Source organism: Mus musculus, chromosome 13, assembly GCF_000001635.26.
Source record: "Mus musculus strain C57BL/6J chromosome 13, GRCm38.p6 C57BL/6J".
Taxonomy (NCBI): domain Eukaryota; kingdom Metazoa; phylum Chordata; class Mammalia; order Rodentia; family Muridae; genus Mus; species Mus musculus.
The window spans coordinates 24,786,854-25,073,285 of record NC_000079.6 but is presented as its reverse complement, the minus strand read 5'-3'; the positions used below and the strand labels follow the sequence as shown (position 1 = coordinate 25,073,285).

Here is a 286,432-nt window from a genome sequence, read left to right as displayed (position 1 = left end):
GTATAACAAGTTTTAAAGCCCTTCACCTGACTTAGCACTCCTTCCACAGCAAACAGACTGAGTGATCACCTTCAATTTAAATTATTCTAGCTTGGCTGGAAATGCTTCCCTTTGCACAATGCCAGATAACAATGAGCAGGTCTCTCCAACTGCGGGTGCACTAGTTTGCTTCATAAAACAGGAATGGCGATACACACACACACACACACACACACACACACACACACACACTTCATCTCACGGCTGCAGGGAGATTTCAGTTGGATAAACCAGGTAAGGGACTAAATACATAGCATAGAAATCACATGTGCTCACAGCCAAGCTTTGGGCTTGCAGAGTTCCCGACTGTATATTCCAGTAGTTGGTGTGGTATTTCTGATTGTCTTTGTTATCAAAGACACCAAGAGTGGCCAGACACCATAATAGATGCCTTTAGTCCCAACACTCAGGAGGTGGAGGCGGGCATATCTCTGTGAGTTCAAGGCCAGCATGGTCTACATACTGCCATCCAGACCAGCCAAGAGAGACCTTTTCTCAACATACATACCTTTTCTACATAGAGAGACCTTTTCTCAAACATACAAACAAAAAGTGCCCCTTGTGTCTATGAGTGGGAATATAATTTGCATAGTTATTGTCTTGGATGGTGTAACTATTGCTGTGATGAAACACCAAGACCAAAATAAACTTGTAGCTTAGCTTCCATGTTACTGTTCATCACTGAAAGGAAGTCAGGACAGGAACTCAAACAGTGCTGGAACCTAGAATCAGGAGCTGATGCAGAGGCCATGGAATGGGGCTGCTGACTGGCTTGTTCCTTGTGGCTTGCTCAGCCTGCTTTCTTATAGACCCCAGGACCACCAGCTCAGGGCTGGGCCCTCTCACATCAGTCACTAATTAAGAAAATGCCTTACAGGCTTGCCCACAGCCTGATGTTTGGAGGCATTTTATCAGTAGAGGCTCCCTCCTCTCAGCTGCCTCTAGCTTATGTCAAGTTGACATAAAAATAGCCAGCACACAAAAAACAACAACAACAACAAAATCAATAAAATGACTCCTACTGGTATTCTTCTATACTCATAGATCAGTGTGTTATCCAGTCTTCATCAGTCAGAGAGGCTTCCTCCTGCAGCAGACAGGAACAGCCAGAGAGAGACAGAGAGAGAGAGAGAGAGAGAGAGAGAGAGAGAGAGAGAGAGAGAGAGAGAAGGCGCTCTTGGAATACACATCTCTAAATAGGAGGTCTCCATCAAATCCTCCCCTCAGAGCTCAGGGAACCCAGGGAAGAGGAGGCAGAAAGAGTATAAGAGCCATAGTGCATCGGACAGTAGGATTACAAGGTCCTCGGAATCATCCAAGCAAAGCTCATATGGACTCACATTACTGATGCCACAAGCACAGTGCCTACATGGGTCTGCACCAGGGCCTCTGCATCCAGACTGTAGCTTTCAGCTTAGTATTTTTATAGGACTCCTGAGTGTGTGAACATGTGGGTCTCTAATTCTTGTGCCTGTTCTTAAGGCTCTTTTCCTTCTGTTGGGTTGCCTGGTCTAGTCACAATGCATTGTTTTTTGTTTTATCTTATTAAATTTTATTTTGTCATGTATGGTTGTTTTCTCTTAGAAGCGTGTTCTTTTCTAATGACAGACAGGGAGGAAGTAGAATAGGAGGGGAAGAGAGGAAAGGGGAGAAACTAGAAGGAGTAAAGGGAGGAGAAACTGTAACCAGGATATATTGTATGAAAAATTAATCTATTTCCAATAAAAGGGGAAAAATAAAGAGCAGCCAGCACGGTTACCCAGGCCAGCCTAAAAAGCACCCAGTATTATCCCTCCATTACCACCGTTGCAACACGTCTGTGCACACCCATGTGCGTGAACACTTGGTTTCCAGCTCTGATGCCATTTGGGAAAACTGTGAAACCTGTAAGAGCCTTGCCAGAGGAAGTGGCTCACTGGGGGCTAGCCTTGACGTTGGCCCTGGTTCTGCTTCTTGCCTACTCTCTGTTTAAGGACTGCAGACCCAGTGTAACCAGACAGCCCATGCTTCCATCACCATGCCTTCTCAGCCACAATCTTACTACATTTACATCTACAAAATACGTGATTTAAATTTAAAGACTTTATTTCTATCTCAGCTTTTCTTAAGCCATGTGCCTCAATCCACCACTTTTCATTATGTTGACTTCATCAGGTATTTTGTCATGGCAAGGAGGAGAGTGAGTAATACTCCACCCTCAGAAGCAGCTCATAAACTCTTTCTCGGATCCGACCCTTCTGCATCACTACCTCAGCCATCAAAAGCACCTGATTCACCCCTGAGGAATCTCTTGGCTTCCAGCCTAACGGTGACAAGAGAGATTGTGTCTGTCTACTCCCTCTGAAACTCCATCAACAGCTTCTGACTGACTTTAGGGAAAAGTTTATTGTTTATTTATTTATCTATTTATATTTTTAACATTATAGTTAAGTTTCCTCCCATTTCTAAGCCCTAGTTCTCACACCACTCCATCCCTGCCATGGTGGCTCTGTCCGTCCTATGCTTTGGTCCAGGAGAAGATATCTCTTCCACTCTGAGTGCTCTTCCTCCACCCTGCTAAGAGGGCTCAACAGAAGTATCAGTTCATGGAGGGAGCTGCTGAGGACACTGGGCCTCTGGCAGCATCCCGCCAGCACCCTGTGCTTTCGGACTCTGACCGCGCTGTCTTCACTCAGGCAGTAGAAGACTTCCTGTAACAGACAGCTGAGAAGGCTGGATAGACCCTTATTAGCCTTCCTCATCATTGTAAACCCAACTCGCACGAGGCCAGGCACATACATTTTCTAAAACTTGGAAGACCAGTGGTTATGTTAGGATGTGGGATCTGAACTAGCAAGGATGGGAGTGAATGAAATCCCCAAATGCCTGTCACTAGAAGAGAGAAGCACAACGCTATATAGGCCGCCATTTATAAGTTCCTAGAGAGAGCGTTCCCGTTAAACATCAAACATTGTAGCAAATGTGCTGAGTTGATTCCCTTGTCTCTTTCCCACAGCCCTGGGACACTCAGTGTTCTGCCCCCAGCTAGCAGGTGGGCCAAGAGTGACTTTATTTCAACAAACAAACATCCAAACTATGTAATCATGGGATGATATCTTAGCTGGATCTAGCTGGCTGCTCACAAGGGAGTCTCTCATGATGGTATGTGGGAATTTTCACTGTTGACCAAGCCAGACATTAGGTACACAGCTGCATATTTGTGATGAAACCAACTGAATGGACGTCAATGGCCCAGCCCTGAGAGCAGCCTCCAGCTGCTGGTGCTGAGTCTCGCTGGAGCCTGTTTTACACAGGAGGAGATGGTGTACAGCCTGCTACTTTAAAGACATGGTCTTTGGTTGTTTCTCCAGCATAGTGACCTATACAGGCTGAAGGTCCCTTTGCAAGCTGTAAGGAGCAGCACACATGAGAGGGCGGCAGGATCTGGAGGGCAAACTGAAACTGGAGACTAAGTAACCTAAATGTTTACTTACGCATTGGGTTTCTCTGTTACTAGGAACCACTTATTAATGTAAGCAAGAGGAATACAAGCTCTAATATGCATGTCTGCCAGATTCATGGGTAGGAGATTTATTAAAATGCAAAGAGGATTGCAAATATTTTAAATCAGCATCAGATACCCTGACTACTGGTCAAACCCAAACCAACAATGTACTCGCTTTGGTCGTTTTTGCTGGGCATTATTGGTGATTTTTTTTTCATTCAGCTAGTATTTTCTAGGAGGACATGGACATTTCTCTGACCTCCATAGCAGCACCATGGTGCAAGCATGATCACACACAAAATATGTAAATATAAAAAATCATTTTAAAATAAAAATGCAATATAATCAATTGTTCTTTGGAAGAAGAAAAAAATCTTCTACAAAGCCTTGGTAACATCAATTGCTCTTTAGAAGAAGAAAAAAAGCCTTGGTAACTGTCTTAGTCAGGGTTTCTATTCCATGACCAAGAAGCAAGTTGGGAAGGAAAGAGTTTATTCAGCTTACATTTTCATACTGCTGTTGATCACCAAAGAATGCAGTGACAAATTGGTACCAGCAGAGTGGGGTATTCCTGTGACAACCTGACCATGTTTTGGGGAGGACTGTGGAAGGATTTTGGAACTTTGGGCCAAAAGATCCATTTGGTGTTAAGAGCTCTGTCAGATGTTGTGTAGGAGCTTGGAAGATAATGTTGAGAACAATGCAGAAGATGGAGGCCTTGCTTGTGAAATTTCAGAGGGAAATTTAAAGACTCGTTTCAGGGACATTGCTTTTTTGAATAGTGAAGGTTCTGTGGTTCTGGTTAGCTGGGGCTGGAGAATCAGCTGTGATTAACAAGATACCAGAACTACTAGAGTGAAACCTTTGCATTACTGGGACTATTGATGCTGGTTAGCTGGAGCTATTAGTGGTGATTAAGAAGAGACCAGCACCATTGAGGTGACATCTTCTGGGAAGTGTTTTCTGAGAGCACAGAGGCTGTGTTCCAGAAATAGCCAAGGTTGTACCTTGTGCTGCGGCTGGACTTGGTAATGTGTAAGAGAAACCCATATGGTTCTGGTTTTGAAGGCATGAAGGAGTCACGCAGAGCAGCTGAGGCTTGGCATTGTGAGAGGCCATGGAAGACCATTGGTGAAGGTGCAGCCTCAGTCGCAATTGACAGCCCAGGACTGAAGGGGTTATGCAAAGGAGTTGAGGCTTGGCACCAAGAAGAGAGCCGATGAGAGGCTATTGTTGAAGCCAAGTTACAGTGGAAGACAGCAGCGTTTTGGAGATACCAGTACCATGAGATGACCACCAAGAACAGCAGCAGCAGTGGAGTACAGGCAGCTGGAGCCTAGAAGACTAGCTGTGTGCTACAAAAGGCAGGGCTGGAGAAGTGACCTAAGCTCTTAGAGGAGCCCAGAAGATCGTGAGTTGGATCCCAGACATTGTACAGTTGGAGTTTGATTTTGCTTTTGATTGTGACTGTGCCCTGATGCTTTTCCCTCTTGAAGGAAGTATTTTAGTGGAACTCACAGTTAAGAGACTTTTAATTGTAAAGACTTTGGATTTTAAGAGAGATTGAAATTTTAAGAATTTGCAAAGACTGTGGGACTTTTAAAGTTATTTAGATCTTGGGGATGAATAAGAAATAAAGGTTGAGGCTTACTAGTGATGTGTTTGTGTGTCAAGATGACAAGGGGTCAATTGTACTGGCTAGTTTTGTGTCAACTTGACACAGCTGGAGTTATCACAGAGAAAGGAGCTTCAGTTGAGGAAATGCCTCCATGAGATCCAACTGTAAGGCATTTTCTCAATTAGTGATCAAGGGGGAAAGGCCCCTTGTGGGTGGGACCATCTCTGGGCTGGTAGTCTTGGTTCTATAAGAGAGCAGGCTGAGCAAGCCAGGGGAAGCAAGCCAGTAAAGAACATCCCTCCATGGTTTCTGCATCAGCTCCTGCTTTCTGACCTGCTTGAGTTCCAGTCCTGCATCCTTTGGTGATCAACAGCAGTATGGAAATGTAAGCCGAATAAACACTTTCCTCCCCAACTTGCTTCCTGGTCATGATGTTTGTGCAGGAATAGAAACCCTGACTAAGACAGTAACATCTTACACGTTAGGATTATCACGACCTCTGCATTGGCCTTGCTTGCCTTATAAAGAAATGCTTCTCATGGAACAGTTTTGCTGAAACTGAGGAATGGTCTAAAGAGCAGAGAGAGGCTCCCACCGCTATTAGAGGAATTTATAGGAATTCTCTTTTACTCTTCAATAAATCAGTATGCCCAAGTCTGCTGACACCACCTGCAATGATTTCCTAGAGTTAAAGGAAAACTGATTAACCCTTTAGTGTTCGCCCCTTTGAACTCCCCTGAGAACTCGGAATATGCAAGGTAAAGATTAGTGATCTCAGCCACAGAGTCCCCATGCCTTCCCGTAGCATGGTTAATAATTATGCTCAGCTTAATGTCTAGAATTCCAGTCTCAGCCAAAGCATTTTAAATAGCAATTTCATGGTATATTTTATTAGAAATCATGCCTAATGATTAAACTGAACCAGGTAGGTCTCAGTAATGATATTTGCCATCTGAAGGACATTCATCCAAGCGGATGACCTGAGCCACATCTCCAGTCCCCACACATTTCCAGAAAGGCAAAGCTTTGCAATTTCGAGTAATTTCTTCCTTTCGTCCCATATCCTGGTACCTACCATGTTCCCCACACAACTAAGGTCACCCAGATTCTCATAAGGAAATCTCCAAAGTGAGCTGGGTAGATTTAAGACAGTTCGGCAGCATGGTTTTCCCCCACAGGGGGCTGCCATGCCTTACGAAGGCCTTCACTGGGGTCTAAGTTTGGCTCCTAACTAGCAGAAGGCTTACCAAAGCAGAGTTCCTCCCAGGTATAGAGCACTGTTCACCCATCAGCAGGTCACTTGGAGAAGGACAAGCCCAACCCTCCCTCTTCTTGCTTGTCTCTTTACTGGCCACTAGGGCTCCTCTACCAGTGGATGAAGACCAGCAAACAAAAGAAAGAGAGCATCCAAACAGACTCTTGATTTTTAAAAAGTCAGCATGGGGATAAGAATACAAATTACCTTGACTGGGCTGCTGAGGTGGCTCAACAGACAAAGGTGCCTGAGTTTAATCCCCCAGATCATGTGAAAACCATCTTCGGCAAGTTGCCCTTTGACCTCCAGCAACACATGTACACCATATAAATAAATTAATAACAAATATCTTTACTGATCTTCAGTGTGTGGACCAGTGAGACTCAAAGAAACAAAATGAAGCCCTAAACTGTTCTGTGTTCTAATCAGTGGGAACACAGACTGGGAGGAGCTCGGGAGCACTGTGGGGGGAAGGAGAGGATAAAGGGCTCACTCAGGAGTGTGAGCCAAAGCTGGAGCCTGGGCTACCGTATCTTAAGAAGGGCGAGTGTAATGCTAACTTACAGTTGAAATTTCTACACTACCAAAAATGCCCTCCAGTTCCATAAACTACTGGTAAATGGCACTGACATGGAAGGAGGTTTATGTCAATGTCATGAAGAGGACTTTGTTTCCGGGCTGATAGCATACGAAACAGACAAAAGCCATAGGAATCGTGACAGATCTTATACTCAACCAATATTTTAGAGGCAGCAAGGCCAGAAGAAGGCATGACCATGGCACATTCATCCTACAGGAATTCACAAGAGACCTAGGGAAGAACACTGAGTGTTCTCAAGGCTTTGGTTCTAATGAAGGCCTCTGAGGAGGAGCTAAAGGAAGCAGACATCAATTCTCTGCTTGATTGTTGTTTCCCAGGTGAGACAGGAAGTGGGTCTTCACTGGGGGGGGGGGGGGGAGACCTTGACGCCAGGATGATTTAGCAATTAAAATATAGGGGCAGCAAAGCCATGTGGCAGTGTGGTCAGGAGAAATCCGTGTCCGTACACCGAGGCCCTGAGTGCACTGTGAAGCTGCCGCACAGTGTGGGAGACACAGAGCTTCCCAATGCCCAGCTGGCCTTCTGCCTGCCTAGCATCTGAACCTGACTGACACAAGACTACCTTGTTCCCACATCCTTCCAAGCCAATGTTCACTCTTTCTTCCAAACACATGTTTTTTAACTCTTTCAGTGACAAATATTAAATAATTTCTTCTATGAGTTATAGAAAGAAATATTTTTAAGATCTTAATAGAAAAACAGGCCAAAAATAAAAGACTTGTATTTAAAACATGTTTCAACCCGTTAAATCTCTACCTGCACTTCCCCAGGCCTCTAGGCATACCTCTAGCTAGCTAGGTGGCTCTGGAAGACCATAGTTATAGTCATGAGTACTTGGGGTGGAAATGTCCCCCATGGGTTGTGTGGTGCTGTTGTGGGATGGACTGTGGCTCACTTAGGAAGTGGAGCCTAGCTCAAAGAAGTGTGCTGGGGTTGGGGCTTATACCTTGAGTTTTATAGCTTAGCTGTTTCCTGTCCCAGGAGATTTGAGGAGGTGAGAGAACCCCAACCTCATGTTTCTATGGGTACAGAACCCAAGCCTTCACACTGTGCAGGTGGAATGCTCTACAACAGTAAGATGGGATGAATCCCCTTAAGCTACATTTTTCTTCTGCTGTATCTGGTCACAAGACACGGAAAGTAAGGAACACAGTTGGCTTGTTTCTCTTACCCAACTCTAACTTCCCACTGAGCAAAGCCGTGAAGCATTTGGTTTATAAGATACATTCAAACCAGCTCTGAGGGCATCCAAGTACTCTAATGTGAGGGCACCTGTTCTCTATCTCTCTTTACATTGTGAGCCATGCCTCCTTTATGTTAAAGAGACTTTGACTCAAAATACCTATTTACAAATGCCACTGTCTGGAAGACCCTCTCCCCAGATGGGACAAGAGGCACAGGGGTGGGGAATGAAATTCACATCTAGGTCAGAACAGAAGGAGGCGTCTATCAGAAGGGTCCGCAGATAGCTTCATAGCAACACAGTAACTCTAAGAGAACAGTGTAACACAAACTGTCTCTAAACTGAATCGCCATCCTAGTCAGTTATAGTTACTGTTGCTCAATGGAACACCATGATCAAAGCAACCTGGGGAGGAAAGGGTTTATTTACGCTTACAACTCTCAGACCAGACTTCATTGCTGGGGTAGTCAAAGCAGGAACTCAAGCAGGGCGAGAACATGGAGGCAGGGTCCGACGCAGAGACTATGTAGAAGTGCTGCGGAGGCCATGGAGGAGTGCTGCTTACTGGCTTGCCCTTCATGGCTTTGCTCAGTGTGATGGTTTGTATATCCTTGGACCAGGGAGTGGCACCATCTGAAGGTGTGGCCTTGTTGGAATAGGTGTGACCTGATTGGAATGGGTGTGTCACTGTGGGTGTGGGTATAAGATCCTTACCCTAGTTGCCTGGACATCAGTCTTCCACTAGCAGCCTTTGGGTGAAGACATAGAACTCTCAGCTCTGCCTGCACCATGCCTGCCTGGATACTGCCATGCTCCCACCTTGATGATAATGGACTGAACCTCTGAACCTGTAAGCTGGCCCCAATTAAATGTTTTTTTTTTAAATATATAAGACTTGCCTTGGTCATGGTGTCTGTTCACAGCAGTAAAACCCTAACTAATACACTCAGCCTGCTTTCTTACAGAACCCAGGACCACCTATCCAGGGATGGTACCATCCTCAATGGGCTGGGCCCTCCTACATCAATCACTAATCAAGAAAATGCCCTGCAGGCTTCCCTATAGCCTCCATTTTACAGAGACATAAGGACATTTCAAGTGTGGTTTCCTCTTCTCAAATGACTATAGCTTGAGTCAAGTTGACATAAAACTAGCCAGCACAGCAAGGTAGATGAACAACACTAGCTGCCTTTCTAATGTTGAATCAAAAAAAGAACCCTGGGGCTAGAAAGATAGTTCAGTGGTTAAGAGCACTTGCTTTTCTGCAGAAGGTCCTGGTCTGGTTCCTAGCACCCATGATGGACAGCTCACTGTCATCTGTAACTCCTGTGCCAGAGCATGTGACACTCCCTTGGTCTCTGAGAACACTAGGCATGCATGTGACACACACACACACACACACACACACACACACACACACACATATATAAACAAGTGTGGATAGATTCTTGTCTGGAACTAATTTACTAATCTGTTTTTTATTCCCACTCAGTATAGCTATTAAAAGTGTATATTCTTCAGTCATGATAAAGATTACAACCAGAAAAAAAAATGTATACTATTGTCTGCTTTAAGCTTTAAAACCTATCACTTTCATAGATAATTAACGTGACATGCATTGAAAAATGAAAAAGATAGACAAAATATTATTTTAAACAAGATCTGGAAATAGCATGTCTTCCATAAACCATTCAGTAAATATTCAATGAATAATGAATGTAACCACACATTCTTCAAATACTGTACAATTAGAGGGTTTTTTTCTACTTATATTCTTTTTATTATTATTATTATTATTGGGTATTTATTTCTTTTATATAGAGTTTTATCTTATGTGACTTTTCTGGAGGATCTCGTTGGCCTTGTTACATGCTTCTCTCTCATGTAGAATGAGAAAGAAGGTGGGAGCAGTACACAGCCTCTCTGGGGTCTGGGCTTCAGATAGGAAGAACTGCTTTTTCCTATATGGCAGTACTGGATCTAGGGAACGCTGAATAGAAAGAGTGTCCACCTGGGCTAGTGAGTAGTGTCCAGCCTGACCTACATCTTGCTCTGCCTCACTGAAGCACTTTAGGCAGAAATATAAATTCAAGGGAAGCCTAGGATACAATAGCTTGAGGCTAAGCTTAGCAAGAACCTATCTGCAACATAATAACTAACTAAAAAAATCAGGACACGGAGTGTAACTCCATAGCAGAGCACTTGCTTAGCATATGTAAGTCCTTGGGTTTAATCATCATTAGCACAAGAAGATAATTTTAAAAAAATTAAAACAATCATAGCAGCCTTATAATAGCTAGAAGCTGGAAAGACCCAGATGTCCCTCAACAGAGAAATGGATACAGAAAATGTGGTACATTTACACAATGGAGTACTACTCAGCTATCAAAAAGAATGAATTTATGAAATTCCTAGGCAAATGGATGGACCTGGAGGGCATCATCCTGAGTGAGGTAACCCAAACACAAAAGAACTCACATGATATGTACTCACTGATAAGTGGATATTAGCCCAGAAACTTAGAATACCCAAGATACAAGATACAATTTGCAAAACACGTGAAACTCAAGAAGAACAAAGATCAAAGTGTGGACACTTTGCCCCTTCTTAGAATTGGGAACAAAACACCTATGGAAGGAGTTACAGAGACAAAGTTTGGAGCTGAGTCGAAAGGATGGACGATCTAGAGATTGCCACACCCTGGGATCCATCCCATAATCAGCCTCCAAACGCTGACACCATTGCATACACCAGCAAGATTTTGCTGAAAGGACCCTGATATAGATGTCTCTTGTGAGGCTATGCCGGTGCCTGGCAAACACAGAAGTGGATGCTCACAGTCAGCTATTGGATGGAACACAGGACCCCCAATGGAGGAGCTAGAGAAAGTACCCAAGAAGCTAAAGGGGTCTGCAACCCTATAGGTGGAACAACAATATGAACTAACCAGTACCCCTGAAGCTCGTGTCTCTAGCTGCATATGTAACAGAAGATGGCCTAGTCAGCCATCATTGGGAAGAGAGGCCCCTTGGTCTTGCAAACTTTATATGCCTCAGTACAAGGGAATGCCAGGGCCAAGAAGTGGGAGTGGGTGGGTAGGGTAGTGGGGGGTGGGGGTATGGGGGACTTTTGGGATAACATTTGAAATGTAATGAAGAAAATACCTAATTAAAAAAGTAAAAATAAAAAATGAAAACAAAACATATTTTTGAGTCAGACATGGCAGCACACACCTTTAATTCCAGCACCCAGGAAGCCGAGGCAAGCAGATCTTTATGAGTTTCAGGCCAGCCTGATCTACATAGTGAGTTTTAGAGTAGCCAGGACTGTGTAGAGAGACCCTGTCCCAAAGGAGCCAAAAATAATGACACGGCAAGCCCAACACAGCAACTATTTGTCTTGTTGGAAAGCCTCAGGCTGTAAGTCTGGTCCCAGCTGTTTCTGACAAGTAAGCTATAAGGACGGAGGCAGGATTCCTTTTGGACTTTGAACAGAGATTTATCCAGCATATTCAGAATCTTCTCAACTGAACAAGGAGACTTGTATGGGTCTCATCTAGAAACACAAAGCTAGAAGATGGAAAAACAAGAGCATGCTTCATCCGATCCTGAATGCCTGAGCATATTATCTCTTCATTTCTGAAAACAGTCCAGCAAAGACATGACTACTTTTTCCTTAAAACATACAGTGGTTCTTCTATACATCTAAGACCTCATATCTTACCAGTAGAATATAATCCACACGTCAGACATGCTATAAGCAACAACAGCCAGAAGATGACATTAATTTAAAGTTTCAAACTAGACCTTGCATTACCTCGGTATTCACAGCTTCCATTGGTCTTTTCTTGATTTCGCCTATGTCCAAGTAACTAGAAGGGAACAAAAAAAGTAAGGGTTGCTTTTACAGGTGTGAAGTCAGTTACATAAAATGTTTAAGCATTATGAAAAAGTAAAACCAGTCAAGAGAAATGCATAAGACTGAGACAGAAATCAGTAGGCGCTAGATCGTGAGACTGGCGTTCAGGCAGCCTCATCAACCTAAGCCACACACCGAGGGAATGGTGTGGAAAGACACACTTTGGGTAGGAGGCACAGCTCCCTCAGTCTGGGCTGACTTTCCCTCTCCCTCTCTCTCCATTTCTCCACCCTGTTCCTTTTCCTGTCCCTGTATCCTTTTCCCTCTCCCTCTCCCTTCCATTCTTATTCCCTTTTTTAGAGGCAGGGTTTTATACACTAAGAACTAGGCTTGAACTCAGTGTGTTGCCAAGAGTGACCTTGACTTTCTCATCCCCTCGATTCCACTGCCCCAGTGCTGGGGTGACAGGCATGTGACACCATACCTGTGTTACGTGGCGCCGGGGCTCAAACCCAGGGCATGTGGGTACTCTACCAACTCGCTCACTCTAGCTATTTAGTATAACTCTATTCGATGAATCCTGTAAATTCTATTAATTCTATTCATTACAAAAGTGAGGTCAAAGGAACTAATGAAAACCCAGGAAAGACAAACTGGAATGTCCAAGGAAGAGCTGAGAAAGACTAGGAAAGTTTCCCAGCGACACTGGCATGCTCAGTCCTGTGGGGTGGCTTGGGCATTGGATCAGTTTACAGACAGATGTGGGTGAGGGGTAGTTAGCCTCTGAGACCCTTATCATCCCATTCTTTCCACTACAGGTACTAACCAGTGACCAGTGCCTAAACACAACCTGAAAACTTGTGATCAAGGTAGCCCGTCAATGTGATCCACTTCCATTTTTAAATGCTTCCTAAGTTGTCTTATAAATAAAAAAATCTAAGTAATTATTTTACTATAAAAATATAAATCTAGCTTTTGATTTATAACCACAATTAGAATCTCAACTATCTTAACTATGGTAGCAGACAAGTTGTCAAAAGAAGAGTGTATTCAAATAATAAAGGCACCTGTCATCAAGCCTGACTGAGTTCCATCCCTGTGACCTACATGGTGGAAGGAGAGGACTCCCCAAAGTTGTCCCCTGGCTGCCATCTTCACACTATAACACACACATACCTACACATAAACGCACAAATACAATAAATCCAAGTTTACATATTAAAATTAAGTTTGGTATTGAATATGTTCACTATTGGCTAATGTTTGGGTTTTTTGACAGAATGTTAGTTAATTTCACTAATATTAAAGTCCAACTACATTTCGCTATGTGCACAGCAATGTGTGAGACAGTGTGCACAGTGGATCTCAGCAATGAAACGAGCCTTTTGTGAATTTCCTGGAGGTGTGTCTATCAAAAAATAAAATATTCTGTTGTATATAGGATAATGTCTCCTGTTTTATATTCTAAATGTCTCAGACCTCACAGGTTAATGGAATGTGTGTGTGTGTGTGTGTGTGTGTGTGTGTGTGTGTGTGCATGCGCTTGGTCATGCACATGCCGCAGTTCACATGTGGAGGCTGGTTAACAGTTGTGTAGAGTGGATTATCACCCTCCATCTTCACATGGGTTCCAGAAGTCCAGCTCTCCTCACTCGGCTTACAGCACAAGCACCTTAGCCCACTCACCCATCTTGTTGGCCCCAAGAAACGTTTTGAGAAACACTTTCTAAAAGTGCTGTAAAAGAATGGTTTAAACCCTACTTGAACTTTGGAGGTGGTGTCAAAAATATTAGAAATGTCTTAGTGAAAGACGTCCCAGCAGGAAACTGATTCTCTTTCTGACAAGTATTTTACTGTCTTCCCCACCATGATGTGGGCTCAGAGCAGAAGCCCATGAATGACACTCACGCTCTTCAGCCTCTTTTGCTCTATCAGTTGCTTCGGTTGTTACACGAGCAATATGTGCAATGTTATAAAATACTAAGTTCCAAACACATTCAGCATATTCTCTTCTCAGTGTCTCTCACCACAAGCACGGGGAAATACTGACTTGCTACTCCAGTGTCTGTCAACATGGAAAACTAACCATGGGGGTTTCAGTAGCAAACTCGATTTCTGTGTGCTTAAGTGTGAACTAAAAGCAAATGTTAACCCTGCAGATCCACTCTGTACACATAAGAAGTGGTTTGTAAGACAAGCTCTGGTTGGCTGGAAGCTGTAGCTTATCGTTCTGAGTTGGTAGCACCACACCAACAAAGAGAGACAAATAACTAAAGTTTACAGCTTCCAGCTGTTCAAATCTGAATGAGATTTCCTTTCTCTATTATTACTGTATTGTATGTATTATAAGAAATATGTGCTGCCATTATATATTATAATAAGTAATATAAATTATTCTCTATCTAAGTGGCTGTTTTTGTTGGATTTGAGGCCATTGTTGTTTGAGATTGGAGCTCACACCGCCCAGACTGGCTTTGAACTCCCTCTGTAGCCCAGGCTGGTCTTAAACTCCTGCTCTTCCTCCTTCTATCTCCCAAGTGCTAGGATTACAGATCCTACTACTCCCAGCTATGGGAATAACTTGATTTGAAATATAGACATAATTCAAGATACTGGCCATAGAGTTGCCTTATGTTACAAAACCCATTTCTATCCATAGTTTTTACTTTTTTTTTTTTTCATTTTAAACATAGGGTCTCGTGTATCCAAGGTTGGCCTAGTACCACATAAAGCCAAGTTTAATGACAACTGAGAGATAGAGGCAGGCAGATAAGGTTCAGGCTGATCTTGAACTTCCTGTGTAGCAGAAAATGACCATAATTTATGATCATCCTGCGTTGCCTCTTAAGGAATCAGGTTGCCTAGTTTTATGCAGTTCTGGAGATCAAGGACTTTGCACATGATAGGCAGCACGCTCCCAGCTGAACTACATCCCCACTTTCACCATACTAGAAATTGACCAGTTTATTTCAAAGATTTGTCCAAGGGCACAGCTATAAGTAGCTAACAAAATCTAAGTCCTCTGCTTAAAGCTCCAAGTTTCTGAAGATGGAGGCCAGATGTCAGGAGTTCAAGGTCACCCTTGGATACATATGGGGTTAAAGACTAGCCTGGACTAAGGGAGATGCTTTCAAACAAACAACACAAAAACAGTTCTAAGTTTCTTTTAGACATAGGGTTCCATTGAGCTCTTTCCTCAAGGGTTAGATAAATCATGTTTAAGAGAAGTTTCAGAGAAGGAAAACATAAATCCAGAAGTATCCTTTATCTTTCATAAGAAGAAAGTTTCCATCCCCTGTGAGCAAGATCCCTAGAGCTCAGCTTGTGCAAGCCAGATGAGCACGGCAGTTATAGAGAACTTTCGTGGTATTTTGGTAAAAATGCTTCCATAAAGTTAGAAAATAATCACAGGAAACAGATTTATAATAGATGCTTTTTAACTTTTAGCTATCATGGGATCCAGGATAAATTTAAATTAAAATATTGTATTTTAAAGCTATAGAATATAGAATTATCTATGATTCCACAATTCCATTGGTAGATACAACTGAGAGATACAGAAAGTGGTAAACGGACGTCCACAGAAACATCCTTCATAACATCCCCAAATATCCATCAGCCACATAGGGTGAAGGAAAATCATTAGATCCACGTCATGGGAAACCACTCAACCATACAGTGACATGGACACCCGCTACAGTGGGGATGACCCCTGGAAAATGTTACAATGGCAAACAGAGCAGACACAAAGTCCCTTGCCATACTACTCTATCCTACAGACACAGGAAATAGCTTAGTGGTTGTCTCAAGCCTGAAGGAAGGAGAACTGGGAGGTGTCAGGGGTTTTTTTCGGGGAGTGATCGAAATGTGGTAAAAATGGATTTCTAGTGATGGTTTGCAATTCTGCAAATCACCAAAGTATATGTCAGCAAAGCCTTAAAACACTCATGCAATGTAGCTCACTATCCTGTCCACTCCCGACAACTCCCACACAAACTTAAGTACTTTTCTTACTGTACCCATCCCTTTATGGTTTGCATTAGAAGTATTGGTGTGCAGGTTGGAGGGCCTCAAAGACAAGTCAACTCCACAGCCCTGAATCTCCCTTGCTAATTCACAGGAAATGACTGTGAGAGAGCGCCCTATCCAGACAGTAGCCTAGAGATTATCATGAGCCAGACACAAAAGTCAGTGGACTTTTCCAAGCATTTTCTGACCAGCACCAGCACCCCGGATACAGGAAGAGGGCACAGCGCCTGGCTCTGCGCATTCTGCTTGCAATGAAGGAATTCAAACAATGAAGAGGGAAGTCACAACAGCGCATCCAGCCCTCGAATTAATTCGTTGTTGGTTCTTTTTTTTGGGGGGGGGGGGGTAAAGGGCTTTAAACAAACAAACCTGTAATCCCACACTTTGGGGACTGAGACAGGAGGACTGCGGAGAGTTCTAGGCCAGCTTGATCTAGTGAGTTTCAAAGGAACATTACAGACACTGTCTCAGAATAATAAAATAATCCTGCTGTTTCTACACTGTTTAACCATTCACTTAAAATCTGCACCTACTGCTACTGAAGTTAAATTCCTTCTCCAGTTTCAACTCTACCAACAACTGCCAGCTCCCTGATGGCACCCGGAGGTTGCCTCCTATCAACCACACCCCACAGAGCCGGGGCACACAGACTCACTTGAGTTTCTTGAACGCTTCCGGGCCCCCAGCCACATAGTTGCCCCCGCTCTCTATCTGGTCCAGTTTTCGGATGCGGTGGCCCGTCCTCGGGGTGTAGATGTTCCTAACCGCCCCAAAAGGCGCCTGCACACCGCCAGTCACTTCTTTGAGGAAGACATCGAAGCTGGACACCTTCTTCTCGTGAATGACGACACGCCGCCCGGCGAAAAAGGGGTCCCCATTGCGGTACACCAGCACACTCTTCACCACCGGCTGCGACAGGTGGCTGGACCTGGAGCTGGGACCGTTCATCTTCTCCGCGGGACGCCGAGCCCGCAAGCACTCCACCGGCCTGCAACAGCAGCTCGTGGACCGCCTCCTGCAGGGACAAGGAAAGCTAGCGGCAGGTGAGGAAGGGCTGCGGGGCCAGCCCTAGCAGGTAGCAATTCAAGGAAGGCGCGGCACGGACGGCCAATCAGCGCTCGCAGGCTCGCACACCTGTCTCCCCCGCCCCGAAGCATCCAGGTGTGCAGTCTGGGAACCCACGCCGCTCGGGCTTTAAACCCCTGCGCGAGCCGGGACAGGAGGGACAGCGGCGGCCGCGCGCGCACTCAAGCGCGCACACATGCACCCGGTCTCAAGTGCACAGTATTAACATGGCGAGACTCAGTGCCTAGCATCACGCATCACGTCTGCGTCGTTTCTCCGAACTGGCTTCATTTTCTTACCCTCTTCTTGCACACTAACGCCACCTGCTCATTCGCTTCCCCCACCACCACCATCCTGCCCCCCGCCTCCAAAAGCCATTTCTATCCCTACTAAAGTTGCTGGGACTTTCATTTAAGGAAAACGAAATACTTTAAAATGCATTGAGAAGTTCGGGCGCAGTGGCGCACGTCTATCATCCTAGAATTAGGGCAATTCTAGAATTGGGATTGGAGGATTGACTCGAGTTCAAGGACACCCTGGACTACCTAGCAAGTTCTAGGCTAGCCTCAAGTATAGCCAAACTAAATGAATATCAATAAACTAAATAATCTGCAGTTTAGAAGCAGAGAGACGACTCCTGACCCCGGCGCTCCATTCTGGCCAGCGCCGCCCAGTGGCGAGCCTCGGGTGGGCCCTTCGCGGTGGTACCTACCGACACTCGCGGGCAGTGGGGGAGGAGCTGGGGGAGGGGCTCAGGTGGGGGCGGGGCGGGTTGCAGACTCTGGGCCCCGCACCGCTGTGAACCCTAAGCGGCCGCGCGTCTCTAGCACCGGTGCTCCCGCCTCCGCCGTTAGTGTCTTCAGAGGGCCTGCCTAGGCCCGCGGGGAGCCCGGTTTGTTTTTTCTCGCCGTTTCCATAGCAACTGCAGCCTCGCGCCCAGAGCTAGCCTGTGAACTAGGCCTGGAGCGCGCCTGCCTCCCTTGAGCTTCTCTGGCTGCCTCTGGCATCGAAGTCGTGAGGGGTTTGGGAATGAAGTTATCATACCCAGCGCTGTGCTAGGGTGGAGCTTGGACACCCACACACAGCTAGGTAGGTGAGACCCTACAGTATTTTCTGTGCTTACTATGTGACGAAGGATTAAAGAAGACTTAAGTGACTGAAGAAGACGTGCTGTGCCCAGAGCCTCCATGCTAGCTGTGTAAATGATTAGACTGTGAAATCCAGATAGAGTGGAGATTTTAATCAAGAACTTCGGCAAAGATGCAGGTGGTGGAGAATGCCTTTAATCTCAGCACTGGGAGGGCAGAAGGCTGGAGGATTAGCCACAAACTCAAAGCCAGCCTGGTACAGAGTATGATCCTACCGACCCCACCACCAACCGCAGCTCCCCAGAAAAACTTCAAGCATACAAACAAGAACCTCAGAAGGGCCAGGAGTGCTGACACAATCTTTAATGCCAACCCTTAATAATAATATAATAATAAACAACCTCAATATAGCTACTTTGTCCTGTCCAGCTGTCCAGTTTGGGGTGCTTATAAAAACACAGATATAAATAGTTCTGCTGAAATGAACCAAACCACTGTTCCCCTTACTCCTATTAAGTCTTTAAAAATATGTCCATTTTTAAAGCAGACATTGCCTTTTGAACGGGAAATGCCCCCCAGAGGCTCCTGTGTTTGAAGACTTAGTCCCCAGCCAGTGGAGTATTTGCTGTGAGTGTGGAACCCCTTAAGAGGTGGGTCCTGAGGTTGACAGACTTTCTCTCCAGTCTCTGATTCCTGATTCACATAGTTGTGAAGGAGCAGCCACCATCAGCTCCTGCTGCTGCCAAGTGACCACATGCCACTGTGTTCCCAAGCATGCTGAACTGTATGCAACCCCTCAGACGGCGAGCCAGGATAAACCTCTCCTTATTTCACTTGTTTCTTGTTACCTATTTGGTCACATAGACAGGGAAAGGAACAGCAAACAACAGCCAATAGCAGCAGGTGTTCCTAACTCATCGTATTTGAGCAAAAATAAATTTTTAAAACTGTACATTAATCATTTAACAAGGTACCAAGCATTAGGTAAGGCACTTACACACATTATCTAATTAATGCTCACAATGATCTTCAGATGTAGAAGAGGATGATGAGAGAAACTAAGGAAATTTACCTGAGTAAGTTACACACAAGGCTTCAAACTCCATCTTCTCCCTTACCCACACCCCTTAACCATGCTGACATAGCAATCTGAAACATGAACCAGCATGAGGGGATTACAACATGGAACAGAAGAATTGCAGTTCACCACCACCATCAACAGAGAGAGAGAGAGAGAGAGAGAGAGAGAGAGAGAGAGAGAGAGAGAGAGAGAGAGAGAGAGAATCTGATATGGCTCAGGCTAGCCTCAAACTTGCTCTGCAGCACAGGATCATCGTGAGCCTCTGGTCCTCCTGCCTCCATCTCCTGAATACTGTAACTGTAGGTGTGCTCTGCTACTGCACAGAGTGCTGGAAATCAAACTTGGGGGCTTCATGCACACTAGGCAAGCACTCTACCAACCAAGCTGCATCAGTGGCCACAGAAATGTTTTCGTTAACATTGTAAACTGTAATGGTGCCTTGAACGTTGGTAGCATTCAAAGGGTCCAAGAACACTGAATAACACAGCAAGTAAGAGGGGAACTTCTGGCTCTGGGGATACACAGGTGGAAGGTCGGTGGGGAGAAGAACTGTGAACAGTCAGCTGAGCACTCCGACCTCCCACAGTGTAAAGCCCCCTGCTGCCCACGCCAGCCACACCCAAAATGAAACTGTTCAAACAGCTTCCCACTGAAGGAACAGAGCACTAAATGAAGATCACAGTCATTCTGGGTGTGGGTCACCAGTCTGTGAAGCCACCCACATCTGTATTTCATGCCTTTTGTGATGGTGTCACCAGCTGGATTTATCTCCTGAGTCCACTCTTGATCATGGAGCCTTAAATAAAAGCTTACCTCCATCTTCACCTCCCTGTGCTGAATAAAAAGGGTAGCAAGAGAAAGCCACTGAGCACTGGCTTCTCCCTTCCTCCCATGTCCTGCTTTGTGAGTTGTAGGGTCGGGAGCTGCTGCTACTGCTCCTGTCACCTTGGGTCCACCTGCTACCGTATGTTTACCGTATCCTTCGTTAAGTTGTTTATCAGGTATTGGGACAAAGCAATGAAAACACAGCACACATTTCCTTAAAATATTCTCTTTTTCTTTGTTTCCCCTGGAGGCTTGAATAAAAAGGGCTTCCATAGGCATTCAAAGAATGGCACCTTTAGGTGTGGCCTTGACTGAGTAGGTGTGGCTTTGTTGGAGAAAGTGTGTCAGTAGGGCGTGTGGCCTTTGAGGTCTCAGAAGTTCAGCATTTTCTTCCTTCTGCCTACAGATCTGGGTGTAGAATTCTCAGCATCTTCTCCAGCAATGTCTGCCTGCATGCTGCCATGCTCCCTCCATGACAGTAATGGACTAAACCTCTGAACTGGTAGCTAACACCAATTAAGAATTTTCCTGTGGGGCATAGTGGCACATGCCTCTAATCCCAGCCCTCGGGAGGCAGAGGCAGGCGGATTTCTATATTCGAGGCCAGCCTGGTCTACAGAGTGAGTTCCAGGACAGCCAGGGCTACACAGAGAAACCAAAAAAAAAAAAAAAAAAAAGTTTTCCTTTATAAGACTTGCCATGGTCATGGTATCTCTTCACAGCTATAAAATCCTAAGACCTTCCCTTTCTCTACAAGTGGACTCCTTTACTCATTTGCTCAAAGCTGAAACTTGAACATTGCTCATCCTTATACATTTAATGGCCGCAGAGAAACAGCCAACTGCAGCACAAAATAAAAGTCTGTGTATCTTAACCCCTCTCCCTCCCCCCCTCCCTCCTCCTCCCCCTCTCCCGCCTCTCCCCCTCCCCCTCCCCCTCCCTGCTCCTTTCATTTGCTGAATTGGTACTGAAGTGCTTTTGTGTTGCAAAACCCCAATAGTGAGCAAAACAGATCAGAGGTGCCCTAAAGTAGAATTAGAAGTTGCTCCCTTGGGAAGGATGCTGCTGTGTGTAGGACATAGGAAAAGTTCGCTTCTACTAAGTGTGTAAAAGGTATCTATTTTCCGATCTCCTCAGCCAGCCCATCTGAAAGAATGCTGCAAAACAAAGGTGTTCTTTTCCCCCTTTCTAGCTTAAAATTCTGCTGCTGGGCTGGCAAGATGGCTCAGTGGGACTACTCTTCCGAAGGTCCTGAGTTCAAATCCCAGCAACCACATGGTGGCTCACAACCACCCCTAATGAGATCTGACACCCTCTTCTGGTGCGTCTGAAGTCAGCTACAGTGTACTTATGTATAATAATCAATAAATCTTTGGGCCGGAGCAAGCAGGGCCAAACCCACTGGAGTGAGCAGAGGTCCTAAAAATTCAATTCGCAACAACCACATGAAGGCTCACAACCATCTGTACAGCGACAGAGTACTCACATACATAAAATAAATAAGTAAATAAATAAATCTTTTTTTTTAAATGCTGCTGTTGCCGCCACCACCAACGCTGCCCCCGCCGCAGCCTTTAACGCCTGCACTTAGGAGGCTGAGGTAGTGAGTGGCTGTGAGTTTGAGGCCTTGCAGCTGCTTTTTCTTTCCTTTCCGTGGGGTAAAATCAGGACTCATCAGCTTGGGATACCCTGTCCTGCTGCCTCTCCTTCTCGTCCCCCTGATGGCCCTCCCTATGCCTCTGCAATCCAAAGCTCGAATCTCCACTTCCTTTAACATCCCTGTTGGCCGTGCTTTCTGCCTCCCATCCTCTCCCTATGTCCATTTATCTGGCTCCATCCAACCAGTGTGTCAAGCCTCTACTTAAATATCATGGCCCCAGGAAATAATTTCTGTGTCACTACCCCGGTCAGGATGAGCACCGCCATGGATTACTGTATATGTGCCTCCATCGTTTTACCAACTGTAATTGTGTCTTTGTATAATGATAGGTTTAATTATGAACCAATGTGTAAACCTTTATGTGTAAATTTCCTGAGGGAAAAGACCATGCCTGTTTTATTCATGCATCTTTCCAGTGCCTAGAAAGTAAGGAGAAGTACTTATTTTGTGAATGAATAGGAAATATATTATAAAAGTTAAGAAAATAAGCTGTTAAAAACTGGAAAATGTTCTTATGCCACAAATTACAGTTTCAAGCAAATAAGCATTCAATAACTAGAAAGTTTGGGGTGATTTGGGAGTTTTGGGGGTTTTGTTTTTGTTTTTGAGACAAGGTTTCACTAGACTGGGTTTCTGGTTTTATTTGTTTTGTTTTGTTTTGTTTATATTTGTTAAAATTAGTAGTTTGGCTTCAAATAGAAAATGCCCAGCTGTGTGAAGATGGGACCAACCACACAGAAAAACTCTCCTGCCCAGGACTGAGGTTTGGTTTTGTTTGGTACTGGAGGTCAAACTTGTCCCCCACTTCCTCCCCCCCCCGCCCCCCCACACACACACGGCAAGTGCTCAGCCACACACACACACACACACACACACACACGGCAAGTGCTCAGCCACACACACACACACACACACACACACACACACGCGCGGCAAGTGCTCAGCCACACACACACACACACACACGGCAAGTGCTCAGCCACACACACACACACACACACACGGCAAGTGCTCAGCCACACACACACACACACACACACACACACGGCAAGTGCTCAGCCACACACACACACACACACACACACACACGGCAAGTGCTCAGCTTATGCAGAACAGTGGAGCCATGAATGAAATGTGAAGCCAGCTTCATCCCTTGCTTGCCCTTCCAGGACACTCATGGCAACTGCTTCTCACATCTCAGTCCCTGAAGGAGCAAGAACTTTTGGGTTTGGAGCTACAGTTACAAACAGTTGTAGGCTACCTGACATAGGTGCTGGGAACCAAACCCTGGTCCTGTGAAGAGCAGCAGGCTCTCTTATGGCTGAGCCATCTCTCCAATCCCAAACTAAAGCCCAGGGTCTCCCTCACAGGAAGCAAGCATTCTACCAAGTGAATTATAGTTCCAGATCAATTTTCTCAGATATTCACTGGGATATGGGTAATGGCTGCTGTTTCTGACAGGCCCTGATATTTCTTGTCTGTTCTGGTAATAGCTAAACTCTTCCTTAATGTGCTAGGCTACCGACACCTGTCAGCCACCTTGAATGTACGTACAGGTGCCTAATAGGATAGGGGTATAACTCAGATTGACAGCTTGCATGAAGCCTTGGGCTGGACCCCAGTGGCTGGCTCTAAGAAATAGTGTCCTCATCTCTTCTATCCAGCCAAATAACATAGACTCTGTCTAAATTTACACCTTCTTCTTCCCCTCTCTTACATCCGTTTAGTCTTGGAGCTAAGGGGGAAAGGCTTGTTCTATAAGATGATCATAAAATTAATGAATTAAGGTTATTTTTCCGTTTGTTTTATGTGTATGAGTATTCTGTCTTCATGTATGTCAGTGCATTATGTGCACTCAGTGCCCAAGGAGGCCAGAAGAGGGTGTCCGAGCCCCTGGGACTAGAGTTAGAGACACTTGTGAGCCACCAGGTGGGTCCTGGGAATTGAGCACAGCCAGTGCTCTTGGAGCTGGACAGATGGCTCAACAGTTGAGAGCATGAGCTGTGACCAGCACCCACATGGCAGCTCATGGCCAACCGTAACTCTAGTTCCAGGGCCTCCAATGCCTTCTCTGAGCCTCTGTGGGCACCAGGCTCATGATGCTGGGAAGGCACACGGTACACATACTTACATGCAAGCAAACCACTACATAAAAATAAAATAGTAACTTAAGGGATAGGAAAGTGGATCAGTTGGTAGAGTGCTTGTTTAGCAGCGCTGAGCTCTGGGCTTTGATTCCCCGTCACTACATAAACCAGGGATTATGGTGCACTCCTGAAATCCCAGAACTCAGGAAGAAGGACCAAAAGTTCAGTTATTCAGTGGCTACTACTTTAAGGTGGTCGTACATGAGATCCTTGAGATCTTTTCTCAAAAAACAAAAGTTACTAATAATACTTGAAAATTTATCTCCATTTTTGATGAGCACAATCCCTAAAAAACAAGAAATCTTTTTGTGTAAAGTCATACATGGATACTGAAGTGAACCCCAAAGAAACCCTTAGGTATTTATCTCCAAAAAGCCATGTTTCCATAAGTTATACTATTTTCTTTGAGACATGTACAGTCTCATGTCGAGGGACCAGCACATGTGAAGACCTGCCTGTGATCGGCGAATGCATCATTCACGGTGAGTCTAGAGACAGAAAAGGAAGTTGGGAGAATGGGTACAGACAGCTGCTGCCTTCTCTGTGTTGTAGAAAATAGCACTGAGTCGAGCATTTAGTGCTGGTACTGAGCAAACATCCTGACAGCCAGCTATGGTGAGTATATTCTGGGGAGTAGAACCTTTCCTGTGATGCACCCAAGCACTGTGTGTGATGCTACAGTGGAATTTATGATCTCTGCTTTTACCAGTCTCTTAAGGAAAATGTTAGTAGAAAAGTGTTCCAGCAATATTCAAGAACATTGTTTGCTTGCTTATTTATGTATTCATTTATTTATCTTGCTTTTGTTTTGTTTTTTTGTTTTTGAAACAGGGCCTCATGATATATCTCAGGTTGGATTTGAACTCGCTGTGTAGCTAAACTCAGACACCTAGCAATCCCCCTGCCTCAGCCTCCCAAGTGCTAGGGTTACCATAATGAGGCACTTTGCCTGCCTCAGCCTTCTTACATTATTAAAAATGTTGGATATTTTTTAATGAGTTGATCAAATGTGCTGTCAATTTATGAAGAAACAGAATTCGGAAAAGCTAAAAAGCATGTGAAAGCAGAAGTTGTAGAATGCTGGCACACCCTGAAGTCAGGGTTAAGGCTGTGTTCCAACCCTTGCCCTGGAACCAGGGACTGCTATTCAGACAGCTACGGAGAGGAGCAGGCACTGAGGAAAGTCTAGGCCACCTACCAGGGAGAGCCCAACAAGCCCCCTCAGGAGGGTCAGATTGGAGTGTAAATAAAATGGAGATCAAAAAATGGCACCATCTTCACAGAACCTGTAAAGGGAAGAGAAAGGCTCCTTTAACATCAGGGCAGGGATGGATCACAGAGATTACAGAATTCCCGATGGTTCATAGTCACAGCAATCAACCCCCAGAATCATAGAACCTCATTAACTGTATCTTTGAGCTCTAAAATTTGGAGGCCCTGTTTTCCAACTATTGAGGTAGATAATCTGGAGAAGCAACACAAACCAAACAGAATTTCATCTTAACTTGGAAAACCAGTGTCAAAGTAAACTTTAGGAAATAAAAGGAAACTGCTATTTACAAAGCAGAAATTGTGACTGGAGAGACAGCCCACTGTACCAAGCACTTGCCAAGCAAACCTGAAAACCTGGGTTCTGTCTCCAGTAGGAAAACAGAACTGATTCCCAAGAGTTGGCCTCTGACCTCCACACGTACACCATCACTTAAAAGCCCACTCTTTGACACCACACACATACACACATACAGATAATTTTAAATTTTACCTTATTGTTGTTGTTTGTGTATGATCTGTATATAAGCACCACTGTGCACATGCAGTATACGTATGGAGGTCAGAAGACTTTTGGAAACTGCTGCTCTGCCTCCACAGTGGAATCTGGGGGTGAACTCAGGTTGCTAGGCTTGTATGGCAAGTTCATTTACCTACCGAGCAACATCTTTGGCATTAAATAATAATAATAATATTTAAAGTGAATAAAAGGGGAAGCTATAGCATGGATATAGTCAGCAAAGCTGAGAGCTGTCTCTTGGAGTATTTGCTACATAAACTCCAGGCTGAAATTAACTAAATGTAAAGAATTGTAAAGGAATGTCAGGAATGATGGCTCAAGCCAGTAATCCCAGCACTCAGAAAGCTGAGACAGCAGGATTGCTCCAAGTACAATGTTAGACTGAACTACAGAGTAAGACTGTATCCTAAAAAAACGAAAGTTTAAAAAAAATGGCATTAAGAACAATGGTGAGAACAGGGACGATGCAGCAACACATTATAGCTGCCTCAGACTTTAAGATTAAGAATTACGCTGTGGAATGCCTATGCTAATAAACTTGAAAAGGATGAGAGTGTTCTGTAAAACACAGAAAGTCTCAAACCTAAATAAAACAAAAGCAAGACTCCACTGTTTGACTGGTAAGTTCTGCCAAGCGTTTATAAACTATAAATTATAAACTATAATTTCAATCTAATACTAATTCTTTCTGAACCTAGCATAGCCCTTATATAAAAATCTGGCAAGACAGACAACCGGCCACCTTCCTGGTGAGAGCACAGGGGTCAGCCCGGCCCGAGAGGTTTCTGCCTCAGGCTCCGGCTGGAGCCACCTTGGCTCCGGGACTCTGCGGAGGGCAGGCTGCACGGCTGAGGGTGTGGAATACAGAGGCCAGCAGTTTCTGAGACAGGCGAGAGCCAGAGAGCTTCTGAGGCGGCGCCATCTTCAGCTCCAGACAACTGGCCACCTTCCTGGCCAAAGCAACACAGCTTCTGGGAAAGATCCTGTTTTGGGCCTTCATCTTCAGCCAGGAGGAGGTCCAAACACCAGATAACTGTGCACCTTCCCTGAAAGAGCAGAGCTTGCCTGCAGAGACTGCTCTGACCACTGAAACTCAGAGGAGAGAGCTAGTCTCCCACGTCTGCTGATAGAGGGTAACAAAATCAACAGAGGAACAATCTCTAAACAAAGACAACTATAATAACTAACTCCAGAGATTGCCAGATGGCAAAAGGTAAACATAAGAATCCTACTAACAGAAACCAGGACCACTCACCATCATCAGAACCCAGAACGCCCACTTCGCCCAGTCCAGGGCACCCTAACACACCTGAAAAGGTAAACCTGAATTTAAAAGCATATCTCATGATGATGGTAGAGGACATAAAGAAGGAATGTAATAACTCACTTAAAGAAATACAGGAGAACACTGCTAAAGAGTTACAAGTCCTTAAAGAAAAACAGGAAAACACAACCAAACAGGTAGAATTCCTTATAGAAAAACAGGAAAACACATCCAAACAGGTGATGGAAATGAACAAAACCATACTAGACCTAAAAAGGGAAGTAGACACAATAAGGAAAACCCAAAGTGAGGCAACACTGGAGATAGAAAACCTAGGAAAGAAATCTGGAACCATAGATGCCAGCATCAGCAACAGAATACAAGAGATGGAAGAGAGAATCTCAAGTGCAGAAGATTCCATAGAGAACATCGGCACAACAATCAAAGAAAATGGAAAATGCAAAAAGATCCTAACTCAAAACATCCAGGAAATCCAGGACACAATGAGAAGACCAAACCTACGGATAATAGGAGTGAATGAGAATGAAGATTTTCAACTCAAAGGATCAGCAAATACCTTCAACAAAATTATTGAAGAAAACTTCCCAAATCTAAAGAAAGAGATGCCCATGAACATACAAGAAGCCTACAGAACTCCAAATAGACTGGACCAGAAAAGAAATTCCTCCCGACACATAATAATCAGAACATCAAATGCACTAAATAAAGATAGAATACTAAAAGCAGTAAGGGAAAAAGGTCAAGTAACATATAAAGGCAAGCCTATCAGAATTACACCAGATTTTTCACCAGAGACTATGAAAGCCAGAAGAGCCTGGACAGATGTTATACAGACACTAAGAGAACACAAATTCCAGCCCAGGCTACTATACCCAGCCAAACTCTCAATTACCATAGATGGAGAAACCAAAGTATTCCACGACAAAACTAAATTCACACATTATCTCTCCACGAATCCAGCCCTTCAAAGGATAATAACAGAAAAAAACCAATACAAGGACGGGAACCACGCCCTAGAAAAAACAAGAAGATAATCCCTCAACAAAACTAAAAGAAGACAGCCACAAGAACAGAATGCCAACTTTAACAACAAAAATAACAAGAAGCAACAATTACTTTTCCTTAATATCTCTTAATATCAATGGACTCAACTCCCCAATAAAAAGACATAGACTAACAAACTGGCTACACAAACAAGACCGAACATTTTGCTGCTTACAGGAAACTCATCTCAGAGAAAAAGATAGACACTACCTCAGAATGAAAGGCTGGAAAACAATTTTCCAAGCAAATGGTATGAAGAAACAAGCTGGAGTAGCCATTCTAATATCTAACAAAATCGACTTCCAACCCAAAATAATCAAAAAAGACAAGTAGGGGCACTTCATACTCATCAAAGGTAAAATCCTCCAACAGGAACTCTCAATTCTGAATATCTATGCTCCAAATACAAGGGCAGCCACATTCATTAAAGAAACTTTAGTAAAGCTCAAAGCACACATTGCACCTCACACAATAATAGTGGGAGACTTCAACACACCACTTTCACCAATGGACAGATCATGGAAACAGAAACTAAACAGGGACACAGTGAAACTAACAGAAGTGATGAAACAAATGGACTTAACAGATATCTACAGAACATTTTATCCTAAAACAAAAGGATATACCTTCTCAGCACCTCATGGTACCTTCTCTAAAATTGACCACATAATTGGTCACAAAACAGGCCTCAACATATACAAAAATATTGAAATTGTCCCATGCATCGTATCAGATCACCATGGACTAAGGCTGATCTTCAATAACAAAATAAATAATAGAAAGCCAACATTCACGTGGAAACTGAACAACACTCTTCTCAATGATACCTTGGTCAAGGAAGGAATAAAGAAAGAAATTAAGGACTTTTTGGAGTTTAATGAAAATGAAGCCACAACATTCCCAAACTTATGGGACACAATGAAAGCATTCCTAAGAGGAAAACTCATAGATCTGAGTGCCTCCAAAAAGAAACTAGAGAGAGCACACATTAGCAGCTTGACAACACACCTAAAAGGTCTAGAAGAAAAGGAATCAAATTCACCCAAGAGGAGTAGAAGGCAGGAAATAATCAAACTCAGGGGTGAAATCAACCAAGTGGAAACAAGAACTATTCAAAGAATCAACCAATCAAGGAGCTGGCTCTTTGAGAAAATCAACAGGGAAAGCATCCTGATTAACAAAATCAGAAATGAAAAGGGAGACATAACAACAGATCCTGAAGAGATCCAAAACACCATCAGATCCTTCTACAAAAGGCTATACTCAACAAAACTGGAAAACCTGGATGAAATGGACAAGTTTCTAGACAGATACCAGGTACCAAAGTTGAATCAGGATCAAGTTGACCATCTAAACAGTCCCATATCCCCTAAAGAAATAGAAGCAGTCATTAATAGTCTCCCAGCCAAAAAAAGCCCAGGACCAGACGGGTTTAGTGCAGAGTTCTATCAAACCTTCAAAGAAGACCTAATTCCAGTTCTTCACAAACTATTCCACAAATTAGAAACGGAAGGTACTCTACCCAACTCATTCTATGAAGCCACAATTACTCTGATACCTAAACCACAAAAAGACCCAACAAAGATAGAGAACTTCAGACCTATTTCCCTTATGAATATCGATGCAAAAATCCTCAATAAAGTTCTTGCTAACCGAATCCAAGAACACATCAAAACAATCATCCATCCTGACCAAGTAGGTTTCATCCCAGGGATGCAGGGATGATTCAATATACAGAAATCCATCAATGTAATCCAGCATATAAACAAACTCAAAGACAAAAACCACATGATCATCTCGTTAGATGCTGAGAAAGCATTTGACAAAATCCAACACCCATTCATGATAAAAATCTTGGAAAGATCAGGAATTCAAGGCCCATACCTAAACATGATAAAAGCAATCTACAGCAAACCAATAGCCAACATCAAAGTAAATGGTGAGAAGCTGGAAGCAACCCCACTAAAATCAGGGACTAGACAAGGCTGTCCACTCTCTCCCTACCTTTTCAACATAGTACTTGAAGTATTAGCCAGAGCAATTCGACAACAAAAGGAGATCAAGGGGATTCAAATTGGAAAGGAAGAAGTCAAAATATCACTTTTTGCAGATGATATGATAGTATATTATAAGTGACCCTAAAAATTCCACCAGAGAACTCCTAAGCCTGATAAACAGCTTCAGTGAAGTAGCTGGATGTAAAATTAACTCAAACAAGTCAATGGCCTTTCTGTACACAAAGGATAAACAGGCTGAGAAAGAAATTAGGGAAACAACACCCTTCTCAATAGTCACAAATAATATAAAATACCTTGGCGTGACTCTAACTAAGGAAGTGAAAGATCTGTATGATAAAAACTTCAAGACTCTAAAGAAAGAAATTAAAGAAGATCTCAGAAGATGGAAAGATCTCCCATGCTCATGGATTGGCAGGATCAACATTGTAAAAATGGATATCTTGCCAAAAGCAATCTACAGATTCAATGCAATCCCCATCAAAATTCCAACTCAATTCTTCAACGAATTAGAAGGGGCAATCGGCAGATTCATCTGGAATAACAAAAAACCGAGGATAGCAAAAACTCTTCTCAAGGATAAAAGAACCTCTGGTGGAATCACCATGCCGGACCTAAAACTGTACTACAGAGCAATTGTGATCAAAACTGCATGGTACTGGTATAGTGACAGACAAGTAGACCAATGGAACAGAATTGAAGACCCAGAGATGAATCCACACACCTATGGTCACTTGATCTTTGACAAGGGAGCTAAAAACATCCAGTGGAAAAAAGACAGCATTTTCAACAAATGGTGCTGGCACATCTGGCGGTTATCATGTAGAAGAATTCGAATTGATCCATTTCTATCTCCTTGTACTAAGGTCAAATCTAAGTGGATTAAGGAACTCCACATAAAACCAGAGACACTGAAACTTATAGAGGAGAAAGTGGGGAAAAGCCTTGAAGATATGGGCACAGGGGAAAAATTCCTGAACAGAACAGCAATGGTTTGTGCTGTAAGATCGAGAATTGACAAATGGGACCTAATGAAACTCCAAAGTTTCTGCAAGGCAAAAGACACCATCAATAAGACAAAAAGGCCACCAACAGATTGGGAAAGGATCTTTACCTATCCCAAATTGGATAGGGGACTAATATCCAATATATATAAAGAACTCAAGAAGGTGGACTCCAGAAAATCAAATAACCCCATTAAAAAATGGGGCTCAGAGCTGAACAAAGAATTCTCACCTGAGGAATACCGAATGGCAGAGAAGCACCTGAAAAAAATGCTCAACATCCTTAATCATCAGGGAAATGCAAATCAAAACAACACTGAGATTCCACTTCACTCCAGTCAGAATGGCTAAGATCAAAAACTCAGGTGACAGCAGATGCTGGCGAGGATGTGGAGAAAGGGGAACACTCCTCCATTGTTGGTGGGATTGCAAGCTTGTACAACCATTCTGGAAATCAGTCTGGCGGTTCCTCAGAAAATCGGACATAGTACTACCGGAGGATCCCGAAATACCTCTCCTGGGCATATATCCAGAAGATGTCCCAACTGGTAAGAAGAATACATGCTCCACTATGTTCATAGCAGCCTTGTTTATAATAGCCAGAAGCTGGAAAGAACCCAGATGCCCCTCAACAGAGGAATGGATACAGAAAATGTGGTACATTTACACAATGGAATACTACTCAGCTATTTAAAAAAATGAATTTATGAAATTCCTAGGCAAATGGATGGACCTGGAGGGTATCATCCTGAGTGAAGTAACCCAATCACAAAGGAACTCGCACAATATGTACTCACTGATAAGTGGATATTAGCCCAGAAACTTAAGATACCCAAGATATAAGATACAACTTGCCAAACGCATGAAATCCAAGAAGAACGAAGACCAAAGTGTGGATACTTTACCCTTTCTTAGAAATGGGAGCAAAACACCCATGGAAGGAGTTACAGAGACAAAATTTGGAGCTGTGATGAAAGGATGGACCACCTTGTGATTGCCATATGCAGGGATCCATCCCATAATCAGCTTCCAAATGCTGACACCATTGCATACACTAGCAAGATTTTGCTGAAAGGACCCAGATATAGCTCTCTCTTGTGAGACTATGCCGGGGCCTAGCAAACACAGAAGTGGATGATCACAGTCAGCTATTGGATGGGTCACATGGCCCCCAATGGAGGAGCTAGAGAAAGTACCCAAGGAGCTAAAGGGAACTGCAACCCTATAGGTGGAACAACAATATGAACTAACCAGTACCCGAGAGCTCTTGTCTTTAGCTGCATATGTATCAAAAGATGACCTAGTCGGCCATCACTGCATATAGAGGCCCATTGGACTTGCAAACTTTATATGCCCCAGTACAGGGGAACGCCAGGGCCAAAAAGGGGGAGTGGGTGGGTAGGGGATTGGGGGGGTGGGTATGGGGGACCTTTGGGATAGCATTGAAAATGTAAACGAGGAAAATACCTAATTAAAAAAATCTGGCAAGAACAAAGAAAAAATGGTATGTAAAAATATAAACATTCTAATCTAAATATTAAGCAAAAACCAAGATTATACAACATAACTAAATTGCATTTATGCCGTGAAGGTGAAGTTATTTTGACATTAGAAAAAATAATTGAATTGCCTATGTTATAGATTAAAGAAGGAAAATCATATGATTGTTTCAAAAGTTGTAGATCAAATTCAATATTCAGTTAGGACAAGAATCTTAGAGAAGCAGGAGTAAAACTATTACCGAAGGTATACCTCAGTAATACCGGAAAGCAGATGATGGCAGCACCTATCAGCAAGCACCTTGAAAACCGAGAAAGTGGCTGGGCTGCTGAGAAAGGACCCCCAGCTCAGGTAATCAACCAACTCTCTGAGGAAAGGGAACCCCTCAGGGTTCCAGAGTCCCTGGGTTCCACGGCCATCTTGAAGAAACATTCCTGCTTTATCAGAGCTGCCCCTTGGCAACATAAATACTACTCCTTATCTGCTAGAGCTAACGCCCTGGAGTCTGGAGTCACTGGGAATGGGAGACTGGGGCTTCCCAGGGCACTCTTCCCTGTGCTGCTCCATCTGGGCTGGGATTTCCCTGAAGCCTGCTTCCCCACGGAATAGGTTTAGAAACCGTGTGAACCATATGCCCAAAGGCCCCATTAGAGAATGTGGTGACCTGGAGATGTGACTGTGCCTCAAGTGCAGTCCATGGAGGAGCCCCATAGATGAAGTCACAGGAGACAGTCACTCATCACTCATCGGGGAGTCCAAGGCAAGGTGGGGGCTGGCGTAACATCTGGATGAGTGGAGCGAGCCAACAGGGCTGGGTTGAGTATGAAACGTTGTTTCTTGCATTACTGGGAGCTAAGGAACCTCTCAGAGGTACATTAGGATACACCATATTGTTATCCAACTTGGGAGTATAGCCTGTGCCCAAACCAGATGCAGGCATTAGTCCTCAACAAGCTCTGTAAAAGAGCCAAGTGACTAGTGAAAGGTGAAAGGGGATATTTATTCACTGTGGCAACATTGAACAGGACAAACAGACCCAGGGACACCCAGAACCTAGCCCATATTCTGGGTCCCAAGTGAGACTGAAGGTGAAATAGAAGGCCAAGTTGACATGGGGCAATGACGAAGACCTTTCTGATGAGGTAAGCATGGGCTCTACTCAGATGAGAGAGCAGAAATTAGAAATTCTGTCTAGTTAGACAGAAGCCTGGCATTAGAGTCTGGCACACAGAGAAAATAACATTTGCATTGTAAAGATCTGGATGAAAATAATTGAGAGAGACATTTGTGTCCCTTAATCTGACTATCAGACTATTGAAACAGTGAACCCCAACGAAATAGGAATTTCTCCCAGGAATCCTATGCTGAGAGAGGGAAATGGCACCAGCAGTGCCAGGAACCTGTCTCCCTCTCAGGAAGACATTTTATACAGTTCTAATAGCTTGTCAGACCACCGTTCAGGATGAGAGTGAGGCCCAGCGATAGGGCAACAGTGCTCAGCAAATGAATGACTGTGTACATCGGAGGAGATAGACAAGAAGCGAAAAGGAAGTGAGGGAGGAAAAGGGGGAAGAGGAGAGAAGGAAGGAAGGGCTGTGTCTCAGCTGGATCTACTCCAGAAATCCACACAGACTTCAGTGTGTCTCCAAGGCTGTTAGGTAAACAGGACAGAGGTATTTGGGGGTGTTATTGTTTTTGAGATAGCTGGCTTAGGCCTCACTATGCAGACCAGGCTGACCCTAAAACTCACATAGATCTGCCTGTCCTGACTCTGGAATGCTGCGATTAAAGGCTTGTGCCCCACTTTTGTGGAAAGTGAACTTTAATGGAAAACTTGGGCATCTTCTGAAGAAACAGCTCCACATCTGAAGTAAGAGTGGGTAAGAGTTACAGGCTTGGTCATGGGAGAAGGGCACCTCTGTCATAAGCTTCCAGTCTCTGTGACCTCATGGAGATGTGGATGCTATGAGCACAACTTGAGTTAAACATTCAGTACAAATTCTCCAATGCAAAAGACAAAGCTGCTCGGTAGTAGTTGTATAGAATATAACATAGAAAAGGGAGCAGGACCTTGGGAGCCTTCCATTGCAGGGAGCTGAGTCACCTTGGCACTTTGCTCTGATCCCTAAAGACTGACGTGGCACCAGACAGGAGACAGCATCACATCCAAGATAACTATGTCCAGGCGTTGGTACCTAGTTTCATAAGCAGTAGATTGTTCAAAGGCAGCAGAGTCCAGAATAAGGGGCATGCAAAGCTGTGCAAACTCAAGAATAATTAGGGGGCCTTGGGGGATGCTTATGGGATGCATGTATCCTTTACATATGTGAACAAGAGCTCGGTGAAACATGTTTAACTGGGGCTGGAGAGATGGCTCAGTGGTTAAGAGCACTGACTGCTCTTCCAGAGGTCCTGAGTTCAATTCCCAGCAACCACGTGGTGGCTCACAACCATCTGTAATAAGATCTGATGCCCTCTTCTGCTGTGTCTGAAGACAGCTACAGTGTATGTGTGTGTGTGTGTGTGTGTGTGTGTGTATAATCTTATAAATATATATTAAATATATATTAAATCTTTTTTTAAAAAAGAAATATGTTTGACCTATTTTACCTAAAGCCTAAAAGTGTGGGAGCTTGACACACAAGAGTGAGACAGGAGGGGTCTCTAGGACTTGCTAACTAACCAGTCTAGCCTCTACAATAAGCTCCAGGCTAGGGAAAAAAACCTGTCTCAAAAAAACAAGACACCCAATGTTACCTTCTAGCTTCCTTAGGCACACACGTGCATGTAGACACATACATACATACATACACACATACATACACGTATGTATGCATACATACAAATATACATACCCAAACATATACACAGCAAAAAATTAAAAGATATATAAAATGAATGGCTTGTAGTAATAACTAAAGAGACACATTAGAAATGATCTTAACTATCACTGAGGTTTTAAAGAAGCAAAACTCAACCTAGATTCAAGAAGCATTATCACTCCTGCCTTACCATACCCTTCTTCACTAAGAGCCTCTGGGAGATCCCATTCTGCAGCATCTACTTAATGAGGGCCTTTGACTGACAGGTCACTTGTAAACTACAGAACTCCTTGGAGGGAGTCACCAGTGCCCCCAGGCCTTCTGGAGGCATTTAACTAGCACCTGGAGAATTCTCCTATCTCTAGACAATTATTCCACAGTAAGCACGAAAAGATTGCCCAAAGTTTCACCCATGGTCAAATTCGCCAGTCAGTAAATGCATCCCATGAGCTATGCTTCAAGAAAGATGGAATTACAGGAAGGAGAAAGGTAGGGGAAACTGCTCCCCCACTACACCAGACAGCATGTCAATCATCTACTCTAGATGCAGAGGCCTTATATGAGCATTTCTCAGACTCTCAACTCTAAAGCTGACCTGTCCTGTATCCACTGGTAACAACCATGCACACATACTCATATTGTCAAATCACTAATGAATATCAGCTTCCATTGCATGGCATACCCTCTCTTAAAAATGATTTTAAACTGCTTTCCTGAAAATGCCATTATACTTCCAACAAGGTGGCTTGTGTTGTTTTAGGTGCTACACACGATTCTTCTTCCCTCACTTTGATCTGGGCTGCATTCCCTTACTAACTGGGTCATGAGAATGTTTCTCAGCAACCTTTACTAAGCCTTATCTTCTTCAATAAAATAGGCAGGAAGAATCTACCCATTTTAGATAAAAAGAAGTAACAAATGTGTTGTGTATGGAGGAGCATCTGACACACAGCGTGTGCCAAACTAATAACTTTGGTTGGTTGGTTGGTTGGTTGGTTGGTTGGTTGGTTGGTTAAATTTACTTTTTAGAGACAGGGTCTCAAGTAGCCCAGACAGGGCTCACACTTGTTACATAGCTGAAATTTTACCTCCTCATCCTCCTGCCTACATCTCCCAAGTGCTGGGATATCAGCAAGTCCCACCATGCCCAACAACATCTTTCTTTTCAAGATAAATCTTGCTTCTTCATTGTCCAGGTGAGTGTGGCAAATTGTAAGGATGGCATATAAGAAGTTGGCCAGCCCAAATAGAGTACGAGAAAGGAGCGTAAACTAATCCTGCCTTAGAGTTTGTCTGAAGCCAGTTACCTCCCAGCCTAAGACTACGGCTCGCGCTTAGCTCCATGCCATGCCTCGTTTCCCTCAGCCCTGTGTGTACCCCTCCTCACACCTGCAGTGCTTCTCCCCAACCAATGAAGCAGCATCCTCTAAGCTAGCAGAGGGCAAAGAGGGCTCAAACTCCTCACCCCAACCTCACAGCTACCCACAGTCCCCTCCTCAGTGACTAACCTGTGCAAAGAAGGGAAACCTGGCTCCTTGCCTCTGAGGCAGCTTCATTTTGAAGCCTAATTTTGACGTCAGGAATCAAGACTATGCTGGGCTGGGAAGGCTTGTCTGGGGTCCAACCCTTACTGGGCTATTCACCATCTACAGATGTTGGGAACAAAATAAAAAAGGGGGGGCTGGGCGGCGCCATCTTCAGCTCCAGATAGCCGGCCACCTTCCTGGTGAGAGCACGGGGGTCTGCCAGGCCTGAGAGGTTTGTGGCACAGGCGCCGGCGGGAGCCTTCTTGGCTCCGGGACTCCTCGGAGGGCAGGCTGCACGGGTGACCGTGTGGAATACAGAGTGCCAGCCGTTTCTGGGACGGGCGAGAGTCGCAGAGCTTCTGGGCGGCGCCATCTTCAGCTCCAGACAGCCGGCCACCTTCCTGGTGAGAGCACGGGGGTCTGCCCGGCCTGAGAGGTTTGTGGCACAGGCGCCGGCGGGAGCCTTCTTGGCTCCGGGACTCCTCGGAGGGCAGGCTGCACGGGTGACCGTGTGGAATACAGAGTGCCAGCCGTTTCTGGGACGGGCGAGAGTCGCAGAGCTTCTGGGCGGCGCCATCTTCAGCTCCAGACAACCAGCCACCTTCCCGGCAAGAGCCACAGAGCTTCTGAGGCAGCGCCATCCTCAGCTCCAGACGGCCGGCCTCCTTCCGGAGAAGAGCCACAGAGCTTCTCAGGCGGCGACATCTTCGACTCCAGACAACTGGCCACCTTCCTGGCCAAAGCAACACAGCTTCTGGGAAAGATCCTGTTTTGGGCCTTCACCTTCAGCCAGGAGGAGGTCCAAACACCAGATAACTGTACACCTTCCCTGAAAGAGGAGAGCTTGCCTACAGAGACTGCTCTGACCACTGAAACTCAGAGAAGAGAGCTTGTCTCCCACGCCTGCTGATAGAGGGTAACAAAATCAACAGAGGAACAATCTCTTAACAAAGACAACTATAACAACTAACTCCAGAGATTGCCAGATGGCGAAAGGTAAACGTAAGAATCCTACTAACAGAAGCCAGGACCACTCACCATCATCAGAACCCAGAACGCCCACTTCGCCCAATCCAGGACACCCTAACACACCTGAAAAGGTAGACCTGGATTTAAAAGCATATCTCATGATGATGGTAGAGGACATAAAGAAGGAATTCAATAACTCACTTAAAGAAATACAGGAGAACACTGCTAAAGAGTTACAAGTCCTTAAAGAAAAACAGGAAAACACAACCAAACAGGTAGAAGTCCTTATAGAAAAACAGGAAAACACATCCAAACAGGTGATGGAAATGAACAAAACCATACTAGACCTAAAAAGGGAAGTAGACACAATAAAGAAAACCCAAAGTGAGGCGACGCTGGAGATAGAAACCCTAGGAAAGAAATCTGGAACCATAGGTGCCAGCATCAGCAACAGAATACAAGAGATGGAAGAGAGAATCTCAGGTGCAGAAGACTCCATAGAGAACATCGGCACAACAATCAAAGAAAATGGAAAATGCAAAAAGATCCTAACTCAAAACATCCAGGAAATCCAGGACACAATGAGAAGACCAAACCTACGGATAATAGGAGTGGATGAGAATGAAGATTTTCAACTCAAAGGACCAGCAAACATCTTCAACAAAATTATTGAAGAAAACTTCCCAAATCTAAAGAAAGAGATGCCCATGAACATACAAGAAGCCTACAGAACTCCAAATAGACTGGACCAGAAAAGAAATTCCTCCCGACACATAATAATCAGAACACCAAATGCACTAAATAAAGATAGAATACTAAAAGCAGTAAGGGAAAAAGGTCAAGTAACATATAAAGGCAAGCCTATCAGAATTACACCAGATTTTTCACCAGAGACTATGAAAGCCAGAAGAGCCTGGACAGATGTTATACAGACACTAAGAGAACACAAATTCCAGCCCAGGCTACTATACCCAGCCAAACTCTCAATTTCCATAGATGGAGAAACCAAAGTATTCCACGACAAAACTAAATTCACCCATTATCTCTCCACGAATCCAGCCCTTCAAAGGATAATAACAGAAAAAAACCAATACAAGGACGGGAACCACGCCCTAGAAAAAACAAGAAGATAATCCCTCAACAAACCTAAAAGAAGACAGCCACAAGAACAGAATGCCAACTTTAACAACAAAAATAACAGGAAGCAACAATTACCTTTCCTTAATATCTCTTAATATCAATGGACTCAATTCCCCAATAAAAAGACATAGACTAACAGACTGGCTACACAAACAGGACCCAACATTCTGCTGCTTACAGGAAACCCATCTCAGGGAAAAAGACAGACACTACCTCAGAGTGAAAGGCTGGAAAACAATTTTCCAAGCAAATGGTCTGAAGAAACAGGCTGGAGTAGCCATTCTAATATCGGATAAAATCGACTTCCAACCCAAAGTTATCAAAAAAGACAAGGAGGGACACTTCATACTCATCAAAGGTAAAATCCTCCAAGAGGAACTCTCAATTCTGAATATCTACGCTCCAAATGCAAGGGCAGCCACATTCATTAAAGACACTTTAGTAAAGCTCAAAGCACACATTGCACCTCACACAATAATAGTGGGAGACCTCAACACACCACTTTCATCAATGGACAGATCATGGAAACAGAAACTAAACAGGGACACAGTGAAACTAACAGAAGTTATGAAACAAATGGACCTGACAGATATCTACAGAATATTTAATCCTAAAACAAAAGGATATACCTTCTTCTCAGCACCTCACGGGACCTTCTCCAAAATTGACCATATAATTGGTCACAAAATAGGCCTCAACAGATACAAAAATATTGAAATTGTCCCATGTATCCTATCAGACCACCATGGCCTAAGACTGATCTTCAATAACAACATTAAGAATGGAAAGCCAACATTCTCGTGGAACCTGAACAACACTCTTCTCAATGATACCTTGGTCAAGGAAGGAATAAAGAAAGAAATTAAAGACTTTTTAGAGTTTAATGAAAATGAAGCCACAACGTACCCAAACCTTTGGGACACAATGAAAGCATTTCTAAGAGGGAAACTCATAGCTCTGAGTACCTCCAAGAAGAAACGGGAGAGAGCACATACTAGCAGCTTGACAACACATCTAAAAGCTCTAGAAAAAAAGGAAGCAAATTCACCCAAGAGGAGTAGACGGCAGGAAATAATCAAACTCAGGGGTGAAATTAACCAAGTGGAAACAAGAAGAACTATTCAAAGAATTAACCAAACGAGGAGTTGGTTCTTTGAGAAAATCAACAAGATAGATAAGCCCTTAGCTAGACTCACTAGAGGGCAAAGGGACAAAATCCTAATTAACAAAATCAGAAATGAAAAGGGAGACATAACAACAGATCCTGAAGAAATCCAAAACACCATCAGATCCTTCTACAAAAGCTTATACTCAACAAAACTGGAAAACCTGGACGAAATGGACAAATTTCTGGACAGATACCAGGTACCAAAGTTGAATCAGGATCAAGTTGACCATCTAAACAGTCCCATATCCCCTAAAGAAATAGAAGCAGTTATTAATAGTCTCCCAGCCAAAAAAAGCCCAGGACCAGATGGGTTTAGTGCAGAGTTCTATCAGACCTTCAAAGAAGATCTAATTCCAGTTCTGCACAAACTATTTCACAAGATAGAAGTAGAAGGTACTCTACCCAACTCATTTTATGAAGCCACTATTACTCTGATACCTAAACCACAGAAAGATCCAACAAAGATAGAGAACTTCAGACCAATTTCTCTTATGAATATCGATGCAAAAATCCTTAATAAAATTCTCGCTAACCGAATCCAAGAACACATTAAAGAAATCATCCATCCTGACCAAGTAGGTTTTATTCCAGGGATGCAGGGATGGTTTAATATACGAAAATCCATCAATGTAATCCATTATATAAACAAACTCAAAGACAAAAACCACATGATCATCTCGTTAGATGCAGAAAAAGCATTTGACAAGATCCAACACCCATTCATGATAAAAGTTTTGGAAAGATCAGGAATTCAAGGCCCATACCTAAACATAATAAAAGCAATCTACAGCAAACCAGTAGCCAACATCAAAGTAAATGGAGAGAAGCTGGAAGCAATCCCACTAAAATCAGGGACTAGACAAGGTTGCCCACTTTCTCCCTACCTTTTCAACATAGTACTTGAAGTATTAGCCAGAGCAATTCGACAACAAAAGGAGATCAAGGGGATACAAATTGGAAAAGAGGAAGTCAAAATATCACTTTTTGCAGATGATATGATAGTATATATAAGTGACCCTAAAAATTCCACCAGAGAACTCCTAAACCTGATAAACAGCTTCAGTGAAGTAGCTGGATGTAAAATTAACTCAAACAAGTCAATGGCCTTTCTCTACACAAAGAATAAACAGGCTGAGAAAGAAATTAGGGAAACAACACCCTTCTCAATAGTCACAAATAATATAAAATATCTCGGCGTGACTCTAACTAAGGAAGTAAAAGATCTGTATGATAAAAACTTCAAGTCTCTGAAGAAAGAAATTAAAGAAGATCTCAGAAGATGGAAAGATCTCCCATGCTCATGGATTGGCAGGATCAACATTGTAAAAATGGCTATCTTGCCAAAAGCAATCTACAGATTCAATGCAATCCCCATCAAAATTCCAACTCAATTCTTCAACGAATTAAAAGGAGCAATTTGCAAATTCATCTGGAATAACAAAAAACCTAGGATAGCAAAAACTCTTCTCAAGGATAAAAGAACCTCTGGTGGAATCACCATGCCTGACCTAAAGCTTTACTACAGGGCAATTGTGATAAAAACTGCATGGTACTGGTATAGAGACAGACAAGTAGACCCATGGAATAGAATTGAAGACCCAGAAATGAACCCACACACCTATGGTCACTTGATCTTCGACAAGGGAGCTAAAACCATCCAGTGGAAGAAAGACAGCATTTTCAACAATTGGTGCTGGCACAACTGGTTGTTATCATGTAGAAGAATGTGAATCGATCCATACTTATCTCCTTGTACTAAGGTCAAATCTAAGTGGATCAAGGAACTTCACATAAAACCAGAGACACTGAAACTTATAGAGGAGAAAGTGGGGAAAAGCCTTGAAGATATGGGTACAGGGGAAAAATTCCTGAACAGAACAGCAATGGCTTGCTCTGTAAGATCGAGAATTGACAAATGGGACCTAATGAAACTCCAAAGTTTCTGCAAGGCAAAAGACACCGTCAATAAGACAAAAAGACCACCAACAGATTGGGAAAGGATCTTTACCTATCCTAAATCAGATAGGGGACTAATATCCAACATATATAAAGAACTCAAGAAGGTGGACTTCAGAAAATCAAATAACCCCATTAAAAAATGGGGCTCAGAACTGAACAAAGAATTCTCACCTGAGGAATACCGAATGGCAGAGAAGCACCTGAAAAAATGCTCAACATCCTTAATCATCAGGGAAATGCAAATCAAAACAACACTGAGATTCCACCTCACACCAGTCAGAATGGCTAAGATCAAAAATTCAGGTGACAGCAGATGCTGGCGTGGATGTGGAGAAAGAGGAACACTCCTCCATTGTTGGTGGGATTGCAGGCTTGTACAACCACTATGGAAATCAGTCTGGCAGTTCCTCAGAAAACTGGATATAGTACTACCGGAGGATCCAGCAATACCTCTCCTGGGCATATATCCAGAAGATGCCCCAACTGGTAAGAAGGACACATGCTCCACTATGTTCATAGCAGCCTTATTTATAATAGCCAGAAGCTGGAAGGAACCCAGATGCCCCTCAACAGAGGAATGGATACAGAAAATGTGGTACATCTACACAATGGAGTACTACTCAGCTATTAAAAAGAATGAATTTATGAAATTCCTAGCCAAATGGATGGACCTGGAGGGCATCATCCTGAGTGAGGTAGCACATTCACAAAGGAACTCACACAATATGTACTCACTGATAAGTGGATATTAGCCCAAAACCTAAGATACCCAAGATATAAGATACAATTTCCTAAACACATGAAACTCAAGAAAAATGAAGACTGAAGTGTGAACACTATGCCCCTCCTTAGAAGTGGGAACAAAACACCCTTGGAAGGAGTTACAGAGACAAAGTTTGGAGCTGAGATAAAGGATGGACCATGTAGACACTAGCATATCCGGGGATCCATCCCATAATCAGCTTCCAAATGCTGACACCATTGCATACACTAGCAAGATTATGCTGAAAGGACCCTGATATAGCTGTCTCTTGTCAGAGTATGCCTGGGCCTAGCAAACATAGAAGTGGATGCTCACAGTCGGCTATTGGATGGATCACATGGCCCCCAATGAAGGAGCTAGAGAAAGTACCAAAGAAGCTAAAGGGATCTGCAACCCTATAGGTGGAACAACATTATGAACTAACCAGTACCCCGGAGCTCTTGACTCTAGCTGCATATGCATCAAAAGATGGCCTAGTTGGCCATCACTGGAAAGAGAGGCCCATTGGACACGCAAACTTTATATGCCCCAGTACAGGGGAACGCCAGGGCCATAAAAGGGGAGTGGGTGGGTAGGGGAGAGGGGGTGGGTGGCTATGGGGGACTTTTGGTATAGCATTGCAAATGTAAATGAGCGAAATACCTAATAAAAAATGGAAAAAAAAAAAAGACTGTTCTAGTCTTGATGGGGTGGACACATTTTGAGAGCATCAAAGACTAAACACTGAGTTGATAATATGAAAAAAAAAGGGGGGGGGCAGGACCCTGGGGAAGAAAGGAAGGAAAAAGATGCCCACAACCCACCAGAGTTTCCCTATTCTCTGGTCAGGCAGGTGTGGAAAGGCTGCTATCTACCCTATTCACTCATCCCTCGGTGGGTATTCCTCTATCCCACTCTTCAGGGAGTGGTCAAGGGGCAGCCCTGCCTGGGGACCCCCACCCCCCAGGAGCTACTTCGCTAAAGCCACCAGGGCTGTGGGAGAGAGGGAAGAGGGAAGAAGTTCCCAACACTGACCAGAGTGCGCAGCAGAACTTGAAGGAGCAGAGCAGAGACTCTATGGTTTTAGAGCTTTATTATAGAAATGCAGGGGAAAGAGAGAAGGTAGAAAGGAGGAAAAGAGAGGGAGAGAGAGAGAGAGAGAGAGAGAGAGAGAGAGAGAGAGGGAGGGAGGGAGGGAGGGAGAGAGAGAGAGAGAAGAGGAAAGAAGAAAAAGAGAAAGGGAAGAGGAGAGAGAAAAGAGAGGTGAGAGGGCAAAGGAATAAGAGAGCGAGGTGCGGGCTGAGCACCCCTTTTTATGGTCTTCACTGTTGCTAGGTAACTGGGGAGGAGTTTATACTGAAGGTCAGAAGCTTGGGCCATTGCTTACATGACTACTGACCATGCTTTTCTTGTGGGGGCTGTGGGAGGTGGTACCTTAGGCAGGGGCCGGAGTTCCAGGAGCATGAGGGAACGCCTACAGTGTCATGAAGGTGAATTATGTCCATCGGGGTTCAGACCTCAGCTCGACTGGAGACCAGCCTGCAATTCCGCAGGTACAGATGTCATAAACAGTGTCTAAAAATATACAAAGCAGAAGCCCATTAAGCAGTCGTGCTTCTGCCTGCTCAAGGACTCACGGTAGGCTGAGACAGGCTTGCTGCCTGTCACCCACCGGGTTTCACCAAAGGAAAAAATAGTGCAGGCGGAGATTCACGATTTGTTGCTATTGTTGATACATTGTGCAAATCCTTTCATTTCCACCATTCCAAGGTATCTTTTCTATTCTCAGAGTGACTACAATGTTACACAACCTTGGGTGGGGTGGGGAGTCTGTGTCTACCGGTTCATTCTTTGTCAGCTTAACACCTTGAGTTATCTGGGAACAACAACCTCAAGTGAGAAAATGCCTCCATCAGATTGGCCTGTAGGCAAGTTCGTGAGACATTTTCTTGATTAGTGACTGATGTGGGAGGGCCCGCCCACTGTGGGCAGTGCCGTCACTGAGCAACTCATTCTGAAAAGTGTAAGAAAGGTAGCAGGTTTGTACCACAGTAAAAGCCAAGATTTTAAGCTCTACTAAAAACAAAACAAACAAACAAAAAGACTTCCTCTATTTGTTCATTAAAAATCTAATAGTGATATATTATTTTAAAATAACATACAGCTAATATAGAGTTATTTAAAATTTATATTGAGAAAAACATGTATCTTCAGTATTGCTGTAGACAAACATCTACTGTTCAATTGACTGTTGTTTTATATCAAACAATTTTTATAATACTTATTTTTATTGTTACAATATTTTATGAATTTTAAAGAATATGATTAAAAAAACAAAAGGTATTGTAGGGTTTTTTTTTAGGGGTGGGGGCTCTCCGGGAAGAGTTGGGGTACAAAAGGGAAAGAAGTATGTGGTGTACGTCTATTTACTCAAAATATGTTTTTAAATGTTAACAAATTCAGATAAATTGAAATTGTGTATCTTTTCTCATCATAATGCAATAAAACTTAAATCAAAAGAAGAAAGAAAGGAAGAAAGAAAGAAAGAAAGAAAGAGAGAGAGAGAGAGAGAGAGAGAGAGAGAGAGGGAGGGAGGGAGGGAGGGAGGAATGGAAGGAAGGAAGGAAGGAAGGAAGGAAGGAAGGAAGGAAGGAAGGAAGGAAGGTAGCAGTATGTTAGCCTGTAAAACAAGCCAGTAAGCATCTCGTCTTTGTGACTCCTACATCAGTTCCTACCCTGGCTTCCCTGGGTGATGGACAACAAGCTCTCAGGGGAAATAAACTCTTTCCAGCCCAAGCAGCTTTTGATTGCGATGTTTATTGCACCAATAGAAAGCAAACCAGGCTGTGGGTGGGAGGGCGTGTCTTTTTAACTTTGAGATCGTCACTACTGTTGAGTGCCAGCCAAAACTGGATGCGGTGGCAACACACCTGCGATCTCAGTACGAAAGGGGTAGAGGCAGGAGAATCGGGAGTTCACAGCCATCTTCTTCTACATAGCAAATTCAAGGCTAACCTGAACTATGTGAGACCCTGCCTCAAAACAAACAAACAAACAAACAAACAAAGCCAAAGAAGAAGCATCAGAGTCTGGAGAGATGGCTCAGTGGATGAAAACACTTGCTGCTCTCTATAGCGAACAGTTTCCAGCACCCATGTGACAGATCAACGCTATCTGTAATTCCAGTCCCAGGAGGATCTAATGCCCTCTTCTGGCCTCTGCAGACACAACATATATATGACAAACATACAAAGCAGCAAAACACACACATAAAAATAATTTTTTAAATAAACAACCAACATCAAGTACAGTTAGATGATTATGTCTGACTCCATTGTCAGAAGGCTGTGGGTACGGAGGCTCAGGCCTGCAATCTCTGCACTCAACAGGCAATAGCGGAAGACCATGGGTTTAAGGCTAACCAGGACTGCAGACATTCTTCTCAATAACTAAACCAAAACCATGGGGTCTTATTTCCTTTTTTAGATATCTGTTAGTGTTTCATTCATGGCTTTCGAAGACTTTTCCCAGTTCAGTAACGCTTGTAAAATGGTACTGTCACTGCACATAGAAGATATTCTGTTTTGTTTGCTTTAGGGTCAAATGACTTAGGTCATGGTGAATTTTAATAAAGAGAAGGCTGATTCTAAAACCTACCTCTTGCCGGGAACAGTAGGGAGAGAAGTTAACCATTACAAGATAACAATTCTGCAGCAAGTGATACCACTGATACAGAAGTTACTGGTTAACTGAGCCCAGCTTCTAGCATTAATGGGAAGGATGGCCTTAATAAGCTATGTTGTCCTGTACCATTCAGAGCCTGGGGATTCTCAGTCAGCAGACCAGCACACAGAGGTATTACAAAGACCAGGTATCTACTTGCATGTGTCAATCCCTAACTTAATGGTAAACTACAGCAGATCTATGATTATAAAATATGGCGCTGTTCAACCCATCAGCTTTAAACCCCACTAGATACTTCACTGACTTTTCAAAGGAAACAGTAGCGCCCATTGGACTAGCTTTGGAGGTCACATGTTCAATCTGGGATACTTCCTGAGGGTGCTCTTGCACAAAACCATTGGTTTATTCCTCACTGCCACAGAAAGAAAAAAAATCATGGCATACAGTGTCTCTGTTAGTAAACGTAAAGATTTTTAAGAAGGTTTGAGTTGATTTTGAAAGAGAAAAAGGACAAGTTAAGTTAATGTCAGGAATGGACTCAAGGCAGAAAGAGGAGGAGGAAGAAACAAATCACACACATTTTTAGCACAACCAAACTTAGGGTGTGGCATGTACCGGAAGCCTTACCCATTAACTTGTCAACTGTAACTTGTTAACTGCCTTGGCAAAGCAATGGTTATGATGTGGTTATATTACATATGCAAACTAGAGTTTGGTCCCTTGTCCAAACTCTCACCACATCATCCAGATATGAGCATGCTCAGTAAGGCATATGGGATTTTCCTATGTGTGAGTGTGTGTGATGCTGGGAATTGAACCAGGACCTTATGCAGGCTAGGTAGGCTCTTTACCACTAAGCTGCAGCCACAGCCCTGCTACCACATATACAAGCTCTAAGTGACTTAAGACGCCATTAGCTGGCACTTAACAAGTGTACACATCTATGGGATACAGTGGTATATTCAGTTTGTTTACGAGAGATGCAAAGTCCATCAGATCCGAGTAATCGGCATATGCATTGTCTCAACACCGACCATGTCTTCATATGGGACTGAAACCCCAGTTTGCTTTTGAAATAAACAGTTGCAGCCAATCATAGTTTGCCTGAGGCGTTCAACGTTGTTAGAATTGTCCCTCCAAATGAAATGCGCTCTGGTACTCATGGATGAATTTAACTTTAAGGTGAATTCTTGAAGGATGCCCCTCAGTTGGTAGAACGCTTATGGAGTATGCATCAAGCTCCGAGTTTCCTCCATCTGCAGCTCTGAATAAACCGGGTGTGACACCACACGCCTATAAATAACCCCAGCCTTCAGAACTGGAGACAGAACCATCAGAAGTTCAAGGTTATCTTTGGCTACACAGACATTTTTAGACGAGTTTGAGCTGCATGAGACCCCATCTTTCCTTCTTTCTGTTTTTTTAAGGTAAAAACAAAACAAAAAAAAATCAAAATCAAAACCTGATTTTTAAAGATTGCTCACGAAAGCCTACAAGGTAAAGACACTTGACACACAAGCCTCACGACCTGAATTTGATCCCTGGAACCCAGCTTTAAAAAAAAAAAAAGTGACCATGCACATGTGTAATCGAAGCACTCCTACAGTAAGATGAGAGGTGAGGCAGGAGAGTTGTTTCAAAGCCAAAGCCAAAGCCAGCTACACTAGGGTATGCAACAAGGCAGAGACAAACAAGGAAGAGCCTGCCAGAACAGGGCAGAGAGAAAACCAACTCCCCAAAGTTGTCTTCTTACCTCCACCTGCACACATGCACAAAGCACACAAATAAGACAACAATAAAAATTATTAAAAAAAAAAAAAAACAAGTTGAACACAAGGAACAGTGCACCCCCTTGTGGCCAAACTCTTCAAACATGGGGGCCTGATCTTGAAACTTCAGAGCCCTAAAGAACCAGGTTGCTGTAAAACTTGAATTTAAAAAGAAAAAAGACTCAAAAGGCTGGACCTTCACGTTTCAGAAAATAGACACAAACAGGGCTGGTAAGATGGCTCAGCGGGTAAGAACACTGACTGCTCTTCTGAAGGTCCTGAGTTCAAATTTCAGCAACCACGTGGTGGGTCACAGCCATCCATAATGAGATCTGATGCCCTCTTCTGGTGTGTCTGAAGTCAGCTACAGTGTACCTATTTATTATAATCAATAAATCTTTGGGCAGGAGCAAGCAGGGACTGAGCGAGAAGAGTTGATCGGAGCAAGTGGGGCTGAGCGGGGCCGACTGGAGAGAACAGAGTCCTAAATTCAATTCCCAACAACCACATAAAGGCTCACAACCATCTATACAGCTACAGTGTACTCATATACATAAATAAATATATCTTTAAAAACAGACAAATAATATATACAAGTCAAAATGATTTTCAGGGGCCTAGAGAGATGATGGCTCAGTGGTTAAGAGCATTTACAGATCTATGTTAGTGGCTCACTACCATCAATAACTCTGGATCAAGGAGATTCAATGCCCTTTTCTGATATTATTGTATTTATATAGTTATATATACATATTACATATTATAAATATAAGTAAATACAAAAATGCATTTCTACATTTAAAAGGGTAAATTTTAATAGTGGTAGGGTCTAGCACTATTAGTTTTGCAAACTTTATTTATTCATTTATTTATATTGTTAAACATATTAATTGCATGCCCATGTTTATAGATACATTATTCGCAATAGCCAGAAAAATGAGCCAGGCTTGATGCCTATCAATGGATGAGTAGATAAAGAAGATGTGGTGAAGATACACAGTGGAATTTTATACTGCAGGGGGAAAAAGTAAAACTGTGACCTCTACAGCAGAACAGAAACCAGAAACTGGAGACCACTGTGCTAAGTGAAATAAGCCAAACTTAAAACAACAAATACTCACATGTCTTCTCTCATACATGGAACCTAGATTTAAAAGTGTATGTGTGTTTGTGTACTATAAATTACACATTTATGTTCGTATTAGTTCATGAAGTGATAAAGGGACTCACGAGAGGAGAGGGATATATCAAGGGAGATGGGAAATGGGGCAGTGGAGTAGGTGTGACAGGGAAGCAAAAGAGGGGTGGACTGAGTGTAGACAAAGTCAGCTTGGGGGAGGAGCCAAAACGGCGGGAGGGAAAGGAGCAGAGGAGAGTATAGAGACACACAGTAATGAAGAGCATTGATGCTTAGCCTAAAATGTTAATTTTTAAAATGAAAAACACAGAACTTAACAAACGAATATGATCCACTGCAATATTTCTACACGTGCATGCAATGTGAGTTTTGAAATTTTGATTCCCCCCCCCCACTTAGGGCTTTTTTCGTTTTATTGACCATGGATTCTTTTCTCATATCATACATCCTGGTTATAGTTATCTCTCCTGCCCCTCCCACTTCCTCCTCCTCCATGCTGTGACAAGAACAAGGCAGCCCTCACCAGAAACCAAACTGACAGAACCACCTTGCCTTGGACTTCCAGCCTCAAAAGTTTGGGGCTTAATAAACCTTTTTTTAATACATAAAGTTCTTAGGGTGGTGGAACCCCAGAGATAAGCAAGCTGAAAGAGCCAATAGCTCCTACTACTGCAGAAACCAACGAAAGGGAAACAGCTGCCCCAACAGGTCCCAAGAAGCCAGGTGTTGTCCACCTCTGAAAAGAGGGAAGCACCAGATGGGAGAAAGGCCAACCCTCTCAGAGGAGCCTTCAGTTCCAATGACGGCTGCCCTGAATGATGAAAGCTGAGAGGGCTTCCTGGTGGAAGACCTTCAAAACACTTTTATTTGTTCCTTAGAGCCTGAGTAGAAATGTCCTGTGGGGTGCATCATCGAACAAGAAAAGGACTGACAGCTGATAAAATAGTCTCTGTTTTCCAAGAGCTGGTCTTATTTACAGAGTTAAAAATATTCACAGGTCAGAGTAAAAGGAGGCCCAGAGGGGAGGGGAACGTTTCTCTAGGTATAAAAACCCTAGCAAGCCCCATGGAGGCAGGGACAGTGGGCATGGGAGCTACTGGACAGACTGAGGCCATGGGACAGGGCTGACTGTGGCCAGGGAAGTTAAGGGCAAAACGCTTCTCCAGCCAGCAGGGTTGGGCCTGGCTCTTGGCCTGCAGGCTCCATCATGGCTTTGATCCTGGCAGGTGCTCCAGGAATTGCATAGTGTTGCAGAAAGTGTGGCTGTCCCCAAGCCCTGGCCCATAGCCACCAGGCACCCGCTTCCTGCAATGCATGGCTCACATGTCAGGGTTATCAGGACGCTGATCATTAGGGCTGGGAGCTGGGATTGGGAACAAACCAAGAGGAGAAGCAGCAGATCTGAGCCCCCACAAAGGGTTGCCCTAGGAAAGCCTCAATGTGGCATAGAAAATGTTAACTTTATTTGGTCTGGAAGCTTTGCCCTCTGCCATAGTCAGTAGCTCATGACTCCTTTCTAAATAAAATTGTCCAGAACACTGGTGTTGACTCCAAATGTCCCAAACCAAAAGATCTCTTACATCTTTAATAAGCTTTTGCCAGGCAACCCAAAGAACTTAGAAGGAGAGGGATCTCCGAGCTTCGCAGCTTAGAGGAGGTGCAGGATAGGATGTGAGGCCCTAACCCTGGAAGCGGATCCTACCGGTCAACCCCACCTTGAGGCTTAAGCAGCGTAAAGTTCAATCCCACCTTGAGGTGTAGAGGGGACTAGTTAGGATACAAGGCAAGATGGATCCCCTCTGCAGGAGACCGATTGATTTTGTTTTTCGGATAAGGCTAGCCTGGACCTTACTATGTAGCCGAGGCTAGCCTTGACTCTAGTTGCTCAGCTTCCATTTCCCATGGGCTTAGGTTATAGCACATACCACTACACCCAGCTTGACGTTGGTTTGATTTTTTTTTTCAGATAGAATACTATAGTCATGGGTGGGTTTTTTTGTTTTTGTTTTTGTTTGTTTGTTTGTTGGTTTGTTTGTTGGTTGGTTGGTTTGGTTGGTTTTTCGTTTTGTCTTGTTGCAGTTAACCTGATGTGCTGTTTGTCCATTTTCTCCCTTAATTTGCAGTGGCTTTACCTTTTCTTTTAACAACTTCATGGTGGAGAAAAGTCCTAGATTTGGTGCTAATTCTAGGGCTGGATACAATGACCTAATATGTGCTTTACTGCTCAGACAGTTTTGAGTCCTGAGTAACAACGTGCCACATTGGCCTGACATGTCCAAGGTGTTCTGTTCAATGTCCTAACCCTGCTTTTAAAAACCTAAATAAAGCCGGGCATGGTTGGCGCACGCCTTTAATCCCAGCACTCGAGAGGCAGGGGCAGGCGGATTTCTGAGTTCAAGGCCAGCCTGGTCTACAGAGTGAGTTCCAGGACAGCCAGGGCTACACAGAGAAACCGTGTCTCGAAAAACAAAACAAAATAAAACAAAAAACCAATAAACATAAATTGGACTATTAACAAGACCATGTGTCTGAACAGCTGCCAGCACTTGCCCAATGTTTTTCAAAGGTCATGTCATGGTGCGGGGTAGGGGGCGGCGGCAATGAAGTGTTTTTTAAATAATTATTTTTCTTGAATGACTATTTCCTGGCACATGTTTTTCAAAGATTTAGCACATCAAAGTTCTAATGAAGTGAAACCTCTATCATGTCCTTTCTGTACATTCAAGGCTCGTCCTACTAGCAATGCTTAAAGTACTTCTAGCTCTCGGTGTCCAAGCCAAACATCCATGGTCTCTTCTGGAACTTTCCTTTTGTCCACAGCTTCCCACTGTTCTACTCAATCCTTAGTGCCCGGCAAGATAAATAGTCCAACATCCCCATAGCTCCATGTTCATATATCAGTGAAGAAAGTTCTGAAACTCAAGTCTGTCTTTAGTATTGTGATGTAAACAACAAGTCTATTGACAAATATTTATTTTCTCTGGGGGCGGGCTGAGGGGTGTGATTAACTAGACTGATATCAAGTAGTGCAGACTGGCCTTACACTCTAGTTAAGAATGACCTTGAACTCTGGAGGGATTGCAGCTATGCGCCAGCACACTGCTCGCTTGGGCTTTTCCTTGTTCTACAGCAAAAGCTTAACGCACTGTCCCTTCAAAGTGAGTTTTAAACACAGTAGCCTTAAATAAAACTTATTTGATTTACTAATAGTGGTAACTTCCTCATCTCCCAACTGTATATTTGTGCATACATAGATACATAGGGGACCTTTCCAGAAAGTAGAATCAATCCGCAGCTCCTCGAAACAATGGACACTTTCGGAGCTGAGCTGCTTTGGTCAGTCTACCTTCACACTTGCACGTCCTGGCTCTGTTACGGACGCAGACCGGGTCGGCAGTCACCAGACACCACGCCGGAGCATGCGTGGACGGCAGCGCGCAGGCGCGGGACGGCTCGCGCAGGCGCGGTGCGCGGTTGTCGCGGTGAGCCGGTTGACCCGAGTTCCGGCATGTCGGACCGGCGTCCTGGGGCGGCTTCCCGGTTGCCCGCGCGCCATGGAATGCCTGCGCTGCCTGCCCGGGCTGCTGCCCCGCGCCGCGCAGCCCCGGAGGGCCCTGTGGACGGCGGTCGCGCGCCTGAGCCTCGCTGCCTGCGGCGGCCGCGCGACCCCTTTGCGCTCCCGGAGCCCGAAAGCGTCGAGCACAGCCCGCGCTGCAGGTACGCGCGTCCCGCGGGGCCCCGGCGGCCTCTGTCCCGCCTGCCCTTGGCCCCGCCATCCTCACCGCCGCTCGGCCTTGCCGGGCTCACCCGGCCCTCAGTGCTCCGGCCAGCACTGCGAGGACTTGATTGCGGTTTCTTGCTTATTGGGACAGGGTCTCCTTGTGTTGCCCAGGCTGGCCGCCAATTGACAGCAGTCCGGTCTCATCCTTCTGAATGAAGCCGTTAGAAGCGTTAACCGCCTCATTGGCTACTTTCGTTTGTTTTGTTATTGTTTTAAAATTAGCATTTAAACGGCCTTCTCTGAGTTTGTATGTGGAGGTCAGATGACAGCTTGCTCGAATCAGTTGTCTTAACGCAGGGCTTGGCGGCATGCATTTTGCTGGCCATCTGCTCAGCCCAAAGTAAAGGGTTTATGACAGCACTTTTATACATACTTTTTCCTGAAACCCCCTCATCCTACTGGCCCTTTTACTTCCTTATGCTCCCTTCTATTTTCGTGTCCCAGAATTCTGTTAGGTGGGAGTTTTGTTTGTTTCGAGTCGTGGTCTCACAGTAATCCAAGCTGGCTTGAAACTCTGCTGTGGAGCCCAGACCAAAGTCGATGTTGGGCAGCAGGAAGCTACAATTAGCAAGGTTGGGGTGTTATTAATTCTGTTTATTATGTTACTTTCTTCTGGGCACATTGATACAGTTACATAGTTGCCTTGGAATAAAGTAGGGAATTCCTAGAACTGAGTTTGAATGTGAAGCCAGTGATGAGCATTAATTAACCCTTGGCGAAGTCTACTCTGCAAGTAGCCAGCCAAGGGAGCAAAAAACGCTGGGGGAAGACAGAGGAGTCTTTCTTTGCTGATGCTTTGGTGAAACCTGAGGACAGCGTTTTCCACAAATGTGACTGCACAGAAACAGTCCTGACAAGAGTGGTTTGGGCTACTACTCTTTTTTGAATTGTACTTAAATTTTTCCCATAATGAGCTGCTGTCAGTCAACACCCCCTTCCCCACACCCAGGTCTTTTGCCACAAGCTTTTTTCCTCCCTTGATAATACTTGGGAACCAAGTGGTCTGTAAGACCCAGGAACTTAACTTGTGACTCTTGTCCCTAGAGCTTACATGGTAGAAGGAGAGAATAGACTTCTGACTTCCACAGTACTCAAACACACCCAATAAACAAATGTAAGTGTTATTTTATTACTTTTGTACAGTGCTTTGGACAAAGCCCAGGGCCTTGTGCATTTTAGACAGGCACTGGTTGCCCCAGCCCCAACTGACCTTTCTAATCACAGAGCAAGGACAGACAGACCTCAGTTAACAAGTTGTATGAGTTTAGTACATGGAAGTGGTGGGTAAGAAGATGGATAGAATGATTAGCTGGAAGCCTAACCAAACAAGTGTCTTCTTAAGGCTCCATGGACTATTAGAGCTACAGTTTCCCCTCCAAGAAAATGGGTTAGCACGGGCCATTCATTCTCTCCTTTGTTCTCAGGTGATGTGCTCCGGTTTAGAACCTCGGATGCCTCTCAAGCCACTTTAGCCAGCGTGGCCCAGGTGTTTGCTGTGGTGAGTACGCAGCGTCCAATCACTTGCCAGTTCACAGGGTTGGAGTCAGAGGAGGTATTTGCCTCTGTGCTGTGTTTGGCCAGTGACCCAAGCTCCTGAGAGATTGGTCTAGAGGAAGTCTTGAAGCTTTGCTGATGACTGGGGTTCTGGCTATACGGAACAGGCTCTTCCAATGACAGCTCAGACGTTTTCCCCTTGTCGATAAAATTAAGGTGTTTTTGTAGTACGTGTTAAAGGCTTCCACCAGAAGCATGTTTCTTTTCTTTTCTTTTTTTTCAGGGGGCTGGGGAGAAGGGGTTGGAGGCTGGGGAGAAGGGGTTGGAGGGAGAACAAGTCTAATGTAACTTAGCTCACTTCAGACTTGCTATGTGGTCTAGGGTGATCTTGAACTTGTCCGCCTGGCTCTGCCCTCTCAAGTTGTAGTGTAGCAGGTGTGTGCCACTATCCCATGATTTAATGCGCCACCACACCTACTTTATGCAGCCTGGTTATTGATCCTGGGGCCTTTTGTGTGCCAGACAAGCACTCTGCCAACTGAGCCACAGCCCCAAAGCCTCCTTAGTGAACACTTCATATTTTATCTGAGTCTGTTTAGAATCCCCTGGAAGAGGTGTGCATGCCCGGGAAGGGTGGCTATGATCTCTAAAACTGTGAACTGATTCTCAGGGACCTGGGTGAATTAATGCACACCTCCTGTGCTCTGCATGTGCATTTATGAAATTAGGCCCTTGGTGACAAAGTGTTAGCCATAAATAACCTAAGTAAAATTGTAAATTGTTTTTGCAGCTCGTTTTGTAAGCTTTTATGGTTTCCAAAAGTTTTAAACCTGAGCCAGACTTCTTAAGTTTAAACTCAGTGTGCTCTCTTTCCGTAGGGGGACGTAAGACAAGTTATTGTGACGACTTGTGCCTTGGTTTTTTTCATTAATAACTAGGAATTATTGCCTTAGGTAATTATGAGGATTAGAGTACCAAACTGAAATAGCATCACTGTATGTTACTATGCTCGTTTGTGAACATGACTTAGGGGCTGAGGAGATGGCTAAGCACCTGCTGCTCTTCCAGGAGACATGACTTTCACTCTCGGCACCCACACCTGCTGGCTCACAGCCACATTAGCGCAGCTCCAGGGGTCTGATACCTTCTTCTGTGTCCTAGAACATATATAAATATAAGCACAAACACGCTCATAGAAACGAAAACAAAAAAGTTAAACCACCTACTTTTTACTGAAAATGAAAACTCTCAAAACCCCGAGAATGGTGCCTCAGATACAGTGACCATCCAGCGTGTTGTTCTTTACAGATCATCTGGGTTTGGCTATTATTAGCTTCATGCAGACCTTTAAGGCATGGTTTTACTGTATAAGCCTCCTTGCCTGGCCTAGAGTACTCAGGATCCTCCTGCCTCTGCTTCTCAAGTGCTAGGAGTGAAGGTACATTCCACTGTGCCCAGCTAAAGAACTTGCGTTGGCTTCCCCCCCCCCCCCCCCACTTCTCTTCTTTCCTTTCTCTGTATAGCCCAGACTGGCCTGGAACACAGCGTAGGCCTGTTTTTGCTTCCTGAGTGCGGGGATTAAAGGCATATGCCAGCACCACCTAGCTAGAACTTTTCTTTATGGACAGTATAAACTAAGAGGCATCCCAGAGTTGCTTGTTTGGGGTCTTTTCTTTGTTTGTTTGTTGGGTTTTCTTGCTTTTTGTTATTGTTTGGATTTTGCTTTGCTTTGTTTTGCATTTTGAGTCAGTCCCTTGACCAGGCTGAGCTAAAACTCACTCTCAGTCCAAGGCAGCTTCATACTCATTCAGTGCTACTGCTCTGGCCCCCAGGTGCTGGAGGTGCAGCCCCGAGGCCCCTTGCCAGTCTTGGCAGGGTTACTGGGAAAGTACTTGCTCTTAGTTTTCTGCAACTGTTCAGTTCCACGATGGAATCAAGGCCACTGGTTCTCAGGTAGGCAGGCGACCAAGGCAGAAGGATGTGAGTGTGAGGCCAGCCTGGACCACACAGTCACTAACTCCCACCCCGCCCCCCCACCCCCACCCCCGCAAAGGATACAAAGTCAGATGATGACTCAAAGAAAGTTCTTTGTAGGCAAAATAAATTTAAATAAAATAAATAAAAGGACCACTAATAATCAACTGATTCTATTGAAAAGAATGAGTTTCAAAAGTGAGGTAGTTACAAAGTAACCATTTTAAATGTTGGTTTATATGATGTCATTCAGAAAAGGCATCTCACTCAAGAAAAATGATGCATAGATATCAAAATGTAAAACCACTTTATGTGTTTTGGTAGAGGTATGACTTACAGGAACACTGGAAGATACCTTGAAAGTTGTTATTGGCATAGTTTCCTCTAAAATTTTGTCAAGTCATGTGCTTTATGCCATTTTACAAATTTCCATATTTTCTGCAGTGAGTATATGTGTTTCAGAAATCAATTTAAGGCAAGCCAGTCGGTAGGTATTACACAGATACAAAGCTTTTAATAGAAGTTGACCCCAGAGCATGGTGGTGCACATAATTCCAGTACTCAGGAGGCTGAGGCAGGCGGATTCCTGTGAGTTCAAGGTCACCCTGGTCTATAAAGGGAGTTCCAGAACAGCCAGGGCTACACACAGAGAAACCCTGACTCAAAAAAAGGAAAAAGAAAAGAAAGAAAAAACCTTGACCACGGTGTTTCCTGTTACTTCCATCCTGTGGATGAGATCTTTCTCAGGGGAAGCAGGCTGAAGTGTGAGTAGTAGGGTTTGTTTTAATTCTGCGATCATAGCATAAATTGCCTCCAAAGCAGTAACCTAGTATCCCGAGCTTATCCCCGTCCCGCGGGAAATAAACACAGGACACACCAGATTCTTCCACGGTTAACTTTTACTTCTATATCATATTGAGGTAGACAAAGAAAGCTCAGAAAGTGTGTGGCTTAAATACTTTTGGTGACGTGTCTAAACTAGGACTGGTAGCAACACCCATGATCCTCATGCACCCTGGGGATAGGTTAAAGCCCCCAGGGGTTGGGCAAGAGCCTCGGAGACGGACTGGTGACTTTGGCTGGCTGTGCTCTCGCAGCTGCGCACAATGAGGTTTAGCACCATCTAGTGGCGGCACGTAGATTGCAGCCCTTTACATCTCCCCCTCTATAATTTATTAAAATGAGGCTGGTCTAGGCCTATGTAGTTACGTCCATCTGCTGTGGCCCCTGTTTTAGGTCGTTCCTCCAATGTCACAGCCTTACCCGTTATCGGGTAACCCTATCACCACCGGGCCCCATTGTCTTAGGTTGGTCTGTGCATGAGGAAAGTTGCCCGTCTTTGGATACCACAGTGCTGTGTGACTATAACTGCTAAATGGCCTAGGGTGAACTCTACAAAAGAGGCCAGCCAAAAATGAATTAGTGGAGAAATCATGATCACCTTATCACATGCAATGAGGAAACCTCAGCAATGCGCACGGGTTGATCAGTGATCGTTGAGTTTCTCTCGTCTCAATGCAATATATCCACAATTTTGTGGGATGCAAAGACAGAGAACTCAAATGCCAACTAATTCTTGAGAATAGATAGCCAAATTTCAGGGGAGGTGCCTTGCTCTATGGCAGCAAGTGCTTGAGCAATTACCACCTTGTCACGTTTCTGTTGAGATCTGAGTTTGCATACCAGCCATAGAAGAAACACTAGTCCACAACACAGGGTTGCACCAAACAGGCCCACTCCCACCCACTCTTTAAAATGTGAGAATGCAGAGGACATCCAGGAAGAAAGTCCTTTGATTCCATCGATTAATGATGGGTCCACGCGCGTAGAATTAATCGTCATCACTGCTGTACGTAGTGCCTCAAGCTTTTCGTCAAATCCTTCAGACCAGTTTCCTGTAAGAAACAAAGACAATTCTTTAGATAGATTAGCTGCATGTGTCCAATTTTCATATTGGACACTAGTAATACATAAGGCTCCTGATTTCTTATCACAGCCAAGCTGAGCCAATTGGAGCAGAATTTCCAGTCTTTCCTCCACCAGGTCAATGCGCTGGTTCACTATCATTAGCCCACCTTTTAATTGGGCACTGAGCACTGAATGTTGATCGATGGCTTCTGCTACAGAGGAGGACAACTGCTCGACAGTTGTACTTGACTGGACTGATGTTGCCATAGCAATTCCAGCAGCTGTAGCTGCCGCCGCACTGGCAGCCATTGCCACCATGACGGCTGCAGTGATACCAAAGTCTCGCTTTTGCCTGTGTAAGGTTATGGTGGAAGGGGTCTCCACGGGGACAGGAACCCATCGTGGAATCTTGGCAAGCATTGCACGGCTGGCCCACTTAAGGCTCCAGCATTGTGACATCCAGCAGGTTTCATTAGTACAGGATTCAAAGGAACCATTGGAAAGAATAAACAAGAAAGGGGTGTACACACAAACTGGAGTAGGTAAATAATTAGTCTGCTTTATCAGTGTCTTATTAAATCCAGTGATTTCAGTAGTAGAATTTTGATAAATGGTTCTATCAGGTAACAGAACTTGATGAAACTGAGCAAATTTTGAAATACCATTAAAAATCGCTTTTCCAGCAGCCCCTCCTTGGAGGAAAACCAAGGGATTAAGATCTGTACAGCTACCATTAATCCCACAAAGTACCCATTTATGAAAAGGATGCATTCTAAAGTCCTGTATGAAAAGTCCCTTTTTCATAATGTATTTCTGCTCTGGGTCATCTATCATGTTGGGAGAAAAGGAAAAAGTTTTACTCTGATCTGCCCAACGAGTGACAGAGGATTGACAATCAGACCAAGGCAGGATCAGCCCTTCATCTTCCAAGCTACAATGAGGAGCCATTTTTGGTTGATTGGGACGTTCTTTATCTGAAAAGTTAGGTGGTAGAAATGTACCATTAACCCAAGTTGTCTCATGCCAGAAGGTCCGATTTGTAAGGGTTATATCTCTGTTGGAAGTGTCTTGGGTTATTTTCACCACGCCTCCTCAATACTTAAAAAACATTCCCAAAGCTCGGCTGGTGAGTCTGATACAATTTCCTAGTTCATAAATTTGGAAACAGAGAGAACCTCGTTCCCTTAAAGAGCGTTTTTCTCCCAATGGTGCCCAGATAGGGTCAAATGGTAGGTATGGCAGGCCTAAAGTTTTATTGGTCGTAAAAAACTTGGGAAAAACAGCTGTATTATGACGAACAGGCATGGGCTTAGGGAAAGCAGACAGAATTGCCCATCTATACTCTCCAAATATACTAGGAACCCAAATCCACAGAGGTAGCATGAGGATTAGAGGTAGTTTCCAAGGGATCCATCTGGGAGTCATCTTCAGGTGTCGGAATTCTCCGTGTCAGTCGTTCCGGCAGCCAAAATGGGTTGTCTTCTTCCTGTGGGAAAACACAAACAGCTCCCCTGGATCTTATTAATATAGGATCCGGGCCTTTCCAGAGACCAGTCAAAACATCTTTCCATTTTACCATCTCTTTTGGCCTGTCAGGCTCTGAACAGTGACGTTCAGCCGCAGTATGGCCTTGAGCATCAAGGTTTAAAAAATTAAGAGTGAAGAGTGCCATAGAAACAGCTACTCTTGGCACTGTGGGTAGAACTTCCTGGATTCCCCCCTTTTGTTTAATAAGGTAGGACTTGAGGGTGCGATGGGCACGTTCTACAATGCCCTGCCCTTGAGGATTATACGGAAGACCAGTCAGATGAGTTACTTCCATCTGGCGACAGAACTGTTGAAATTTTTGAGAGGTGTAAGCTGGTCCATTGTCTGTCTTAAGGAGTTTGGGTTTTCCCCAAGCACTCCATGCCTCGAGACAATGTTGTATAACATGAGAGGCTTTTTCACCTGTTAAAGGTGTGGCAAACATTACACCAGAGCAGGTGTCAATAGAAACATGTAAATATTGATTTCTCCCAAAGGAGGAAAAATGCGTGACATCCATTTGCCAGACCTGTAATGGCCTGACGCCACGAGGGTTTATCCCCACATGAGGGACAGGTAAAAATTCACAACAATTGTGACATTGAGTAACAATCTCTCTAGCTTCTTTTCTAGTTAATGCAAAGCGGCGACGTAAAGTCTCAGCTGTCACATGAAAGCGCTTATGAAATTCTTTTGCTGCTTTTACCTGGGAAGACAGAGCAACAGCTATAACCTTAGTGGCTTTGTCTGCTAAATCATTTCCCAGAGACATAGGACCAGGGAGGCCTGAGTGTGCCCTAACATGAGTAATATAAACAGGGAATTTTCTATTTAATAAAACAAACTGTATTTGTCGAAAAATATTGGCAACTCTGCTGGAGGGTTTTATTACCCCAGCTGTTTCAAGAATGTTAACTGCATTTACTACATAAGAGGAATTTGATACAATGTTAAGCGGTCCTGGGAATGCCTTAAGAACCTCTAGTACTACTAAACATTCCACAACTTGAGGTGAGGTCTCATTATATTGCTTAGTTACTATCTCATTATTAACCACATAAGCACCTATACCAGTTTTTGATCCATCAGTGTACACCACAATTCCATCTGTAAGTGGGTCCTTAGCTGTTACTTGTGGAAACACTATAGCCTGATTCAGAGCAAACTGTAAAATTGGATGTTTAGGATAATGGTTGTCAATCCGTCCTGAAAAGGAGGTGACTAAAACTGCCCAATCATCAGATGTAGCTGCCAAGGTTTGAACCTGTGCAGCAGTATAAGGTACAATTAGGATTTTAGGATCTTGTCCAAAATAAGTAATAGCTGCTTTTATTCCTCGAAGTGCAAGTTGTGCAACTGCATTAGGATACCAATCTATTATTTTAGCAGGAGATGCATTTGGATGAACCCATAATAAAGGTCCATTTTGCCACAAGACTGCGATTGGCAACTGGGCTGTCTTAAAGACACACAAATCAAAAGGTTGTGACTCATCAATGCGTTGTAATTGAGCCTTTTGCAAAGCTTTTTCTACTGTCTGCAAGGCCTGATTTGCAGCAGGAGTAAGGGCTCTAGGGGAGGAGATATGAGACTCTCCTTCCAAAATGTCAAATAAAGGTTTTAACTCAGCAGAGGAAATCTTTAAAAATGGTCTTAGCCAATTTATATCTCCTAATAATTTTTGAAAATCATTTAAGGTGTGTAAATGATCTCTGCGAATCTCTAATCTTTGAGGAACAATTTTGTCAGGATAAATGAGTGACCCTAAGAAGGCTCCTATTTGAGCAACTTGTACCTTTTCAGTGGCTACCTGCAGTCCCCATTTCCCTAACGTTTTTATTAATATAGGATATGCTTCTTGTAATAACTGTAAATCTCTGTGACATATCAGTATGTCATCCATATAATTTATCAGAAGAATCAATGGAAAATGATTTTTAACTGACTTAAGTGCCAATTGCACATACAGCTGACACATAGTGGGGCTATTTGCCATCCCCTGAGGCAAGACCTTCTATTGGTACCTATGATCAGGCTCTAAGTGATTAATGGCTGGGATGGTAAATGCAAATCTTTGCCTATCTTGAGGACATAAAGGTATAGAGAAAAAACAATCTTTAATATCTATAATTATAATTTCCCAATTTTTAGGTAGGGCGGAGAGCAATGGGAGCCCTCGCTGAACTGATCCAAACAGGTGCATTTGTGCATTAATTGCTCTAAGATCATGTAATAAACGCCATTTGCCAGATGTTTTCTTAATTACAAAAATAGGTGTATTCCAGGGTGAGGTAGAGGGTTCTAAATGACCTAAGCGTAGCTGTTCAGAGACCAGTTTTGTGGCTGCTTCTAATTTTTCAGAGGATAGAGGCCATTGAGGAACCCATACATTCTCCTCTGTAATCCATGGTATGGGCATGGAACCCTCAACAGCTGATTCTAGAAAAAATGTAAGCCTTGTCTTCCTTTATTACCCTCTTGAGGAATAGGTTCAAGTCTACCCTGCTCTCTTTTCCCTAATCCCTTTCCCTCTTTATAGCCCATTTTCTTCATCATTTGAACAGCTTGTGGTGAGTACTCATTAGTCAAGGTTATTCCTAGTGCCTGTAAAATGTCTCTCCCCCAAAGATTAACTGGGAGTGGTAAGACATGGGGAGTAAACCTTCCCGTTTGACCTTCAGGTGCTTGCCAGCTCAGAGTGCGAGAGCTGATAGTGGGGCAGGACTGATAGCCTAACCCTTGCAAAGAATGTGATGACTGAGTAACGGGCCAAGATTTTGGCCACCAGTGGGAAGAGATGATACTTTTATCTGCTCCTGTATCTAGAATCCCTTTGAAGTGTTTCCCTTCTATAACTAACTCTAAAGTTGGCCTGGAATCAAGAGGCATTATTAAGTAAGCAGAGTCATTTTCAGCAGAGCCAATTTCTCTAGCAGCTTGAAGGACACCAGGGGAGGGGGAGTAGCCATGTAGGCTTGGCAAGACTATTAGCTGAGCTATTTTATCTCCTTGTGCTATAGAAAAAACACCTTGAGGACAGGAACAAAGAACTTGAAGTTCCCCCTCATAGTCTTGATTTATGACTCCAGGGTGGATAATGAGGCCTTGTAAAGCCAAGGAGGCCTGGCCCAGTTTTAGGCCAACACTTCTGGATGGCAGAGGCCCTTTGAAGTCAGTGGGAATGGGCTGCATCCCCATTGAGGGTGTCAGCATGAATCGAGTGATGGCACAGAGATCCACTCTTGCTGAGACTTCTGCAGCTCTGTGGACTGTAGTGTCCGCCTGTTGTGAGCTGGGATCCCATATGTTTTGGGGCCCTGGGACCTGGGGCCCAGAAACTCGTTTTTTGAATTGTCTTCACTTCTTTCTGCCTGAGGTCCAGACTGAATAAATCTGCCTCTGACGTCTTTAATTGAACGACACTCACTGGCTCGATGATAGCCTTTTCCACACCTGGTACATAGCCCTAGCACTTTCCCTTTTACGAGTGCCTGGCAGTCTCTTCTCATATGCCCTGGTTTGCCACAGTTATAGCAGACCCTGTTATTACTATTTGTATCTGAACGCCTTTGGCCTTGCAGGATGGCAGCCGCTAACCCTGCATTAGATAAGGGGCCTCCAAGCTCACGGCATACCCTTAACCAATCTTGCAGTCCTTTGCTCTTTCTAGGTGTAATTGCTGCTCTGCATTCTTGAGTGGCTTGCTCATAAATCAACTGTTCCACTAAAGGCATTGCCTGTTCAGAGTCTCCAAAAATTCTGTCTGCTGCCTCTGTCATTCTAGCTACAAAGTCTGAGAATGACTCCTGAGGATTTTGTATAATTTTTGTCAAGTATCTTCCAGACTCTCCCTTTTTGGAAAGTGCCTTCCACGCCTTAATGGCAGCAGTGGAGATTTGATTGTATGCTCCCCAATCATAATTCGTCTGATTATTAGCATATTGCCCTTGTCCTGTTAATAATTCAAATGTCCAATTTCTCTGATTGCCTTCAGCAGTGGCATTGACTTTGGCCTGTGTCTGAGAAGCATCATGCCACAACGCTTTCCACTCCATATATTGCCCCATATTAGGGAGTGCAGCCTTCACTGTTGTCTGCCAGTCTCCAGGGGTCATGGCTAAAGTAGCAAATCTTTCAATTTGGGAGATAGTGAAGTTGGCACTAACTCCATAATTGCGAACCGACTCAGCAAGTTCTTTTATCTGAGTATACTCCACGTGGGCGTGTACTCGCCCTCCATCTGCAGCTTCAAAGACAGGAAATGCCTGATATAATTTTTTCTTTTCCTCCTTTGAAAGAAAAGAATCAGAATAAAATTTCTCCACATAAGGTGGAGGTGTATTGAGACTAGAAGGCCCAGAGGTGGCCTGTTCTGTGTCTCCAGTAACTTTTAATTTTTTCTCTGATTTCTTCACTCGCCTTTCCTCTGGATGGTATCTTTCTTTTTTATAATGAGCTGCCTCATAATGCGACTCCTCTTCCTCAGAGGAGCTAAGCTCATCTGCTTTTAAACTATCAAGCTTCAAAGCCTCTAGTTCCTTTACCGGATAAAGGCTTTTCTTTTTCTGAACTTTCTCCTTTTCCTTTTTCTCTCCCTGAGGACTTATCCTCAAATTTTTCACTTCCTCTGACTCAAGGTCTCTGGAAGGGCTTTTTTCTTTGTGCACATTTTCCTTTTTTTGGAGCTCCTAACCTTTCACACCATTCCGTTTCTGCCATACTGTCCTGTACTTCTTCTAATATTGCCTGCCCTGTTATTATTGCTGGATGGCATCTCTCATCCTCCAGGCACGATCTCACCAGTTTCCATAATGGCATGGTCCCTGCCTTTAATTTCCCATTCTGTTGTTCCTTAGCTAAGTCTTCCCTTAATTTCTCCCAAGAGGAAAGAGTTAACAACCCTGAACACGCGTACCAAGGTGATATACGTTCTATTTCCTTAATGAACGTTTCTAAGGTTCTTGTAGAAACTTTTATCTCTCGCTGTTTTAAAACAGAGTGTAGAGCTGTAGTTACAGAATGTGAATTTCCCATACTGCTCCCTTATCTACGAGAGGCTTAAATATGAGACGAGCACTGCGGCTTATATACGTCCGTCTGATCGTGCTTCACAGCATTCAAAACTTTTTCTTTCAGCGCCACTTCTGGTGAGTGCAGGATCAAACCGGGAGAAATAGGGTTAACACAGCCAGCATGAGAACAAAAGGCTTTTAGTGCCACCTTCCAGTTAAGGGGAGGGATTAAGAAGGATCAGAGTTACTTACAAGGATTCAGCATGCTCTCGGAATTCCAAATCCACCGTGGTTCTGAAATCTGCTCCGGTTGGTCGGAGGGTCTCCTCTAGGTGCCGGCGTTGTTAAGGCGTTTTTTCCCGGGTTTCGGCACCAAGTATCCCGAGCTTATCCCCGTCCCGCGGGAAATAAACACAGGACACACCAGATTCTTCCACGGTTAACTTTTACTTCTATATCATATTGAGGTAGACAAAGAAAGCTCAGAAAGTGTGTGGCTTAAATACTTTTGGTGACGTGTCTAAACTAGGACTGGTAGCAACACCCATGATCCTCATGCACCCTGGGGATAGGTTAAAGCCCCCAGGGGTTGGGCAAGAGCCTCGGAGACGGACTGGTGACTTTGGCTGGCTGTGCTCTCGCAGCTGCGCACAATGAGGTTTAGCACCATCTAGTGGCGGCACGTAGATTGCAGCCCTTTACAACCTAGTATCTGTGTGTCACCAAGACCCATGCTTGGGTTGTGTTTAGTTTCTTAACTAGGACAGCCCATGTATTCACATTTGACACCTGCAACCATGACTGCACTAGCATACAGAAAGTGTTCCTCTCCTGAGCAAAGTTAATGTGGCCCAGTGCATGCTGGGACTGCTGCAGGTACCTCTTCTGTACGGCTTAGTTCCTTCTGCAATGCCTACCAGAGACTTCTTAACTCCCAGAAGACATTTAGGTTTGTGAGACAGCCACACTCAGCAACACGGCAAAGCACCGTCATGTTTCCACTGAGTGACATCCCCAACTCAGGAATCATCGTCAAGTCCTTTCCCAGCCAGAGAGGCTTCCCTACCTGCTAAGTGATAACTCAGGTGCAGGTGAATTTGCAGAGGAGCAAGTGAGGTCCATGGCTTACAGTCCCCATGTCTCCTGGAAACTCGTTTCCAGGGCCCCCACAGTGAGCACGGCAAGGCGTAAGATGATGTCCAGCCCAGTGCCATCTACTCACAAGGCCATTGGTACCCAAAGCAAGGTTACCTAGAGACAGAACTCATTCTCCATGAGTGAATTTCTTGAGGAACCAAGATAGAAAGTTAGTCTATCAAGTTTATATTAGCAAGGGAATCAAAAATAGGGATTTTTCTTCTGACTTTTACAGATAATGACTTAAAATTGCATTTCAGCCAGGCTGTGGTGGCGCACACCTTTGATCCCAGCACTTGGGAGGCCAGAAGCAGGCGGATTCTGAGTTCGAGGCCAGCCTGGTCCACAGAGTGAGTTCTAGGACAGCCAGGGCTACACAGAGAAATCTTGTCTCGAAAAAAAAAAATTGCATTTCAAGGTTTTAAGGCTATAATTTAATAAATATACTATTGAGATTAAATTAATACTTGTTTTTATGCTCTATCTTTAGACAAAGTTTGACAAAGAAGGAAACGTTACCTCTTTTGGTGAGTATCTTTATCAGTGGATTAGTGCATTTGGTGAAAAGTTAGAAATTGCAGTGTCGTTTGTGATTGCCGCTGTGTTGAAGGAGGTTTCTCCTCAATGTTTGTTCACCAGCGCTCTGACGGTCAGCTGCTGAGCACATCTCTCCTGTATTACTTCCTCCTGGCGGGAGCCACTTGGGCTCCCAGGAAACTTACAGAGTGTTTGCCGTAGAGCCCTGCTGTCTTTCCTCTTGATTCTTCTGTCAGTCTCCCTTCTACAACCTTCCGAGCCCTGTTCATTCTAAACAGGTTTAAAGGAGAATTGAGCACCACCCCCATCCTCAACCCCACCCCCACCCCATCACTGCAGTAGAAAGATGGACGTGTGGGTCACTGAGTGGCTTAAGACTCGAGTTTCCCCTCTTCCTGTAGCCCTGTGGTCCTGCTCATCCTTGCTTATGTCCCACGTTTCTCCCAGAACCTCCTTCCTAAGCTTTTCTGCTTTTCTTGTTGGAGGTTTGGTTTGACACAAAAATACACATACTACTGTCCCCAGCCTATCACAAGTTTCTCTCATCTATATTCTTAGCTAGTAAATTTAGTTTTCAGATAGGAGCATCTGCTGTGAATATTGACTTTTCTTAGTTTTTATTTGTCCAATAATAAATCACCAAATTCAACTTATTCACAGATTCAAAACCCTAAATATGATGCTATCGTGGCAAAAACAGAAAATATAGGAGCTAGAGAAATGTCCTAGCAATTAAAAGCACTCATTGCTCTTAAAAAGAACCCAGGTTTAATTCTTAGCATCTACACAGTAGCTCACAACCATTAGTAACTTTAGTTCCAGGGGATCCGGTGTATAGCATTCTGGCCTTCACAGGCACCAACATTCATATATAGAAATAAATCTAAAAAACTAGTTGATAAAATTTTTGTTCAAGAAAAAGAAATGACTGCGTGCTAGAGATGTAGCTAAGGTGCTAGAGAGCTTGCCAAAAATACAGGAATACCTAGACTCAGTTCCCAGAAATAACTGTGTGAGGTTGAGGTCATGCTTCAAGTTTTAAGGGTTTTTAAGGAGTTCAAGGCCAGCCTGAGATGTGTGACATCCTGTCAAAAAAGGAGACTGTGTCCAGAGGTAAAAATTGCTGCTATAGGTGCTTCTCATACTTGGTTGTGGTTTTTATATTGGTCCCCAGTGGGCTGCTGAGCACAGTGAAATATTACAGAAAAGAGGAGAGGGAGAACTCGAGTTCCCAAGAATCTGCTTTTATGGTTAGAGTGGGCATTAAAGTCTCTCCTAGCCTCTGTGTGACAGTGACAAGGACGCACTGGTCAGGTGGGGACACGGCAGCAGCCCTTAGGTTCGGAGTTTTACCCATTCTGTTTCTCTTATAGAGAGGAAGAAAACTGAACTATACCATGAGTTAGCACTCCAGGCCAGAGACTTGAGGTTTCAGCACGTGATGAGCATCACTACTAGAAACAACAGGATCATCATGAGGATGGAGGTAAGGGCCACGCTGCTGTGTTCACCAGAGTCCTGGCTACGCGGTCAGTGTGTGGGTTATAAGAATTCTGCAGAGCTGGGAGAGGGGTGCATGACTTTAATCCCCCCACACAGAGGCAGGCGGATCTCTTGAGTTCGAGGCCAGCTTGGTCTACATAGCAAGTTCCAGGACAACTGGGGCTATATAAAGAAACCCTGTTTCAACAGAGAAAAGACAGACGGAGAGACAGACAAGCATTGGGAGGATGTGGGATTTTTGTTACTGAATGCATTGTAAGGGGAGAGCTCAGTTTGCATGGATTGGGTTGTGTGTTCAGCCGGTGTGATGTTGCTCTCTTTTGAGTTGGGAAAATTCTGTGGTCTTCGTTGGCCTTTGAATTTCATCTGTGGTTTCATCTGATATTACTCAAGCTTTATATTTACTTATTCATAAAGACAGGGTGTTGTGTGGCCAAGGCTACCTTAAGCTTGCTGTGTGGCTGAGGATGAGGCTGATCCCCTGATCCTATCACCTCTGCCTCCCCAGTGCTGGAGTCAGAGGCGCAGGCTGCCTGCCACCGCACTCACGAGATGGTTCCATTAGTGTCCTGTGAGGTACAGTTACACTAGAGCCTTAGCTACCAAGAAGCATCTGCTTTTTCATGGACACTAGGAATGTCTGTTGACTCTTAAAACCTTGGTTTACGTTTGTATCTAACACTTTCTAAAATCATCACACTTGACTTGCCTGCTCAGAAGACACTGAGTATATTCAGTTTTTTAGTGATTTGGTTAACAGGGCCCTCCATTGTTTGGCCCTGTGAGAGCGAGAGGTCCTGAAATCAATGAGAGGCCATCAGTGGTGCCGAGCCCTGAAGTGTGCGTGTGCTGCTTTTTACATTTGTCTTAGATCAGATTTTTTTGTCCTTTAATCAAAATTACCACAACAGAAGCAAATCTGCTCCCAAATGATGCTTCTAGAGCTAGAGAAAGTACCCAAGAAGCTGAAGGGGTCTGCAACCCTATAGGTGGAACAACAATATGAACTAACCAGTACCCCGGAGCTCTTGTCTCTAGCTGCATATGTAGCAGAAGATGGCCTAGTCGGCCATCACTGGGAAGAGAGGTCCCTTGGACTTGCAAACTTTATATGCCCCAGTACAGGGGAATGCCAGGGCCAAGAAGTGGGAGTGGGTGGGTAGGGGAGCAGGGCAGGGGGAGGGTATAGGGGCCTTTTGGGATAGCATTTGAAATGTAAATGAAGAAAATATCTAATAAAAAATTGAAAAAAAAAGAATACTTCTAAACAGTATCTCTTTGAAGTCCACATAAGATAAAGTTAAACAGGATGTTAAACTGGGACCCAGAGGGTAGCTATGCTATACTACACAGATGGAGGGAGGGAGGGAGGGAGGGATAGGTAGATAGATAGATAGATAGATAGATAGATGATAGATAGAAAGTAAGTAAGATAAATAGGTAGATAGATTTGACGACTATACTACACAGATCAATATGTAAGTAGATAGACAGGTAACACTATATAACCTCTCAACTTTTTGTATGAATATTTTCATAGTTAAATGTTGGAAGATCAATTCAAATATCTATGACATGAATAGTCACAAACTATCAAATCTTTTTTTTCTTCCCACACTTTTTTTCTTTTAGATTTTCAAAATTTTTTGTAATGTTTAATTTTTGTTTTATAAGTAAGGGTGTTTTTCCCTGCATATATATCTGTATACCACAGATAGTGCCCTCAGAGGCCAGTAGAGGGCATCAGATAACTAGAGTTACACTAGTTGTGGGCCACCATGTGAGTACTGGGAATCAAACCTGTGTCTCCTAGAAAAACAACCAGTTCTCTTAACCATTGAGCATTCCCTTATATGTAACTCTGGCTATTCACACCTGGTTAGAAAATTTTCTGATTTCATACTGCTGTAGTTTGAAGCACTGAGGCTTGTCTGTAATTTCAAATTAACTCAATAAATTGGTGCTATTTTCAAAAGGAACCATTTCCATTTGAGCCAAACTACTATAATTAAACTAAATCATTTCTATAAGTCTACCAAAATTTAACTTCTTTTTTTTTAAAGTTCAGGAACCAATTTATGGTGTTTGGGAGGAGAAAACAGCGGAGCAGATGTCAGAAGGAGGGGATGCACACTGAGAAGTGGCTCAGTGATTAGAGCACTCGTCGCTCCTGCGTAGGACAGGGTTTGATTTCCAGCACCCATAGAGTAGTTAACCCAAAATTCAAGTTCCAGGGACCTGATGCCCTCTTCTGACACCACAGACACCAAGCACACAGGTGGTACGTACATGTACACTCAGACAAAACACACATAAAATGAAATGAGTTAGTCTGAGTTGGGACCCAGGGAAGCAAGCAGGCCAGCCAGAGCTGTGCAAAGCAGCTATGTGCAGGGGCTGGGTAGGAGGGTTCAGAGAGAGTGAGGACATCCAGAGATGGAACAAACAGGCCTCCATGGTTTGGGCTGGTAGTTATATTGTTGAGTCAGCTCTTCTAAGTCATGGGCTTAGTGATGGGATCGGCAAGGTTTTTTTGGTTCTTTTCAGATAGCAGTCTTCATACCTCAGCTCCCAAATCCTGGCCTCTCCCTCGCTGACCGCCTGCGCCTGCATGAGTGTTTTAGGGAACGTTCTCTTTCACTCTTTCCCTAGTTTCTCATGCATGTCCTGGCAGATGTCTTGCTTTGGGACTGGATGTTTTTTTGAGATGGTTTCATGTACACCAGGCTGGCTTTGAACTTGCTCTGTAGCTGGCCATGTCCTTGAACAGCTGCTGGGATTGTGGGTATACATCTGTGTGATACCAGACTGGAGTCTTAATAAATACCTAATCTGTATAATCCTAGATCTTCTTAGAGCATCTTAGAATTATTGAGGCTTACATAATTTGAATTTTCTTCCTTTATAAAAAAAATCGTCTCAAAAACACCAAAAAAAATCCCTTAATTTTATTATTATTTATTTTTAGAAAACCAAATGAGCATTGATTTGGTTTTATTTTAGTCCAAAATTAGTAAAATAAACTCAGTTTTGTAAATTTGCTTTTTCCTCCAGCTTGGTAGCCTGCATCTGTAGGAATGTGTGTATATGTGTGTACATAACGCATCTTTCTCTCAATTTTCTAGTATTTGAAGGCTGTGATAACTCCAGAGTGTCTTCTGATACTAGATTATCGGAATTTAAATTTGGAGCACTGGCTGTTTCGGGAACTGCCCTCACAGCTGGCTGGAGAAGGTCAGCTGGTCACCTACCCATTACCATTTGAGTTCAGAGCTATTGAAGCACTCCTGCAGTACTGGGTAAGCCTGATCGGATGTATTGTCTGGAGCTTGGTTTAGTTTCAAAGGATTGGAGTGTGAAGATTGTGAGGAAAGCATCCGCTCAGAACCCCCCAGACCAAATTCTCAGCACAGAGATTTATTTGCCCAGAGGTTCAGAAGACAGGGAATAAGAGACAAAGACGGGAAATAGAGGCAAGGGAGAGGGGGAAGGGAACAAGGGAGAGGAAGGAGGGGTATTTGTGCAGGAGGAGGACAAAGGACTGCCTGTGGACAGAGAGGAGAGAGACATGGCACGTAGAAAAATGACAGTATTTTATAAAGGTGAAAGGGGAAGCCCCATATTAGGATGAGGTGTTATACTTTAATTGGGCGTGTTAATTAGGTGAGCCCAAGGGGGCTTTTGACTGCTGCACTTCAGTACCTTGATAGTTGGACCTTGGTAGTGGCCAAGTAAGGGACTGGGCCTTGGTGGCTAGCTTTAGGGTTGTAGCCTAACAGTTTCTAGTAAGGCAGAGGGGATGGAAGAGAAGGGTAAGTTCTGCCAGAGCCACGCTCTATAGAGCATGGCCAGGGTCCCTTCAAAGGCAAGTTAGCATTGATTACTACAAAGCCGATTTCCCCAGCCACATTAGAATCACTTGTAAGGCTCCTCCAAGGACAGACATTCATTTTTCAACTTTATGACCCAAGCCAGTGGGACTAAAGGCTCTTAAGAGGAGACTGAGGAAGCACATTTCAAATTGGCTCCCTTTTATACACGTCTATGTTTTTACTTCTTTGTTGTTGGATTGGGTTCCTGCTGTATATACCAGGCCAGCCTAGAACTAAGGTGGTCCACCTGTTTCCTCCTCTAGTGCTGGGCTTACAGGTGTGTAGCCCCACACCTGTCTGCACTTTCAAGAACCGTATCATGGGATGAGCATGCAGGAGACCTTAAGTTAGGATGTATGTCCATCTCTGGGCACCTTTTGCTCCTTTCTTCAAATTAAACTGTATAATACACGTGCTCTCACGTGAGCATTGGTCACACGGTCCTCTGTTTGAGAGAGCTCAAGGAGGTGCCTCTCGTTTGGTACCAAGACTCAGAGGAACCACAGTTCTTGTAGTGACCCCTGCCCCATACATCAGTAATCAGTGGATTCCTAAATGCTCAGGAAAGCCTGAGTGAACCTGGTATCCCTCTCTGTTACCTGCTTGCTTTAATGAGGGAAGAAATGGTTTCCTCTCTGCTGGGGTTACAGGAGCAACAGCACAGTGCAGATGGTGCATGACAGGCTGGGCTGACTCAGGACTTCGTAGTATGGGAACAGATGTTGTCAGCTATGGGGAGAGCAGAGGGAACTCAGCCACCTACTATAAAAGTTCTGGCCTGTGACATGGGGTCCCTTCTTTTTTCTGAAAGAGCACTACAGTATCAAGCCAGCCATCTCCTCAGGGGATCCATTCAAATAAAGGGGAGCCCCCTCAACCCACTTGGACCATGACACACTAGGAGCTGGAGACCTCACAAGGACCTGGAGGGGGATCCTAGCCTCTTAGCCACACGAAGTCCAGCCCTTGCTGGCCAGAGGGTTGGTGTCTCTTAGGATAGTGAAACAGTAGGTCTGCCTTAATTCCCTGCTCTGGTCTTCTGAATCTAGAATTCGATCCTGTAATAGAGAATAAGAGTCTGTAGCAAGCCGATGTAAACCCTCAGATGACTTGTGTTTCTGAGTTAAAACAGCATGTAGTCCCATTTATAGTCTTAATTCTGCTACTTAATTCCGATAGTCTTGTGTCATTTGCCAGTTGGTGTGGAGGTATTTTGATCTCAACCACTCTCCTATTATCAGTTCATTCCTGTGGATTATCAGCCACGCTGTGTTAGCTTAAGAAAAGTAGACTTTGGACTCTACAGTGATTTAATGTGTCTTTTTAAAGTCCAAGTGACACTTCATTTTCCCTCTCCCCTCCCAGGCCTGGAGTTAGAGGCACATGACAATATATCCAGTTTACTCAGTGCTGTGGGTCTCTAGCCCAAGTTTCAGTTGGGCTGAATTTTGAACTGTGCTCTGTTTACAGGAAACTTAGCTCTAACCAATGTGAAATGCATGCTTTGACATGGGATTTCAGATTTATTTTATATTTATTGTGTGTATATTTGTGTAACTAAGTGTGTGTAGGTACCAGTAGAGGCCAGGGGCATTGGATCTAGAGTCACAGTTACACAGTTGTGAGCTGCCGAGCATGAGCTATTGGAACCAAATTCTGGTCTTCAGGAAGAGCAGGAAATGCTCTTAACCCCTGAGCTATCTCTGCAGTCCCCGGGATGTCAGATTTTTGTTTTAACAAATCGTTCCCTCGTCCTGTCTACAGAGGAAGACTATTGTGAGTTAATCCAAAGCCCGTGACAGCTTTACATGTTGCTCTTCTAACCAGGAGGTGTGGCTTTTGAGTCATCTATAGATAGGTGTTCCAGCAGGGCCGTGTTCTGAAATGCTGTCGGGTCTTTTTGCTAGCACAAATGTCTGTGTTTAATCAGAGGCTTCACTGATCCTAAGTTCTAAAAAGGTTGTTTTAATTCTTATGAAAGGCCATGTTGTTATCTAGATCAGCACCCTTCGGGGGAGACTAAGCGTCCTGCAGCCACTGATCCTCGAGACCCTGGATGCTCTAGTGGACCCCAAGCACTCGTCTGTGGACAGAAGCAAGCTGCATGTCCTACTCCAAAACGGCAAAAGGTAAATCCCGGTGGCTTGGCGAGCTGGGAGTTAGAGACGGATACCCCCAGCTTCCGTCTCTGTGATGTCTACAGAGAGATGCTGAGGTAAATTCACATGTGAAACTAGTGTGCTTCTTGTTTATAAATGGTAACAGCTTTCCACACTGTACGCAGGCTGTCTGCATCGCCATACTTTATTTTCTTTTGTGGGAGGGGACTCCAGGGAGGATGAGACCTACTTCATTACATACCCCAGGCCGACCTTGACCTCGGGGAAGCTTGGACTTGCTGCTGTCTCCTGCCTTAGCCCCCTCAGTGCTGGGATTTAGTTTTTATATGAAAATAGTGCATTTCTTTTTTGAGTGTTATCGGTGGAAGATTGAACCAAAAGGAGCACACAATCTAATAGTGTTCAGAAAGATACTGCACGAAACTTTGTTTCCAGCCCATCTGTCATCCCGTTCAGTTGTTGATGCTGTCTTTATTTTGATAGCAAATTCATTAATCTAAATCCAGATTCACGTATCCCCTACTGTAAAGCCCATGTTCATTTTCTAAAATCATAACTTATCAAAGAATTTAAATGTTGTCATAGTCAATTTGTGTCACAGTTTAAATAAATATATTCTGAGAATTGTACTCTCCTGGTGTCATTGAAAATTTAACAACTAAGGGCTGTGGCTGTGGCTGTGGCTGTGGCTGCGGCCTCGGCTGCGGCTAGCTTAGTGGTAGATATCTTCCTCGTGTGTGAGGCCCCAGCACCATATTAAAATTTGCTGTGAGAGGGAAGGTTGTGATTGTCAGAGCTGGCGTAGTGGTTAAGTGCACCTTTCTCATGCTCCCACCCCCGCCCCTTTTGCACATACCCTGTCACGTGTTAAGTGCTGAGACCTAAACTGAGGTTCTCTGGGACAGCAGAGTGTGTCCTTAACCACTGGGCCATCTCTCTGACAACCACACTCCTCCCCCCATGTCAGATTTTAGCTGTCAGTGTTTTGAATATTTTTTTTTTTGTGGTGCTGAGGATTGAACCCTAAGCCTCATACACACTAGGTGAGCAATAGACACAGCATTTAACTTAAACTTTCAAAAAAAGCTGGATAGTACAAGTCTCAGAGTATATTTATTTAAATTATGACACAAATTCACTTAGGTGGTTAGGTTTGGTGGTAAGCACCTTTGCCTGCCAAGCCATCTCACCAGCACCCATATCAGGTGGCCCACAACCACCTGTAACTCCAGCTCCAAGAAGCCAACACTCTGGCCTCAGTTGGCACACAATAGGACACATGGCATAGGCACACACAGACACATAAATATAAGTAATTTTTAAAAAGAATGTGCAAAGCTAGGTATGGCACCTCACGTGTAATCCCAGCACTCAGCAGTCTACAGCAGGAGGATTGCCTCCAGTTGGATGCCAGCCTAGGCTACAGAGTGATGCCCTCTCTCAAAGAGGGGTAGGCCAAGGGTGTAAGTGATCCGAGCCAGCCTTTGCCTGCGCGATTCCCCCTTCAGAGCTATACACAAAGGCTGAGTGGTTGTCCATCCCCTTCCTGCAGGACTCACAAACGAGACTACAAGCCGCTTCTCCGGCTTCTTTCTCTTACCTGTAACCTACCTCCTACAAACGTCCTCCATGCACCTCTTCAGCCATCCCCTGGCCTGATTCATCGCAGAGTCCTTAGTTAAGGATAATGCCCACATGTTTTGCCTTAGCCTTATAAGTTGCCCTTCACACTTACATGAAATGATGCACGTTTATGGTGCTGACCTCTGCTGTGTAACTATTCTTACAGTCTCTCTGAGTTAGAAACAGACATTAAAATTTTCAAAGAGTCGATTTTGGAGCTCTTGGATGAGGAGGAGATGCTGGAAGAACTCTGTCTGACCAAGTGGAGCGACCCACATGTCTTGTAAGTGGAGCCTTGTGTTGTTTCTCCCTCAGGTGAGCCTGTATTCTTCTAGACAGAGAATAGGTGTTTTTTAGCTTTAGACACTGTGTGTTGCGCAGGTCCCAGCTCAGTGAGGCTGCATTGCGTGCACATTGCATTCCAGCTGCTGGGCTGAAGAGAACATAAATATATCGCAGTTAGCCCCAGGGAATGGATCACTAAGCAACATATGCACAATGCAATAAGTTCCCTAAGAAGCAAAGGCAACAGTTGCATGGTAAGGAGAAGGGGATTGGATTCCATAAGCCTTGTCTGCTGTAAACACATAGCTTACACACTTTCTGATTCATAAACCTAGAAATATTTGGTTTTTTAGAAACTGCTAAAAAAGGTCCAAACACAAAGTATAAAGCTCACTGTCTGATCTTTAATACTTGGCAATGCCTTTAAAAGTCACTGGAGACTTGAGTCTCCTCCAGTACTGGGACCAGAGCCTATAGAGAGATGCACTCTCTAGACAGAGGTGCAGTTGTAAGTGCTCTTGCTCTTCACTAGCTAAGAGCAAGCAGGGGGCAGGTGCAAGCGTCTGTGCGAGCATGCTGACCTGAGCTGGATGCCTGGAGTCCATGGGAAAGGGAAAGGAGGGTGCAGCCGTATGCTGTCTTCTGACTCCCACGTCACTCGCACACCATAAACAGTAACAAGTACTTTCTCTTTTTTTAGTTCCCCCAAGACAAAACATACGACCCACTCTTCCTACCATTTAATCCTACAAACATGCCAATGCAATTCACTTTTACCAAATCTATCCTGCAGGAAAGGTGTGCCTTAGAGTACTTTACGGCCTCAGTCGACAGTCAGACCTGTGGTATCTATCCACCCACACAGGCTAGAGCTTCACACTGCTAATAGGATGTGTTCGGGGAAGCAGATAACAGCAGTTAGGTCCTCTGCTCACTCATCCAGGGAGGATGAAATCAGCTACTGCTGTACTTGATTGTATTCAAAGGGACATGCTTTTTCAAATATGCATAGGTGTTTTGCCTGCATGTATGTCTATGTACCACTTGTATGTTCCATGTCTACAGAGGCCAGAAGTGGGCATCAGATCTCTGAGAATTGGAGATTCTCAGATTACAGATGGTTGTGAGCCACCATGAGGGTGCTAGAAATCAAACCCAGGTCATCTGGAAGACCCTTAACCACTGAGACATCGTCCAGCCCCAGGAAATGCTCTTTTCAAGTTAATCTGGGTTCTCTTGTGCTCCATAGTGCCCTAGTGTTTGCACTATCTCATCAGTATTCACAGCTGCGTTTCCATGCGTCTTTTGGATTGAGGGCCTGGGCACAGTGATTTGAGCTCCTCTGAGTAGGGCTGCGTGCATATGCTTAGGATCAGTTGACAGAGCTCACAAATGGGATGCAGTCACAGCAGGTGAGACAAGGCTAGACAACAAACTAGACAAGGCTAGCTCTCTCCCCGGTGGCTGGAGTTGGGGGTCAGGATGCACTGCACAGTGTTGGGTTTGCTGACTGTTGACTGTACTGAAGTGAGAAGAGCAGCACTGGGATCGACCACGCAGAGGAGATGGAGCTGCTGCTGGAGAACTACTACCGCTTAGCAGAGGACCTCTCCAACGAGGCGCGCGAGCTTCGGGTCCTGATTGACGATTCGCAGAGCATTATCTTCATCAACCTAGACAGGTGAGGATGCCCTACAGAGGGGGCAAGCACTGCAGTTAGGAACGAAGAAGCACTTTTTAAAACAATGGCATTTGGAAGAAGTCACACCATCACATCTGGGACTACTCCAGTGGGCTTTATTGGTTACCTATGGCCTGGCTAAAGCACTGAATGATGCATGGGTTTTTTGGACTCAGAGTTTGAGGGAAACTTGAGGTAGCTGCTCATATGTCCTAGTCAGGAACCAGTGAGGTGAGTGCTGTGCTGTGCTCACTTCCCTGTGAATGCTCTCCAGGTCCCCAGCTGCGGACTAGTGCCACCTATGGCAAGGGTGGGTCTTCCCACCTCAGTTAAGACATTTGTTTCTATGGTGATTCTAAACTTTGTCAAGCTACAATATTATAATACATCACAGGAGTTCCTTTTGAAGGTGAAGAGTGACCACCCCCAGCCTCCATCGGCCTTCACTCGGTGTTGCTGGATCTGGGTGTGTGCTGGTCTGAGTGGGCTGTTTTCTCTGCAGCCATCGCAATGTGATGATGAGGTTAAATCTCCAGCTGACCATGGGAACCTTCTCCCTTTCACTCTTTGGTCTGATGGGAGTTGCTTTTGGCATGAATTTGGAATCTTCCCTTGAAGAGGTAAGAATGCAACTCTTTAAATAGCTCACAGGATTTTATTTTATAATGTTTAAATGGTCAGATTTGTTTGAAGTATATTCGTTCCCTTTCTCATTGCTGTGACAAAATCCCTGGCAAAGGCAACACAAGGTGCAAAAAGTTGGTTTTGGCTCACAGTTAAAGGAGTCACAGTCCATCATTGCGGGGAAGGCAAGGTCGCAAAGCAGGAGGCGTCTGGTCATGTGGGCCACAGTCAGGAGCAGGGGGCTCGCCCCCTCTGGAGACCCTCCCAGAATTGACTCCTGAGGGGTTCCAAATCTAGTCAAGCTGACAATAAAGATGTCACCTGAGCACAGGCTATAACTCACTTAGAAGTCAGGCAGTTACCAGTGGCCCCTGTGCGTTATTTCCTAGAACATGGAAGTACCCAGGAGACACTGACTAACTGTGAGGCAGTGGTAATAAGGGATTTTATTTTAGTTGTGTGTTCCTGGGAGTTTACATATATAGGGCTTCTTTGGTACAGTTACCACAACTCTATAAAATAGACACATTTCCCCTACTTTGTAGATGAGAGCCTCAGGAAACTAAAGTTGCACTTCTATAAAACAAGAGGATTTCAACCCAAAATGAAATCCTTTCTCATCCTGGTGTGGTGGTGCACACCTGCAGATCCAGCTCTTCAAGCCCAGGAATTGAGGGCCAGCCTGGGCTGCAGAGCAAAGCCTTGCCTTTACAGCATTTTCTGATAGTTGCATTATACACAGTCCCAGGTGCAGCAGACCCCAGTTGTGAGGAGACTGAGGAGTAGTCCTGCCCTCGCCGTGGTGTTTGGGCTTTCTTTACTGCAGGCCTTGTCCTCGCTGCTTTTTATGGAGCACTCTTCAATGGCGGGGAGCTTGTCTGTGAGGAGCCTGACCCCCCCCCCCTCTTTGTGACTGGAACAAACTCATTTCTTTCAGGACCATCGCGTGTTTTGGCTGGTTACGGGGATTATGTTTATGGGAAGTGGTCTCATCTGGAGGAGGTTGCTCTCATTCCTTGGAAGACAGCTGGAAGCTCCTGTGCCCCCTGTGGTATGGACTTGGGGTTCACGGCAGCACTGCTGGGCTCTCTGCAGATCTGGGCCAAGGGTCAGGCAGCCTGGGTTTCAGTGGTCGCAGGCTTTGTAACCCTGTGCAAGTTCTCCTTACTTTCCCTTCTAGTAATCCAGTCCACACTATGTGCATCCTATGATGTAGACAGTTAAATAAGGTGGGATGCTTAGCAGTGTCCAGCACAGTGAATCAGCTGGAAATGACTTGGTTTCTGTAGAACACTGGCAGGAATCCTACACTGAGACAGATGCTCTGCAGGGCTTTCCTGTAGCTGTGCTGAAATGCAGCTAGCTGTAGTGTTCTCATGAGCCTGGGGGCTGCCCCTCCTTTCCTCCCTTGTCTGTGGAGTCAGCACTGCTGGAGGAAGTGCACGGGCACGGACCTGCCCAGCCTTCCCTTACCCTCTGGTTAGTGGTTTCTAAGGAAACACAAACTGAAATTCCTTTCCTGCTTTATGTAGATGACCTCCTTACCTAAAAAGACCCTTCTGGCCAATAGAAGGATGGACGTGAAAAACAGCCTCAGGCCGGAAGGACTTGGAGCAAGCAGGACTATCCTGGCAAGCCGCTAGCAGCAGCCTGACAGACAAAGATTTGTATACTTCTGAAGCTATTATTACTTTCTGGGGAAAAAAGACAACTGGTGTTTAAATTATGTCTGACTAAAAATACTGTGGCATTCACAATACTAAACTTGATCACATCTTCAGAATTCTTTGAGACTAAGAAGAGGTTTCTTTGTAAAAGGCCAAAACCCTGTGTCCTACCAACTTTTGAAATACTGTTTTTATGGGCTTTTTAAAGTATAGATTAATTTATTGTGAGGTAGACTTATGTAGATTCAGCGTCATTCTACATATCAAGAAGAGTGCAGCTTCGTGCTGAAGGAGCCCAGGGACTGGCAGAGCCCATGGTTCCTGAGCACACAGACCTCACTTCCTCGCGCAGGGAGGGACCCACACTCCTAGCAGGTTCTCACTCAGGAACGAAAGCTAATGGATCTGTTAGCCTTGCAGCAAGCTCTGGAGGAGTGTTAGACCTTCCAGGCATTTGCTCTCTTTTATATATAAGATGAATGAAAGGAGGTATAATTTAATGTCAGCATATTTGGATTCCAGTTAATCAAGATTCTTACTATTTTTTGATTAGTTATAAATAGAACCATGGGAGTTAGGTTTAAAGAAGGAGTTTGTTTATTCTCTTACAATTTTATAGCTGTTTTGATGATTGCCTGTTTTAAGAGATTGTCCTACTACCCCCTCCCCAGGAGAAAATGTATACAGCCAGCTAATGTGTTTGCCGACCTCTCAGAAGTTAGCAGATGGGCTTGTCAAACAAGAACGTAGCTAATGCAAGAACTGTGGGAACGTGATCTTCCCAGTCAAAAGTTCTCGTTTAAAACAAATGGCAAAGCAGGCCATGGTTGCTCCACCAGCTGTGCCTCCAGTCCTTGAGAGGCTGCAGCAGGGAGATTACAAAGAGTTTGAGGCCAGCCTGGGCTACAGATTACGTTCTAGGCCAGTGAAGGTTATAGAGTGAGTTCCAGGCCCACCTGGACTATAAGTAAGACACTGACTCAAAACACCATCTGAAATGAGGCTGCGAGTGCTGCTCATTTTAGAGTGCTCACTCGCCTGGTGGAGCAGAGCTGGGGGGTCAGCCCTCTAACTGCACGGGAAGAGACAGATCGCTCATACCTGTAAGTTTGGAAGCTGTTGTTCTAATAACCATTCAGCCTGCCCTTGTGTGTTCTCAGGAGGTTTCATACAGTTGTGTGCTAGAACATTACAATACCAAAAAGTGTGCTTCCCAAAGTAATGCACTTGTAAGACTATAGTGAGGCCAGAGCAACGCTTAGCCTACAGGGAAGGAATAATGAAGTGCTTCCACCCCAAAATGTAATTAATTCACCTCACATAAAAGGACAGAACCGGCAGTTTAAAGTTTTTAAAGGTGGCTAGGTCAGGTAGGGTTTTTGAGTGACAGTGCTCCTTAAAGGGACTGTAAATAGCAAATACTGAGTTTAGTGATTGAGAAAGCAGTCACACATCAGGTGTGAGCAAAGAGGTGGGATCCGGTCTGTCCTTAACGTTCAGAGCCTCTGAGCCCATGTGGGCAGAGCAGAGGTCATCCTGTGAAGTGATTCCTGACAGCAGACTGGAATAGGCTAAACAGCTCACTGACAGGCTGCTGGGTGCTGGGATCCAGGAGCTGCGCTCAGCTTCATTTCTGTGATTGGCTGCAGTGAAGCTACATTTGAGCTTCAGTGTGATAACTTAAGTAATGGCCAAAGAGGTTCTAATGGGAGGATCCAAACGTGGGTGTATCATGTACTTTCTCACAGAGGACTCAATACAGTCAGTATCCTGTCGACTTGAAGATGTTTGGATTTCTGTAAGCTTTAAGTTTTCTTTATCTGATGCCTGTTACATGCTATGCTCAGGCACTGAACAAAAGACAAATCCTCTGGCCATGTTTAGACAGGCTTTTGTCCATCCATTACAGAGCAAAATCACTGGCACTGTGTGGCTGGGTTGAGGGAGCCCCTGCCTGCTGTGCACAAGGCTCTGGGGTTCGCCTTGCCATTTACATTTGCTAATTGCTGTCCGTGTACCAAAACGATGGCCCTTCTGCTGGCTGTGCTCTTTAGATAGGTTGGACCACTACTTAAACCAAATGTCCCATTGTGCTTCCTGCTGTGCCTTAGGAGTCAGAGTGTGTACTCACAGCAGCTGTGCCTTCCTTCCTTAGTGTCTGTAGTTGTACTTGACTGTTTAGAATGGGAGCACAGAGATCAGCAGTGAGGAGGGCCAGTGTGGCCCCTTCCCCACGCCCCTCTCTCCTCCTCCCACTGTTTTCACCAGACATATGACAAAATACCCAAGATAAACAGCTTAAAAAGAGGAAATGTTTATTTGGGCTCACAGTTTTCGGCCATGTCAGCGCCAGGGTGCTTGGCCCTGTTGCTTTGGGGCTGGGGAAGAAGCAGGGTGCTGTGGCAGAGGGGAGCTGCCCAGGTCATGGCAGCTCAGCTGGCAACAGAGAGGCAAGGAAGGCCCAGGGGTCCTGATACAACCCAGTACGTAACTCTCCTCAACAGAGTCCTACTCCACAGTTCCTACCTTCTTTAAGCTAAGGATCAAGCCTTCAACATAGGAGATTTGGGGTACATTTAAGATCCAAATAGGACCAGCCACCACTACCAAGGATTTTTTATAGGAGCAATTATATGGAGAGTGTTAAGAGCTAACTACACCCTTTCTAGGCAAGAGAGCCAGGTATTCCCACAGAAAAGGAGGTGGGTTGATAAAGTCCCAAGCACCGGCAGCAAACTCAGAGGATGCAGAAGAAAGAGCTTGAGAGGGGACCTCACAGCCTGCTGCTCCTATCACACGGCGTCCACACATAGCTGACCATATTTCTAGGCAGCCTGGCTGTCCCAGGTTTCGCTCCACCGGAGAACTACTTTGTCCATCCTGGAGATGACTTGGCTCAAGAAAGCGGGGCTGAATAGAAGAGTGCCGTCTTTAGTCTGAGCTGAAGCTGTAGACATGAAGTGCCCCAGAGAGCCGGGCTCCCCAAGAACTCCTTCCAGCAGCAACAACCACTTGGTTCTGTGGAGGACACAAGACAGACAGCACTAGTGACATTCCCACCATGAAGCAGACGTCATTCTGTGCTCTGAAGTACACATAAAAGCAATGCTGGCCACACCCCACAGCCAGAACTTGTGTCTCTCTCTTTGTTCAGACGCCACTTTCTCAGATCTGATAAGTTCCAAACCCCACTGTTGTACAAGGGGACCCCAGAACCTCACTGTGGTCGGTGCATGTGCCCACATCTGGAGTGGCGGGGGCTTGCACGGGCCACCTTCACAAAGCATCCCTGCTGCCTACACTGTTCTCAAGCTCACTTTCAGAATTCTCTCCAGAGTCTGCTGCAGGTTGTGAAACATTGTAGTAATGGCAAATCTTCACAACAGTTCAATTTGATCTTGGGGAATAGCCAAAAGTTATTTTAGATTTTTGTTGGTGAGTAGTGTAGCTGGTTATGCTGGCTGATAGCACTTTAGACAGCAGGCTGTGACATTTATCTTGTTGGTTGTATTTTAACATTAATAATCCCAAAATGATAATAATGGTAGCAATGTATTGTGGCCTGATCATGTATCAGGATTCTAGGTGGGGCCCTTACTGGCACCGCCTTATAATACGCCAAGGTCAGTCAACACAAGAGAAAAATAATCTTTTCAGTTGGCAAAGTGGTAATTTCTTCTCTTCCATTTTTTATGTAATTACTAATTTACTAAATGTGCTTTTACTTTGGCTATATTCTATGTCTCCTTTCTATTTCCTGGTCAAACCATGCTCCTCCCCAAAAGTTAAACTTCCTGGCTGCTTGCCATCTCCCTGGTCTAACCATCTCAGAACCACGAGTTCTGCATAGACAGCCACTGTCTGTATCCCTGTGTCATTGTACCTTGATGCCAAAGGTCTTAGCTGCGTTTTATGCTTTGGTCTAAGCTGTAAGCGGAGACTTGGCCGTGTCGGACTGCTCTGTCTTCTCGGCTGTCCAGTGAAGCAGAGTCAATGTCCTGCTGAGGCTCACCAACTGACATGGGCACAATGACAGTGCCAGTGCTCCTTACACACGTCTCCAGTCCCACCAGCTCACGTGTCCTTCCTTCCTGAGTCCTACCTCAGGTCTCAGGGAAAGGCCACTGAGCTAATAGCCTGTCTTAGTTGTGAGATGGGAAAGTGGGGGATGTTAATACACAAGTGAACTGCAGTTAGGAAGGCTAACTTGTAGAGTTAACAGAGTTAACTGTAAAGTCCTTTCCAATGACCTTGATCACTGCTACCCTTGGTCAGTGTTCCAGACAATGTCTAATTTCTTGAAAATGCATAAAATTGTAAGTAAAAGCCAAGCATATCCTTTAGAGAATCCTTCCATAAACTTAATAACTGCTGTTTCTAGTAGCTAACCCTGGTCTGTCATGGTCTGTCAGTGAGGACTGTTGGCCACCAGAGGGCAACTTCACTGTGAGTCTGCCAAGCACCTCCCAAGCCTTTACCAGATTGCTGTCACCAGTTTAGGACTGCCCACGCTTGGGACTCCTGCTCACGTTGCCCCCCAGCGTTGCCCCCCAGCTGCTCGTCGTGTGCCAGTCTCACAGACCTGTGTGTATCTTCCGAGCAGTCGGCATCCTTCCTTTGTTAATAGCCTGGCACAGTCTTAAAATACCAGTCCTGGGATGAGCAAATGCTTTTGTGGGTTAGTTTGGTTTCCTTTGTTTTGACACAGGGTCTCACTCTAGCTCAAGTTAACTTGGAACTCTTGAGTCCCAGGCTGGCCTCAGATGCCTACCTCAGATTCCCAAGTGCTGGGATTAGAGGCATGAGTCACCACACCTGGCTCTTTATTAGTATATATTAAGGTAAATTTCTTATATTTATTGAAATATTAAATATATAGAAGAAACTTTTAGGAGTCCCACTGCTGTGTTTCTTGCCTACAAGGATATTTGCATAATTATGTAAAAATACAGGTGCAAAAATGTTCACTACAGCACTATCTGCAATAATAAAAAAATGGAAATAGCATAAATATAAGAGTGTAATTTAATTGAATTATGGACTGTCCAAAAAATAAAGTATTGTGTAACTATTGGAAGTACTCATTGAAAGGAAACAAAGGTGCCTAAGAGTGTAGCCATGGTGTAGGTGTCTGTCCAGACCAGCAGGTCTCAACCTGTGGGTTGTGACCTCTTGGGGATCGAATGACCCTTTCATGGGGGTTGCCTAAGACCATCAGAAAATACAGATGTTTACATTACAATTCATAATAGTAGCAAAATTACTGTTATGAAGTCGCAACAACCATAATTTTATGGTTGAGGGGGTCACCACAACATGAGGAACTGTATTAAAGGATTGCAGCATTAGGGAGATTGAGGACCACTGGTCTAGACTTATTAAAAGACGGACCAGGCACCCAGGATGTTACCCATGAGGTTGCTGCCGAGCCTGACAGCCTGAATTCAGTCTCTGAGACCCACGAATGGTGGGAAGAGAGAGCAAAGGCTCTCCCCTGCTCCTCTGAGCACCACGAGTATACTGTGGCTCATGAACATACTTGTAACACAAATAAACATGTTTTAAAAATCAGCAGTCTGGACATTGTCATTGCAGTGATCTGCAAATGCCATAAAGGGCCAGGGGATACTGGGGGTTATGTGAGAACTGTCTCAGAAGCTGTGGTGCAGTGTGTACAGCCAGAGGCAGCAGGAGTGAGAGCACGTCCTCAGCACCACATGCAAACACCCTTGAGTCATGGACCCTGAGAGCCAACGCCATAAAAACCTCATGTCAGCAAATATTCTATCAGCTACTTAAAGTATTTTTAAAAAGTAAATATAGTTGTCCCACAGGCCCTGCTAAGCCCTCTGTAGAGCAACAGAGGGAGGGCATGGGGGGGGGGGCATGGGTCTCACACTTAAAAAATAGTGAGGTTAAGTTCCTGTTTCCTTTCTTTTCTAAACTAAGAAAGGCTTGTCAGAGCTGGTGTCAAAGCGCAGGCCCTGTACTCACCCTTCCCTTAGACCGCACGGACACCAGCGAGCTCCCAAACCTTGAACTTGCCTGTAAAACACGCACACCATGGTTGGTTCAGCAGTTGAACCAATAAGTACAAGGGGCTGGGGTGGGGGTGTCAGACCTTGGGGTACTTACCTCTGGAGAAGTTAGTACATACTGTGCCTGGAAAAGAGAGCAGTGGGGAGACCTTTAGCATGGTTACTACTCATGCAGAGCTTTGAGCCAGTCTGACAGCTTCGTGCTCATATTTCAGTGTTTCCAGATTCCTCCAGGTATGCCCTGTAACCTAGAAATCCCATTTACAGAAGCCTAGATCCTAAAACCTAGTCTTGTAAGGAATCATTTCCATGGGAATGTTTGCCCTGTGGTGTATAATAGAATCAGCCATAATGACTAGCGGTCACCACTTGTGGTAAGTCAGTTAAATGGGCTTATTCCAAGGTAAAAGTTAACAGATAGAACCCCCCTCCCACCTCCCTTCTTAGCAGGATCTAATGTAATGCAGGCTGGCCACAAACTCACTATATAGCCAAGGCTGTCCTTGAATTCCTAGTCCTCCTGCTTCTACCTTTGGAGTAGTAGAGTTACAGCCATTACCACCACATCTACATCCCTCTAGAGCAATGTGTACTTTTCCATAAAATCTAGGCTCTAGGCTGCTGTCATTTGTGCTTTCCTCTTTACATCATCTACTTATTTTACTTGGGTTGTGTGTGCATGCATGTGTGCCAAAGCATGCACGTGGAGGTCAGAGGGCAACTTGAGAGTAGGTTTTCTCCTACCACGTGGGTCCTAGGCCCTCCAGCTTGGCAGCAAGCTCCTTTAGACACTGAGCCACCTCACTGGCCCAACAATGTTTTCAATATGAGGTGAATACTCTTCATCCAGAATGCCTGGGTCCAGAGTTTAGATTTGGGATTTTTCTGGATGTGAAGTATCTACAGATATATACTGGGATGTCCAGAGGATGTGTCTCAGACTAAACAGGAGATATATCTGACAGGTCCACAGCCTGACAGTTCTATACAGTATGCTAATGACTGTACACAAGACCAGTTCCCTACTGTAGAGTTTTCATTTGCAGTATCATGTCAGATCATGAGAAGTCTTCGCTTTTGCAGTTTCAGGTTTTAGCCTGGGAATGCTCAGCTTGCATACTGTTTGATTAAAGTCTAGCACTTGGGAGGTGGAAGTGGGAAATATGAGGCCAGCCTAGACTATACCTTAAAAAAGAAAAATCAAGTTAATTTGTGAACAAAACAGGCATGTTGGGATCCTATTGGTTAACAAGTGTTAGAAAGAGGTCTTAGCACAGGCCCTTGGCTGCCGTCTGCAGTGTGTCTTGAACAGAAGCCCTCTGTCCTTCAGCCTCTTTGTCTGTCATTGGCATCAAAATAGCTTCGTAGCTTTGATGTGGATTCAGCTGCACACAGTGCTGTATTGTGTGCACACTAAGTAGGACATGGTACTGCTAGCCTGGGATCCCCACACCAGTGAGGCAGACACAGGGAGACTACCACAAGTTCCAGGCCAAACAGGACTACATGGCAAGAGCCTGCCTCCTGCCTACTAGAAGATTATGCACTCTGATTAGCAGGGGAAAGCCCTATAGAATTCTAAGTAGGTTAATTTTAATGCTCCTCTTTGTGTTTCTGTATTTTCTACATTTTTCACACTAAACTTTCATTTTGCCATTTAAAAAATCATTTTTTGTTTGTTTTTAAGACAAGGTCCCACTTTGTACCCCTGGCAGAGAACTTACTATATAGATGAGGCTGGCCTCAAACTCACAGAGACCCAAATGTCTCTGTGTCCTGGGTGCTCAGGTCAAAGGCATATGCCACTACACCTTAATTTTCAAATTTAAGAAAGATAACAATAAATAGTAATAACAAATAATAATAGCCAAGCTGAGTGCTTAGAGACGTAAGGAACCCCGTCAGAGAAAGGAGTAAGGAAGCAATACACAAAAATCAAAAGGCTGCAGTTTTTGGTGAAGTTCCAATGTGGCCAAACCTCCTTTAGCTCCCTGCCCTGGGCACCTACTCAAGCCATGGCCAGCTGTGAACAAGGACCAAGTCCAACTGGGTTCCAGCTCTAGAGGCAGCCAGCACAGCTGTAGGCCCACGGGCGGATGACTAGGCGCTAGACCTTGCCCATCACGGACTCCGCAGGTCTCCCTTACCTTCTCCTCCGGACATGGAGTCATCCAGGACTTGCATTTGCCGGTCATGTCACCTAAGGTGGTATACATGCCATTATAAATGTACACTCGCCCATCTTCTCCCCCTAGCAGTCCGGAAGTGACATCTGTTATCCTCAGTGGGGCAGCCATGATGATTTCATCTGTTAACAAAAAATGGAAAAGAAGCATTAGACTCCTCTCTGCCTTCTGTCCTCCACCTCGGGATCCTGAGCCTCCCACAGGTAACCAGTTGCCACGGCTGCCTCCAAAGTCAGTGAAAGGCCTTTGTTTCCCACTTTGTCATCCATCAGTAATGGACCTGGTGACCCTCCCACTAAGTCTTTAGGAAATGCAGCTTATTTGTGTGCATCTAAGTTCTGGTCTATAGAAGCCCTGGAAGCCAGGCGTGGCACATGCATGCAGTGCCACACAGCTTGGGAGATAAAGGCAGAAGGATCAATAATTGAGAATCAGCCTTGGCTGCACGAGGAGGTAGAAGCAAACCTGAACTAAGTGAGGTGGTGTCTTAAAAAAAAAAAAAAGTTTCTTGGGCCACTGGACTGTCCATGAGGAGGCAGAAGCTAGTCCATCTAACTGGGACACAGGTCCATTGAGTATGAAGGGAGTTAGCTTTAGCTAAAGTCACTATGCCCAGCCTTACCTAAGCCATCATCATCCAGGTCAGTCAGGTGCAGAACACTACCAAATCGAGAAAAGCGTCGGTCTCCACTGAATGTGCTGAGCAGAGCAGGCTGTGTCTTCTCGGGAGCTAGTTCGTACATCCGAGTGGCTCCACCCTGGTGCAGGGTCATGGTTAGGAATGCCATTTTAGACACGTCATCTGAAACAAGCCACAGGGCCTCCTAGCATCATAAGAGGGAAGAGAGGACCCCACCAGTGTTCCCATTTGTGCCCCAGGAATGTGCACTTCAAGTGCAGCATGTTCTCACACTGTCCTGTCCCCAACTGCACGGTGACCACGCAGCCAAACCTTTGCCAGATACAAGTTTACTATTCAAGTCTCTTCCCCGCTTACAGGAAGCAAGCATTCTGGGAAGTGGTTTGGCACTATGCAGAAAGGGTGTCAGAACACTGGCTCCTCTAGACTAGGAATCTCCCTGATACCCATCGTGTATCAGAAAAGTAGCTGTAATTTCCCCAGGTCTGGTTCTGTGCCTAAGGCAAAGCACAGTGGCAGGTACAAGGAAGAAAAGCGCTATATATGTAAGAACAACCGTATATTTGAAGAGTATTTGACATAGAACATGCTTACAATAAGATATGAATACATTTTCTAGTTAAGAAAGAAAAATACATGAGGAAGTTGCTGGCAGGCCTTCTACCCCACCTTCCCAACCCCCACATGCTTCAAGTGGCCAGCATTAATTAAAGGACTTGACTATCCTAAAACTAAAAAATTTTAAAATAATAAAAATAATTTAAATTTTTTAAAAATATGAGTTACACTTTTTATATATTTATTCTGTGTATGCGTATCTTATGTGCATGAGCGAGTACCCACAGGAGCCAGAAGTTGGCACTGGATCCCCTGGAGTTGGAGTTACAGGCAGTTAAGCCACTTGACACAGGTGCTAGAACTGAGTCATCTGTCTATCCCGTAATTTGTGGGTGTGTTTGTTGAGAGTCTCATGTAGTCCAGGATACTCTCAAACTCACTACATAGCAGAGGCTGGCCTTGAACCTCTGATCCTCCTGCCTCCGCTTGGCCTGCAGGAATGAGGACCCGCAGAGTCAACTCCAAGTTTCTGGTGAGCCTGGGCTAAATAGTGTCTCAATAACAAAAACAGAATTAAAACAAAACAAAGCAGCTCTTCTCTAGCTCTGGGGTCAGAGTGTGGGAGCTTTAAACTCACTTCCGTGCATCATTCCGTGCATACAACATTTGAAGTATTGATACTATAGCCATTTTGTAAATGATGATATACAAATTCAAAGAGACTAAATACACAACTTGCTACTCATGACTTTTAAACAGGAAGCACTTAAGCCCACTTGTCCCATGACTTTCTGTCAAGACAATATGGTCAAAGAGCCTCATGGGATGTGGATGACCTACCATGAGTAGGGGCTCCAACCAGCAGGACTTGGGTTAGGGTCCCATTCACTCTCACATAACCACTGGACAGGGAGGTACCCAGCTTTCCCATCGCCTGCAAAGAACAATTGGTTGTTACCGATCGAGCGAGCAAGCTCCCTACAGCACACTGTCCTGGAAAGGGAGCCTGCCGTACCTTATCTCCCGAGATAGTGATTGTGCTCTGGCGGTTCGGGAGAAAGTAGCCGTACACCTTTCCCAGGCTCTTTTCCTCTTGGTTCTTTTTGTGGCTTGAGCGTGCCATCCTGGGGAGAACACAGTGGTTAGTGGCAGATGCAGGATGCTGGTCCCCAAGGGGTTTAGTGTCCAGGAAAGGAGCCTCACCCTACTATGTAGACCTTGGGCTCTGTCCTATGGTCCTGAACTGCCAGCATTGGCTCCTATGAAGTTAATCTCACGAACGTGGAGACTCCCAAGTCTCGCCTCAACCCTCCACCTCCTCCCAGCAGCAAAAGCAGAGATGCCCGCTACCAGTGGTTGGTTCACTCTCACGGCCCACCCCACTGCTGGTGTCCGAGGGGAAATCCTGATGCCAGGACTTCAGAATCAGACTGTGCTGGAGGCAATGTCTTTAAAAGGATCACCGAGTGAGAAGGAACACTGGGGAGAACCATAATCAAACAGGACTTAGTCCTTATATGAGCAGATTAGTACACTGACACCAGAGGGCTGTGAGAAGCCCAGGGTGGAACGGTCTCTGCATGGCCAAGTGATTGGCTTGCTTCCTGACTGTTGTGATGCTGCAGAGCCAGAGCCAAGAAGTGGTCTCCGACTTTCTTTAACAACTGCCACTCACTCACTCACTGCCCATCTCTGTATCTCACCTAGCATCTCTGTGACTCTTAGTTAAAGCCCTTTGAAAGCCATAGGCAACTATCTCTCACCAACTCCGGGCTAAACATCTTCAGGAAGCCTCTGAAGCTAGCAGCGAGTCCTTGAGCTTCTAATCTACCTGTTGTTTCCACCAACTTATTTCGAGGAAAAAATAAATGCTTTGATTTCTTACTTTCTTTTGTTCTGTAACTAATGTAATTTCACAAAACCATTTCTGTATTTGAACATGTTATTTGAACAACTTAAATTTGTGTCCCTGTGCCCCAGTCAGTCATATGTGGCTGAAGAATAAACTATTTCTGGGACTGGAGAGATGACTCAGCTGTTAAGAGCACTCGTTGCTCTTCCATGGGATTGGGGTTTGATTTCCAGCACCTACATGGTGCCTCACAACTGGCTGTAACTCCAGTTCCAAGGAAATCTAACACCCTTTTCTAGCCCTGTATACAAATATTTTCAAAAAAGGATAAGCTATTTCCTTTGAAGAGTGCTCTGACTTGCAGAGATAACTCTAACAAAGATGGCTATATATAAGCCAAACAGGAGCAGAACCTTGTCCACAGTTTGATCTGAGACTTCCAGCTTTCAGAACAGTAACATGAAATATTTCTGTGTTTAAACTCATCGTCTGAGAAATTCTTTGTGCAATGTCTTGTGCAATGTTCTTGCATAAGAACCTACAGCCTCCCTCCAGAGCTGTTCCTTCTAAGGGCAATAACCATTCACCCCCTTCTTCATACCTCATACTTACTGAGGTCCCCAACACCTGGCACGTGCCCCTATGCTCATCGTTTCCTCTGATCCCGATGTCAACACTCACCTGCTGACATTCTTCCAGGTCGGGCTCCCAATCAGCAGCAGGCTTCTGTTTGCCACTGTGACCCCGTGAAGGGAGTATCCAAACCACGAGAAGTCCTCCTCCCCATTCACCTTCCAGTCAGCTTCCTCCAAAGTCAGTAATTCTAAAGAACACCAGGCTCCATCAGCCGACCAACCAATCATCAGCCAAGAAACCCAGGCCCAATAAACGAACATGAAAGGAGCAAAGACAGGCGTGTTCTAGGCATGGGGGCACACGTCTAGAATCGCAGAATTTAGGATGTGGAGGTGGAAGGATCAAGAGTTCAAGGTCATCCTTGGCTATACGCAGTTTGAGGTTAGCCTGGTAGTGTGATACCCTGTCTTAAAAGCAACCCTCTATATGAGTGAATGGTTGGTACCTATTCCTCTTCTGAGGGAGGACCCTGAATAGAAGGGATGGGTCCTTTTAATGAGCAGATGAGAACCAGGTCCTTTCTGAGATTTTGCAGACCTTGTTGGTTATACACGGATCCCAGGGCCCCAGCACTATTCGCAGATGTCACACTTCAGACATGAAGTGTGTTTCACAAGCCCATTTCCAAAGGGTCCAAAGGGACACTACTTAGAAAAGCCTTCTCAGGGCACTTGGAGCAACTACGTTGGCTCTGGCCCTCAGCCTTCACAGCATCTCTGTTCCACTCTTTGAAGCTGTGAAAATAACCTCTTGTCCCTTTGTATGTGGACCAATAAACCAGGTGGCCTGATTTGGTGATTATTATTTATTAAACATTTATTTATGGTGTGTGTGTTTGTGTGTGTACCCACGTGCCATGACATACATGTGGAGGTCAAAGAACAACATTTCAGGAGTCAGTTCTCTCCACCATATGGGTCCTAGAGATTGAACTCAGGTTGTCAGCCATAGCAGGAAGCCACTTACCCACTGAGCCATGTCACCTGCCCTCATTGGCCTTTCTCTCCCCATCTTTTGCCACGACCTCTGTCAGCATGAGAGCCCGTCTGTTAGCAAGTGACATTATAGCACACAGGCCCACATGCAAGAGATGTCATGGCAGCCACAGTGAAGCCGTGATCTCTGCCCCTCCCCTCGACCAGCATCTACCTTTGTCATTCCGTCTGGGGTGAGAATAAAAGGTGGCCACAATTCCTCTCTGCTTCCCTCCACCTGGTGCGAAAGGGGAGCTGATGACCAGATCGTGCCGGCCATCTCCGTCTGCATCTGTTGCCAAGAGGGTCCAGCCCAAGTTACAGTAGGTGTCCTTAGGAGGAAGATGGGACAGCACAAGCCATCAGCCCCAGAGGCCGTGGGGCAGCAGCTGAGCGAGGCCCAGACACAAGGCAGAAACATACCTTGCAGGAGATGGTGACGTTAGGGGAAGAAGACAGCCTCCCTTGCTGGGAACCATAGTAGACATACACCGAGCCCTAGACAAACAGCAACAAACCAGAATGCTTTCATGGTACTGAGAACCCTAAACCCTAAAATACAGCAAAACCAGAAAGGACTGACTCCCTAGTCCCAGAAACACAGTCTGGAAACTGGCATTTGGCATTACTGCTCCATGCCCCAGGCCCCCTCTCCACCTCTGCCTTCCTCCCAGCCTTACATTGTAGGTGAGCTGCCCTGAGCCCACGGAGGGAGCGCCCACAGCCAGGTCAGGCAGCCCATCCTGGTTGAAGTCCAGCACGGCCAAAGCTGAGCCAAAGCGACCTGAAGGCTGAGGAAACACAAGTTACTTCCCTGGGCTAAGCATGGCCTTCAGACTCCCAGCATGGAGAGCCTGAGCCCCCACCTACCACCCATAGGCCAAGGCCCAAAACCTCAGTGTCCATAGCACATATGGGACATATCCTGGTAGCTCTGCCGTAGGCAGCCTTTGGGTAAGCCTGTCTATCTTGAGAAGCTGAAAGCAGTCAGTTCTTGGGAGCTCTAGATTTGGAGATATGGTCTTGTGTACTCCAACCCACACTACAGTATCCCCTGTGTGTGTATGTGTGTGTGTGTGTGTGTGTGGTGTTTGGGGTAGAATAGAACGTCTCACACATCCTAGGCAAGTACTCAACCAGTAAACTATATCCACAGACCTGTGTCTCTCTGTGTGTGTGTGTGTGTGTGTGTGTGTGTGTGTGTGTGTGCGCGCGCGCGTGTGTATAATTTGCATTTTAAGATAGGGTCTTACTAAATTGCCCAAGCTGGCCTTGAACTCACTTTGTAACTTGGGCAGGCCTTGAACTTGTCTTGGGCAGGCCTTGAAACCCTCCCTTCTGTCTCAGCTTCCTGAGTAACTGGGTTGTCATGCCTATACCACCAAGTCCAGCTGAAAGTATCTAAGTCACAGTCACCAAGTGCCAGCACTAGCAGCTGACTTCTGTGGCACACTCATGATGTGGAGGCAGAGCTACACTGGGGGCCCTAGCGTGGTGGCTGCCAGCCTAAGATGGCTATTATATTTCCATCTAAAGAAAACAATACAAAACCAGTCTCCTTGCTGCAATGGCCCCATTTCACATATGCAAGCATCCATTTCCAATGGTTATCAATATTACAGAGCACAGCTGTGGAACCTGCCCATGGTGGCAGGAAATTCTACTATGGATTAAATGAGGTGCTGTGGTTATTAACCTCACACCCCATTCATAAGAGGAAAAACTGGTTCTATTTTAACAGTTTGTTCCCAACATAGTTTTTCTCTATGTATATTTTCCTCCTCCTATCTAAAATCAGCCTAAATTTAACTCACAACTTCTCTGTGCTCTCCACAGCTTATACTACAGGCATCTGGCATCTGGTAATGTTGCCACATCACATATGGCCCAGTGCCCCATATATTGTCTACATTGACTAATTCCTGTGGTGTGTGCAATGGTATCTGTTGTGTCCGGCCTTTTGATGATGACCCAGAAACATGACAAAGAACAGAGGACTGCTCCAGGATGGATGCTGTGCTGGGTGGGGACCGGTGACAAGCTAAGCCTTGCCCTCTGCAGATGGGCTGAGTCATCTCCAGCAGCTATCCTGGGCCTCCGGAGAGTCAGCCTCACAACAAAGCACAAAGTAATTTTGAAACAGCAATCCTAATCCCCCATGGTAGCCAAGGACATGGGGAGGCTCATGATGACACAGGGCTGGCCACAGGCTTCCAAAGTCTAGGTCATGCCCTCTTCTGGCCATCATCCAAGCTACCAAAGGTCGCATGGGGAGGAGGGCACTGTGGAGCCATCGCCTCCTCTCCCATGTGGACTTTGAGAGAGTTTATCAAGCAGGAAGCCACTGCCCAGAATTTTAGACGTTACCTGCTGGTTTAACAGCAATGACTGCGCAGCAGTAGGAGAGACAGGTCATCTTAACTTAGCTTGGAGATATTTCATGTGATGTCAGAAGACTCCATAAGATGGAACAACCTTTACAGGGTGACCCCATACCCTGGGCAGGTGACTCACTTCCACATGGCAGGGCCAGGACAGCTTTCACCAGAGCCTAAACTAGATCACAAACCCCGTGCACTTTTAATTTGTCTTCACAGACAGGTGTGATGACGTCTTTTCTCCCCACAGCATGAATAACTAGCAACGGAGAAGTAATTTACCCAGTCAGAGAGCCACTATTGAACCCCCCAATCTAGGTTGCTAATCCCAAGCACTTGACACTCAGAGATTCAGGGCCAGGCCAATGCCACCAAAGCCTCTTCTGTAACTAGCAGTAAGGCTTGCTGTCCCTCCTTGCTACTAAGATGGCAAATGCCTTCTGTGTTTGTGTAATGCCATCCAGGGCCCTAAGTGTTCCCAAGATGAACCCTCTGATTCTGTAATAAACATCAGCAGTGGCTAGGTTTTCCCTCCTGAAGAAAAACTTCTTGAAGCAAAGCAATGAAATGCAAGCAGAGCCTGGAGCTCAGAGCCAGGCCCACGGCAGCTTTTTACTTTATGATTACTCTGTAACTACCGAAGACGATTACACGGGTAGGGGTGGGGGATGGTGAAGAGCATTAGGAATTCTGTCTTTACCACGGCACTGTGACATCAAGAAACTACAGCTTTTTACATTAACAACCCCAGCCCTAGGAAGAACAGGCATTTAGAAGTTCAAGGCCAACATGGGGCTACATAGTGAATTCCAGGGCAGCCTGAGCTATAGTGTGAGTCTCAGTCTCTCTCTCTCTCTCTCTCTCTCTCTCTGATTTATGTATTTATGTATTTATTTATTTATTTAATGTATATGAGCATGCTGTAGTTGACACATCAGAAGAGGGCATCAGATCTCATTACAGATGGTTGTGAGCCACCATGTGGTTTCTGGGAATTGAACTCAGGACCTCTGGAAGAGCAGTCAGTGCTCTTAACCACTGAGCCAGATCTCCAGCCAGAGACCCTGTCTCTTAAAATGGAAAGGACCTCAAATCCAGAACGTCTGCATGAAGCTGTTGTGACAGCATGTCTGTTTGGTGAAGGCACTGTGTTTTATGTTCAAAGTTAGTAACAGATGGAGCCCAAGGCAATGTAGGCGACTCTAATAATGAATGGCATTGCACGGGTGTAGGCTGCCAACTGTTACTGTAATTATTCTCCTTACTAGTGGCTCAGCTGGAGAGCATACCTCAAGATGTGTCACATATTGGGGGAGGGGGGCAGTGGCTCAGTGGTAGAATGCTATCCCAGAACCCCTGCAATGAGGGGGCTGAGGGTATGGCTCGGAGATAGAGCACTTGCCTGTAATTGAGTGAAGGGCTGAGAGCATGGCTAAGTGGTAGAATGATGGCCTAGAATCTTCCAGCAATAGGTTGCGGGGTCATCAGTGATCTAACACCTACCTCGAGTCCCTCAAGGAGAGGCTTAAGCATGGCTCCGTGGTAGAGCACTAGAGTCCCCAAGAGAAGGGCTGGGAGTATAGCTCACTATGCAGAGTTTATTGGATAGAATCTAATTGGATAGAATCTAGTCCTCTAGTTTAGGGGTGGGGATGATCAGCGGTAGAGTACTTGTCTATACCCCCATTGAAGAGCTGGGGTAGGGCTCAGTAGAAGAGTGTTTGTTTGCCTTACAGTACCCCCTCAGCGAGGGGATGAGGGGCACTCAGATGTTCAGTGCTTGCCTAGTACCCTCAGTGAGGAGCTGTGGGCAGGGGGCTCAGCAAGAGCGCTTGTCTAGTAGCCTGAACGAGGGTAAGCCCTGTGGTAGAGCACTTGTCAGTCATGCGTGAAGCCTTGGGTTTAATCCCCAGTACCAGAAAAACAAAAGCAATGAAAACATTTCAAAATATCAGCAGTGGCTCACTCCCCCTCTAAGAGAGGAAAGATGTGATAGGACATCTCACCTGGAAGCCCTCCAGGATCCCATGGGCCTCCTTGTCTAAGTCCAGGTCGATGGGAGGCAGGCCCAGATCGTTGCCATAGATGATGTACACCCGCCCAATCTGGAAGCGGCCAGGGTGGCTGTAGCCTGGTGCACCCACCACGAGGTCTCCGTGCCCATCCTGGTTGAGGTCAGCTGAGGTCATGACCCTTAGGAGAAGGAGAGGGCTGTGGGCTACAGTCACACCACTTGCTCTCCTCTCTAGAACCCAGCCACTTGGCTTTCCCAGCTGAGTCTGCAAGACTTCTGGGGACATTCATATGGGAAATGGGGGGCGGGGGGCTGTATCACTTGTGAGACTCAGAGTCACTTTACACAGGCAAACAAAATAAAATGGATAGCCAGAGGCCCCTGGGTCTTTCTGGACCACAGAACCAGAGTAGATGAAGAAAGGATGAAGGAAGCCTCATAGAGCTGTCCTACCAGCAGCCACTGAGGTCCACTGTTTCCTAATCAAATTCATGGTTTGCTTCTATGCTGCCAACACAGCCCAGTTTTGTTTTGTTTTGTTTTGTTTTTATGGTATTAAATTAGGTAGCCAACATCTTTAGTGGTGAACTGATGATATTCCTAAAGGTTGATGGGAAGTTCCTGATTGTAGAGAGTTGAAATGCTGTAGATCTGGAGCCAAATTATCTTTCTTGGACTATCTTTGGCATCTCAGTGGCCATTCAGTGCCCACCTATGTCTGACCTCAAATCCTTGAGGTGATCAGGGAAATCCTTTGGGGACGGATTAATAGACCAAGCCCAAAGCTAAGAATGTTATGGATGCTATGTGAGGTCTGTGGCAGCCATTATAATCTAACCAGCCTGCTTGGTGTTCCCACCAATATAGTTTGTGTTTATTTGTTTGTTTGTTTGTTTGTTTGTTTGTTTGTTTGTTTTGAGACAGGGTCTCCCTATGTGGCCTCAGCTAACCTGGAACTCACTCTGTAGACCAGGCTGATCCAGAACTCATAGAGATCCTCCTGCCTCTGTCTACCAAGTGCTGGGACTAAAACAATATGCCACCATACGTGGCCCTACCAATATATATTTTAAAGTGTCCTGATTTATAACTTTGTGTGTTATGTCATTATAAAAACTTCAGGAAATTGTTACCGCATTGGAACACAGTATTTGCAGCAACCTGAACCCGTGTTCTTAGACCATGGTCACTCAGTTGGCTCCAGAATAGACTCTATCTTGGGGATGAGAACTATGTATCTGAATCAAGCAAATAAGTGGCGCCTGTGACTGACTGGCTACAGAGATGACAGTTAAGACAGTTAATGGTTCACTGGTGACCCAGGGCTGAAAAGAACAAAAGTTTTGCTTATTCTAGTTCACATGGCCATGGAAATAACAAATAACAAGGCATAGTGGAAAGAACAAAGCCCTTTCTAAGATGCCTGCAGAAAGGCAAAGGCCAGTGCACAGCCCCAGGGGCTAAGGCTAGCCAGTATGGTAAGGTGCTGCTGGTTGTGGCTGCCATTCCTGCCTTTGGCTCTTTTGGGGAGGTGGCTAAGAAGAACCCTAACTCACGCGTGAATGGCAGCAGAGAGGTAGATTTCACCCCCCAGCCCCTGGTGCTTGCTGTATAAGTGTAACCCTCAAATAAAGGGCCACTGGAATCCTGTTGAGGTTTTGTCTTTCACTGTTTATTGTAATGCTAAGTGCTGGCCTCCAAGATCAAGAGCTACCATGGAAGAAGGATGCTCAGGAGGAAGAGAGCGAGCCACCATGGGATAGGAGTAAAGAGAACGTGGTCATGTGGGCTGGCCGGCTGGAGTTAAGAGCAGCCCAGACGAAACAGAGTAAGTAGTAAGTAATAATTTTTTGCTGTTATCCATAGGGAAATGGATTCTAACAGCATGGAGGGTAGGCAGCTGCCCAGCTAGTGTGCTGATTAAGGCATATATAAAAATATAAAGGCTGTGTGTGTGTGTTTCATCTGGGGACATAAAGAGTCTAAGGTAGGTAGAAACCCCACGACAGGATTGTTTTAAAAATACTATTATTTCAGAACCCACTCTGAGAAGACATAGCACTGTTGCCAAATCATCCAGAATAGTCACTTCCATCACCTGGCTACGCTCAGAATCAGAAGAACCCCCATTTCCCTCTCTAGAGTGATCACTGGGTACCAGGCTTTCACCAGAAGCAATGGTTTTCAGCCCATCCTGCCTCTCTGCTTACATTCCTGGAGCATCGTTAAACTCCTCAGGGAAGCCCATGATAATAAGTCCCCAAGAACACTGGGGCCTGGGAGATAGTCTACAAAATGACACTTGGTTGTTGCAGTTACTTCGCAAAATGAAAGCTCCTGGTGCTTAAATATATTTGGCCAACTGTAAAGAGCTGTTGAAACTTCTATAGCTTAGCCATGAAATTAGTGATTTTTCTGAAGACAAATTAATTAGAAAAGAGGGTTTGAGTTCCTCTTTTATTTGTTTTGGGTGGGTTTCTTCATTTCTTATCTTGAGACAGGATCTCTCTACGTAGCTCTGGATGTCCGAGAACTCACTATATATGCCAGGTTGGCCTCAAAGTCAGAGATACATCTGCCTCTGCCTTTCTGAGTGTCTACATTATAGAAATAAAAATGTGTTCCAACTCAGCCAGGGTCCTCTGCTGGGGCCCTGTTGAAGAAGAGACGTCCTAGAGAGTATCTCTCTCTGGCTTTCCAGATTATCCTTTTGCACTTGTAACATTAGTGTGTTTAAGAGGCATTGAGGAAATGAGTTACTTTCAAAACATAACACATAAAGGCTTCAGACTCTATACCTCTGGAAAGAATGGGACTCCTGACAAAGAACTCTGCCAGCCTGGGGACCTTGCACTTCACTGCACCAAACATAATTCTTTTCTCTTTCAAAATTGGAAGTGTTTACAAACCAACTTTCTGGGGCTGGAGAGATGGCTCAGTAATTAAGAGCATTTGCTCTGGGCACCCAATGGTGGCTCATAACTGTCTGTAACCAGAGTCACAGGAAATACGATGCCTTCAAGGGCACCAAGCACACACATGGTGCACATAACATACATTCAGACAAAACACTCAAATACATACTTTTTTAGAAAAAGTCTTAAAAACATTTTTTTATAATAACCCTGTGCTGGTTAGTTTTTTTGACAGCTTGATATAAAACAGACTCATCTGGAAAGAGGGGACTTCAGTTGAGAAAACTGCATCCATCAGACTGGCCTATAGACAAGTGCCTGAGGCATTTTCTTGATTGCTGATGGATGTGAGGTGACCCAGCCTGCTTTGGGCAGTGCCATCCCTCAGTAGGTGGTACTGGGTTCTATAAGAAAGCAGGCTGAGCAAGCTATAAAGGAAAAGCCAGTAAGCAGCTTTCTCTGTAATCTCTGACTCGGTTCCTACCTCTAGGTTCCTACCCTGTTTCGGTCCCTGCCTTGGTTTTCATTGATGATGGACTGTGATCTGGACATATAAGTCAGACAAATACTTTCCTCCCCAAGTTGCCTTTGATCATGGTGTTTTATCCGAGCGGTAGAACATAAGCCAAGGCAGACTCTATTTTTCCTCAGTCTGGACTTGCACAAAAAAAAACTCTCTAACAAAATGGAGGCACCTTTGAGGTCCAGGAGAGGAGCAAGGAAGATGTCTTGTAATGAAATCAACTCATGTTCCAGTCTTTGTCCCCCAACCTTCTGTAACTGTAAGACAGCCACAGCTCAGTAGGAAGGTATGGTGGTTTAAATATACTTGGCCCAGGGAGTGGCACTATTAGGAGGTGTGGCCTTGTTGGAGGAAAGTATGTCAGTGTGGGCGTGAGTCCTCCTCCTGAGCACATGGAAGTCAGTCTTCTCCTAGCAGCCTTCAGATGAAGATGTAGAACTCTCAGCTCCTCCCACACCATTCCAACCTGGGCGCTGCCATGTCCCCGCTTTGATGATAATGGACTGAACCTCTGAACCTGTAAGCCAGCCCCAATTAAATGTTGTCCTTATAAGAGTTTCTATGGTCCTGGTGTCTGTTCACAGCAGTAAAACCCTAACCAAGACAGAAGTGCATTAGATTTCTTTCTGTCTTCCAGTTCACCCAAACTTGAAATAAATCCATGTTCTGCTTCCTAATTTCTTCTAAAAATACAGGGGAATTAATTATTACAGACCCATGTGCCTGGTTAACACAAATGATGCCTCCCCAAAGCTGACAAAGGGCTGAATGGGAGTCAACATTCCCAGTCTAAGGAGCTCATTCTTACCAGCCGAGCCTGGCATAGGGGACAGACAGGGTGTAGGAGGCAGAGGGGCTGGAGACATGATTCAGATTTTTCTGAGAGCTGCCAGCAAGCATCAGCCTCAGGTTCCTCTCCAGAGTCTGGTACATAAAGGTGACAGATTCCTGGAATGAAAGGTTGTGTTAGACGCACAGCATCATCAACAGGAGCCAGGGGACACAAGCGCTGACAAAGAAGACAGACCTTCATATTGATATGCTAGCTCAGACCAGGCATTAGGGACAGCAACGTCACACAGAGATGGTCCAAGAGATGATGGCAGGGGTACAATCTGAGAGAATGGGCTACAGGGGAAGAGTCAGCTAGGATTTCCTCAAAGCCCGCCTCTGCATTGATTTGAAAATTCACACCCAATAAAAGATCATCTCACTGCAAGGCTCCTTTTGGCCCAGCACTCACTCTGTAGACCGTGTAGACCGTGTATAAACCTCAAGGCGAGCTACCTGGCTCTGCTTCCCGAGGGCTGGGACTAAAGGCATGGCTGGCCAACAAAAGAATTTTTTACGGACCAAACTTTAGGAAAGTCGAGCCTGTCTAATCTAGAATCAGAATTATGTTTGTAAATAGATGGTTCGTTTTCCTCAAACAAATGAACTGAAACACTTGGGAGTCCAAAAATCCCCACCTGCTAAACTAGTGGTTCTCAACCTTTGAGTCATGACACTTTTGGCAAACTGCCATCTCCTAGAATATTTACATTACAATCCATAACAGTAGCAAAATTATAGTTATGAAGTAGCATCATCAACAACAAAAAATTACCGTTGAGGGTCACTGCAATATGAGGAACTGTATTAAAGGGCTGCAGCCTTAGGAAGGTTGAGAGCCACTGCTATGAGCCACACCCACAGTGAGATGCTATTGGCTTTGATTCTCAATGTACCTGAAGAACAGGAGAGGACCTTCACAGAGCTGCAGACCTGTACCAGGGAACCTGGGGACAACCAGCCACCAAGCCTGGGATTCTAAACTTCCCTTTTTCTTTTATTTAGTTTTGTTTTTGTCTGAAGACAACATCTCATTCTATAGCCACGGTTATCCTCAACTCAGTAATCCTCCTGCCTTGGCATCTCAAGTGGTGGGATCACCAGTATAGGCATCACATAGAACTACCTAATTGTCTTGAAGTACTGTCTACAAAGACGCATGCACAAACCAGGGTGGTCCTTAGCAAGCTGAATAAACTCTTGATCCATCCAAGTCAAGGGAGCACAACTCTAAATTCACCCAAGGGTGACATAAGACCAAAGAAGACTTCCTAGCCTCCAGCAGTCTTGTACAACAAAACAGATAGAGCTAAGAACATGAAGGCAGGCCAGCCAGCCCCAGCTAGGACAAGCACTGATGTAAGTAAGGACCTGCAGACAAGCAACATGTCCTCTGTCCTCCCTACTATCATCCTGCCAGCAGGCTGCACACAAATTGCTTAGTCTAATGCTCAGCTCTGGCTTGCACATTCATGCAGAAAAACACTGCATCATCTATAGTAAACTATCAACCCTCAGGACAGACACTGGGAATACCAACTCTCTGTGATGTTAATCTCCATTGCTTTAGAATCACCTAGGAGATCCACTCTGGGTATGTCTGTGAGGCCAGGGAAGTTTAACTGGGGAGGGAAGACCTACTCTGGATGGGGGGCAGCACTATCCTATCTACTGAGGACCCATTTATTTCAATAAAAAGGAGGGAGTGAACTGAGCCACAGCCTCGCTGCCCTCCGAGTGCCTGTCAGACTGGGAAGATGTGAGCATGCAGCCCCACACTCCCACTGCCATAGCTGCCATATTTTCTCACTGCAGTAAGACTTCTGCCTCCTCAGGGAATCAAAAACAAACCATCCTTTCCTTGAGGGACTTTTTTTCCAGGTATTTACCCCAGCAACAAGAAAGATAACTAGCGCACTTCCTGCTTAGACATTTTCCCCTTAGGAGACAAATACAAACACGTACATGCAAAGTTATCTGCGCTTTTTTCTTTGGCAGGAGTTCCCAAGCTTGGGGCCAGTTATGTAACCTGTGGAGCCCAGTGCAAAATTAAAGCTCGGAGGCTTGGCTTTTGTTAACCTGCTTGTAAGAATTTTTAAGGCCACGACAATGGAGTAGGAAATCAAGCATGGGCTCTTTAATCAGACCTGGAGAGGGACCATTCCATGTGACTGGGCAGGCTGATCTTCAGGAAGCTGGCCCTCCTCATTCCCTCATCCCACTCCTGATGTGTGACATTTACATTGTTGTCTAAACCCTTCTGGTCTTGAGAACAACCACAAGCCAGTACCGACCTATTTCCAAGTCTTGGAACCTTGTCCTAGGTTCCAGGCAAATGCAAATACTGGACTCTCCAAACATCCTGAAATCTCCCCAGCTCATCACCAGCAATGCGTTCTTCTGCCGATGGAATGCTAACCACTATTAAGGTTTTCCTCAGTTCCACTTCTTCGTGGTGCCTTCCCCATGACTTCTGAGGTAAGAAAGACCTCTCTCCTAGCCTGCTGCCAATCCAGCGCAGCTTTTATCACACACCCACGGAAGAGCTGTGTCTGCTATTAGGCGAACATTTCCCAAAGATCAAGTCTCTTTCCATTTCCCTTTCGTTTTCATCCCCACAGCAACATGACCTCAAAGATCCCATGTGATAGGGGACATGGTGGCACATGCCTGTAATCCCAGCACCCAGAAAGGTGAGACAGGAGGACCTAGAATGCCACGAGTTTGAGGCCAGCCTTAACTATGAAGATTTTTGTCTGAGGGGGAAAATGGCCCTATGAATACATTTCACACAAAATGGTGTCTGTCAGCATGGAACTATGTAAGAAGTCTTCTACGTAGCAAGCACTTGCCTAGGGTCACAGCAGGACCAGCCTAGATGTACAGAGCTTCTGTAACTATACCACTTTCGTGTCTTAGGGCATCTCTGGAATGCACCACATTTTAGAGACCAAGAACACTGTGCCCTGTCACAAGCCGAGATGCTCATGTGGACAGCAGTATGTAAGGACTTTACAGGCAAGCTGTTGGGAGAAGTGGTCCATCCTCCTTCAAGAATAACAGGAAATTCTCACCGGGGCCCAGGAGCCTGTGCTGTAGAACACGCCTCTTTCTGTGTAATTGAGGTTTTTCCTGATGTCTCTACTTATGAACATGGTCAAATTCCTGTGAAAATCATTTTTCTGCACTTTTGAGCCACTGAAAAGAGAGAACAATAAAATGATCAAACATGGTAACACTAGCTGAGATCCTGGGATTTTAACATCGAGAAGATGGAGAGTCAGAAAACATACCTTTAGAAAAACCTTCATTCCACAAAAATCTTTTGGTGAGTATATTTCTAAGGCTTAGACGCCAACCCTCACAAAACTTGATGTGTCTGGAGCTGTGTGTATAGCAGAATGTGTGTTTGACATGTGCATGGGCTCTGGGTTCAACACCCAGCATCAAAAAGAAGGAGGAGGAGAAAAAGGAGGGAAGAGGAGGGAAGAGGAGGGAAGGGGAGGAGGGAGGAAGAGGAGGGAAGGAGAAGGGGGAGGAGGAGAAGGAAGAGAAGGAGAAGAAGGAAGGAAGAAGGAGGAGAAGGAGAAGGAGAAGAAGAAGAGATTTCCTGTGGTCTCAGAGCTCACAGTAGGAGTAAAAGTACTTCTAGAATACCACCCCATAAATAAATGTGTTACATGTTTCACTGAAAAGGTCAAGACAGCTCTTGACATCCTTAGGATGGCAGCATGCAGAAAGACTGACCTGAGCTATAAACAGTTATCTCATTAAAATATATTTTCTAGCCCATCTGTGATGCACACCTTTAATCCCAGCACTAGGAGGTAGAGGCAGGCAGAGCTTTTTGAGTTCAAGGCCAGCCTGGTCGACAGAGTGAGTTCCAGGATAACCAGGACTACACAGAGAAACCCTGTCTCGAAAACCCCTTACCCTTATTGTTCCCTTACCCTTAAGCATCATGAAGTGGCTCTTCTAGGCACCTGTGGCATAGGCTCTTTAAGATATGTGATTTTTTTTTTAATTCATTCAACACATCAAATCCCCTTAGGATGTTTCACGGGAAAGCCCTCACTTTACTATCTAGATTATTTAGAGGTTTTTCCTCTTAAACATCTCATTGGTTCTTCAGGAGACTGCACTGGGCCCTGGTTGGGCCACCATGGTAAATTCTCAGAGCAGCCAGCCCTTTGCTCTCCAACGCTCAGCCATGTTTACAATGACACGTTCAGTACTCAGACAGCTCTCAGGCCATGTGCTCTGAGTTCCTGGTACAATGACTATCTCCAAGTGTTATGATTATTTATGCTATTGTTTTGTTTTATTGATAACAGATGGTGTCCCTTTCTATTGAAAACATCATGATTTGCAGGATGGCACCTGGCTTTGACAGGAGACACCACCTCTAACAATATAAACCAGGCCTATTCCTCAGAAATTTCCACAGAGCACTTCTCTTCACCTTGTCAGGAAAATGCTTTTTTAGGACAGAATCTAGGTAAGGTTCATAAATCAAAATAATAATCATAAAACTACCAATGAGCATTTAGTGAGCAACTCACTGCCTGCATCTGCCTTACACCTGCTACCATCTGTATTCCATGTCAGTATTCCAGAACTGTAGATGTCTTTTCCTCATTGTCAGAAAGAAAAGTTGTAGCTTAAAAACAATCACCACTGTGTTTAAAAGTCACTTGGCTGTAAATGGCTTGGCTAGACTAGGAACCTGCCTCCACTGGTCTGAAGACCCCAGGCTCCACCATCTCCACAGCAGCGCATCTAGAGAGCCTTCTTCCGGTCCCACTTACCTGAGGGTGTGGTTCCTGCCATCACAGGAGATGAACAGGGGGTTCTCAGGCAGGTTGCAGTCACTGGGGAAACAGTGGAAGGAGTTAGGCACTTTTCTTCCTTCCCTCCAAGCCTGACTGTAACAGGCAATCAGTGATGTGCTTTAACTCACTCTTGTCGCTATGAGTCCAATGTGCCATCTATCCATTGTGCCAATGGAGGCACCTTTAAACCACCCCCATAGGCTCAAAGAGTTCACTGCCTGGCCATTTGGATGGAGAGCCCAAGTCTCTCTAGCCAAGCCTCCCTCTGCCCTCCGGGCTCCTCTGCCAAGCTTGCAGGCAAACATGAAATGCCCAGAGTCTGAGAATATGATGCAAACTAGGTCCCAGTTATAAAATTCTACAGATTTATCAATTAAGTAGGAAATCAGGTATCTCTTCTATAAGTGAGAAGGCTTTGGGGAAATGTAAGGGATGACCTCATTCAAAGAGACTTTATGGGAGTGGGTGTAGACGCTGTGGAAGGAACAGGACTTTGAAGCACATCTGCGGAGGACACTGGAGGAGACTAGGAGAAGCGTGAAGGCTGTACAGCAAGGGAAGACCAGGGGCTGGGAAGGGAATCTGGGAGACAGTGAGGAGGGGCTGGCAGCAAGCTTTCCTCCAAGCATTCCACCAAGCGAGCTACAACCCTGCTCCCTCCCTTTCTGGAGGATTTGTTCATTGTGTAAAGTGACTGTTCTCCTAGTGACACTTCAATTCATATGCATCACATACTGAGACCATAATCACCATCCACTTCCGTCTCCCCACTTCCCTTCTCCCTCTCACAAACCCCGCTCCTCCTTATATTGCATGGTTTCTGTGTTTAATAGGTTCAACACACGAGAGAAAACTTGATGTTTCGAGTATGGCTCATTTTAGCTAATATAATCATCTTCAGCTCCATTTTCCTATGGATGCTGTGTGTAACCTCCCCCCCTCAGCCTGAAACCTGGCTGAACAGGTTTCACTTTTAGCACGAAGAGAGCATCGGGGGTGGAGCCTGCCACCCTATCGTTCTGCCACTCCCACTGCTACTGCCTGTCGCCTAGCTTTTCCGGAGCTATCATGTGGTCACCTGACACTGGACTCCAAGGATGATTTGGCGGGAATGGGCCCCTTCCCCTTCTTCATAACCCAGTGTCAGGGGATAGTAAAATTGAACCTTGAGCAGACTAGTTGTCTTGATTCCATTCTCTCTCGCGCTGCCTAGTTCCCTCTTCTCTTCCAGATTCCAGGATGCCTCCCAGGCTAGAACCCAGACATGTGTGCCACTGGCCGGCCGCAACAGCTGTGATCCCATTTTTCCTGCTGAGTAGGCTCACTGTGTGTGCACACGCACGTTTTCCAGACCCATCATGCCAGCTCTGAGCTGAGGAAAAGGCTTTCTCTGTGAGTCCCCTTGCTCCACCTCTGGAGTTGGAAGGCAATTCGGCCATTCACTGTTTCTTTGGGAAAGCCTACTGTATGCTTCAAATACCATGAATGCACTTTAAAGTGCATTGTAAAAGGTAAGTACTCCTAGCAAGCTGGAATAAGGCTAGTAAATAAAAACAAATGCATTTCTTCTTTTGTGATTCTTTTTTGTTTATTTGTTTCTAGAACCTACTTTCAATTTCTCATAAATTCTGAATTCTGATATCTCTCCCTCCACCTCTCCCTCTGTGTGCTAGAACAGAGATAAGAGCTGTGTTCCTCTGCTGCTTCTTCCTACCTGTCTTTCCTTAGCTAAGTACAGAAATAGTCCAAAGTCACCCAGAAGTGGGGCTGGGCTTGAGAACTGTTGCATGTGGTGAGGGAGAGAGGGAGGAAAACAAGGAGGGAGGGAGGGATTGAGGGGGAGAGGGACTGAGGGAGGAAAGCAAGGAGGGAGGGAGGATGAAGAAATGGACGTCACTAACTCTACTATGACTGGCTGGACATTCTGAGTTTGACCAATAGAACCTTAACTTCCACCTAATAGCAGCCATGATCATGGAGCCAGCACTTAGTAAGCACTTGCTTTTTAGACCCTCCGCTGCCTGCATGAGGGCTCTCACTGACTCCTCACAGCTTCATCAAGATGGGCTGGTGAGCATCCCCATTTAACAGGAAATCAGAGCTTAGGAGGTTTAACAACCTGTGACATAAAACTCTGTGGTAAGAAAGAGATGTCTCCAATTCCAAACCCCACCCTCTTTACATCTAGGCTGCATGAACCTAAACACTCTCATCCAGGCCAGGGAGATGAGTCAGTCAGTGGAAGCAAACATGAGGACCTGTGTTTGATTCCCAGAACCCATGGCCTGGCATGGGGGCTTGCAGAGTCAAGCAGACCTCAGGAGCTCCAAGGCCAGCCTGCCTAGCTGCCTGGCCTAATCACCAAGATCCAGATCAATAACAGACACTGTCTCAACAAAAAAAAAAAAAAAAAAAAAAAAAAAAAAAAAAGAGGAGAGCATTCTGGCTTCAGAATGTACACACACACACACACACACACAACCAAACTCCACTGCAAAGGCTTTGAGGTCACTTGAATCACTATTGAAATAAGACTTTGGAGCTGGGGAGATCACTCCGAGGGTGGAACACTTGCTGTCTAATTGTGGAGATAAGGGTTTGGGTCTCCAGAACTCACATAAATGAAAGGTGAGCCAACCTGAAGTGTCAGTGCTCAGAGGATGGAGATATGAGATCTCCGAATGAGCTAGCTAGTCGGATAATCTGCAATAAGTGAACTCAGAGTTCAGCAAGGGACCCTGTCACAAGGTGAGAGGAACTGAGGAAGACACCCACATCAACCTCAGATCTCCTCACGCATGCACGTGCACACACATGCAAAGACGTCTACACACATGGATGCACAGCACGGAACAGAACAGGTTAAATTCAATAGAATTTATATTAGATTGCTAATCCCTACCAAATTATCCCTTCCTGAGTCTTCCAAGCAAATCTGCATGGAGTAAGCAGGAGTCAATCTTAGCACTTAAGAGAATTTCATTTCAAATCAACAATGTGTAATTATGCTTAATAATGTGTGAATATTGCAAATGTTTTTAGGAACACATCACATATTATTCTTATCAACTTATCAACACCCACACTCCAAGTTCCTGACCTGGAACCGGCTCTGGGGAATAGCTCTTGCGCAGAGAGCCTGCGTCTCCACTGCTGGCTTCACACGCCCAGCCAAGCTTCAAGTGCCACCCCTTCCCTGAAGCAGGGGCTTCAAAGTTTCCTTTCCTTCTTACCCCCAGCATCCCAGCAGCTCAGCCAGGGGCAGGGGTTGGAGGGGGGTAGATGTGTACCCAATGCTGATGATGTACGGTTTCTCTGATCAACAGTGGCTTCCTAGGACTAGGGGTAGTTCTTTCTAAAGATCTAACTTCCTGTATGCTCTGTGTTTGGTCTCTGAGTAGCTCTGGTCCTGAAGATGACAAAATGAAGGTAATGCTCTTCCAGGAGAGGCTACGCTGCAACCCCACCTATGCCCTCCATCCGTCTCCTGCAGAGCCTGTGCTCTACAAACCATCCACCAGTGATTTGGTTAGGGAGCATGGGGAGGTGTGTGTGAGCTACTTCTCGGTGATTCCCAGTTCTGCAGTATCTGCTTCTCTGTCTCTGTTCCTAAACCTAGAACAGCATTTACCAAGTCAACCAGGTGTCCCCCAGTCAGGTGTTAGAGAGTTCATAGTTTCCATTGTTTTCTCCCCAAATGGCTTCAGACAACACTTCTGAGATTGTATTCCACTGATTTTTGTTTCATCAACTGAAGATGCTAAGCTTTGTGTGGGGAATCTAGCAAGGCAAAACCCACCTGGTCCCGTTCTCCAGCATAAAGCTGGTCAAACGGTAAATGTTCGTGGACCAGAATGCCATGTCATCCAGACCTCCGAGGAAATAGTCTTGGAACTGCTCCACCAGAAATGGGGACTTTGTAGAGTACGTGGAATAGAGCTGCAGCAGGAGACAGGGGAGTAAGGCATTGCACCGTGTACATACAATCCTTTAGCCAAGAGTCAGAAAAAGCACATCTTTACCTTGGAAACAGCAAACATCTCCCCGTGCCTGCAACACAAATAAGAATCTTCATGAGCTGCAGTGGCTATAGAAAAATGAAGCAAATAGTGAAGAGACAGCCCAGCCATGTGCGTCTTCTACCACTCAACTGCCTTGACAGAAGTGAAGTCCATAAGTTCGAAATGCAACCCCTGGAACTAAAATCCGAAAAGGGTGCTCAGAGAGGTCCCTTCTGGTCCACACTTACATTTCCAGGAACTGAAGGTAGGTGCAATCAACAAGGACGTCTTTGGTGATGACTTTCCGACCATAGAGATTATCATAAATTCTCAGAAGATCCCTGACGGGCACGTACCTGAGTCAAAATGAAAGGGAGACACGTGGGTTCTGACACTGATGACAACAGGAACAACTGCAGGAGCTGCACAAGCTCCCAGTGCCCCATGACTGATTCTGTGTGTCACGAATTCAACACTCTTCTCACCAGCACTGGTCATTTAACTTTGCCAGTGGCACTTAGGGATTGAAACCATTATATTCCCATTTTACATAAAAGGAAACTGAGCTTCACAGGGACAGTAAGTTTCCCAATGATGCAGAACAACAACAAAAAAAGAATAGGTGCCTTAGTCAAATATTTATGAAAAGATATTTAAATATCAGAAATTATCAAATTATCAAGTGTAAAAAAAAGTGTTCAATTTTGTGAATTCAGAGTTCATGAAAATTAGTCTCATGAATTGCTAATGTGTATGTGTGTGGGTTCATGAGCCTGTGTATGCATATGTGCACGTGTGTGTGGGGGGGTGCAGGATTATATTTGGATATGTGTGGAGCAAGGGTGTATTTGGGTTTTTAAGTAGTATCTTACTCTGTAATCAAGGATGGACTAGAACCCTCTGTGAATCCCAGGATGTCTTCAAACTCACAGCAGTCCTCCTGCCTCAGCATTCAGAGTGTTGCACTTATAGGCCTGAGCACTAGATATGGCTCCCCTTTGGGTGTGCTAATTTAGATGCACAGAAGCCAGAGAAAGAACTCTGGACCCAGTTTTTGGCTCATAGACATTAACTATTTAGTTGGAAGGAGAGCAGTATTTTAAAATCAAATGTATAGAGTCATTTTTATTTCAGTCTCAAAAGCCCCAGACTAAACAAGAATATAACAACTGATAAAATATGATTTCCATAATAAAATCAAAGATACAAAAAATAAAAAATGAGATTAAAATTGATTTATGTGTGTTAACAAGAAAAAAGGAATTAAGAAGCCCATTTTTAGCTTATAAGAGCTCTGACCTTTATTATTTAGCAATGACCTTTGCAATAAAAATGGCTTAACGGGCAAAAAGAAATAACAAAAATATTTGTTTTAATGAATCACTAAGCAAGCAAGAAAGTAATAAAAAAATAATAATAATTCCATACTCCAAACCCAAATAGAAAATGGAATCTTTGGAAACAAGCAAGGACGAGAGCCAGCTTTACTCTGTTGGTGTCTGATGAACCTCAGAAGCTACAGCGGTTTGACGGTAGGAAGCAGATAGACATGGACATGGGGCCATCCACCAGAGTGTGGTCAACCTCTTAGGGACCTTGTCCCTAAAGAAAACTCCCCAAGCAGCCATCAACTGCCAATGACTCCTCCGCAGTGAGTGGCAGCCCATGAGTCCCTCCCTCCTCCATGTTGGAATGCTGGCTGGCTTGCTCTTGTGCAGGCAACCACGGATGCTATGAGTCTGTGCATGCATTCATCCTAGAGAGTCCTCCCTGGCCTCTGGCTCTTACAGACTTTCCACGCCCTCTTCTCAGAAGGTCCCTGAGTCTTGGGTTTGAGTGATACAGATGTCTCATACACGACGTGGGACATGGTCACTTCGTAGCACTCACTCGCTACCCTTTGAGCAGCTGTGTCTGTGTTGACCTTCATCCACTACTCAAAGACGTTTCTCTGCTGAGGCAGAGCTGTGCTACACTCAATAAACGTTCCTCAAAATTCCAACAAGTTTTTCCTGAAACACATTAGCCTTATCCTAAATTCCACGAGAAAGAGCAAAGATAAAACATACTTTTAAAGAAGGGAGATAATTTGAACGAAAATGGCCCCGGTAGGCTCAGATACTTGAATGTGTCCTTCTAGTCCAGGCCCAGTGTCTGTCTGCCTCTCTGTCTCTCTGTGGCTCTGTCTCTCTCTATCTCTCTTTACCTCTCCTCTTTCTCTGAGTGTGTATCTCTCTATGTCTGTCTGTCTCTCTGTCTTTCTCTCTGCCACCGCACTCCCCACAGTGACAGTCATGGACTCTGGACACTGTAAGCAAGCTCCCAGTTAAATATTTTCTTTTCTAAGTTACCTTGGTCATGGTGTCTCTTCACAACAATTCAATGGTCACTAAGACAGAAGACAAAGAGGAAGTTCTGCCCTTCTAGAAGCTGACGTACAGTAAAGCCACAGGGACAGAAAGAAGCAGTGTTCCTGAGGGCAGTTACTCTGGCCAGAAGGAGAGAAAGGAAAGCACACAGGCTTGCTGCAGACCAGGGAGGAAAGAGTAGACTATTGAGAAACTCGTTCTAGAACACCCAGCCACCTCAATGGGGAAGTTAAATTAAATTTATACTTCGGCTTACAAAAAAATGTCCAGATGAATTAAATGTAAAAAGACTTCCTGATCTCCCAGAATACCCAGGTTTGTTTCCCAACATCAGACAACTCACAACCACCTGTAACTCCAGTTTCAGGGGATCCAGCTCACTCACGGCCTTAACAAACAACTGCATGTAAGTGTTACACACACAGGCACACACACACACACACATAAAAATAAATCTTTTTTAAAGCCATAAAAGTTTTAAAAGACTACACAGAATCATGCCTTAAAGGTCGACGATTTCTTTTAAAAGACATCAGAAGCATCCACAACCAAGGAGAACAGATATAGTCAACTACTATGGATTAACAAATTCGATTAGTCAGCCTTCAATCCCAGCACTTGGGAGGCAGAGGCAGGCAGATCTCTGAGTTTGAGGCCAGCCTGGTCTGCAGAGTGAGTTCCAGGACAGCCAGAGCTACACAGAGAAAATCTGTCTCGAAAGACTGAAAAAACAAACAAAAACCTCAATAATGAATAAAATACACCCTAAGTATTAATATACACTACAAAGTGCACAAACATAATTTAAGAAGTAATTTGACAAAATGGTGAGATAGTAGAAGCTATATATTCAGAACACTATGCAAAAACACTGGCAAAACCAGAAGTAGTAACACAGGCCAGTAACCCAGGCTGCTTAAGAGGCTGAAGCTAGAGAGGCTCCAAGGTCAAAGCCTGAGACACACTCAGTTAGACCCTGTCTCAAGTTTTTAAACACTGTTTAAAAAAAAAGAAAAGAAAAGAAAAGAAAAAAAGAAGTAGCTAAGGACTTAGCAAAGAAACAAAGTAGTTGCCTAACATCCAGAAAGCCCTAGGTTCATTAGCTAGTAACAAGGATAAAATTACACACACACACACACACACAGAGAGAGAGAGAGAGAGAGAGAGAGAGAGAGACAGAGAGACAGAGAGACAGAGAGACAGAGAGACAGAGAGACAGAGACAGAGAGAGAGAGAATAAAAAGACAAACCAGTAGGAAAATAAGCTATAAACTAAAAAACAAATCCAGCAAGTCATAAATTCTATTTTGGTACCACGTATTTAAAAGAATGTTGGTCTTACCAGCGCCGTGAGAGGTAATTAAAATTAAATTCAAACTGGCTCAACACATCTCCTCCTACGGCAAGAGAAAAATATTTACAATCTGTGGGTTAGTGACAAGACAGCTTCTTCTAGCCCACATTCCCACAAACCAGACTATTCCCGCAGCTACTCATTCTGTTTCAGGCCTGTCTTGAAGAAAAAGCTCTTTTAAAAATCTTAGCTAGTAGCCGGGGCGTGGTGGCGCACGCCTTTGATCCCAGCACTCGGGAGGCAGAGGCAGGCGGATTTCTGAGTTCAAGGACAGCCTGGTCTACAGAGTGAATTCCAGGACAGCCAGGGCTACACAGAGAAACCCTGTCTCAAACAAAACAAAAGAAAACAAACAACAACAACAAATCTTAGCTAGTGACATGAATGGATTATGAAAGCATAGTGAAATAATTCTGTTTGCTATCTTTTTGCTTGTTTTAGCAGGATCTCACTGTGTAGCCTTGGCTGGCCTGCGTCCACTCTGCTTAGTGCTGCCCTTCAACTTACAGGAATCCTCTTGTAATTCAGCTCCCCAGCTGCTGGACTTACAGGTGTGTGCCACCACACACAGCTTTGAACTTCTTTTATTTTACTTTAAGATAGACCATACAAGTCTATTCAAAGAAATACTAACATGTACATTTAAAGAAAATTACTACAGGAAAAAAGAGTTCAGCAATTAGGAGCTGAAGTACAGGTGACTACGACTAATCTAGCAGATGGAGTTTAATCCAACATATAAGTAAGATTTTCTCATAAAATTATGTCAACAACAAAATACATATTTTTAAACAAACAAACAAACAAAAAACATTAATACACCCACTTAGAAATCTGGCCCCTTAGCTTGGGATGGTGGCGCATGCCTTTAGTCCCAACACTTGGAGGCAGAGGCAGGAGGATCTCTGTGAGTTCAAAGCTAGAGTTCCACAACAGCCAGGACAACACACAGAAACCCTGTCTCAAAAAAAGAAAAGAAATGCATCTCCATGTTGCATTGCTGTGTTATGTTCTGATGAACTTTAGCATTAAAATTAGAAAAATATTTAACATAGAAGGCTGGCAGGATGGTTCAGTAGGTAAAAGTGCTTGCTATGTAAGGCTGACGACCTGAGTTCAATTCCCAGAACCCACAGAAAAGTGGAAGGAACCACTTCATAATGTAGTCCTTTGACCTTCACACTTGCACACTGTGGCTCACATGACACACACAGACACATCTTGTAAGTGACAACACAGATGCTCAAGCACACACACACATCATGTACATGACAACACAGATGCTCTCACACACACACGCACACGCACACGCACACACACACACACTTGCATGCACACTAACAAATTAAGAAAAGTAATTGACATATGAGAAGAATGAATGTACAGTACCAAAATCACCAGCCGAGTGAGCGTCAGAGTAAGAGTTGTAAAAATCGATCTGAGGAACAAAGAGAAGTACATGGTGAATGTCATGAACTGTGACCCAGAATGTCACCCCGAATCAGACACACCAAGGGGAGGTGACAGCCTCTCCTGGGGAACTGCAGAAGTGTATCTTGGTGTTTGGTCTTCACACTAACATTCTCCCTCTTGTCTGTGTTGTCCACTGAGTTGGATAACAACACTGCTGCAGACAATTGTGTCTCCCTAGGGTGAACAACTTTTCAAATGGAGTCCAGATTACAGGTCCAATAGAGTAGAGTTCGTAGCAGCTAATTTGACTAACGTGGGTGGAGGATGATAAAAGGCATAAATATGAGCAAGGTGCACTGACATGTATGTATGTGTGTATATATATATGTGTGTGTGTGTCTGTGTGTGTGTGTGTGTGTGTGTGTGTGTGTGTGTGTATGAACCATCATGACGAAACCCATTATCTTATATGCTATGGAGAGATGGTTCAGTAGTTAAGAGCACTGGTCACCCTCCCAGAGGACCTGAGTTTGATCCCCAGCCCCACATGACAGCTCACAACTGTATGTAACTCCGGTCCCAGAGAAATCCAATGCCCTCTTCTGACCTCTGCAAGCATTGTGTATACATGCTGCATAGGCATACGTGCAGGTAAAACATCCACACACATAAAATAAAAATGAAGATTAAAATCTTAATTAAAAATGCCCAAAGTCGGCCGGGCGGTGGTGGTGCACGCCTTTAATCCCAGCACTTGGGAGGCAGAGGCAGGTGGATTTCTGAGTTCGAGGCCAGCCTGGTCTACAAAGTGAGTTCCAGGACAGCTAGGGCTACACAGAGAAACCCTGTCTCGAAAAACAAAAACAAAAACAAAAACAAAAACAAAAACAAAACAAAAACAAAAAAAATGGCCAAAGTCAAATACAACAACTCACAGCCAATAGGGTCTTTCAGTCTAGTTATTAGGAGAGACTGCATCCCCCTGTTTGGGAGTATTTTGAACAGAGCCAAGTGGCAATCAGTCCTTCCCTTAATCAGACACACAGCCTCAAAGACACTGCAGAGACACATCTGCCCCTGTTTGCAGCACCTTAGTCCATTTCAGTCTTGTGGGTGTGTCTTTAAAGGTGATAACAATGAAAGGAATTAATAATAACAGCTTTTTAAAAGTCAAAACTCTAGCCAGATGTTCACAGGATATGTGGACAAGCTAAGGTTTTCCTTTTCCTTAAAATAATCCAGTCTTGTTTGTAGATTTGGGGATCAAATCCAGGGCTTTGCCTGTTAAGCAAGCACTCTTATCTCTGAGATACTGCTCACCCTACCCAGTGTTGGTCAGGGTTTGACAGTGGCACCCTCGTAGTGACAAGTACTCACAGCTCCCATTGTCCTGAGGAACCCTTGTTCAATACCCAGGCTATGCCAGCTCACGTCAGCGACCATGTGGGAGGTGATTCCAAACAAGAAAGCCACCAACTTCTCTGTGTCCTGGGGAGAAAAGCAAATTCAAGTCTAATGTGTTGGGTTAATATGATGATTCCCTGGAAGGCTTTAACAAACATGAATTAACTTCCATTACTGAGACTTTACAAAGAACTAGTAGCAGGTGACTCACATAGCTTCTGGATTCAGGAAAGTACACCAGACTTTCTGGAATACTGTGTAGTGTCTTGGAAGGTTTTCAGATTCATTAGGCATCGGAGCCGAGTAAAAAATCTCCAAGCTTTTCTCTGATAGCGTTAAGGGTTGACTAGGTGTAACCTCCTACAGCCTTAGGCAGGCTGGTTCAGACCGTATGCCACTGAGGCCACCTGCTGTGCTGCTTCTCATCCCTCTCCTTTGATGTTACACTGCCTGCCACCTGCCCCGAGGCCAAACCGGTTCTCCAAGATTTTCCGGAGTTTACTACAAACGGAATTTGGCGAGTTTCTGCTAAAAGGCTGTTCTGATAACTTCACATCTCTACATCAAGAAACTTGGCATGACTGGGGATGGATGGACTTCCCTCTTTAAAAGCGCAGATTTTATTATTAAACATTTGAATCTTGAACAGACTAGCATGTCTTGGTTCCATTATTTCTCAACCCGCCTAGGTTCCCTCTTCTTTTTCAGCTCCAGGCTGACTTCCTGGCTCGAACCCGGACATGAGAGCCGCAGGCCGGCCCCAACAACTAGGCATCTGCTGCATCCCCACTGGTGTGCATGGCACTGCAGGTCAAGTGGCAATGAGCTATCCTCGTCTGGGCAGCCGAGATGCCAAATGGAGTGAACCCAACAGTACTTGGCAGTGCAGTGGTGACTCCATGGAGGTGGGAGTGCGTGCCTACCTTCTCCCAGGGCAGAGGGTAGTTCTCTCGAATATAATGGATGCTGGCGTTAAGAAATGGAGTCCAGTGAGTCCTCTCAGAAACGTCATGATATTTTCCTAATAAAACAAAAAAGTTTGGCTGTGGAGCCTAAAATGTTGAGAGTCTCCTCAAATTTCCCATGACCACTGACTGTGTTGCTGGCTCCCTTCACTTTCCCTCCAATTCCTTCTTTCCTCAGCTCTGACTCCAAGGACACCTCAGGAGCAGAAGGACCAGGTGTCATTTTAGAAGAGTCACTCAAAGGATCCTTCCACAACAATGTGCTATATTCTGATATCTTATCCCATGTCGTCACTCTCCTTTAATTTACTGCTATCATTGTTGTTGCATTTGTTTGCGGTAGGTATGTCTGTGTGTACACGCACACCTGCATAGCAGGACTCATACAGAAACCAAAGAACAACTTGCAGGAATCCATTTTCTCCTTCCACTATGTGAGTCCCAGGGATGAAACTCAGGTCATCAGACCTGGAAGCAAGCACATTCAACCCACTGAGCCGTCTCTCACACACACCCTCCCTATTATCCATTTTAAGTGACTTTTCTCTCTCATATTCTGGTCCTAATCTTTATACCACATAGGAGAGCATAAACTGGTTTATGCAACTGTGGATAGCCAAGCATGCTGGCACATACTTGCAATCCCAACACTCAGAAGGTGGAGGCAGAAGCAGGAGGATTAGGGGTTTGAAGTCATCCACAGCTATATGGTGAGTTTGAGGCCATACCTTGGCTACAGGAGACTATCACAAAAGAAAGTGAGGGGAGAGAAGTGGGGAGGGAAGGAAGGAAGGATGGAGAGACAAAGGAGAGAGGAAAAGATTGTAGATAGATAGGTAGATAGATAGATAGATAGATAGATAGATAGATAGATAGATAGATGATCTAAACTTCTTAGTGTAGAGTGTTGTGTGTTTTGTCTACTTTGAAGGCCATCACACATTGAGCAGTGCTTCTTAGATTTAATGATCAAAATCTTCCCTTTTTTCCATGTATTTTTATTAATGTTTCAAGGGACTGTCAGAGGATCAAGGGACAGTAGGACTCACTGAATGCTACTTAGGATTTGCCAAGTGAGAAATGGTAGGTTAGAGAGAACAACTATGACCCACAGGCAATAGCAGTAGCATTGAAAATGACAGGGAGGAAAACAGAAAGAATTGCTTATAAGCTCAAGAAACACCAAGCTTAGCTTAAGGATTTATGTGTTTGACTACGTAAGGCGTGAGTGTGAGCGCAGGCCTGAGTACAGGAGACAGCAGCACCTCAGCATTTATTTCACTGTTGTTAAGCCAGATTGTTAAGTGATGGGGTTTAGCCAGTGGTGGTGCACGCCTTCAATACCAGCACTCAGGTGGTTCAGCTGGCTTCTTTGTGCCCTGGCTTTGGTTAGGTTTAGTTGGGTTGGGATTGGCCAATTGCCAGAATCAATAATGAGAGAAGAAAAAAGGAGGGAATGGGAAGTCAGAGGATTTATATTCTCAGCTCCTCTGCTGTAGAACAGAAGGAGGCTGGCTATGACCCTTAGCTACAAATTCCACTCCTGTCAAGTGGTCCCCACCATGAAGGGCCCCCCAGCACAACGATGTAATAATTCCCCTGCATCATCTGTGGCGACTCCTTATACGCTGCCCACACCTTTAGGAATGGTGCTCTCTTAAATTCCCCTCAAAGTGCTCAGCTGACTTAGACTTTCACGGGACTGGGCAGTGACATCATTAATATCAGAACAGCGCAGGGAGGAGGCTGCTGTAGCGCAGACACAGGACTGAGACTGTAGGAAACCTTTTGAGAGTCACATGCTGACAAACAGAAGGGACTGTCACAAAGCAGTAAAGCCAGCAGAGACATTCAGACCAGAGACCACCACAAAGCAAAATTCCCAGAATTTCTGTGCCCAAGCAGTTAAAGTCATCGGTGAACACTTTTACAGACATGTTTATCTATAAACTTGTATTTTTATTTTTGATTCTGAGCATGTGTTTGTCTGTGAAGGATGTGCCTGAGGGTGCAGGTGCCTGCAGAGGCCAGAAGAAGGAGTCAGATGCCCTGGAGCCCAAGTTACAGGTGGTTATGAGTCACCCAACATGGCTGCAGGCAACTGAAACGTCATCTTCTTCAAGAGCAGTTTACACTTTTAACTACTGAGCTGTCTCTCCAGCTCACGAAATACACAATTTTTAAACTCCCGTTAGCCAGCAAATGCGGCATCGCTCCCTCTGAAAACACGCCTCTTACCTCTTTTGCAGATGCTAGGATAAAAGGCATCAGGAAACACGGTCCCAGCCTGATATGCGTCCTGGTGCTCTAAGATCAGCTGACAAACAAGAGAATGCAGAAATTAGAGGGCTGGAGTGAGAGCTGGGAGAGTTGGCCCCATGTGTTTCTAGCTATGAAAGATTAGAACTACACCAGACATAAACAGATGAAGGAAAAAGGCAGGCAAGGGTAACTGTTAAAACCCCATACATATTTCATCAGCATACAGTATATATAATAACTTCAGGGACTTTCCTGTGTAACAGGCAAGTTTAAAAAGTAGCAAAACCCACCTGTTGAGATTTTACTATCTTTCATTTTCTATTTTTGTTTCTCTAATGGAGTAGAATTCTGCTAAGGTTATTTTAAAATTTTTTTACTTCTTTATGTGTTTTTGTTTTCTGACACAAGACCTCCTGTACCCCAACTGGCCTGAAGTTTCTATGTGGTCAAAGCTGACCTTGATCTACCTCTGGAGAGCTGGAGTTACAGGCTTGTACAAATCACCATACCTGGCCTTCTCTAAGGCTAGTCAGCTGATCCAAAATTGGTTTATGACAAGCTTTTCAATGATCTACTGTGAAATGAGAAACATATAGATACATAGATATACACACACATACACACAAACACACACACACACATTTACGTAAACATCTATGCAGGGCAGTTGTGCATGCCTTTAATCCCAGCAGTTGAGAAGCAAAGGTAGGTAGATTTCTGTGAGTTTGAGGCCAGCCTGGTCTTCAGAGCAAGAACAGCCAGGGGTTACACAGAGAAATCCTGCCTGAGAAAACCAAACACACACACACACACACACACACACACACACACACACACACGATTTAACATAAATGTATAGGTAGCAACAACAAATGCTGTATGCGTGTGCAAGGCTACACCCCTTGGGCTTTACCTCCCCTCCCCCTCTCATTTTCCCTCGTGCTTCAGAGGGATACAAAAATATCCTCTGCCCTTAAAAATGAGGTGACAGTGGATAGCAGGCCTTTTCTCTAGGATGGTCTCTGTGGAACTTGCTGACTCCGGTCTTTGTTGACTCTAATGGTGTGGCTAGCTCAGACCCCAGGCTGGGAAACAGAAACCTGCCGCAGAGCCCTCCTGCTTCTCCTACTAGCCTGGAAGCCTGAGAGTTTTCTGCAGCAGAGATGCAGGGCTCCTGGTGGGGCAACAGCAACCAAGTGCTTGCAGGCAGAGCACACACATCAGGTTCACTGGGAGCACGGGCTGAGGTTATAAGGGCTAGAACTGGCAGTCAAGGCGGATTTGTATTTTCCAAAGCAAGACTGCATTAAGTCTGTTGAATCTGCGACAAGCCAGCAAGGGCAGTGGCTATAACAACTGGCACACAGACGGTTTTCAGTACTGTTACATGTTCTTAGAGATCTTTCTAGACACATTGGAGCTCCTCCTTGGGCTCTTATTGTGACAGCCACTTCTCTAGCTTCTGGCTATTAGTCCCCCTGCATAAGCTAGCTCAAGAGCTTCTGCTGACGTTTGGCCTTTTGCTATGTATTGTAATACTGGCCCTCAGACCTGGTTGCCCCCAAGGACAAGAGAATCAGCACATAGACCCAAGTGATGCTACACGACCTGGCCCCCCCAAGTTATCCCTGATTGGTGAATAAAGATGCCTATAGTGGGTAGTATTGAGATAGGTGGAGTTTGGGGTTTCTGGGCTTGGAGTCTGAGGAGAACCATGAGGGGAGACAGAGAAGGTGGAGAGAAGGTAGATACCATGGGTTAGGTGAGTCAGGAAAGCATGGCCACGTGGGCTGGCCAACTGAAGTGAAGAGCAGCCCTGATGGAAGATAGCAAATTAGAATTTGGGGTTAATGATGGGAAAGCAGATTCTAATAGCTTAAAGAGTAAATATCTGCCTAGCTCTAGTGCTGATTAAGGCTTATTATATTAATAAAAGTTGTGTGTCTTTTATCCATGAACTGAATGATCAAAGGTGGAGTAGAAACTGCAACTGAGATTAAATAATTTCTACAATGGCTTCTGTGGTCTGCAAAAGGACGGTGAAGGACACAATCTGCAGTCAAGTTTGGTGGGGCAATTCTTTTCTTTTCTTTTTTTTAAAGAAAAATATTTATCATTATTATCCATGTGCGATATATAGTGTGTGTGTGTGTGTGTGTACCTGTGTGATAAATGTGTGCTACAGCACACGTGTGGGGTCAGAGGGTGGCTTTCAGGAGCAATTCCCTCCATCCCTGTGGGTTCTGGGGCTTGAACTCGGGTCCCCAGCTTTGATAGAGAGGATCTTTACCCACTGAGGCATATCACCAGCCAGAGAGCTAGACTTTTGTCACTTAAAAAATCATAAGTAACAAGCGTGAGGAACAGTTCAGTGCTTACGAGCACCTGTTGCTATTCTAAAGGACCAGAGTTCAGTTCCCAACACCCACATCAGGGGGCTCAGAATTGCCTATAACTCCAGCTCCAGGAGGTCTGACACCCCCTTATGGCCACCACCTCACGTGTGGTACACACACACACACATTAAAAAACATAAATACCCTTAGCAGCCTCCACCTTAGGAGCTGGGTTTATTTTAAGCCTTTCTTTCATATCAAGAGAAAGGGGGTTATTATAATAAACCATTATTAGACACAGGTAATTAACAGATGAGGTAATGGAAGTGTTTCTACCCTCTTGAAATATATTGAACCTTATTAATAAGTTAATGATTAAAAGACCACCTTAAGCCTAGAGAAAAACAACCTTTTGTGAGACAGAGTCTTTCATCATCTAAGTTGGCTTTGAGATTAGCATATAGTAAACAAAGACCTTTATCTGATCCTTCCGCCTCAGCCTCCCAAAGTCGGAAATGACAGGCATTTAGCATCCCACCCAGCCCAATTCTGCTTATCTACCAAATTGGCAAGGGTGAAAAGGAATATAAAGTAAACTATGAAAGGAAAAGTTCTATCAAATTGGAATATTTATCGAACTTTTTCCAGTAAAGTACAAGAGTAATTAAGGCTAGTTGCTTTTTGTGTCCTGTGAAGTACATATGCATGAATATGGTTTTTGTCCAAGCCTTCCTGTCTCACATCTTCCTCCAAAAGTGGAATGTAAAAACTAGAATTCCCCTGCCCCAGGCAGGTCCCAGAAACTCTAACTTAAAAGGAGGGGACCTTTTTGTCCTGAGCCAGAAATGCTCTTGTCTGGTAGGGAAGGATGGTTGAGCAGCCTGACCTCTCACTGGGCTTCCCCACCCCAGCCAGGAACTTGAAGTCAGACTCTGATGTTGCTGTCCAGCTTCAGCCCACACAATGACACCTCCATAGCATTCCAGAGGACAAAGCTACAGTTTGGGGACAGCTGGGCACAAGGAAGCTTGCAGGAATGCAAACAACAACACACCCGAGCCAGAGAAAGACACATACCGCCCCCAAGAAAACACACACAAGATAGATAAATAAATGTAATGTTAAAAACATTTAAGGAGCTCATTGAAGAGCCCGGAGATTAGCAAGCCCCAATTCAATGAGAAGGAAGTGCTTGCGCCCATGACCTTTCCAGGACCTGCTACTATGCCTGTCTGTCCATCTGCCCTTCTTTTTACATTTAGCTATTTGCACTTTCCAAAGCGAGACTATGTTAAGTCTGTGGACTCTGCAGTACATTAGTCTAGGTGTATACGAATGTGTCTATGTGTATAACAGTAGTAGTGTATATGTGCCATGGTGGTCCCTATGTAGAGGTCAGAGAGCAAGATTCAGAAGTAGTTTGTTTGGGGTTTTTTCCCCCCCTTCTACTGTCTGGATTCTAGGGATGACTCAGGTTGGTAGGCTCAGCAGCAAGTACCTGCTGAGTCACCTCATCGGACCAATGGGCTGAGTCAGTTCTGACGTCACAAAAGACTGTCAACCACTCTTACCAAAGTCAATTTTTGAGAGTCATCATTACCACATAATGTTATATATCATATGAATAGTAGTCGTAGTAACAGCAGCAGCAGTATTATACAATTAGGAACGATACATAGGAACACAATGAGTTAAAGCGATGTAAGGATGGGTACAGGTGACCCATCATTATATATATATAATCCTACAGGTGGGAGGAGACACAGAAATAGCACATTTCCTCGTGAAGACCCTTGGCTCCTGAGTTCAAGCTGAGGCTAGAACTCTTATCTATTGCATGCATAGCCTTGGCTTCAGTTTCCAGCAATACACACACATACACACACACACACACACACACACACACACGAGAGAGAAAGAGAAAGAGAGAGAGAGAGAGAGAAAGAGAGAGAGTGAGTCCCTGGTCCTCCTGATGATAAAATGTGTACAACAAATAGTTATAAAAAATAGGAAATAAGTGATTTTTCTCAAACACAACCTCTCTTTATAAGAACAACAACAAAATAAAATAACTTACAAATTATTTCAAAGGCCAGGGATGTAGCTCACTGGTAAGGCTACTGCCTAGAATGCACAAGGCCCTGGGTTCTACAACAAATATTGCAAAAAGCAAAGAAAGAACATGATTTCAAGTTATAAATTATATTATTTAAATAATTGAGTTCTAAAGTATTTTAAATTTACATGGATAGACATATATATTTGTATACATACCCATATAATGTCTGAGTGGCACTGGACATATGTATGTTTTAACCACAACATTAGGTTTATAAAGACAACTCAGGATTAACTTAAGGATCTGTCTAGACCTTTTTTGGCATCCACAGAGGAAAACGTAAATATATCAACAGAAATTCTGTTCCCTACCTCTTTGTAGTTAATGCGTCCATCTTGAAGCCGAAGAAACTCCAGAGCCCTGTGTCCTGCAAGAAATGAATACCATATGAGCTAAGCTCAACTGTATTTACCAGAGATCATTTTAACTTACGTGTATATGTGTCTGTGTATATGTGTGCGTATATGTGCATAAGTGCAGTTACCCATGGAGGCCAGAGAGGCTCTAGGACTCCTCCGAGCTGGAGTTATGCACAGCATAACTCCACTATGGCTCCACTGCGAACCACCCAGTGTGGGAACTTAGAAATGAAAATGGTTCCTCTGCGAGAACATGAGGCACTTCTACCCGCTGAACCATCTCTCTAGCTTGCACAGATTTTTTTTTTAAGAAAACCACATTTTTTAAGTTGCAAAATATGGAGAAAAGGAGATAAAAAGTAAGATTGCACTCACTTGAGGTTTTCTTTAGGCAGAACTGCTTTATTTGTTTGTTTGATTGATTGATTGAGTGAGTGAGTGATTGACACAGGGTCTCTCTGTGTAGTCCTGGCAGGCATGGAAGTTTGTAGACCAGGCTGGCCTTGAACTCCCAGAGCCTCCTTCCACCTGCCTCCTCAAAAGTGTTAGGATTAAAGGCATAGTTTTATCATGTCTGGCTTAGGCACAATTTTAAATATTTATGTTATTAGAACACAAATCAAATTCGTACTGTGATTTAAATGTCCTGCTTAAGTAACTCTATGACCTTGGGCAAGTTACCTAACACTGTGGACCTCGGTTCCCTCCTCTGTGAGATGAAAGCAAAACGCTACCTCACAGGTTAGCTGAAAGGACCACAGAAAGCAAATACTGAGCGAGGGCACAGGGGCAGTCATGTGGGAGGAACTCGGGAAACAGAAACTGCCATGGTATCTACCTCAGAGCTGGGTAGAGAACCCTAAACACAATATAAATAAATAAATAAATAAATAGGCCCCAAAGCATGGCTGACCAATGGTCCCCAAGTGTGTTTCATCACTGAAATACTTTGGAAGGACAATCACCTCAATCACCTCATAAAGCTGCGTACTCTACCCCCCATGCAGACGTGCAGAGATCCAACCTGAATCAGCATAAGTGGGATGGTTGATACTCCTTGGAACTCCCGCTGAGCAGCAACGTCTATTTCTATTGTGAATCACATTTTTTTTTTTTAAGATTTGGTTTAAAGTGCATGGGGGCTCTGCCTACATACATGTCTATGCACCACATGCAGACAGTGCCTTCAGAGGCTAGAAGAGGGCACTGGATCACTGGAGTTACAGACAACAGCTAGCTGTCATATGGGTGTGCTCGGAATCAAACCCAGGTCCTCTGGGAGAGCAATCTGTTCTCTAAACTTATAAAACACCTCTCCAGCTCTGAATCATAGTCTTTTTTTTTTTTTTTTACATCAAAAAAGCCTCTCCTCTACTGTATACATTGATAACCCAATAATGAAGTCACAAAACATACAAAGCATCCAGATTCAGGATCCCAGTTTTTCTTAACACAAACCACTGAATGAGGACAATTCTAGAAATGGTCTGACATAAGAACCAATCTTCTACTCAGGCCTCACATAAGGAAAAAAAAAAAAAAGAGCTATGTCATCTAAGTTGTTACTAAATACAAGGTGGAATTTCAGTTGCCCTTCATATAAAAAATCTTAGAGTTTGTGCAGATTTGATTTCATCTATAGAAACATAGGGTTTTTTTTTTTTTTGGTTTGGTTTGGTTTTGGTTTTTCAAGACAGGGTTTCTCTGTGTAGCTCTGGCTGTCCTGGAACTCACTTTGTAGCCCAGGCTGGCCTCAAACTCTGAAATCCGCCTGTCTCTGCCTCCCAAGTGCTGGGATTAAAGGTTTTAAAAAAATGGTTTTACTCTGTAACCTAAGGTGTCGGGAACTCACAGCTCTCCTCCTGCTTCTGTCTTCCCATTGCTAGGACTACGGGTATAAGCCCACCACACTCTGGTTAGATATTTTTAAATGTCCATTAGGACTTATCTATCCATCAAGAACCAACATAGAAACTCTAAGGATTTTTGTTTTACTCCAAGGATTTAAAAAAAAAAGAAAAAGAAAATTTCATTTACATGTGCTCTCCTTGGGCTTCTGTCATTTTACCTTAGAATTGGAAGATCCCTAAGAATTCATTACATCCTCCCCGCCCCCCACCGCACCCCCGCACCTCCCCCCCCAAAAGCTACAGGCACCAGAACAACACGTTTCTCAGAACAACACGTCTAGTTTACAGCAGGACTAATAGTTGCAGTCTGTGTCCCTTTCCCTTTGTTTCTTGACTTGCTTTCAGCAGTAAATGTTTGACTCACTGTTGGGACACAGCATTCTGGGCCAGACCACCCACCAGGGAGTCTGAAACAGTGAATCCTTTTCCTTCCCTGCAGACTGGAAGGTCTGGGCCTGGGCCAGGGCCAAGGCCCGCTGTATCCTTTTACACTGGTAACTATGATCTTAGGATCCTGCCTGCCAGGGCTCAGAATCTACATTTACTTTATGCTGCTAACTTTTCCTATTACGTGTGTAACCTAGTCCCTCTTTGTAATGAAAAGAGGTGGCTTAACTATAACACAGTATCATCTTTATTGAAACAAAAGAAAGCCCAGAATATTAAATATACCTAAAATTAGTCTTAAAATCACTGTAGAATGTACTCTTATTTTAATTGTTTTATGAATTGCTTTACATTCCTTACACATTAAAAAAAATCACAAATATATTTCATAAGAACCAAACCCCTTCGTTAGAAGAGACCTACCACATATGCTTACGATGGTAACTATGCAAAGTAATAAGCATTTTAATTAGCTTATCAACATATCCTATCACATCACATACCTTAAATTTATACAATTTTTGTCAGTTATACATACGTTAATTAGGAAAAATAAGTTTAAAAGGCCCTCCCCCTTTTCACTTATTTAAATCCACTATCTATGTCATAGTTTGATTTTCATTGCTGAAATAAACACCATGAGCAAAAGCAACTTGGGGAGGAAAGATTTAATTGGCTTACACATCCCAATCATAGTCCTTCACTGAGGGGAATCAGGGCAGGAGCTCAAAGCAAGAACCTGGAGGCAGGAACTGAAGCTGAGACCGCAGAGGAGCGCTGGTTACTGGCTTGCTCTCATACTTGCTCAGCCTGCTTTTGTATACACCCAGACATCTCCTGCTCACAGTGAACTGGATCTCCTCCATCCATCATGAATGAAGGAAATGCCCCACAGACTTGTCTACAGGCTCATCTGATGGAGGAGGTTCCTCGGGGGAGATTCCCTCTTCCCAGATTTGTCTAGTTGACAAGAACTAACCAGCACAGTCAAGATCACTCAGCCACTACCCCTAAGGTCAGGCATACTGGAGTCTGTAGCCTCATCATAATTCCTATGATGCTGGACTCCTGTAATGGTAACAAACACTCAGCCTCACTGGTTGTCCTACCTCCCTGAAGCCAAGCATCCTAAGGCCAATGGGTAGCACTTAACCCGTGGGAAATAACTTAGGTGAGTGATGGAAACTAGGGTGACCTTAAAGCTCAAATGATGTGTCATACCCATAAGAGCCACTAACAGCCACTCAGGGACTCGCTCCAATGGCCACACATGAAGTTTTACATCTACCTAGAAATGCCTGTCCTTGGAAATATAAAAGCACAAAACTAGTCTCACACCCCTGCCATAGACATCCACCTTCCTTCTCTCCTAATTCTGTGACTGTCCTCGCTTCCTCACTATCCGCTGCAAGGAACACCCAGTGGCCTCACATAAAGGAGCCTACGGGGCCTCAGCTCTCTCACCTAGCTATCCCCCCACCACCACCACAACCAACAACCCTTCCATTTCCTAGCCCTGGATATTTCTAGTCTTCCTCTCTCCTCTCCACTGTCAGGCAACTTCCCAAAGGAGAAAGAGTTGTGTCACTATGTGGGATAGATTTTCAATCTCTTTCTTAAGTTCATTGATGGATTCTTGTCCTTTTAATAACATGAAGAGGGATGTCGAGATGGCTCAGTGGTTAAGAGTACATAGTGCTCTTGACAGGACATTATTTGATCACAAGCAACCATGTTGGGTCGTTCATACCTGCCTGTAACCTTAGTCCTGATGCCTCTGACTTCCAAGGACACGTGCACTCATGTGCATATACTTACACACACACACCAAAAAATAATAATAAAAATAATCTTCAAAAATTAACACACGAAGGGGGTAGGAATGGGTGTCGAACTCACATAATCTCAGCACTCAAGAGAGAGGTTGGAAGTTCATCTCAACTTTGAGGCTAACCCATTCTACATAGTGACCTCCAAGGTAGCCAGAACTATATCAGGAGACCCTGTCTGTAAAACAGACAAATAGACAGACAGACAGACCCTCCCCCCCCCCCCCACACACACACACAGAGCCCAGTACTTACCTATTTCTACATGTGTTGAGAGACCACAAGATGAGCTTTTAGAGCAGAAAAGAGGCAGCAGAAGCAGCAGGCTAGACCACAGCCTGCCTGCAGACATGTTGTCATTCCTCCTCAGCTGCTCTGCTAACGTGGGGACAATCTTAGCTGTAGCCAAACTATGACTCCCAAATCCAGGCACGGACTCGGTGTGTTCCCTCTACACAGGTCACTGACACAGGAAACCAAGCCTCGTTTCAAAATAACACTGTTTTCCAATGAAGTCGACGGGGATCGCCCACTGTTTAGTTTTTCCAGAACAGCAAACAAACTGTCCACCTGGGAGGGGAGAGAAAGCAATCTGCTGGGATCTAAAAGCCTTGGCTGGAGGCACCTTATCATCCCACCCACCCAGATTTCCCCTCAACACGCAATTGGCTCAACAAATCAAAGCTGCCTTCAATTTACTTTCCAAACCGGACACTTACCTATGCCAGTTGATGGTCACTCCGATACTACCTTGCTGTCCACGAGCGGCATCTCCAATATCCTCACCTCACACTTATCAGAGTTTCCTCATCCTCCCAAGCCCCAAGTGCATGCTGGGAAAGCTTTTATGGTGATCACCGAGAACCGGCTTCTCTTTTTGTTGTTTGGCAACAGATACTGCCAGTTCGACATGTTACACAACCCCAGCCACTCCTGGCCATCTACTCTGGCTCTTCCAACAGGACTTACCCGAGATGTGTTGCAAGGAAGGATTCCTGCAGCCCAAAGACACTGACTGCACCTGCAAGGTGGAGGCAGGAAGCAGATTAAGGCGAAGAGACAAGGGTCTGGAAAATGCTGGGCTCAGAACAGACTCATCATAAGGTAGCCAATCAGAAACAGGGAAACAATCCAGGTCATTCGTGGACATAAATGATGGTGATCTTAACACCCAAATGATGCGCTGTCAGTGTTCAAAGCAGCAGGGTGCTCCCGAGAGGCTGTGAGGAAGCAGTATTCATCCTTGGGCTAGGCAAGGGGAAGGGTGAATGAACAAAAGACGGGAGAATTTGAGCCGGCTGTCTGCCAGGCAGCCGTCGGTTATGTAATCTTCAGCCCCATTCAGACCCGTAGACATGGTTTCTGTAGTTCTCTCCACCCAGGGGCACTGGTCCTGACTGCTTCTAACTGCCTTTAAGCCACAGGCTACAAGTTTTTATTTGTTTGTTTGGTTTTTTGTTTGTTTGTTTGTTTTGGTTTGTTATTTTGTTTTTTAATTGGATAGCAGGGTGTTTATAAACTTACATCACTTTGTTTTATAGCTCTGGCTTTCTTATGGGGCCAAAGATGACCTTAAATTCCAAATTCTCCTGCTTGTACCTCCCAGTGTTGGGACAGTAGGTGTGAGCTCAGCATATCAGACTAACTTTTTGTTAAGTGAGAAAATTGACGTATAAATCTAGAATTTTAGCTCTCTATACAGAACCAAATAAAAACCCCAAAGAACTGACTTCTGGCCCTACATCCCTCTGTGACATGACACCCAACTGGAGTGGGGAACCAGTGTCCCTAGGATGAGTAAGCTCTCCTCTGTGTCCTCTTGTCCTAGCCACCCACAGTCAGTGGCGGATCCCCCAGTATTACTATGCGTGCTGAAGTCTCAGTTGGCCTGCCTGTCCCTCTGAGCCTCCTAAAGTCTGCAGGTAAGATGATAGTGATGCTAAATTAGGACCTAAGAGCACCCAAGAATAGTCAGTCAGCCAATAACAGAAAATTGGGGGTGATGGCGTTTACTGTTGTCCCAGAACTCTAGAGGCTGAAAACGGATGGTTGATGGAAGTTTGAGGCTGGCCTGGACCACACTGGGACCTTTTCTTGAGAACAACAACAGGGCTGGCAAGATGGCTCGGTGGATAAAGATACTTGCCAACAAGCCTGACTGATGACCTGAGTTTAGTCCCCAGGACCCACACGGTGGAAGGAGAGGACTGAGTCTCCACCCGCATACACAAGTAAATAAATGCAGTAAAAAGCTTAAAACAACGACGAGAAGATAGCAGATAGAGGACTGGCAAGAATCACCAGGTGAAAACCCTGACTAAAAGAGCTATTTAGGCAGATATACGAAAACCAAGCCACATAAAACACCAGAGAAGGTAATGGGTTCCATTACTAACCAATACTAACCCCGGATTCCTTATATATTTTATACATTCGAAGCTTAGAATGACCATATTTGTTAATGCAACAAAAACTGGAGGAATCCCTCACTTAGTGCCATGTGATGGCTATGCAATAATGTTGCTTTTTTTTTTTTTTTTTTTTTTTTTTTGAGAAACGCTGGGGAGATGCCTTTTACTCATGACATCACAAGCATGAGGACCGCATTCCCACCCTTACCAGCATTTAAAAGCCAGGCACAGTACTGTGCTCCTGTAACTCCAGGGCAGGGGAGGCACAGGCAAGCAGATTCCCGGAGTGCATTGGCCAGCCATCCTAATCAAATCAATGCACTCCAGGTTTGGAGAAAGACCATCTCAGAAATAAAGAGGAGGAAAGCTATTGAGAAAGATACCTGATGTTGACCTCTGACCCCTATATCGTACATGCCCACATGTTTATGAAAATATTTTCCCCCCTACTGCTATCCACCTTGCTAACGCAGGCCTTTTTTATAAAGAGACAGTGTGATTCCATCACCCGGAGCTTCTCTGAAATGCAAATACAAGTTGAAAAGCAAGGGTGCAGGTATCCTAGGAGCCTGTGAGAATGTGTGCCTCATTTGCATACCAATCCTGCTAGCTTCAGGCTGAGGGACCTTGTGCAAGTTATTAAAATATGCTTCTGCTTCTCTGTGACTCAGAGGTAATAATAGTTTCCACCTTATGGGTCATTGTGTTTATCAGATGAGCCAATGCACAATGCATTTTAAGTGGAGATCAGTATACTATAAGTGCAATATTCCTTCACAACTATCATTCAGAAGAAAACTCCCCCACCCAAAAGACTCACCAGGGACTTCTATTATTTTCCCTGTTGATTTTTGTTTAATTTGGGTTTTGTGGCATGGGGGATCAAATCCAGGGCTTCCTTCATTTTAGACAAGTGTTCTAACACTGAGCTATATCCCCTACCCATTTATTGATTTCGTTCCTATCAATAAACCAACTTTGCATTCAGTTTAGTCAGTATAAGATTATTTCTAAAAATTTAGATATGGGTATAAAACAAAGTTGGATGAAGTCAATTTCAATTGAAATGAAAACTAGTCTCCATATGCAGATAAATGATGAAACACAATATTTTTTTATAAAGCTGCATGTAATTTAGGCTCTCCTCAAACCATCTATGTAGCTGAGTTATGCCTTGATTTATTTAAGTGTGTGTGTGTGTGCATGTGTGTGCGCGCACATGCACGCCTGTGGAGATGAGAGGACAAGTTTCAGTACACACACACACACACACACACACACAGACACACACCTGCTTGAGGCAAGGTCTCTCTTCATCTTTCTGCTTCTCAGAGTACTCCAGGCTAACTGGTGCATCTGGGAGATCCGTCTGCCTTCAGCTCCCACCTTGCCATAGGAGTGGTGGAACTGCAGCTATACCCACTGCATCCACCTTTTTACATGGGTTCTGCAGATTGAACTCCGGTGATTAGGCGTGTAAGGCAAGCACTTTTACCCACTGGGCCATCTCCCCAGCCCTTACCTTGAATTCTCCATCTCTTTGTCTCTACATCTCTGTGCTGGAAATGCAGGCCTGAGCCCCCAAGACCAGCTTTAGATACAATTTTAGCGTTCAAAATAAAGCATAGCTTTCTATGTCACTGTTAGGAATAATAATAGCTCATCAGGTGCTTGCAGCCAAGCCTGATGACCTAAGGCCAATCCCAGGGACCCACATGGTAGAAGGGGGAAAAAAAAATCAATCCTGGCAACCCTCCAGTTCTTCACATAAATAGGTAAGTTTAAAATCTAGGAACTGGAAGCTCATGGTACCCAGGAACCCAAGGGGAGAAGAGGCTCCGCCCCCCGTGACTGCGTTTCTCCTGTGGGTCCTAGTGAGCACCCATCCAAGATCCGGGAGTCACGGGGAAGAGGCTGGAGGGAATTGTTTCCACTCCAAACGGGGGCTTGCTGGGGAGAAGCATCAGTGTAGGAAGTTTCGGGTGCCACTTAATGGACTTCTCAGACCATAGGGACAATTGCCTTGGTGAGCTCCTTCCTTCAACAAGTAAGTAAAAGCATTTTACTACCGCGTTGCTGTGAAGATTAACAGTAAGACTAAACCTAAATATTGTGTGCTTAGGCTTTTGGGAATTTTTGTGGGTTTTTTTTTTCTCACTTTCTAAGAAACAAACAGTGAAAGTGCTACGAGACTTCGGTGTTACTCCTAGAGCGCAAATGCAAGGCGGGCAACTCAGCTGAAAAGGAGAGTAGGCAGAGCTTTTACAAAGTTTCTCAAGCCAGGAGCGGTGACTTGCTTGAATACTCTCAGATTGATACCGTGGATTCCCTGAGTTCAAGACCAGCCTGGGCTGCATAGTGAATTTGACGTTGGCTTTGGTTACCAAACAAGATGTTTTTCTTTTATTTCTGTTTTTTTTTTTTTTCAAGATGAATCTTTACAGAAATAAAAGAAAAAAGGGGAGGAAGAGAGAGAGAGAGATAACGAGAGACAGTGAATTCTATATTGGATCCCGAGACACAAAGCCGATTTCAAGTTTGGGGTCTACAGTGATTAAGACAAGATCTGAAGGAATGTCCAGAGAAGATAGAATGGTCTATGAGTAGAGCGCCCCCTACAGGCAGCAGGAATACAGGCCGGCCAGCTTGCGATAGCTGAGAAAGCCACCGGAGGCCCTCCTTATCTTGACCGCTTCTCGCTCCAGTTCCCTTAATAAAATACAGGACAAAGTAGTGAACACACACAGCACATATGTGTGCACACCTACCTGTACACACAATTAAATCCTGCTATTGAGACTTCTGCCAGATGTATCTGGCACATGACTGGGAGGCTCTGACTCAGCAGAAGACAAAGCCAACAATTAAAAGAACATCCAAGGCATTTTGCAAATACAATATTCTAACTGGGGCATGTAGTGCTCGCCTGTAATTCCAGAACTCTAGGAAGGAAGACTGCGAGATGTAGGTCATCCTAGGCTACATAATAACATGTTTTCTCAATAATAACAACAACATTTGACTCCACGTATTCTGAACACAAACCTGCTGTTTCTTTTATTCAAATTAAAACTTAGGGTTTCTTTCTTCTGCAGAGTTTGGGGCCCAGATGCAGCAGGAGGATGAAGATTTTGTTTAAGGTGATAGTGCTATGTTCAATCCTCACACCCCTGTTGATTTCTTTTTTAAAATAGGGTCTCAGCCTTGAACTTACCGAGAGCCTCCCAAGTGCTGGCCACAACACCGGGCTTATTATTACTTCTAGGATGATTGTTTCCAGTTACTAAACTTCAGCTCTGTTAGTTGCTTGATGTACAGCAGCTACGTCACGAAGCAAAGGGCAGTGGCTTGGGAGCACCACTGCTCAGGACCAACAGAGGACACACACAGAAAGCATGCAAGAGGAAGCCTCACTTCGACCCTAATTGAACGGTTGCCCCAAATCTCAGTACTCAGGAGCGCTGTGCTCCGAATTCATGAAGGGGATATGTAGAAAAGCATGCAAGGAACCGATCACTGAGCCACACTTCACCCCTCACTGAACAGTGATCCCCAGTTCCAATGCTCAGTAGCCCGAGCATATGAAACCGCGAGTTTGGCCTTTGGTGCCTTCTTTAGACGGAGTGCATATTGCCGGGGCTGGGGAACTGGGGAACAGAAAGTGCTCCCGTCACAATTAAGGCCTAAAGAAATGACAGGTGAGCATCCGACATTGAGAACGGTGAGTTATGTGCACGAATTCATCTTGCTGGGAGTCTTTCCATTCGCAGGCCCTGGAGAAGAACGTGCGGGGAACACAGTTCAAGCTCTGTCTCCTCGCAGCTCCAATCTCAACAGCTCAGAGAGAGGGCGCTCTCGGTGTCTCCGCCACCCCGCGCGTCCCCGCCACCCCGCGCGTCCCCGCCGCCGGGCTCCCGCTTTCCCGCGACCCCTGAGATCCTGCAGCTCGCTTGCCTGTCCCTTGCCGGTGTCGCCGCTACTGCCGGGCCATGGCGACCTGCTTTCTGCTGCGGAGCTTCTGGGCCGCGCGTCCTGCGCTGCCGCCTCCCGGCCGCTTCCGCCCGGAGCCCGCAGGAACCCCGCGGCGCAGCTACGCCAGCGGCCCCGGGGGCCTCCACGCCGACCTACTCCGCGGGGACAGCTTCGTGGGCGGCCGCTGGCTCCCAGCCCCCGCCACCTTCCCGGTGTACGACCCGGCCAGCGGCGCCAAGCTGGGCACCGTGGCCGACTGCGGGGTACCCGAGGCCCGCGCTGCTGTGCGCGCCGCCTACGATGCCTTCAACAGCTGGAAAGGGGTCTCGGTCAAGGTGAGAGCACCGCAGGTGCGGGATCCCGGCCTAGAAGGAAGCAGAGATCCACAGAGTGAAACAAAGTGAAACCGGTTCCTCGGGATACACAGTACGGAAAGCCAGAGCAAACAACAAAAAGAGATAAATTAGTTTGGAGCATGCGTACGGTTATCAGATCCCCTTCCTACATGTATCGACAGGTGTGCATAATAAAAGTGAGCTATGTCAGCCAGCCTATCTGAGAGAGAGAGAGAGAGAGAGAGAGTAGAAGGAAGATGAGAGAGAGCCCTGTATGTGAAAGCTGTATGTAGGGAATGTGTATCTGTATATGTAGGTTGCATGTTGGGGCTGTATGTGTAGGAGCTGTGTCAAGGACACTGAGAAAGGACATGTGAGCTTCGTTCAGAGGAGGGAAAAAGTCTAGGGGCATTCTCTGACTTTAGGTCTAAATGCGCTTACTAACAGAGATGGCTGGACAGTGGAGGGTAGATGGTGAGGACAGAAAATTATTTTAGAAAAATTCTTCCTCCTTTATTTTTGATAGTACCCCTGCAGCCAACCCCATGAAATCATAGTCTCTTTATCCTTCATTTCCTGCTGCTGTCTCCTGATGAGGGTACAAGCACTAGAGCCTTCACATTGGTCCACCCTTCGTGGGGGTGCCACGTATTTCTGGAGGTGCTTGGAATACAGAGTCCAGAAAAAAGGTTGGGGGAGGCTGGAGAACGGTTCGCCTTTTGAGATGTACTTGCTGCTCTTGCAGAGTTTCTGGGTTCAGTTCTCAGCGCTCCCGGGGCAACTCTCACCAGTTTGGGACTCCAGTTCCAGGGGATTGCTGAAGGCACACATACATGCATGCAAGCCAATGCTCATATGCATAAAATAAATGAATCTTAAGAAAATCCAGCCCCTTATAGAGCTTACGTGATGTTTTGGAGATCCAAACTGCAAGCTGTAAAGAGCAAGGAAGTGTGCTGGAACTGATGAATAATGTGGGGGCAAAAGACACATGCAGGCCCAGAGGTCAGAGGAGAGGCCAAGGTGGCCATTTGGGCAGCTTACAGTGACAGGAGTGTGTCTTCCTGCAGTTCCCGAGGCCAGAAGTCAGAGGCTGTGCTGGCTAAGTTCTATGTGAACTTGGAATAAGCTAAGGTCATCAGAGAGGAAGGAGCCTCCATAAGACTGGACTATAGGGAAGCCTACAAGACATTTTCTTAGTTAGTGATCAGTGGAGGAGGGCCCAGTCCGTTGTGAGTGGTGGCATCCCTTGTCTAGTGGTCCTGGGTTCTATAATAAAGCAGTCTGAGCAAGCCATTGGTAAACAGCACCCCTCATTGGCCTCTGCATCAGGTTCCTGCCTCCAGGTTTCTGTCCCTGTTTGAGTTCCTGTCCTGGCTTCCTTCCCTGATAAACAGTGTTGTCGAAGTGTAAGCCAAATAAACCCTTTCCTCACCAACTTGCTTTTTGACCATGATGTTGTGTTGCAGCAATAGAAACCCTAAAACAGAGATCAAGATGGCGGCAGGCCTGGTTTCATCTGAGGCCTTTCTCCCAAACTTGTAGACATCATGCTTTTTCTCCAATTGGTCTGTGTGGTTCTATCACCGTGGCCTTCTTCTGGGGCCAGTTGTTGACTGAAGGCCTAGCTGCCTTTAATCACTTCTTTAAAGACTCATTCTGAGGCACTGATGAGGTGACTCGGGGCTTCAACACCTCCCTCTAGCAGGGGGCACATTTTCTCCTATAACATCAGGGTTGGCCTTTCTGAGGATATTAGGTATAAGGATGAAGAGAGGCAAGGGGAGATCCTGAGCAACTCGGGAACATGGCTACTGGGCTTCCAGAACAGCAAGGAGGCCCTTGTGGCCTAGAGTGGACCAAGAACTAAGAAGAGATGCAGGGAGCTGTCACAGAGCTTGGGGAGGAAGGAGCTGCTTCATTCAGGACCTGTGGACCATCTAAGGACTTCCCAGTAGACTTTGATAATGGTAATGGGAGTTCTGAAAGAGGCTGTAAGAGGGCCGTGGCCGATGAACGGGCCTGTGCTTGCTTTTGTTATTGTTGTTTCTTTGTTTTGGGAATAGGGAAGTTCTTGAGGCATGCTAACTTGATAAAGAAAATAATTTTGTTTTCCCTATGGATTTAGCTGGTAGGAATCCACAATCAATAGTAGCCTGTACTGTTTGGAGGTCTATGGGACCTCAGTGGCTAACAACTCCAAAAGACATTATCCATTGCTGGTACTGGGTTCTTTATTTGTCAGCATGTGGTGCTTAAAAGGGTGTTGCTATCCTGTTAGAGAGTAACTTATTTTAAATCCCTCTATCTATGGAAGCTTTTATAGTAGACAGTAGGTTTCCATATGACTTTAAAAAAGAAAAAGAGAGGTCTTTAGTGTTATTAAAAGCTCTTGCCAGTGCTGTGGGTTACCTCCCAGAACATGATGGTAAGACCTATTGCTGAAGACACCAAATATTTGAGTGATGGGACAAAGAGGCATCAAGCTAGACGTGATGTAGAAATTTCACTTCTATCGCTGTCGTAGAGCTGGACAGTGCTGGGTGTGTGCTGGCTGGATTGTCTTGTCAACTTCACACAAGTAAGTCACCTGAAAAGAGGGAATCTTAATAAAATGACTGGCCTATAGGAAGACCTGTAGGAGATGATCTTGGTTGATATGAGATGGACCAGCCCATTGTAGATGGTGCCACCCTGAGCGCCCTTGAGTATGTAAGAGAGGAGGCTGGGCAAGCCATGAGGAACAAACTAGTCAGCAGCTCTCCTCCATGGCCTCTGCATCAGTTCCTGCTCCCAGGTTCCTGCCTCCAGTTGCTGTCCTAATTTCCGACTGTGATGCAGAAGTGTAGGATAAAAGAAGATGCTTTTCCTCCCCAAGTAGCTTTTGGTCATGGTGCTCTAGCACAGCAATGGAAACAGAAATGGGTACCAGATACAGGCATTGCTGTGATGGGCCTGCCTGTGTGCTTTAGAAACCCTAAGAAGACAGAAATGGGTACCAGATACAGGCATTGCTGTGATGGGCCTGCCTGTGTGCTTTAGAAACCCTAAGAAGACAGAAATGGGTACCAGATACAGGCATTGCTGTGATGGGCCTGCCCGTGTGCTTTGGGAGGACTGTGGTACCATTTGAACTCTGCACAGGAAAAGCTGTCGAGTGCTCAGAGCTTAGTGGGCTGTGTTGAGTGCTCAGAGCTTAGTGGGCTGCTCTGGAGGAGGTTGGGAGCTAATGTTAAGAGTAGTGCAGATGACGGAGGCCTGGCTTGTGAAATCCCAAAGGGAAGTTTAAAAGTCCCTTAAAGACTCTACTAAAGCCTTTCTTGTGGTATTTTAAATTAAGAGCTACTGACGTGAGGAAACTTTTGCTTGGCTGAGATAATCAGTCCTGGTCAGCAGGAGCTAAGAAATTAGTGGTGATTTTTTAAGACCAGTAACACTGAGAAGAAATCTGCGGATATTTCCACAGAAGCTGTGGTCCAGAGTGGATGGAGGCTCTACCTCATGCTGGAAGCTAACTTTGGTAGTATAAGAGTTACCCAGGTTTTAAAGGCATGAAGGGGTCCTTCAGAGCAGCTGAGGCTTGACACTCTGTGGTAAGGCTAGAGTCCCTGGAAAGAACCCTGGAGAGGCCACCGGTGAAGGTGCACCTCAGTTGTAGTAGAAGCCCTAGGATTGAAGGGGTCGCGAAGAGGGTGCAGCTTGGCACCATGTGTCAGTGTCAGAGTCCCTGAGGAGAGCGTAGGAGAGGCCATTGGTGAAGGCGCAGCCCATCTGCAGCAGGATAGCCCAGCATTTCTGAGATCATTTGGGGTATGATAATGAGATGGTCACCAAGGACAGGCAGCTGTGGAGTGGAGCCAGCCTGAGCCTGTGAGATAAGCTGTGTGTGCTGTGGATGGCAGAGATGGAGAAGTGCCACAAGCTGAGTCTAAGATCGTGAGCTCCTGATAATGCACTTCGCGCTGTTGAGCTTTGGTTTTGCTCTGATCTGATTGCAACTGTGCCTGGTTCTTTGCTCTTGGAACAACAACAAAAAAGTTTAATTTATTTTGGGTTTTATAAGAACTTACAATTAAGAGACTTTGGAAATTGTCTTAGTCAGAGTTTATATTCCTGCACAAACATCATGACCAAGAAGCAAGTTGGGGAGGAAAGGGTTTATTCAGCTTACACTTCCACACTACTGTTCATTACCAGGGGAAGTCAGGACTGGAACTCAAGCAGGTCAGGAAGCAGGAGCTGATGCAGAGGCCATGGAGGAATGTTCTTTACTGGCTTGCCTCCCCTGGCTTGCTCAGCCTGCTCTCTTATAGAACCAAAGACTACCAGTCCAGAGATGGCACCACCCACAACCCTCCTCCCCCATCACTAATTGAGAAAATGCCTTACAGTTGGATCTCATGGAGACATTTTCTCACCTGAAGCTCCTTTCTCCATGATAACTCCAGCGTGTGTCAAGTTGACACAAAACCATCCAGTACAGAAATTTAGAAATATTTTGAAAGCTTCCAAAGATTTTGGATATTTAGAGAAACCTTGGATATCTCCGAGATGTTGGGTATTTAAGAGAGTTTCAGTGTTTTAGAGAGACTTGAGATGTTTTAAAGAAACTGAACTTTTGAAGTGTAGAATTTGTAAAGATTGTGGGACTTTTAAAAATAGGAATGTTTTACGTAGTGAGATTCATGTTAACGTGATATTCAGAGAACATCAAGAAAGGAAAGGTTATGGCTAAAGTGGTGTGTTTGTGTGTGGAGTTGACAAGGGGTCAGTTGTGCTGGCTAGTTTTATGTCAACTTGACACAAGGTGGGTCGTCTGGGAAGGAGGAATCATAATCGAAAAACACCTCCATAAAATCGGCCTGTAGTGCTTTTTTTTGGTGGATGATTGACGTGGAAGGGCCCAGGTGATTGCACTTGGTGTTTCCCTAGGCAGGTGGTCCTAGGGTACATAAGAGATGAGGCCGAGCAAACCACAGGAGCAGGCCAGTTAGCAGCCCTCCTCCATGACCTCCACATCAGTTCCTGTGTCCAGGCTTCTACCTCCAGTTCATGCCCTAACTAACTTCCTTTGATGGTGGACTGTAAGATGAAATAAACCCTCAGGCATGCTGTTTTAGCATAGTCATGCATGCAGGTGCTACGTGTACACTCAGCTGTGGGCGTGATGGGCAGGGAGTGAGATGGGCAAGGAGACTAGGGCAGACCTGATTCCTGGATATTCTAGCATTACTTTACAGACTCACAGTGGTTCACCAAGATCAAGGGCACATAGTGATGTCACAGTGCAGGCGTGCAGGGAGCTTTTCTAGACCCGTTGGTAGTTTGGCAACCAACTGCTGGTGTTGGGGCCCCTCTGAAATTGGCAACATCATTCTGTCATGCAACCATAGCCTCCACCCTAATGCAGGAACATGTTTCAGCTCCGAGAGTACAAGAGCCTGGGGCTTCTTAGGGGAACTTCCTTCTTGAAAGTGCCCCTGGGTGCCGGAACATTACTGAGGGAAAAGTTCCATAGATTCCCTGAAGGAAGCAGCGGGGCGCACAGGCAGGAAATGAGGCTCACCCTCCTTTCCCCTGAGTCTGCACTGCCTGTATCTCTCTCTCCCTGAGTGTAAATTCCTTCCCTTCCCTAAGCCAATCGCCTCCCACCGCCACAGTCTATGTGTTCTTGCAGGTCTAGTTCTGTGTAACTTCAGTCACTTGGCCTTCCACTATTCTCCTTTCTCTGAAGCAGCAGAACTGGTCCATACATACCTCATCACCAGCCTTACATCTTTCCTTCATGTGTGGATGACCTTTTCCACCTTGCAAAGTAGAGGATGCATGTTAGTTAGACAAATATCTGACAGAGCAACTTACGGGAGGAAGATTTGAATCCGGCTCACCAAGGGCATTTGGGTTTTTATGGTGGAAGAGGCATGGTGACACAGCTCCGTGGTGGATGGACCACATGGTGATTGGACCACATGGTGGATCTCTTCACTGGGCTGACTAGGCCAGGAAACAGAGAACAGAACTAGAAGTAGGCCCAGGCAGTAATCTGAGATTATTATTTACTTTCATAATCACATACACTGGCAATGTTTAGGTTTGCCCACAAATTCTCAGGCATCAAAAGCATTGTCAGATAAACCACCGCATTGGATAACCTGGCAAGAGAAAAAAAAATCACGTAAGGTTTATATATTTACTCCCCACTCCCAATTTAAAAGGAGTTTGATATTGTCACCTATAGGTGCAACTTTTCTTCTTGTTGTAAGGTTTATTTATTATTATAAATAAGTACACTGTAGCTGTCTTCAGACACACCTTCTGGGCATCAGATCTCATTACAGGTAGTTGTGAGCCACCATGTGGTTGGTAGGATTTGAACTTAGGACCTTCTGAAGAGCACTTAGTGCTCTTACCCAGTGAGCCATTTCACCAGCCCCCATTATTTTGTTTTTTAAGACAGGGTTTCTCTGTGTAATCCTGGCTAAGCTGGAACTCATTATGTAAACTAGCCTGACCTTGAACTCTGACAGCTCAGCCTGCCTCTGCTTTCCAAGTGCTGGGATTAAAGCATAGACCTTCACATACAGCTTGAGTTTGCAAGGTTTTTTTTCCTCCTAGAAGTTCTAGGAGATAATTTGTTCTCCTGTCTTTTCCAGGTGCCTTGGCCAATGGGCTTTCGTCCCTCCGACACTTGGTTTTCTGGTTGCATCAGACCTTCTGACTCTGTCCAGTTACAGTCTCTCTTGTTGTTGCACTGGGCCCATTTGGAGATACAGAATAGTCTCAGCTTCTCAACCCATGATCATATTAGCAAAGCCCCTTTTGACATCTAAGGTAGCAGTCACAAGCTCAGGGAATACGGCTGTGGATGGCTTTGAAAGCTAAGTACTATTCCTGGTGCTTGCCTAAGTGATGTGTTTAGTCTTTTGAAGATCCTACGAGGCGTGCATATGAATCACGTTGTGGATGAAGAGACAGGGGTGGGTGCTAGAACTCTAGCAGAGGAGCTGGGATGGGAGCCACATGTTACTGTCCACCCTTCTGCCTTTCTGGGACCCTGTTTGAGTTTTGCACGTCTACACACCCCATAGTTATGGGGGACAGGGCACCTTCAACTTATTAGTCAAGTTAGGGTTTTCCCACTCTATGGCAGTTTGAGAACAGTGCATATTCAGTGGAAGGGATTCATGGAATTGAGACTTTTGATCTTTCCTTGGATGAGCCATGTGCAGTGGCATATCCCTGTGGATGCTGGGCCACAGCAATGAGACTGCTGTGCTATGAAAAGATCTTGACTTTCTATCGTGTTGCTGAGCTCAGCTTCTCAGCCTGTTACTTGTGTTAGCAGCATTTTCACTTTAGGCTGTTGTTGACTACCAGTGGGAAATCATGGTATAATTTCATCATAAGCAGAGGTATCCGTCAGCACTCTACAACTGCTGTAACAAGATGCTGCTAACGAGGAGCTTAACAAACAGAAATGTCCTCTCTTGGACTTAAACGTCTAACGTCTAAAATCGAAGGATTCCAGCAGCAGCAGTTTCTTCTGAAGACCGTGCGGGCAGGACTTATTCCAGATCTTTCTACGTGGTTTATAGATGGCTGTTTCCCTGTATTGCTTCAGGTGTTTTTTAGTTTGTTTTGTTTTGTCTTGTTTCTGGATGTGTTTTAATATCTGTGCCCAAATACACCACACACACACACACACACACACACACACCTCTTTTTTTCCCATTATGTATTCCTGGCTGGCCTGGATCCCACAGTGTAGACCAGCTGGCTTCAGATTCACATTGATCCACCTGCCTCTACTACCTGAGTGCTGCAATTAAAGCCATGGATCCTGTATCCAGCCACATCTTGTTTTTAGAATGGCAACATTAATATTAGATTAAGATGAACCTTAATGTCCTCATTTTATTTTGCTGCTTCTAGGAAACCCTGTCCTGTCCCTACCCTGTCCCTAGATAAGGTGGCATTCTGAGAGCCTGGGGTTACCTGTTTGTGAGGTAGACCCAGTTCACTCCATCCTCTGCCATGCCAAGGGCTTTCCATATGAGGACTATTCATGACTTACCCTGGCTTATGTAAATCCAACCTGGGTATTGCATTTTCTACATAAAGGCAGAATCTTACCTTTAAAAAAGTTTATTTTTAATTATATGTAGTATATCTATTGTATGTGCTTGTTTGCATGCATGTGTGTGTGTATGCACGTGTGCGCACCTGTTTGGTGTGTGTGTGTGTGTATACACTTGTGCATGCATGTGAGTGCCAGTGCCCACAGAGCCCAGAGGTCTCAGATAGAATTACAAGTAGTTGTGAGCTACCAGCTGGGAACCAAACTTGGGTCCTTTTCAAGAACAATATTTGCTTTTAATTGTTGGACGATTAGTCCAGCCCAGACTCTTATGTTTTGTGTCTATAGTTCTGCTATGTTACATTCTCTCACTCTTTCTCTGACTAAGCATGGTACCCTGTTCACAGCACATAGCAAGCCATTCACTTTTGCCCTAAGACAGGACCCTATGTAGCCCAAGCTGGCATCTTGGTATGTAGTCAGTGAGTCCCTTGAACTTCTGATCGTTCTGCCTACAGCTCCCTGGTGCTGGGATTAGTCATGTTCTGCCATGCACAGATTTATGCTGTGTTAAAGATGCGACCCAGGGCTTCATGCATGTCAGGGAAGCACTTTACCAACTGAATCACATCTCCAGGCCCACAGACAGAGTCATAGTCATTTCTCAGAACCAGGCCTCCTGGATTTTAATACGTTTTCTCTCTCATCTGGATGGAGAACACTTGGCGTTTTATGAAATGAGAATAGGTGAAATCCTGCGGGATAGCAATGCCCTTACTTTCAAGGCAGTGCTGGCATCTATCTGTTCCTGAAGATTTATCCTCAGCAAAAATTTTGAGATGTGAAAAGATGCAGCTTGTTAGAAAAGGGACAGTCTCCAGAGACAACAGTGTTCTGTGTGCCCACTGGCTCTCTGTTAACAAATGTAATTATAAAAGTAGACTTCTGCGTGGTTACAATGGCAGAATGACATGCTAGGTTTGCTTATTGCATTGCATGGTTATCCAGGCAGATGAGAGTAAGTCTATTCTTCTTAAACTAGGGATGTGGATTATTTGGTAGAGAGTTTGCCAAGCATGTACGACTCCCTGTGTTCAATCCCCAGCTCCCACAAACTGGGCTTGTGGCACACAACAGTCATCCCAGCATAGGATGATCAGAAGTTCAGGGTTAGCTCCACCACTGAATGGATACAGGCTTGCCTCAAACTTCTGGGCTAAGGCAATCCTCCTGCCTCAGCTTCCTCCTTGGCTTCGTGGTGGCTTCTTCATACATATATGTCATTATACTCTGCTCCAATTTGTCCCCTTCCCTCAGTATCTGTCTCTCCCAGATGTTACTCTTCTGCGAAAAACACCCATAAACCAATCCAAAACGTTTACTAGCTACTGGGGCATCCCCCAGCCTGGTGAAGTTGACACTTGAGGTGAACTATTCTTCCTCCAAGTGTAAGGCTAGACACGTAACCGGTGCTTAGGAGGGCAAGGGTGCCAACCTATCTTTCCTGCACTTCCCAGTTCATTGTTTCTCTGCCTCATTTCTTTTCCAGGAGAGGAGCTTACTACTCCGTAAATGGTACGACTTAATGATACAAAATAAGGACGACCTTGCCAAGATCATAACAGCCGAGAGTGTAAGTTCAAGATCCTGGCTTGCTGCCAAGAGGACGGGTCCTGGAGTGGTTAGACCAGAGTGTGGGAAAGCGCTTGGCTTCCCTTGACTGCTGTCCTGCAGCTTAACATGTGGTCCTTTGATGAGGGACTAAGTCATTATGGTGCTCAGAAAACACATTTGCTAAACAAAATTTCTGTGCTCTAGTATATTTGATGCTAATTTGTAAAAAGTAGATTGGGTGGGTGGGGGTGAGGGCTGGAGAGATGGCTCAGCAGTTGAGACCATGCACTACTCTTGCAGAGAACCCAAGTTCAGTTCCCCAAACTCACATCAGGCAGCTTACAACTACCTATATATATCTCCAGCTCTGGGGAACCCAATGCCTCTGACATCTGTGGGCTCCTGCACTCATATGCACGCACAGACACACAGACAAGAACAAAGATTTGGGTAATAGCTTTGTTTAGAGCTAATGATTTTTAAAATCATTCTAGTTTAAAAAATATTTTTGCTATTATTTATTCATGTGTATGTATGTATGTATGTATGTATGTATGTATGTATGTATGTGAGTGCAAATGCCAGTGGAAACCAGAATAGGGTATTGGACTGGAGTTACAGATGGTTGTGAGCCACCATATGGGTGCTGGAAATCAAATGCACACCCTCTGGAAGAGTAGCCAGTGCTCTTAACCACTGAGGCAGCTTTTTCCTTTTTTAAATATAATATTTCTTATTTATTTGTGGGGGATTTCATACATGTATGCAATCTACTTTTCTTCTATCAGTCTCCTTCTCCCTCGAGGCCAACCAACTCCCCTTGGACCTCTTTAGCATGTCCCCTCCTAACTCCATGTCCTCTTCCTTTTAATGACCTCAGTCCAACTAGTGCTAGTGGAGGGTGTGAGGCCACACACTATGGCACGAGCAACCTGCAATGGCCACCCCTTCATATAAAAGTCACTCCCCTCCCCCAGCAGCCATTGACTGCTTACCTCTCCTCTGCTAACCATGGGGCTCATGATCCCTGGTGCTGGAACTTTGACTGGCTCGCTCATGTGCAGTTAACCTCGGCCCAAGTTATTTTCTTCTGTTACTCTGTTTTTTATTTTCTCATTATTTTTAAATTTGTGAACTGTGCCGTTAGTTCATTCACAGAATAAGAGACTTCACACTGTAGTTAATATCCTGGAAGCCTTAGACTCTGTAGTGCTCTGTGTCTGCCCCTAAGCTGATGGTTCATCTTACCTCCATCATTCCAACCCTCTAAGACTTGCACCAAAGTTAGCCATTTTTCAGCAACCTCTGAGCTCTGTGGTGGGAAGCTTTCTCTCTTCTTCTTGCAGCTTTGAAAAACTTGGGACCGCAGACTGCACTTTTGATGAACATTGCCTGTTCTGATTTGATTTAGGGAAAGCCACTGAAAGAGGCCCAGGGAGAAATTCTGTATTCAGCCCTTTTCCTGGAGTGGTTCTCAGAGGAAGCTCGCCGTATTTATGGAGACATCATCTATACCTCTGCCAAAGATAAGCGAGGGCTAGTCCTCAAGCAGCCCGTTGGTGTGGCGGCCATCATCACACCGGTATGTAGCAAGTTCAGCACGATCCTGGGGTGGGAGCCGAAAGCAATCTCGTTTTCCTGGTGAACAGGTGTGTCCATCCTGTCAGCTTTGTCACCTGCCCTTGGTTTCCTGATTCCTTTCCTGGATGTAGACTTGTGTTTCCACATTCTTTGTGACAGGGTCAGGTGTAGGGACATAAGAAGAGACACATGTTTTCTGATGCCTTCAAAAACAGGGTGACCTGCAGAGACTTTCCGACCTGGTGTGAAGACTCCATCGTGGGATCGCCTAGCTCCTCTGAAAACACCTTTGAAATGTTGTCGTCTTTAATCGACTTCAAAGGGGGCATTTACTTTTTAAAATTTGTACCATTATTAAAGAATTATGTTTATTTTGTGATTATCATCCATAGCAAAACATTTATGCCTCTGAGGGTAGGCACAGGGCCAGGTTCTGGAGGTCCAAGGGCGATGAATTAAGATGCTGTCTCTGCCCAGATGGGTTTGCAGTACACTGGTGGGCACCAGGTTCTTCTCATAAGCCTTTCCTGGAGGAGCTTGGTGCCAACTTCTCTCCAGGGTCTGCCAGCTGTTTTCAAGGCTGCTGGTCTCCCTGATCAGCACAGTTACAGATAGAGTCCTCTTTGCTACCTGGACTGATGAAACCTGCCCTGAAGCTCGCTGTTGTTGGTCATGTGCTCTTGGGCAAGTTATTTACCTGCAATGTCTCAGTTTCCCCAAATATGTAAATAGGGATAATAATAACAATGAGCTCATTGGGATGTCATAAGGACTTAGTTCATTGGAATTGGAAAGTGCTTAGGACAATAAATGAGACGAAATAAGCACTATATGCACAATATGAATTTTGTTAACGTAAAATTTACAGTGGGGCTAGAGAGATGGCTCAGTAGTTAACAGCACTGGCTGCTTTTCCAAAGGATCCAAGAAGTTTGGTCTCCAGTACCCATATCAGATGGCTCACAGTAACTCCATATATCCTTAAACACACACATATAAATAAATGAAATTAGATTTGTAGATATCTATTCCCTATAAATATGTATATAAAAGTAAGTAAAGCAGCCATTTCCAAAGTCATATACTGACCTGTTTTACTTAAGAGCCTCAGACCAAATCTAGCTAGGTCATGTGTTTATAAATAAAGTTCTATTAGTACACATGGGGTTCATTTATGAGCCTGTGTTCATAAGACAACTTCAGAGGTGCAGAGTTGTAACAAAAACTATGCATCCGGCCTAGCAAACACAGAAGTGGATGCTCACAGTCAGCTATTGGATGGATCACAGGGCCCCCAATGGAGGAGCTAGAGAAAGTACCTAAGGACCTAAAGGGATCTGCAACCCTATAGGTGGAACAACATTATGAACTAACCAGTACCCCGGAGCTCTTGACTCTAACTGCATATGTATCAAACGATGGCCTAGTCGGCCATCACTGGAAAGAGAGGCCCATTGGACATGCAAACTTTATATGCCCCAGTACAGGGGAACGCCAGGGCCAAAAAGTGGGAGTGGGTGGGTAGGGGAATGTGGGGGGCGGGGGGAGTGTATTGGGGACTTTTTGGATAGTATTGGAAAAGTAAATGAGGAAAATACCTAATAAAAAACAAACAAACAAACAAAAAAACCTATGCATCCTGCAAGATATGGCCCTCAAAGAACACATTGGTCTAGATAGTTTTGTACTGTGTCAGACTGTGGCCTGCTTCTGTGAACTTTGACCTCCTGAGTCCATCACACTGGCCAGAGTCAGGTGTTCTGAGAGCTCACCTGTATTGAAGCAAACAGGTTTGCCAGTCAGTTGGGCAATGGAATGGTGACTGGCTCTCTGCCCTGCCTCGTCTTGGATCCTGAGGCACTCCCAACGCTTATATCCTTCCTCTGTTTTTCCAGTGGAATTTTCCCAGTGCGATGATCACCCGGAAAGTGGGGGCCGCCTTGGCAGCTGGCTGCACTGTGGTGGTGAAACCTGCTGAAGACACACCCTATTCCGCCCTGGCCCTGGCTCAGGTGAGTTTCTCCGTGCAGAATCAATCAGGCGCCCAGGTGGATGCTTCTCAAGGGCAGGGAGAGACATTTTTGGAATCTCCTTTTCTGCATGTGTCTCCTGCAATCTTCTTAGTCCACCAGCAGCTATTCTATAAATGGATGGATGGATGGATAGGTAGATGCATAGATAGATGCATAGATGAAGCTGGAGTTCCAGGTGGTTGTGAGCCCTGTCATGTGGGTGCCCAGGAAAAGCACCCACCAAGTGCACTGAACCACTGAGCCATCCTCCAGCCCCAAGGTTTCTTATTCACTGTGCCTGATGCTGGTTCAATCTCTATTCAGTCAGATCTTTTTAGTTTCCTGCTGAAAACTCTCAGAAGGCTTCATGTGTCACTCAATAAAACACAGGTTTACTGCAGTAGCCTTCAAGGGTCTATACCACCTCCCATACTCCGGCACCCTCTGACTTGTCTCCACTTCAGAGGCCTCATTCTTCTGTTTGAGCCACTCTGGCCCCTGCCACTCCTTACACCCTCTAACCTCACCCTCAACTCAGGTATTGGGCAAACGTTTTCTTCTGGAACATTCTTCCCCAGCCATGCTCACATGACTTGCTTCTTCACACATTTTTAAACATTTATTAATTATTGTGTGTGCATACACACGTTGAGTGGGATGGACACGACATGTGTCCCACAGCACTCCTGTGGAGGTGACAGGATAACTTGGTGGAGTCTGTCCTCTCCTTCTGCCTTTATGAGGGCTCTGACGCAGGTCTCCAGGTTTCCATAGCAGGCACTTTACCCACTGAGCCCCTTGCCAGCCTACTGCCAGTGAAGAAGTGATGGGCGTGCACCTCAAAGGGACCCCATTGGCATAGCGGTTATTTTGAGGTGCAGGAAATATTTCACAAAGAGCCATTCAGCCTAAGTTTTCCTACATGTCACAAGTCAGAAGCATACTTTTAGGAGGGAGTGCTTCATACACTGGAAAACCTTGCAGGTCACCAGAGACTGGAACACAAGACTGTAGTGAACCAGAATAGACACTCAGTGAAATAACCGTATTAGCCTTTGTAGCCTTCCTGCCCCCGTTTTCTCTCTGTGACATTCATAGGACACACTGTCCTATTCAGAGATCCACATGTCCTCCCCTTCCTTCACGCACTGACTGTTCTTTAAGAAGAACATGCTCATCACAGGCTGTGGTCATTCATTACTGTCAATTTTATGCTTTGCTCTTGTCAACCATCTTCTGTCTTCACTGGGATTCTACATCCAGCCTGAATTCACGTAAGAACTAAGTGTCACCAACCTGGTGGAACAAGCCTTATATCCCAGCTATTCAGGAGACTGAGGCAAGAGATCTCAAAGTTCAAGGCCCGCCTAAGCAACTTAGAGTAGCACCATGGTTATTTGAATGGGAAGAGTTCCCCGTAGGCTTGGTCGTTCTGTCTGCTCCTCTCTGTTTCTGTGGACAGTGTTACTGTGCATCGTGCATCCTAGCCTCCTGCCTCGATGGACTGCATCTCTGCTCAACCTGTAGCCGAGATAAACCTGCCTTCCTCAAACTGCTTCTTGTTGGGATTTGATCGCAATGAGGAAGACATATCTCAAAACAACAAGTAAAACCTCGAGCTGGAGAGATAGCCAAGGGGGAGAGTTCTTGCTTAGTACGTGTGAGGCCACGGGTTCAATCCCTAACACCACGGAAACCAGGTCTATATGCCCAAGGCCGCAACCAATATATGCTTGCTCCATCCTCTCCCTCCTTGTCCAGACTTAGTTCTGTAAGGACCTGTGGTTTGCACACTTCTAGTCCTTCCTTAGCTGATGTCTTTCTGGTTGTTTTGTTCTTGGACCTTTGTGTTAGCCAGCTCCCTGTCACTATAATGAAATGCCTGAGTTAATAGCTTATGAAGAGGAAAGGTCTACTTTATCCATAGGTTTTGGAGGTTCCAGGCTATGATCCCTGCACCTTTGTGCCTATGGTAAAACAGCACATCATGGTAAGAACAGTGTGGCAAAGGTAACTGTCCACCTCACAGCCCCAAAGCAAAAGAAAGAGGAAACGCTTGGCTCCACGATGCCCTTTGGAGGGGTCTGAACTCCTTTTCTTGTTGCTGTGACAGATGTCTGACAGGGGCATGGAAGGAGACTTGTAGCTTTAGGGGATGCAGTTCATCATGGCCCTGAAGTCATGTCCTCAGGAGCCTGAGGTAACCTGTTGAGTTAGGTTTGCAGTCAGGAGGCAAAATCAAGTGAATGGCGTTCTCAGCTGGCTTCCTGTTTTCCTCTTTTGACTGGGTCTGCGGACCCCAGCCCACAGGTGACGAGTGTCTCCTGTGCTCGGTCACATGTCTCCTAGGCTGTCCTGTACATCAGCAATGAATGTCATCACAGGGAGCAAGCCTTTGGTGATCTAAAGACCAGGGGCTAAGCCACTACACTTGAAGCCTTCGCTTGGGAGGCGGAGGCAGAAAGATTGATGTCAGCCTGGCTACCCAGGAAGAGCCTGTCGCAAACTAAACAAACAAGCAGAAGGCCTGCCTCCATTGGTACCCACCCCTCTTGACTTCCTGTGGTAGCACCCTGACAGAAAGCAGCCAACACAAAGGTTTTGTGGGTTACTTTTTCTTTCTCATGTTCTTGTAGCTTGGTGGTCATTTCTGATTTTTTTTTAAACTCTCAATTTTTTTTATTGTATTCTCTCTAATTATTCTGACTTACAGGTTTGCATCTGCATTTTTCCAGGTGGTCTGCCTGTGTCCCGGGGGGTCCCGTGAGCACCCATGGGCTTCCCTTGGGTCTGTCCGGGGGCGTTCTCTGGGCTCCCTCCTCACATAGGTCTTATCCCGCAGGCCTCTACCCACTTGCAGTTTCTGTCTGTGGAGAAACTTGGTCCCTCGGTCTTCTCATAAATAATGTCCTGATATTTGGATTTGCTACCACATTGCTGATTTGATTTGTTTTAATACTTTGATTAACATACAAGGACATTCGCTTCATACTTATTGTTTTTGTGAGAGATTAGTGAGATTAAAAACCTTGCTAACAAAAACAAACAAACAAAAAACCTTACTAACTACTCCAGTAATATCAGTACTGGGGAGGTTGAGGCAGGAGGATGGCCACCATTTTGAGGCTAATGAGGGCTATAGAGATCTGGGAAATTCAGGACAGACCTGCTCTAGACCCTGTCCTGGCAAGGCCCAGGTCCCCAGGTCAGGTGGCTGGGGTCAGTGGCTGCTTCCCTCCTCCCCAGATCTTCACCTCTGTTGAGTTCCTCCTGTCTGTGCCTCCCTTTCCTCAGCTCTGACCCACAGGAACTAGTGAGCAGCTTCGTGAGTTTTCTCTAGACATCCTTTCCCCGCTCCACGCTGGAGTCTACAGTCAGTCAAAAAGCTTGAGATTTGCCTCAGACTGAACAGGAGGTGGCGCTAAAGCTCTTACCTAAGACACTGTACTTGGTGGATGGAACTCACATTGCTACTTAGTTATACCCATGTATTTATTTAGGAGGCTAGGAGGGTAGTTCAGTCACAGTGTGTGCTTAGCAGAGAGAGACTGTGGCTTTAATCTTTAGCACATATGTGCGTGTGAATAGACATATACACACATAGTCACACATATACATGCACATATATGGACCTAAAAGAAGGTTTTTTATTGGTGCTGATGTTAACATATTTTTAAATCTTTAATTACATTTATATGTGTATGGGAGGGGGAACTGTACCCAAACCAGAAAAGAGTATAGGATACCCTGGAGCTGGAGGGTGGTAAGCTATGGGTGATGGGAACTAAACTCGGGTTCTCTCAAAGAGAGCCATACATGCTAATAGGCACTGAGCTGTTTATCCAGCCCATAATATATTATTGTGAGGGAATAGGGTGTCCTATAGCCCAGGCTGGCCCTGAACTCACTATGTAATCGAAGATGACCTTGAGTTTGTGATCCTCCTGCCTTTACCTCCCAAGAGTTAGAGTTATAGACGTGCACCACCAGGTCAGATTCTCTTCAGTATGGTTTTTACTGTGGCCCAAGGCAACTTATGTTTTACATTGCATTCCGGGTTAAACATGTTTACTTCTGGTTCTGTTTGTTTTGTTTTTTTTCAGTTCAATCCTTGTTATGGTGTGTTTGCTGTTTCTCTTTAAAGCTTGCAAACCAGGCGGGAATCCCTGCAGGTGTCTACAACGTCATTCCCTGCTCTAGAAACAAGGCCAAGGAAGTGGGAGAGGTCCTGTGTACCGATCCATTGGTGTCCAAAATTTCCTTTACTGGCTCAACAGCAACGGGAAAGGTATGTAATGTCAGAGCCAAACAGGTGTTACTCTAATGCTTTCTATTTACAGGGTGTGAGATTACTATTGTATGGTTTTGTTTAATTTTATTGGAGACAAGGTCTACATAGCCCTGGCTGGCCAGGAACTTGCTATGTAGACCAGGCTGGTCTTGAACTCACAGAGAGATCCACTTGTCTCTCAAGTGCTGGGATTGAAGAAATATACCACCACGCCTGGCCTGTCGTGTCATTGTTGAATTGATGGTATGGTTTAAAACTCAGGACAGTGTTAACGTTGTTCGTCTTTGCCATTGCCGCAGCCCTCAATGTCACTGTCCTTCCCCCTTTCTGTAAATAATCACTTCTACTTCCCTACTACCTTCCTAGCCATTTTTTAAATCAAATCTATCAAAATAAGAATCTGTATGCTCCAGAATACATTGCATACATGTATGAACTTCTCAAAGAATAAATACAAAGATATTTAAAACAATATATTCTCATGTTTCCTTTTTCTTATGCAAAATGATATCTAAAGCAAGGTGACTTTGTGCCTACCTTAAATTTTCATCCTTGGGTAATTTTGTAAAACAAAGGTTTTAGCTGCCTTCTATGCTGGTTTTCTGTTGTTGTAAAATACGTGAGAAAAGTAACTTAAAGGAGGAGGGATGCTTGGGGACGTTTGGCTCCTGGTATAGGAGGTTCCGTTCCTGTCCATGGTCACTTGGCTCCCTTGTTTTTATCCCTGTAGTGAGGCAGAAGTCTCATGGAAGGAGGCCTTGGTGGTGAAGAGCTGCTCACCTTCTAGTGGCCAGGAAACAAAGAGAGAGAGAAAGGGGTCCAGGACCAGATACATCCTCCAAACACATTTCCCCATGACCTCCTTCCTGAGCTAGACCCCAGTCCCTAATGAATACCCCCCTCAGCTAGAATTGGTGACCACTCTTTGGACATTTGGGCCATCAGAGGAAGGTACTTTCTATGCAAACAATAACACCCTGGCCATTGATTTGGATGCTCACATTATTTTCCTCCTACTGTGCCTCCTGCAGATCCTGCTACATCACGCAGCAAATTCTGTGAAGCGTGTCTCCATGGAGTTGGGTGGCCTCGCCCCATTCATTGTCTTTGACAGTGCCAACGTAGACCAGGCCGTCGCGGGGGCAATGGCGTCTAAATTTAGGAATGCTGGGCAGGTGAGTCATGCAGAATGTTTTGGTGCTGGGGTAAGGGGATGCATATGTGTTTTACAAAGACCAAGGCCTTGCCTCTCTTCCGGTTCCTTTGTTCATCTGCTCAGTCATTGTGTAGCAAGTGTTTACCTAGTACTTTCTGTCAGGCATGAGGTAGGCTTGAATAGTCCAAAGAGAAGTAAGAGCTAGTCTGTTGCTTCAAAGCATTTCCAGAATTGCAAATGTCTTTATGTATATGTGTTTGGTGTATGTGTCTCAATGCACAGACATGTAGGCCCATGACCCCTTTCCAGTATATGCAGAAGCCAGAAGAGGATGGCTGCCATCCTCTATCACTCTCTACCTTATACCCCTGAGACAGGGTCTCTCATTGAACCTGGATCTAGATAGGCCAGCAAGCCCTGGTGATACTCTTATCTTCCCATTCCCACTGGTGCTGGGACTACAAGCAAGAGCAGCCACACCTGGCTTTGTTATGTGGGTACCAAGGATTTGACTGCAAGTCTGAATGTTATATAGTATCTTTTTTACCCACTGAACCATTTCCCCCACTCCTTGTCTTCTAATCAAATAATCCTTCCTTACTTCTTTCTCCCACCTCTTGAATCATCTTGTCATGGTTGTCCCTTCCCAGTTTGAACACAATGTTTAACAGCTAAGGCCTGAGGTCTCCCGTGGTATAGGAAAGAAGGCAGGAAAACCCCAAAGTTGACGCAGAGCAGGGGACACGGAGCAGCGTGAGCACCGAGCGGTAGCTGTGTGCAGTTGTTGTGAGGACTGAACGAGCTGACGCTCGCCTAGAAACCCTAGATGTCAGATCTGGCAGCACCTTCAAGACTTCTGATATAAACCTAGGGCTGAAAGCAAAACCACTGAGTGACTTGGCGCTATGAGCCAAGGGTCCTGTAAACCCTCTTCCTGCTGGTGTCCGAGCCACTGCTATTGCTTAAGGCATATTCTTATGACCTATATGTCTTAGGACATTCATTGGTGTCCAAAATTTCCTTTACTGTCAGGCATTCATAGGCAACTGGGCCTTAAGAGTACAATCAACAAACAGAAAATCATTGGCATTGTTTTTAAAGATAGGAGCTTCCCTTGTAGCCCAGCCAGGCCCTGAATTTGCTGTGTAGCACGGACTGGCGGGGACCCTCATCCCTCCTGGAGTTAGAAGGGGATGTTGCATGTGCAGCCCAGTGGGCTTCTTAAATGCTTCCTAGATAAATAACCTCCAAAGGTCATGGCATGAAAGAGGGGTGGTGACGCAACTATCCTAGATTACTTTACTTCTTTGTTTTGACTTTTGGTAGTCAGATTTACCTTTTCATAAAACCTCAATAACTTGTTGTTTGTTTGTTTACAGAATTAGAATTGTTTTTAAGCAAACACAAAATGTCAGCAGAGTTCTACTACAAAGCTATGACTGTGAACTCTGTCAAGCCACTAAAAACGCATAGGTCGCAATTACACATATACTTATTTCTACAAGGAAAACAGAAAAATTATCAATGTTAACTACATTTCCTACAATACGGTTATATTTTATCATTTTAAAATGTGAACTCTAACTGGATATAAAATAAGCAAGAGTCTCAATAATTTAACCTGACGTAGAAGATGGTCTTAAGGTTATAAGCTTTCAAAAATATTTTTTTTGCTTTATAAGTGTGAGTATTTTCCTGCATGCATGTATGTACACAGTGTGTGTCCAATGCCCTCAGAGGCCAGAAGAGGATATCTGAGCCCCCGAAACTGTTATGAATTTCCATGCGAGCGCCAAGAACTGAACCTGGTTCCCTGCAAATACTCTTAACCTCTGAGCCATCTTTCCAGACCCCCTTCTATGGTTTTGGGATGTTTTTATTTTTTTTTAATTAATTAATTTATTTATTTGACAGAATTGGAAATAGGACCCATGGCCCATGTATGCCAGGCAAGCAATCTACCACAGAACTCTGTTTCCAGTCCTTATTTTTATTTTTAATTATATGCATAAGTGTGTGACCATGTGTGTCCAAGAAAGGGCATTGGATCCTGTAAACCTGGAGTTATAGGCAGTTGCGAACATGGGTTCTAGGACCCAAACTCAGGTCCCCTTCAAGAGCAGTAATAACTCCTGAGCCATTTCTCTGGCCCCAGAAGAAAGGCCTTGTATCCATTTTTGGAATTACAGATTCAGTCAAACTCTTGATCTGGGACGGAGGACGTGAGTTATCTGACCTCATCCCCCCAAGGCTCTACTCTCTGATGCTGCTGCATCTCTCTCCTCAGGAACATTACAGCCTTTGCTCTTCTACCCATCTGCTTTATAATAGCATATTGGATTTCTGGTTTTGTAGTTCTTTGGTTTTGTTCACATAGCTATTTATTCTGGCTCAGACATTTAGCTCTCGGTGTGCGGTAGCTATGGGAAGAGCTGGAGTGGTGTGAGCACCCAGCGCCTCTATCCCCGAGGCCACGCCCACCTGGAAAGAACACGGGAGGCAGGACTGATGAGAGCCACCTCGGGAAGGGTTGTCTTACATCTCCTGCATCTGCCGCTTCTGGAAAACTAACTGTGGGTTTGTTTTGTCTTCTGTCTAGACTTGCGTTTGCTCAAACAGATTCTTGGTACAGCGGGGTATCCACGATTCCTTTGTAACGAAATTTGCGGAAGCCATGAAGAAAAGCCTGCGTGTAGGTAACGGATTTGAGGAAGGAACGACTCAAGGGCCGTTAATTAATGAGAAAGCTGTAGAAAAGGTGAGCTGGTTTTCATTATCTGCATTAAGGGAATCTTGTCATATCAGTCTCAAAGGCTTCATTACATATAAGGATTTTCGTAAGGTGCCCACCAAGGCTGTTTTGGAAATAATGGGAAAATGAAAAAAATTGGGTTTTTTTTTTTTTGTTTTTTGTTTTTTGTTGTTTTTAAAGTGAACTCCTACCGATGCATATGATTGAGTGGTGGTATCTGGACATGTGCTTCCCAGCTCTGCCTGAGAACCCAAGACTGGGCTCCTTAGGTCTTCTGCCTTCCTGTGTCTTCTGTTCCCAGTGGTGATAGGTTTTTTCCTGATGTTCTTCCAGAAGAATTCTAACAAAGGCACCAGAAAATGCACATAGCATTCATTGCAGGTTAGGAGTGGCAGAGGGAAGCTATTTTTAGAAAGGAATTGCTTATTGACCATCACAGGCTGGAGGACTGGCAGGGTGAGGTTTCTCCCTGTTACACTAGTGTTTGTTTGGCTTTAGTTTTAAATTCCGTTTATTTACTTAGTGTATCTGAGTGTGAGTATGGGGGTGGGGGAGGGCACAGGTGTGCCACAGCACGGGTACGGAGATCAAAGGACAAGCGCTAGAGTCCTTCTGTCTGTACACATGGGTACTCAGGTTCTCAGGATTGGCAGCAAGCATGTGTACCTGCTGACCCATCTCACTATTACCTGCTGATTCATCTCACTATATCACCTGCTGATTCATCTCACTATTACCTGCTGACTCATCTCACAATTACCTGCTGACCCATCTCACTGTTAAATGCTGACCCATCTCACTGTTACCTGCTGACCCATATCACTATTACCTGCTGACTCATCTCACTATTACCTGCTGACCCATCTCACTATTACCTGCTGACCTATCTCACTATTACCTGCTGACCCATCTCACTATTACCTGCTGACTCATCTCACTATTACCTGTTGGGCCATCTCACTATTAACTGCTAACACATCTCGCTATCTCTGGTTTTAAGTTTTCATTAAAATTAAGCATTCTATCTTGGCATTTTCACGCATGTATTTCATCATATTTTCTTCTTACCCGCCCCGACTCCCCCTCCCCACTCTCTGCTTGCTGATCCCTTTTCTCTCCCAAGTTGTCCCCACTCTGCTTTCACATGTCCCATTTGTTTTAATGTTTTAAAAAATTCTTTTTAAGTGAGGGGGCCAACGGGGTGACTCAGAGGTTAGGTGTTCTTAGAGTTTTTTCTAGAGTTACAGGTAGTTGTCAGCTGCTCCACAAGGGTGCTAGGAACCAAACCCAAGTCCTCTGCAGGAACAATCAGTGCTCTTAACCAGGGACCCATCACCTCTGATTTCCTATAACGCCGTTGGATTGTCGGCTTTCTCTTAAGCATCATTCGATCTTAGGTTGTCTTAGTCATCGTTGCCCTTGGAATACTAGGCTATACCATATATATCCTACACACACACACTATAGTCAAGGAATGCAGCATGCTAGACCATCTGGGTTTATATCAAAATATTGTATGATGTTTATTCAATAGTGAAATTAGCTAAGAACACATTTCTGAGACCGAACATCTGTCATGGGTAAGCAATGCCATTATATTTGAGATGTATCCAAACATCTCTTCAACCCAGACAGAAGTAGACAAGTGGTCTAAGAGTACAACCAGCCCAGCATCCGTAAATGCAAAGCTCAGAAAAGCGATGGGCTATCCAGAGTCCGTTCTCTCCTTCCACCATGTGATTCCCAGGAATCGAGTCTTGACTGGTTTTTTGCTGTTTAACATTTTAAGGGATTGTACAGTTTGGAAAATGTCCCTATCCAGCTTTCCCTGGTGCCCTTCTTCTCATCTCTCAGGTAGAGAAGCAGGTGAATGACGCAGTTGCCAAAGGGGCCACGGTTGTGACGGGCGGAAAGCGACACCAAAGTGGAGGAAATTTCTTTGAGCCCACCCTGCTCAGCAATGTCACCAGGGACATGCTCTGCATCACTGAGGAGACCTTTGGACCTCTGGCACCAGTCATCAAGTACGTTCCTCCAGTAGTGGAAGGAAGGAGACGCTAGAGAAGGAAAAGCTAGTCTAAGAGAGAGAGAGAGGGAGAGAGAGGGAGAGAGAGAGAGAGAAAGAGAGAGAGAGAGGGAGAGGGAGAGAGGGAGAGAGAGAGAGAGAGAGGGAGAGAAGGAGAGAGAGAGAGAAAGAGAGAGAGAGAGAGAGAGAGAGAGAGAGAGAGAGAGAGAGAGAGAGAGAGAGAGAGAGATTCCTAAGCTGTTTCCAAGGCTGGATAGGAAGGCTGAGCAGATGCAGTCAGCTGCATAGCAGAGTCAAACAGAGTTGAACAGTCAGAGTCAAGCAGCAGAGTCGGCTTTATGATAGTTGGGGTTTGATTTTGGAGTTTGTGTATTCAGGTGCACATATCGGTCAGCCCTGGGTGTTACTTCTTGGGAGCTGTCCACCTTAAACTTGGAGACAGGGTCTCTCACTGCAACCCAGGACTCTCCAGGTAGAGTAGGTTGGTTAGACCTGGGATCCCAAGCACAGGCCACCACGACTGAGTTTTCATACGGGTTCTGGGGGATCGAACTCAGCATTTACCAACAGAGCCAGGTCTCCCTAGTCCTAGCCCCAGTTTTTGGTGTTTGTGTTTTGTCTGTGTTGAGTGGTGTGGAAGGTGGTTATTGTTGGTTTTAGTTTTGGGTGTTTGTCTGTTTGAAACAAGGCCTTCTGTAACCCAGGCTGGCCTTAAACTCTCAACTTTCTTGCTTTAGCCTCCCCTATAGGCATACACCATACCCAATTTTAAGCACAAAATTCATCAAAATCCCTCATTTAGATTTCTTAATGCCTCTAAACTTACTTTCCCCCACTGATTTCTAAGAGTATTTTTCTAATACCCTCAAGGCCTCTATCCTCTCAGTCTATAGGAAATGAACTATAACCTTGTATAATCTTTTATCCCACCTTAATAAATAATCATTTGCCTGGATAATTCGCAGATCAGTGGTCTGAAAATATTCCGTTTTCTACTTAGATCCAGGACCTGGAAGGGCTCAGAAGAAGATGTCAGATCTGCTGGGACTGGAGTTAAGAGTTGTGAGCCACCATGTGGGTGCTGGGAGTCAAACCCAGGTCCTCTGCAAGAGCAACAAGTGCTGTTAACTAATGAGCCAGCACTGCACCTAGCAGTCCTTTCCTTAAAGGATTTTGTTTGACGATGTCTCTCCTCGGTTGGTCCGCTTTTCCCTCTCTCAGAGAAGGTGGGCCACGTTGCTTTACCAGGTCTTGGAGAAGGCTGAGTTACCATGTCTGCACTTCTACTCCACTCATTTCTCCTCCCCTTCGATCGCTTTGCAACTCTGACCTTCTCCTTGTCAGTATTTAGGAAGTGAATCGGGAGAACATAAAGCTGGTTTTCTCTATTCCTCAGCTCACAGATTTTGCTCATGACCTGCTTTAACTCCGGCAGGTTTGATAAGGAGGAAGAGGCCGTCGCCATCGCAAATGCAGCTGAGGTTGGATTGGCAGGTAGGTTTTCTGACTGGCGGCCACCGTTGTCATGATGCAAGTCAAGGCCAGCCTCCGCCTTTTGAGCATTAATCTTAAGTTCTGAATTACAGTCAGGAGTAAGCTGAAAATGCTGACCCAGCCACACTCTGAGGCAGGACTGAGCAATGTGGGCTTGTTTTATAGACAACTAGGATCGACCGCAAGGCTTAAAGAAGCATCCTGCCCTCTGAAGGAGGAGGGGCTGACGAGCAGGAGGAGAGCACAGACGCGCATGCTTACAAAGGCCCAGTGGGACTGGGGAGGACCCCAACAAGAGAGAAACAGACGCTTAACGTGATGTTAGGATGAAAATGTGGACAAAACCAACCTGGGCCTTTCTTTACCTGCAAGCAGGAGAACCCCGGGGCCTCTGTGACCAGGCAGGCACCCTCAGAGGCTGGCGCGTGTGACTTTCAGGAGAATTCCTCAAACCGTCTGCCTGCCTTTGTTCCCCTGCTAGGTTACTTTTACTCTCAAGACCCGGCCCAGATCTGGAGAGTGGCGGAGCAGCTGGAGGTCGGCATGGTCGGTGTGAATGAAGGGCTCATCTCTTCAGTGGAATGTCCTTTTGGTGGGGTGAAACAGTCCGGCCTTGGGCGCGAGGGGTCCAAGTATGGCATTGACGAGTACCTAGAGGTCAAGTATGTGTGTTACGGAGGCTTGTAGGGTTCTGCACTTCTTTAAGAAATAAAACTACCTAGATCTGTAGGGACATTCCATCCATTTTTTACAACACATGAGTAGGTTATCAGAGTTAATGAATTTTTAAAAATCCAGCCAGGCCTCATTTCTTAGATGTAAATCCTAACCCTCCCCTTATCTAACTAAGGACCAATAGATGCCATATACCTGTGGCTGTGGGTCCCAGCCAGTCCTGAGACCCCAGCACAACCCCACTGCCTCAGGACAAGGTACAGAGTGAATGTTCACATACCCTCTGGCACCTCACAAAGTATAGTCATTGTGTGGGCGGGGGGGGGGGGTCCCCAGTCCTTATGGGACCGTGCAACTTTGGTTCAGAACGCAGGGAAAGGGACGAGGTAATAGGACAGCTAGGTTAGGAGGAGGTGCGCATCCCTGCCTAGGCACCTGTCAGCGTTGATGATCAGCTGGCTGCCTGTTCCAGGGGGTTGTGGCAAAGGCTTTGGGTTCCTAAGACTTCTTTATAAAACGCACAGACTTCCTGTGCTCTGTGGAATGAGGGGGTGTTTCTCCTTGTTTCTGGGCTGCTGTTTAAATTACTGGGAGCAGAATTGCTTTGGGTTTGTTTTGTTTTGTCTTGCTTTCTTTGGTTTATCCTGGTTTGGTTTGGCTTTATGCGACAGGGTCTTGCTAAGTAGCCTAGCTGGCTTTCAAACTCACAGGTCTCCTCTATCAGCCTCCGAAGTGCTAGGGTCCCAGGCATGCTCTACCACAGCTGGGTAAATGGAAGTCTCCAATGCCCTAAACTTTAAACTTACGGCTCATGCTTCATTTTGTTCCTCGTAGAAAATCAACCTAAACTGGAGGCAAAAATCAGCAGAGTCGGGTTGGTAGGATGGAAAACATGGCTTTGTTTCTTCTCCAGAGCTGGGTGTTGAGTCCATGGCCTTGTGCATACTAGCGTGTGTTCTGCCACTGAGCTATCGCTAGCTCTTTTTTCTTTAATTTTAATTTTTGAGACAGGGTCTTGATAAGTCACACTGGTTGGCCTTGAGCTCCTTATTGTCCTGCCTCAGCATCCTCCATAGCTGGGTGACAGACCAGGCCAATGGACAGCAGGGGCTCCCAGCTGCCTCCTACTGCCTTAGGTATGCTGTTTAGGGCTCTGTGCCCCATGTGTAGAGATTCATGCTTGGCTTAAAGGACTTTGTGAGCCTGGAAGGGAAAAAAAATGCTTCACAAAATGGTGGAAATGCAGCTCAACTCCAGGAACCATTTTGATTACAAGCAGTACCTCGCTGCCCCCTCCTTGAACTCAGGAGGTGACTTCGTGGAGGAAAGAAACCAGGTGCCTCCTTGTTCACCTGAATAAGTCTGACCCAGGCTTTCTGTGCCAGGGTGTGGCCACTGCTAACCCTGCAGAAGAGCAAATACATTTTAACCACTGTGAAAAATTATTCCCACAATTGCCAGTCTGCTGTGGGCGAGAGCTGAAGCCATGAATCTCAGGCACCTTTGTCCTAGGAAAAGCATTTATGCTTCGTGATTCAAAAACAAAGCACCACACACAGGGACCTGCAAGATAGCTTGGTGGGTAAAGGCTTTGCTGGACAAGCCTGGTGACCTGAGACCTGAGTTCTATCCCTGGAACCTACAGAAAGACAGAGAGAACCAACGTGACAGTGTTGACCTCTGACCTCCACAAATGCACCAGAGGCATGCACTCCCATAAATTCAAAACACATACACACACACACACATACCCCAAACACTGAAACTCCCCGAAACTGGTGTTGATCTCCCTTTGAAACAATTTAAGTAAGGAAAATCTAGGTCCTTGTAGACATGGCTCCCATCTACCTAGAAGCTGTTTATCCCCAATAGGCAACAAAGGAGTTCTCTGCTCCATGCCCATCTGTGCAGAGAGCCCACTGGCATACTCTGTGGATGTTCTGTGAGACATCTACAGGAATGATAGCAGAGCTAGCTGCGGTGGTTCCTAAACACTAAGTCCCAAGTCACTGGGAACTTCAAATAAGGACGTCATGGTTCTTAAGGTCCCTGAGCATAAGAATAAAGTAGAAGTCTTCATCCTAGGGACCCCACCCAAGTGGCAAGAGTCACAACTCAGGATGTTCATGGTCTGTTTATTCTATTCTTCTGTATAGTTGGTTTCTACCACATTTTCTAATTAAAATTTTTAAATTTTATGGACATGGCATTTTGCCTCTATGTATATCTGTGCACCACATGTGTGCTGGTTCCCTCAAGAGGCCAGAAAAGGGCATTGCATCACCTAGAAATGGAGTTATAGATGGTTGTAGTCCACCTTGTGAGTTTGGGGAGGCAAATCCTAGCTGGTCCTCTGAAGAAAGGCAGCCAAATCTTAACTTCTGAGCCACCTTGCCAACTCCGACATTTCTAATTTCTTAAGATTTGTGCCCATCTTTTTTTTTCAATTAAGAATACAAATGCCTTGCTGGCATTTTGTAGAAAATGAATACACTCACTGAATGTGAACTCATTCCAAATACACGTTAAACAGTGTCAACCAGCAGGTTCCTGGACTGTGCGGCAAGTTTGTACTTTTTGTGTGTGCATGTTTGATTTACTGGGTAGATCACTGGCCCACACATTTGTTACAATAAATGTAATCAATTTTTGTGATTAAAATAATGGGGATGGGTATCAGAGGTAAAGTATATCATTAGCATACTGGAGATGATGGGATTAGTCATCACCAAAACGTTAACATGAAAGAACATCTTACTTAGAAAAATGCTTTTGGGTTATGGGAAGACGAGTTTGGCTTTTGATATTGTTTTTAAACAGGATCTCCTGTTAGCCTTAAACTCCTGGGCTCGGATGATCCTTAGCTTCCCAGATATCTGTAACAATAAGCATGTTGTCACCAAATCAGCTAAGAGTCGATTTTTTTTTATTATTATTTTTAAGGGTTTTTGAGTTTGGGCCTCATGTAGTTCAGGCTCACCTGGGAACTCTCCTGCTCCACTTCCTGTGTTGGAGTCACGCCTGCGACCATGCCCAGCTAAGGAGTGTTTTTCGATGAACCTTTGTTACTGTTCCATAAGATATGTAACAGGTGGGAGTTTTTGAAGATGTCTATACAGTTATGTAAGAACAAGGCTTAATGAACCACAACCTGTGAGCCAGATCTGACCTGCCACCTGATTTTGTATAACTCATGAGTTTAAAGTGTTTTCATATGTCCCAATGGATTGGGTGGGTTAGAACAGTTGTTTCCTGAAACCTGTGAGTGAGCAGCCTCAGTGCCCCATGCCTGAGTAGCTGTGTTGTGACAGTATGGCCTACAGAGCCTAAAGGACTTGCTACAAAGCTGCTAAAAAAGGTTTACAGCCCTTATCTATACCAATCGAAAGACACTGGCTTCCCCTGCTTATGAGGCATTATTTTATTCTATTAAACACCTTCTGTGAAAAGGGCACATTTTCTGAGCCTTTGTTATTAGGGCTTCTTGGCAGTAATTATCAACTCAAATGATACTAGCCTGATACTAATCCTGTCTCCCAGGTAGTGGGGCTCACTGAAAGTGTCAAGAGTTCATCTGTGTTTTACATCTGAGGGCCTTTAAGCAGGGCCCCAAAGCAAGTGCTTGGTTCTTCTTTCGGTATCTTTGCTCTTCTGGGACTTGGGGGAGAATAAAGATCAGACACACAATGTAGACAAGCCTATTTTGTGATGTGATGACCTTCAAATTGGATCCCGTGGCTTGTCCTCTCTGAAGGCCGGAGCCCAGTGTTTTAGTTACCCCTGTGCAGCTACTTCAAAACAGAATTTTACTTGAATACTTAATACTGTGACTGTTTCATGCCATACTTTGTGAGACAAATCTCATGAGTTGTTGAGAAATATATATTGCTCTATAAACATGTACACATTGCTTCATTTTTCTAGTGTGTGACATTGTGTGATCAACAGAGTTGAATCTAATAAATGTTTAACAGGATTTCTTATTTCTGGGTTAAAGTGAGTGGCTGTGTTGGTTTTGCCCTTTTTACACCAGATCATTGTTGACAGCTTTTTTTTTTTGAATCGTTTGAGTTTTGAGTGGGTAGTGTTAGATCAATGTGGATATAAAATTATACTTCCTCACCAACAGTGCCCGATCAGTGAGGACCTCGTCCTGGGAGCTAAGCTAATAGCACTGGCACTTCAGCAACACCACGTGGTCCAGACCTGTGTCTTAGTTTCAGGGATGGGCAGCTGCCCAAGGTCATGCCCCAGCTCTCTCCAGTCTGTCTTCTACACACTCCACAGTTAGCCACTTTCTCCAGTCTTTTATTTTTACAGAGAAGTATGAGAAAGGCATTTTCTGAGCCCCTGGTATCCAGATACGATCCTGGAATACGAATGTGAACACTTGTCTGAGTGCATTTTCGGTTGCTAATAACACAATACCACAGCTTGGGTAAGTTGTATTGTTTTAGCTCATGGCTCTGATACAAGGTCAAGGCAATGGCCTTGCTAGCAGAATCCCTAGGCGGTATAGAGCATAATATGCAAAAGACCTAAGCAAACTGGCCTTTACAATAGAGTCACTCCTAAAGCTCCATTGAATTCCTAAGTGGTTGCATGGTGAAGGCAAAGCCTTAGTCAGCTATGAAAAGGTCCTGTATGACCCCGCCTCCTGGGCCTACAGGTGGCCCGTTCCTCGTGGGAGTTCCCCCACTAGGTGCCCCCCCCCCAACCCTCTGAGGGGCTTAGTCACCTTATGACACCAGTAAAATTGGATTAGGACCCAGCCTGACGGCTTCATTTTGAACCACTCCTAAAGGGCTCATCTCTTCCTACATTCTAGAATTTGGGGGTTAGGAGATCAACGTACAGATTTTGCCCCCAGGGTCCCCTGTGCCCGGGGGAAACCGGCTGTCTTCAAATTTAGACTTGGAATGTTGACACGAGCTTTCCCTCCCCATCCCCAACTCCCAGAGAGTTCATTTAAGGAGCAACAGCAGTGGGAACTCCAGGCAGAGCCTTGACCAGGGTTGAGCAGAGACCAGGACGAGAGGGCAAGCTCCCAGGCCTCAAGGCTCAGAGTTCCTCGCAGGTCCCAGCTGGACATGATGAAGGCAGGAGGGTGATACTGCTTCACAAATCAAGACAGAAAGGGTTGGCTGTGGGCTTCAAGTACTACCTCAATATGGAGCCTGCAGCCTTCGCTCCCAGACCTGATGGTTTCGCCCCTGCAGAATGCACAGGGAACCGCCTCTGAGTGGCAACTGACAGAGGCGCAGACAGCCCCACCTTTACTCTGCTCTGTGGCTACTAAGCTCCTAGTGGGGCTTTCTTCCCAGAGCGCCACAAAAAAAGAGGACCCTGGGTGATTCCCCCAGCGCTGCTCAGAGGGCCTCCTCCAACCCCTGGCTTGCTGATGAGTTCAGAAAGATTCAGTTGATGAGGGTTACAATAGTCCCGAGGACAGAGGCCAAGCCCAATCCCGAGGAACCGGAAGCACAGCCAGACTCTGGCATGTCCATACCAGGGGCACTTTCCTTTACATGTTGGGCGGTCCACAGACCTCTGCTCTCCGGGGAGTCACTTCAGCAATGGGAAAGCAGAACGCGGGAGCGCTAGAAGCCTCTTCCTCTAAGAAAAAACGAAGTGTGTTCTGGGGCAAGGGAGAAAGCTGACCTAGAAAAGGAAAGGGCGGGGGGGGGGGGGGCATACATAGTTAGACCTTTGAGAACATTTTTTAAAGTTTTTGTTTTCATGACAAAAAAAAAATGTGTTTTTTTTTTGTCATGCTATCATCACTATCTATCAGCTATCTATCACCGGTCACAATACCTGAGATTTGATGAATTTACAAGAAGGAAGGGTCTATTTTGACTCACCGGTCTAGTCCACCGTTGTGAGCAGCTTACTTTGGGACCGGGCCCAGAATGAGCATCAACAGAGCTGGGCTGAGGAAAACGGCTCCCACGGCGGGTGGAGAAGCAGAGCGAGGAAGGCACGCACCCAGTGAGGTCACTTCCTTCCACCGGACCCCACTTCTTAAAGCTTCCAGTGTGTTCCAGCAGTGGCGGGGTTTGGGGATCAAGTCTTCCCACACATTGGTCTTTCTGGGACATTTTAGATCCAAACAGTGGCCGAAAGTCATTGTCATTGGGCTGGTGTGTATTTGGCTCATCTCCCTTTCAAAAACTCAGTAAAATAAAGAACTCTTGCAAGACCGTAATGATCAAGGAGACTTTTAATTCACAGACCTGAGGAGTAGCACTCTGGGTCTCAGAACGGGACCTCCACAATTTACCCCAACAAAATTGCTAATAGACTGATGGAGACAACTTCGTGGTGGAAGAGATCCAAGAATGAATACATCCAGCATCAATTCTACAAAACTAGAAACTTCAAGGACGTCTGGTAATGTGGTTTAAGGGAAGGTGTGTCTATGAAGGGTCGCACAGAATCGTTTAGGGTGACGTATTCATTAGCTCAGTTAGAGCGGCGGCTCCAGGGCATGGACATATTCATCACATTATACTTAGTATGTGTAGTTTATTCTAAGTGAATTATACCCCAATATACTTTTTAAAAAATTACTTTTCCTGCAGTGCTATGAACTGAATTTAGGTTCTCACACACGTAGGTAAATTCCTAGTTGTAAATTGGTTTTTGTTTGTTTGTTTGTTTTATAAATACTGTCAGGGCTGTGCTACAGTGTCTCAAAATACAGTGGGGAGAGAGAGAGAGAGAGAGAGAGAGAGAGAGAGAGAGAGAGAGAGAGAAAGGAAGGGAAGGAAGGAAGGAAGGAAGGAAGGAAGGAAGGAAGGAAGGAAGAAAGAAAGAAAGAAAGAAAGAAAGAAAGAAAGAAAGAAAGAAAGAAAGAAAGAAAGAAAGAAAGAAAGAAAGAGAGAGAGAAAGTTAGTTTGCAGCAGGGACAGAATGTCCTTTAATATTGATAGAAAGCCACTGAGCTGAGACTGGTCAATTCAAGCTGACTGTCCTCAAGAAGGACCCGTGAGTTTCAGAAATTGTATTTGTTTTCCCAATATAGATACAGCAAATAATAGTTTTAGTCTTTGTTCATTTGGGGTGTGTGTGGTGTGTGTGTGTGTGTGTGTGTGTGTGTGTGTGTGTGTGGTTTTGTTTTGATTTGAGACAGGCTCTTTCTACGGAGCCTGACTGTTCTAGAACTTACTATGTAGACCAGGTTGGCCTTGAACTCACAGAAATCTGCCTGCCTCTGTCTGCTCAATGCTGGGATCAAAGGAGTATGCCATTATACCTGGCTAAGTGTTTTAGTCTTTGCAGACAACCCCTATTACAGTCCATTTAAAACCTTTTTGTGGGCTGGAGAGATGGCTCAGTGGCTATGAGCACTGACTGCTCTTGCAGAGGTCCTGAGTTCAATTTCCAGCAATGGTGGCTCATTACACATAGTGGTGGCTCACAACCATCTGTAAAGGGGATCTGGTGCCCTCATCTGGCGTATCTGAAGACTGTGACAGTGGACTCACATACATGAAATAAATAAAACTGAAAAAAAAAAAGTCTTTTTGTAAGATAAGAGCAGCCATGGGGTCATTCATACATAAACACATGAATGATCATGGTCCAAAAACTTTTTACAGACACAAAATTTGAAATTCATATTAGGCATGTGATCAAAACATTTCAATTTTTTTCCCAACCATATAAATCCTAAAACCTGGAGCTGGAGATATAATTCAGGGGTAGAGCCTACCATACACCAGACTCCAGGCTTCTGTCTCCAATACTGAGGGAGAAAAAAGAAAAAAGATTACAGTAAAAGCATTTTTTAAAAATCCCTTTTTAGCACATGCAGCATAAGAAAACAGGTCTCCTGATCCATCTCCAGGGACCCTCTCTATAGGGAGGACCAGAGGATCAGAGGATTAAACGGTCCTCCTCGGTGCCTGGCAGGCTGCTTGAACTGACTGTTCTCAGCAGGTTTATCTCTCGGTGTTAGAGGACATTCTGTCCTCCGCTGGAGAGGCTTGTAAGTGGCAGCCGTGCAGGCGAAGAGTGTAGATTCAGGCCAGTGTCCCTTGACCACAAGTCCCAGATTTAGCCACATTAGCAGAAGGAAAATATAGTTCTCCTTCAAAGAAGACTTCCTTAGATCATCATATGTATGGAATACAAGAATCAACACCTTGTCAAAACATGTGGAAGATAATACATTTAAACGAATAAAATCAAGACTCAGCATCCAGGATATCTTGGTCACATAAAAATAATAATAATAAAAAAAAAGTCCTCACTATGTGAAAGAAGTGTTGAGGAATACTTTTTTTGTTTTGTTTTGGGTTTTTTTGTTTTGTTTTGTTTTTCGGGACAGGGTTTCTCTGTATAGTCCTGGCTGTCCTGGAACTCACTTTGTAGACCAGGCTGGCCTCGAACTCAGAAATCCGCCTGCCTCTGCCTCCCGAGTGCTAGGATTAAAGGCATGTGCTACCACACCCAGCTACCTGTTTTTAAATTACAATTGTGTGTGTGTGTGTGTGTGTGTGTGTGTGTGTGTGTGTACATGTGCATATTATCCAGATATTTTGTGTGGAGGCCAGAGAACAACTTTGGGGCGTTGGTTCTTTCTGTCTACCATGTGGGTCCTGGGAATCAAACCTAAGTCTTCAGGCTTGGCAGCAGGGGTCTTGCCCTGCTGATCTATGTCACTGTTTTCTTACTTCACTGGATGGCTGTTTACTTCTTGAGACAGGTCTGTAGCCTGGGCTGGCCTTGAATACAGTAGTAGTTGTGGATGGTGATCTTGAACTCCTGATTTCCCCACTCCCACCTTCCAAGTGCTAAAATCACAAGTGATGGCTGTTCCTCATTGTGTGTCTTTTGTTTGTTTAAGACTTATTTATTTTATTTATATGAGTACACTGGTTGTGAGCCACCATGTGGTTGCTGGGACTTGAACTCAGGGCCTCTGGAAGAGCAGCCAGTGGCCTTAACCGCTGAGCCATCTCTCTTTAAGGTGTCTTAAACATACTCAATTGCAGGATGCTGGCATTTGAATCTTTCTAAAACAGTAACTAGTTGTGCGCTCAGCCTCTGAGCCCTATAAAATGCTTTCTCCCACATGCTACAACAGTTTCTCAACCTGTGGGTTGCAACCTCCATAGCAGTTATATATCAGATAATTGCATTACGATTCATAACAGTAGCAAAATTACAGTTATGAAGAAGCAATGAAATAACCTGTAGTTGGGTTCACAACGGCAGGAGGAACTGGATTAAAGGGTCTCAGAATTAGGAGGGTTGAGGACCACTGCTTATTTTTCTCTGTTCATCAATACCTCTGAGAGTCTTGGAACCCAAGATCATTAGTTATTGACAGAGCAAGATGGATGCTGAGGGGCTAGCCTAACCCCTTTTTAGTCCCCAGGAAACAAGTGGGTCACAAGACAGGATCCATTTTCCAGTACCCATTGTGATGTTTATTTCTGATTCACTATAGAGTCAAGGTTCTTTTGTGATGGATGGATCAGAGAGACCAGGCTGAGTTCAGGCAAGAACAGAACCAGCAAACCCACTGCAAACCTAGAAGGAGGGTGGCTTATAGTGTGCTCCAGTGGAAGACACCAAGTCCATGACCTCCCACTTTGTCTTTAGCTTCCAGACACACTCGAAGCTTTCCTCATCATCGTAGCAACAGAACTTTCAGGGGTCTAGAAGGTTCTCCAGGATTTGCCCTCCAACATGCCTGGACTACTTCGTGCATTGGGAAGTAGGTCTCAGCACTTGATTCCCAGATCCACCACTGACTCTGACCCTGTGAAAATTACTTATGCTCTCTGGACTTCCAGTGGGTGTCTACGACATAGCAACGCTTTCTTTCAGGATTAATTGGAAAAGTCAACAGGAGCGAGTACACTTGTGCACAGAAAGCAGCCGGGGTCACAGGCTTCAGCACCATGCTCTGTTGTTCTAACTTGGGCCAGATTCTCTGTGCCAGAAATGTCCAGTTACCCACGAAAATAGCATTAGCCTGGTCTGTAGATTGGGAAGATTCTGTGTATGAAGCTAAATACTAGTGCTTAAAAAAAAATCACTGTTCCTCTAACATTATAGATAATATTGAACTATAATATATAGATATAAACATACTGCTTTTAAAATAAAAGTACATTCCTATACATTTTAATTCCATTATTCCACCAGTAAAGTTATAATATACTGAGCCCTCTGATTTTTTTTTGAGTTTTCAGTTAACTATAGCTGAGAAATAGAAAATTCCAGAACAAACAATTACTAAAATTTAAGTTGTAGTTCTAATTCTCCTAACTTTTTTTTTTTTTTCATTTTTACACATAGGATCTCAAATAGTCCAGGCTGCCCTCAAACTTGTTGTATAGCCAAGGCTAGCACTGAATTCCTGTTCCACCTTGTTCTCCTCTCCCAAAGCTAAGACTACAGTACTGGCTCTTCCATTCTCTAAATGCCAAGGGCATCATCAAGGCCAACAGCCTTGGGACCATGGGCACCTGGGCAACTACCATAAGTCAGTCAACATCTCAGGCTGCAATTAGCTCCAGTCCATTGCTCTGGGTCCTGCTTTGTTGGTGGACCTTGTATAATTCCTTTTTATGTGCTTGAGTATTTTGCCCACATGTATGAACTCTGTACATTCTTCCTGCTGCTGCTGCTGCTGCTGCTGCTGCTGCTGCTGCTGCTGCTGCTGCTGCTGCTGCCGTCGCTGCCGCTGCCGCTGCCGCCACCGCTGCTGCTGGAGGCCAGAAGAGGGCACTGGACCCCTGAAAGTGGAGTTCTGGACAGTTGCAAGTCATCCTGTGAGCGCTAGGAACTGAACCACAGTCTTCTGCAAGAGCAGTGAGGTCTTATATGTAGCCATTTCTCTAGTCCCTTAAATAAGTTTTTAAGCACAAATGGTGGATGTTCTGTCCAGTTATTTCAATGGGAAGTCTCTGTAGGAGGTCAGAGCATGGTGACCGACCACTTTCCCCTCATTAGGAGCATATTTCAGAGCTTGGGAATGTCTGTGCTCACTGAATCCTCCCCATTTTCCACGGCAGTGCTACAGTGCATATTTAGTAAAAAGTTACAATAATAAGCAGTCAGTCTGAATGTCCATTGGGGCTGAAAGAAGTCCCACTGTGGTTTCTTTTTCTTAGAGAAAGTGAATGAGAAAAATGTTAAAGGCCTTCAACATTTAACCTGAGGGTCCTTCGCCCCCTCCCCATCTCTATTGCCTCCTGTCCTTAGATTCCATGCTTCCTTAGCTCCTGACCGTCTAGCTGGCCACAGCTGGCTGCATCACAGACAGGAAGCTGCACACAGAAGGTTCCTGCCTCAAAGATGAACTGCAAGCTGATCCTGCAGGTCCTCTGGAGAAGCCGTTTCTGGAAGGTTCTTAGAGGCAGTCACAGCTTCTACAGAGCAATCAACCCTCCTTAACTTGCCTTTCCTACAGGGCTATATAAATAGAAACAGGTGTTTGCCTAATCTCATCATGGACAATAAATATAACAAAGTGTCTGCTAGAAGACACAAAACTTTTCAGCAGACGCCAGAGGTTTTATGCACCCCTTTTCTCTGTTGATGAGCATCAGTTGGAGAAGCAGGATTTTGTTTTGTGTCTTGAAAGTTCCAAGAACTCAGGTCTTCTCATCACTATGTGGAGCACAGTGCAAGGTCCCTGGGGAGGGTTGCCACTGCACTGTGACCAGCAGGAGTCAGCTTTTGTGTTTTAACTTCCATCTGCCTAGTACTGAGCCACGGGGGGCTCACAAGGTCTCTCCACAGCAGCCTGTTATCTGTCCTTTGAGTAGTAACCGAAGGAAACTCCATTTCTGGCACAGCCATTCAGGGAACCCTTCAGGACTCCTCTCTCCATCCTCTCTCGGCTGAATAGCGTGTCCTGGTCGCTTTCAAACTCAGACTCCGACACCATCAGACTGGAGTTGTGCTCCGTGCTCCTGTGCTTGATACCTGGGGAGAAGCAGGGAGAGCGTGAACACAGGCAGTTCTTTACTCTCGGGGCTGTCCTTTTGTCTGTGTGCTCCCCAGTGCTCCAGGGAGGACTGTGGACTACCCTCTGACTGGCCTTTAAAGCCTGTATGGCAAGTGGGTCAGCATGACAGAGGCTGCAGGTGTCAGTCAACCTTGAATTTGAGTTCCAACTATGACAAGATACCTAACCTCGTCTCATCTTCTGGAAGGCGACAAAGCTCCTACCCATGGGCCTGTGGTGAGGACTGGATAAAACTGCACCTGTGGAGCCCTTCACCCAGGTTTTAGTGCAGTGTGGGCTCTCAACACATAAATGCTGCCATGACTTCGAAGTTAACCCCACTAAATATTTTTGATAGATGATTTGAATTCTGGGGGATTGAAGCAAAGAAGAGGATTAAGATATGATCCCTACTGGGCAGTGGTGGCGCATGCCTTTAATCCCAGCACTTGGGAGGCAGAGGCAGGCAGATTTCTGAGTTCAAGGCTAACCTGGTCTACAGAGTGAGTTCCAGGATAGCCAGGCCTACACTGAGAAACCCTGTCTCGAAAAACAAAACAAAACAACAACAAAAAAGATCCTGAATATCAACCAACTTATAGGGTCTAATAGGAAACTCTAAAGATTACTGGGGGTGCAGGACCACAGCATTCATGTGGAGGTCAGAGGATAACAGTAGGAGTTATCTCCAAACACCACCAAGCACAGAATTTATGTTGTCAGGCTTGGAGACAAACACCTTTACCCACTGAGCCATCTCACCAACACTAATGTTTAGAATTGTTTGAAAACAACTTATAGTTTCTAGCTAAGGAGTTAAAACATAGATCTATGCCAGGACTCAAAAATATCTAAGAAATAAGAAGTAAACCTCTTACATGAATCAAGAGGATACGAACATCCCCTGGTATCTGGGATTGGTTCTGTGATGGTCTAAATAGGATGGATTTGAACACAGAGGGATGTTGAGGTAGGAAGACAGAAGGAGGGCATAGAACATTTAGAAGCATCCGGAAGAATTTACAGGAAAAAAAACCCCAGATAGTGTGGAATGACAAGTGGGAAACAAGGCTGGAGCTCACAGAGATAAGACAGGAACGCCACTTTGAGGGTTTAAATAAAAATGGCCACTGTAGATCCACAGAGCGGCACTATTAGGAGGTGTGGCCTTGTTGGAGGAGGTGTTGGAGGATGCAGTCACTGGGGGAAGGCTTTGAGGTAGATCTCTCAGCTCCTTCTCCAGCACCACATCTGCCTGCATGCTGCCATGCTTCCCACCCTGATGACAATGGACTAAACCTCTGAACTGTAGGCAAGCCCCAATTAAATACTTTCTTCTGCTAGAGTTTTCATGGTCATAGTGCCTCTTCACAGCAATGGAAGCCCTAACTAAAACAGCTGGAAAGAGTGGATTTTAACCCATACACAGAGGAACCCACAGTATACAAAAGAGGAAGTATAGGGGAGTCTTACAGACTTAGAGGATGCTGTAGTCTAACTATAGTGTCCCCCAAATTTTACATTGAAAACTATCTCAAGGTTATGTTACTGAGCAGAGAGCCTATGGAGAAAATTAGCACCTGTTGTGGATTGGTTCTAAAGCTATTTGTGTTAATTTGGCTCCCAAAATCACGCAGGAACCTGTCTGCCTGTAAGCAGACTCTGCCTATAAGATGCGAGGGTCCCTGCCCCCAGTTGGCTCTAATTGGTAAATTAAGTCCCTGGCAGCCAATTATTGGGCAGGAACCTTAGATCCACAGAGGTGGAACCTTAGATTTCCCGGGCAAGGAAACCAAGAGAGAGGAAGTTTTTAGAATCACTATGACTGAGAAGCAGAAATACCAAGCCTAAGAGCTACAAGAGAGAAAGCATGCAACCATGTAAGAATTGGGGAAGAGTGGTCCAGGGGCCACTCCTCTGATTGGGTCCGAGGTAAGAGATGAAATATAAAATTTTAGTAAGTAATAATTCAGGAATATCGGAGGGGAAGTATTAGCAATGCGTACAGAAGTTTGGGAGTGACCCAACTATTGTGCTGCTTAGGGCATAATAAAAATAAGGTTGAATGTGTGTGTGTGTTTCATTTGTGAATCCAAAACATCTCGGTGGGTAGCAAGGAGCGCGCTTGCACCCACCAGAGAGTTTAGAGTGGATTAAAAGAACCACTGCTTCAAGTACCCTTATGAAGAAGGCATAAGAAAAGACTGGAGACAGTACTCGGGAGGCAGATTTCTGAGTTCGAGGCCAACCTGGTCTACAAAGTGAGTTCCAGGACAGCCAGGACTCTACAGAAAAACCCTGTCTCAAAAAAAAGAAAAGAAGAAAAAGAAAAAGAGGGAAGGGAAGGGAAGGGAAGGGAAGGGAAGGGAAGGGAAGGGAAGGGAAGGGAAAGGAAAGCTGGAGACATCAATAACACAGAGGTGGAACAGCTGTGTAGCATATGTTGAAAACCTTTGGTTCTATACCTTTTGAGAGAGAAGGGTGGGACAGAAACAAGGACATGGAGACAAGAGGCAGAAACATAAAGATAGACCAGAGCGCTATCTTGCTCCTCTTACCATGCAAAGATACAAGGAGAAAGTACTAACCCATGAAAGAAATGGCCTCAACAGATTGAATTTGCTACCTTGACCTTGGATATCCAACTCCAGATTTCTGACAAATAAACACATGTGGTTACTAAGGCCCCACTCTCTTTTATGTCGTTATAGTAGCCAGAATAGACTTATACCGTGGTGGGGCACACAGAGGAACAGAGTCCAGCTCTGAGGCTGACAGCCTGCTCCAGCCCATGCTCCTCAGACCATCTGCTAAGCTTTCCTCCATCCTCGTACCCTCTCCCATAGAATGGAGAATAATCCCAGTACTTGATTCACGGGGCTTAGAATCAAATGGGCAAAGTGTACTTGAAAGTACCTGTGCTAGCAAGGATACTTACTACTGTGAGTTTAGAGGTGGGATTATAAAGATCTGAGACAATGGTGGAGGGGTATGGAAAGGTATTAGGCGATATGGGATGGCAGGAATGTGGGGCTTCTGTGACTAGTAAGGGATTTGTACGAAGGCACATGAAACAAATAGAAGGTTTGTGAACTAACCAACCCTAAGCGCCTCAGCCTCTTAGGAATAAAGCACCTGGGCTGGTGAGATGGCTCAGTGGGTAAGAGCACCCGACTGCTCTTCTGAAGGTCAGGAGTTCAAATCCCAGCAACCACATGGTGGCTCACAACCATCTATAATGAGATCTGACTCCCTCTTCTGGAGTGTCTGAGGACAGCTACAGTGTACTTACATATAGTAAATAAATAAAGCACCTAACACCTTTGCATTAACTCCCGCAACACCAATGGTGAGCACTCAATGGATTTACAGCTGCTGTTGGTATTCGCTGTGAACTCCTGCAGGGCCGCTAATGAGTGCCTATTTTCCATTGTCAACTTGACAGATATCGCTAACACATTAGTGATTGTACATCTCTCTGTGTGACTTTAAGAACTCATCCAGAGAGGGTTAACTGACTAGGGACAATCTGCCCCAAGTGTGGGCCACTCCATTGTATGGTCTGTGGTCTTGGGTTGAATGAGAGGGAACAAGGTGAAAACAGCTCAATGCTGTCATCCCCAGACCCACACAGATAATGAGCAAGTGCCCTCAGGTTCCGTTGCTATAGTCAAGAACTGCTCCTGCAGCCAGGCCTTCCCTACCAAGATGGACTGTATACTCAAACACTTAACCAATTTAAGCCCTTCTGTGTTGAGGGTTAGGCCCAAGCCAAGGCTTTCCCTGGGACCCTGGGGTGTGGAAAAGGCACATAGTTCCTTGTCTAAAACTAGAAATATGTTTGGCAAAGCCAGAAATGGCTTGAGCCCAGGACCTTGAGGGAGCTATGTTTTCATGCTGAGAACTCAACTTTTCCCACCCTAAGAGGTTATGTTTGTTTATCAGTCCAACGGGCCTTGTAGGCTAGGTCTGTGGTGCGTTTGAGATACCTGTGTCCCTTCATGCAGCATTGCTTGATCAGCTTCTTGCTGACTTTGTCCCTTTGTATGACAGCTTTTGATAACAGTGTCATATTTTTTTTCTTTCAGGAAGACTGTATATAAGATGCTGTGTTTCCTAACAAACTTGCTTGGCATGAGACATAGCTTGGGTAAGATCTCCTGACCCCAGCTTTCCGATCTTCTTTATCTTATCGTCTGGTCATCCCCCTTAGCCCCCTGTCACTGAAGAATGACCTATTGGTCCAAGTCACTCCCTCTCTTACATTGTTACTTGTCAGGTATTGGGACACAACAACACTCTCTACACACAATAAACCATTTTTGCACCCCTTTACACACACACACACACACACACACACACACACACACACACACACACCTTTCCTCACCTGTCTAGGGTTTCTATTACTATGAAGAGAATGAAGAGACACCATGACCATGGCAACTCTTCTAAAGGAAAACATTAACTTAGGGCTAGCTTAAAGTTTTAGAGGTTTAGTCCATTGTCATCCTGCCAGAAAACATGGCGGCATGCAGGCAGACATGATGCTAGAGAAGGAGCTGAGAGTTCTGCATCTTGATCCTCAGGAAGCAGAAGTCAAAGTGGGTTGAGCTTCTGAGGCCTCAAGCCCGCCCCACAGTGACACACTTCCTCCAACAAGTCCATACCTCCTAATGGTTCCACTCCCTGTGGACCAAACGTTCAAACACAGGAGTCTATGGGCACCCATTCCTATTTAAACCGCCACCACACACACGGACCACCTACTAGAAGGTGTTATCCTTGATCTTCCATGACAAGGATCCTTCCTCATATTTTGGGAGGGTTGGTCTATTACTATGTATTATAATGCTAAATTCTGTACTGAAGGTCTAGGCCTACAAGTGAATTCTCACCTTTACCAGCTTTTGCTGTGCAAACTTTGCTCCTTAATTTAAAACTACTGGTTATATAAAAATGGCTATAGCAATTACTGGGGGGATTAGAAGTAGGTGGGTTTTTACCTGATTAGGGAAGGAGGAAGCAGATAAGGGGAGAGGAGAAGAAAGAGATGTGCCACAAGCATGTGGCTGGGAGAAACAGCAAGTATTTGGGTACATCATTGGGGAGGTAGCCAGGCCAGCAGTTAGAAAAGTAAGTTAGGGGCGACCCACCTCCAGCCAGTTATTGTCAAAGCCAATAAATTAGCCATAGTCTGAATCTCATATATTTTTAAGCTGGTCAGGGATAAGATTAAATTGCTTATACTACAGACTTCATCCCTGTTGACAACATCTTGGGTTGTCAACTTTGAAAATAGCCACACCTCTCTAAAAGAATTAAGCTACCTACAAACCCAGAATTATGGAAAGCTCACAGAATCATCACCGAGCAGCCTCAGAGGCACATTACATAAGTGATAGCTAACCTGTAAGAATCCAAAGGTTAACTAAATCGGCAAGAGGTGTTCTGAGGTCAATACCCTCTCAGAGGACAGTTTTCTCAAGTTGCCTCAGCTGACTGAGCTGATGGGAAATGGTTGCTTTTAAAGGCCAGGTGTCTTGCTGCTGCATGTCTGGCCAGATGTCAAGGGAGCAGCTGTCAAGGAAAAGCCAGGGGGAAAGTGCTTGGTGGGCCACATGCCCTGCCTCCCCACAAGCCAGAGTAGAGAAGAACTAGGCACCAGGGACACCCTGATGGAAGAGAAGTCCTTGCTCTGGGGTCATTTGGCAGAGGCTCAGTACTTGCAATCCTCAGCCATTAATGCCTCAGAGTACTTGCCAATTCTTGTTTGTTTGTTTGTTTTTTGCTTTTCGTTTTTCGAGACAGGGTTTCTCTGTGTAGCTCTGGCTGTCCTAGAACTCACTTTGTAGACCAGGCTGGCCTCGAACTCAGAAATCTGCTTGCCTCTGCCTCCCAAGTGCTGGGATTAAAGGCGTGCGCCACCACCGCCCGGGTCGCCAATTCTTCATTAGCTTCCTAATACAGTTCCCATGGGCCTGGTCTCAGGCAGCCTGCCCAGGGGACTGCTGCTTTTTGTCTTCCCTTGCAGACTCCCAGGCTTGCTCTTCTTCCTAACTATTGATTCCACTTCAGTCTCCCTTTCACCCAGCTCGACTCTCTGCCCAGTGCCTAGGTAAGGTGTTTAAAGGGAAGCATCTTACCGTACTTGGGCCTCAGTTCCATTCTTTCCTGTTCGTCCATGCTGTCTAGGATGGTATACTTGGTTTTCTTCCGGATCTTAGTCCTTTTCCGTCTGAAAGAAAAGTGAAACGCTAGATCGGATGCTTAGAATGGCACTTGGGATCTTTTCCACATAAACTGTCACACCAACCTCAGTAGAATCTGTGTGACAAGTTCTCCCACAGACTGAGGCAAAAACTTCAAAAGAAGGAGGCCTTCTGGAACCAATTGTGGAACTCTTGGCTGGAGCAAAATACTGTGCCATAAGTTCTCATGGCAATTTATCTGTTTTGTTTTCTCTTATTCCTTTTCTTATTTACATGTTCCTGGTGGCCTAGGCCAAGATCTTAAGTGAGAATAATGGGTAAGAAACCATCCCTTGAGATGGGGTCACTAACATGACCTTATCTCTGGGGAAACCAACGATTTACTTTAAAAATCATTTACAAAATTATAGAATAGTATTGTGATAGATAAAAACTTTCCCCAAAATAAAGTTTCATATGGCTACGTGTGTGTCATTGGAAGTGGGCTTTGGTATATGGTAAAGGAAGCCTTAAATAAAAAGAATTAAAATAATTTGTTTATGTGTTGAAGATTTATAAAAAAATATATCAGGCATTAGATGTTAAACAATAATTGACCGTAACCATTTATTAACCTGCTCTTGGAATATGCCCCTAGCCTTGGATGACTGCCCCACTGAACACACCCTTTCAGAGTCGTTACACGTGGATGATTTCTATTAATCATGATGTCACCTGTTCTGTTTGTGATTCACTGAGTACATCTTTTCACAGTTGTGATGTTTGCTTGATTTTTGTGCTTTACTGTGCCAAATGATAATGATGGTATTTGTGATTGCTTCACTGTACACATCTTCTAAGAATTGTAATCTTTATTTTTTTGTTTTGGGTTGTTTTTTTTTTTAAAGATTTATTTTACTATATGAGTACACTGTAGCTGTTTCCAGACACACCAGAAGAGGGCATCAGACCCCTTTACAGATGGTTGTGAGTCCCCACGTGGTTGCTGGGAATTGAACTCAGGAATTGAACGTTTGGAAGAGCAGACAGTACTCTTAACCGCTGAGCCATCTCCCCAGCCCAATATTTGTTTTTTGTTTTTTGTTTTTTTTAATGTATAAAAACCCCTGCTTGAGAACTGCAAAATACACTCAGATTCAAACTCCTGTGTTTGTTTCTGTTAGTCACTGCCAAATCCTTACCCACCTAGATTTCAAGGACCCTCATTCCAGGGACCCTGATACCTGACTGGGGTGTTGAGTGGCAATAAATAAAGGGTTCCCCTGAGACTGGGGTACTGGAGTCCAGTCAAGCAATGCCCAACACCTGTATCCAGCCAAGGCACCTTTCCCCACAAGTGATGTTTCCCTTAGAAACACCTGGGTGAGCAAGATTCCCCCAAACTGGTGCTAACTAAGAATGTTCAGAGACATGGGAGACTAAAACCACCAACCGGCAGGAGGGGCACACAGAAGAGGTAAGACACTGAAGCCCCACACTTATCTTAGAAATAACTCTGTCTTCCATTTTTTTCTACAAGACATAAAAACTGGAATGAAGCCGGGCAATGGTGGTGCATGCCTTTAATTCCAGCACTTGGGAGGCAGAGGCAGGTGGATTTCTGAGTTTGAGGCCAGCCTGGTCTACAGAGTGAGTTCCAGGACAGCCAAGGCTATACAGAGAAACCCTGTCTCAGAAAACCAAAACCAAACCAAACCAAACCAACAAACAAACAAAAAAGTGGGATGCTCCTTTGTGCTTCACAATGAACCGCAAAGGATCACTTGAAAACACTCATTAAAACTACATTAAACTCGGGCAGCAGAGGCAGGAAGCTCTCTTTGAGTTTGAAGCCAGCCTGCTCTACCTAGCAAGTCCCAGAACCCACAGCTACACAGTGAACGACGATTGCTAAACAAGCAAACAGACAAAGGAACCACTAGCTAAGGTGTGCATCAGTCAGGCAATAACTGTTCTATCATATGTCATTAGCTAAGGTGTGCATCAGTCAGGCAATAACTGTTCTATCATATGTCATTAGCTAAGGTGTGCATCAGTCAGGCAATAACTGTTCTATCATATGTCATTAGCTAAGGTGTGCATCAGTCAGGCAATAACTGTTCTATCACATGTCATTAGCTAAGGTGTGCATCAGTCAGGCAATAACTGTTCTATCATATGTCATTAGCTAAGGTGTGCATCAGTCAGGCAATAACTGTTCTATCACATGTCATTAGCTAAGGTGTGCATCAGTCAGGCAATAACTGTTCTATCATATGTCATTAAGAGCAAGGGCTTCTTGATTTCAGTTTAGTGCTTGCTAGCTGGAGACTTTGAGAATACTATTTAAGACTTCTGTGTCCCATGCCCTTGCCTCCAGAAGAGTCCCTTTCTCCTGTGGTCACTGGGAAGGCCAAAAACTGCAGTATAGTTAGAGCCTGTCATTATGGATCAAAATGACAAAGGCTCAGTAGATGTTCAAAGTCAGCACCATTTACTTACTGTCCACAACCCTGAGATATAAAATATTCACAGCCACACTCAGTAGGTTCTGGGATTTGGGCCTCTCCCTAAGGCCTTGGCTCACCCCCACTGCTGGGAATTCAATCACAAATGGATCTCAAAGAAAGTAAGCAGCATTTGTGGAAACAGCTATTAGTTTCAGATTGCCTTTTTAAAAGCACATCTTTAGACAATACAGTGTTTTGTATAGAAAGATGAGCCTACCACTCTCTGCTGAGGTCTAGTGGTATTTTTCCTCACAAAACTCCTCATGAGGGCTGAGCCTGGGGTTCTGGAAGATTCTGACAATGAGGCAGCCTAGGGGCCTCTCAGAAGTCACCTCCATTCTCAGAAGAAAAAGAAGAAAGCCCTAAAGCAAAGGGTCCCTTGGGTATGCCATTGCCTCTCTTCAAGGTTTAGATGGACTAAAGGATTCAGACTGATCCAATTGTCACTTCATACAGTGAGGTCTACAGAATAGACCCACACATTTCTACAATGTCTTTCTCTGCTGACATGGAAGGCCACCTGGGCACTGGTCTGGTGACTTCCAAGAATGAGTTACTATTAGGTTTGAGGTATAGAGTACCTATCTTGCACAGACAAGACACTAGGTTTAATTCCTACCATATACATATATATAATTATATATAATTTTATCTATAAATATTGTGTAACATGTATTTTTATATAATTTTATCTGTATATATTATATAATATTTATAGTAGAGTTAATATAGAATTGTGGGCCCTGCTAGAAGGGGAAACCTTCAGTGAGAGAAAGCTGTCCCCAGTGTTGCTCCACTGACTTAGACACACATGCTAAACTTGTAAAGGGCATCATTGTGCCCATGAAGTCCAGTTTATTTTAAAGCCTCGTTGTCAGTTAGTCAACCAGTTGAGCAGTTAAGACAAACCCAAGCAAAGAAGACCGAAGCTGTCCATCACCCCAGCATCTTCTTTGCACACAATGAACAAGCATATTAGGTACCTCCTGCAGCAGCAGATGCACAGCCAAGACACAGCTCCAGTTAGCAGTGTTAGTGTCAATGCCAGAGCTGCCACATAGAATACACTCCACTCTGCAAAAGAAAAGGCCAAAGTGCACAGTGATAAACTATTTCCTAAACAGCTTGGTTCTTTGTGAGACAGACTCATGTCTGAGCAGCAGCCAGCTGTGGTGCAGAGGGCACTGTGGGGGCAGACAAAAGAGCCAGGCTAGGCGCCAATAAGAACAGCAAACTGATGACTTTGTTTGGTGTAAGGACCTCATGAGGCACATAACTCAGGGACCTCAGGAACATAGTTCAGGCTGCCTTGAGAACAGGAAATCCAAAATAACTGAAAAGAATCAGGGAAGCAGCTATGCCTCCTACATACAAATGTATGAAATATTATAATGCTAATTCCAGAATCCCTAGAATCATAACAACCTTTGTTCCTAAAAAGATCTACATGATACTTTTCTTCTCCTCCTCTCCTACCCTCCCCCTCCCCTTCTTCTTCCTCTTCCTCTCTCTCCTCCATTTTCTACCTTCTTCTTTGTGAGACAGGTTTTCATGTAACTCAGACTGGTCTTGAATTTATTACATAACCAAGGATGGTCTTGAACTTCTGATCCTCCTATCCTACACCCCCAGTACTGGGATTACGGGTGTGCACCCTACACATGGTTTTATGTGAGACTCTATCTATGGGAGATAGAGTCTAAGGCTTTGGATATACTTGGAAAGCACTCTGCTTACTAGGCTATATCCCCCCAGACCCATGGCATGGTCTTCATAAAGCAAGTCAAGAGTCTGTATGATTGGTTGCCTGTGGCATGAAGGCATCTATCAGGGCCAAAGGTCAATTTAGGAACTACTCTTCATCCCTTCTATATCCTAAGTTTTGCAAAAATAACTTAGGGGCAAAAATGCCAATGGCTGCCCAACATAGTGGCACATACTTTTAATCACATCTTTTGGAAGTTAGAGACAGGCAGATCTCTGTGAGTTCAAAGCCAGTCTGGTCTACAGAAAGGATTTCAGGACAACAAGGACTATGTAGAGAGATGCTGTCTCAAAAACAAAAACAAACAAACAAAGCAAAACACCAATGGATCAAGGTTTCATGTTTAACCTGATTGACTATTATGCCACCTCCCTAGAACAGTGGCCTGAGGCTGGTGTCCTTTCTGCTGTTTGTGGAGGGTTAAGCAAGAAAACAACACGGCAGGCAGTTCTTAACATCTTTTGGCCATTTATGTCCATCGGGATCACCAGGATAGCAAATTAGCTCTTAGGAGTAGACTGCCATTAACAAATAGTTTTCTAGCTGAGTATTGTGACTCGGATATGCAATCCTAGCACTTAGAAGGTGGAAGCAGAAGGGTCAGGAGTTCAAGGTCATCCTCTACTACATAGAGAAACCAGAGTCAGGCTAGGCTATATGAGGCCCTGTCTCAGAAAAAAAAAAAAAGTAGTGTGTGTGTATGTGTGTGTGCCTATGTGTGTGTGTCTTTGAGGGGCATTGTTTTTCATTCCAAAGGGATTGACAAAGGGTACCAGCATGGGCTATGGGGCATGATGGTGATTCCTGTTTCTGGTACCTGCTTGGGCTGACCCCTAGCAATGTGGGCCACATTTCCCATTCTGTATTATCCCAACAGAATACACAGGAGGTGTGTCATCATAAAGTCCCAACATCCTAAGTCACAGCGGGTACAGTCTGAGGGGAGGAGTCTCAAGGCAGTTGCTTTTTAGAACATCCAAATCTATCTCACAGGAGGTTTTGCAGACGAGGCTCTGGAGACAGATTGGGACAAGCTTTTAATGTACAACTAAGTGAGTTGGTTCACTTGGCTTCAGGAAAGAATGCTGTTGGATGGCTCTAGGTGCCGAGCCAGGGAGAGATGAATATCTCCAAGAACCACGGCAGAAGCCACGACCACACACGCACCACTCACCACAGTTGCTCTCTCCATCCCACATGTACCGCTGTATGAGGTTCTCCATCCACAGCTGGGAGCAGATGCAGCGCTTCGTGATGGGGTCACAGTGACCGTGGCCTGAACACTTGAGAAGGCACCCTGTGAACGGTGGGACAGAGCTGAGGCTACCACGGACCAAGGGGGATCCCTGCTTTTCCACTTCCAGAGTAGAGGCCTAAAACAAATGGGTGAACTAGCAATCTCTCAAGAAGCCAGGTGTAGTAATGTGTGCCCTTAATTATTCCAGCACTCAGGAGGCCGATGCGGGTGGATCTCTGAGTTTGTGGCCAGCCTGGTCTACAAAGTGAGTTCCAAGACAACCAGAACTACACAGAGAAGCCTTGTCTCAAAAAAAAAAAAAAAAAAGCAAACAAACAAAAACACCACCACCACCACCAACAACAACAACAACAAAACTCTCTTATGAGCCAAGCATGACAACAGATACCTAAAATCCTAGAACTCAGGAGGCTGAAGCAGGAACATTTCTGCAGGTTTGATGTTAGACACAGAAAGCACCAGCTCAGCCAGGACTACATAATAAGACTCTGTCTCAGCCCTTACCACCACCACCAAAACAGGAGCATAAACTCTCACCACCTACGAGCTCATCAGGAAGCAAATGAAGGGAAAATCTAATCCATATCATAGAATGAGCTGTGACATTTACCAGTATAATAATCTCTAAGAACACGTGCACTGAAACCAACTGGGTGTGCACAGTGCTTGGTCTTTATTGGAACACGACTCATAGTCATTCTTACAGTCCACAGCTAGAAGAGTAGTGTGTGATTACAGAACACATCCAGGGAGGAAGACCAGGCAGCCACGAATGTCTCATGGAAAAGAAATTCTAAAGGATTTGGAAAAATAGTAATGGCATGATGCAAAATACAAAGACATTGCAAGAGCTGTGATGTAACTCAGTGGTAGAGCCTAGTATGTATAAGACATGAGATTGAATCCCCAGGAACACACACACACTCTCACATAGACACATACACAAACATACACTAACTACACTCTCTTACATGCACACTCACACAAAAGCATACTCAAAACATCTGATCGTATTATTTTTCCTAAAGATGAAACAACTTAAATGAAATATATCAGAATAGTAACAAAATTGTGGAAGATGGAAATTCTAAACTCTACAAACTAGAAGATTGTTTTCTTCTTTGTCCATTTCATAATTATATATATATATATCAGCTCAGGATATCTCTGTGCAGTTCTGGCTTTCCTGGAACTCACTCTGTAGACCAGGCTAGCCACAAACTCAGAGATCCGCCTGCCTCTGCCTCCTGAGTGCTGGGATTAAAGTCATGTGCACCACACACAGCTCTCAGATTTTCTACAATAAATAAATCACTGCTTTGGGCTTTAGAAAAACGAATGACTTTACTTTGAAAAAAATCAAGTTACTAAGTTACTCCATGTTATGAATAAGAGTGTCAATTGTAGACTAACACATGTGTGAAACAACTTTGTCAAATATTATCATATTATGGAAACTCTGAGGTGACTACCTTCATTAACATTTACTCATGAGATAAGGACAGGGACCTTGGAACTAGCAATCAGTTTGGTGTCCTGAAGGGACAAGCAGAGCTAAGAAATGTGGTTACAACTATTTTAAACTGGCAGGAAGAGTTTTTGAAACAGTGATGTGTGATACTACTGTTCTCTGATTTCTTTCCAAGACAAGAGCAGTTGGTAAATGGGTCGCCTACTGGAGAAATAATTGCAGAGTCTCTGGGGGTTGAAAGGAAAATGCCTGTATTAGATAGCTTTCTTGTTTCTATGGCCAGACTCCTGAACTTAAAGGGCAAAGGGCTTACAGTTCAAAGGGATACAGACTATTATGGCAGAGGAGGCATGGCCACAGGATTGAGAGGCAGCTGGACACACTGCTCTGCAGTGAGGAAGCAGGAAGGATAGACAGAGGTAGGAGGTGGGGAGTGTGAAGAAGGCTGGGCTAGGAAACCCCAAGACCTGCACCCAGGGGACCACCTCCTCCAGCAAGGCTCCACCTCCTAGAAGTTCCATAACCTTCTAAACAGGGCCACCAGCTGGGATCCAAGTGTTCAAAGACACTATAGAGAACGTTTTTACATTCAAACTACAACCATGTCCATGTTGTGCCTTTAAGACTCGTCCATGGTTAGCATGTCTGACTGTTTTATTATGGTGTTTCTGTGGGAGATGTACCTGCTGTGTCTACCCTCAAGACCTTGAAAAGCAGGAAAGCCTCCTTCTCCTTGGAAAGCCGCTTGTGCAGATTCCGGGCCACAGCAGCAGCTCTGAGAACCTTGAAAGGTGATCCACTCTGTACATAAAATACAATCACAGTGCTGTAGAAGAGACAGAGAGAGGCAGACACATCGTTAGACAGCGACCAGCATGGCGTTTCACCTCAGCCTCCTGGCCTGCGCAGCTGACAAGGCAGACGGCTACAGCTCTGTGATTGGATTCATTCTTCTTCATTCTTATTGCCAAATAACATTCATATATATATGTGTGTGTGTGTGTGTACATATATATACACACACACATACATATATATTCATACAATGAATATATATATTCACGAATATATATATATATTTCTGTGCATATTTAAATGACTTGTATAACTTGTTTGTTTGGGGGTGTAGATGTGGATGTCAAAGGTCAACTCTGGGTGTCATTCCTCGGATGACATTCAGCTTGTTGTATCCAACAGGGTCTTTCTTTAAGAAAGGAGGGGTAGTGGGAGGTTTACTTGTTTATTTATGCATTTGTTTTATGTATGTGGCTACATGTGGTCATCCACATAACAGTCTGTGCGCCACTAGTGTGTCTGGTGCCTACAGAGGCCAGAAGAGGGCATCAGAGTCCCTAGGGCTGACGTTACAGAGAGTTGTGAGCTGCCATGTGGGTGCTGGGGAGCCAGCCCAGATCCTCTGAAAGGCAGCCAGTGCTCTTAACTCCTGAGCCATCTTGACAGACCGGGAAACAAGGTCTCTCACTGGAGGCCTGGAGCTCATTGATAAGGCTAGGCTGGTTCAAAAGTAGAAAATAAAGAACACCTATGTTCAATTCATTTTCTCCTTTTTATACAGACCAGGATCCTCTGCCTAGGGAATGGTGCCCACCCGCATTATTGAGATGGGTCTTCCCATCTCAATAACCTAATCAAAACAATTATTCAACAGATATATCCAGAGGGTCATCTCTTAGCTGACTGTTTTAGATCAAGTTAACAACTGAGATTAACAGTTTCAGCTTGTGTCTTAGTTAGGGTTTCCATTGCTGTGAAGAGACACCATGACCATGGCAACTCTTATAAAGAAAAACATTTAATTGGGGCTGGCTTACAGTTCAGAGGCTTAATACATTATTGTCATGACCTGAAGCATGCCAGCATTCAGGAAGACATGATGCTGGAGAAGGAGCTGGGAGTCTTATGTCTGGATCTATAGGCAGCAGGAAGAGACAATGCCACACTGGACCTGGCTTGAGCATATGAGACCTCAAAGTCCACCCCAACAGTGATGTACTTCCTCTAACAAAGCCACACCTACTCTAACAAGGCCACGCCTCCTGATAGCGCTGCTTCCTATGGATTGAGCATGCAAACACATGGATTTATGGGATAATATTCAAAGAACCACAACTTGAAATAGCCCAATGTCTGGTATAAACTGTTTCCAACAACCCTGGCTATGGCTATGCCTGCAGAAGCCAGAGAAATCCAATGTTTCATCTGTATAGTTATCTCAAGGCATCCATGGAGTGTTTAAGACGGCTAGTGTCCTGTAAGTATAGTCCAGACAACTGTTTGGCTGATGAAAATTACAGAGGAGTACAAATGTGATAAAGCGTGAACAAGACAAACAGCAAGAAGGAAGGCCTGGGAGAGAACAGAGGAGGACTGCAGCAAACTTGACACGTGAGGGACGCCCAGTGCTGGCTAAGTACTCATATGTGACACCTAAGTGCCACCGTATCCTGGGCAGGTATCGTACCTGACACCTGCAGCCCCATACCTGACATCCGTGTGAGCCTGGATCTTCAACACCTTCACGTCTGAGTCTAGCACGTTCAGGAGCACAGCCAGCTGCCTCACTAGAGTCTCCTTCTGCTGCTCTGTCAGCTGCTCAACACCAACCTGCAGGATCAACTCCACCAGGCCATCCTTCTTGGGGTCTGAGGGGAGAGGACACAGGATTTTCATGGGAGATCACAGGCTTAACAAAGTCTGGGTCTGTGGAAGGGTTCAAAGCCAGCCTGGGCACGTGGCTCAGGAAAGGATGCTGGGCCGGTACCCACAGTGCCTAGGCTCCATGCCCAGCACAGCAAAAGTAAGGTCAAAGTAAGCCAAGAGAAGGTTAAAGGAACTCTCGTGTGTCGTGTAGATTTAGCTTTGAGGACTCAGATCACTTTAATAGCTAAGAGGAGAGTGTGCTAACACACTCCTGCAAGGGCAGCACTTGGGGCCGAGGGGGCAAGAGCATTACAAGCTCAAAGTCATCCTTGCTGCAAAATGAGGTCAAGGCCAATTTGGGCCACACGAGACCTTATCTGAAGGTGAAAAAAGAAAAAAGAAAAAAAAGATAAGGAAGGGGGAACCCCACAGAAGCCACTCGAGAGTTTTGTTTTGTTTTGTTTTGTTTGTTTTGCTTTCCAATTTTATTCTACTTGGTTATGTCAAGGTAACCAACTGTGCCTTTTGGTCCTTTAGAACCTTGGCCCCTCACACACTTCTCCAGTGCCTGAGAACATTACCCTCAGGCCAGTTTACACTCGGAATCCCTATGCCCACCTCACTGAGGCTGTGCTCCCTCGGTCCGACCCTGTTCACTTCATGCTAAATCAGGAAAGCAGAAGCCTCCTGCCAGATAGAGTTCTTATCGATGAGGTACAAGTTGGGATCTGCTTGGGGGTATAAAGGAAAGTACAGAAAAATCCTAAAGTTGGCTAGAGAGGTGGCTCTGTGGTTAGCAGCCCGTACTGCTCTTCCAGAGGACTGGGTTCAGTTCCCAGCAACCGCATTCAGTAGCTCATAACTGCCTGTAACTCTACCTCCAGTTCTAGAAGATCTCATGCCCTCTTCTGGCCTCCAAGGACACTACATTCATGTGTATGAAACAGACACACACACACACACACACACACACTGTTTTTTAACTAAAAGGTAGTGGGATTGGCCAAGAGCAGAAGCCAGGCACAGATGGCCCCCGTCCCGGTGACATCAGCTCAGTACACACCTGGCAGCACCTCCACAGTGGCCGCGTCTGAGTCCGAGGCCCCCTGACTGTCAGTGACTAGCAAGTGAAAAGTGTAGACGCCTTCCACCAGATTGGTGAGCTGCAGAGCTGCCCTGTGGTCAGAGCCTCCAATGACATCCTGAGGAGTAAAGGGATCCACAGAGCAGCTGTCAGTCTGGTACCCAGTTTCTGAACCTCTATGGAGCTTGAAGCTCTGAGTCCCTTGCTTTCTGGTGGGTGTGACTTCTATGGCTGGGGAAGGAGGGAGGGAGGAGGGAGCAGGGCTGAGATTTTTGAATCTTCAGCTCCTCCTTGTGTGCAAGGACCCAGAAAAGATGCAGTAAACTGAACTTTCCAGGATTTACCAAATGACTAGTCAACGGAGGGAGATGGGTGACCTTAGGCTGAAACCTCCAGGGCAGAGCATGGAGTTTCATAGACATATTGTCTAATATAGTTTTAAAATGCTCTCACCTCAGGTCCCCTCATAGCGTAGCATATTCATTGTCTCAAGAGATCCCAGAGCCTTGGTAGACTACACATTCACCCTACAGCCCCAGAGCTGCAGAGAGTGAGACACAAATCTTTTGGACATTTTTGTCTGCACTTGCTGACCAGAATGGATGGCGACACATAGTCAGGAATCTGAAGTGAGACACACTACTATTTCATTCAGAAGCTAACCTACCATCTAGCCAAATGGAACTCAGTCTAGGAGTACTTTAGACTGTACAAGGCATTTTCAGTCCCTTCCCTGTATTCAGTCATGCCTTTGGTATATCTACAAGAGTGCTTCTGCAGACCTCAAGCCCTTAGCAATGGAAAGAAAGGGAGATGAACAGAAATTTACAAGCTAAGAGGCAATGTGATCCAACGGCTTCCAAAGGCTAAAACTCTGGGTTTGTTTGGTGTAAGGCTGAGCTCTTCGGCCTTGGCTAAGTCACTTGCACCTCTGTCTTTCACTCTCTGCCCCCGTGAAGTGGAAACAGGAATCCCCATCCTGTTTACAGGATGCATCTGACACACCCGATACACGGAGGAAGAAAACTAAAGTGGGAAGCTGAAGAGTAGAGGGGCCCGACTGGCAAGCTGGGCTTCCATGTCCCTCGTGGTATCAACCTTTTGACATTGCGACATCATGGCATCATCTACATATGTGTTGTTGAGCTGCATTCACAGCTATTCTGGGACATGAGTGGGGCACACCTGCATGGTCTGCTATCCTACCCAAAGTCAGGTCAGAAAATCGTCTTCAGCTTTGCTTAACCCTCACAGCAGTCTGGTGCCTCCATCCCTCAGCATAGTCAAACTCCGGGGCCTATGCATCTTATCTGGGAGATGAAACAGTGAGACAGAATGTTCAAGCTCTACTCTGCAATGTGACCTAAAGTTAGAGCTTAGAAGGAGGTAATTAAAGTTAAATGAGATTACAGGAGCAGGGCCCGACTCACTGGACTGGTGTCCTTATAAAGGAGACATGAGAGCAGTCTCCTGTCTCTTCCCTCCTTTCTTGCCCCTGCCACAGGAAAATGCAGTAAGTAAGTAGCCATCCAGGATCCAGAAAGAGATCCCAGTAAACTGGCTGGCACCCTGGTCTTGGTTTTCCAGACTTCAGAATATTGAGAAAATAATTTTCTGTAGTTGAAGTCCTACCCCCACCCCCCACCCCGGCTGCCATGATCTTTGTCCCAGCAGACAGCACTGACTAATCTGGATGCAGTGTACAGAGCTGAGGGGCATTGCCCTTCAAGTACTCACTCCGGCAGCTGGACTCTGGCCATCCCGGATCCACAGATAGGACACAATTCCTCGGTCATCAGTAGACCTTGAACCATCCAAAGTAATGGAATTATTGGGAAGTATAAGAACATGTCTGCCACCAGCCTGGGCTCTGGGAGGGCTGTTATTTTCTAAGTCAGACACAAGCAAAAACAAGAGCAAAGAAATTGATTTAAAACACTAGCGATGGCATGTCCTAAAACCCACACAACTGGTCCATCCTGCAGCCAAGGTTGTTTTAGATAACCCAAAGCATTGTTCTCTACCCCACACACCTGTAAGACAAGATATAGAAATAGACATTGAGCAGTTCTTAGTGCAAATGGGAAGACAGACAAAAGCAAGGAATTCTACTGGAACTACAATAAAAACTACTATCAAGGGCTAGGGACGGACAGTGACGGAGTGCTTGCCCTTTGCCCAGCCCCCATCACCAGATAAAACCAAGGGTGACGCTGCATGCTTGTAATCCCATCAGGCGAGAGGATCCGAAGTTCAAAACTTATCTTTTAAAAAGGGGTGGAGGGGATGTATGTGTGCCAACTAAATGGCCTAGTGGGTGAAGGTGCTTGCCACCAAAGCTAATGGACTCACATGGTAATCAGAGAGAATTGACTCCTGAAAGTTGTCCTCTGACCTCCTCCCTTCTCTCTCTCTCTCCCCCCTCTCTCTCTCACGCTCTCTCTCTCTCACACACACACACACACACTCACATGTGACAAGCACACTCTCCTCCCACACATATACATGCATAATAAGTAAAAACACATTAAAAAGTTTTTAATCTTCAACTATAAAAAAAAAAGTACACAACTTGAGCACACTTCTGCTCTTGGCCTTCTGAGAAAGCAGAGCATTGCACAGAACTGCATCTTCTGTGGCCAGGGTCACAGCAGAGCGAACTGCTCGGCAGACAAAGGGCAACACTACTTTCCTGCAGAGAATGTTGGCTCATGGCTTCCTCCTCTACACATTCCCTCAAGCGAGACAGGACTTAACCGAAGTCATGTCAGGGAGAAGGGTTGGCCCATCTGAGCTCAGTCAGGTGAGGACACCAACATTAACGCCAAGATTGCTGGGTAATCATTAACTGGCTGGGGACCTGGGAGGCCGGATGGCACAGCAGGCGCAGCAGGCTGTCACCATGTCCACTCACCCTTCTTCACAGCCACAGTGAGGGTGGACGTGCTGCTCAGACCCTGCTGGTCTCTCACGGTTAACCGGAAGTGGTAGATACCCACCTGAAGGCCGGTGACAGTGGCTATGGCTTTGTCCACATTCTCCATCTCCACTGCACTGGGGCCTCTGCAAAATGGGGATGTGTAGACAAAAGGTGGAGCATGAGATCTGTGCTCTGCAAATGCCTCTGCCTCTGCCTGTGGTGACCTGTGGTCTGCTACGGAGTTGTAAGACGACTTTATACTCGCACGTGTTGTCTAGCTTGGCATGAGGGTCAAAGCTAAACAAACAAAATCTGCTGGGTTCTTTTTTCTTTTTTAATTGAGATGCCACTGGAAAGGTCTCTCTTTAGACAATAAGACCTTAGAAACTGTTTGTTTTGTTTTGTTTTCTTCTTGTTGTCATTTTTTAGATAGGGTCTCACCATTGTAGCCCAGGCTAGCCTTGAGCCAGTGATGAGCTTTCTGTTTCAGCCTCCTAAGGGCTGGGATTACAGGTGTGCACCACCGTACCCAACCTCCCATTTCTTCTATGAATGAAACTCAGTTACATTCTCATCTTGCTTCAGGGCATGCACTGAAGTGGAAGGCAAGAGCCAGATGATCTGCCATTCTGTCTAGTCAGTAAACCCCTAGACTTGGTTGTTAGACAGATGCAGGTTTGTGTTTCTACAAAGCCTCCTCCTGTCTAGGTAACCTTAACTCCTCGGCCTCACTGGTTTCTTCAAGCTTGAGTTTTTCAACTTTGAAATGGGGATGATCCAGCCCACTGTGGTGGCACATGCCTTTAATCCCAGCTCTTGGGAGGTAGAGCATAGTCAGAGGCAGGTGGATCTCTGTGAGCAGAAGGCCAGCCTGGTCTACATAATTCTGTCTTAACATAAACCAAAAATAAGGGGCTGGTGAGATGGCTCAGTGGGTTAGAGCACCCGACTGCTCTTCCGAAGGTCCAGAGTTCAAATCCCAGCAACCACATGGTGGCTCACAACCATCCGTAACAAGATCTGACTCCCTCTTCTGGAGTGTCTGAAGACAGCTACAGTGTACTTACATATAATAAATAGATAAATCTTTAAAAAAAAAAAAAAAAAAAAAAAAACCAAAAATAAGAATGATCCAGTTGCCTCTTCAGAAGCCATGTAGTATTGAGACCCGGATGGTAAAAGCTCAGGAAATGTTATAATATGAATTTCACCTTGAACTCTGTCCATCTGTTACATGCTGGTTGGGTGTAGACTGCACGCAGCTTTCCCTACATCTCTTTTACCAGCAAGTTCACCTCACACCAAGCCAGCCCCGTGCACCTCTTCTGAGCTCCACTTCTCTCCACTGCCAACCCATGTCCTTCTTCCCCACAACACTAGCCTCTTTTGTTTGCGTGTTTGTTTGAGTTGAGGGATGGGGAGGGGGGGTCTCATTATGTAGCTTAGGCTAGCCTTGAACTCAAGAGTTTCCTGCCTCAAGTTTCCCGCCCAAGCGCAAGGACTATGAGCACGGACCACCATGCCTATAATACATATTTTTATCAATAAGGCCCAGTTACTCTGCTTAAATCTTGACTAAACAAACTCAAGCTGCTGTTTAATGCAATCCTCCAGGGAAGGGGTGCTGTCGGTCATCACCGTCACAGCCTCAGAGCTGGGCGGACACACTACCTGATGTGCTCCCAGTGATAGCAGACAATGCCGTGATCGTCACTGCTCCGGCTCCCATCCAGTGTAGCACTCTGCACCGGGAAAACCAGCTCCTTGTCGGGGCCTGCCACGGCCACCGGAGCCTGGTTGTTCTCTAGAGTTGCAGACGTTCAAGAGAGGAAAGAAGAGAAGGGGGAGGAGGAAAGAAAGAAAAAGAGGAGAGAAAAGAGAGAACCGTAATCAGTGTGCATAGACTTTTGCCTCCGTAGCCCCACTGTCTAGCACAGCACCTGCTAAATAGCAAATGTTGAAAATATTTCAGTTTGAGGGTGGTGAGACAACTTAGTGGGTAAGAGTAGGCCTTCCAGAGGACCTGGGTTCAATTCCCTGTACCCACATGGCAGCTCACAACCATCTGTGACTCCCGTTCCTATGCCTCCTTCTGGACTTCACAGACATTCATCCAAGCCAAACACTCACGCACATAAAAATAAATAAGTGTTTTAAAGAAGGAAAATATTTCAGCTGAATGTTGGAAGAAAGGGAAAGAAATAAAATATCACTTGCGGTATTAGTTTTATAAATAGCTACTATTTCTGCTTCAAAAAAAAAAAAGCCACATCACATAGCCACAGCCATTAGCACTGGCATCTCCTGTCTTTCCCTCACTGCCCTCCTCAGTGTGCGTAGAGGCTTCCTGAATTCAGGAGGGCAAGCATCTACAAAGCCCTTAATGAGAGCCCCATCCCTCTGTGAGCGGCTGCCACATTCCAATCCTGGCTCCCACAGGCCTAGTTCTAGCTTTTCCTCCAGCCACACTGTTTTGTTTTGTTTCCAGCTCTTCAATGTACCCAGCTCTTCAATGTTCTTCCTGTGGCTTCTGGGAATCTGATCCCTTCCTTCTTTCCTTCTTTCCTTCCTTCCTTCCTTCCTTCCTTCCTTCCTTCCTTCCTTCCTTCCTTTCTTTCTTTCTTTCTTTCTTTCTTTCTTCAGATTTATTTATTTTATTTTATGTATATGAGTGCACTGTAGCTGTCTTCAGACACACCAGAAGAGGGCATCAGATCCTATCACAGATGGTTGTGAGCCACCATGTGGTTGCTGAGAATTGAACTCAGGACCTCTGGAAGAGCAGTCAGTGCTCTTAACCACTGAGTCATCTCTTTCCAGCTGTCCCCTCTTTCTGAACACCTTTCTTCTTGCCCTCCACTTCCCACCCTTCTCCTCCTGATCACCTGCCATGAGTGTGGCCACTGGGACTCTAGAAAAGGCTATCTGTAGACCAAGCGCTCTGTGGGTGTTCTTTATGTGGGCACCCTTTCTTACTGAGAAAAGCACCTGAATGGCTTCATGTCACTACACATGGCACAGCCCTGGAAGGGTAGAGGCCAGGGCCATCTTTAATGCTGCATCCCTAGGGTCTGGCTCAGAGAACCTCTAACATCTTAGCTGAATCATTTAATGAAGAAAACAAATTAGTTGTCTTTTAGTTGAGACCGTGCCCATCATCAGCATACCGGGCAATGGTTGTGGAAACAGCAAGCCTATTATAGAGAAGTTTTGAAGCCAAGACCATTGTAAGCAAGGTGTGGCTGCCTACCTGTGCATCTCCTAAAGACTAGGGTAGCAGAACTCTGGGTTTTTGAAAGAACTAATAAGTGAGTGGAACCTGGATTGATGTCCCCCAGCCCCCAGCCCGTGTCTGACTGCATCTGAGTGTCAGGCCACACAGCCAGCCAGTCTCCTTAAGATGCTCTGGAACTCTCCCAAGGGGGGTTGACAGGCATAGGAGTTCCCATACAACAAATCAGACACATGTAGTATTGATGAGGACTCTCATTTTATCTTCTGTATCATGGTCTAGAGACACATGACGAGATGAGAACATCAAAAGAAAATCGGTCCTGTGGCACATCAGCTCTCACGTCCCTGACTTCCTGCCAGCTCAGGAACCTCAAGGTACTACCACCAGGTTAGACACATCTGAAGGTCAGGAGTCTAGTTAATTAGCTCTGCTCTCATCCCTGGGGTCAGATCTCCTTTGCATCTCACCTACCAGCCTGGACAGTCACAGCGACCAAAGCGGTGGATTGCTGTCCCGAGGAATCCGTCACCATCAGCTGAAATGTGTACTCTCCTTCCTGCAGCTCAGACAAGTGAAGGTATGGGGTCTGCGCTCCCTACACAACAGCAGAAATGACCACAAAATGACTATCATTAAAGACGTACAAGGAAACAGTGTACCATGACAGATGCTACTGGTTTTACTTAATGCAAAACAAGCTGGATGCAATGGCCAAGGCCTAACATGCCAGCTACTTGGTGTCCTAGCTAGATTTTTTTTTTCCAACTTGACTCATGCTAGGTTCAGCTGGGAAGAGGACACTGCAGTTGAGAAAATGTCTCTATCAGATCAGCCTGTAGGCAAGTCCGTGGGAGCATTATCGTAATTAATGACAGAGTTTAGAGAACCCAGCCCACTGTGGGTGGTGTCACCCCTAGGTAGGTGGTTCTATGTTGTATGAGAAAGCAGGCCGAGCAAGCCAGTAAGCAGTGTTCCTCTGTGGCCTCTGCTTCTGTTCCTGCCTCCAGGTTCCTGTCTTGAGTTCCTGCCCTGACTTCCCTTAGTAATGGATCACAACCTATGAGGTGAAGCAAAACTTCCTCTCCCCCACATCGCCTTCAGTCACGGTCCTTAACCCAGCAACAGAAAGTAAACAGAGGTTCTTGGGGTGCTGAAGCAAGAGGGTGGCAAATTCAAGACCTGTCGGGGATACAGAGCAAGTTCAAAGCCAATCTGTGTAACTTAGGAAGACCCTAGCTCAACAATAAAAAGATAAAAAGGAATAGGGATATTGCTCAGTGATAGAGTGCTTGCCTAGTATATGTGAGGTGCTGGGTTCAGTGCATGCAAGAATTAAAAGCAGAAAGGAGGGAGCAGCACGTGGGGCACACGCCTTTGAACCCAGCACTTGGGAGCCAGGGATAGGCTGATCTCTTTGACTTTCAGGCCAGCCTGATCCTATGTTGTGAGACCCGGTCTCAAAAGGGTTGGGGGAGAAGGAGAGTAGGAGGGAAGAAGAAAAATAAAACAATATGAACCTAAGGAAAATGTAATTTTGAGTCTGTTGTGTATCTTTATATCACTGAAGAAATGTAAATTAACCTCCAGAAGCCAATACAGCAGTGTCAAAACAGAGTCCTAGTATGGAGTCATGTGAGGAGACTTCTGAGTGCTTGTGAGAAAACGCCAAGAAACCAAGACACGAGTCTTGTGACTTCCATTCTTCAAGAAAACACAGAATTGTTCTTGGATTGTGATTTGGTTCTCAGGTGTATGAGATAGGAGTGCGTTTACTTCAGATGACTCCTTACAACTGGCTATCGTTTGTTTATACACCTCTGTAGAAAACCCATTTTTGCTATGTGCTGGCTTGCCCTTGTGATTATCCACTTTACTCATGTGACGCATTAACCCTGATCATATAAATTGTCCGATGCTCTGAATAAAGTTGGTTATTGTGTGAGACTGTAGTCCCTCTCGTTTATCAGCTCCATTCTCCCAGGTCCCACTGCCTCTAGAGCGGTAAACACAGCCGTATCTGCTATGGTGTTACAGGCATCCGTCCTTCATCAAGTAGGCCCACTTCTCAGGGTCTGCTGTTCAGAGATCACAGCAGGTGGCATGGGCTTGCTCACCAAATGCAGTTCGCAATGGCCAGCCATGAGAACAACTTAAGATGCTTACCTGTACGGGAATGCCTAACATAATGATGCTAGTTTGAAAGCCAGGTGGTGGTGGCAGGGCATGCTTTTAATCCTAGTACCCAAGAGGCAGAGAAAGGGGGATCTCTGAGTTTGAGCCCAGCCTGATTTACATAGTGAGACATGTCTCAAAAAAATTATTTTTAATACTGTAAGAAAAATCAAATTAAAATTTCAATGATGTGCTATGGTGTAGGTGTTACAGCCCATGCCTTTAATCCCAGCACTCAGGAAGCAGAGGCTATAGACAAGGATGACCTTGAACTTCTGGCTCTCCTGCCTCTGCCTTGTCTATAGCGAGCTTCAGGGCCTGAGCACACAACACAGAATCATCTCTTGATGGTGACCGGACAAGTCTCCTCAAGTATCTGGGAGGGTGTTGTTGGAGTTTCAAACCCCAATAAGCCCATATAAAAAAAAACCACACAGTCTCATTATTATAGTTATAAACTCTAAGTCTAGATGGGGCAGATCTAACACTATACTAATGTATTCTCCATCTACAAGACCCCTTGTTACTTGTGGTTTCTCCTGGCCATCACGGCTTCCTCCTCCTCTTCTTCTGTCCTCTCTCCTTCCCTTTTCATCTTCTTCTCCTCTCTATCTGGCCCCACTCTCAAACCTCTAGCCCACCTTTCCCCTCTACTGTCCAATCACAGGCTCTAGCCTTTATTAACCAGTTAAAATGGGGAGAAGATTCACAAGAGATCACCTGACTACATGATCAACTGCTTGCAGGGGGGGGGAGAAGGGGAGAATGAGGGGTTAGGGGGGCAACTTCTCTTGAGGAAACAAAATTAACATCAAAATACAAACAACATCAGGACAACCTACAACAGAAGGGTTGGTTTTTCTACATCAGTTTAATTGAAGTGAGAAATGACACCCTAATACTGGGCAGAACCATTCCATGGGCTTGGGCCCTGGACTGCAGAAAGAGAACAAAGTGAGCTGTGTGCCAGCATCATAACCTCGCCTTCCTGACTGGGTGCAATGTGATTAAGTGCCTCAAATTTCCACCACCACGATGGACTGCACCCTCAAACTGTGAAACCAAATAAACACTTCCTTTCTTAAGTTGTCTCTCTTGGCTTTTTTGTCATAGAAATGAGACAAAGTCACGCCAATAATCCACTTGAGCCATTAATTAAGTAATAAAAAGCCCAGTAACCCTGCTGTAAGGAGACAGCTTACCCACAGCGAAGGTGTCAAAGTCATTGTGTCTTTAGACACATGCACTTAACAGTTTGAACAGATTGGGCAGGAGCTGAGGTTCATGTGGTAGAGCATATGTCTAACACGCGCAAGGCCTCAGGTTTGATCCTAAGCACCCATCACATGCCTCCAAAATCACAAAGACATTCTTAAAAAAAGAAACGACTAGATGCTAGATGTAGACAAGATAGTACAGATTTCAGGAAATGGGCAAACAAAATAATAACCACTTTTCTTTTCTTTCCAACTGACCTCAAGATCTAGTTGAAACAGCAGGACGGACTGCTTTTTTGCTGATCTGTGCTAAACTGCGTGTGTGTGAGCGAGGGATGTAAATTGGGATAGATCTGTAAGCTTAGATGCTCTTCCAACACCTGCGTGGTTTGAGAAATTTATAAAACAGAATTCCTGATTTAACAACCTCCCTAAACCAAGAATAGATGAATGGATGATAAATGATAGACATACATACATACATGCATGGATGAGAGAGAGAGAGAGAGAGAGAGAGAGAGAGAGAGAGAGAGAGGAAGGAAGGAAGGAAGGAAGGAAGGAAGGAAGGAAGGAAGGAAGGAAGGAAGAAAGAAAGAAAGAAAGAAAGAAAGAAAGAAAGAAAGAAAGAAAGAAAGAAAGGAGTCTGCAGGCAGGATAGATGACTTGCCTGCATGACCATCTCTTTGCTCTCACCGCCAGGGCCTGCGAACCACTCATAGAGAACAATCTGGTGATCATCACTGCTCTGGTTCCCATTCAGAATGATGGTGTTTTGGGGCAAAGTGATGGTCTGATTTGGCCCTGCATTGGCAACGGGTGGGTAGTCCACGGCATCACGGATGACGAGGGATGCAGTGGTGGAGTTGGTAGCGCCATCCGAGTCTGTGATGGTCAACCTAAAAGAGAAAAGGAAGCTCGTACATCCAAGAGTGTGCCACGCCGGGAAGTAAGTGGTCACCTTAGCCTGCTCGGGCTAACCAGTCCCAGAAGAGGTGAAAATAGAAACTTGAAAACGAAGCGAAGGAAAGCAAGGTGGGGAGGAGAATAGTTTTCTTTGCTTCTGTTGCCATAGGTTCATCTTATCTTTGAGTCACAAAATGTTCCCACATTATGGTTTAGCCTTTATGAATTTATTAGTCTCTGAGATGCTGAGTGGGAATTGTGACCCCTCCAGGCAACCCGAAAGCTTCTGTAGACCACTCAATTTATCCTAAGGGTGTTACCAAGCACTACTCTCAAACCATGAACCAAAACCCCTAGAATCTTTCCCATCAGAACTTCAATCCAAGTTAGCAAAAAAGAAAAAGGCTTAAAGGAGCATGTGAATAGAAAAGACACTTAAGAGCCAGGTGGTGGTGGTGCACACCTTTAATTCCAGCACTTGGGAGGCAGAGGCAAGTGGATTTCTGAGTTCGAGGCCAGCCTGGTCTACAAAGTGAGTTCTAGGACAGCCAGGGCTATACAGGGAAACCCTGTCTCAAAAAAAAAAAAAAAAAAAAAAAAAAAAAAAAAAAAGAAGAAGAAGAAGAAAAAAGAAAGAAAAAAAAAAAAAAGACACTTAAATACCATATTGTCCAGAGTGCTCATTTTGAGGTCATGGACTAGGGGAAAGATTTTACTCCTTCTGCTTAGAGATACATTGTTTTTATTTTTATAGAAAGCATCAGTGTCAAGAAACAGTCAAGAGAGAAGCCCTGGGTAAACACAATAAAGGTGTAACCTACTTGCCTAAAGGTGTAGTTACCAGGAACTAGGTTCGACAATCGTAAGATTGGGGTGTCAGCTGGAAACTCCTCTCCTAGGAAGGGCCCGTCGACTTCTTCCCAGTGGTAACTCACTATTTCAGTATCATCTGTACTTTCTACAAAGATGAAGAAGACAAAATCCAAAGTGAGTTATAGGGAACGTAAGATGGGAGCTTTATAACACACTGAACATTGAAATGTTTAGTATAAACATTCACACGGATCTCAACCATATACATTGGGCATTGCAGCTGTCTCCCAGCCCCTAAATTGCCAGCACTATTTCTCTAGATTTGCACAGGTTTGAGCAGGGCTGTTCTAATGTGTTGAATATTTAATAAGCAGAGTGACGGATACTGTAGCACAGAATGTAGCCTTTTGAAATTCTGCCCCTACTCACTGTACTGGCTGGTTTTATGTCAACTTGACACAGCTGCAGTTATCACAGAGAAAGGAGCTTCAGTTGAGGAAATACCTCCATGAGATCCAACTGTAAGGCATTTTCTCAATTAGTGATCAAGGGGGAAAGGCCCTTTGTGGGTGGTACCATCTCTGGGCTGGTGGTCTTGGATTCTATAAAAAAGCAAGCTGAGCAAGCCAGGGGAAGCAACTCAGTAAGAAACATCCCTCCGTGGCCTCTGCATCAGCTCCTGCTCCCTGACCTGCTTGAGTTTCAGTCCTGACTTCCTTGGTGATGAACAGCGACATGGAAGTGTAAGCTGAATAAACCCTTTCCTCCCCAACTTGCTTCTTTATCATGATATTTGTGCAGGAATAGAAACCCTGACTAGACACTCACCTTGGTGACATGCTATGGACAGCTTCTTATCTTAGCTAAAAATTCCTTTACCATATTAATGGTTAAATGTAAATCCAGAGAAATGTAAATCTGTGTTTTGCATGAACATTCCCCACTTAAAAGAGCAAAGCAGGGTGGGACTGAGATGGCTCAGCAGTTATAGGCACGTTGAAGTCACGTTGAAGAGCTCAGTTGCTTGGACCCACAAGGTGGAAGAAGAGAACTGACTACCAAAAGTTGTCCTCCATAGTACTACCGGAAGATCCAGCCATAACTCTCCCAGGCATATACCCAGAAGATGTTCCAACTGGTAATAAGAACACATGCTCCACTATGTTCATAGCAGCCTTATTTATAATAGCCAGAAGCTGGAAAGAACCCAGATGCCCCTCAACAGAGGAATGGATACAGAAAATGTGGTACATCTACACAATGGAGTACTACTCAGCTATTAAAAACAATGAATTTATAAAATTCTTGGACAAGTGGATGTATCTAGAGGATATCATCCTGAGTGAGGTAACCCAATCACAAAAGAAGTCATTAGATATGCACTCACTGATAAGTGGATATTAGCCCAGAAACTTAGAATACCCAAGATATGATTTGCAAAACACAAGAAAATCAAGAAGAGGGAAGACCAACGTGTGGATACTTCATTCCTCCTTAGAATAGGGAACAAAACACCCATGAAAGGAGTTACAGAGACAAAGTTTGGAGCTAAGATGAAAGGATGGACTATCCAGAGACTACCCCACCCAGGGATCCATCCCATAATCAGCCACCAAATCCAGACACTATTGCATATCCCAGGAAGATTTTGCTGAAGGGACCCTGGTATAGCTGTCTCGTATGAGGCTATGCCAGTGCCTGGCAAATACAGAAGTGGATGCTCACAGTCATCTATAAGATGGAACACAGGGCCCCTAATGGAGAAGCTAGAGAAAGCACCCAAGGAGCTGAAGGGGTTTACAACCCTATAGGAGGAACAACAATATGAACTAACCAGTACCCCCAGAGCTCATGTCTCTAGCTGCATATGTAGCAGAAGATGGCCTAGTCGGCCATCACTGGGAAGAGAGGCCCCTTGGTATTGCAAACTTTATATTCCCCAATACAGGGGAACGCCAGGGCCAACAAGTAGGAGTGGGTGGGTAGGAGAGCAGGGCAGGGGCGGGGTATAGGTAACTTTCGGGATTTAAAATGTATATAAAGAAAATATCTAATAAAAAAGAAAGAAAAAAAAAAGGTGTCCTCAGAACTTTACATGTATGGCATGATGTGCACACTACACACACACACACACACACACACACACACACACACACACACATGAAAAGAGAAGAAGGCTAGGACTGTAGCTCAGTGGTACAGTGCTTAACTTCCATGCATGTGAAGCCCTGAGTTTGATCCCCAGTAGTGGAGAAAGAGGCTGTGGCTTGGCATGGTAGTTCAATGGCATTCAGGAAGCTAAGGCAGGATTATCTCCATGAGTTCAAGGCCAAACTAGGCTACAAGGTGAGACCTTATATCACAAAAAGAACAGGGCTGGGGATACAGCTAAGTGACAGAAGTGTTTGCCTAGCATCCACTGTAACAGAACTTTCCCCTGATTGGATAATAAAGACAACAAGAAGCCAATGGCTGGGTGAAAAGGAGGAGATTGGCCTTCCGTTCTGAGAGAGGAAGAGGGACGCAGAGGGAGGAACAGCCTTTCTTGTCTGGCAAGGTGGAAGCAAGAGGACCAGGATGTAGACTGGGAATGGTTAGATCTGGTGGCGGATTCTGCCACTGGAATATTTCCAACTTAGAATAGTTGATGAGTTTAGGACAATAGAGTCCACCCGCAGTGGTTGTGTTATCTGTTGAGTCTAAACTAAGATCATCTGGTGTATTCCATTCACCACAACTCAGGTGGGCCAGAGGGAAAGAATTTAGCTGGGGCAGAATTTGGCCAGGCTTTGGAGCGGGAAGACTGGGCAAGGACCAAGCTCCAGGGGAGAGGTAACTGCAGCTGGCCTCTGGGATCAAGAGAGGGAATTCGGAGCTCTAGAGAGAAAGAGCTGACACTTGTGGGAGAGGTGTTGGCTAGGAAAAACACACGGTCTCGATCTCAGGCTATGTACTGGGCTGGGAACAGACAGAGACCACTGGTGCCTAGCCGCCCACAGCGTGGATTGTTTTTTTATAATTACATGCTACATCTACAAAGGCGTGGTGGGTTCAGTCTCCATATCACAAAACAAACAAACAAATAATAAAAGAGAGCAACAATGTGCCATGTAGACCCATAGATCTAGAAGGAAGCTGGCTTTTCATCAAATTCATTTAGGGAAAAAATTTATGTGCTTATTTATTATGATCAACTAATAATCCTGTATGATTTTTGTAACTAAGCTAGTCAGAATCAAAAGATTTTTTTTAAAACTGTGAGGCCTTTTCTCATACAAGCATCTCCTTTGTCAGCCAGGCATGGGGATACAGGTGCCTAGAATCCCAGAACTTGGGAAAGGGTCAAAAGGTCATCAGGAGGTGAAGGTCAACCTTCAATACATAGCAAGTGTGGTAAGAGCCTGAGCTGTATGAGAAAGCAAGCAAGCAAATAAACGAGCAACTGTACTGTATGTTCACACTGGAGAAGGGGGAGGATGTAGACATGACACCGAATAGATTCGAGCAGTCACATTGCTGTCGCGTCCACATCCGCAGACTAGTAGACAGAACAACCCTCGGGAGCAACCGGTATGACCACACCTTTTACCTCTCAGCCGGCCGTGGGGTTAACCTTGTAACTGGATGAATGTAAAAACAGTTGCAGAGCACTCTACACTGTTAAACCAAGCCAAACACTGGATTCTCATTTGTCTGGACACCCAAAGTTACACCATCCTTATCCTCCACTTAAAGAATAAACTCTGACTAAATTAGTAAAGTGAAATGCTACTGACTATCACTGAAGCCAACCTCATTCGGACTGAAAGGCTCTGTCCAATTGCTAATCTTACAACTGCTACACGATTCACAAAAGAATCCTTAGTAATTATTTGAATTACAAATCAAATATCTGACCTTAATGAATGCTGTATTTGTTTGTTTGTAGTTTGTTTTAGACAATGTTTCATGTATCCCAGGCTGGCCTGGAACTCCCTAAGTCACTAAAGATGACCTTGAATTCCTGACCCTCCTGCCTTTGGCACCCAAATGCTAGGGTGACAGGAAGGTTACAGGCATGCTACCACTCTCAACTGGGAGCTGAGGAGCCTAGGACAGGAAGCTAAAAGAACCCCCAGTTTATCATGGTGTCACTGTAAGCCTTCTTGGCCCTAACACAAAGCACTCAATCTGACAGTATAAACAAACAGAAACCACCGAACATGGAGGATACGCACGGCTGCCATCGATCAGGGCTGAGGTCAAAGGCACACTGAGCTCTTGTGTCTGGGGAGAAACAACAGCTACAGGTGGCTGGTTGACTCTTGCAGCTGTGAGACAAAAAAAAGACAGCAACTTAGCCTACACCGGACACACCAGTCAGACACACACAAAGGCACCCTCTTTCTAAATGCTAATTCTAAACATCTTGTAGAGGTCTTCACACACATACCCGCTGCTCCTCTCCTCCCACACACACCTCCCTGGGCCTCAACTGTGGGAAACTCCCCAAACTGTCAAACCCCTCCTGTGGATTTTGAGCTTGTCTGTCAGTCTACAATTCTATAGGTAAAGTCAGACTCAAGGAGTAAGTCATACAATGTGTACTGTGGTTACAGAAAAGCAAGGCTAGATTGCAGGGCTTTATGATAGGAGTAGTGATCTGAATAGCTTTGACCCCCAGAGACTCATGTGTTTCAATGCTGGGCCATAGGGAGTGGCACTCTTAGGAGGTGTGGCCTTGTTGGAGGAAGTATATCACTGTGTAGGCAGGCTTTGAGATATCCTATGTTCAAGCTCTGCCCAGTGTGGAATAAGAGCCTCCTCTGGCTGCCTGCAGAACACAGTCTCTCCCTGACGCCTGCAGATCAAGATGTAGAACTCTCGCCTCCTCCCTCACCATGTCTGCCTACAAGCTGCCATGCTTCTCACCATGATGATAACGAACTAAACCTCTGAAACTGCAATTTTCAGATTAAATCACCAATGAAGAGTCCCTTGGTTATGGTGTCTCTTCACAACAATGGAAACCCCAACTAAGACATGAGCGTAGCCTCCAATTCACTATGCATAACCTTTTAAAGTCCTGATCCCCCTGTCTGGGCCTCCCAAGTGCTAGAATCACAGGGTGAATACAAGTGTATTCAGTGCTGGGCAAGAACTCTGCTAACTGAGCTACATTCTCAGACCATGAATAGCATCTTAAATCTTTGATTGAAGGTACTTCCATCATCACCAGACTTCAGCTGTATTATGTAGACTATGGAAAAGCTTCGGCCCACCAGAGAGATGGGTAGGAGGTGGAGCTTCTGCTAACATGCTGATGTAAGCTAATGGCTCGGCTGAGCTGGTGGGTAAGTGGAAACCGGGAGCCAGGACATAGATAGAGCAGAGTGTACCCACCGGGACTGAAGGTCACCTGCTCTAATCAATCCACACAAATACACTGAATTATGACCCAGGGATGGGCTTGCTAATCAGCCCATGACATACATGTGCCCCTGATTCTTTAGGTGCACAGATGAATGCATTTTTGAAATAGCCATACTCCTATATGAAAGCTAAATCATGAGGCAAGAAAGTGGACAGAGTAAGTGTTAGACAGGGAGGGCCAAGGTACAGTTTGTTATCATTCAAGAAGAGCAAGCAGCTTCCTGGTATACTTGAGTGGCCATGTCAAGAGAATACTAGAGCTAAAAAAAAAAAAAAAAAAAGCAAAAGGAAACAAAAAGACCAAACCTAATCCTTGTACATTTTCTCTACAATGGTGCCTGTGGTTGTTTAACGAGAACAGCTTCCAAAGGCTCGTATATTTGAATGCTTCGTCACCAGAGAGTGGGGCTGTTGAGAAGGATTAGGAAGTGTGGCCTTGCTGGAGGAAGCCACTGTGTCACTGGGGGGTAGGCACTGAGGTTTCAAATGCCTACACCTGGCCCACCTCTCTTCCCTCTCCCCACCTGCCACCTTGCCTGCCTGCCTACCTGCTGCCTGTGGGTCAGGATGCAGAGCTTTCAGCCATTCCTCCAGCACCACACCGTGCCTGCCTGCCTGCCTGCCTGCCCGCTGCTGCCATGCTCCCTGCCACAGTGATAATGACCTAAGCCTCTGAATCGGAAAGCGAGCCCTTAATTAACTGCTTTCCTTTATAAGAGTTGCCTTATAAGAGTTGGTCACGGTGTCTCTTCACGACTACACAAGTCTAACTTGTATAAATAAAAAATAAAAGCGTTTGTATTAAAACACTGTCTGGTCCAAACTCCAAAAGGCAGTCCAAATATCCAGAAATGAGCTCAACCTTAACTATAAGATTTCTGGTGGTTAGGTAGAAGCCAGCATTCCTCAGGAACTTGGGAAGCCAGTTCCCCTCTACCAAAAGGCACCTTTACCTCTGGCCAAAGGGACATATGGTTTCTTGTGGTCCCTACCAGCATATCAAAGCCCATGCTGGCTTCTAGGCTCCCTCAGTATCTACTACAGTAAAGTCTTTCCCCTTCACCATTCCATGGGTCAGTCATGTCATCAATCTATACCTCCATGTCATCCAGGTGCCAGAACTTGAGACTAGCACAGCCAAGATGCCATTCTCCCAACAGACTCACCTGGCATAACCGTGACATTGACATAGCCTTCTCCAAATGCATTCTCACTAGAAACAGCCACTCTGAAGGCATAGAGTCCCACAGATAACTGCAAGATGGAAACAGATACACAAGTGAGCATCTGAAGACAGGGGCATCTGCCTCCGAGAAAAGCCTACAATGCCCCCAAAGACTTGGGAGAAAGCTTCATTTTAGTCTGTCTAGGACTGCTACACATTTGAGAGCTGCACTCTAAGATACTAAGTTACCTACAGAGGCCTTTTGCTTAGTAACAGATGTCACAGACTTCAAATCAGCCAAGGACAGCAGCCCTCAGATGGGCATGTATGGAATCATGCTGGACTTGGGTTTTTGTGGAGTGGGGGTGAGTCAGTGCTGCAAGTGAGCCCAGGGCCTCACATATGCTCAGCAGGGACTCTACACTGACCAGCAACAGGGTCTCGAGTCAGAGATTTCTAACACGTGTTACTGGCAGGGGTCTGGGTACCACACTTGGAGAAATAGCTCAGTCACGCAGCAATGACGTGAGCTGGTAAGTCACTGGGATTGGTACAGCCTTGAACAGGAAGACAGTCACCTCATAAGAAGCCAGACCCCGAGCTTCCTTTTGGAGCCAAGGAAGTGGTATGTGTCTTCTTGTGTGGAGCAGTATTTGACAATCTAAGCACCTTGTGAACTAAAACGGAACATACCTCGTGGACACCTGAGATATCTTTAACACTGTAAAGACTGAAAGAATTAGACCCAGGCTTTGAACCTACCACACATTATGGCCCCGACCTCCAGCCTCTTTCTTCAGCGCTGTTATTTCAAGCAATTCGAATGAAGGAAGGCTACTGAATGCCTCCTCATTTAATCATCCATCTGCCTGATTGAGTTTTATTTAATTATAAATTTCTGACTTTTGTTTTTGAAATGGGAAATCTCATTATGTCAGCGAGGCTGACCTTGAACTTCTAGGACGAAGCAATCTTTTTGCCTCACTTTTAAGTAGATAACACTGCAGGCACATGCCATCCATCATGCCGGGCTCCTTTATCCACTCTTAATCCTAAAACGGAATTCTGCATTCAACAGCCAAGACTTTGCTCACTGGAGTCTGAGCTGTGCAACCTGCCTTGTTACTTACTTGAGAGAGGTGAAGAGTCGGCTTGTTTTCTTGTTTGATTTTACCTTGGAAGTCTACTGGGTGGCTCATTAAACTCCATTCATAGGAGTAAGTTGTATCTGAGGGAAAACACGAATGCTTATCAGATCTGAGAGGTCACCTTATAACCCTAAGGAGATGAATGCTTTAAACCAACAGCATCAACTGCCTTAGAAACACAGAGCTCTGCTTCCAAGGCTCGTCCCAGAGAGGAATCTCCGGTCTCTGTGTCTTTGCAAATGAAGAGAAACAAACAAACACAAAAACAAACTGATAATGAAAGTACACAAATGATAGAAAATGGGGACTAAAAATTAAACCTCCCCAACTTTACTATTAGCATTTGAAAACCTTCCTTCTGGGCTCTTGCCAACACCTGATTATCCATATAATTCCTTCTTGTTGTTGTTTTGAGACAGGCTCTCACTGTGAGCTCTGGCTGGCCTGGAGCTCACTATATAGTAGACTGAAGTGTCTTCAACCTCACTAGGTCCGAATGCCTCTGCTTCCATAGTGCTGAGATCAAGGGTGCGTAGAGCCACACCCAGCTCTACACACACTTAAACTGTGTAATTCACTGTATCTTTTCTCCTTTTGATGAAAAGCAGAAGCTGGGCGGTGGTGGCGCACGCCTGTAATCCCAGCACTTGGGAGGCAGAGACAGGCGGATGTGTGAGTTCGAGGCCAGCCTGGTCTACAAAGTGAGTTCCAGGACAGTCAGGGCTACACAGAGAAAGCCTGTCTCGAAAAACCAAAAGAAAAAAAGAAAAGCAAATAGGTTTCAGCGCACTTGATTTTTATAGGGGGTTTGTCTAAAATGTCACCTAAGCATCTCTTGAACTAAAGTTGTCTGAAGCCTTTTGATAGCCGGGTAGTGGCTCAGAGAATGCCTGAGCTCTACCAGTCTCGGAGTCACATAAGAACACCAGACTCTCACCTGCAGGGGGCGCTGGTTCAACAGAGGCCTTCAGTTCTGCTTCTCTGTCCGGTAAGGTTAGTACTAGGTTATCTCCAGCAGACACAGCAAGCGCCTTTACTAAAAAAGTTCAATAGAACAGTGCATGCCATTACCCAATACAGTATTTACCCTGTCTCTATAGATATACCCGTTCTTAGAATGATCACTCCTCATATAATTTTACCTAAGGCACCCCACCTTGGGCCAGTATGCTCTGTTATGCTACAAGATAGGCTTTGCAAGTTTAAAACTTCCTACAGGAGTTGGCACCAGGAAGAAAATAACCATCCAGAACGAGCCGGTGTGTTGGGTGACAGTTTTACCAGTAGGTGAAGGACTACTGTTTTCTCTGTTGCAACCAGCTTTTTTCCTGACTCCCTGGTGAGCGGTCCTTCCTTACAGAAAGGTCAAGAGTGCTCATCAGTGTCTCAGTGTCATCAGCCACGCTGCTTGGATCCGGGAGCTCCTTGTAAGTGGCTGCTAATGGCCTTGCTCTTGGAGCTTTTCCAACAGGAAATCCAGGCAAGCTCAGTATGAGAAGGAAATTTAACTCCAGCAGCAGCAGGGACATTAACTCTCACCAAAAGCTGTCACCTGCTAATGCAGCAGAGCTCATTCACTGTACAACCTGAACGGCATCCATATCGTCCTACTATGGCTTCGGAGGTTTGCCTCAATTGGGCATTAGTTTCATTCATAATTTGGTTCAGAAAAACACTATGTGAATTGAGTTTTCTGTGACTCTGGCCCCTCCTGTCCCCATCCAAGCTTATCAAGATCTGTGCCATTCTCAAAGATACCCCAATATTCTGATATCACCATTAGCAGTCAGGGATCCCAAACCCAGGGCAGTTTCTCTTCTCTACACAGCTTCTCTTTCACCACAATCCTCTTCTCACTGAAGTTCAGGAGCAAAGTCAATAAATTGGAGGTTAGGGAGCACCAGGGAATCAAAACCGAGTCGGACCACTTCTCGGTGCATCTCCGATACCAGTCAGGTTTCAAATGTGGCTGAAGCTTTATGGCAGGCAGGGAGTGACGGTGGTATTACTATTATTTGATACAGAATCTTGTACAGTCCAGGCTGGTTTCTTATTCCGTATGTAGTCAGGGATGATCTTGAACTCCTGGTCCTCCTGCCTCCATTTCCCGAGTGCTGGATGACAGACTTGCACCTTCACGCCCACCTACACCCTTTGAAATGAGCTGTAGCTATAGCCACCCTCATATTCAAGTTGGTGTGGAAGCATTAACCCCCACTGGCCTTCTGGACTTAGTCTGGTTTTTATCTAATTTTCTTGCTGTAACAAAATGCCTGGCAGAAGCAACTTGAGGAAGGAAGGGTTTATTTTGCTCGCAGTGTGGGCAGGTCCAGTCCATCTGAGGCAGCAGGGGCGGGAGGCGGCTGACCACGCCCTGTCTACAGCCAGGAGGCAGAGAGAGGTGAATGCTGGTGCTCGCGGTTCCTTTTTGATGCCTTCCGGTCCCTGGCTCATGGAGTGGTGCTGCTCAAAGTTAAGGTCTTCCCACTCCATCGAACCTAATCTGGGGTGGGATGGGAACGGGGGCAGCCCTGGCTGTTCTTCGTTCTTCTTGGTTCTTCATGAGGCAGCCGAGGGAGCATCGACAGGAGTAAGACTTGATCTTACAGATATTTAGGGTTGCTTTATAACACCTACCTTAAGTCTAAGTCACTTTGTGTCAGTAGCAGACCTGCCTGAGTTCCACTGAGGCCGGAAGCTGCAGTCTCTGGTATTCAGCACCTACCTCATCATAAAACACCAGGGGATTTAAGTAAAGTAGCCTTTGTTCTACCTCCACAGGAACTGCTCAGCTCTAACTCCCTGCCTGCTACACATTGAAACGTGATTTCATCCTTTATTTCTATGTTCTCTCTAAAAAGTTTCCTATGAAAATTCTTTAAGAAAAGGAGGATTGGGGAATTAAGTAAAGGATTAATTGCTAGAGTCTTTCCCCTCTGGTCTGGATGCCTCTTGCTTGTCAGGCTAGGGGGAAGTTTGGAGCAATAAACTTCTATTGAACCAAGAGAAGAGAGTCACACTCGTAGAAGGAAATATTTTTACACAAGCAAATATGGATTAAACTTACATAAATCCATATACGGATTCATGCATACACATTCATAAATCTCCATTCAAACCAGTTGGGTCCAGCTTACATGCTATCTCATAATTACATACACATCTATACAAACACACACATTCATACTTATATGTATATATCGAGCAAAAGACCAAGCACCAGTGCAAAAAGAACTCACTCATTCTGGATGAAAAATGAGCTCCAATCTTTATTGCATGGGGAAAGAAAAGGCTTCTACGCTTTTATTGCTAAATGAATTAAACCCAAGTCTGTAAGAAGAAAGCTTTGTTCCCTTTAGTAAGACTAAACCTGCCTTGTTTTTAAGAAAAGAACTGTTCTGTCCCATGGTAAGGAGAAGCCTTCCTGCTCCTTCTGCTCTCTCTACAGCTTCTTCTTTTTTCTTCTTTCCCTCTGCATTATATATTGCTCTTAATATTTTAAGTTGCCTTTCTTCCAATTTTCCAATTGTGATCTTTCCAAGTGCCTGACCATCCAGCCAATCCATTGGCTACAGCCCATGAGTCAGTGAATAATTGTACATCTGGCCACTTCTTCTTGCAAACAAACTGTAATACCATGTGTACTGCCCGAAGTTCTGCCCACTGTGAAGATTTCCCTTCACCTGTGTCTTTCAAGGTTGTCCCAGAAAGGGGTTGTAATGCTGCAGCTGTCCACTTCTGGGTGGTGCCTGCATAACGTGCAGAGCCATCAGTAAACCAGGCTCTAGTCTTCTCCTCTTCGGTCAGTCGATCATAGGGAACACCCCATGAGGCTATATTTTTAAGTTATTCCACTCTGCATTCTCCTCCTAATTGTGCTCTCTCCTCCTGCTCTGATGTAACAATGCCCTCACTCCCAATGCCTTGCTCCCAATGCTATGTTCCCAAATGCTATCTCTTCAATATTATAACGTCCAATGTAGTCTTTCTTAGTCTTTTTGTACCTTTTCTAGGAGCACAGATCACATGATTTTTCCAAGCACCACTTTTTTACAAAAGTTCACTAGAAGTTTAAACATAAATTCAAATCATAAATTGAGTAGGAAGTTTAAAATGAGAAGGTTTATATGCATATCCATTATGAGTAATTATCTGGCTAAACATTCATCATCTGCCACCAGCACTACAAGTTCATGGAGAATTAAAAACCATAACTTTTGTGACTAAGTTATTAGTGAAGTTTTGTATAGATAAACCTAGTCAATATTTTATCTTCTGTCCTTGCACCTAGAGTAAGTCCACAATTCCCTTTGTATGACCTTTAGTTTATTGTTTTACAACTTCTTGGCATGTGCTCTAAGTCACAGATGCCTTCATGCTATCTCAGAAGCAATTAACTGGTGACATTTGAAGACTGGCACAGTTCTCAATGTACTTTTGACATCAGAAAGGACTTAAAAGCAGTCCTATTATAAAAGAGCTCAATAATTACTAACATAATTTTAGGAATTCTTATAGAATCATAATTAAGAATTAAGAAATCATCTATTTGTCTATATAGCATCACTCAAGACAGTACATTTTTGTTGTTCTGCAGAAATCTGCTCAAAATCTGCTAATACTTAGTGAATGTTATACATTTTTAATAATAACAGGCAAAGAATATTAATAGCAGGAAACTTTCTTAAAATCACATCTCCTCTGCCTTGTTTGAAGAAGCAAATCCATCATTAACTGTATAGTCCATGGTGGGACCATCTCAAGAAGATCACTTGCTAGTTTTTAGCTTTTCCTTAACGGCTCCTGGCACTAATCTAGGCAACCCTTCCTATTCTAGACTCCTATCTTGCCCTCTCTACTCACAAAACCAGCTCTAGCCAACCAATCTCCTGGTTCTTCCAAAATGTTGTGAATCTTGACCTCTCTTCCACACATGATGCAAGAGATCACTCATGGTGCTGAGATGCAGAAACAACAGTCTCTCAGTGCTTTCCCATGGAGAGAAGCATTAGAAACTAGAGAACACTGCAGGCCCTTCTGACCTGTCATGTTTCTTCTGCTTCCAGCATCAGGACAGGCTTTCTACAGTTCCCTTATCTCCACATTGAGATCACCTCAAATAGAAATACAGCTGCCCTGTGTTCTTGCTAGAAGTTCATTAACCAGAAATATATACAACACTCCGTCCCGTTAGAGCATGCGCTGCTCCCACTATAGAACAGGCTAGACCCATGTGAGCTGGTTAACCCTAACCTGCCAGTCCCTCCTCCAGAAAGGCTTCCTGGCACTCCTGGGAGGTCAGGCGATCTTCCTCTGCTGCCGGAGCATCCTCTCACGCCACTTCCCACTGAGTATCAGCCTCATCTTTCCACCTGTCAGTCTCCTCTCATGCTCTGCAGAGCCACAGAGGGACAAGGCCGAGTGCAATTCATCTTTTCCCTTTGGTTATATAGCACTGTGACTGTTATGCCTCAAGGCTGGGGCCGAAGGGAGGACTAAAACCTTAAACATTGTCGCTGCTAGATTCTTTACGTGTCTTCTAATTACAGTTTTCAGAAGTTACCTGTCCTGGAAGCAGTAGGTGACAAGGGCCACGGAGGAGGGGTTAGCCCAGTGAGGACTGTACTGGTAGGAAAAGTTGGGGTGCTGTGTTTTCTGCTCCGTGGCGTGACTGTAAAGTTGGAGTTTTTTTCCGTCGTGGCTGGGCTAGACTCCAGGCTGGCAGGGGAAGGATTATGGGAAGGCATTGGAACCTGTGGGATGAATTAACAAGGGTATATTGTTATGGAAAAAAATGAAGACTAGGAAGGCTTAGCAATGGATTGTTTGTGCCCACCGTCTCCAAATCCGTGCACTTAAAAGGGGGAGGTAGAGACAGGTAGAGGTCAGGTCATCAGGGTGACAACACTCAAGAACAGTACCAATGCCTTCCTTACAAGAAGACAGAGCTGGGAGGTGGTACAGGATCCTATAATTAGTGTCCTCAACGGGTACTCTTAGGTAGATAACCTAGGAAGAGGAAGCTCTGTGTTCTTTCCAAACTGCCTGCTTAGAGAAGGAAGCACAACAAAAGAATGCTGTTCTGTTTCCGGTGAGGCTCTGACAGACATTCCTCCTCTGGCATCGGCCTGAGGTAGTGCCCTTTAGGAGACACCTCCTTGGGTTCCTCTAGCCTGAAAGAGTCTGGCAGAGCTTAGCCCTGTGCTCCTTCCCTTGCCTACCCCGGCACATCTCAAGCACACCCACCTCTTTTCCAGAGCTATTGCTCGGTTGTTCTTGGAGCTGTAAAGTCTCTTCTCCTTCCAGTCCCTCCTCTGTAGGTAATGGGCTCGCAGAGGAAGGCCACACACTGCTTATTGAAGAGTGCCCGGGTGTAGGGGACCAAGTCGACTCATTCAGGGCCTGCAGCTGCTCCTGGTCCAGTGGGTGGGGCGTGGGATCCTGCAGCTTCTCCATGGAAGCAGCTGAGTTGTCTCCTGTAGCTGTAGCATTGAAACCTCCCTCGTTGCTGGGCAGCAGGCTCCAGTCGGGGTACTCTGCGCTACCTCTAGGGTCTTGCTGGTTGGAGGGCTGCAGGAGGCCCCGCTCCAGGTCTTTGTATTCATCTGAGTACTCAGTGGTCTCCTCTGGTCCCCCGTCTTTGCCAAGAAAGGGCAAGTCCTTCCTGAGGTCCTCAAGGGAGTCTCCCCAAGCTCCTGAGGGGGAGCCCCTGCTCAGCATCATGTCTCCATAGTCCAGCAGCTGCCCGGGCCTCTGGACAGGTCTGCGCACGAAAGTGAGGTAAGACCGGATGGGGCCTGTGGTCCTGGGCTCGCAATTCTCCGAGCGCATGCATTTCACCAGATAGCAGCTGCCCTCAAACCACCAGGCCAGGTCACAGGTGAGCAAGTCACAGCAAGCGGCCGTGCAGTCTCCCACGGAGAAGGTTTGAGACACCCGCATGATTCTGATGGTTTCCGGGTTAGGTGAAATGATGGCATCGGAGTAAGTCCTGCCCTCAGAGCACTGCTGAGAACTGCCTCCTGAGGACCAGAGTGGTACATGATTCAATTGGTAAGCAGACCAAGGAACTACTCAGAGCTCAAAAGAAGAAACAACAAACGACCCATAAAGACGTCGGGAAAATATCCAAGCGGCATCGTACACTTGGGAAATAACCCCAGCACTTTGGAAGTAGAGGCAGGAGGACCAGGAGTTCAAGGTCATCCCTGGGAGCTTGGGAGCCAACATGGGTGGGCTACATGGCACCTGGTCTCAAGAAATCAAATCAAACCCAACTTCAAATGCAGACTCTCGATTGAAAGGTATATGATATATATGCACATATATGCATGCACACACATGACATGAAAGTAGAAAGGAGACTACAGGAAGAGGGAAGTTTTGAAAGGAGGGGGAGAAAGTGGCTAATGGCAGAGCAGGGTGACAGACCACCATGCTTTCTCTCATATGCAGAATGTAATATCACACACACACACACACACACACGTATTCCAAGGAAGCCACTCCAGAAAACCGGAGCCTCCTCCATCCCTGGCTATTCAGCCAACCATCAACACTCCCTACAGAAGGGTTCACTGCTATGCTCCCATCCAGACAGTCACCTGTCTCTCCAGCCATTCATCCATTGTTCACTCACTCACCTTCCACCCACCCTCTATTCTTCCTCTTACCTCTCCATCCCCCTATTCTTCTTTCTATCCACGTATGTTTTTTCAACCATTCATGTGCCTTTTTACCTATACATTCTATCTCTTTGTATAATTCCATTCTTCTCTACTTGTGTCTCCTTTTTATGTAACTTACAACAAGCCTTGTGTAAAAACTAGTTGTAGAAGTAACAGAAAAGTACTGTATCTTTGTTTTGTTGATGTTTTTAATAGATTTTTTAAAAAAATCTCACAGGCTGATAATAGATCATCTGAAAGGAAAATGTCTAAGGAGAGAAAATACTTGTCCTCAGTACAAATGTCTAATCAAACGTTTGTTTGTTTGGTTTCTGAGATGGGTCTCACTGTGTAGTCCTAGCTAACCTGGAATTCACAGGGATCCATCTGCCTCTGTTTCCCAAGTGCTGGGATTAAAGGTGTGCACCACTAAGCCTTGTTTTACATTCCACTTGGTTTTACTCAGATTCTCAATAATAAACTATTCATCTTTCTACAGAGTCACTGCAATGGGCACTGGCATGCACTGCATGGAGTGTGGCCTGTTCTTTTCTGTGACAAAACAGACACAGACCTCAACAGCACGAGAGTTCCTTCCTAGTAAGGGATGGTCATTCACAGCTGTTTTAATAACTGTGGCTTTAGTCACAGACAGTTTCTAACAGGAAACATGTGAAAATAGCTGCATGGTGCATAGGAACCACCTTTGTGTTGCATGTACACAGATCACTGTAATAGATTTTTTAGTAGCACAGTAGCGTGATCATTTTTAGTGTCTCATTAGCGGGGTAGGTAGGTTAGCAGTATCATGACACGGGGCCAGAGCCAGAAAGTTTGCTCAGTGGGTAAAGATGCATGCTTCCACGACTGATGGCCTGAATCTATATGGTAGGAGAAGAGAACTGATTCTCATGAGCTGATCTACACACACACACACAATGAGTAAATGCAACATAATGCCAAATATCAGCTCTGTGGAAAGACTACTTCATCCAATGTAAGAGAAATTAGATCTGACACACGTGTTCCTTTTCCAATTAAAAAAAAAAAGCAACACGTGAAGCTGATGTCTCAAACACGAATCACGTGAATAGTTTTGATCTGTCATTTTTCTGAGAAGAGCTAGGTCCAGCACATAAGGGAAACAAAACCACACCCCTTAGGAAGATCAAGAGAGAATGGGGGAACAGAGGTAAGGAACCCTAACCTCTCCAAACATTTGCATTTTTATGACACCTCTCCTTGATGTATATGAAGACCAAGCCAGAAGTTTCTTCCTGGCCCAGATGGTCAGACGTGCTTTCGTTCCCTTGAAGACATGTGTCCTGGTCATGCAGCAAGTGAGTCAGAGCAGAACCATGTTTAATGTCTGGCCCTGGCCACCATAAACCACGGGAGCCAACATTGACAAGTCTCCCAGAAAATTCGATGGTTTGCTAATGACTTCCTACCTGCCATGGCTGCCAGCAGCAGCAATGAAGACAGTACTCCTGGTGGGGACACCATTCTGCCTCACACAGAATGCGGCTTCCAGGGCAGTGGACTTAAAACACTCCCTTTGATGGTTGATGAGCCAGCCAGGTGTAGCCTTCTAGAACTTCAAAGAAAACAAAACAGGGACGAAAGAAGAAGAAAGGATTAGGTAAATGTGGATTGAAATACATCATTCCTGTCCTGTATTCATGTTAATAGGAAAGCTGCTCTGTTCACAGAATAGAGTCATATCCCAAGCAGCCAACTCTCCAGAGAGGTTTGTTGTTGTTGTTTTATTGCTTTTTTTTAAAGATTTATTTATTTATTATATGTAAGTACACTGTACTGTCTTCAGATACTCCAGAAGAGGGCGTCAGATCTCATTACGAGTGGTTGTGAGCCATCATGTGGTTGCTGGGAATTGAACTCAGGACCTTTGGAAGAGCAGTCAGTGCTCTTAACTGCTGAGTCATCTCTCCAGCCCTTATTGCTTTTTAAAAAGATTTATTTATTTTATATGAGTACACCATTGCTCTCTTCAGACACACCAGAAGAGAGCATCAGATCCCATTATAGATGGTTCTGAGCCACCATGTGGTTGCTGGGAATTGAACCTCTTGGAGGAGCAGTTGGTGCTCTTAACCACTGAGCCATCATCTCTCCAGCCTGAGAACTTTGTTAAAATAGCCAGAACAGTTAGTTCCTAAGAAGACAAAACAAGCCGAGCACGGTGGAACATGCCTTTAATCTCAGAACTCAGAAGGCAGAGACAGGTAGATCTCTGTGAATTTGAGGGCAGCCTGTGAATAGTCCCAAAAGAGGCAGAGCTAAATAATGCCTCAAAAACAAAACAAAAAGCAAAAGGTTTTATGTCAGTTCACCCTACAGACTGGAAATAAGGGCCAATCAATTGAGAAAAGCAAGGCTCTATATTACAGTGCCTTATGGCAAAAGAGTCAACCACTGTCAATTGAGTTTAGCAGACTCAAAGGTGGAAGAGAGGAAAGGCTGTTTAGTGGATAAAGGAGAGGTTTCGGGTGTGTTGGGAGAGGAGGCTCCTACTATGGGAGACAGTCCTGGGTAGCGTGAGTGGAACATCCAGTGGTTAGTATGGGGAACTCTACTGCATAGTTTAATGCCAACTTGACACAAAGTCATCTGAGGAGAGAACCTCAATTAAGAAACTGCCTCTGTAAGATAGAACTGTAGGCAAGCTCTGTGGGGCACTTTCTTTAATTAGTAACTGATGTGGGAGGACCCAACCTATTGTGGGTGGGCCATTCCAGGACTGGTGGTCTTGTGTTCTATAAAAAAGCAGGCTAAGCAAGCCATGGGGAGCAAGCCAGTAAGCAGCGCCCCGCCGTGGTCTCTGCATCGGCTGTTGCCTCCGAGTTTCTGCCCTGTTTGAGTTCCTGTTCTGACTTCCTTTTGAAGATGAACAATGATATGGAAGTGTAAAACACATAATCCCTTTTCTCTCCAACTGGATTTTAGGTCATGGTGTTTCATGGCAGCAATAAAAACCCTAACTGAGGCAAGAGTGTGTTTGCTTTGTCTGGCTAGTCCCAAGCTAGGAAAGGGGGTTAGAAATTAGGAAAGCTATCAATTAATAAAGTCCTGCCTTCTTGGAGCTAAGTGCTGGAGAAGGTATTATTTAGCCTCATGGAGTACTAGAGATGGCAGTCCAGCTTCCCAGAAGTCTCTTGGCAGGCTGGCTTCCTGGACTGTATTATAGATAAAGGGTTGGGTTCCTGGGCAGTTTCTATTTGTGGGTCAGAGTTCTGCTTTTGTATACGGTCCAGCTACTCCCATTTGTACCTTCAGTATCTCGGAGCCCATGTGCCTGTTCTTTCATTTCCAACACGTGACTATGTGATTTACCAGCTCCAATACCAGGGTTTCTTAGACTTACAGATGGCCAAGTGGTAGAGGAGCTATGTTGTTGTTGCTCTTTGTTTATGGGTTTCAAAGTGTCTGGGTTTGCATAAAATCATGGAAGGCATAGAGTGAATTAATAGCTGTTTTACTGAACTTTCAAATCCATTAAAACCCAAACCTTCTGGCCATTCTGTGATTGAGTTTTTAAAGAGGCAAACACAATCTGGATCCTGATATCATCCATGTAATCACTACTATATTCTCCCTTACAGAATGAAATCTTATCCCAGTGTTCAGGAGGCCAGAGCAGGTTGATCAAAAGTTCAAGACCAGCTTGGGCTACATAAAACTCTGCTTCCAAAGAGACCAAACTTCCTTATGGCTGGAGAGGTGGCTCAGGCGATCAGCAGGACCTGCTGATGGGAAGACGGAAGGTGAGGGCTAAGGGCAAACTCCAGGGGAGTCAGCAAACACAAGAACAGTTGTATTACTCAGAGTGGGAGACAGTTCAGGAGAAATGTGGTAGAGTGGCTATGCAGGACACTGTGGGCAGCCACATCAACCCAAGACTTCCTCTGAGGCCTGGGCCAAAGGACAGAGAAATTCAGTTCTGTGTCAGATTAGGCAGCATTTGGGAAGCAGAGGGAATTGGATCCTTGTGAATTCCAGGGCAACGTGGTCTACACAGCAAGTTTCAGGATAGCCAGAGCTACATAATGGAGAGACTATGTCTCAAAACAAACAAACAAACAAACACAGTGCAAAGTCCTTTGTGAAGGACAGACATACCCAGTCATACACAGACACAGATTCACAAAACAGCCTTCAGTCTGGCACAAATCCATCCAGACAGACAGAAGTCAGAAGACACAGGGAGCCCTAAAGTAGAGAATTCAATGGTTCTCTTAGTTAAATGACACCAAGGGTAAGTTCTTTACTATTGGTGACTTGGAGTTTATTATTCATGCCTTTAGTTCATGCAGACATAAATCCTACAACCTTAAAGAACTGAACTATGCAGCCACCAGAAACAGCTTGCACACAAATTCTTCCCCAGAGCTTCCAGATAAGAATGTAAGTTGTTGGGCTGGAGAGATGGCTCAGCGGATAAGAGCATTGACTGCTCTTCCAAAGGTCCTGAGTTCAAATCCACACGGGGGCTCACAACCACCCATAATGAGATTCTGACACCCTCTTCTGGTGTCTGAAGACAGCTAAGTGCACTTATTAAAAAAAAAAAAAAAAGAACGTAAGTTGTAAGTTGTTAAGTAATTGGTCCAGGCTGAAACATTCCCCCGCTGAAGGAAGAACGATTCCTCAGGCCCATGAAACTTACAAGGTCATAACGCTCCCTCTCCCTTGGTTATGAAAAGTTACAGGTTAAGAAGACTCTTTAAGGGCAGGAGAGATGGCTCAGCAGTTAAGAACACTGACTGCTCTTCCAGAGGTCCTGAGTTCAATTCTCAGTACTGACGGCTCACAACCGTCTGTAATGGGATCAAATGCCCTCTTCTGGTGTGTCTGAAGACAGCTACAGAACCCATAAACATAAAATAAATAAATTTTTTTTTAAAAAAAGAAGAAGACTTTTAAGTAGTGTAGCTGCCTGCAACTGCCTCAGGAAACTCCAGTGTTGGAGTTTTGTGAATGGTCAGCCATGCTGGGTGGGCTTCTTTCGTGGTGATGGAGTTGCTCCTGTAAGTAATGACAATGAACTCATTGGTCCATTCAGCTAAATAGAACTGCATTTTTGGAGTACTGTTGCCCTCTCTATTTTCCCAGGAAAAGCCACATGGCACATCCCAATAGAAACTTGATCTGAGTCTTGATTCGAGTCCCTCATAAATTCTAGCAAATGTATGATACTTTAAGTCACCATTTTTGTAATAATTTATGCTATGGCAACATCAAACTAATACAGCAGGCATGTGGGGTAGACTGCCTGACATTGTAAAATATTACGAGGTCTCATAGACAACACTGAAGGCTAAGAAAGGGTAGTGAGTCCTATTTCTTGGGACTGGAAAAACACAGAGTTATAAACTTCAAGATCAAAAACAAATAGGAGGATTGCAAAGATATGTTTATTACCAGAACTTTGTTTTGGGAACTCGTAAAGAACTAATTTAGAAGTATCTCCACATTGATTGTGGCATAGGCATATATATAAGCATTTTTATGGGATGTAGAAATAGCTTAGGAGTTAAGAGTTGCTTGCAGCTGTGAAGAGGTGTCATGACCAAGGTAACTCTAATAAAATAAATGATTTAACTGTAGGCTTGCTTACAGTGTCAGAGGGTTGTCCTACTATTATGGTAGAAGCTTAGTGGCACTCACGGTGCTGGAGCAGTAGCTGAGAGCTACATCCTGATCCACAGGCAAGAGAGATGTAGGGCCTTGTGTGGGCTTTTGAAAGCCTATACCCAGTGACACACTTCCTCCAGCAAGGTGAACACCTACTCCAACAAGGCCACACCTTCTGATCCTGATAATCCTTAAAAAGTGCCATTCCCTGATGACTAAGTGTTCAAATATATGAAATTATGGGGACCATTCTTATTCAAACAACCATATATATGTATGTGTGTGTGAACGCGCACACATGTGTGTGTTCTTATAGTTTCCCTTTTCCAACTCATATTTTTTATTTTTTTCCGTAAAAATATTCAAATATTAACCAAGAGAACTAATTGCAATCTATTTTAATTAAAAAGTAGCTTCTTTGTAAGCTTTAGTTTTGAGGTTTTTTTCAAGTAAACTGATAGTAAATTAAAAATTTTTAATTTAAAAACTAAAAAACCTAGGGGGGTTGTGATCAGGATGTAAAGTGAATAAAAAATAAATATTTTTAAAAAATTAAAAGCCTAACCAGCACAGGGTCTATCTGTATATGGGCATGTGCGTGTGTGTGTAGTACACATGGAGACCAGAAGAAGGCATTGGGTCCTCTGGAGCTGGAGTTACAAGCAAGAAGAGTCTTCGGCAAGAGAGGCAAGTATGCCTAACTGCTGAGCCATTGCTCCAGCCACTCTGTCAACCTGTAAGCTTTCTCATTAGTAGAACAGGTTGAACTGGTAACAGAAGATGACATCAGTGGGATTATACAGTGGCAAAGGCAGCAGCTGCCACACCAGCAGCAGTAGGAGCAGTGGCGAGGCAGCAGCTAGAGTGTTCCAGGCAGCTGCTGGAGGCAGAAGAGCATAGGTTAAAAACTATTGGCCCGGTCTCTGGACGAGTCCCAGGGAGCTGCCAAGTAATGGGTGAAAATCTGTGATATTTTATTCCCAAGAACTATAACTATGTCTGCTGTCCAAAGGTCCTGTCTAGGCCCAAGAGCTGTCACAGTAGACACCCTAAGACCTGCAGGTCCCAACCCCCAAGGCTTTCCCAGATATTGTAACATAAGCAGGCACAGCCTGCTACTAGAAGGTAGGGAGTACAGCCAAGTGCTAGGGCTACAGGTAGAATAGCCCCATCATAGCCTCCACCTCCAAGTGCTCAGAGACCTAAGTCTCTGGCTTCTAAAGTCAGATACAGCAGGGCTCCTGCTCTTAGGGCTTGGATGTGGAAGCCTCTGGGTCAGCACTGGGCATCTGAAAGTCCGTTACTACTGACGTCTGAACAGCTATACTCGTATTGTACCTACTAAGCCATATTGATGGTCCTGGTGGTAGTGTTTTTTGTTGCTTTTGGGTTTGTGGATTTTTGGGGAGTGGGGGCAAGGTATCATGCAGCCCAGATTAATTTCAAATTTACTATATAGCCCGGGATGACTTTAAATTCCAGAGCCTCCTGCCTCTCCCTCTTCTGAGTGCTGGAATTGCAAACATGGATCAGTCACGCTCAGCTCAGTTTTATTACTCAACTACACTTTAACAAAGCTGATGAAGAAAATGCAATACAAGGGGCAGAAACTTCCCAGAATTGATAGAAACTGGTAGGAAATAAAAATCCCCCAGTTCTGAGCAGGTGCTAGAGTGTGAATTTGGATCTTTTCAAAATGCATTTGGAGCTTAAACTCATTTGATGAGCTATAATGAGGGCAGAGCTGTAATGGATAGGATTTGTATTATGTGGTGTTTTGAGGTAGGATCGATGTGGTTTTGGCTAGCTTGTAAAGTAGATTTTTAATGGAAATAGAACAGTAACATACCAGTTACTTTATGCCTTTATATTTTATATTTGTGAGAAAGCAAATTTTTCAGAGTACTAACTGTAATTAACTGAGTGTTAAATTGGCATGCTTTTAGATCATATCTGTTATATTTACTGTTTTTATAAAGCTGTTACAAGAAAAGATGCATGGATTTTCTGATGTTTCTAGTGAAACTTAACTTTATTCATCAAAAAAAGTTTTGGCCACGTTAAAATCTACTTTTAGTGGCATATTTTTAAAAAAAAAAAAAAGAATTTTTTTCCTGAACATTTTTATCTCAAAAATAACTTTTACTGGACTGGAGAGGTGGCTTGGCTCGATGGCTAAGAGCACTTGCTGCTTTCCCAGAGAACTCAAGTTTGGTTCCCAGTACTACCACAAGGCAGCTCACAACCATCTCCAACTCCAACTCCAAAGGATCCAGCACTCTCTTCTGGTGTCTGTGGGTACCCGGACACATGTACCATACACGCAGCTATATAAATAGTTTTTTTAACTTTTTAAAAAATGTAACTTGTAATTACTTAAGTTTTGTGGGTTTTTCTTTTTTTGTTTGTTTTTTTGTTTTTTTTTTTGAGACAGGATCTCAAATAAACCAAACTGTCCTCTGACTTGATAGATTGTCCTCTGACTTGATAGATTAGCCAAAGACGATCATCTTGCCTGAATCCAGGAATTAAGCTGGGTGTAGTGATACACACACCTTTGATCCCAGCACTCAGGAGGCAGAGGCAGGAGGATCTCTTGAGTTTGAGGCCAGCCTGCTCCACATAGTAAGTTCCTTGACAGCTAGGGATATACAGAGAAACTATGGTTGGTTGGTTGGTTGGTTGGTTGGTTGGTTTGTTTGTTTGTTTGTTTCCGAGACAGGGTTTCTCTGTGTAGCCCTGGCTGTCCTGGCACTCACTCTGTAGACCAGGCTGGCCTCGAACTCAGAAATCCACCTGCCTCTGCCTCCCAAGTGCTGGGATTAAAGGCGTGTGCCACCAACGCCCAGCGAAACCATGTTTTTTTTTTTTTTTTTTTTTTTGGTTTTTTTGAGACCGGGTTTCTCTGTGTAGCCTTGGCTGTCCTGGAACTCACTTTGTAGACCAGGCTGGCCTCGAACTCAGAGATCCACCTGCCTCTGCCTCCCAAGTGCTAGGATTAAAGGAGTGCACCACCACGCCCGGCCGAAACCATGGTTTTTTAAGAAGCATTTGTGTAATAGTATCTTATTTTAATTATTTTCTAAATGGGCCTCTAAGTTTGGATCCTAGCACCTAGGTCAGGAAGCTTACAAATGCCTAGAACCCTAGCTCTAAGAGTTCAAACTCCATGTGTGGCATACAGGCACACTCGCACACAAATCAAAACCAAAACCAAAAGCAACAGCATCCCTCTGTATTTCCAAAGCTGGCCTCCAACACTAGGGTTTGAGCAATCCTTCACAGCTCAGCACGTGCAAATTCTATTTTTATTTTAATTCCTATAGAAATTCCACTGAGTAGGCCTTACTATTTTCTCTATTTTACAGATGAGAACAATGGGGCTTAGAGGTTATAGTTTCCTTAATATGAGGGGAGGTCGCCTCTAACAGCTGAACCACAACCCTAAGCAGACCATCTTTTCCCATCAGGCTATTTGTCACCCAACACTGTACATGCGCGCGCGCGCGCGCGGACACACACACACACACACACTCCAACCCCTGCCCCAAACAGACATCCTTATTTCCACAAATTGGTTTTAAAAGGAAAGGCTGTCTGTTGGGGGTGAGGGGCACTTAAGTCAAGAACAAACCTTAAACATACTTCTTACTTTATAACTCACCAAAGCTCTCCTTCAGCTCTCTAAACCGTGAGGATGAGAGCTCAGTGACCGTTACCTTTCTGAAAGGACACGCATCCCTGCCTCGGCATTTTACCCAGCAGCGGTGTGCTGTCTGTTCCTGTTACCGGAGGTTCTAAAAATTCCTGCTGCAGGCTTTTGTTTGTTTGTCTTGTTTCTTGTTTTATCTCCTGTTCAGTTTGCAGAGAATTCAGCTTTCTCAGTGAGTTCTAAGTTTGGAACTGAACTGAAATCTCTACTTTGCCCCATCTGCATTAGAAGTAACTAAAATCATGAGCATGAAATAAAAATGTACATGTGACACAACTTCAGTCTCTCTGAGGAACTTTCCCAGGCGCCGTGCATTTCAGGAATAAATTAATACACACATCCACCTTGAACATTTTTGTGGTTTTTAGGAAATGTGATCTACACTTTTTTCCATTATTAACACAAATGCCACTCAACTTTTCTGCTCAAGCACTAGGAAAAATATCAACATCTAACTCACAAACGAAAATGTTCAGTAAAGCCAGCAATAAAGATGAGCGTGAATATGCTCCGGCTTGCTTGCTCCCTTCAGACAATTATGAAAACAAATGGTGTTGAGAACGATGACTAGCGATTGCAGCTTTGTGATCCTGATAAATCTGTGCCATTCCTTGGAGAGAATTCAAAGAGCAGGAAGAAAAGCCTTTATACAGCGCTAAGCTTCTGGTGACGGTAAAGAGAGGAGATGAATGCATTTGGTAAGTGGTAGCGAGGTCCACGACAACAGCACTAAACGAAATTTAAAGGTAATTCTTCAGTCTAAAGCATGCAATTTGCGAGGTTGGAAAGATCCCCAAATCTCCCGCCTCCACGAAACAGGGAAACCATCAAATCATGCAACTATCTAGGATTGCTTTTCCTAGGTGTCCAGAAGAAGCCTTAGAAGTCCCCCTCTTGGCTTTTTTTTTTTTTTTTTTTTTTTTTTTTTTTTTCTGACACCACCTACCTGCTTGCTGTCGTCGTTGCTGACAGTTGGCCAGCTGGGCTGGGAGATGGGATTCTGCACCTGAGGTGGCTGCTGAAGCTAAACACTGCAAGCTCACTGGAGCTTCGTTCAACACCCCATCACCCAGTCTCATAAACACACTCATATCCTGCATCCCTAGGCAGAGGTAAGGAGGAATCCCAACTACACCCTAGCTAGAAATCCGGGGACCTGGAGTCCAGATTAAAAGCCTCTGACTAAGATACGAAATGCATTTAGCAAATGCCAGTTCTGAATGAACTTTAAAGAAACCGATTCTTAGGTTTAAGGTTAGCTGCCCAAGTCTCCCTGACTCCACCCTGCTGAGAACCCATCGATCCAAACAGGAACGCAGGCAGCTGAGTGCGGCTCTTACCTCCATCCCCAGCGATCTCCAGGCTCCGCGGTACTCCAGACTGGCCAGCCGCTGATGTCCAGTTGAGACACCTGCGAGGCACACCTGCAGGCGACACCTGCCCACCCCTGCGGCTGCACAGACAGACGCTGCGAGCCCGCGCTGGTGATTCAGCGCCTTTCTGCCTCCCGGGTTACCAGGGCGACGCATACGCACGCGCACACACGCCCCTAGGGATGGCCTGCGCCGCAGCCCGCACTGCCCCGCTAAGCAGAGGGGCCTCCGTTGCTTCCCTGCTCTGGTCCCTCGCCCACCCCTTTCCTGCCATGGTTCTGAACTGTTGAGGGGATAGACAGGTCGTCTAGAAAAATGCTCCACCCGGGGAAGCAAGCACTGCTTGGCTCAGACTACTCCAAGTCAAGTCACCTGGCCATTCAAGTCTTGTTTCCAGCCAAGCCTTTTTGCAAGACCCCCAACCCCATAACTAATCTGCTTGGTTTCAAGTGCTGCTTTCAAATCAAGGATGGTAAACTGGGCCTAGGTCGTCACAGAGCAACTCTACTTTGCAGGTTAAATGGGTGCCAAGTGCATTTCAACATTTGTGTCTTGTAGTGAGAATCTTGAGTCAGAGGAAATTCTAAGTCAGTGGAACACTGTTCCTTGTATTTTTAGTTTTGTAATAAGGACAAGAAAGTGTCTAGGAACTGGCATTAAGGGGCAGAAAGGACGGGCAGAGTATTCTTTATACATCCACGGTGGCTTAATGACTGAGTCGCACACCAGTATAAGCCTGCACTGTCATCTTTGTGGAGAAACATCAGACAGGTTACAAATGTTACTAAATGTCTCCTGTTAGAAAATGGAGATGACCCAAGAACAGAAGTCCACCCTAGGACTCATGAGGCTGAAGCAAGAGCTTCACGATTTCAAACAATAACACTCTTTCAAACAATAAATTAAAAAGCCAGATACAGTTACCAGGCCAGCCCAGGCTACTTAATGAGGCTTTTCTCTTAAGGGGAGGGGCAGTGAGATGGCTCAGCCAGTAGTAGAGGGACTTACTTTACCAAGGCTGATGACTTGAGTTAGATCTACCAGAAGACCCACATAAAATTGGAAATGACTCCACAAACTGCCCTCTGGCCTCCTCATGTGTACTTACAAACACCATACATGTAAAAGCATCATATAGGATGAACACGTTAACTAATGGAGATAAAGAGCCACTAAGGAGGTAAAGAGAATAAGCTATAAAACGGAGAAGGCCCGGGCCTTTAATCCCAGTCCTACAGTTGTAGAGGCAGCTACATCTCAAAGCCAACATGGTTTACAGAGGGAGTTCCAGGACAGCCAAGGCTACAGAGAAACCATGTTTCAAAAAAACCAAAATAGAAGACTGAGAATAAAAATAAGCATGGACTAAAAAGGGGGAAAAATCATTAATTCAGTCACTAAATGGGCTCAGAGGGCAAACACCAAACCTCACTGTAGGAAGACATTTCCTTCTCTCATGGTACATATTAATGATAGCTAGAGAAAAGATGCAGGCAGTGAAGAGATACAGAAGGCATGAGTCACAAGATGAGAATAGTTAAATCAGTGTACAACTCTCCCAGCCCTCATATAGGAGCAAAAGACAGTCATCAGAGGTCCGAATGGAGATAAACAACTACACATCCCTACAGACTAGAAAATGTGAACTTACCTTCAACTTTCCCCCTCCAAAACAACCAAACTGCTTACCACGAGAAAGAAAATCAGCTTACCTCTCCTCTGTCCGTCATCAGTGTGATGAACAAAATGCCAGTCTCCTTCAGACTGATGTGAAACTACCTCTCTGGTACTCAGTGGACCCTAGCCCCTTTTTTATCAGACAGGGTTAAAGAGAAATGATTCAAGCGTTTGTAGATTTTTTCCCCCCTGACTGTTCACTTCTATGTTATCTGAGAAATTTTGCACAATAACAACATGGTACTATTTTTGGAGGAATAAAGTTCAAGGTTAAAATACACTGCACACTCCACATGGATGGCAAAAACTGCTATGAGGCAGGGTCACTAAATCTTCAGCCTCATGATATAGTTCAATGGCAGACTATTTGCTATCAATTTAAGCGTAGCAATTCACCAAAGGTAGAGATATTGTTTTCTGTTCAGAAAAAAAAAAAAACAAGAAAACCCCTCAAGATATTACAAATTGGGCTGGAGAGATGGCTCAGTGCTTAAGAGCACTGGCTGCTCTTCTGGAGGTCCTGAGTTCAATTCTCAGCAACGTTACATAGTAGCTCATAACCATCTATAATGGGATCCAATGCCCTCTTCTGGTGTGTCTGAAGACAGCTAGAGTGTACTCATATACACTAAATAAATAAATCTTTAAAAAAAAAGGTATTACAAAATACTAGGTTCTTACATCTTTCAGTTTGCCCATTAAAGACTATAGTGGCTTATGTTCCCTTTCTCCTTTTTGTATTTTCGAGACAGGGTTTCTCTGTGTAGCTATGGCTGTCCTGGAACTCACTTTGTAGACCAGGCTGGCCTCGAACTCAAAAAATCTGCCTGCCTCTGCCTCCCAAGTGCTGGGATTAAAGACGTGCACCACCACGCCCGGCTTCTCCTAACTTATATTTTGTCCTAAGTGTTAAACAAGGAAAGTATTTTATGTAGACACATAAACGAAATTGTACTTTCATGTTTTTATACTGATGGCCTAATAGTTTATTTCATATTGTGGTATTAACCCATTTCAATGTTTCTGCAATGTGACATACTGTGGTCTTTTAAACTTAATTCTACCAAAGGAGTGAGTACCATCCTCCTTTACCACACTGCTCCTTCAAGCCTTAATGTTTAAAATTATGATTAAAATAGTTCCTGTCCTTTCCTTTGTCAGTAGGAAAGGCATACCACCCTATTATAAGTTCAAACTGTTTTTAGGTGTTTAGTTTGGGGTTAACAGGTAAAAATGTCACTTCATTCTAAATTTCCTTATTTTGTCAGTCCTGGCTAGCCTTACATTAATGACAATCCTCCTGCCCCAGCCTCCAAAATGTCAGGAATTTAATATAACAAAACACATTTGGTGATTCCCACTGAAAAGTAACATGCAGGGCTGCTTTCCCAATGGCAGTAGAGCAACAAATCCCACCATGAAGAAAAAAGTCGTAGTCAGTCTACAAATAAAACACTTTATTTACTGTACATTTTTTCTTTACAGAACATTTACAAAAAAAAAAGTATTCTTTATTCACTCTGTGAAGTATTTCCATTTTACCAGTAACAAAACTCAGTTACTTTTCTTCTGAATTTTCTTCTTAGAAAAAAAAAAATAATTCTCACGTTGCTAAGCTGGGTTTAATCATTGCCAAGATGAACTTTGTCAGTTCCCAGCAAATAACTACCACTAATCAGAACAGTAACTGGGAGTCAGTGGAACTGTGACTGACTCATCAGTCACTATATACTATCAGCTGACAAAATTAAGTCTGATATACAACAGCTGTCATCTACTTTACTACGGTTGGTCACGGCTTTTTCACTTACATTTCTGAACTTACAGAATATAAGACAATGCAGTCTCAAGAGTTCAATGGCTTACTTTTTCTCTTAATAAAATGATTTAAAATATATTGGTGCCTAATTCAAACAATAGTTAGCCCTGAGATACGCCCATTACTTGAAATCCTGATGGCAACAATGACTTTGTCACAAGCGGAGAGGTTATGTCCTTTAAACCAAAGCCCACACATTCTGACATAAGCATGCTTTGATTTATTACAAACACCAGTTCTTAATTCTGAGGACACAAGATACAAAGTAAAACGTTAGCTGCTTTTGCTGTAGTAATCATCCAGTTTATTAATTCTTCTGTATTAGACCCAGATGTCCTGAAAGGTTGAGACCTACACAAATTCAGAACTAGTGCTAACAAACGTGTAAAGCTGCAAGTGGGAAGCTTTTCACAATACTACATTCAAGGTGCACAAGAGCCCCCAGTGATCACTCGGAAATCTACCACAGTCCAGTTTTTCCAACCCAACAAGGTCTAAACTTTGAGGAATAAGGTGCCCCTCTTCTGCTCTGAAAAATATTCGATCAAAACGATGCTTATAAGCAGCAGGGATCCTGAGGTTGTTATTTGCTTTCGTATCCCATGTATACTGGCAATGTTTAGGTTTGCCTAAAAATTCCCAGGCATCAAAAACGTTGTCAGGTAAACCACCACATTTGATAACCTGGCAAGAGAAAGAATATTATGAAAGGTTTATATACTTACTCCCTGCCCCCAATTTAAAAGGTGTCTGATATTATCATTTGTAAGTACAGCTTTTGTTGTTGTTTTTCAAGACAGGGTTTCTGTGTATCTGAGCTGTGCTGGAATTCACTCTGTAACTCAGAGATCTGCCTGTCTCCGCCTCCCAAGTGCTGAGATTAAGGCATGGGCCACCACACCCAGCAAGAAAGTATTTTAAAAAGTTGATTTCAACTCAGAAGAGAATTAGATCTTCTTATACACAGGGATGCTACAAATACCCTCAACTTTTAAAATTAGAATTCTTATAATTATTATCTTATTTTAATACTTGTTTATCTAACATATAAGAGGATTTCTCCTAATAGCTTTTGTGCATATTTTAAACAAAAGCTACAACAGTGTTTTCTAACTTGTATTTCAAGTCCATAAGACTTTGGATAAAATGAATCAAAATTAATTTCCATAGCAATACTCTCCCCACAAACATTGAATCAATTCTGTTACTTACTTCTTGATCTCTTAAATTTGTATCTCCTGCAAATATAACCGTGGTTGAATCTGGAGCCTCTTGCATTTTTCCAAGAACAGTTTTTAATTGTCTTATTCGTTCCGCAGAATGTTCTCTGGTGCTCTCCAAATGGGATGTCATAAGGCAAAATTCATTTCCACCCAAACTCACCTAAAACAGAGAAATTACAGTTGAACTGGCCACTGACCACTAATGCTGATAACAGGCTCCAACGCAGATTAATTAACTGGAATGTATTTACTCAACTGAAACCAGTCAGTACTGTTCCTAAATGAAGAGCAGAAGGTGCAACCCACCCCATGATAACTATTTAGACCAAGAACTATCCACAGAATAGCTCTTCTGGGCCCCTTCTCCAGTAGCTCCAGGCCATCAATGGCTCACACCTCTCTAGGATCCAATTCCAAGGTAAACAGATGGCTAGAAAAGGTCCCAAACGAGTAAAAGGACAGCTACTTCCCCATTTCATGAAGCCACGAGTTATTTGCAAACTCAGATAACTCTATTTATTGCTCCAACAATATCCAGGCACAGATACAAGGAAATAATCACTTAACTGAATGAAGTCATTTATCATTTGCAATGAAGATACTAGTATACAGAATGTGCTGCAATGCCTACAGAATCATCTTAATTTGTTCAAACCTATAATCTGGATCCCGCCTACTGCTTAACCTCCAGTCAACACTCCACTACCTCTCCACACTCAGGATGGTGGTTAACACTGTCAAACTTTATAGAATCTAGAATCACCTAGAAGGCAAATCTCTGGGAATATCTAGGGAAATTTGAGATTAGCTTACTTAAGGTGGAAGACCCACCTTAAAATGTTAATGGGCACCAGTGGGAGATGAGGTCCCAAACTAAAAAAAAGGTGGGGGGCGAAGCAAGCTTAACAGCAGAAGTCATCACTTTGCTTTCTGACTGTGGACACAATGTGACTAGCTGCTCCTGCCTTACCCTACAACTATGTGTCAAAATAAACTCTACTTAAGACTGCCTTTGTCAGATACTTTGTCACACTATTAGGAAAATAACTGTTTCTCACACCACCCTGAACATAAGCTCATCCACAGCACAGGTTTACCCTTGCTACAACTTGCAAAGGTTTGTCCTGGGTGCTTCCTTTTCCATGGGGTGGATTCCTGTGCTGAATAAAGGAGACAGGAGAAAGCAAGCTGATTCCTCTAATTCCTGAGTTGGAGGGCAGCCTGGTCTACAGAAGCCCGATAGGATCACACCTCCACTGCCATGCCTTCCCTCAACGGTGAGCTAAAGTACTAGTGTGTTCCTTAGAGCTATCTATGTATGTGCTGTGTTATTTTTCTCACTGATATAACAAATGACTTGACAAATGTTCTCCATAGCCAACTGTTGTCACATACTTAAGAAAACATCTAATCAATTAAGAATTCAACTTTGCATTTTTATTTTGCATTTTTGCATATTTATTTTATATTTTAAAGTCTGCATCTAAAATTCTGAGACCCAAGTTTTCTGGAACTATTTAAAATCTGCATGTGAAGGGCCAGTGAGACGGTTCAGTGGGTAACCACTTGCTTCATAAGCCTGATGGTCTGAAACCAATACACACAACTACAGTGGGAATGAAATCTGACTCCAGACCCCAGACACACACAAATAGGGTTTAGAAAATGTCCCAGTGACACGGCGCAGCAGGTAAGAGCCTCTGCCAAGTAAACCGAGTTTGATCCCTAGAACCTGGATCCCTAGAACCTGTGGTGGAAGGAGTGAACTGAGTCATAGAAGTCCTGACTAACTGATACAGACAGACAGACAGACACAAACACACAAATAAAAATGCCTTTATAAATTTATCTGTGGGCTGGTGAGATGGCTCAGTGGGTAAGAGCACCCGACTGCTCTTCCGAAGGTCCAGAGTTCAAATCCCAGCAACCACATGGTGGCTCACAACCATCCATAACAAGATCTGACTCCCTCTTCTGGTGTGTCTGAAGACAGCTACAGTGTACTTACAACATATAATAAATAAATCTTTAAAATAAATAAATAAATAAATAAATTTATCTGCGCACGCCTTTAATCCCAGCACTCGGGAGGCAGAGGCAGGCGGATTTCTGAGTTCAAGGCCAGCCTGGTCTACAAAGTGAGTTCCAGGACAGCCAGGGCTATACAGAGAAACTCTGTCTCGAAAAACCAAAAAAAAAAAAAAAAAAAAAAAACAAAAAAACTGTAAAGGCAATACCTTCAAAAACCAAACAAACAAAAGACGCCCCAAACTTAAACTTACATTTACGCATAGCAGGTTTCTCATCATTTTGGTATTTGGAAAAGGAATAATCTCCTGACTTTTAAATTTCACTCTTCCTTTCTTCAATAGTATAGCTGTGAAATATCCTTCTTCATTACCTTCAAACATTTGTGGAAAAAAGTATAGGGAAGGAAGTCAATTGACAAAATTGATGGACTGGGTGTTAACTGTATCTTCTACTTCACAAACGACATAATTGTAATAGTTGTGCTTAATTTAAATCTGAGAGAAAAGAGCCTTTCAATTGAACAAAAAGGGGAAATGTTGTAGATTGCCCTGGTACTGTTTATATTTTGATGTTAATTCCACTTTCTCAAGAAGGGCTGCTACAAGCCGGGCGTGGTGGTACACACGCCTTTAATCTCAGCACTCGGGAGGCAGAGGCAGGCGGATTTCTGAGTTCGAGGCCAGCCTGGTCTACAAAGTGAGTGCCAGGACAGCCAGGGCTACACAGAGAAACCCTGTCTCGAGAAAAAGAGAAAAAAAAAAAAAAAAAAGAAGGGCTGGTACAGCCAGGAATGGATCTCATTCTCAGGTAAGTTCATGTAAACCTATCCCCATTTTAACTAGTCAAATAAAGGTTAGAACCCGTGATTGGCCAGTGGAAGGGAAAAGCGGGGCTGGAGGTTTTAGAGAGGCAGAAGAGATGGAGGAGACAAGGAGATAGAGAGAGCAAGACGGAGGAAGAGGAGGTGGAAGGAAGATGGAGCAAAACCACATGGCCTGGAGGAGCCGCAAGTAGCAAGGGATCTCAAAGCTGAGCCCTAGTGTGGTGCTAGGCGTGCAGCTCATAAACATTTTAACTGAATTGTGTGTTCTTTGCACGGATTTATTGGGGTTGGATATTTACCACAACAGAGCACCTTCATTTTACCACAAGCTCCCTCACTATAACAAGGAGCAAATCATTTAAATGGGAGCAAATCTTAAGCCTCTACTTTGAAGTAGGTCAACCAAGTGCTATGTTTCTGTCCCTTATCAGAGTTTAACAAGAGATACAAGTGATGTTTAAGTAAGAACAAATGGTGGATAAGGGCATGCCTCCATATTCAATTTCAGCAAATATACAAATCTAAAATTTTAGAACTTTGTTTTCCTAAAAAGAAATACCCGTTTCAATTATTTTTCCATTTATTGACATTAAGCTGTAAAATAGCTATTAATCTTTTAAGTATCTGGTGTCTTGCTGAGTTTCCTTAAACCCATCTGTGCCCTTTGTAATAGCCTCTCATTTTTTTTTTCTTTATTGATCCATTTTTCAAAGAAAAAGGTAGTTTAGGTAGCAAGAAGAGCATTACCTGTAATAATTGTGTAACTGGCTGCTCTCTTCTTTAGGTAGGCACAGTATGGGGGGATAACTTCCTGTAGAAATACCACATCTGGACTATACCTAATTAAAAAGAGCAATTTACCAAGAGCAGCAAAGCATTCATTTTCAGATACATAGAGAAAATTCCACAATATATACACATAAAACAACTGTTACCTGGACCCCTAGTACTCAGTGCTCACACTGACCTTTATCTAGATATGATTTACTACACCGTGCCATAATGACCAACAGGCTGGGTGTGTAGGTCAGTGACAACACTTGCCTAACAAGGCCAAATTCAACCCCAGCATCCCCCCTACACATCACCCACACACAATATACCACATTGAGCGTTTGCAATCGTTATATATACACCAAGAGATGTATTCAATGCTATGATATCTCTTCAGGTTCTCTTAAAAAGCTGTCCAGTGACAACAGCTCTAGAGAACGTGAGTGCTTTAGTCACAAAGCTCTCCTGAGGCCAAAAACAAAACTTTTAGGAAATTTTCACTTCATAACAATACTTATAAACAAAACTATGTATGTAAAGCTTACAATTCTAGAAAGAATCTCACATAAACCGGTGTTCCAATTCACCAAGACCCTCCCAGATCAACACCTCAGCTCTTAAATATTTACTCAGAAGCTGACCTTAAAGTCAAATTTTCAAGTACACAACTGTTGCGCTGTAGAACCATTAAAACACTTATCAAAGTCCCTACCATGGAAAAGAGAATGCTTACAAAGCTAGGCAGGAACACACCCCTCGAGCCCTCTCGGGCAGATTGCATCCATCTAATCCATCAATATTCCAGGTAATGAAAGAAATAGTGCTGCTATCTTCTAGAGGAGTTCCAGATGGACTGGCTTCTAAAATGGTTGTATCATTTGCATCCTCGTTGGTTAGATCAACACTGGTAAGATCAAAATAAAGGATTAAAAAAAAATTATGAATTGCTTGCTGTAGTTGGGGGTTATGGAGGCAAGAACCCTCACATTTAACACTGGAAGCTGTGGCATACTTGTACTCTCAACACTGGGAGGCCAAGACCAGTAGATACTTGAGGCCTGTTTTACCTTAAATGGTGAGTGCATGGTCCCAGTGAGAGACAGTCTGAAAAAAATCAAGGAGAACTATGCCTGGGGAATCCAAATCGGACCTCTGGCTTCCAAATGTAGAGACTGTTTGAATTTTGTTGTACATGTTTGTCCTCAATTTGAAGATATAAACAAATCACTTCTAATCAGAAAATCCACCTTCTAAATTGTCTACGAAACTCAAAATAATTTTTGGTCCCAACACTTCAGATAACAGATACTTATCCTATATTTTTCTTTGAAGACTCCTAAGACTCTATAGAAAAGGAAAAGTTGGGCTGGAGAGAGCTTGGTGCATCAAGGTGCTTGCTTCCAAGCCTAATGGCCTGAGTTCTATCTCAGAACCCACATGGTAAAAAAGAGCTGCACACTGTCCTGTCTCGCTGTTCTCCTAGAGTTGCTCCTTGTTTCACAATGCGATCCTCCTGCACAATAACCATACAACTACCGCATGACCACAAATAATGGCTTTCTTTGACGTATTCAGCCTCGGGCATCTTGTTAACTTTTGAGTCTTACAATTACTGACTTTCAAAACAGAAAAGCAGTAAAAACAGAACCCCTAACCAACTATGTACCCGAAATTTACAAATACTAGTATTTTCTTGTTTAATTAACAATTATTTACCTTAGTCTATTTCCAAACCACTTACTTCTATTCTTCTCGAAAGGCTTGCTTGCATACATACCATACAACCTGAACCGTCAGCTCCATTACCATCAATATACATATATATATATATATATATATATATATATATATATATATATGTGTGTGTGTGTGTGTGTGTATAAACATATATATATTTTTTAGTCTTCCTCATGAGGCATTTTTGAAGAGTACAGGCTACTTGTTTTATACAATCATTGTTTTATACAATAATTCAGTTAATCTTGATGTTTTCTTACAAGTCTAGGTATGAACTTTGGGACAGGAATGACAGCATTACCAATGCATGGTTAAGGTGTTAACCAAATATCCCCACTGAAAAGTACTGATTTTTCCCATTCTCCTTAGTATTTTGTGGGTTTTAACTATGGAAGCATCTTGTTTATGACTCAACTTTCATCCTGGTTTTACTGCCCGTACTTAACTGAAACATTTCTTTAATAGTTCTCAAGAGATTTTTCTAATTCCTCAAGCCTTAGAAATTTAGCAGTTTAAATTCCCCTACAACAGTAACTAGTCGGGTTGGAGAGATAAGAGTACCAACTGCTCTTCCAGAGGACCTGAGTTCAATTCCCAGCAACCATATGGTGACTCACAACCATCTGTAATAGGATCGGATTCCCTCTTCTGGTGTGTCTGAAGATAGAGACAGTGTACTCATGTACATAAAATAAGTAATTTTTTTTTTTTTAAAAGTTACTTGTCCCACAAACAGCAGATACTTACTTAAATATGGGTTCGTATTTTATTGTGCAGACTACAACCTGTTCTGAAATACCCAAGTATTCCTTGTCACCAATTTTACATTAATCCTATGTTCTCCTGGAACGTTTCCAACATTCTCTGGCTACTCCCTTACTTCCCAGCACTGTAGATTATTCTAAATCCATCTCCTAGCTCACTTACTCCTGCCTAGAATCAGTCATCCTGTTCTTTCTAGTGAAGATTTGAAGCCAAGGTCTTGATGCAAGATAGTTTAGTACCAATTCTAAAGCAAAATATGAAATGTAAACACCCTCTTTGAAACAAGGTCTCGAAATGTATACCTGCAAGGCTCAAACTTACAAGCTTATAAAGTAGGAACTTTAGCAAGTATATATCCAGACTGCCTGCCCTAGGACTCAATACTTTGGCTAAGCTGGCCTCAAACCTTTGGCAATCCTGCCTCAGCTTCCCAAGTAACATAAGCTACCACATCTGGCTAAAAATCATCTGTATGTATAAAAGTATTTTTAAAGAGAACCAAAAACTATGTTTAATGCCAAGTTCCTTTTGGAACTTCACCCATCTCAGAAAGCTTTCTTTTCTAACATTCAATATTATACTTTTTCTGCAGCCTTACCAAAGAGAAAAGGCTAAGCAATTTCAGAACATTATCTGATCTTAGGCCCTTCATTTTTAACTAAAAACATTTGAGACAGAAGAGATCACTTTAGGAGTACTTGGTCTTTCAGAGGACTTGGGTTCAAGTCCTAGAACTGCAGCATGCATAGCTCATAACTAACCCCAGTTTCAAGGGTTCTTATGCCCTCTTCTGGGGCTGGGCAGTGGGCACACGCCTTTAATCCCAGCACTTGGGAGGCAGAGGCAGACGGATTTCTGAGTTCAAGGCCAGCCTGGTCTACAGAGTGAGTTCCAGGACAAGCCAGGGCTATATAAAGAAACCCTGCCTCCAACCAGACCAGAGTTGTTGTCTAACCTACACACAAGTAACTGGAGGAGGTGGGGAGGGGGTACTGGATAGGTGGACTCCACTCTTTATTTATTTATAACCTCTGGAGTGTGCAGACCCAACATTTTCTAAACAACTTCCCACGTAATTTTCAGCACAGCTGTTTTATGATGATTGCCCGTCTCTTCTGACACAGACAACTCCCATGTAAGACACTCTGGAAAGAACAGTGGCCAATTCGTGTACAAGGCCCAGTACGGCACCTTAGTTTTATTCTGCAAACTGTAGAACAACAACAATGAAAATCGGAGGCAGGGCATTGAGACAACAGGAACAGCATACACTAAAAACAAATATTAAACCTGGCTGGTATGGTTTTTAGTTCCCACAGGCTGAGGCAAGATTGCTAGGAGCTCAATGCCGGCCTGAACTACACACAAACTTGTGCCAAACTAATCAAACTTGAAACAAACCTGTCTCAAAAGAAAAACTATCGTTCTTTGGCAAGAGGAGAGCAGATAAACTATGCAGAAACAAGGAGACTTACAGGTTACCATTCTTCAGGAGAAAATCTCTACCTCTGTTTTTTTTCTAATCTTCAGTTTACATATCACCAATATTTCAGGTCAGTAAGTGTATTTCAGTAGCCAGGGTTTCACAAACCTTTAATCCCAGTACTGGGCCAATGGAAGGCAAGCCTTGACCACAAAGGAGTTCCAAGTCAGCCTGGACATATATGGCTCAAATAAAAAGTTCGGGTAGGGAGTGCTGGAATCAGATGCAATGCTAGCAAAAGGGAGGCTGGAAGAGAGCTGGAGGTCAGGATTATTGCAAGCCTCTGTCTCGAAAAAGAACAAATAACGGTAACATTAAACAAAAATTCCATCCCAGTGTGGTGGTGGGCACTCTAAATCCAGCCCATTCGATTCTGAGGCAGGTAGATCTGTGTTTGAGGCCAACCTAGTCTACACACCAAGCTCAGGCCAGCCAGGGATAAAGGGTGAGGTTCTGCCTCAAAATACATAAAATAATCTTCAGGTTTAAGAAATAAGATAAAATAAAATAAAATAAATCACGTTGGAAGCCAGTTCTAGTATGTGCCTTCAACGTGCCAGCACTGAGAGGGCAGAAGCAAGCTGATCTGAGTTCGAGGCCAGCTTGGTTCAAATAACGACGAGTTCCAGGCCAGCCAAGCGCTACACAGTGAGACTCGTCCCAAAACAACAAAGACAAGTCCCGCTGGGAAGTGACCCTGCATCCTCGGAAGCATTCCCTGAGATTTCCAGCTCTGGGGCGCCGGCCGCCCTTTTCCAGGTCCCGGTCCTCGGACGCCCAAGCCCAGCAGGCGGTCCCTCCCCGCCCTCGGCGAGCAGCCCGCGACCCCCGTCGCTTACTAGGCCTCGGACTTGAAGGACGTGGGAGGCTGGCGCGGCCACCCTTGGTCGTTCTCTGGCAGCTCGAAGTAGGCGCTCAGGGCTTTCTGAAAAGCAAAGGCACAAGGCTGCAGGGCGCGCCCCGCCTCCCGGGGGAGAGCGGCGGAAGCGAGAGACGCGAACTGACCTGCGTCTGCCAGTCGTTCTCCCGCAGGACGCTGGGGACCATCGTGGGGTCGCATCCCCCCACCAACGCAAAGCCCAGGCACTGAAGCCGCCGCCTCTTCACCCGGTCCTCCTCCGCCTGTGCTGCTTCGGGCGCCGACGCCGCCCGCCCTGCCGGCCCTGCGGGCTCCGCCGCATCGGAACTGCTGCCAGACGCCATCGCCGCAGGGTCCCCTCAAAACACCCGCTCTTCACGCTGCTTCCCGCGCGACTGATCGCGAACGCCGGAACCTGCGCAGGCGCGCAGCGTGCAAGCGCGTCCGCGTCAACCTTCCGGCAAGAAGACCGCCCTCTCTGGTCCCCGTCCGCGGCCAGCGAGGCGCAGATGGGGAGGGGGAGGGGGAGGGGAGGGGAAGGAGGGGCCGAGGAGGCCTGAAGGTTGCGCGTGCGCGCTGGGGCGCTAAAGAGTGAAGGTAACCCGTGATCATCTAGGACCAGGGCGACCGGGGCGCGCGATCCTTTCTCCCGAGCACGACGCGACAGCGGCCGGGCTTGCAGACTTGACCTTCCACACCCTTGTCCTCTCACAAACGTCTCTTCCAGAGTTCATTCTCGCAGAGCCCAGACTCTTGCTTTGCGTCCACGATGAGCAGCATGACCCAGAACCTACGAGAAGTAATGAAGGTTATGTTCAAAGTTCCCGGTTTTGATAGAGTTTTGGAAAAGGTATATTTATTGTAGGCGAAGTATCTGGTGAAGGGGACGAACCTAGTAAAACACCTTAGTGGCCTCGCAAACGCAGGGGAAGTGCGTGGCGTGGATTCTCATCGAAACGTAAATAAGCATGTTTGGTTTTTTGTTTTTTGTTTTTTTTTTAACCAGCAAACTGTTGGAGTGTGTGGAGAAAAAATGTCAGCGTACCATTTAAGGGACGCTGGAGCCTGCAGGGCTAGTATATAGGAATTGTTTCTTAAGAGTCAAGGAGGTTTGAGGTACGGAAGTGAATGCGAGAACCACCTGTACGTGTGTTGTATTTCTTGCTTTTGAGACTAGGTCTTTGTAACTAGGTCTATGTAACTATGTAACGTTTGTTGGCTGAGAACCCTTGTAGTCCAGGCTGGCCTGGGAGTCTACAGAGTTAACCAGGACCAGTGCCTGCACCCTGCCATTCCACATGAACTAACGTAGACTACTGTTTTCCAGACTTTATAGACATTGTGTTCTATAGGAAGCAATCCTTAATAAATATCCGTAGCAGAAGTCCAGTGCGTGGTATTGTCAGAGTAGAAAGACACTTAACCTTAGAACTTGCTGCAGACTTTTTAATAAATGTTTTAATGCACGCATGTCTATTTTTCTGATTAAGAAAAAATACTTGGAAATTTAAAAAGAATTTGGGCATGAAATATAAATTTTGGTCAACAACAGGCATTTGAAATCTTTTTCCTGAACACGCCCCCTCTTAGAATTTTTTAACTATGTTCATAAAGTGTCAAAAAAATAGGAAATAACCCTTAGGTAAATATATTTAATGTTTTCCAATAGGAAATATTTCAAAACTAAGGACAGCATTTGACAGTGACTTTTAGAAAGATAATATTACCTAAAAAGAATTTTAATGATTTAAGAGGAAATTTTAATTCTTTAAAAACAACCAAAAACAACTTTATGAGGACTGGGATGTAGTTAATCCAAGCTTGCAGGTGGGAGCCCGTCATTGACAGGGTTGCAGGTGGGCACCTGTCGTTGACAGGGTTCCATAGCCACTTCTCCGTAAGCTTTCCTCACCCTCCTGGGTATTAGAATATTTTGTAACGTATTTATTTGGTTTTATTTATTTATTTATTTTCTATTATTTATTTAAGTTCTATCCAGAACTTGACATGTAGACCAGGTCATCCTGGATCTCACAGAGATTGATCAGCCTCTGCTACTTGAGTATTGGGATGAATAGTATGTGCCACAGCATCTGACTGTTTTTTTGTGAGGTAATTTTGACATTGGTTTGATTGCCTTTGAGTAACTAATTAAAATTCTCATACCTACGTTCAGCTTGGTACCTGCCTGTAATTCCAGGCTAAGGGAGGCTGATGCAGGCTAGCTTGTAAGCTAGTTACATAAACAAATCCCTCAAAAAAAAAAAAAAGTGATTTTTTTTTTAAAACACTTAATAGTTGAAAATTAGCATAAATCTCACATTTGTAGTATGGCTAGCCACACTGCACAAGTTTATTATTTATAGGTAGCAGCTAGTGGCTGTTAAACTACATGGGGTCGATAATATAATAATAGTTATTGTGTGATTGATAACTTATGACAGACAGATAAGAGGTTGTTTTGGTTTTTTTTTTCTTTTTTTTTCTTTTTTTTTTTATTACGTATTTTCTTCAATTACATTTCCAATGCTATCCCAAAAGTCCCCCCCCCACACACACACAAGAGGTTGTTTTATGTGGGATGAGAAGCTAAGACTAAAGTATATATTTTTGTATAATGGCATGTATATGTGTATGTGTGGGTTTTGTGATTTCCTTTTTTTTTTTTTTTTTTTTTGTTTTGTTTTTCGAGACAGGGTTTCTCTGTATAGCCCTGGCTGTCCTGGAACTCACTCTGTAGACCAGGCTGGCCTCGAACTCAGAAATCCTCCTGCCTCTGCCTCCCGAGTGCTGGGATTAAAGGCATGCGCCACCACCGCCCGGCTGTTTTGTTTTTTGAGACAGGATCCTGACTGGTCTGAAACTTGTATTGACTTTCCATGCCTCTGTCTCCCGAGTGCTGGTATTACTCATGTGGTGTATTCTGTCACCAATGATTCATAAAAGATTGCTATACTTGCTAATTCTGCAAGGACTTCAACATCCTGGTCGAGTCTCATTTTCATAAGACAATACAAAACACCTAACTCTTCACTTTCCAATTTTTTGTGCTCATGTGGCTCGGCTGGTAGAATGCTTGCCTGGCACGCACAAACCCCTGGTTTCCATCTCTAGCATCACAGAAAAGCAGATGTGGTAACACGCACCTGTAATGTAACCAGCAACATTCAGGGAAGGAGACAGATCAGAAGTTCAAAATCATCCTCAAGTTCATACCTAGTTCAAGGCCAACCTGAATTATATAAGAGACATTGTCTCAAAAGAAAAAGAAAAAAGAAATTATGTCTGCATGATACATGTTTTCCTACAGTGTAACTTTCCCTGGGGAGAAATGAACTAACATCTGTTCACCCCAGGTAGGGTAGCAACAGTAAGCCTGCTAACACAGTGACCTCGTGAGTGTTTTAGAGTACACAGCACTCGGAGGCAGCTGCATCACTGAAAAGCCCACCCCTCCACGAGTGGGAACTCAGTATTGCTGCATCTCTGAAGCGCCCTACTTGCAGAGGCAGGCCAGCTAGCAGGAAACTGTCGTCCCTCCATGCTTGCAAATTTGGTTTGCTTCCAAAAGGGAATCTTTCAAATTGTCTTATTGGCAATTTGAATTATTATTGGGCAGCCTTGGAAATCCAGTCACGAGGGCACACAGTTTGCACCTCATGTTAGGAGAACTCAGGCACACTACCACATCCTGGTGAGTGAACCTGAGCTTTAGAATGCATTCAAGCCAGAGCCTGCAAAAGAGCTTCCAGCCAGCTGCAGGACAGAACTCCGAGGCCCTGCTTTCTTTTTAGAAAGATTGTTCCATTTTGTAGATACACTATACTTTATTCAAATGCCCTCTTTATAGGAACACTTGAATATAAAGAATACTGGAATACACTTAAGTGCTTGTTTATAACTTTCAAGGTTCTGCAAGGAAGGCAGGAGACCTCGTAAGGGCCAGCAGTGCCTCCCTAGATTCCTGCCACAGGCTTGGGTATTTATTTTCACCAGCCTTCTCTGGCTGCCTCCTTTGGAGTCCTATCCAAAGACACATTTACAGTAATTCATAGATTCTAGTTGGCCTTTTCAATTCTAGAATTGAGCACTACTTATATAAAGCTGCACATTTTTTGAGAATTTTTTTTGTATGTTGATTATTCTTTGAGAACTTCAAATGGAATGTATTTGAATGGACTCACTCCGTAGTCCTCTCAGATGCACTCGCTGCTGCCTCCCAGTGTGATGTCCTCCTTTTGCTTTTTGTTTTATTTTGTTTTGGATCGGTTTTATCAATTCAGAGTTTTTCTGTGTAACAGCCCCTAGTATCCTGGAACTCACTTTGTAGATCAGGCCTGCCACAAACTCACAGAGATCTGCCTGCCCCCGACTCCCGCATGTTAGGATTAAAGGCTTCTGCTACCGGGCCTGGCTGCCTTTTTGGTCTTCTTTTGAAACTTTAGTCTTGGCTGCACTGGAGCTCCCTGAGGAGATCAGGCTGTAGGCTGACTTTGAACTCCGAGATCCTTCCGTCTCTGGCTCCCAAGTGCTGAAATGAAAGACATGCAGCACCACACCCTCCTTTTTTCTTCTTCTTCTTCTTTTTAAAATAACCCAGTAAGTCCAGTTTGTGCTGTCGTGAGTGTGGGGCATGGGGCCATGTGCTAGAGTGTAGCTGGAGGGTGCCCTCCCTCAGAAGTGGTCACCTCTCAGCAACTCTTCAGCTGGGGTGGAGACTCGTGAGCCACTTCCCTTTGGGCTGCAATGCTGACCACTTTGATTCTGTGAAGCCCTTATTCTGGTACCCACCTTGATTCTGTGAAGCCCTTATTTTGGTACCCACCGCTGCTGAGTTCATGAAGGCACTGACTCTGTCTTGTGAGGAAGACACTTGTACTTTAGAGACTATTTTTTAACCACAGTTTTAATGGAATAAGAGACAGAGATGTTCCGGCATCTAGCGAGTAGAGACTAGAAGTGGTGCTCACTAACCTACAGTGCCCACTTTACACCCCAGTGTCCCCATCATGAAGAATTACCCAGTCCACACGGCAGCAGGACTGAGGTGGAGGAATCTTGGTTTAGGCTGTTCTGTTAATTAAATACTTTGCTTTGAGTCCAAACTGGTTACATTGCTAACCTGTCTTTTCTAAATATATCCTGTGTCCTTATACCCTGGACTTAGAATTCCTTGTTCATCTTGAGGCATCTCATATGTTGGCACATGAGAGAATGTAGCTCTCCCCTGAATCTCTGGCTAATGATTATTATCTAAGGACTTGGGGCTGTTACACAGTGGTAAAGTATGCACATGAGGCCCTGGGTTCAATTCCATTATTAACAAATAACTGATTCTTTATATTATCTTTCATCAGCTGGTATGTCATCCCTGGAACATCTTAGTATTTTATGAATGAAGGTTGACTCTCTAGTTGTTTAAATCTGACACTAGAGACTTTTTAAGGCAAGCAATACTTTATTTAAGTTTCCAAAGTTGTTATTTTGCAAGGGTTTGTGTGTATGAATGTGTAGTTGTGAGTGCAGGTGCCCATGGAGGCCGCAAAAGGTATTGGATCCCCGGGAGCTGGAGTTACAGACAATTGTGAGGCTTCTGACATGGGTATTGGGAACTGAACTCTTAACTTTGGGAAGAACAATGCACATTCTTACCAGCTGAGCCATCTCTCCAGCCCTGTACTTGAAATGTTTGAGATAGGGTGTCACTCCCGAATCCTGGCTCTGAACTTACTTGCTCCGTAGCTGAGGATGACCTTGAATTCTTGATCAGCCTGCCTCCACCTCCAGATGCCAGGAATCACCGTGCCTAGCGCGTCTGAAGTCAGTGAATCCAGCGTTGATGTGATTAGGCAGATCACTGGGAAAGTAAAGGAAGAAAGAGGGCTGTGCTTGTCACTTAAACAAGGCTATTTGTGATAGCATTTGAGGTTAGATAGGGAGGGGTCAGGAATAGTGTAACACTGTGAGTCCTTTATATTTAACCCATATGAGTATATAAGGTGCTGGCTGGTAAGAGACGACACACTGAAGGCCACATAGAAAGAAACAGGAGATTGTGTGTGCGTGTGCAAAACGTAGAGTTTTTTTTCTTTTGAGACATAGGTCTTACTGCATAGCCCAGGCTGGCTGTGAACTCACAATTCCACCTGCCACTGCCCCTTGAGATTAATAATATTCACAACACAGCCCTGCCGAAATGATGTTTTTAATAAACTGAAGAGTCCAGTGTGTCAGAGGTGGCTTAGTTCATGCCAACCTCCTGAAGTCATTCACCTCCTGGCATCATGGGAATGGAACAGACTTGGCTTCAAGCCGAGGCAGGAAATTTGTTACAAGCCCAGCCAGCCCAGCCTGGGCTATATAGTGAAAACCTGTCTCTAAATAAATACAAAACCAAGCAAACGCACTACGAGACACTGAGTTAAAGTGAGCTAAGCTCTCTAGAGGAAAACCAGTCACTTGCTTTGCTTTTGTCATCTTAGCCAGAGCAACGTTCCAGACTCAAGGAGAACTTGTTTGTTTCTCAAGACACTTTGTCTATGTAGCCCTGGCTTTCATGGAACTCACTGGGTAGACCAGGCTCTCCTGGAACTCTGCCTGCCTGCCTCTGCTTCCCAAGTGTTGGAATTAAAGAGGAAAGGGAACCTCCAAGGACTAAACTAAAGTTTAAAGAGCTGGTATGATTTAGAAAGATAAAGCCAACCTGCAGTTGTCCTCTGTGTCAGCAGGCGCTCAGGCACACGCATACAAGCAAATGAGTAGATGTACCTTTTAAAGAACAAACCTCCAGGAACTTTTGGTGTCCACATGGCTCTCATGTTTCTGGACCTGGCTGGCTTTTTCCTGTCTTCACTAACTGGCCTTTATAAGAATTTCAGGTATCATTTTCCTGTAAGCCTTTCCTAATCCCTCATAAGAACAGGGCTTTGAAAGTGAGGTACGTACATTAAAACAAGAAAATAAAGGCTTCCTTTATTTTAAAAGTATCTACTTCAACAAACCTGTATCAGACTAGTCGTGGTGGCGCACACCTACGGTCTCAACAATCAGGAGGCTGAAGAAGATGATCTAGACTTTGAAGGCAGCCTGAGCTGCACACGCAGTAAGACCACCTCTAAAGGAAAAGGGAGCAGGCAGGCAGAGAGGCAGACTTCCATCATGCTGTCAACAGTCACCTTGCGCTGCTACTTCATATGCCTGACTTCGGACTGAGCTCTGCAAAAGCAGGCATTAAATGTCCCTCATGTGGCTGGGACTGGTGTCACATCTGGAAGGGAGACAAGAAGATCAGGAGCTGAAGGTCATCCCAGCACTGATGACATGAGACTTAATCTCCAAACAAAAAGGAAACTCATTCCTTTTGCCCTGCCAATCCTTGACTTAAAGACTCATGTTGAGTGTAGCTCACTGATAGAATACCTGGCCAGCATACATAGTAAGGCCCTGGCCTACATTCGGGACCTCCCTGCTGTGTAGCATTGGTTTGTGAGAATATCCCGTGGCTGGACTCTTTATTGTAATACAGACAGGCAACGCTGACATTTTCCTGTTTATTTACCTGTGGCATAAAACACAGCATTGTTTGAGGTGGCTCGTTTCATTTCCGTTTTTTCCTTTTCATGGTCTTTGTAGTATGAAGTACATTTAGAAGCTACATAGTCTCTGATTTTTAAGCCAATGATTGGAATCGGGAATAATAGAGTGTGCCTATAATCCCAACACAGGGTGGAGGCTGGGGTGTGTGGGGAGGGGTTTCTCAGAGTCAGCCTGGACTGTAGGAGACCCTGTCTCAAAAATTAAAATATTGACAATAGGAGGTGTTTGTATATGCTTGACCCAGGGAGTGGCACTATTAGGAGGTGTGGTCTTGTTGGAATAGGTGTGTCACTGTGAGTGTGGGCCTGAGACCTTCATCCTAGTTGCCAGGAAGTCAGTCTTTCACTAGCAGCCTTCAGATGAAGGTGTAGCTCTGCCTGCACCATGCCTGCCTAGATGCTGCCAGGCTCCCACCTTGACAATGGACTGAACCTCTGAACCTGTAAGCCAGCCCCAATTAAATGTTGTCCTTTCTAAGACTTGCCTTGGTCATGGTGTCTGTCTACAGCAGGAAAACCCTAAGACAGGAGGTACACATGAAGGTGACAAGCCTCGAGCAATGTCCCAGTTCTATCACACATGAGGTGACCCTGAAGTGAACCACTGAGTAGATCAGCAAAATGGAAGTTATCTACGTAGCATTTGATAATTATACATCACATAGTTGACATTTTTGTCAAGCTACATGTGCTACGGAGGCCCCATAAGTTTGATACTAGAGGTGAAAATTTCCTGCAGTCCAGTGAATACATAGTTGAAGAAATAAGAGAAGAAAACTGCAGAAAAAGAACCCCTAAGTCGGGAGGCAGAGGCAGGTGGATTTCTGAGTTCGAGGCCAGCCTGGTCTACAAAGTGAGTTCCAGGACAGCCAGGGCTATACAGAGAAACCCTGTCTTGAAAAAAACAAAAACAAAACAAACAAACAAAAAACAACCAAACCCCTGAGGAAATTCACAGTAAAGCAATAGAAGAGTTTACAGCTCTCAGCAGGTCCTTAAAAAGAGAAAATGAGGGTGCTGAGGAATTGTAGCTCAGTTGGTGCAATGCCTGGCATGCACAGAACCCAGGGTTTAGTCCCCAGTACTGTGTATGCCGGGCAACTGGGCATGGTGGGCACATCTGTCATCCCAGCACTTAGAAGGTAGAGGCAAGATCAGAAAGAAGTTAGAGGTCATTACAAATTTTGTCTGGGAAAACCAAAAAAGTGTTCTCAATAGTGAAAGATTTTGATAGAGGAATGTTCACCGTGTGTGACCTGCTTGCAAGCACGTGTGATATGGGGAAAGGAAGAGGGAGGGAACAGCCTGTTCGTGGGAGCACGTACGTGCAGTTCCTGGAGCAGGCGATGGTGGAGGGAAACACGCTGTGCCTGCCACCATAGACAGACCTCTGAAAGAGCTTCCGAAGGAACACTGCTTCCGACCTGGTGTCTCCTGGGTGATGCTCTCCATTGTACGTTAGAAATCGGAGAGGACCTGCAAGCAGTGATCTGACTTGGCTGAATTCTATGATTTCACTTCTATTTTCTGTTTAAATGGGATTCTGATTTAAGCTTACTAATACTTGATGAATGATGAAACGTGTCCCCAGCCAGTTTAAGCTGTTTTGAAACTATTCAATGATTCATGTAGAAAATTACCCTGCTTATATAAAAACTGGAAAACACCCAACCTAAATCTTTTTATAGGCGTTTAGAAGATGACAGATTCTGGAGGTCGGTTAATAGAAAGGTCCAAAGAGCCAGGCCTGGTGATGCAGGCCTGTGATGCTATCATTCGGGAGGCTGAGGCAAGAGGACAGTACGTTTAAAGCTAACTAGGACTACAAGGCTCTGTCTCAACACAAATCAAATAAATATTCAAGAAGTCATTAGGAGGGGCTAGAGGGATGGCTTAGCTGTTGAGAGCACTTGTCACTCTTGCAAAGGACCTGGGTTCAGTTCCCATTTCCACGTAGTGGCTCCCAACCATCCATAACCCAGTTGCAGGGGATTTTCTGACTAAGTGGGCACGAAACATACTCATGATGTACACACACACACACACACACACACACAGACATTCAATTACAAAAACAGTAACTATTTATTTTTATGTTTTGTGTTGTGTGTTTTCTTATGGAGGCGCCACTGGAGACCAGAAGACTCTTCTGAAACTGGCGTTGCAGGAGGTTGTGCGCTGCTGTGTGGGTGCTAGGAATGAAACTTGGGGCCTCTGCAAGACTATCAAGTTTCTTTTTCTTTTTTTTAAAGATTTATTTATTTAATATATATAAGTACACTGTAGCTGTCTTTAGACACTCCAGAAGAGGGAGTCAGATCTTGTTACAGATGGTTGTGAGCCGCCATGTGGTTGCTGGGATTTGAACTCGGGACCTCCGGAAGAGCAGTTGGTGTTCTTAACCACTGAGACATCTCTCCAGCCTGAGTATCAAGTTTCTTAACTGCTGAATCACTTTTCTGCCCACTGATCTGAACTCTGCAAAGTGAGGAGTAACAAAAAACAAAAACAAAAACAAAAACAAAAAAAAAAACTTTTTTTTTCTCTCTCTCTCTCTAAAAACCATTGGTGTCCCTGGCATCCGGCATCCGGCATCCAGCCTCCAGCTGCATGCTAGGCCCAGAACCCAAAACCAGCACTCCAGCTCTCCTCAGGCAGGAATCTGAGGGTGTACACTACTGTCACACGTTATTCTGAAAGTTGGACTCTGTCAGAGGTTGAGCTAGAAAATAAGCTGTTCTAATCCAAAAGAATAAGTAAATAAAAATAAAAGCGATTTACACAAATGCTAATTTCTACCATTAACCAACAAGTTAAATGGACTTCTCTGCCCACCTTTTTAGGCAGATTATTTTTCTACAAATGACTTTATAAAGACAATATGTCAGAGCTGGACACACTTACAGGCAAAACACACACACACACACAACACACACACATGCACGCACTTTTATTTAAAGACAAATGGGCTGGAGAGACAGCTCTGTGGTTCAAACCATACCACGCTTGCTGAAGACCTGACTTTGGTTCCTAGCACCCAGGTTAGGTAGTTGGCTTACAATTGTTTGTAACTCCATCTCCAGACAATCTTACACCTTGTTCTGTGCTCAGAACCTACATGCCATGTGCATATACTTACAGACCCACACATAGAAGTGTAATTTAAAATAAAATACATACTTTTTTAAAAAAAGGATTTTTTTTTTTATGAGTACATTGTAGCTCAGACACACCAGAAGAGGGCATCAGATCCCATTACCGATGGTTGTGAGCCACCATGTGGTTGCTGGGAGTTGAACTCAGGACCTTTGGAAGAGCAGTCAGTGCTCTTAACTGCTAAGCCATCTCTCCAGCACCTAAAATACATACTTTAAAGAGATCATGGTTGTAGCGCACCCCCCCCCCCACCCAAGCCTTGACTCAGCAAGTCCTCCTCCCTTGCGCCCATGCTAGAATCACATGTGTTCCTCTGTACCAAGCTTCCAGCTTCGAGATCACTCTTGCCCTGCTGTTTGTATCTGAGCTGTTCTAATACCACAGAATTAATGTTGTGTTCGTTTCCTTTCCCATTGAATACTTAGGTGACGCTTGTCTCGGCTGCTCCTGAGAAACTAATCTGTGAGATGAAGGTGGAAGAGCAGCATACTAATAAACTGGGCACGCTCCATGGAGGCTTGACAGCAACCTTAGTGGACAGCATCTCGACCATGGCTCTAATGTGCACAGAAAGAGGAGCACCCGGAGTCAGTGTGGACATGAACATAACGTATGTATCCAGAGGCCATCCCGGATAATTTCTTAAAAACAAACAAACCAACAAACAAAAAAAACAAACCCCAGTATTCATTTCAGATAACTTATACTATATTGTTTAGGGAATAATGACAAGAGTCTACATTTTGGGGACAGGTGTCCCTTTTTGTCGACTACCTTCAATCCACAGTTGTTTAAACTCAAGATTTTTTTTTTTTAATTTTTTACTTTTTGGTTTTTTGAGACAGGGTTTCTCTGGGTAGCCCTGGCTGTCCTGGAACTCACTCTGTAGACCAGGCTGGCCTGGAACTCAGAAATTTGCCTGCCTCTGCCTCCCAAGTGCTGGGATTAAAGGCATGCGTCACTACGCCCAGCCTTAAACTCACAATTTATAACTTTGATATAGTCCTTAAAAGTATCACTTGTAAGTACATTCCTTTGATTTCAGGAGAAACAGGCAAATCTCTGGGTTCAAGGACATCCTTGTCCAAAAAGTGAGTTCCAGGATAGCCAAAGCTACACAGAGAAATCCTGTCTCCAGAAACAAAACCAAAAGGTATCACTTGAGCCAGGTATGGTCAGACAGACCTTTGGACCCTGCACTTGGGAGGCAGAGGCAAGTGGAACTCTGAAGTCCATTCAGGCCGATTGGTTTCAAAACAAAAAAACAACAACACTGAAAACAAAGGTATTAGCAAGATGTGCTGCTATAACCCCAACCAACACTTGGTAGAGACAGGAGGATCAGAGGAGTTCAAAGCCAGCCTCTGCTATATGAAACTCCTTGTTCCCCACTCCTATCCTCCGCCACCCCCCAAGAAAAGCATGAATGACATTTGGAGGAAACTTATTGGCCATTTTCTGTATATCACCAAAATCTTGCAACAAGGTGAGCACAGGTACCAGGAAGGCATCCTGACTCTCTCCTATGACTGCTTATAATGACACAGCAGTGTGTGCTCTAGACCCCGGCCTGTCACTATTGGAAAATGTCTGTAGAAGCCACTTCTCCAAAATGGAAAATTTGAGTTCCATGGCTAGGCATGGTGGCTCATATCTGTAATCCCAGCCCTTGGGAAGCTGAAGCAAGAGAATCTTTAGTCCACGCTTAGCCTAGGCTACAAAGCAAGACCCAGTTTCCAAAGACAAACACAAGAAACTAGCACCTTGTCAGTTTCTCTTAAACCCGGGGAATAAGCGGAGTTCAGTAAGCAAATCACAGGACAAAATGTGGAAGACAAGATGGACAGAAAAGAGACTGCGCTGAGCCATATCCAGTGGGCGTTATTTTACCTTGTGTGGTAAACAAGCCCAACTGGTGATAGTTTTACATGAAGGCTCTTATAAATGGGCAGAAGTGGTGGAGAGATAGCTCAGTGGTTAAGATCTTAGTGGTTCTTGTAGAGGACCTGAATTTGGTTCCCAATACCCACATCAAATAGACTGCCAGTAACTCCAGTCCAGAGAGACCTGACACCTCTGGCCTCCTTGGACACTCATATGCACATATCCACATGGGGTACACGCATAACGAAAATAAGATGGGGCTGGAGAGATGGGTTGGTGGACAAGCATCAGAAACAACTTGTGGGGCTAGAGAGCTGATTGAGTGGGTAAGTGCGCTTGCTGCCAAACCTGCTGACATGCGATTGAACCCTGGAACTCACGTAGTAGGAGGAAAAAAAATCCCCACAACTCACATAATGGAAGGAGAAAACTGACATTGTCAAGTTTCCTGCTGACCTTCACTCAAACACCATGATGTGCACGAGCACACACACAAAATAAATGCAAATGTAATAATTAAGAAGCCCTACAATTGCTTGTGAAGTGAATCTTGACTTGCATGTTGACCTGAACATTTATGGGTTTGGTGTATCTAGACGGGTGTATCTACACCATCCTCATGCATACAGGGCAGCTGTATACGCTCTTTATTTCTGATGGCTAAAAACTTCATTCTCACTTCACCTTCTTGTAGTTTCTTCTATGAGTATGTATCAGAGTACATGTGTGTATACCAACCACATACATCCAGGGACCAGAGGCTGGAAGAATCGACAGATCCCCCGGAATTGGAGTTGCAGAGGGTTGTGGGCTGCCATTGTGGGTGCTGGGAATTGAACATGGGTCTTCTAGAGCAGCCAGTCCTCTTAGCTTCTGGGACATCTCTCCAGTCCACTCCTTGTAGTTCTTCTGTCATTTTGGAGTTGAATAAAGTATGCTGATAAGCTATAGACATCCAGATACTTCCCTTAGGAAGCTAAGCAGATTAAATGAAAGCTAGAGGTAAGTGTTCAGTGGTTTCAAATATGAAATAGGAAACTTTTTAAAAAGGCATGGAAATCCCATTTTTATGTGAAAAGAAACCCATGGATAAATGAAGGATGGGTCAGGTAGAGCCCCATGCAGCCCAGCCGTTTGAATCTGGTACCAAAATTATTTGTAGGTTGCTACACAGGAAAGCTGGTAGGACTGTCACAATCTTTCAACAGTTCCTTACCACTAACTATACTTAAACCTGTTTTCTCTCAAGGTACATGTCACCTGCTAAGATAGGAGAAGAAATAGTGATCACAGCACACATTCTGAAGCAAGGAAAGACACTTGCATTTGCCTCAGTGGATCTGACCAACAAGACCACAGGAAAATTAATAGCACAAGGCAGACACACAAAACACCTGGGGAACTGAGAACAGCGGGAAGACCCGAAGAAGCCCAACAATGCCAAGTATGGTTTGTGAACAACTTTCTGAAATAAATTATCAAAACCAGAAGTAGCTAAGGAAGTATTTTCTTTGGAGGGGGGAAAAAAAACCCTAAGAAACCAAAATGAAACTAATATGAAAGTTAGGGAGGGGGTTGTTTCTTCTGAAACAGAAGTCTGACTGTTCAGGAATTATGTAGACCAGGCTGGCCTGGAACTCAGAGAGCTGCCTTCCTCTGTCTGTCTCTGAGTGCTGGAACTAAAGGCATGCACCACAACACATGTATAGGTGGGTGTATCTTTTTCTTTTGAAGCATCTTGTTTAGGTGACGTGCCTGATGATTGGATGAAGTAGTTCTCGGCTCAGAGTTTTGAGTTTTGGTTTTTGAGCCTGGCTTTATAGCACCAGGATGGCCTTGAGCTCAGTCTTCTGCCCCAGCCTCCTGAGTGTTGGGATTATAGGGAGGAACCACCTTTGTGCCTGGCTAGTTTGCTTTGGGTTGTATAGGTTTGGGGTTTTGTTTTGTTTTGTTTTTTGATTTATTCAAATTCCACACCATGCACCCCAGTCCTGTTCATCTCCCCATCCCCTCTTCACCCTTGCAGTCTCCCAACCAAAATAAAACACACATATACACAAACCAACAAAGCATAGAAAACATTGTGTGGAAGCTGCCGTATGTCAGTGTGTCCCACAATACATTCCTTCCTCTGTCCACACATCGCCTGCAAATGTTCATTGCAATGAGTCATTGAGATCTCTGGCTTCTGTGACACCATCAATATTAGATCCTCGTCTGGACTCCCCCCATATATCCTGTTGTTGCCATGCCATGGAGATGCTGCAGCTTTGGATCAACAAGACTGGCGCTTTCACACCTCCCAACCATTTGAAGATGATACAGCTTTTTGGGTGGGTCAATTCAGAGTCCTGGATCTAGGCCTAGATGGTAGCTGAGCTGGTCGGCTCTCCCTTACCCACCCACCAGGGCAAACTCTATAGTACTGCTCTGGCTAGGCCACCCAAATGGTGCCGTCTACAGGAGGCAGTCAGCTCTCCCACTCTCATGTAATATGGGCCTGTTCACCTTCACTCATGCCTCCAGAGCCAGCTCCACTGTGCTGCCCAGACAAGAGGTGGGGCCCACTAGCCCAAATGCTGCAGACTGTGAGGGGCTGGGCCAGCTCTCTGGCTCTCACACCCTGAGGGCCGGCCTACCAGAGCCTCTGTCATCAGGACCAGCTCCATTATGTTGCCCAGGTGAGGTGCTGGGCCTGCTCTCCCAGTGCTAAGGCCAGTGATAGGGTAGGGCTAGGTCTCCTGCTCTCATGACCTCAGGGCACTCACCCACCCCACCTCACTACTGATGAATGGTGGGGGCCAGCTCTCCAGTGCTCTCCCTGTCAGGGGAAGCTTACCCTCCCACCCCACCCCCACACCAGGGCCAGCTCTACAGCTAGCAGGGAGCAGGGCCAGCTCACTACTCTCATAACCCTAGGACCAGGTCTGTGGACTGCTGCAGGTAGTGCCAGTGACAATATAGCAGATGAGTGGGTAGAGCAGCTCTTCCTCACTTTTGCCCCCAGGGGTGGCTCTCCTGTCCTCCATCCCCCCCCCCCCCCACTCCCAACCAGTGTCAGGTTTGCTGCGCTGTACAGGCAAGGTGAAGGGTCCATTCTCCAGTATTGCAGCTGGTTAGAGGCAGGGATAGCTCATGACCCTCTGGGCAGCTTTCCCAACTGCCTGAGGTGGTGAGGGTGGGGAGTTCAGTGTTTATATAACAGGGTAAAGCAAAGAAGCTAGAAGAACCACTGTAAGGTTACTGTGAAACCAAAGTTTGGTATTCAAGGAGCAGCATAAACTGCTAGATGTCAGTCACTACTACAGGCTGGCTAGGATATAAACCTCAGAAACGCCTTGCAGGTGTAAAGGACATTACGTTTCCAGGATATTTTTTGGAGGGGCCACTTCTTCAGATAGCTGCCTTCTTCACATAGGGAAAGGCCTCCCTGAGACTCCACCTCCAAAAACCATTACCTAGGGGCCCAAGAGTTTAGGAGACAAAGGCATCCCAACATAGAAATAAGCAATCCTTAGTGACATTTTAGGTCTTTCTCAGCTCTAAAATAGTGCCATTATTTTCCACTTCTTTTGAGACAAGATTATCAAACTTCCAAATGGATAAACCACAGCCATACTAGGAAATTTAAAAGCCTGGGACAGATGGTACAAAATTTTGAAGCAAAGCCCCTGACCCTAGAAATATCATTCTCTGCTGATTTAGTAGGTCTGGACCTGACATCTTTTGTATAGAAGGAACATTTATCATGAGCCCCTACTGAAAAGTTAGAAGGCGGGCGTGGTGGCACACGCTTTTAATCCCAGCATTCAGGAGGCAGACAGGTGGATTTCTGAGTTCAAGGCCAGCCTGGTCTACAAAGTTTGAGTTCCAGGACAGCCAGGGCTATACAGAGAAACCCTATCTCAAAAAAACAAATAAAAAAGTTAGCATATTAGTGCATTTCTCAAAATCTAAAGAGTTGGGACTCTTACTTTCTTTGCAGTGAACATCAAAACTAGAGTGGAAAGACAGAAAGCAGCTTTCGGTAGACTGAAACACCCTAAGTAAAAAGCTGTCTGAGGTAGCAGATCTATACTCTTCAGTTGGGGACAAACAGGAAACCTAGATCTTGAGCTCTACTCCTTCCAACAAAAGGACCTGTATACTCCTTGCAGGAGCTGCTTCCAGTACTGAAGGACTGGATACAGGCAAGTTTGGATTTATCTGTGATAGTGCTTCAGAAAGTCTTATGGCCACATCATGAGACATGGGACAAGGCTCACAGAATGCTGAGAAACATTTGAGGGGTAATTTGGAAAATCTGCTTTGCAACCAAGACTGGCTGGGGCTAGAGACAATGTAACAAGAGCATCAGGGGCTCTTCCAGCCCCCTACAGCTCAACAGGTAACCAGCCCCAGGGGTCACCTCCTCTGGCCTCCAGAGGCATTGTATGCATGGGATACAGATACACATGGGGTGCAACAGCTAGACACACACAGGCTGAAACATTTTTCAAGCGGTTGGCTTGGCTTGGCACTAAGATTCATTCTAATTCAAGGGAGAAAAGGAGGGAACAGCATTTTTATACTGTTTGTCATCAGTCACTAACAGTGAGTTCATAGGGCAGAAACCAAAGTTAGTTTTAAGATGGCATTTGCTTTTGGATAGTAACCTGAAGGGTACAAAGTCAATCTAAGCTTGGACAAACTCCAAATTTCTTGAGCTAATTAGCAGAACTAGAACATGGATGGTATAATGGATGGTATATTGTTTTTGTTTTGTTTTTTTTTGAGACAGGGTTTCTCTGTGTAGTCCTGGCTGTCCTGGAACTCACTCTGTAGACCAGGCTGGCCTGGAACTCAGAAATCTGCCTGCCTCTGCCTCCCGAGTGCTGGGATTAAAGGTGTGCGCCACCACTGCCTGGTTGTATTGTTACTTTTAAGTTTGGTAATGGTACTCTAAGGTATCTTAAACACCCCACCCACCACAAAATCCCGTACTGTAACATAAACCTAAGCACCAAAAGACAAAAATAAATGATGTGTGCAATAAATACCAAATGGCTCATTAAATATGTAAAATATATATAGAAAAAAAATGTGGCAAAATCTTATTGTTATACCAGAACATCTACACTGTTCTTGACAATGTTCCTAAATTACTGACATAAAATGGGTGCTGAATTGCCTAATATGTTGAACACAGTAAAATGGTTTTTAAAAAGCCACTGGCCTCTGGATCCAGACTGATGACTTAAATCCTCTATTTATACGATCTTGGGCAAATCTCTCCAAATGTATATCTACTTCTACTCCAAACTTTGACAGAATGATAGCTGCAACACAAACCTTCAAAATGTTCTATCAAATTCTTCTGATAAAACAACCTTAAGTGACCAGACATGGGATTAAAAAAAAAAAAAAAAAAAAACCTTATCACTGCTATTTTTATACATCCATCTGAGTAGCCGGGAAGCTTTCACCTATTTTATTTAGGTTTCTTTCCCTTTTTTTTTTTTTTTCAAATTCCAACCAGAAGCTAAATACAAATGGAAACCAGTAAGCACTAGTTTTACTCCAAAAGAGTAGAATCATTCCGATTTACTCCAATAAAAGTATGCAACCCTTAAGCAAAGCTTTTCTTCATTTAAAAGAAAAAAACAAAAACAAAAAACAAAAACAAAAAAAGTAAAAGCTATACAGTAGTCTTTCCTTATGTTCATTGCACAAACAAGTTCTGCTTTCAGAACTCTTCACTCTGCAGTTATTTTTACAATGTAATATTCCCCACTTTCGTTTTCTATCCCAAACACTCAACTTCTTTAGGATGGTGTAGAAACCAGTATTTCTGCAAAATTCACTGGATTTTTATTTGTAATTAAAATTTCTAACACCAAAAAACAAAACAAAAACCAAAAGTCCTCTACTTATGATGGTTTTTGCAGCTATGAATGTTTCTCGGTTTTGTAGCTGCGTTGGCCACACCAGACTCCAGATCTGCTTTAATGTGTATAAATGCATCTGCACACAGCAGAGTACTCTATAACAGCAACTCGGGGAAAGAGATCTGGGAAAAAATACGTGTACTAATGAGTACCAAGAAAACAAACATGGCCCAGTGCACACGAGGCAGAAATGCCTCAATGAGATGCTTTTTTTCATTAAGATTTCTTTCCCGTGGTTGTAATTTCTTTTTGTAACAACCACCTGGTCATTATAAGGAATCTGACAGTGCTCTGGAACAACGGTGATCATAGCAAAGCTATTAAGGTTTTAAGTGTCACTTATACCTGCTACATTCACCCTCACCCTCAATACTGATGACAGATGTCAGAGGCAAACACCAGCACAAACATGAAGACCACAACACTGAGCATCACCTGTGCTTTCAGATACAGTAAGCATTTCAGTGTACAATAGTCCTTCCTTCACATTTTAGTAAGATGCCGATGCAGTGCAGCAATGTGCAATGCACCTTCTTTCACACAGTCCGTGCAGAAGACATCTAATTTTTTTTAAAGTTCTGTGATACAAATGATTAAAATAAATCCAGGATGAACAAGTTTCAAAATGCATAGTGTTCTGTGCATGAGTCCATTTTCTTTAAACTCTGAAAGAAAAGTGGTAAGAAAACAAGAAAAGAAAATAGCTGCTGCATTCTCTGGTCTTCTCCATTTTGCTGGTCAATGCTCTTATTTACTCTGGCATGTAAGGACGGAGGTGATCCTCTATGGTGCCAACTGCCCAGTGGGTGAGCTGTTCCTGTGGCAGGTAGAGGCAGATGCTGCATAACTTGAAGATGGTGGCTTTGTTTTTTGGAGTCTAGAGAGAAACACATTTTTAATAATTTTAATAGTTTTAAACTGTCAGTAATTTAAGACTTACGGCTATAAGACTGTAATAAGGCAAGAGATATGTAGTTCATTACCTATGCAGGATATGAGAAAGAGTAGTTTGAAATAAATGCTGATAATTTATGCATAAATTTGTGCATATTTAAGATTAAAATACTACACCTGGGAAGTCAACAGAACTGTCCTGTGCCCCAACCTCCAGCCCAGAAACAAGCTCCCCCAACAGGTCCTCTCTAGTGGGAAATAAAGATCTGGGCTTCCTGTCTGCTCCTAGACAGGGAGTACAGAGATCTGGCTTCTAATATGGACAAACAACCATCTTATTTTCCCCCAGTTTTTTGAGACAGGGTTTCTCTGTATAGCCCTGGCTACCCTGGAACTCACTCTGTATATCAGGCTGGCCTTAAACTCAGAGATCTGCCTGCTGGGATTAAAGGCATACACTACCACTGCCTGACTTCAAACAACCACCTTTGTAATTTTTTAAGATTTATTTATTTTTTTGTAATGTGAGTACATTGTAGCTGTCTTCAGACACACCAGAAGAGGGCGTCAGATCACATTGTAGATGGTTATGAGCCACCATGTGGTTGCTGGGAATTGAACTCAGGACCTTTGGAAGAGCAGTCAGTGCTCAAAACCGCTAAGCCATCTCTCTAGCCCAACAACCAACTTTTAAACTTGATTTATTCCCAAGTTTACTTATAGCTGCTATCTATCTTTCCACTCTATTCTTGATGGTCACTGAAACCCAGATGCAGAAATCAGAGTCCTACACCTTTTAAGAGCTTTGAGAAAGACACTTGTTAATTTAGTCTTTTCTATACAGTAGAGTCTGAGAGATTGAAGGGGGCTCACAATATGCTTTAGGCGTTACTGACTACATCACAGGTCTTAAATATGCTAGACCAAGTTTCAAGGAAGCTGGTGTGGGGAGCCACAACACTCAGGAGGGAGAGGCAGGCAGATCTGAGTTAGTTAAAGGACAGCCTAGTCTATGTAGGGAGAGACCCTGTGTCAAAAACAGAAAAAGACTTGGTCATTACCAAGGCTTTTAGAATGCAGTTTCTCATTTGCTGTGGACATGACCATAAAGAAAAATTCCCATGAGGTTTTTCATATGCTACTTGACTAGCAGTTAACCTGTTGGGAACATTTGTTGATAAAAGAAGAAAAAAGAAAAAAGAAAAACACTTCTGCCAGGAACTCAGCCAGCATCTCAGACACCAGAATTCTGCAATCTCAGAACTAGGAAAAAAACCTAAGAAGATAGAGAAAGGCTGTGTGGAGTGCTGAAGAGGGGTAAACTTGAGTCAGTAGTCTCTGAGGACTGTTGGCAGAACCTGGGCACGACCCACACTGACAAACACTAAGACAGCTGCAGTAATGAGGCCACCTTGTCACTGTTGAAGGATGTCACAAACGGCAGTGCCTTCTAGGCTGTGCCTTTCTTGTTCCAACTTAGGAGTTTATCGAGAGATCAGAAAGCTATTTTAAATATCCAACAAACCTACAAGGATATAGCTCAGTTGTGGTTAAAGCCTTGTTGAAAACAAAGCGAGAAGATAAACCTTGCCCTGGAGGCTGCAGCTAATATGTGTTATACACCGTAAGATATGTACCCTTCCATATCAGCTACATGTTAATATTTCTACTGAAGTTTCCCTTAATTATTAAAGCATAACCCACAATTAATTTTGAGGAAAATCAATAAAAAGTTCTCCTTGCCTGCTTTAAAAAAAAAAATGTCACAAAACCAAGTCACAGTAACTGTATTTTAATGACTTATGCAATTCACACCAAGCAGAAACACATTCTCTGGAGCCAAGATCTACTCATGTACTATCTACCCATTCTAGTGAGGCCTGTACTATAGCTTTGGAGCACACAGCTTCACATGTCTGAGTTCCTTACCTTGGTATGTCTTGCACTGGATAAGTAACAGACCTAGACAATTCTATCATTTCTCAGCCTGAAATTTTACTGTGGAAGCTGTTTTGATAAAAATCTGGATTGCAGCCGAGCACTGGTGGAGCATGCCTTTAATCCCAGCACTGGGAGGCAGAGGCAGGTGGATTTCTGAGTTCGAAGTCAGCCTGGTCTGCAGAGTGAGTTCCAGGACAGAGAAACCCTGTCTTGAAAAAAACCAAAAACCAAACCAAAACAAAAAAAACCCCAAAAAACAAAAACAAAATGGATTGCTGTTTAAGTAAGAAAGAAACATCTACGCCAGGGCTAGGGAGAAAATGTAATGAGTAAAGTGATTGCTAGAGCACAAATGAGGATCTGAGTGGCATGCATAATTCTGGATTCCCTAGGGTTTGGCCACTGCCTGAGGAACCAGACCCACATGAAGGCATACATATCTGCATACTTGCACCCCCCCCAAACACACACATCATTTATTTAAAATACATACTCTAATTAACTGAAAGTAGAGCAGGAACTGAGAGTCTATTTTTAATTGGCTCCCAGGCCACTGATTAGGAACTAAGAAACACCTGGGAACTTCTCTGGAAGCACTTAAGACAGGTTTCTTAACTTCACAAGAGTCCCAAATTAGTCCTAAAAATTTTTTTCTTACCTGCAAATGCTGTCTGTCAATGAAGAGAAACACTGACTGGTTAGGATTGTTGACAACAATTCCTGTCTTGTCCTTGCGGCTCAGTACATGCAGAAACTGTTTCTCATAGTCACCGTGATGAAATTCAAATTTGGCCTAATTGCAAAATACAAACATTTTATATAGCTACAATTACATCGCACTGCCCAACCATTATCTACTGCTCCCACATGCATGTTTGTGCTGACCAATATGGAGCCAAGAAACAAACAGTACTTAAGATTTAATTAAAATTATGTACAGTATAAAGCTCAATTCATCTCAGTTCTTGCCAAGCATAGTAGCACATGGCTGTTATTCCAGCAATCAGGAACCTTGACTCAAAATAAAAACAAATTTAAAATAAAAACAAAAACCACCAAAGCCACACACATAAAAAGTCTTCGGTTAACACTAGTCACATTTCAAATGCCCAAATCACATCCCGCTTGCTTTCTTGAAACACAGGACATTTTCTTCATACAGAAGAAAGTTCTACTAATAGTACTCCACCGTAAAACTTTGTGATCTATAATACTTAAAATTAAACAGGAAATGAAAACCTAATGAACCCAACAAAATAAAAATGCAAAGGCCTCAGTGTACAAAGTAGTCCCACGTGTACAAATGGCCTTCTGAAAATACAGATAAACCCTTTGGAAAAATTGTTATGGAAGGCAAAACTCATATATTAAGCAAATCAACTTCATCCTTGCACACATCTAAGAGCAGCAGAAGGGAGCAGATGCTAGGCAAAAAGACCAAGCCTGGGGCTGGAAGGATGGCTCTGACTACTCCTCCAGAGGTCCTGAGTTCAATTCCCAGCAACCACATGGTGGCTCACAACCATCTGTAATGGGATCTGATGCCTTCCTCTGGCACAAAGATGTACATGCAGATAGAACACTCACATTAAAAAAAAAAAAAGACAAATAATAGATATTAACAAATCCTTTAACATCTTTTCAGATAACTCAGAACTGTAAATTCTGAATTCTATTTGCTTTGAACAATTTCTACTACCAATAGTAGGCAATATTAAGCTGTAAAATCATGAGTGTCTGCTATTTATGTTTTACTAGTGCCTTGTAAACCCTGGGCTCTTGAACTACATACACTACTCATCGCTCCCTTACTCTCCAGTGGCTCCACAGATGAGCTCAGGCTATACACATGCCAGTGCTTCACTAAGACATGACCCTAACTCCCAATAGCTTTTAATTTAAACCTAGCTTTCAGGGCCAGAGTTTGGCCCTTTAATCCCCTCACTTCAGGAGGCAGAAGCAGGTAGATTTCTGAGAGTTCCAAGCAAGGCAATGCTACATAAGACCCTGTCTCAAACAAATCCAAAAATTCACCAGGAAAAAAAAACCCCTAAATCCTCAAAACTCAAACCCCATACACATTACTCTTCTATTGCAAACAGCAAATAATCAAATTGACAGTAGTCTGAGATTCACCATATAGTTCTAGAGCATTTTAATTATATCCTACTGAATTTCTTCTTGGGGAAGGAATGTTCTACCAAATAAAACAATTTGCATAAGGAAGATATAAAGGAATTCTCTGAAGTTACAAAATACTCTAATATGAATAGGGCAGTAACATGAATGACAAAAGGAAAAGAGCAAACATGTTTAGTAGCCTCTCCAGTCAGTACCTCACTGTACAAGGACACACTCAGTCATTACTCCCCACCAAATATCACTATAGATGGACTCACATTGAGAAGTTTCAAATATTTTGGTTTTTAAAATAGTCTGGGTTAAAATGTGTCATTCCTTTTTACATTTACCTATACATCTATATAGAAGTTCTCTCAATTCCTACTTTGTTTTTTTCAAAATAGGGTTTTTCTGTGTAGCCCTGGCTATCCTGGAACTCACTTTGTAGACCAGGCTGTCCTTGAAGTCAAGAGATCCTCCTGCCTATGCCTGTCAAGTGCTGGAATTAAAGGCATATGCCACCATACTGGCCTCAGTTCCTACTTTTTTTAAAAATGGGAAAAAGTGGGTCAGGTCACTGTGAAGGTCAGCAGGTTCATGGCCTCATTAGAACAGAGTGAACTAATTACATTATCTTCAACATCCAGACTAAAAGTATGTGAGAAAAATAAAACCCTATTAGCACTAAACAAATATGGACTCCTCACCCCTCATATCCTTTCCAAAAGAATCCAGTGTGTAACACTATTAAACTTGGATCTTAAACTTGGCTATTAAACTTCTATAAGCAATCTAGAGATTATGCACAGTATACGTAAGTTTGTATGCAAATGCTACGCTGTTTTACACAAACAGCATATGCAGAGGTGTTGGAGCCAATCCCTATAAGATATGTAACATAGGAATGCCAGTTTTAAATTACTTAAGGAATGAAATTAGTGCCATATTCCTAGCTTGACTGCAGGTAAACTATAAAATTAGCAATGTTACTGCATGTAGATTATAATCAATCCAGAAAGTTCTAGAATTAGCTCAAGGAACTTTCTGTCGCAGTCAGTCTCCAGATGAGCCTTTTCTCTTGTTTACTTTACCTTACTTTCCTTTTATTAAGTTACTGTTTTGCATATGGCTGTTTTGCCTGCCTGCATGTGTCCATGTACTATGTCTATGTCTGGTGTCCTTGGAGGCCAGGCAATGCCATTGGATTCCCTGGAACTGAAGGGTTAGAGGGTTGTGAGACACCACGTGTATGCTAGAAATTCATTCCAGTCCAATGGAAGAGCAGTCAAGTACTCTCAACCTCTGAGCCAGCTCTCTAGCCCTTGCTTTTAAAGCAGGGTTTCTTTTGCCTTACAGTTTGTCTGGATTCCTCTTAACTGAATGACCGTAGGCCTACTCCTCTGTTTTTTAACTGCCTCATTTCTTTTACACACCTACTCATTTCATCACTAGTGTACTTAGGTGAAATGTATATATAAAATATCTAGGAGAAAGATTAATACAATGGCTTTTAGTAAAAATGGCTTTTTTTACACCTGATTTCAAATAAAAGTAGCACTTGAGAAAAGACTTCTAATTATTTCAAATAACACCCCAGAGGAAAAGATTATACATTTAAACCCTGTCTCAAAAAAAAACAAAAACCAAAAAAACAAAAAAAAAAAAACAAAAAAACAAACAAACAAACAAAAAAAACAGATATTAGCTACCGAGGGGAAAAGATTTTCTTTTCTTTTCTAAAGGGTTTCTCTGTGTAGCCCTGGCTGTCCTGGAACTCACTCTATAGAGGCTGGCCTCGAACTCAGAAATCTGCCTGCCACTGCCTCCCAAGTGTGGATTTTCTTTTCTATTTTTTGTTGTTGTTGTTAGGAACTTCTCTCATGTCCACCTAGTTTAACAGTCTTATTACCATGGGACAAGAGATACATAACCAACTTAATGGCCTGTATCACACACAACATCAACAGAAAGATGAAATCCTACTAACAGGTAAGAAAATTTCTGAATGACAATTTTCATCTTCCTAATAATATAAGCTACTCAACATTTAGTTCCATATACCTAATTAAAATAGGCTCAAACATATTATTATTATTGGTTGTGAGCCTAGCCTTTAATGGTTGAGCCATCACTGTTTTTCTAATTCTAAAATCTGAGTATACACTGTAGAAAACTATAGCTACAAGTCAGCAAAGAGGACTAGAGTTGGGGCTCTGTGACTGAGTGACTGCCTCTGATACAGGAGGCCTGGGTTCCATGTTCAGCTAAGTAAACCAGGCATGGAGCCAGCAGGATCAGGAGGTTCAAGGTCACCAGGGGTACAAAGGCAATTCTAGGTCAATCTAGACAACATGAGACTTTGTCAAAGAAAAAAAGTCTAAAAGATTTTAATAAAGTTCATTTAAAACCAGAGACACTAAGAGATTCTAGAATTCTAATGTTTTTTTCTAATATAATATTTAAAAAGACAGAAAAGATTTATGAACTATTAGAAGCGTATTCCCAAAGACTCCAACTTAAGTCCTATTATAGGTATTGTCACCAAAGTGCTCGCTACTTTATTTAAAACAAACCTGAACAGGCCTAAAAGGTTCGTCAGATTCCTTCCACCTAGAAAACAGGAGACAAACGATTTTCTCAATATCATTCCGAGGCCAAAGAATGAAATCCATCTCCTGAGTACAGCCGATTACATCCTAGAAAACGAGAGCAAAGACTTTTCTTTTAAAAGTTAAAGAAGCAAAGTACAAAAGGTACAAAAACATGGCTCAACTAGAGTCGTGCATTAGCGCTTCGTACCTTCAGGGTAACAGACTGCACACAACCTAATTCCAGCCGTAGTACTAACTTTTACACTGTAGAGTCCAGTCACTTAGCCAATATTTCTCACGCAGAAACATTCCTCAGTATGTGCCTAAACTCTAGCTAGGGAGCTAACGTTATTAGTGAATATGCCTTTATTTTCATCTTTCAAAACCAAATGTAATCTGGCTAAAACGTCTCCAAACGTATACAAACCAAGTTTATTACACAGCATAGTTTCATGTGTTGCTGGCTACTTTTCTCCACTTATCTTCCAAACATCACATAACATTATCTGTTCCTTAAGGCCAATGAACTTCTTCCAGACTAGTATAGTTAGCTCCATGTTTCCACTGCTTCAACTAATTTTGGAGTATACACCAAATTAACTTCAATGTAATACAGTTTTGAAGGTTAGCAGTAATATATTTTCTTTAGATTTTCTTATTACAATGGGGCATGATATTCTCCCCTCAAAAAGAGACCAATCATAGTAATCACATACATCATTGTCATTCCATCTAAGTCAAGTGACCAAGGCTATTATTAGAAATCAATCTTTTAAAAAAGCACTTAAAGGTACTTACAAACTGTTTTATTTATAATACTAAGTACCTAACAGGGAGTGATGGGTGCTTCTACATGCTTTATCCGTGTCTTTTACTTTGTCTTGAGACAAAAACATTACACATCTGCAGCCTTGAAGCATAAGGCTAGCTAACTCAGGATTTTCAGGAGGAAAATGCACACTTTAATTCACACCAACTCATTTCCTCAGTGCAGCCTCCCAGGCTTACCCTTCTCATAGACTGGTACCGAGGGGCGTGGAGCTGCACCACATCCTTCTGTAGAAGCTCTAGCGAACTTTCCAAGGAATAGCTGGAATCTCGCACACCTTTCAGAATATTTTCTTCGTAATTATTTGTCATGACTGGTATAACCTCAGACACTTCAAAAAGTGCTGACTTTTTCTTCTAAAAGAAAAAATTCAGTGATACACTGTTGATATAACTTGATTTAACTGGTTCTACAGGCAATAAAAATCTCACGAGTTTAAAACATGCAAATATTCAAACAAATTAACAATTTTATTCTTGAAATGGAGTCAAGTTCAATGATAGTCAATATTTCTGGATATTATCTGACTACAATTACCAATGTTTAATAAAAGGTAAAAAACAAATTGTGTCTCCAAGTTATTTAAGTGTTCATGACCAATCTAACTCTATACTACAAAGCATAACACTATAGAATGCATCTTATGGAAAAATCTATCTAGTGTCATCACTTAGAGCTTGTATTCCGAGAACCTACATCACAACACTAATCCATCTTAACAATTTTGCCATCATGTTAAAAAACAAGCACACACACAAAAAACAGAAAATGTGAAAATAACATCTTCAAAATACTCCAATATAAAAACTTCTCTGGAACCACTTTGCCATGAGCTTACTCTAACAGGGACCACTCTGCCATGAGCTTACTCTAACAGGGACCACTCTGCCATGAGCTTACTCTAACAGGTGAAGGTTCTCAAGTACAAACCTTAAGATTGGGGCAACAAGCATGGAAAGTTACAAAAAGTACTAAACAGATTGCATGCTAAGATTACATTTCTCATTAGAGGCAGACCACTTTCAGTGCAAAAGTCAAAGTTTGCACTTCTTTTATTCATAACCCAATCTTATGTCAAACAGCCCTACTGACAAATGTCCATCTTGAATTGCAAAACAATACTGCTTTCATTGAATTCTGTTTGCCTTTCACTCAAATTCATCTAATATTTAACTATGGAACTAGATCATAAACACACACCCAACATCCTCTTGATTTTTAACGTTAAAAAAATAGCAATTCTAAACAAAAATTTACCATTTCAGTTTTTAGCTGCTTCTGAAGTTTAAATGTATTCCTTCATTAACTATATCTTAAGAAATGTCACCTACATGGAGACATCCTATGTAACTTTACTAAAGTTCCCTTTTGTTCTACATAAAAGTTTCAGTTATACAGTCCAATGTCAACTAAAAGTGTATTCTACTAAGCCCTTAGAATTATTTCAGTCAATATGATGAGCCCTCCATTTTCTCTAAGGTCTCTATTCACAGACTAACCCCAGCAGTAAAAAGCAGTAGTCTTACTCCAAACACTCTTAAACCTAATATTTATAAAACACTGAAGTATCAAATAATACACACTTACAAACCCACTTGTACTAATTCACAGTAAGAACTTTAAATTACCTTCTCCTTGAACACAAAGGCAATGTACATCTTGAAGTCAAACTGGTCAGCTAGAGATTCTTTTTTCTTTCTAAGCTGAGCACGTAGTCTGTTCAGAGCTTGTTTCTTCCGGGAGTTTGGGTCCCCCATTTTGAAATACAGGTGGTACTAAAGCCTTTGGAAATTGTCACTAAACTATGGGCACTTTTTCTTAAGACTCAAGTACAACAGAAACAAGTCATTTTTTTTCCTGCTAATATGATTGAATAGCTAAATCACAACTGTAACCCCCAAACTGCACCTTCTAACAATATTAGCAGACTGTCATACCACAGGGTCAAGAAACAAAAGTTGCTGTCCAGTCATGTTTGGACAATAATGTTTGGGGGTTAGATGGGGAAGGTGAAGGGGAAGGAAAGAAAGAGGAGAAAAAAACTTGGAACTAACTTTCTGGAAAACACATGTGGCTAAACTGCCAAAATAAAAGCCATTGAGGGGAAAATGAAAAACCGATCATCAGGATTTAGGTGCGCAGTAAAACACAGCTGACACCGGTCCAATCCTTGAAACCCATTCGCATAGTCCCTTTTCAGAAAAGGGATTAAGAAATTGAGAAAAGGGAGGGAAAATTGTGATGTTGCTTCCCAAATACAGGGAAAAAAAAAATACCCCCCCCAAAACAAAAAACCCAAAAACTGAAAACCACCAAAACAGGGTAGGTGAATGAAACTGAAATCCCCAGTTGGATTTTACCCAGCCAGATCCATGGCTGTAGTACCTGATTAATTCTTAGTTATTTCAGATTTCACTACTGCTATGAACTGTCAGTGCTTTGCTATTGATTACACTTGGTGGTGAGCAAAGAGAAAAGTGCAAAATCAGCAGAGAAAGAAGGGGAGAGGTACAGGGTTTCCCTGCAATCAACTACAGTGTATACCGGGGGTGGACAGCTGTTGCCCAAAGGAGTCATGAGAAAAAACAGCGGAGTCATTACCAACTTCCCCATCACCCACGTTTTCACCCTCAGGCGGCTGCGAACGCTGCTGCCAAGGAGAACCATGATGGCAGAGGGAAAGGGGGGTCTATTAAACGGTATTAATAGTTATTCCGGCTCTGTGATTAGCCCTGATTAATGCCCGGGATCCAAGCACCCTTAGCCCTGCGGTGGGTTCTACATTCCCCGGGGAGCCCTCCGTATAAATTTGACCCCGTTCAAGTTCGGGATGGTAGGGAGTTCGATTATCTTCGTGTGAGCATGGCTGAGGCTAAGGTGGCGGGTTCTCCCACGTCCCAGGCCGGGCCCGGGGATCACCTGCCTTCGACCCCCAGGTCCCACCCACAACCCCTGGCCTTCAGCGGCAGCGACTCACTCGCACCACGGGAGACACTGGATCACTCGGGTTCTCACTCATTTCAATGTGGAAACAATTCCCGCCCGGGTAGAGGAGGCGGGAAGAGAGTTAAGTAGGAAGGATCAGTTGGGAGGAGGGGAAAAGAAGAGAATAATCGTGTTAATAATAATTACTTCTTAAAAGGAAGCCCACCCTCCCACCCCAAAAAAAAGCAAGGAATGAAGTTCCCGGGTTCTAGATTCGCTTTTCCCGTTCAACAGCCCATGTTTCCCGAGTGGGGGCGGCTGGGTGGTTTCCCAAGGGGACAGAGAGGCCGGGATCTAGGCGGCAGGGCGGGGTCCCCGCGGAGAGGAGAGCGGGACTCGCAGGCCGACCGTCGGTGGGCCGTCTAGCCGCAGCCTGCGGGCGGAGCGGCGGCTGCGGAGGAGGAGGCGGCGGCGGCGGCGGGGGCGCTGCTCGTGGCGCGGGCGGGAGCCATGTCAAGAGAACACGACGGGCCGACGGAGCCCCTCCATGCCCGCTGCGCTGCGCTCTGTGGCCGGGCCACGCGCGCTGCTGCCGCCACTCAGCCCCCACCTGGGCCCCATAGTCGGGCTCGGCGCCCCGGGCGGCGACGGAGGGAAGGACGCGGCGCGGGGTTGGTAGGGGGAGGGGGGAGACGGCGAGGAAGAGGAAAGCGCGCGGGAGGGAAGAGGGAAGGAGGGGAGCCCTGCGCTACGGCCTGTCCGCGGAGTGAGCCCGGCAAAGTTGTCTCGGTTCGAGCGTCGGCTCCCGAGGCCTGCTTCGCCCAACAGTCCGGTTCAGGAAGATAGTCCAAGAGAGAGCCCCGACGGATGGGGGGAGAGAGCCGCAACGGAGGAGGAGGTCGAGCGTCCGCGGGGCCACAGCCTCGGTTCCCCCACCCCCCGCACCGGAGTGGCTTCAGAAGCAGCGGCTGCCGCTGGAACCTCCCGGGTCCGGGGCTGAGTCGCGTTTGAGGAAAAGAAACAAGAACAAACAACTTAAAATGGCAGCGACGGCTGCTGCGTCACCCGCCCCTCCGCGGCACCGCCCCGAGCGCTCTACGCCTGCGCGCGCCCCGGACGCTACCATCTGTGGCAAAAACTGAAGGGGGAGGCGGGAAAAGAAGCGTGAAGGTTTTCACAGTTATGGAGACAGAAAAACCGAAAAGCTAGTAATGTGTGACATATAAAAGTCGGTATAAATAGTGAGTAGCTTTGAAATTAGGCTTTCAGTAAGATACTTCTTTTCCTAGGGGTGTTTGAGAACACACATTTCCCCTATTTATCAATATGGAAAGTCCTAAGGCGTGGCAAGGGTCTCCCGCCACTCCCTCCGCCCCTCTGTCCCTCCGTCAGGCTGTCCAGGTCTCCCCCGCCCCGTCCTTTTACGTCATAAGAGCACGCCCCCTACGCCCTCCATGACGAAGCGGAGAGAGTAGCTCCACCCTGGGCTATGCTGGGGAGCGGTAGTTGGACTTAGGGGGTGGGGTAGGGTGGGGGTCCTGTTAAAGCAGCGGTTCTCAACCTGTGGGTCGCACCCCATACGGGAGAATCCAATGATCCTTTTATAGAGGTTGCCTAAGACCATCGGAAAACATTAACATTCATAACAGCAGCAACATTACAGTTAAGAAGTAGCAACAGAAATTTACGGTTGGGAGTCAGCACAATATGAGGAACAGTACTGAAGGATCTTAGCAATGGGGAGGTTGAGAATCACTGCTCCAGAGATGCTCAAAAGCCAAAGCCGGGGAAGTGGGCGGAAAAATGGGTGTTGGAAGGGCCAGAGTGAGGAAGAAACCCGGAAGACTGAAGGGTGGTTAGGGTCATTTTATTATTCCCTAGAAGTCGGCCAGTTGGCAACAACGGAGAAATCATTTCGAGTTAGCGGAATGAAGCTTGCTTGCACCCCAACGAGTATAGCCTCAGTCCATGCGCCTCTATCCTCACCCCTCTTCCTGCACCACCAAGGCGAACGGACCTCGGGCTTTAAGCGACAGAAGCCCTTGTATGCGTTGTTGCTAGGATCGGAAGAGGCAGCCGAACTCTACGTGTGATTCCTCCACCACAGTGAACAGGGATCCCCGAGAACCTCAGACCTACGTCCCATCTTCTCCTGACTCTCTATCCTCAACGGTAAATGGGACACTGGAACGTTTACTGCTGAATCACGCCGTCCTTGACCCCAAAGAGCGCTCATTCGGTTTGTGAGACTCTGGTGTGATAAAAACGAAGTTACATAATTAATCAGCGAAGGTTGATACTCCACATGAACAAAGCCTGGGTGCTGCATTCCTGACTACTCGGTCGAAACTTTTAAAAGTCCAGTCTCCTAAATAGCTGCTTTTCACTTCGTGAAATCAAAATCTATTAGCTGCAATCACCCTTTATCCATAAGCCAAAGAAAATAAATAAAATCCTATTTTTATGTTTGCCTGCATGCATACTTGTGCCCAGACACCAGAAGAAGGTATCGGATCCCCTAGAACTGGAGTTCAAGATGTACTAGGGCCCATTCTTCAATGTAAGTTCTCCAGAACCAAGGTTGGCATTCCTGATCGTTCCAAATTAGTTCCAACATGAGTCAGCCATAGTGGCTGTAATCCGAGCACTCAGGAGGCTGAAGCAGGTTTGTTGTGACTTCGAAGTCATTCTCCTTCAAGGCCAACCTGGAATACCACAGAAACCCTGTCTCCCCTCCACCACCACCTCCACAAAATAAATATAAATAAAACCAGTGTGGTGACACAGGTTTGTAATTCCAGAATTGGGGAGGCTGACACTGGGTAATCGCTGTTCAAGGTTAGCCTAGTCTATATAACATGTTCAAAGCAAGCCAGGGCTATATAGTAGGACCCTATATAAAAAAATAGAAAAAAAAAAAAAAAAAGAATGACTGGGAGAAGACTCAGTGGGTACAGGCACATGCTGCCAAACCCTACTTGAATTGATCCCAGGACCCACCAGTGTGTCATGAGCACACACACCACTACATACAATAAATATAATTTTCAATTAAGATATATATGTAATAAAACTTGTAGTACTCACTTGGTGATTTATCCCGCAATCATATGACTGAAAAGCTCACATGTGTAAAACAACATTTTAGAGTTGAAGGTATGAACAAGAATATGTGTATACATGATCATGTTCGAGGCCTTTATAGAAGTGAGCACATTTGTTATCGATAATCTAATATAGATACTGTAATGGTGTTTGGGATGTTTGAAGAGTAGCGTAAGCATCACCGTCTCACCATAAGAAGAGCCAGTACCCATTATTAGTCATTCCCCTTCCTGGCCCCAGGAAACCACCAACTTATACTGTTTAAGTTTGCCCTTTTTAGGACTTTATGTAAATGAAATACAGTATATAATGTTTTGTGATTAGTTAAGATCTATTCATAATTTACCAATACTTAGTTTCCTTTTGCTGATGAATAATATTCCATCTTAAGGCAGGCATTCTATTTTAACCTGTCCTTCAGCTGTTGAACATTGTTCCTGCCCTTTGCTGCTATAATGCTGTTATGAACACTCAAGAGTTTTGTCTACACACGGCTCTTCAATTTCTCATGGTTAGTAACCTAGGAGTAGAATTTCTGTGTCATCTACTTTCTGGCTATTTTTTTATGTCTTTATTAGAAAGAATGTCTATTCAGAGGGTTTTTTTTTTTTTCCTATTTAAAATTTGTTATTGACAAGTAGGAATACATTGCAGGTATTTTCTCCTGTATATATGTTTTTTTGGTTTGATTTTTTTTTTTTTTTTTTTTTTGGTGATACCCTTCATGGTATAAAAGTCAAATTCATTATTTTTTCTTGTGTTTGTACTTTTGGTGTCATATCTAAGATCAATGAAGAATGAATTTTTCAATCAATGATTTTTTATGCTGCTGTAGTAACTATAGGCACGGAGAGGCAGCTGGGCAATATGGTAGGTATCTGACACAGGAGGATCACATAGAACCCAAGAGTTTGAGGCACCTGAGGTTAATATAGAGTCCTAGCATCAAATCCAAAACATAATCAAGATGGAAAAATGTTAAGGAAATTTGTAGTTTTTAGTTTCAGAACTGAAGATAGCTGGTAAAGAGCTGAACAAACCCTACAATCTGTGTTATGTAGCTCAGCCAGCTGAAATGAGCCACAAAACAGAGGTAAGGTGCCTTAAAAGGGCTTGGGGGTGGGGGTTGGGAGGCTGCTCTGGCTCAGTTTTCTCTGAAACTTGGAAAGGCAGTAAAACACAGTGAGCAAAGGAAATTAAAAAAAAAAAAATCTCTGACCGTAATGTTCTCCAGGGAAATTAAAATGCTGTGAATTCATTTTTTTTCCCTGGGGAAGTTGGAAAGATGGCTCAGTAAGTAAGTGCTGATGTACAACCACAATGACCTGAGTTCAAATCCCCAGCACGTGGGCATGGCTGAGAGTGCCTGTAACCCCTAGCACTGTGGTGGCCTGAAACAGGATTGCTGGGGTTGGCTGACCTACAGCCAAGCTACTGATAAACCCTGCCTCAAGGGAATGAGGCAGAGGCTGGCAGAGCAGGGCACTTGGTGTCCTCCCAGGGGCACTTGCGGCATGTGCATCCTTTCGTATGCCCCCAACACACATAATAAGTAAGGAAAGGAAGAAAGGAAGAATGAAAAAAAGAAAGAAAAGAAAGAGAAAGAAATAGGATTTGATAGGAATGGCTCAAATCACACCTCCAACACTAGATAGGTAAGGACAGGATGATCAGGAGTTTGGGGTCATCTTCAGCTACATCAGCTATGGAAAAACACACACTTATGTTAGAAACTACCTATTTTGAGTTAGGCTGCTCCACACAACAGGATTGGTAGAGCCATGATGGTGGCACCTTGGTTAAAAATAGCTGTTTAATTTCTTCTGGGTTATTTATTTAAATTTTTTTAGCTAAGAAGGCACATGTTATTTAAATATCCTGGGTTTGGTGGCCAGTGCATTTAATATACTGGCCACGGTGCTCACAATCATCTTGAACTCCAGTTCTAGGGGATCCGATACCTTCTTCTGGTGTCTGGGCACAAGCATGCACGCAGGCAAACATAAAATAGGATTTTATTTATTTATTTTTAAGTAACAGGGTCTCACTATGTAGCCCAGGCAGCCTCCCTACTGTTGGGAGTAGAAGAGTTCATGGTCACATCATCAGAGTTTTGATTTATACTCCCAGATACACTAAAACGTCTTTGGTGGAAAGGCAGATAGCATAAAAGGGTGTTATGCTTTCTTTTTTAGAAAGGGCCCTGGGACCCCTGGGTTCAAGTATCCTCCTACTTCAGGTTCCCAAGTGCTGCCAATACAGATACACCACCACATCTAGATTCCAGTTACATTTGCAATAAAGAAACGTAGATTCTGGGCCAGCCTTTTTTACAGAATCAAGACCAGCCGGGGCAGTGGTGGCGCACGCCTTTAATCCCAGCACTTGGGAGGCAGAGGCAGGCAGATTTCTGAGTCTGGTCTACAGAGTGAGTTCCAGGACAGCCAGGGCTACACAGAGAAACCCTGTCTCGAAAGAAAAACAAAACAAAACAATCAAGATTAATGTAAAAGACCACTCACTCATAGGCTCCCCTCTGACCCTAATAGAAAGGCAGCATTAGATGGCCCAGTCTCCTGCTTTTCTCCTGCTTTTCTACCAAATTAGGAAAGAGTTATTCAGCTGGGCAGTGGTGGCGGACGCCTTTGATCCCAGCACTTGGGAGGCAAAGGGAGACAGATTTCTGAGTTCAAGGCCAGCCTGGTCTACAAAGTGAGTTCCAGGACAGCCAGGGCTATACAGAGAAACCCTGTCTCGAAAAACAAAAACAAACAAACAAACAAGAGTTATTCAAGCATGTGCTTCTATCAAGTACACATAAGGCAGTAAGAATGCCAACCGCTGGCGTGGTAGCTCACTGTAACTCTAGGCCTTGGGAGAGCAGCCTAAAGACAAAGACAGAAAATAAAAGGGGTGGGGGAGGGAAAAGCCAACAAAGTGTTTACTAGCTTGTTAACTTTAACACATAGATTGCATACACTTGCTCTCCTGTTACAGAGTCTGGGTTTCATAACACTCTTGTTCCATTTCGTATTTATGATCAGCAACGATACCACATTGTTCAGGAACTCACAAATACATTTTCCCTTCATTTTTATCTGAGGTTGATCAGACACAGGTCTTCTTTATGCTTAACAGTTATGAGAGTGCAATAAAAATCTACTCAAAACATGTCTATGCACCACACTAACTTGTTCGTAGACAGGAAAGTTTAAACACAAAAGCAGCAGTGACAGCCAGGGGCCTTGGCTCCAAATTTCAACCTAAGATTTTTTCCATCTGTGATGGAATAATGGCCCAATGGAATCACAGGAGCAAGCACACTGACACACAATAGTGTCCCCTGTATCTTATAACCACACGGCTAACAAACAGAAGGTAATAAAAAAGAATTATGTGATCTTTGAGGCCTTCGCTGGCCTTTTGAGGGAGAACATAGATTTATTCTCAATTCAGTTTCATGCTATTTTCTCCATCTCAAATGGTAGAAATTGGTGTTTATAGTACTTAAGGAATAAATAGTTGAATTGATTTATTGACTTGGAGACAGGGTCTCTACATTTAGTTTCAAAGATCTTTCTTGATTCCAAATATTACTCCCTTGACTCAAAATGCTGCGGGCTGGAGAGATGGCTCATCGGTTAAGAGCACTGACTGCTCTTCCAGAGGTCCTGAGTTCAATTCCCAGCAATCACATGGTGGCTCACAACCATCTGTAATGGGATCCAATGTCCCCTTCTGGTGTGTCTGAAGAAAGCAACAGAATACCCACATACATGAAGCAAATAAATCTTAAAAAAAAAACAAAAACAAAAACAAAAAACTGCTGCTACAAGCCCTGCCATGGGCTTTCATGCCTAGAACTCCAGCATTCAATAAGTTGAGACCAGAGAATTACCTCAAGTTTGAGGCCAGCCTAGACTATAAATTCTAAGCCAGCGTGGACTATAACATGAGACTTTATTTTAAACTTATTTTTCAGACAATGCTATTACAAGGAAACATATAATACATATAGGGCCATACATGTAGCTAAGTTGCCTAGCATGCATGAAGTCTTGGGTTGGATCTCCAATACTGAATAAAACCAGTACTGGCACATTTGTAATCCCAGAAGTTGGGAGCTAGAGGCAGGAGGATCATGACTTCTGGGTTATCCTTGGCTATATATCAAGTTCAAGGCCATCCTAGCCACATGGGACCCAAAAAGATTAATGCCACACTAGGAAGTAAAGGCATCTATATAGTTACCACCTGGCTCAAGAAGCCAGAACCTAGAAAACAATCTTTTGTACCCCAATAGATAAAGATTTCAGCAGTTTTAAAGTTAGCCCCTTCCCAATTTTTGGCCACCACTCCTCTGATCAGGTAGTGGGGGCCCTAGTCTCTACCCTGGATATTGACTCAATAGAAAGCTTAATCCATAGATACAATTCTGCCAACTTTTAGGCCGGGCCTTTAGAAACTGGTAATTTTCTGTCTCCTAAGATGTATAGTTTTGGAATCTAACCCCAGGATGAAGGCTGTTCATATACCCACTTGGAATGTACATGTCTCAGTGTTCTGTCCAACACCTGTAAGTCCTAGGCAAATGCCAAGCATATGTGAGCAGCCTTCTTAAGAGCTCAGCCTCCAGCGCCACATAGCCCAACTTGGCCTTTGAGTAGCTCCAGCTGATGCTATGGAGGGAGATAAGAGCTGAGCTGTCCCCTTCACAGTCTTCCCAAATCACAATTTTGTTTTTTAATATAAATGGCTGGAGCCAGGATGAGTGGCTCCCACTCCTGCAAATCCAGAGCTTGGGAGGCTGAGGCGGGGAGATTGCCGTACATCCAAGGCAACCCTGATATAAGTAGTGAGTGCCAGGCCTATGGCAGAGCCTGTGGCAGAGAAGGAAGAAGAGATGGAGGAGGAGGAAAGAAAATGAAAACTAAGTGCTAGGCATAGTGATGTCTGTATGCAGTACTGGCATTTTGGAGGTGGGCATAGGTTCAAGGTCATCTTCAGCTACTTCTCTATGGCCATCAAATTAGAGGCCAGCCTGGGTTATATGAGACCTATCTCAATACTACTACTATGTTGTTGTTAATTACTAAAAAGAGAACGAGGAGCCTGAAAAGATGAGTGGATTCAACCAAACGGAAGTCACTACTGACTGTTTAGAGAACAATTTCAGGGTGGCTATGGGAATGGAAACTTGGGGTCACATATGCAGGAGGTATGAGCATTGACAGAATGGATGGGACCCCAGGATACACAGGTCATTCATTTGGAGTGAAACTAGCCCTAGAGAGAGTGTGTGTGGTAGCAGACCAGGAAAGACTGCCCTTCAAGATCCCATTGAACAACACAATTGAAAATCAATGCAGAAGGGTCTGGACAGATGGCTCAGAGGTTAAGAGCACTGACTGCTCTTCCAGAAGTCCTGAGTTCACTTCTCAGCAACCACATGATGGCTCACAACCATCTGTAATGGGATCTGATGCCCTCTTCTGGTGTGTCTGAAGATAGCAACAGTGTATACATATACATAAAATAAATAAATCTTTGAAAAAAATAAAAATAAAATAGAAAATCAATGCAGAAAGAATCAATAGATGCGGGGAAGAGAGACGCCTTACAGACTTGGCTCCAAGGGAGCCCAATAGCCCCAGAGATGGGTTTATTTTTTAAAGGAAGTGTGGGGGTGGGGAGAGGCTGAGGTTGCAACTCTAATTCCATAGCAGAGCTCCTAGATGACTGACAGTGTGCCTGAACCCTTAGGTTGATCCCCAGCATCACTGGGAAGAAATAAAGCCAGGGAGAGAGGGTGAGAAAAGGTGGTAGAGGGGGTGGGGGTGGAATGGAAGCTAAGGCTTCCAGACAATCTGGCCAGAAGGTAAGAAGATGGCTGTGGAAGATCCAGAAATGGTGAAATTAGAATATTTGAATCAGTGACACAGGAAGGAAATCAGTGATGTTAAGTCCAAGGACATGGCGCTAGGCGCGCACACACACACACACACACACACACAACACACACACACACACAGAGAGAGAGAGAGAGAGAGAGAGAGAGAGAGAGTCCATTAGACAGGATCCTAGAGGTCCATAAGAAAGCAGTAAACTATTCCATGGAATGATAATAATGGGCCACAGATGAAATCGGAAGTGTGTACAAGAACGAGTCAAGGATGGTTGGCAGCAGTTGACTGAATGCAGCGCTTGTGACCTTGAGAATTCCAGAACCATTTCCCATCACTGCATCACCATTTCCAGTGATCTGGAATTCTGTGACACACCCAGAACAGCAAGGTCATAGAAATGACAGGAAGGAAACCTGTAAGACCCCCTCTGCACGGAAGGATTTTAGCACAAAGTCAAGGACCCTCTTTGCTCTAAGTGCAATAGCTAAATTCCTGAGACAGCAGCTTTGCAGAGAAATGTTGTGCCAAACTAGATTAATCATGGCTTTCTTGCAGAGCAGATCTGCAGGAAGAAATGGAAGTTGGAAGTGAGAGCATGAGTCAGAGTGTAACTTGTTAACTGGCACCCTTCCTTCCTCCGGCTCTGCCGGTCCTGATGCTTGGTGATTCATGACTTTGAAATAGTTGCAATAGTTCCTAATATCATAGTGGAAAGGCAGAAAACAGGAGTTCTTCTCAGGGAAATGTTTCCTTCACCGTAGACACGGCCTCAAAGCTTACTGGCCATGCGACTAGCTTCTCTGGGATTCAAGGGTTGTCCATAAATGAACATGGACTAGCTATGCTGTAGTTAGTTAGCTCATGGTGACTTACCCCTGAGGGCTAAGTATGTGCCTCAACAAAAGACAGTACTGCTGGTGGCTGGAGAGATGGCACAGGGTGTTAAGAGCACACCCTCAATTTGCAGAGGACTGGAGTGGGGTTTCTAGCACCCATGTCAGGTGTCTCACAGTCACCTGTAACACCAGATCCAGAAAGACCCCTGTGGCCTACATGGCCATTCATGGGCACATACCCAAACACAGACACACATGACACATAATAAATCTTAAAAACAAACAAACAGAACCATTAAGCCAGGTGGGTGGCACATGCCCTCAATCCCAGCATTCAGGAGGTGGAAGCAGGAGAACCTTTGCCTAGTCTCTCCCTGACCCCATATCCACCACAATAAATAAATAAATAGATAAATAAATAAATAAATAAATAAAGTTTAAAAAAATTTAAAAGGTGGATGGTTCCTGAAAAATGATACCCAAGACTGACTTTGGCCTCAATGCATGCATGAGCATTAAACACAAACACACTAAAAATAAAAAGAACTTCAGATGTGTGTTTCATTTGGCATACATGTAGAAATCAATGCACCTCTCAAAATTTTTCCCTGAAGAGATTTCTATTTGCAAGAGATGGTAATTAACACAGAACTACAACTGGCTAAAGAGCACACAGAGTAAGGAACCCCAGCATGCTGAACCCTAAAGGGAACGTACATGCCACATGCACCCCTCCCAAGATGCCAGGATCATTTCAGAAGAGGAAGTGGAAAGAGTGTATGAGCCAGAGGCAGTGGATGAACACGAGGAAACATCTGGACTCATGTGAACCCACAGTCATTGCAACACACCAGACTTGTGCAAGACCAAGGCAGACCAAACCCAGAACAAGACTTCAACCCAGCCAACCTGGCTCCATTGTCTAAACTAAAAGGAAGTTCATAGCTTAATTATGTTAAAAAATATATATATGGGTACTGTACTGGCTAGTTTTGTGTCAACTTGACACAGCTGGACTTATCACAGAGAAAGGAGCTTCAGTTGAGGAAATGCCTCCATGAGATCCAACTGTAAGGCATTTCCTCAATTAGTGATCAAGGGGGAAAGGCCCCTTGTGGGTGGGACCATCTCAGGGCTGGTAGTCTTGGGTTCTATAAGAGAGCAGGCTTAGCAAGCCAGGGGAGGCAAGTCAGTAAAGAACATCCCTCCATGGCCTCTGCATCAGCTCCTGCTTTCTGACCTGCTTGAGTTCCAGTCATGACTTCCTTTGGTGATGAGCAGCAGTATGGAAGTGTAAGCTGAATAAACCCTTTCCTCCCCAACTTGCTTCTTGGTCATGATGTTTGTGCAGGAATAGAAACCCTGACTAAGACAGGTACCAAGGAAAAAAATCGTAGTATATTAAGTCCCACACAGTTTGAAACAGTCTGTAGCTTTTAAATATACCTTTGAAAAGTCTCCAGGGTGTTCAGGACATGAAAGAGAAGATAACAGTGTACAACACTGGGCTTCAGGTGAGCTCATTTGCATGCAAAGATGCAAGGATGAAAGATGCTGGGTTGGTTGGTTGTTTTGGTCTTGGTGTTTTCCAGATGGGGTTTCTCTGTGTAGCCCTAGTTTTCTCAGAACTCATTTTATAGATTAGGTTGATCTTGAACGCAGAGATCTGCCCACCACTGCCTCCTAAGTGCCAGGCTTAAATGAGTGTTCCACCATGCCCAAGCTAGAAAGATGCTTTTTAAATTTTCTCTCAATGGAAGTATTGATAAGGAGATGATTTAGTTTATGTTGTATTAAAAACATGGTGGTAAGCTGAAGGATCGACAGGGAGGGGCGATATTTATCACCCCAGAACTGATAAAGACTTATTCGAGACAATTTACTAGAAGGGTGTAATGGCACACCTGTAATCCCAGTACCTGGTTAGCACAAGAGAATCAAGAGTTCAAGATAAGTTCTTCAGACTTAGCTCTAATAAAGACAAAACAGGAAATGTAAAGAAACAAAAAGCTAAAGAAAAGCTGCTGCAGAAACACAAGAGATACATACCAGTTCGTTCTTTCAGTGCTAACGGTCAGTGTCAATCGTAAACTTGATAAAACCTACAGTCACCTGGGAGATGGGCCTGGGCTTGCCTGTGGGGGACTGTCTTGGTTTTATTAATGGATGTGTAAAGATCCATCGATGTTTCTCACTGTCAGAAGCAATGTGAGCAGCTGTCCAGGCCCCTGCTGTCTTGGCTTCCTGCTATGATGGCCTGTACCTTGAATTGTGAGCCCCAAATCAACTGTTTTCCCTTCAGGCACATTTATCAGAGCATTAGGAAAAGAAACCAGGGTAATTGTCTCAAAGATGTACTCTGTCTAGTGCCAGCTGCTTAAATTGTGGCAAAGAATCTGCTGTTCCACATGAGGGCTTTGGGGGCTTGCTGTGTAACTCTAAGAGGCCTTACAGTTTGGTATATAGTGCAGGCTGGCCTTGAATTCTAGAAATCTTCTTGCCTCAGCATCTTAAAATATAGTTTCACCTTCATTATTCATTTATTTTCACCTTTCTTTAAAAACTGAGGATTGGCCGTAGGACCTCATGTATGCAATGTATGTATGTAGCTTTAACAATGAGCTACAGCCTATCTTCTTGCTGTTTTATTGGTTTGGTTTTTAGATAACGCTCTGAAATGTGCATCTTTGTATGTGCAAGGCTTCTTAAATGCTTTCCACCTGCAGCCAGACACTCCATCACAGTACAATCCAAAGGCGTGCTAATTTGATACATGCTGGGGAACAGTGGTAGGACAATATTAAAAGCATTTTCCACAATGAAGCTATTATGTTTTCAATCTGAGCACAAACTTCGTATAAACGAAAGAAGGAAAACCTGGTATAACAACAGACAATAGTCTTATATCTGAGTTGAGGTGTTTAAGGCAGGATTAAGGTGTCATGTAACATGATCGATAGCGCACACAGGGCAAAACACACTTGAATGTTTAGAACTGTGGTGGTTTACATGAGAAAGACTCCCATAGGCTCAGGTTTTGAACACTTGGTCTCTAGTTGGTTCTGTTGGGGGATGGGGAGGTCATGGAACCTTTAGAGGAGATGCTCTACTGGAGGAAGTATGTCCCTGGGGTGGGTTATAACTTCGTCCTGTCTGTAGTGCTTTCTCTTTTCTTCCTGGGCATGAAGTTTAGATGGGACAGCTCAGCTTACTGCTCCCTGCTGCCATGCCAGCCGTGTGCTGCCATGCCTACACTCCATGATGGACTAGTCCTCTGGAATAGTAAGCTAAAGTAAACGCCTTCCGTAAGTCTCTTTGGCCATGGTGTTTCATCACAACAGAAAAAAAAAATGGATGCAAGACTGAGGGTGCAGGGACATACACAGTCAAATGCCCAGATTCATAATGTCTGATTTTTGAATTAGTTTTTGGTCACTATGCATTCAGAAATCTTTTTCTATCACCAGCTTTTGTGACACCCCCGACTTCAGCAACATGATCCCCACTTTAGGGCTGTGACTCATAGTTTTATGAACTTTGTCATATCCCAGCTTGATAGCCATGCCATAGGTTCAATAAGCAGATGGGTGGACCTCCGGCTGAAAAACAAAGAGTCTCAGTCTGTTTAATGTTGCTATGAGAAAAAACTCAAGACTGCACAGTTTATAAAGAGAAGCAAGTTATATTCCCACCGATCTGGCGGTTGAGAAGTTGAGGAGCTGGGTCCCTCATGAGTCTTCTTGCTGGTGGCAACTTTCTTAGATGGGTTAAGTGGATAGCTTTGTGGAGAAGATGATCCTAATACAAAATCCCTGTTTAATGTGGTGGTCCATGCCTGGAATTCCAATAATCAGGAGATGGGAGCAGGAGGATTATGAATTTGTAGCCAGTCTGGACTACATAGTAAAAAGAGTCAAGTCTTTTTTTTTTTTTAAACACTCTTTTTTTGTTGTTTTTAAGATTTATTTATTTATTATATGTAAGTACACTGTAGCTGTCTTCAGACACTCCAGAAGAGGGCATCAGATTTTGTTACGGGTGGTTGCGAGCCACCATATGGTTGCTGGGATTTGAACTCTGGACCTTCGGAAGAGCAGTCGGCACTCTTAACCACTGAGCCATCTTGTCAGCCCCTCTTTTTTTTTTTTTTTTAATTATTATATGTAAGTACACTGTAACTGTCTTCAGACATGCCAGAAGTGGGTGTCAGATTTCATTACGCATGGTTGTGAGCCACCGCGTGGTTGCTGGGATTTGAACTCAGGACCTTTGGAAGAGCAGTCAGATCTCTTAACTGCTGAGCCATCTCACCAGCCCCAGGATTCTGTCTTGAAGTAAAAGAATACTTTTCCTTTCTAGACAGACCCTAGCTTTCCTGATATACTTGACCTTTGAGCCCAAGGTCAGGGGGATGCAGCTTGGTTTTGTTTGTTTGTTTCTTTCTTCCTGGCAACCTCCGTGTGTGTGTGTGTGTGTGTGTGTGTGTGTGTGTGTGTGTGTGTGTGTGTGTGTGGCATAGCAGGACATCACCTGGTGAGGATTAGGGAACTCCCAAGAACAGAACATTTTTTTCTTTCTGCATTTACTTGCCTAGGATTTTATTCCATACTTCATTTCACACTTATTTCTGAAAATAATTTTGTCATATGGTGTGTGTGCGTATTCCTGCTAAAAATAATCCACCCTGTGTAGTGTAGATGATACACGCCTAGGAACACATCTTCTGCATGCCCGGGAAACCTTCTTCTGGCTTCCCATGTGCAGCCCATGCTTTCCTCGTAGGCTGTCTTTCCCTGGTCCCTCAACCTTTCCCATCTACGGGCTCTTTTCTAGCACCATTTAAACACTCACACCTTTTCCCTCTTGGTTTGCCAGACTTTATTTTTCAGTGCTGGGACTGAACCCACAGAGTTAGTTTTCTGACTCCACAGAAGCGCATGCTACTCCTTTCCTGACCTACTGCGTGAGACCTATCAGACCACTAAATCTCCCTTAGTCGATCTGACAGCAGGTTCTTATTGATAAAGGAATAGATATATTTATATGTACTTCTTTTATTTTTGCAGGGGATTGGAAGCAGGGCTTTGTGCATGCTAGGTGAACATTTTCCCACTAAGTTATATCCCTGGCTCTCATTTTAGTTTTGTAGACAGTCTCACTAAGTTGCCCAGGTTGGCCTTGAACTCATGCTTTAGCCCAGGTGTGCAGTGAACTTTCAGTCCTCCTGCCTGAGCCTCCCAGGTCGATGAATTAAAAGCCTGCACCAACAGGTCATGCCATATTGCTTAATTTTTTATCATTAACCAACACTTAGATCCTAAGATGCTTGCTTTCAGCTCAGCATAGTGGCACACACCTTTGATTCTAGCACTCTGTAGGCAGAGGCAGGCAGATCTCTGAGAGTTCAAGGCTAGCCTGGTATACACAGTAAGATCCAGGACAGCCAGAACTACATAGTGAGACCCTGTCTCAGAAAACAAAACAAAACATGCTTCCTTTCAAGATGCCAGTG

At 44.5% G+C, this 286,432-nt stretch overlaps 9 protein-coding genes, 3 long non-coding RNA genes and 2 other non-coding genes across 26 annotated transcripts in view; 5 read left to right on the top strand and 9 right to left on the bottom strand.

Moving 5' to 3' along the window:
* Dcdc2a (doublecortin domain containing 2a) overlaps positions 1 to 18,013 on the bottom strand; it is a 155,434-nt gene extending 137,421 nt beyond the window's left edge. For 2 of the 6 annotated variants that reach the window (NM_177577.3, NM_001195617.1), the window contains exons 1-2: positions 16,723 to 17,282; positions 11,997 to 12,051 (exon numbers count right to left, since the gene is read on the bottom strand). In NM_177577.3, the coding sequence (NP_808245.2) occupies positions 11,997 to 12,051; positions 16,723 to 17,015 (348 nt within the window). In that variant the 5' untranslated portion in view covers positions 17,016 to 17,282. The other 4 variants (XM_011244294.3, XM_006516604.3, XM_011244291.2 and 1 more) reach the window with 4 other exon arrangements.
* A 34,909-nt stretch (positions 18,014 to 52,922) lies between these two features.
* On the top strand, positions 52,923 to 85,803 carry Mrs2 (MRS2 magnesium transporter). Of its 2 annotated transcripts, NM_001013389.2 has the most exons (11): positions 52,969 to 53,204; positions 54,693 to 54,766; positions 66,811 to 66,847; positions 68,231 to 68,343; positions 71,486 to 71,659; positions 74,231 to 74,361; positions 76,142 to 76,258; positions 77,789 to 77,941; positions 78,444 to 78,561; positions 79,503 to 79,616; positions 80,098 to 80,991. In NM_001013389.2, the coding sequence occupies exons 1-11, from the start codon at positions 53,042 to 53,044 to the stop codon at positions 80,206 to 80,208; spliced, it is 1,305 nt and encodes a 434-aa protein (NP_001013407.2). In that variant the 5' UTR covers positions 52,969 to 53,041; the 3' UTR covers positions 80,209 to 80,991. The 2 variants fall into 2 exon arrangements, with proteins under 2 accessions (XP_006516770.2, NP_001013407.2); XM_006516707.4 differs by lacking the exon at positions 76,142 to 76,258 and having other exon boundaries at positions 52,923 to 53,204; positions 80,098 to 85,803.
* Positions 58,237 to 65,570, bottom strand: Gm52042 (predicted gene, 52042). Its single transcript, XM_030247517.1, has 2 exons — positions 65,436 to 65,570; positions 58,237 to 60,130 (listed from the first exon to the last, which is right to left on the bottom strand). Exon 2 carries the CDS (start codon positions 59,590 to 59,592, stop codon positions 58,306 to 58,308), a length of 1,287 nt encoding a protein of 428 aa, XP_030103377.1. The 5' UTR covers positions 59,593 to 60,130; positions 65,436 to 65,570; the 3' UTR covers positions 58,237 to 58,305.
* Gpld1 (glycosylphosphatidylinositol specific phospholipase D1) lies at positions 81,350 to 135,501 on the bottom strand. Of its 6 annotated transcripts, none has more exons than XM_017315390.1 (27): positions 134,943 to 135,501; positions 130,287 to 130,565; positions 129,573 to 129,887; positions 125,144 to 125,199; positions 120,354 to 120,432; positions 118,074 to 118,171; positions 117,124 to 117,234; positions 115,723 to 115,771; positions 114,322 to 114,376; positions 110,859 to 110,966; positions 110,632 to 110,659; positions 110,409 to 110,548; positions 106,586 to 106,648; positions 104,852 to 104,975; positions 101,755 to 101,894; positions 97,501 to 97,687; positions 93,797 to 93,907; positions 93,540 to 93,614; positions 93,292 to 93,448; positions 92,188 to 92,329; positions 90,670 to 90,778; positions 90,495 to 90,588; positions 89,079 to 89,258; positions 88,418 to 88,578; positions 86,368 to 86,394; positions 86,227 to 86,277; positions 82,525 to 83,250 (listed from the first exon to the last, which is right to left on the bottom strand). In XM_017315390.1, exons 3-27 carry the CDS (start codon positions 129,667 to 129,669, stop codon positions 83,164 to 83,166), a joined length of 2,529 nt encoding a protein of 842 aa, XP_017170879.1. In that variant the 5' UTR covers positions 129,670 to 129,887; positions 130,287 to 130,565; positions 134,943 to 135,501; the 3' UTR covers positions 82,525 to 83,163. The 6 variants fall into 6 exon arrangements, with proteins under 6 accessions (NP_032182.2, XP_017170879.1, XP_017170880.1 ...); XM_017315391.1 differs by having other exon boundaries at positions 82,531 to 83,250; positions 130,287 to 130,338; NM_008156.2 differs by lacking the exons at positions 130,287 to 130,565; positions 134,943 to 135,501 and adding an exon at positions 130,037 to 130,134 and having other exon boundaries at positions 81,350 to 83,250.
* Mir12184 (microRNA mir-12184) lies at positions 93,168 to 93,231 on the bottom strand. The gene has a single exon (NR_162783.1). It is a non-coding gene; the product is annotated as a microRNA mir-12184 (primary transcript).
* Positions 104,973 to 108,178, top strand: Gm34019. Its single transcript, XR_382139.2, has 3 exons — positions 104,973 to 105,105; positions 106,112 to 106,275; positions 107,841 to 108,178. It is a non-coding gene; the product is annotated as a predicted gene, 34019 (long non-coding RNA).
* Positions 134,237 to 135,885, bottom strand: 9330162012Rik (cDNA RIKEN 9330162012 gene). Its single transcript, NR_102323.1, has 2 exons — positions 135,683 to 135,885; positions 134,237 to 135,501 (listed from the first exon to the last, which is right to left on the bottom strand). It is a non-coding gene; the product is annotated as a cDNA RIKEN 9330162012 gene (long non-coding RNA).
* Positions 135,625 to 165,707, top strand: Aldh5a1 (aldhehyde dehydrogenase family 5, subfamily A1). The gene is made up of 10 exons (NM_172532.3): positions 135,625 to 136,035; positions 145,662 to 145,745; positions 147,138 to 147,308; positions 149,203 to 149,319; positions 153,464 to 153,607; positions 154,642 to 154,785; positions 157,366 to 157,524; positions 159,373 to 159,542; positions 160,980 to 161,038; positions 161,520 to 165,707. Exons 1-10 carry the CDS (start codon positions 135,718 to 135,720, stop codon positions 161,723 to 161,725), a joined length of 1,572 nt encoding a protein of 523 aa, NP_766120.1. The 5' UTR covers positions 135,625 to 135,717; the 3' UTR covers positions 161,726 to 165,707.
* 4932702P03Rik (RIKEN cDNA 4932702P03 gene) lies at positions 161,506 to 167,686 on the bottom strand. Its single transcript, NR_045182.1, has 3 exons — positions 167,578 to 167,686; positions 162,520 to 162,916; positions 161,506 to 161,689 (listed from the first exon to the last, which is right to left on the bottom strand). It is a non-coding gene; the product is annotated as an RIKEN cDNA 4932702P03 gene (long non-coding RNA).
* Positions 167,687 to 171,846: 4,160 nt separating this feature from the next.
* D130043K22Rik (RIKEN cDNA D130043K22 gene) lies at positions 171,847 to 228,155 on the bottom strand. Of its 2 annotated transcripts, NM_001081051.2 has the most exons (21): positions 227,987 to 228,155; positions 218,731 to 218,876; positions 215,859 to 216,634; positions 215,176 to 215,365; positions 210,550 to 210,648; positions 209,595 to 209,692; positions 208,466 to 208,553; positions 206,105 to 206,197; positions 201,900 to 202,032; positions 200,839 to 201,067; positions 197,254 to 197,377; positions 195,219 to 195,351; positions 193,542 to 193,690; positions 192,365 to 192,516; positions 190,607 to 190,745; positions 189,386 to 189,545; positions 187,566 to 187,708; positions 185,328 to 185,450; positions 183,372 to 183,462; positions 179,834 to 179,925; positions 171,847 to 173,665 (listed from the first exon to the last, which is right to left on the bottom strand). In NM_001081051.2, the coding sequence occupies exons 2-21, from the start codon at positions 218,783 to 218,785 to the stop codon at positions 173,487 to 173,489; spliced, it is 3,246 nt and encodes a 1,081-aa protein (NP_001074520.1). In that variant the 5' UTR covers positions 218,786 to 218,876; positions 227,987 to 228,155; the 3' UTR covers positions 171,847 to 173,486. The 2 variants fall into 2 exon arrangements, 1 of the variants encoding a protein (NP_001074520.1); NR_131787.2 differs by lacking the exon at positions 190,607 to 190,745.
* A 2,977-nt stretch (positions 228,156 to 231,132) lies between these two features.
* On the bottom strand, positions 231,133 to 241,627 carry Tdp2 (tyrosyl-DNA phosphodiesterase 2). Its single transcript, NM_019551.2, has 7 exons — positions 241,357 to 241,627; positions 241,191 to 241,276; positions 237,100 to 237,270; positions 236,340 to 236,431; positions 235,021 to 235,139; positions 232,728 to 232,898; positions 231,133 to 232,199 (listed from the first exon to the last, which is right to left on the bottom strand). Exons 1-7 carry the CDS (start codon positions 241,552 to 241,554, stop codon positions 231,924 to 231,926), a joined length of 1,113 nt encoding a protein of 370 aa, NP_062424.1. The 5' UTR covers positions 241,555 to 241,627; the 3' UTR covers positions 231,133 to 231,923.
* A 169-nt stretch (positions 241,628 to 241,796) lies between these two features.
* Acot13 (acyl-CoA thioesterase 13) lies at positions 241,797 to 255,331 on the top strand. The gene is made up of 3 exons (NM_025790.2): positions 241,797 to 242,060; positions 252,387 to 252,571; positions 255,095 to 255,331. The coding sequence occupies exons 1-3, from the start codon at positions 241,980 to 241,982 to the stop codon at positions 255,249 to 255,251; spliced, it is 423 nt and encodes a 140-aa protein (NP_080066.1). The 5' UTR covers positions 241,797 to 241,979; the 3' UTR covers positions 255,252 to 255,331.
* A 5,055-nt stretch (positions 255,332 to 260,386) lies between these two features.
* On the bottom strand, positions 260,387 to 271,629 carry BC005537 (cDNA sequence BC005537). The gene is made up of 5 exons (NM_024473.3): positions 269,777 to 271,629; positions 268,328 to 268,504; positions 267,302 to 267,424; positions 263,266 to 263,400; positions 260,387 to 260,649 (listed from the first exon to the last, which is right to left on the bottom strand). Exons 1-5 carry the CDS (start codon positions 269,903 to 269,905, stop codon positions 260,524 to 260,526), a joined length of 690 nt encoding a protein of 229 aa, NP_077793.1. The 5' UTR covers positions 269,906 to 271,629; the 3' UTR covers positions 260,387 to 260,523.
* Gm22358 lies at positions 261,718 to 261,839 on the top strand. The gene has a single exon (XR_003950727.1). It is a non-coding gene; the product is annotated as a small nucleolar RNA SNORA32 (small nucleolar RNA).
* Positions 271,630 to 286,432: the final 14,803 nt, after the last annotated feature.

What these genes read in the sequence shown, in the direction of transcription:
- Acot13 (NM_025790.2), top strand. Translation starts at nt 241,980, where the DNA reads ATGAGCAGCATGACCCAGAACCTACGAGAAGTAATGAAGGTTATGTTC. An exon ending in TTGATAGAGTTTTGGAAAAG is followed by an intron (nt 242,061 to 252,386) that starts GTATATTTATTG and finishes TTGAATACTTAG; the next exon opens with GTGACGCTTGTCTCGGCTGC. An exon ending in AGTGTGGACATGAACATAAC is followed by an intron (nt 252,572 to 255,094) that starts GTATGTATCCAG and finishes TTTTCTCTCAAG; the next exon opens with GTACATGTCACCTGCTAAGA.
- Gm52042 (XM_030247517.1), bottom strand. Translation starts at nt 59,592, where the DNA reads ATGGCTCCTCATTGTAGCTTGGAAGATGAAGGGCTGATCCTGCCTTGG.
- BC005537 (NM_024473.3), bottom strand. Translation starts at nt 269,905, where the DNA reads ATGGGGGACCCAAACTCCCGGAAGAAACAAGCTCTGAACAGACTACGT. An exon ending in CCTTTGTGTTCAAGGAGAAG is followed by an intron (nt 268,505 to 269,776) that starts GTAATTTAAAGT and finishes TTTTTCTTTTAG; the next exon opens with AAGAAAAAGTCAGCACTTTT. An exon ending in TTGACAGACAGCATTTGCAG is followed by an intron (nt 260,650 to 263,265) that starts GTAAGAAAAAAA and finishes GTTTCTCTCTAG; the next exon opens with ACTCCAAAAAACAAAGCCAC.
- D130043K22Rik (NM_001081051.2), bottom strand. Translation starts at nt 218,785, where the DNA reads ATGGTGTCCCCACCAGGAGTACTGTCTTCATTGCTGCTGCTGGCAGCC. An exon ending in TATCACTGGGAGCACATCAG is followed by an intron (nt 193,691 to 195,218) that starts GTAGTGTGTCCG and finishes CCCATTTTGCAG; the next exon opens with AGGCCCCAGTGCAGTGGAGA. An exon ending in GGATGGAGAGAGCAACTGTG is followed by an intron (nt 183,463 to 185,327) that starts GTGAGTGGTGCG and finishes TTTCTTTTGCAG; the next exon opens with AGTGGAGTGTATTCTATGTG.
- Mrs2 (NM_001013389.2), top strand. Translation starts at nt 53,042, where the DNA reads ATGGAATGCCTGCGCTGCCTGCCCGGGCTGCTGCCCCGCGCCGCGCAG. An exon ending in AAGCACTCCTGCAGTACTGG is followed by an intron (nt 71,660 to 74,230) that starts GTAAGCCTGATC and finishes GTTGTTATCTAG; the next exon opens with ATCAGCACCCTTCGGGGGAG. An exon ending in TGGAATCTTCCCTTGAAGAG is followed by an intron (nt 78,562 to 79,502) that starts GTAAGAATGCAA and finishes CATTTCTTTCAG; the next exon opens with GACCATCGCGTGTTTTGGCT.
- Gpld1 (XM_017315390.1), bottom strand. Translation starts at nt 129,669, where the DNA reads ATGTCTGCAGGCAGGCTGTGGTCTAGCCTGCTGCTTCTGCTGCCTCTT. An exon ending in GGATCCTGGAGGGCTTCCAG is followed by an intron (nt 93,908 to 97,500) that starts GTGAGATGTCCT and finishes GTGTTTCCTCAG; the next exon opens with CCTTCAGGTCGCTTTGGCTC. An exon ending in ATGTACTAACTTCTCCAGAG is followed by an intron (nt 86,278 to 86,367) that starts GTAAGTACCCCA and finishes CGTGTTTTACAG; the next exon opens with GCAAGTTCAAGGTTTGGGAG.
- Tdp2 (NM_019551.2), bottom strand. Translation starts at nt 241,554, where the DNA reads ATGGCGTCTGGCAGCAGTTCCGATGCGGCGGAGCCCGCAGGGCCGGCA. An exon ending in AGAACGACTGGCAGACGCAG is followed by an intron (nt 241,277 to 241,356) that starts GTCAGTTCGCGT and finishes TTTGCTTTTCAG; the next exon opens with AAAGCCCTGAGCGCCTACTT. An exon ending in TCCTTCAAGTCCGAGGCCTA is followed by an intron (nt 237,271 to 241,190) that starts GTAAGCGACGGG and finishes TGATCTTACCAG; the next exon opens with TGTTGATCTAACCAACGAGG.
- Aldh5a1 (NM_172532.3), top strand. Translation starts at nt 135,718, where the DNA reads ATGGCGACCTGCTTTCTGCTGCGGAGCTTCTGGGCCGCGCGTCCTGCG. An exon ending in ATGAGAAAGCTGTAGAAAAG is followed by an intron (nt 157,525 to 159,372) that starts GTGAGCTGGTTT and finishes CTCATCTCTCAG; the next exon opens with GTAGAGAAGCAGGTGAATGA. An exon ending in AGCTGAGGTTGGATTGGCAG is followed by an intron (nt 161,039 to 161,519) that starts GTAGGTTTTCTG and finishes TTCCCCTGCTAG; the next exon opens with GTTACTTTTACTCTCAAGAC.